General features: G+C 40.4%; 17 protein-coding genes across 38 annotated transcripts; 8 read left to right on the forward strand and 9 right to left on the reverse strand.

Annotated features, from left to right (window-relative positions):
• The first annotated feature begins 6716 nt into the window (after nt 1-6716).
• LOC309695726 (uncharacterized protein) lies at nt 6717-9870 on the forward strand. Its single transcript, XM_082516580.1, has 6 exons — nt 6717-6826; nt 6931-6978; nt 7827-8099; nt 8538-8678; nt 8790-8817; nt 8910-9870. Exons 1-6 carry the CDS (start codon nt 6781-6783, stop codon nt 9022-9024), a joined length of 651 nt encoding a protein of 216 aa, XP_082372706.1. The 5' UTR covers nt 6717-6780; the 3' UTR covers nt 9025-9870.
• On the reverse strand, nt 9261-13571 carry LOC309695724 (platelet-activating factor receptor-like). Of its 2 annotated transcripts, XM_082516578.1 has the most exons (3): nt 12978-13571; nt 12869-12890; nt 9261-11231 (listed from the first exon to the last, which is right to left on the reverse strand). In XM_082516578.1, exon 3 carries the CDS (start codon nt 11223-11225, stop codon nt 10101-10103), a length of 1125 nt encoding a protein of 374 aa, XP_082372704.1. In that variant the 5' UTR covers nt 11226-11231; nt 12869-12890; nt 12978-13571; the 3' UTR covers nt 9261-10100. The 2 variants fall into 2 exon arrangements, with proteins under 2 accessions (XP_082372704.1, XP_082372703.1); XM_082516577.1 differs by lacking the exon at nt 12869-12890 and having other exon boundaries at nt 9265-11231; nt 12978-13458.
• Nucleotides 13572-20267: 6696 nt separating this feature from the next.
• Nucleotides 20268-23693, reverse strand: LOC309695967 (platelet-activating factor receptor-like). Its single transcript, XM_082516996.1, has 2 exons — nt 23638-23693; nt 20268-22315 (listed from the first exon to the last, which is right to left on the reverse strand). The coding sequence occupies exons 1-2, from the start codon at nt 23689-23691 to the stop codon at nt 21083-21085; spliced, it is 1287 nt and encodes a 428-aa protein (XP_082373122.1). The 5' UTR covers nt 23692-23693; the 3' UTR covers nt 20268-21082.
• Nucleotides 23694-30996: 7303 nt separating this feature from the next.
• LOC309696147 (platelet-activating factor receptor-like) lies at nt 30997-32109 on the reverse strand (the record flags this gene model as incomplete). Its single annotated transcript, XM_082517277.1, has 1 exon — nt 30997-32109. The coding sequence occupies one exon, from the start codon at nt 32107-32109 to the stop codon at nt 30997-30999; it is 1113 nt and encodes a 370-aa protein (XP_082373403.1).
• An 8714-nt stretch (nt 32110-40823) lies between these two features.
• LOC309695028 (platelet-activating factor receptor-like) lies at nt 40824-46605 on the reverse strand. 2 transcript variants are annotated; one of them, XM_082515387.1, is made up of 2 exons: nt 46513-46605; nt 40824-42993 (listed from the first exon to the last, which is right to left on the reverse strand). In XM_082515387.1, exon 2 carries the CDS (start codon nt 42985-42987, stop codon nt 41773-41775), a length of 1215 nt encoding a protein of 404 aa, XP_082371513.1. In that variant the 5' UTR covers nt 42988-42993; nt 46513-46605; the 3' UTR covers nt 40824-41772. The 2 variants fall into 2 exon arrangements, with proteins under 2 accessions (XP_082371513.1, XP_082371514.1); XM_082515388.1 differs by lacking the exon at nt 46513-46605 and adding an exon at nt 43703-43910.
• Nucleotides 46606-54980: 8375 nt separating this feature from the next.
• luzp1 (leucine zipper protein 1) lies at nt 54981-111689 on the forward strand. 5 transcript variants are annotated; one of them, XM_082516387.1, is made up of 9 exons: nt 54981-55365; nt 75250-75306; nt 78791-78866; nt 95679-96031; nt 96149-98375; nt 99132-99715; nt 99800-99919; nt 105004-105273; nt 105901-111689. In XM_082516387.1, exons 4-8 carry the CDS (start codon nt 95900-95902, stop codon nt 105235-105237), a joined length of 3297 nt encoding a protein of 1098 aa, XP_082372513.1. In that variant the 5' UTR covers nt 54981-55365; nt 75250-75306; nt 78791-78866; nt 95679-95899; the 3' UTR covers nt 105238-105273; nt 105901-111689. The 5 variants fall into 5 exon arrangements, with proteins under 5 accessions (XP_082372513.1, XP_082372510.1, XP_082372511.1 ...); XM_082516384.1 differs by lacking the exon at nt 78791-78866 and having other exon boundaries at nt 54982-55365; XM_082516386.1 differs by lacking the exons at nt 54981-55365; nt 78791-78866 and adding an exon at nt 55373-55563.
• Nucleotides 111690-114645: 2956 nt separating this feature from the next.
• On the reverse strand, nt 114646-128697 carry kdm1a (lysine (K)-specific demethylase 1a). 9 transcript variants are annotated; one of them, XM_082516107.1, is made up of 22 exons: nt 128581-128697; nt 128324-128363; nt 126491-126775; nt 125995-126163; nt 125723-125856; nt 125567-125645; nt 125381-125473; nt 125155-125261; nt 124932-125013; nt 124520-124614; nt 122959-122976; nt 121965-122107; nt 121793-121883; nt 121567-121701; nt 120114-120187; nt 119080-119191; nt 118764-118896; nt 118473-118660; nt 117372-117486; nt 117067-117194; nt 116498-116644; nt 114646-116174 (listed from the first exon to the last, which is right to left on the reverse strand). In XM_082516107.1, exons 3-22 carry the CDS (start codon nt 126749-126751, stop codon nt 115974-115976), a joined length of 2505 nt encoding a protein of 834 aa, XP_082372233.1. In that variant the 5' UTR covers nt 126752-126775; nt 128324-128363; nt 128581-128697; the 3' UTR covers nt 114646-115973. The 9 variants fall into 9 exon arrangements, with proteins under 9 accessions (XP_082372233.1, XP_082372227.1, XP_082372230.1 ...); XM_082516101.1 differs by lacking the exons at nt 128324-128363; nt 128581-128697 and adding exons at nt 127345-127396; nt 128075-128204; XM_082516104.1 differs by lacking the exons at nt 128324-128363; nt 128581-128697 and adding exons at nt 127360-127396; nt 128075-128203.
• A 108-nt stretch (nt 128698-128805) lies between these two features.
• tmem30b (transmembrane protein 30B) lies at nt 128806-133201 on the forward strand. Its single transcript, XM_082516110.1, has 8 exons — nt 128806-128926; nt 129313-129511; nt 130661-130768; nt 130891-130998; nt 131157-131247; nt 131328-131465; nt 131578-131787; nt 132397-133201. Exons 2-8 carry the CDS (start codon nt 129323-129325, stop codon nt 132573-132575), a joined length of 1023 nt encoding a protein of 340 aa, XP_082372236.1. The 5' UTR covers nt 128806-128926; nt 129313-129322; the 3' UTR covers nt 132576-133201.
• A 3870-nt stretch (nt 133202-137071) lies between these two features.
• Nucleotides 137072-163388, forward strand: dync1h1 (dynein, cytoplasmic 1, heavy chain 1). The gene is made up of 78 exons (XM_082516380.1): nt 137072-137455; nt 138541-138628; nt 138730-138903; nt 139029-139284; nt 139437-139623; nt 139725-139996; nt 140121-140348; nt 140452-141105; nt 141233-141655; nt 141764-141943; nt 142084-142233; nt 142366-142512; nt 142695-142835; nt 143005-143181; nt 143348-143458; nt 143557-143676; nt 143766-144005; nt 144178-144333; nt 144493-144606; nt 144712-144822; nt 144917-145126; nt 145231-145377; nt 145511-145677; nt 145871-146044; nt 146191-146545; nt 146647-146841; nt 146941-147223; nt 147313-147413; nt 147530-147689; nt 147922-148162; nt 148242-148425; nt 148572-148784; nt 148894-149132; nt 149237-149393; nt 149502-149726; nt 149815-150045; nt 150162-150302; nt 150397-150630; nt 150774-150980; nt 151085-151206; nt 151311-151476; nt 151576-151739; nt 151851-151980; nt 152125-152258; nt 152367-152481; nt 152561-152722; nt 152880-153094; nt 153190-153394; nt 153529-153702; nt 153812-153931; nt 154055-154175; nt 154396-154591; nt 155304-155421; nt 155509-155724; nt 155834-156046; nt 156205-156332; nt 156421-156574; nt 156762-156908; nt 157032-157182; nt 157293-157546; nt 157681-157815; nt 157905-157999; nt 158094-158268; nt 158354-158429; nt 158545-158705; nt 158788-158899; nt 159008-159068; nt 159153-159276; nt 159378-159491; nt 159585-159755; nt 159905-160122; nt 160206-160309; nt 161288-161496; nt 161761-161914; nt 162006-162148; nt 162275-162443; nt 162735-162859; nt 162975-163388. Exons 1-78 carry the CDS (start codon nt 137206-137208, stop codon nt 163101-163103), a joined length of 13923 nt encoding a protein of 4640 aa, XP_082372506.1. The 5' UTR covers nt 137072-137205; the 3' UTR covers nt 163104-163388.
• A 355-nt stretch (nt 163389-163743) lies between these two features.
• On the reverse strand, nt 163744-166179 carry LOC309695659 (uncharacterized protein). Of its 3 annotated transcripts, none has more exons than XM_082516438.1 (5): nt 165903-166179; nt 165643-165698; nt 165471-165545; nt 165171-165263; nt 163744-165081 (listed from the first exon to the last, which is right to left on the reverse strand). In XM_082516438.1, the coding sequence occupies exons 1-5, from the start codon at nt 165940-165942 to the stop codon at nt 164440-164442; spliced, it is 906 nt and encodes a 301-aa protein (XP_082372564.1). In that variant the 5' UTR covers nt 165943-166179; the 3' UTR covers nt 163744-164439. The 3 variants fall into 3 exon arrangements, with proteins under 3 accessions (XP_082372564.1, XP_082372565.1, XP_082372566.1); XM_082516439.1 differs by having other exon boundaries at nt 165643-165712; XM_082516440.1 differs by lacking the exons at nt 165471-165545; nt 165643-165698.
• Nucleotides 166180-167197: 1018 nt separating this feature from the next.
• On the forward strand, nt 167198-174111 carry wdr20a (WD repeat domain 20a). 2 transcript variants are annotated; one of them, XM_082517047.1, is made up of 4 exons: nt 167198-167542; nt 169463-169645; nt 170079-171422; nt 172986-174111. In XM_082517047.1, exons 1-4 carry the CDS (start codon nt 167279-167281, stop codon nt 173037-173039), a joined length of 1845 nt encoding a protein of 614 aa, XP_082373173.1. In that variant the 5' UTR covers nt 167198-167278; the 3' UTR covers nt 173040-174111. The 2 variants fall into 2 exon arrangements, with proteins under 2 accessions (XP_082373173.1, XP_082373174.1); XM_082517048.1 differs by lacking the exon at nt 170079-171422 and having other exon boundaries at nt 167208-167542.
• Nucleotides 173782-180789, reverse strand: mok (MOK protein kinase). Of its 3 annotated transcripts, none has more exons than XM_082517050.1 (12): nt 180455-180789; nt 178661-178775; nt 178229-178318; nt 178088-178158; nt 177921-177999; nt 177788-177836; nt 177512-177690; nt 177181-177282; nt 176621-176794; nt 176313-176472; nt 176043-176240; nt 173782-175807 (listed from the first exon to the last, which is right to left on the reverse strand). In XM_082517050.1, exons 1-12 carry the CDS (start codon nt 180636-180638, stop codon nt 175730-175732), a joined length of 1479 nt encoding a protein of 492 aa, XP_082373176.1. In that variant the 5' UTR covers nt 180639-180789; the 3' UTR covers nt 173782-175729. The 3 variants fall into 3 exon arrangements, with proteins under 3 accessions (XP_082373176.1, XP_082373177.1, XP_082373178.1); XM_082517051.1 differs by lacking the exon at nt 180455-180789 and adding an exon at nt 180044-180424; XM_082517052.1 differs by lacking the exon at nt 180455-180789 and adding an exon at nt 180006-180424.
• A 40-nt stretch (nt 180790-180829) lies between these two features.
• nemf (nuclear export mediator factor) lies at nt 180830-191081 on the forward strand. Its single transcript, XM_082517046.1, has 32 exons — nt 180830-181029; nt 181141-181209; nt 182039-182141; nt 182431-182556; nt 182674-182822; nt 182941-183008; nt 183104-183193; nt 183282-183355; nt 183427-183497; nt 183591-183666; nt 183761-183901; nt 184004-184212; nt 184305-184478; nt 184557-184620; nt 185519-185607; nt 185693-185796; nt 185877-185939; nt 186053-186165; nt 187071-187128; nt 187215-187273; nt 187359-187479; nt 187562-187805; nt 187896-187938; nt 188026-188075; nt 188182-188329; nt 188509-188586; nt 188697-188909; nt 189137-189172; nt 189301-189407; nt 189484-189527; nt 189613-189692; nt 190102-191081. The coding sequence occupies exons 1-32, from the start codon at nt 180971-180973 to the stop codon at nt 190177-190179; spliced, it is 3201 nt and encodes a 1066-aa protein (XP_082373172.1). The 5' UTR covers nt 180830-180970; the 3' UTR covers nt 190180-191081.
• Nucleotides 191082-191337: 256 nt separating this feature from the next.
• Nucleotides 191338-203538, reverse strand: pole2 (polymerase (DNA directed), epsilon 2; the record flags this gene model as incomplete). The annotated part of the gene is made up of 32 exons (XM_082517389.1): nt 203404-203538; nt 202992-203092; nt 202827-202902; nt 202486-202563; nt 202240-202333; nt 202071-202145; nt 201868-201951; nt 201653-201709; nt 201519-201567; nt 201351-201423; nt 200596-200768; nt 200425-200514; nt 199045-199099; nt 198897-198956; nt 198729-198806; nt 198471-198579; nt 198118-198294; nt 197951-198018; nt 196548-196557; nt 194971-195252; nt 194797-194876; nt 194554-194671; nt 194301-194413; nt 193098-193182; nt 192824-192907; nt 192536-192616; nt 192326-192384; nt 192021-192130; nt 191859-191931; nt 191678-191765; nt 191540-191592; nt 191338-191461 (listed from the first exon to the last, which is right to left on the reverse strand). Exons 1-32 carry the CDS (start codon nt 203472-203474, stop codon nt 191338-191340), a joined length of 2928 nt encoding a protein of 975 aa, XP_082373515.1. The 5' UTR covers nt 203475-203538.
• A 917-nt stretch (nt 203539-204455) lies between these two features.
• Nucleotides 204456-212194, forward strand: LOC309696017 (kelch domain-containing protein 1). Of its 3 annotated transcripts, none has more exons than XM_082517053.1 (14): nt 204456-204576; nt 204853-205007; nt 205471-205541; nt 205779-205896; nt 206306-206418; nt 207013-207100; nt 207199-207300; nt 208933-209013; nt 209104-209162; nt 209278-209387; nt 209493-209565; nt 209667-209751; nt 211495-211547; nt 211914-212194. In XM_082517053.1, exons 2-14 carry the CDS (start codon nt 204900-204902, stop codon nt 212056-212058), a joined length of 1206 nt encoding a protein of 401 aa, XP_082373179.1. In that variant the 5' UTR covers nt 204456-204576; nt 204853-204899; the 3' UTR covers nt 212059-212194. The 3 variants fall into 3 exon arrangements, with proteins under 3 accessions (XP_082373179.1, XP_082373180.1, XP_082373181.1); XM_082517054.1 differs by having other exon boundaries at nt 207217-207300; XM_082517055.1 differs by lacking the exon at nt 211495-211547 and having other exon boundaries at nt 211914-212022.
• Nucleotides 212195-212294: 100 nt separating this feature from the next.
• Nucleotides 212295-214703, reverse strand: LOC309696019 (uncharacterized protein). Its single transcript, XM_082517058.1, has 3 exons — nt 213857-214703; nt 213637-213704; nt 212295-213270 (listed from the first exon to the last, which is right to left on the reverse strand). Exons 1-3 carry the CDS (start codon nt 214364-214366, stop codon nt 213168-213170), a joined length of 681 nt encoding a protein of 226 aa, XP_082373184.1. The 5' UTR covers nt 214367-214703; the 3' UTR covers nt 212295-213167.
• A 41650-nt stretch (nt 214704-256353) lies between these two features.
• Nucleotides 256354-258118, forward strand: LOC309696206 (uncharacterized protein; the record flags this gene model as incomplete). Its single annotated transcript, XM_082517366.1, has 2 exons — nt 256354-257157; nt 257730-258118. The coding sequence occupies 2 exons, from the start codon at nt 256354-256356 to the stop codon at nt 257805-257807; spliced, it is 882 nt and encodes a 293-aa protein (XP_082373492.1). The 3' UTR covers nt 257808-258118.
• Nucleotides 258119-269406: the final 11288 nt, after the last annotated feature.

A 269406-nucleotide genomic window follows, 5' to 3' on the forward strand; every position in this document is an offset into this window, starting at 1 on the left:
TCTTGACTTTATGGGAAAAGTAGTTCACAGACCAGTAAAACAAAATGATTTGGCGCTGTGTTATCTACATCGTTTTTGTGGGTCTGACCCTCAAATCCCTACTGAGTCATATTAATTCTGCACATAGCCATAGTCCAGATTTCCGTGAAGATTGTGGCATAGATGGATGTGTCAAAGAATATCGTGTTTACAGCTAATTTTGGTATCACATTCTTCGAACACACTCCGACCACCTTGCCAATGGACGATGCAGCGGATCGATTAGGACACAAAAATCTGTAAGGTGAGACTGACTATATACTTTAATATCTTTGAAAATAATCATATAAAATATTCATGTTAGATGTCTACTTGTTTTTACAGCTTAACAGTAGATATGTTAATGCTTATTCCTTATAATCCACAACAATGCTATCTATTTATAAAGAATATTCTGATAGTGTTTAATTTCTTCTACTAGAGAAAACATCATTTTGTATTTTTTTAAACTTTTGTTTTAAATAAACCGATTGTCATGGTCCGCAGTCTCCTTGGTTGTTTGTGTTTATTAATATTCATTGTGTCAGTTAGTTTCCTAGTTATTTGTTAATTATTTCCAGTGTTTAGGTGTTCTCTGTACCTCCCTTGTCTTCAGTGTATTGTCCCTGGTTCGATATTCGTGTTTATTCCTGTTTTACTTTGATAGTCCCTGCCCTGCATCGGTGTATTCAGTTTTGCTTCCTCCTGGTCTCTTCTCATCTGATTAGTGTCAGCTGTGTTTCGTGCCTGTCTGCCAATTCCTCGTTTCCTTTTGTGTGTGTATATTTAGTGTGGTCTTTGTCGGATCGTCTGTATTCTCTCCTGTGTTATCATCTGTGTTCCCTCCCTGATGTTTTCATGTCTTATGTTCCTTGTTCAAGGTTGTAAGGTTTTTGCAACATTTTCCATGTTTCCTGTGTTCTTTAGTTTAGCTTTCCCATTTTAGGTTTTTGAGGATTTTTCAAGGCTTTTAAACTACAGTTAAGCTGCCAAATAGCAATGAGCATTAAATGAATATCCATTTATTAAACTCAGCTTGAAAACATGCATATTTTAGAGTAAATTATAAAATGCAGTATATTTCTGACATTAAAATTTTTTAGAAATTATCAGTGTACCTTGTATTTAATTTCCTTATCCGCAACTAGTCAATTAATCAACCAATCTCAATTGCAGTTCTAGGAGGGAACCCTCATCAGCAGTGAACAGAAATCTGAGTAACATGTGGGCATACAGGACTGATTCAGTGGTGGAAAGCCAGCCAACAATGATATGATATGAGATTCCATTCCATATTACAGTTTCACACACAAAGATATGACATGTGCGGTCATGAAATATTACCTGGGTGATGTAATTGGACTACACGTGAGCTCAACATATGTTTTATAAAAGGTACACTGCTTTACATGCATGAACTGTATTTTCAGGTTATTGTTTTGGACAGTTTTGTGACAATTTTTAAAATGAAGTTGTTGTTTTCCTATAAATTCTGACAGTTGAATGCGATTTTAGCATTGCCATAGTATAGATATACTGATGCTGATCTATTATTCTGTTTGACATGGCCTAAAGTGAATGAGTTGTGCTGTTTCTGTTTTTCAAATGGGCCTGTATTTCATGTTTACCATGTGCTTTTAGTTCCTGCCTTTGTTCATATACTGCATATTGTGTCAAACTTGACAGCAATTATATTAAACTTTAGTGTCAATAAATACATTTCTTAAACTGAGCAGCTGTTTAAATGCCCTTACTCTTGAAATGAGAAAAATAATCTTATTTTTATTCTGGAAATTCAACCAAACCATTGTCATGCCTTGTAACTGGTAAATAAAGCTCAAGATGAGCTGAAATATCCTTTTAAGGAAAAGTTAGACATATTTTCCTAGAATAAGCTTTATTTTCTTGTCCAAAACTTGCTTGTTAAGAATATATTTTCTTTTTAGGCAAAAAATAAGAAAAAATGTCCATAAACAAGGTTTTTTTTACTTTCTTGAAAATCGTTTTTTGCAGTGTACCGCTGCTCCATTGAAAGTGTGCTGACATATTGCATCGGTGTGTGGTTCTCCAGCTGCACCACAGCACACAGAAAGGCACTCCAGAGGGTCATCAATATGGCCCAAAAAATCATTGGACATCCTCTTCCCTCCCTGAAGGACCTGTACAGCACTCGCTGTCTCAAGAGGGCACGCAGCATCCTACGGGACTGCACACACCCAGGACACCGGGTGTTTAAGCTGCTGCCGTCTGGCAGGAGGTTCAGGCTGCTGAGGTCCCGAACATAATAGACTCAAGGACAGCTTTTACGACAGGGCAATAGCCCTGATCAATGCAAATAGCTGATCTGACTGGCTACGTACCTGGACTTTTTTTGGGGGGGTTAACAACGGTAAAAACAGTAATAATAATAATATTTATATTTATAACAAGGTGCAATAATAATTAATGTGCAATAATAATGGCGTGCAATACAAATACACTTATTAATCTTTTTTATTACTAAGTTATTATACTGTGTTGTGTTGTTTGTGTTGCGTTGTGATGTGTCGTATCGTGTCGTGTTATGTCGCAAAATCGATCAATGTAGAGCAGTGTCACAAACCACGGAGGCCCCAGAAAAGTGCAATCAAACGTTGAGTTTATTAACAGCCCGGAGATAACATCAAGATATGCCTTCTGACCAAAATACATGTTGTGGATACTTATAAAGCAGTGGGGTACACGCCCCCCCCATGGCGTATTAAAATAGGTTCCAGGCATTAGTCACAGTTTATCGTACATCTTTACAGTTTTTACCGAATGCCTAAACACTAACTGTGAATCCTGTAGCACAATTTCCAAAACTAGTCAGACTTATAGCAAAACCACTCACTGAGTGTGCAAAACTAAAAGCACAAAAACTGCTTTGCACTCAGTTTGCAATTTTGTAACACACACTTTGCAAGACTGTAGGCACAATTCACTGCACAACACTCAATTTCCAAATTTCCAACACACTCCTAGCAAAAGTATACACATGTATGGCTATCATTAACACTAATTTGCCAACTGTCTGGCACACTTTCACATGTGAAAACTTTCTTAGATAATTAGTTCACTTTGCAATCAGCCTAAGCACTATAATACAGGTAAGCTGTGTGTGCGGAGTACAATGGTGGGAGCAGAAAGAGTGAGAAGTAGAGGAGGCCGAGGAAGAGGACGTGGAGGTGAAGAAGTAGGATGAAGAGGACGACAAGGACAAGGAGGAGCAAGAGGAAGACGAGGAGGGGGCAGAGGAAGCATGTTCACTGCAGACCACGTAACCCATATAGTCATTATGGTGATTGCAAATAATCCTATACTTGGAAATAAACACTTGTGTTTGTTTTGATGTGTTTGACTAAACACCAGTACTTGAAGTTTGGATCCCTCCATGCTTATGGATCTATGACAGAAGTATGAGCTCAAACTGACATAGCCTACCTTGTACACAGGGAAGGCAAACGCCAGATGTGTTTTGTATTCATACCATCGGTGTGCAGTTGGCGCATTGTGTGCTTAGTAGATGATGGCTTGTGTGTACTGTTTGATACGGAAACACCATTTTTACGAAGGTGTGAAGAGTTAATCTAGCTGTGTTTGCTTTTGCAAGAGAACTACAATGTTTTGATTATTGGGTGACAGGTTTTCTTATTTGTGTGAAGAGTTTTGCAAAATTAGCCAATAGTTACAAAAAATGTGCTTAAGCAATCAGAAAAAACTGTAATAGCTATAAACAGACATAGAACTTCTCTTTTCTATAACACCTTCCATACAAGGCAATAAACTTCAAGCCCTCAGGGTCTCTGAGGCTAATTATTGACTCTGATCATCTGTTACCAAGTAGAATAAAATATAGTAAGACACCAAATGAGTTAAGGCCTCAGGCCGGACACATTCCTAGATTATATGTATTATATGTACTGTAAGCATGCATTGCAGTTATCCTTCTATGTTCTAGTTTCCCTCAGCATGTATCACCTGGACAGTCACGCCAGTGAAGCTTAAGACCCTTAATGAACCGAACATCAACTCAAAATAAGCACAGATATGCAATGTGTATAAAATATTTCAAATTTTTACTTGTAATAAAAGTTAACATAATGGTAGGATCCTCAAATGGACATCTTCAATAAACAACTGTAATGCAGTATCAATACTGTGAGAAATATTATTAGATGAAATAATGCTGTAAAGAATGTTATTAATGCAATTATAATGATGCAGATTATATGGCAGTGTCACGTCTGACACTGTGGTCAGCAGCACAGGAGCACCACAGGGAACTGTGCTGTCCCCTCTTCTCTTCACCCTGTACACCTCTGACTTCTGCTACAACTCTGAATTATGCCATATTCAGAAGTTTGCAGATGACACGGCCATCATGGGGTGTATCTGGGATGATCAGGAAGAGGAGTACAGAAGTCTGGTGAGGAACTTTGTCGCATGGAGTCACTCAAACCACCTGCAACTCAACACCTCAAAGACTAAGGAACTGGTTGTGGACTTCGGGAGGTCCAGAGAAGGTCCACTGCCGGTTCAGATAGAGGGGGAGGAGGTGGTCAACAAGTACAAGTACCTCGGGCTGTGGGTGGACAATAAACTGGACTGGTCATGCAACACAGAGCACCTGTATAAAAAAGCCCAAAGCCGACTGTACTTCCTCAGGAGGCTGAGGTCTTTTAACATCTGCAGGAAGCTCCTGAGGATGTTTTACCAGTCGGTGGTTGCTGGAGTACTTTTCTATGCTGTGGTGTGCTGGGGGAGCAGCACAGCAAAGAAGGACTCATCCAGGCTGGAGAAACTGATCAGGAGGGCTAGCTCTGTGGTCGGCATGAAGCTGGACACTCTGGTGACAGTGGCAGAGAAAAGGACATTAAAGAAACTGATGGACATTATGGACAATGCTGGGCATCCTCTGCACACGGCCATAAACAATCAGAAGAGTCTGTTCAGTGACAGGTTGCTTCTCCCCAAGACAAGAACTAACAGACTTAAAAACTCCTTTGTCCCACACGCCATCAAACTGTTTAACTCCTCTCTGGAGGGGAGAGGGAGCGGAAACAGGAAACAGGAGGACAAAGGAGGGGGGAACAACTAAGCTGTAGTGCCTCTTCACCTCACTGTACAATACCTTTTGTGCAATACTTTTTGTAAATAGTCAACAGTGCAATAGACTCAATACTTGAAATGTGCAATTCACTTGTATTTTTATTTTTTATTCCTATTTATTCTATTTATCCCCTTTGTATATTTTATTTATATTTGTCTCTGTATTTATATATGTGTGTGTGTGTGTGTGTGTGTGTGTGTGTGTGTGTGTGTGTGTGTGTGTGTGTGTGTATATATATATATATATATATATATATATATATATATATACATATATATATATATATAACAATTCTGTAACTGTAACTTCGGTCGTTGCTGTGCTTTTTTTTGGAAGTCGAATTTCCCAGAGGAACCCACCCGAGGGATTAATAAAGTTCTATCTTATCTCTCTTATCTTATCTTAAAAGAATTTCTGTATCTCCACAGTTACATGTAGTGCCGACGTAGGACAGTTTTCCAATTTCATTGTACTATTGTACTATGTATGACTGCGCAATGACAATAAAGAGTTATCTTATCTTATCTTCTTTCCACCGTGTGATTTTTCTGACACACTGTCACATTGTCAGTGTGTTCGGGATCGTTTTCATGCTGAAAGTGAAGATGTTGTGAATCACGCATTTTCCAGATCTTATTGCATGCTGGTTTCAAATCTTATTTACAGATATTTTGAAAATATCGCAAACACCACTGACACGGCCTACACCGTGTTTCACAGATGGCTGTAGACATTCACTGTTCAAACTCTCTTTCCTGATCTTCTCCGACAATTCGGGCCAGAAATTAAAAATTTGGATTGATCACTCCATTAGACCTCAGACTTTTCTCACTGTTTCCCTTCCTTAAGATCCTCAGCGACCCTTCCACTGAAAACATTTCACTTTCAGTTCCTGTATCAACTCTTTGCTGGATTTTTTGTTGTTTCTTAAGAACATGACTTCTAGAAAGTGTTCATCTTCTGTAAATAGGTTTTTAGGTCTGAAACTTTTTCTTTTGTCCTCCAATATTCCAGTCTCCAGGTTGACCAAGAAGTGCAATGTCTTAAAAATCATAAGTACTCAAAAAGCTGGATTAATGTAACTTGAGTTGAGATGTAACTTCACATTCAGTCAGGAAAAGATTGATGTTGCAGTCTCGGGCAGGGGGCTGCAGCTGCTCTTTATATGGATTTAAGGCTGTTGTGAGTGAGACCTGGGATTTTTTAATCAGTGGCTGCGGCTCAGGTGGTAGAGTGGGTCATCTGGCAGTCAGAAAAGCAGTGGATCAGTCCCTGAATTCTCCAGTCCACATTTCTGATTGGAAGCTCAAGCTTCAGTCCATTTTGTTTATCACTCTTCTCATTTGTGTTTATGTATATATATTTTTTTGTTTGCTTTTTGCTCGTATTGCCAGGCAGTGGAAACACTGCACACAGTTTCCCCTGTATGGAAGATTGAAGAGTCCAATTATTATTTCTCTCTTTTTGTTGATTATTTGTATAAAGGAACTTTAAACTTCCCTTCTCTCAGTTTGCCAGTCTTTTACTTCCCCCCCACTTTCACCTATATTTTAAAGTGCCACAGTGATTCATTTTTCTACCTGTTAGCCAGAGGTAACTGCAGTATTTGCTTCTTGTTTATCTCAAACAAAATGCTGCCTGTCCTTTTTCTCCTTTTTATTTCCTTTGAGGGTACAGGTAAGCACATTTCTTCCATTTAATTTTAAAACAGAATCTAGAAAGTGGACTTCTAATGCTTTGTCATGAATAATTTTTGCCTCTTATTTTGTCTGCACTTATAGCCCAAAACCAGACTCTGAGTTCCCCGACAGCTCCAGTGACTCACAAAGGTAATACAGACTCTGAACTTTTGGAAGGATAGATCGAATCAAATGATTGAAATTAAGCTGGTGGCTCTGTGAACCTAAACATTGCTGTGTACTGCAGTATTTTGAGCTGTTCAATAACATGTTACACCCTTCTTATGATTTAACATTTGATAATTAAAACTAAACATTAAGTGGAGCAGAGGATCTGAACTATCTTTGGCATTGAAGGTAATTAAACCTGACCCAAAATATTCGACAAGACAAACATTTTATGATGACAATGGAAAGTTATTAAAGATCATCCTGTTTTAGGCATGCATATCCAAACTAAATGAGCTGCTTAACAGTTTTTCACATATTCAAATATAAACAACAAAGGGAAAACCCAGGAGGATCACCTAAGTTACTGGAATAAATCCTATGTGATCGTGTGCAGTTGACTTGCCATTCATTTTACCAGATATTACTGACATATTTTACTGAGTTTGGTCAACAGCAATGCTTTACAAATGGCACCACATTAAAAGCTAGAAGATCACTAAAGCAGTTAGGACTTCGTCTTCATCACCATGGCTTGCTTTACCTCTTATGAAGAAGAAGAGTTTTTGAATATTTCACTGGGGGGGAAAAAACTGTACAGTGGCACAAAAAGGAAAAAAAAACATTCAAGTTCAATTACTTCATTCTCTGAATGAGTAAACCGAGTGACCAACAGACCAACACTGCTATTTCTAGAACTACATCGCTTTTGTGGTCAGCAAATAGTTTATATGTACGCATTCAGCATGCAACATCTATGTCCTGCTTAAAAATCTGATTGGTTACAGCTTTACCTCAACTTCCTGTTATTTCTGCACTCTCCTTCACAGAAACATTTCCTCCTCTATGGGTGGTGGCCACGCCGGACTACCCGGTTGCAGCAGGACAAAAAGTAAGCCTGTACTGCAGCAGTTCCATAATATCAGTGACTGGGACTTGGTCATGGGTACGCCTGCGAAATCAGACCTGGGAAAAAGAGGGAAACAGTAGGGAACTGATCCTGACCAAGCCAGAGCAAAGTGGGGAGTACCGCTGCTGTTCTTCAGTTGTCAACTGCGCAAACCAAACCCACACAGTTTACATCATTTCAACACAAACCACAGGTTGGTTATGTGTTTGTTCACACCCTAAACTTACTAAAATAAGGATGATCGAATCTGCTTATTTAAAAAATAAAAAATAAATATTAGAATTGCATAAATAGGACATAAATATATATTTATGTAGATAAATAAATGAAGAAAAAATAATAATTTGAATGGTACATTTAATTAAATACTCGACAATTTATTAATGTTAATAAATTTTAGGTGTATTTACTTGTGTTTTGAGCAATTTATATTTATTCCATAAAAACCTGGAAAAAATCTTTAAGGCTTTCACTTTTAAACTGAAATAGCGAACTGTAAAATGATTATCATACAATGGATAGCAATCATGACTGACTGGATTCATTAATCTTTTATTTATGCTGTGTGCATCATCTGGCTGTGAAGTTGCAAGTCTTAATGTCTCTTTTCTCTTTCCTCAACTCCCAACAGTGGGAGAGAATTTAGGAATAACAGCCTTCGTCTTTTCTCTTCTGATCTTGATCATCATCATCGCTGCTGTTATTTTTTTCTGGCTGGGCTTCCAAAGGACCAGTGGAACAGTGACCACCTCCAGCACTCCAGCAGTTAAAGGTATCTCTGAGCTCTTCTTGTATAGAGGGCTACAAGTATGGAGGGCAATGAGTGCCTTAATCAGTATGAATTAAAATGTTTTGTGACTCTTTTTTTTCCTTTTTCTTTAAGATGTTCCTGGACCTGAAATCACACCAACGTAAGTCTTGAGAGAAGAATCATGCACACTTCAGTCATGCACTTTAACTCTTGCTACAAGCTATTCACAGATAATATTTCTGTTTACACTAGGGGAGATCTTCCACAGCCTGACACAGACGTGTACATAAACTACACTAGCCAAGGCTACGCCGATGTGGAACCCGCCAATGTGACCTGGGAGGGTGTGTACTCAAGTCTCTCGTGAAAGGAGATCGAGACATGCAGTGGAAAGTGGACTGATTAAAACAAGCCTGTTTTTTTTAACTCTATCTCTGGGTTAGTTATATGAAAATTGCCAGTGAGTTTACTTCCTGACTTATCAGATTTTATCTGTTGCGCAGAAGCTATCACACCATAAATGTGGTTAAAACCCAGAGAAGCTGAGTGCATCTACGCAGGCAATAGCGTTTGTACGTTTATATATTAACTGGAAGCTTCTTGTTTTTCTTCTCCTTTTAATCGTGACATTGCAAAACTGAAAAACATACAAAAGATTTTCAAATTTTAGGGAGTATTTTTGTTTTTGTTGTTTTCTACAATATATAATAACAAAAAGGTTCAAGTTAATAGAAAATACAAAATTTGCGACAACAAAAAGTCTCACATTAGAAACAATTCATTTCCACAGATACACATTAAATACACATACGTACGCTACTTCTGTCTGTTTCAGTGAATTATAAGATTTCAACACAAGACATAAATGAAGTGTCCCAACACTGAACACCAGAGAGGAAACGTACCCCAGGCATTACTGCTTTTGTTCCTTGGTGTCACAATACCTGATTTAACTTGCCTGATGAAAAAAAATTAAAGTTGTTCTCAGAGAGGACAGACAGTGCGATTACAACACATGTTGCTGACATAACATCAGACGTGTAGAGATAAGGTGTACCCACACATGTATGTTATTCTGTCATTTTCTCCTGCTTTTGTGTCCTAATGTTGTGTCAAACACCGCCACAGGATTTCTGTGAGAAGATGTCTTGTGTCATCATCGAGTGATGCTATTGTTCTTTAAAGATACATAAAGTTTTGGCTGCTTGCAAAACTTCTGCTTTTCGGTTTGTTCTTCACACAGGAAGTGCAGAAATTCTGGGGCAACTCAGAAGGCGACGTGTTCGAGATCACATGAAGTTAAACAGTTTATTGTCCCAGATGTGCATGCCTCAACGCCTTATTGTATGTAATCTTCGCCATCAGCATGAGAGAGTCACATGAGTTTGATAGTCAGATTTTAGACATGTATTGAACTTGTATGAATCACTCATCTCTGGTCAGCTAGTGCTCGCTTGGGAGTCTCTGACTTGGAATCCTGCTATCCATGGAAATCTGTGTGGTGGCCATTTGAGAGCATCCCTCTCCCTTTGCTAATTTTTTAATGTGGGCTGTGATGAACCTTCTAAACTTCCCTGTGGCAAAATAATAAACTACAGGATCCAAAATGCAGTTGAGGCCCATAAGAACCAGTGTGATCTGATGAGCGTCGTTCAGCAACTGACGAGTGGTCTTGCTGTACTTCACGTGGCCGAAGCCGTCTTCGATCTCCAGCACTGCCAGAGCCCAGGGGCCTTGAACTATATGGTGTGGCAGGAAACACAGGACAAACACTCCTACCACTGCCCACAACATCTGGATAGCCCTCCGTTTCACCCCTCTGGGCCTTTTTAAAGTCGAGGATGCAGTGGACTTTTTAGAAAGAGCTGCTGAGGACCGAATTTCTGATTCTGGAGGCCTTTGAGAAATTAACACTCGAGCAATAAGGATATTGCATATCACAACGAGCAAAAAGATACCAAAGAACAATCCAATTATTAAAAAATGAGTGACAGCCACTTTTTTCTTCTCATAATTAGTTTCACCCTGGTATCCCTCAAAGCAGCGAAGGATCTTCGTGTTGTTTTTAAAGTGCTCGTTGGTCCCTGGACTCACCAGATAAGGGACAGACATCGCCAGAACAAATGCCCAGATAAAAACACAGACGATGATTCCACGAATTCTGTGGTCCGAAGAGGCTGCGTCTAGAGGCCGAGTCACCGCCCAGTATCTGTTGATGCTGATGGCTGAAAGGAAGAGGATGGTGCCGTAAGTGTTGATGAAAAAGAAGGTGCCTGTCACCCGGCACATGACGTCTCCATAAACCCAGTCTCCCTCACGGATATAGTAATCAATCCAAAAGGGAAGAGCACACACAAACAGAAGATCAGCGATGGTCAAGTTGGTCATGTAGATACGGATTTCTCCCATGGCCTTGGCTTGACGAAGGCAGCGCAGGACAAACAGTACGTAGAGGTTAGAGATGAAGCCCAGGATGAAGAAGACGATGTAGAAAACCGGGATGAACACATAACGAAACTGAGAGTCCAGGAAAGTGGATTCATCGGTATTCCCTATAGTTTCATTCATCTTTGCCTGTGGGAGACAACATATATTATCATCAGTACAATGGTTTACTCGGACTTTTGATGCAGATGACAAAGGTAGGGTATATTAGAAAGTAGAATCTTTGAGAACAACTACTTTTTGTGATATTTCAATTTCAGTATAGAGAAAAAACAAAAAAAGTAAATGAGTAAGAAAGATTTAAAATAAAGAAAGAGGGCACTTTCCTTGCTGCAAGGACTAAGTTATCTATCACCTTTTATTGGCACAAATGTATTTACCAGATAAATTATTAGCCATTCCATACATTTATTGTATTAATTAATTTCTTGTTATCTGAGCACATCTTCTGAAATTGTCAGGTAATTTTAAACAGTCTGAGAAGTCTTAACATTTCTTTGTGCTATGAATCATATGTTCCAAATTGATGTAATGGCACAGAAGTATGATAAGTTTTAAACTGGAGACCATCTTGCCAGGAAACAACAGAAGCATGAAATCACTGAGTTGCTGGACCGCACCCATATTTGAACATACGCTTCATGTGAAGTTTTGTGGCTGTGTTTTGCACAGCTGTAGTTTTATCATAGTAATATAATCTGTGTCCAAACAAATACCTCAACACTCTGTATAAAAGGGCCTGTTGGGACTTTATCTGCCATAGACTTCTTATTACTCATCTAAGATCTAACTCTCAGTCAAAGTCTTTATAGGTAGAGTCATTAATCGGCATCTTGCAGTAACACTATACATCATGAAGCCTTTAAAAACTCAGTTGCAGACCACGAGGGAAAGATTGAGGTTGGATTTGTGACTGTTTTATGTTCATTTTATCTTTGGTTTTGCCACTAAGACTAAAATGGTTATAGAACTTGAAGCTGCTGATAGTGATCACTCTGGCATGACTTGAATTCATTCAAAGACAAGCATCAGAATTAAAACTGAAAGTAGTGCAAAAGGTCAAAGATTGAAAAAAGATGTGGTTCTCAGACTTTAATCTGCTGTAAAGGAGCTGACACTGATTGGAGGTGCAAACTCTAAACACCTAAAGATGTTCGAGGAGAATCTGTCACTGAACAATGGGATTTCACTCGGTGGGGCGAATGTGTGAACAACAAATTACAGACAACAAGCTTGACACCCACTTACAATAAAGAACAGTAGTCCAACAGTAAATGAGCTGTGACGCTGTTTGATAAACTGACACACCCTTGTTACTGGGAAATAACTGACACTGCTAAATACTATCAGCTTGTGAACAAGTTTAACTGAGTACCATTTTTACAGCACTTTTTTCTGAATAAGTGCCATAGGTGTTTATTTTATAACCTGTTTGGATCTGTCTTATGCAGATCTGTTCAGAGAAACCTGTTTAATGGTTTCCTCTGAACAACCAATAACCTCATAACCAGTCAAGGAGTGTGAAATACAAACATTTCCTTTTGTCAACTATTAATCATCAATTTAATATTGATTTAATTAATCACAGCATTGTAAAGACTGTGGACCCCCCCCCCCCCCCCCCCCCAAAAAAAAAAATAAATAAATAAACAAATAAATAAATAAATCCATTTATAGATTTGAGTAGAGCAGCAGTTAATTCACAAACAAATTTTTTCCAAGCAAAATAAAAACTGAACGATTTGTGAAAATAAGGATGCTTTTACCTTTGCTGTCTTCTCTTCTTGACTAAAACATATTATTAGACCGATGATTAATATCCTCACTCACTTTGTCACGTAAAACGAGAAATAACAAGGAAAACTGTACACTTACACAACTGCTTCTTCTGTTTTCAGTCTCCTGATGCGCGTAAACACTTTGAATGGATTTACAGCTTCAGTTCAGCAACAGTGCGACTTCTCTGAGAGAGAGGGGGTTTGTGCGTCTTGTGAGCGTGTGAGTGGGAGTGTTCTCTCTGGGCAGAGCGGAGGAGGTGTCGTTTCAGTCTTCTTAGGAAAGACCCGAGTTGCGCAATACAAGGAACATTAAGCTATACGATTTCACGATTCCCGTGAAAAGGAATAGGAACCCCCGCTTTAATGCAACGCTGGAGTTTTAACATTTTTTTCCATAGAAACATCACGTGTGCGATATGAGTAAAGGAATCAGGAAACTATGTCCTAGGGGCTAATTAAAATCAGCAGAGAAAGAAAAGATTTTTCTGAGTTATAGAAATGAACTGCAGAGGAATTTCGTCATGACTGCGACATGCTAATGAGACATGAAGTGATATACAGTTATTATGTTATTATAAGTCTGCGTATGAAAACTTACATTTTACTCATGTATCCGTTCAAACAATGCAACAATTCCAATTTCAAGAATCACGAACTGGGAAGTCGCGTAGGCTGATGCTGCATTCAATGGATAGTTTATCTTGTTGTGGTTTTTAAATGCTTTAAATGTGCCCCCAATCTGATGTGAACAAGTGAGCAGACAAAAGAAGTTGCCTTTTTGTGTATTTATTTAGAATATTAAAAATGCAAAGTGAACTGATAATACTAGAATCTTGTTCCACATTTTCAACACACACTAGATTCCTCCATCTACATCCATCCATTTTGTCTTGAACATTTTGTACATAGCTACTAACGTTTTTCAATTAGTTTGGGTCGCAAAATGTGGTTGAAACATTATTTATTTTGTTAAAAAGGTTTTGCATTTGCTTTCATTTATCAAAATCACTGGCATCCCCAAACGTGGACATGAGATGTCCTTCAGCAGTGTTCAGTGTGAAAACCACAGCAAGACTAGACCTGTCCAGTAGTTTTGGTGCCTAAGCATGTCCCACCAGCTAGTGTGAAACAACGAAATACTGAGTGGAAGCCTGATTTCTCCATGTTTAGTTCAGCATCACTTTACTAAGAATAGTTATTCCCCTGCAAATCCTGTGAATGTCTTTTTTTGGTGGTGTTTGAGAAATTTGCAGCCTTCTCCTCTATTTGGCATTGTTTCTTTTACGAATTTCTTTAGAAAAGAGAATCTAATAGTTCTCACATTCACAGCCACAAGCCTCACTCTGCTGTACAAGGGCAAACAATGTTATACACTGGTGATTGTGATTGTTTCGTACTCAGAGTGCTCAGAGCTGGAAATATCAAAGTTCAAATACTGTTAGTAGAATTTTAGTAGAATTTTCAGGTATCAATATTGTACTTGAGTATTTATTTTTCTGACAGTTTTTTATATTTATTCCCCACATTTTACCACAAATATCTGTATTTTCTACTCCTTACATCTTCAAAATAGGCTCATTACATAAGTTTAACACGTTTGAGGAAAGTTTTTATTTAACAGAATGATACAGACACAACAGTGCAATATAATGTGCAAAAGACTGAGTATTGTGCAAAAAGTAACTAGTTGTATGAATGTGTGTGTGTATAAGATTCTGCAGATGAGTGCTTGGTAGTGACGTGTATGAAGGTATGCGTGTGTTTTTGTCATTCCCGTCACTGAGTGTTCAGCAGTCTGACGGCCTGGGGGAAGAAGCTGTTTCACAGTCTGGCAGTGAGGGCCCGAATACTCCGGTACCTCTTGCCAGAAGCCAGCAGGGTGAAGAGTGTGTGAGAGGGGTGTGTGGGATCCTCCACAATGCTGATGGCTTTGCGGATGCAGCGAGTCTGATAGGTGTCTGTGATGGCTTCAATAATCTTCTCCGCTGATCTCACCATTTGTTGTGGGGTATTGTGGTTTGATACGCTGCAGTTACCATATCAGACAGTTATGCAGCTGCTTAGAATGCTCTCGATAGTCGCTTTGTAGAAGGGGGTGAGAATGGGTAGTGGGAGATGGGCTTTTCTCAGCTTCCGCAGGAAGTAGAGACGCTGTTGGGCCTTCATTTACCATTACCATTCTTAATTATGCAGCTGGTGCTGAGGGACCGGGAGAGGTTCTCCGCCAAGTGAACATCAAGGAATTTGGTGCTCTGTGGAAGTCGTCAAGAGCACCAAATTCCTTGATGTTCACTTGGCGGAGAACCTCTCCCGGTCCCTCAGCACCAGCTGCATAATTAAGAATGGTAATGGTAAATGAAGGCCCAACAGCGTCTCTACTTCCTGCGGAAGCTGAGAAAAGCCCATCTCCCACTACCCATTCTCACCCCCTTCTACAAAGCGACTATCGAGAGCATTCTAAGCAGCTGCATAACTGTCTGATATGGTAACTGCAGCGTATCAAACCACAATACCCCACAACAAATGGTGAGATCAGCGGAGAAGATTATTGAAGCCATCACAGACACCTATCAGACTCGCTGCATCCGCAAAGCCATCAGCATTGTGGAGGATCCCACACACCCCTCTCACACACTCTTCACCCTGCTGGCTTCTGGCAAGAGGTACCGGAGTATTCGGGCCCTCACTGCCAGACTGTGAAACAGCTTCTTCCCCCAGGCCGTCAGACTGCTGAACACTCAGTGACGGGAATGACAAAAACACACGCATACCTTCATACACGTCACTACCAAGCACTCATCTGCAGAATCTTATACACACACACATTCATACAACTAGTTACTTTTTGCACAATACTCAGTCTTTTGCACATTATATTGCACTGTTGTGTCTGTATCATTCTGTTAAATAAAAACTTTCCTCAAACGTGTTAAACTTATGTAATGAGCCTATTTTGAAGATGTAAGGAGTAGAAAATACAGATATTTGTGGTAAAATGTGGGGAATAAATATAAAAAACTGTCAGAAAAATAAATACTCAAGTACAATATTGATACCTGAAAATTCTACTAAAATTCTACTAACAGTATTTGAACTTTGATATTTCCAGCTCTGAGCACTCTGAGTACGAAACAATCACAATCACCAGTGTATAACATTGTTTGCCCTTGTACAGCAGAGTGAGGCTTGTGGCTGTGAATGTGAGAACTATTAGATTCTCTTTTCTAAAGAAATTCGTAAAAGAAACAATGCCAAATAGAGGAGAAGGCTGCAAATTTCTCAAACACCACCAAAAAAAGACATTCACAGGATTTGCAGGGGAATAACTATTCTTAGTAAAGTGATGCTGAACTAAACATGGAGAAATCAGGCTTCCACTCAGTATTTCGTTGTTTCACACTAGCTGGTGGGACATGCTTAGGCACCAAAACTACTGGACAGGTCTAGTCTTGCTGTGGTTTTCACACTGAACACTGCTGAAGGACATCTCATGTCCACGTTTGGGGATGCCAGTGATTTTGATAAATGAAAGCAAATGCAAAACCTTTTTAACAAAATAAATAATGTTTCAACCACATTTTGCGACCCAAACTAATTGAAAAACGTTAGTAGCTATGTACAAAATGTTCAAGACAAAATGGATGGATGTAGATGGAGGAATCTAGTGTGTGTTGATTGATGTTAAGTGGACAGTGATCTCTCCATTCTCTCCTGAAGCCAACAACCATCTATTTTGTTTTGTCCATGTTCAGAGACAGGTTGTTGACTCTACACAGGGGCGATCGTGGCTCAAGAGTTGGGAGTTCGCCTTGTAATCGGAAGGTTGCTGGTTCAAGCCCCAGCTTGGACAGTCTCGATCGTTGTGTCCTTGGGCAAGACACTTCACCCGTTGCCTACTGGTGGTGGTCAGAGGGCCCGGTGGCGCCAGTGTCCGGCAGCCTCGCCTCTGTCAGTGCGCCCCAGGGTGGCTACAATCTAGTTTGCCATCACCAGTGTGTGAATGTGTGTGTGGATGACTGGATATGTAAAGCGCTTTGGGGTCCTTAGGGACTAGTAAAGCGCTATATAAATACAGGCCATTTACCATTTACAGGTCCGTTAGCTGTTGCACCTCCTCTCTGTATGCTGACTCATCGTCCTTACTGATGAGACCCACCACAGTCGTGTCATCGGCGAACTTGATAATGTGGTTTTAACTGTGCATTGCTGCGCAGTCGTGAGTCAGCAGAGTGAACAGCAGTAGGCTGAGCACACAGCCCTGAGGGGCTCCAGTGCTCAGTGTGGTGGTGTTGGAGATGCTGTTACCGATCTGGGCTCTCTGAGGTTTCTCTGTCAGAAAGTCCAGGATACAGTTTCACAGGGAGGTGTTCAAGCCCAGCAAGCTCAGTTTTCCAATCAGGTGCTGAGGAATGATTGTGCTGAATGCTGAACTGAAGTCTATGAATAGCATTCGTATATATGTGTCTTTATTGTCCAGGTGGGTGACAGCAAGATGTAGGGTGGTGGCGATGGCATCATCTGTTGACTGGTTTGGGCGATATGCAAACTGCTGTGGGTCCAGCGTGGGTGGCAACCTGGTCTTAATGTGAGTCATGACGAGCCTCTCAAAGCACTACATCATGATGGGAATCAGAAAAATAAGACGGCAGTCATTGAGGCAGGACACTGGGGACTTCTTTGGCATAGGAAAGAGGGTGGTGGCCTTGAAGCAAGTTGGGACAGCAGCAGTGCTCAATGAAGCTCTCACCCAGGGATGTTATCTGGACCAGCAGCTTTCTGAGAGTTAACTCTGCAAAGAGACACAGAACCTGACACACCAACACGCCATTCTGAGTGTCAAACCGTTCATAGAAGTTGTTCAGCGCATCTGGTAGGGAGGCGTCACCCTCGTAGGCAGTTGTTGTCTTCCTGTAGTTGGTGATGGCCTTGATGCTGTGCCACATGATGGAGTTACAGTCATGTAAACAGCGCTGTAAAATGGGCCTGCCGGCGGGTCCATGGTAAATGAAGAGTTAAACGGACAATTAAAACACATTTGCATGTATATACATATTAGCCACCTAGCTTAATCGTTTCTGGCTATTAAGGACCCTGGAATGTACTTCATAAATTTATCCGTAAGTTTGATTGTGCTACTTCTATAGCTAGCTAGCTCTACAGAAGAGGAGCAGGAATAAAGGGAGTATAGCTTTTTAAGTAGGAGCCCATTTTAGATGCAATGTTTCTTGAGATTAACAAATAAGAGCAAACACACAAACTGGTTCAATGCAGTTAATCTCCTAGTTTGTCTGATAGCTAAAAGTAGAGCTGCTGTAATTCAAAGTGAGAAAAGAGTGAGCAATAACCTCACTCAGAGATGGAGAGAGATGTAAGTCAGGAGAGGAAGAAGAGAGGTTATATTTAAAAGTAAGGACTGCTCAGTAGCATTTGATAAACTGGAAATTTAAAGCTGTGTTTTGTAAAACAAACTGAGGTATGCTAAATTTGTGTTGTTCAACAGTTGCATGAAAATACAAGGCAGTGTTGTGAAGGATAAACAGGTTAGTTTGCTGTTCTGTGGTGAATATGCAATGATGCATTGTGTTTTGTGACTGTTGCACAGCCATGGTCAGAGTTGATTAACAGATATCTCCCTGTTGATGTTGTACTTGTATCATCAAAATAATGTTGCTCCAGGATCAACACTGAAACTGACCAATCAAGTTGTTGTGATGTAATAGGGGGAAAAAGGACAAAATGCTCTTGTTTCTGAAACAAATGGTAAGCATCTAAAGTGTTTTCTTTATATACTTACGCAATATAACAAACATATTGTGATTCTTTCCCCCATGCTGAGCCACTGCAACCAATCTTAGAGTTGCCAAACTTTGCGTAGATATAGATGTAACACTGTCTGTGAGGCCGGATTTAAGAAATAAGTGCTTAAAATTAACATTTTTAGAACGTGTTTAGCACCATCTTGTGCTAGTACAGAACATCACATCACCGAGTGAAGGTTGGTTGAGGTTACTGAACTTACATAAACTTTGCTAACTAGTGATAGAACCAATAACTCAGTGGAAAACAAGGGGACTAAAACGAACAAGCACTCTGTACCGGCCCTGACTCCATTAGTTTTACGTTAAGAAACTGAGGATATACTGTCTCTTACTAAGTCTCTTACTTTCTTTCAAGATAAAGCAGGTCTTTAATTTGCCCAAATTAAAACCAGAGTTGCTTTAAGTTTCTGGGATGGTTTTTTTTTTGGCTGTTTTTTTTTTAATCTTCTGCATCATACATTTCATTAATGTCTGTGATTAATTTACAAGCTGCCAGGCATCTAATTTCACACGTTTCTGTCTCATCAGTGAGTCATAATTGAAGCTATTAGTCATAATGATGACAGTTAATCAGCTAGTTTAAATAAAGATCCGATTGATGTTTTGTTTGATTTCATTAGCATATTTTCATCACTCCAAATATAACACATCAAAGATGTCCACAGGCATTTTGTGGGACAGTTTTTGTTTCTTTGCCTTCATTTAATGTTGACAAAACATAAAAATGATATAGCAACATATACAAATTCACCCTGTACCTGTACATCTTTTTTACTGAGAGAAGTTCAGGAGGCAATTTATCAGTTCACATTATTTTAGGTAACAATTTAGAGATTCAGGATGCACAACTGTGGAGCTCTCAGTGTCAGGACACAGAGAACTGGAGAACAATTCGTAATTCAAAGCACATATTAGACACATTGAAACAGAAAACATTTGTGGGGAGAGGCCCTGGTTTAGACTTAGCGCTCCCTGATTTGTTCTCCTCGTAGTCCTTCCTCATGGCAATGGTCTTTGACCTCCAGTCAGGGATCCTGTCCTGTGTGACTCCTCCCTACTCTACAGTTGTTATTGTTACTGTAGTTTCATTTCCATGCAGTTGTCAGCTTTACCAACAACTATCATCACTACTGGAACAGGATGTTATCATACACCCACACACGGCTTGTAAGCGTTTAACAGTTTCACTTTCAACACTTCACACTCCTGTGTCTTAGTCAACCCTTCACACTGTGAGGGTAATGCTTTATCCTTCTAACAAGGAGTGTTTCCACAGGTTACCACAAGCATTCAGTTCCATCAAGTAACTCTTTTACACGGGTTGGGAACTCCAGGCCTCAAGGTCCGGTGTCCTGCAGGTTTTAGATATCACCCTGGGTCAACACACCTGAATCAAATGATTAGTTCATTACCAGGCGTCTGCACAAGTTCTCCACCCCTCCTCTATTAAGTGAAGAAAAGGTTAACCCTCATTGTAGGCATTCAATCAGAATGGAAGAAATTAATAAAGGCCGAGGTCATCTGATCAAATTAGATTTCATGTTTTTATTTACAAAAACTTTCAGAGAGAACAACTTCCACAAGATGATGTGTCATAAATGACATATTTCTTGTATTTATATTAAAACCAGTTATTGGTACAGGTCCGTTAGAGGTATAGGTCAATATGTACAACACTGTGAAAAAGTCTTGAGCTACAGCTTGTTTCCTTATATTTTGAAAAAGAAGATGGACAAGGGCAGAGGTTAATTGAAGTATGTGCAAATATGCATGAAAATACAGTATAAAAGGCAAAACATGAGTGTCCATAATTCTAACAACAGCAAAAGTTAATATTTTACAATACCACAATTATTCTTTAATACACCTTAAATACTCTTTAAGTAATCTTCAGGAATAGTTTCCATGTTTCTTCAAAACTTTGGATGTTGACTCTCAGAATGATCCCACATCTTTACGGGATGTTAGTGCAGTTTGAAGATCACACTGCTTTCTTTACAGCCACTGAGATAAGTGAGCAATACTGCATTTAAACCATATGATGGAGGCAGAGACTAATAAAAGCACAGTAGGGGAGTCTTTCAAGAAGGCTCTATACAGTGGATTGTGAACTGCGTGAACCACCGCTCTGACTCACTGTAGATTTAAGCAGCACCAGCCTCCCTCTGTGGTAAATGGTTAACTCCACGTGTACAAGTACACAACACCATATATCCTCCTCTCCCTGATTCCAGAGTATAATTCCTAGAATAAGGCTAACAAGCCTCTCCAACCTTTAATGTGGACATGCTCTCCATTTCATCTCTGTCATGAAATGGAGAGAATCTTATCTGAGATGTGGTTTGGTTCAAAATCCTGGATCAGTGAGATTTTTGAAAATACTTTATAAAATAACCAATGAGTTCCTCCTACCATGTTGACTTTGGTCCTCCACCCCAGCCGTTGTGGGTTTCCTATGAGGCCTCTGATTTGCTACCAGAGTGCAAACAGGTGATGCAGGCTGGTTTAAGTGGTAGCTCCGAGTTTGGGTGAATGTGATTAATTTTGTAATGTGGGCCTTGATTTGTCCTCTAAACTTCCCTGTGGCAAAATAATAAACTACAGGATCCAAAATGCAGTTGAGGCCCATAAGAACCAGGGTGATCTGATGAGCGTCGCTCAGCAACTGACGAGTGGTCTCGCTGTACTTCACGTGGCCGAAGCCGTCTTCGATCTCCAGCACTGCCAGAGCCCAGGGGCCTTGAACTATGTGGTGTGGCAGGAAACACAGAACAAACACTCCCACCACTGCCAGCAACATCTGGAGAGCCCTCCGTTTCACCCCTGTGGGCCATTTAAATATGCATGTCACAGTGAGCTTTTTAGACTGTGTTCCTGAAGACTGACTTTCTGACTGAGGAGAATTTTTACAAACTAAAATTCGAGCAATAAGGACATTGCATATCACAATGAGTAAAAAGAAAACAAAAAACAATCCAATTATTAGAAAATGAGTGACAGCCACTTTTTTCTTCTTGTCATTAGTTCCACCCTGGTATCCCTCAAAACAGCGACGTATGTCAGTGTTGTTTTTACGGTGCACGTTGATCCCTGGACTCACCAGAAAAGGAACAGAAATCGTCAGAACAAACACCCAGATACAAATACAAACAATAATTCCACGAATTCTGCGGTTTGACGAGGCTGCGTCTAGAGGCCGAGTCACCGCCCAGCATCTGTTGATGCTGATGGCTGAAAGGAAGAGGATGGTGCCGTAGGTGTTGATGAAAAAGAAGGTGCCTGTCACCCGGCACATGACGTCTCCATAAACCCAGTCTCCCTCACGGATATAATAGTCAATCCAAAAGGGAAGAGCACACACAAACAGAAGATCAGCAATGGTCAAGTTGGTCATATAGATGTGAATTTCTCCCATGGCCTTGAATTGACGAAGGCAGCGCAGGACAAACAGCACATAGAGGTTAGAGATGAAGCCCAGGATGAAGAAGATGATGTAGAAAACCGGGATGAACACATAACGAAACTGAGAGTCCAGGAACGGACTCTCAGTGGAATTAATGGTTGTGGACTCCACACTACTCATCGTTGTCATAGTAACTGATTGAGTCATCCTTGTCTGTGGGAAACAAAATACATTACCATAAATACAGTGTCCTGTGACAGATGAGCAGAGTTTTGATGCAGATGACAAAGGTAAAGCGTACAATGGAGGGAAAAGCCTTTGAGAATAACTTATTTTTGTTGTCCTTCCATTGAAGGCAGGTATAATAAATAAAAGCAACAAATAAATAAAAACAACAGTAAATGACTACAATAGGTTTAAAATAATGAAAGTAACAAGCAACAACATTTCTCCTGCTTCAAGGACTAAGTTGTGTATCAGTATTTATTTGTAAAAATGTATTTACCAGTCAAATATTGTGTCCCTTTCATCACCTTTTTAGCCATTAAATTAATTTAAGATGTATTAATGTATACACCAATCAGGCATAACATTATGCCACCTGCCTAATGTTGTGTTCCTCCCCCTTTTGCTTCTAAAACAGCCATGAACCATCCAGGCATGGAATCCACTAGACCCCCAGAGGTGTGTATCTGGCACCAAGACAGTAACAGATCTTTGAAGTCCTGGATGAAGTCATGGATCTGACTTGTTTGTCCTGGAGAACTCACAAGATGCATGACTGGATTGAGATCTGGTTAATTTTGAAGCCAAGCCAATACTTCAAACTTGTTGTTGTGCCTCTCAAACCACTGCTGAACCATTTTTGTGTTGTGGCAGGGCGCTTTATCCTGTGTTGGGATGGAATTATTTGAAGTGCCTCAGTTCTATGCTTTATATTAACTAAAATGCCATATAACCATATAGCGTGGTATTAAGTGGACACGGCCCTGAAAATAAAGGCAATAGACTATACATCATGAAGCCTCAGTTGTAGACCATGAGGGAAAGACTGGGGTTGGATTTCTGACTTGTTTATGTTCATTTTATTGCTTACGCTAAAGTGATTACAGAACTAGAGATCTCTCTCACGTGGCCTGAATTCAGTCAAAGATAAACGTCAGAATTAAAACAGAAAGTAGTGCAAAAAGGGTCAAAGGTTGAACCAGGACGTGGTTCTCAGACTATGAACTGCTGTAAAACAGCTGACACTGAATCACAGTGCAAACTCTTACAACCTAAATACATACAAGGAGAATCTGTCACTGAACAAGCTTGAAACCCACTTACGATAAAGAACAACAGTCCAACAGTAAATAAGTAGATAATAATCTCTGTTTGTTGTTAGTTTTACTGTATTTTTTTCTGAATATGTGCCACACTGAAATTACTGTAATTGCTTTATCAATGGTTAGTTGATGTTACATGACCTGCTGTGATAATATATCCTCTGTGTCATTTTAAAAGAAAAATTACAGAAAGAACCGTACACTTACCGTCTGCTTCTTCTGTTGTTTAATGAATTTACAGCTGCAGTTCAGCAACAGCATGACTTCTCTGACAGAGAGGGAATTTATGCATCAGACTGTGTGAGTGGGAGTGTTCTCTCGGGGCAAGACGGAGGAGGTGTCGCTTCAGTCTTCTTAGGAAAGCCCCAAATGGTCCAAAATACGTAAAGTTCACCTCCACAGTTTCATACACCTGACAATAACAAGCACCAAGAAGAACAACAACAAAGAAATAATGTTACCAAGTAAAGAAATGAGCTGCTTACACAGGAAAACTGGCCCTTAAAAAGGAGAATGTCTGGCACATGCTGATACGAGACATAAAAATGTGGGGGTTATAGTTGTTAGTTTGTGTATGAAAAGTCACTGCCACTATTCACAGATCTTGGTTACATGTAATTTTCTTTAAAAAAAAAAATGCTGCAAAATGTGTTACCGATTATTTTAAATCACCCTAAAATAAAACAGGAACCAGAGTAGGAGCAGGCCCTGTGTCGCTGTGCCATCTTCTTCCATCAAATACATAAGCATAAACTTACAGAAAGAAGGAGGAATATATTATTTAGAAATAGTGTAAAAACTTTACCGTGAACAGGTGTATCTGCCAAACACTGAGCTTCTCTTGTCTATCAGGCCGTCACCTGCCGAGGGAATTCCCGCAGATCAACGTCACCGTTAATTACGTCCATCCGAAAGCAAATTCGAAGATTGCGACTGACACCCCCGTGTACTCGCTCCAATCCCTCTGTCCCGAGGCCCCTAATGTTATTCTGTTGGACTTTAATTACTGTAATTTGAAGAAAACACTGGGCACTTTCTATAAATATGTCAATTCTCCTACACGCTTCTGGATCTTTGTTATGGTTCCATTAAAGGTGCGTATACATCTGTGGCAGGCCCCGCACTCAGATCCTCTGACCAAAACACGGTGCATCTCCTGCCTGTTTATAGGACTGTGCTACGGAGAGAGAAGGCGAGGAAACACCCCACAAAAGTATGATAACGACGTCTCTTTAGACCTGCAGGGCTGCTTTGCCTGCACTGACTGGTCGGTGTTTACAGAGTCATCCGAAAACATTAATGAACTGATCAACGTTATCTGCAGCTTTTGTAGAGATATGATTATTCCTTTAAAAGTTGTGCATAGTTTTCCCAAATAACAAACCATGGTCTTCGAGGCTGATTCATGAAAGGAAGACAGCTTTTATTGAAGGGAATATCTCTAAGGTAAAAAAAAAAATTACAAAGGAGATATGAGTTTGTTTCTTGGTGTTATCAGTCGTTTTTAAATTTCAACACCTTGAAAACTAAGGACATGGTAATTGAATTCAGGAAGCCATCCCCTCATCGTGCAATGAATAAGATAAGATAAGATAAGATAAGATAACCTTTATTAGTCCCACACGTGGGAAATTTGTTTTGTCACAGCAGGAAGTGGACAGTGCAAAAGTTATGAGGCAAAAATTAGAATACAATAAGAATAAATACAGTACACAACTGTACAGAATAGAATAAAATAAAATACTATATACAGTAGAATAAAATAAAATAAATATACAATAAGATAAAAATAGAATACAAATACAAATACTATATACAACTGAGTAAAAATACAACGATGACAGAAAGGATTATTGCACTTAGTATTATTGCACATGTATGGATGTGTGTGCTTGATCAGTTAAAGTCTTTATTATGGAGTCTGACAGCAGTGGGGAGGAAAGACCTGCGAAATCTCTCCGTCCCACACCGTGGGTGCCGCAGTCTCGCACTGAAGGAGCTGCTCAGTGCTGTCACAGTCTGCTGCATGGGGTGGGAGATGTTGTCCATCAGGGATGACAGCTTAGCCGCCATTCTCCTGTCACTCACCGCCTCCACTGGGTCCAGAGGGCATCCTAGAACAGAGCTGGCCCTTCGGATCACCCTGAATGGTGCAGCCATTGAACTGGTGGATAGCTATAAGTATTTGTGGGTTATTCTTGTTATTGCTCTGTCCTTTGAGTCACATTTTGCTGCTACATTGAAAAAAAATGTCCAACAACGACTGTATTTTTTTAAGGAGATTGAGAGTTTTTAATGTTTCATCTGCAATGATGACCCTTTTTTATGAAAGTTTTATTGATTTAATATTTTGTATCATTGCTTGGTACCGATATTTGTCTTTAGACCAGACTTGGTCTGGACTCCAGAGCACTGAGATTAAGCTAACTGGTAGCAAGAGCCACCTTTCAAACTGACTCAACAGTGGACATCTAGGCATGGTGTGAGTTGTGTGCGTCGCTAAAGAACTGTAAGATTGATTCCTGCCTGGAAAGGACAGTCTTGAGCCTTTTATGTCATTTAGGAAATCTGCTTATGTAGAAGACATCTGTACTTGTGAATAAGCGAGCAGTGAAAAGAAGTTCTCCATGTGTGCGTCTTAGAATATTAAAAATGAGAAGGAATCTGATAATACTAGAATATGAATCATGTCAGCATAAAAAATGTTAAAAGTGGGAAAGCACAAAGGATACAGAACATCTTCTCATTTGTCAACACCAACCACATTCCTCCATTCATTTTATCTTTCAGAATATTACTATACTTACTCAACTGGCCCTCAGTTATCATCATGTGCTTTCACTGTAGGCATTCAATCAGAATGCAAGGATTTAATAAAGGCAGAGATCCTCTGATCAAATTTGATTTCATGTTTTTATTTACAAAAACTCATATACATTTCAGAGGGAACCCTGCAAATGTTTAAAGGTAAGAAAAAGAAGTCCTTTCTTTAAAAAAAGGTTTCACCAGTGGGTGACCATGACAATAAGATCCTCAGTGATGAGGAAATATTACAAAAAAAACAACATGTGATGCAGGTGAAAGGGAAGAAATGGCAAAGAAGAATGACAGAAAAAGCATGTGCAAATATGCGTGAAAATACATTATAAAAGGCAAAAATAGAGTGCCATAATTCTAACAGTAAAAGTTAATATTTTACAATGCCACATTTATTCTTCAATACACCTTGAATTCCAGGTTTCTTGTAGGCCATTCAAAACATATTTGGATGTTGACTCTCAGAATGATCCCACATCTTTACAGGATGTTAGTGCAGTCTGAAGATCACACTGCTTTCTTTACAGCCACTGAGATAAGTGAGCAATACTGCATTTAAACCACATGATGGAGGCAGAGACTAATAAAAAATAAAAGCACAGTGTCATTTTAAGCTTCACCAGCGTCCCTCTGTGGTAAATGTTTAATTCCATCTGCATGTACAAGCACACAACACAATGAATGCTCCTTTCGTCTCTCCCTGATTGCAAAGTATAATTCCTAGATTAAGCCTCTCCAACCTTTAATGTGGATATGAAACACTACATGTATAAAGGCAAATTTACACCATGGAGCACTACTCTAAACAACTGTCATATATTTAACTCTGTCTATGGAGCTGGATATTTCTTAAAGGTTGAAGGTTTTAAAGCATGTTTAGTGCCACCTTGTACCAGTTAAGAACATGACATCACTGGGTTGGTTGGTTGCAGATGTGAACAGTGCAGAGGACAACCTGTCTGAGTCACCAGACAGGAAAGCTGGAATCCAACACACCAGCTTTTCACCAGGCTTGGAAAAATGTACTGTCTATTTTCTCTGTCTCTTTAGCGGTAAGTTGTTCTTCATTGCTTTTGTCCAACACTGACATCAATTAATTCCCCCTATGGACATGCTGATGAATCTTAGGATTCCCGATCGTGCATCGATAAGAAACTTAGTTATGTTTGTGGAATGACACAAATATACTAACCTGTTGTGTTGTAAACTGTTTGGATGTAATTGAGAAAAAGATAATTTTATTCCATAAAATAGTGCTTATTGCATCTAGCGCACATCTGCGCTTCTATCTGATTGCACCGTTCGGTACACCCAACCCAACAAAAGAAAATCAGTGTCTGACTCTAGCTTGTCGGTTCAGTGAACCACCAGTGCACCTGACTATAACAGCCTCTCCTTCACACAGTCCTCATTTATAAAGTGGTCTACAAACTCTAGCCTAACAGCTAACAGCTAGCTACCAATGAAAACTACTGGTAAATTGACAGAGTGAAAGTAGAAAGTACTTCCTTCGTTTATTATCATCAGACTCACTGCTGCAGCCAGGGGCAGTACAAATGTGATTCCCTTAGACTGCTTTTTGATTTTAGTCTCTTTGTTTTCCTCTGAGTTTTTGGTTCTGTCACTAGTTAGCTAACATAACCTAATATAAGTCTGTTAGCGGCAACCAACCTACCTGTAAACATGCTCTACAAAATTTAACTTTAAACTATTATTTCCTAAATCCAGCTTCACAGACGTGCTACCTCATTGTTGGTTTTTTTAGAATAGGGCTCCACTGCATTACAGTTTTTCTCAATTGCTTAAACGCATTTCTTGAAACTATGCCTCGTATTCTCAAACACAGTAAACAACAAATTCCATAACATCTCACCCACTTTCCCAAACATAGTATTTTCAGGTCAAAATAAAGTTCTACTCCCAAAACCATTCACTCTTCCTGAAAAATCAAACTTTGCCCACAGACAGCACACTCAAGGCCTCAAAAATACAGACACTACAAGATAGTGTTACACATTGGTCCAATAAATTAAAAACAATATTTCCAAAACTGGCAAGTTATGTTGCTTGTGGTTCTTCCCCTCAAATACCTTTTCACATGATGAACACAAGATGCGATCAATGTACATACAGTGGCACGATTTTTATTCATGTACCATGCAGTACAACACACGCCAAAAACATTATTCCACCTCAGCATCCTGTCTTTGGTCTGGGTCAGGCCAGGAAATCTCATCCACATCAGAGGCTATATTGGCCCTAGCCAGGCAGCAGGGGGTAAAATCCTCTTGCATGCCTGATCCAACCCTGGCATGCATCTACTGATATGTCCAGGAAGGCTTCTTCAGTGGCCTGGAGGAGGTGAACACGGACATAAGGTTCCCTGTTGTACACTTTCCACCACCACGCTGAAAATAACTCCTTTATCGGGTTAAGAAAGGGAGAGTATGCAGGCAGGTTAGAAAACATTGGGTTATTGGTAAACCAGTCATGAACCAGAGCAGCGCGATGGAAGCTGATGTTGTCCCAAACAACAACATAGTGAGGCTGCTCTGGCTGTGCTGGTTCCCTGTAGTCCACCTGGAACATATGTTGTCTTACACCATCAAGAAAAGCAAGGCGAACCATACTGTTATAGGGTCCTAGAATGGCATGGCGGTGGAGTACCCTCATTGGCTGATGGCTGTGCACATAGTGACATTCCTTCCACGCTGACCAAGGACATTTACAATAGCCCAATGGCCAATTATGTTCCTCCTCCTCCTCAACCTCTTCCTTTGCATGTCTTTGGATCCATTGTTTCAAACCTGAATGAGCTGACTTTTGCCCTTTTATCTATCCATTAAAGTTTCTGATTGGTGTGTGATACATTTTGACTCCTAGTGTTTCCACTTGGTTAATTTGTAATGTTATGTTAATTAAAGTTACAGTTTTTTCTGATTTCTTAAGCACATTTTTTGTAACTATTGGCTAATTTTGCAAAACTCTTCACACAAATAAGAAAACCTGTCACCCAATAATCAAAACATTGTAGTTCTCTTGCAAAAGCAAACACAGCTAGATTAACTCTTCACACCTTCGTAAAAATGGTGTTTCCGTATCAAACAGTACACACAAGCCATCATCTACTAAGCACACAATGCGCCAACTGCACACTGATGGTATGAATACAAAACACATCTGGCTTTTGCTTTCTCTGTGCACAAGGTAGGCTATGTCAGTTTGAGCTCATACTTCTGTCATAGATCCATAAGCATAGAGGGATCCAAACTTCAAGTACTGGTGTTTATTCAAACACATCAAAACAAACACAAGTGTTTATTTCCAAGTATAGGATTATTTGCAATCGCCATAATGACTATATGGGTTACTTGGTCTGCAGTGAACATGCTTCCTCTGCCCCCAGCATCTGGTCATCTAGCAATTCTGTAAAGTAACAATTTCAGTATTTTTACATCAATGGTATTGGTGTGTTTCTCATTGGCATATGGCAGTGCTACAAATCTTGCTCCTCCTTGTCCTTGTCGTCCTCTTCATCCTACTTCTTCACCTCTACGTCCTCTTCCTCGACCTCCTCTACTTCTCACTCTTTCTGCTCCCTCCATTGTACTCCGCACACACAGCTTACCTGTATTGTAGTGCTTAGGCTGATTGCAAAGTGAACTAATTATCTAAAAAAGTTTTCACATGTGAAAGTGTGCCAGACAGTTGGCAAATTAGTGTTAATGATAGCCATACATGTGTATACTTTTGCTAGGAGTGTGTTGGAAATTTGGTAATTGAGTGTTGTGCAGTGAATTGTGCCTACAGTTTTGCAAAGTGTGTTACAAAATTGCAAACTGAGTGGAAAGCAGTTTTTGTGCTTTTAGTTTTGCAAACTCAGTGAGTGGTTTTGCTATAAGTCTGAATAGTTTTAGAGATTGTGCTACAGGAATCACAGTTAGGGTTTAAGCATTCAGAAAAAAACTGTAACATTATTGAATGCTAGTGCTTTACCACATGGAGTAAGCAGTGAAAAATGTAGGGACTTGTGTGCAGAGTTTTGCAGTAACAGTTCGCCAAATCTCACTCATGTGTTAACATAATAATGGATTGGATTTATATAGCGCTTTTCAAGGCACCCAAAGCGCTTTACAATGGCACTATTCATTCACTCACTGGTGGAGGCAAGCTACGGTTGTAGCCACAGCTGCCCTGGGGCAGACTGACAGAAGCGAGGCTGCCATATCACGCCATCGGCCCCTCTGGCCAACACCAGTAGGCAAGTAGGGTAAAGTGTCTTGCCCAAGGACACAACGACCAGGCCAGAGAGCCCGGGGATCGAACCGGCGACCTTCCGGTTACAGATGCAATTCCCAACCCCCTGAGCCACGGTTGCCCTATAGTGTTTATAGTTCAGGGAAATGGGTGTGCTTTTTGTAAAATAGTGTTATGGTTTTGAAATTTTAGTTCAAAAGATTGTTTATAATGTTTAAGCAATTGAGAAAAACTGTAATACAAACTGTGGTGTTTCATGGCCACCTTAATAATGTAACTAAGGATTCAAAATTATTCCAAGGTTAGTCACTGAGATTCATCTCAGTCATAAAATAGAGAGAATCTTATTTGAGATGGGGTTTGGTTCAAAATGCTGGATAAGTGAGATTTCTGAGAATACTTTATACAATCACCACTGAACTCCTTTCGATGTGTTGAGTTTCATCCTGCCCCCCGGGCTTTCCTATGAGGCCTCTGATTTACTCCTCGAGTTCAAACAGGTGATGCAGGCTGGTTTAAGTGGTAGCTCCGAGTTTGCGTGCATGGGATTAATTTTTTAATGTGGGCCTTGATGAGTCCTCTAAACTTCCCTGTGGCAAAATAATAAACTACAGGATCCAAAATGCAGTTGAGGCCCATAAGAACCAGGGTGATCTGATGAGCGTCGTTCAGCAACTGACGAGTGGTCTCGCTGTACTTCACGTGGCCGAAGCCGTCTTCGATCTCCAGCACTGCCAGAGCCCAGGGGCCTTGAACTATGTGGTGTGGCAGGAAACACAGAACAAACACTCCCACCACTGCCAGCAACATCTGGAGAGCCCTCCGTTTTACCCCTGTCAGCTGTTTAAATGTGGACATTACATTGGGCATTTTAGACGCTGTTTCTGAAGACTGAATTTTTGACTGAGGAGAGTTTTTATAAATTAAGATTCGAGCAATAAGGATATTGCATATCACAATGAGTGAGAAGACAACAAAAAACAATCCGATTATTAAAAAATGAGTGACAGCCAATATTTGCTTTTTCTCGTTAATTCGATTCTGGTATCCCTCAAAACAGCGTGTGAAATTTTTTGGTCCATTTTCATTTTTCTGGTGCACGTTGATCCCTTCACCCACCAAAACAGGAACAGACATCGCCAGAACAAACACCCAGTTAAAAAAACAAACAATAATTCCACGAAGTCTGCTGTCGGACGAGGCTGCGTCTAAAGGCCGAGTCACCGTCCAGCATCTGTTGATGCTGATGGCTGAAAGGAAGAGGATGGTGCCGTAGGTGTTGATGAAAAAGAAGGTGCCTGTCACCCGGCACATGACGTCTCCATAAACCCAGTCTCCCTCACGGATATAATAGTCAATCCAAAAGGGAAGAGCACACACAAACAGAAGATCAGCGATGGTCAAGTTGGTCATATAGATGTGAATTTCTCCCATGGCCTTGAATTGACGATGGCAGCGCAGGACAAACAGCACGTAGAGGTTAGAGATGAAGCCCAGGATGAAGAAGATGATGTAGAAAACCGGGATGAACACATAACGAAACTGAGAGTCCAGGAACGGACTACTACTCATTGTTGTCATAGTAACTGATTGAGTGATTTCCATTATGTTTGCCTGTGGGAGACAACATATATTATCATCAGTACAATGGTTTACTCAGACTTTTGATGCAGATGACAAAGGTAGGGTATATTAGAAAGTAGAATCTTTGAGAACAACTACTTTTTGTGATATTTCAATTTCAGTATAGAGAAAAAACAAAAAAAGTAAATGAGTAAGAAAGATTTAAAATAAAGAAAGAGGGCACTTTCCTTGCTGCAAGGACTAAGTTATCTATCACCTTTTATTGGCACAAATGTATTTACCAGATAAATTATTAGCCATTCCATACATTTATTGTATTAATTAATTTCTTGTTATCTGAGCACATCTTCTGAAATTGTCAGGTAATTCTAAACAGTCTGAGAAGTCTTAACATTTCTTTGTGCTATGAATCATATGTTCCAAATTGATGTAATGGCACAGAAGTATGATAAGTTTTAAACTGGAGACCATCTTGCCAGGAAACAACAGAAGCATGAAATCACTGAGTTGCTGGACCGCACCCATATTTGAACATACGCTTCATGTGAAGTTTTGTGGCCGTGTTTTGCACAGCTGTAGTTTTATCATAGTAATATAATCTGTGTCCAAACAAATACCTCAACACTCTGTATAAAAGGGCCTGTTGGGACTTTATCTGCCATAGACTTCTTATTACTCATCTAAGATCTAACTCTCAGTCAAAGTCTTTATAGGTAGAGTCATTAATCGGCATCTTGCAGAGTGAGTGGACAGACTGAGGTTGGATTTGTGACTGTTTTATGTTCATTTTATCTTTGGTTTTGCCACTAAGACTAAAATGGTTATAGAACTTGAAGCTACTGTTGGGATTGAATAATTTGCAGTGGCTCAATAATGCTATGCTTTTTATTAATAAGTGTTATAAAGTTATATAGTGTAGTATTAAGTGGACACAGCCCTGAAAAATAAAGGCATGAGACCATGTGTCCTTCGGGAGTAGAAAGCTGCAGACTCTCACTCATGCTTGCCTGGGGAAAATGTAGATAAGAGGGGACCATCTGTAGTGCAAAGTTACTGAGACACTGTTGTTTAGACTAGAATGAGAGACCTTCTGTAATAAAACTTTTAGGGGCACACCACCATTATGAGATCTGCGGCAACACGTCTTGCAGGACGCATCTCCCTTCTAGAAATAAACTAGCATCAGAATTAAAACAGAAAGTAGTGCAAAAAAGTCAAAGGTTTAACCAAGCTGTTGTTCTCTGACTATAAACTGCTGTAAAGGAGCTGACACTGAAACGGTGAAAACTCTAAACACCTAAAGATGTTCGAGGAGAATCTGTCAGTGAACAATGTGTCATGAACTGTGTGTGGAGCAGGCAGGATAGGACCCAAATGCAGGCTCTCGGAGGTGAATGTGTGAACAACAAATTACAGACAACAAGCTTGACACCCACTTACAATAAAGAACAGTAGTCCAACAGTAAATGAGCTGTGACGCTGTTTGATAAACTGACACACCCCTGTTACTGGGAAATAACTGACACTGCTAAATACTATCAGCTTGTGAACAAGTTTAACTGAGTACCATTTTTTCTGCCCTTTTTTCTGAATAATTGCCAAAGGTGTTTATTTTATAACCTGTTTGGATCTGTCTTATGCAGATCTGTTAAATATTGATTAAATTAATCACAGCATTGTAAAGACTGTGGACAAAAAAAAAAAATCCATTAATAGATTTGAGTAGAGCAGCAGTTAAATTACAAACAGCTGTAAGGTACTCTGTTTCAGAGATTACAATTTTTTATTTTTTTTTCAATTACTGGCATCATCAAACTGAGTTAATTGCATGTGGCTAGTCAATATTTACTGATCCAGTTAATATCGGATGATGTACTGTAATTAATAGTTAAGTTAAACATTTTGAGCAAAACACTGCCTCCTGTAAAATCTTAATTTTACACAGATATGAAGCTAAGAAATGAATAAAGGAGGCACAGCAGAAACAGAAAAATGCGATTAATTTGATTAAATAATAAACTGACAGTTTACAGCAAAATAACTGAAATATTTGTGAAAATAAGGATGCTTTTAGCTTTACTGTCTTCTCTTCTTGACTAAAACACATTATTTGACTGATGATTATTAGTGAGTGAGGATATTAAGACTGCCTGTCTTAATACGTAAACCAAGAAATAACGAGGAGAACTGTACACTTACACAACTGTTTCTGTTTTCAATCCCCTGATGCGCGTAAACACTTTGAATGGATTTGCAGCTTTGGTTCAGCAACAGCGCGACTTCTCTGAGAGAGAGGGAGTTTGTGCGTCTTGTGTCTTGCAGTTGCTTTTATCTATCTCAAAACCACTGGCTTCCCCAGAGATGGACACGAGATGTCCTTCAGCATTGTTGTGTGTGAATACCACAGCACAAACAGAACTGTCTAGTTGTTTTGATGCTAGTGAAATAATGAAATATTGAGTGGAAGAAGAAGACACAGCCTGAGTGCTCCAAATGTTTACTAATGTTTACTAACTGTAGTTATTCCACTGCAAACCCTGCGAATCTGCAGTTCTGCATGACTTTATTTGGTAGTGTTTGACAAATATGCAGCCCTCTTCTTTATTTGGCATTGTTTCTTTCATGAATTTCTTTAGAAAAGAGAATCTAATAGTTCTCACATTCACAGCATTACTTTGCTGTACAAGAGCAAAGAATGTTACACACCATTGATTCCGACTGTTTTGTAAGGTGTTTGTGTGTTGCAGGGGTCAGCAACCCTAGGCACGAAGTTAACTGATGGCACGACCATAGCTGGACTAGCCATCGGGCATACCGGGCATTTGCTCGGTGGGCCGATAATGTTCTTGTTTTTTTTGTAATGGTATAAACAACGAAAGGTGGTGGATTGGCCAGATGCTGGCTGGTGTGTAAAAATAACTCAGTTAGCTAGCATGACGGAGTTTCTATACAGCTGGGTGGGTGCTATGGTGTTACTAATAGTGAACTTTATTTTATTCATAAGGTTAGTTAGTAGCAGGGGCGATTTTAGCCCATTTAGCCCAAAGATTTCTTGCTTTTTTTGACAATATTTGCTGTTTGTGAGACACACGTCTAAAAATATAGAAAGCATGCAGTACTTGGTTGAGACGTAACATTTTGCAGATGTTTGCTGGAGCCACAGCCGTAAAAGCTGCTGGTCATTATGTCGGTTTGTTTATCTGGTGAGAGGGAAACATGAAGATGAAACCAGGAGATGTCCTTACTGAATCATCAGAGCTGAACAGGTGATGGAGAAACAGGTTTACCTTTTAGGTGACATGAATAAGTTAGAGGGAAGTTATGAACTGTCAAATAACATCAGGATCCTTTTCTATGTAGCTGACGGCTGGTAACTGTGCAGGGGTGGATCTAGCAAAGTTTTGCCAGGGGGCCAGGTGGGGCAGGGAAAGAGGGGCACAAAGAAATACTTTCTTATTCTCATTTAAAATGTCTGGCTGTTATTAAATAATTATCTGAAGCTTACAACCAAAGTTTTTATCTGACATAAAATGTATAGAAATCATACATATACCAACAACATTGTACATCACTGTCACAACAGCGTTTGTTTTCATTCAAAGGCTTTATGGCTTTAATACCTGGTGGGCCGGTCTCTAGTCAAAATGCCCGGGCTGTTTTTTTTTGTCCCAGTCCAGCCCTGTGCACGACACGCAGTGAATTAATCTGAGAAGGTGCATCAAAAAATAAATGGCCGCACCAGCGGTGCACATCTCAAATCAGCTCGCATAGACACATTAGTTGTTCCTCTTCTTAATGACGGTATCTTAGCTAACAACCCCAACTATCAGATTCAACTTGTAATTGGCTAAAAATAACTTAGCCTACTGGTGAGAGGGACGTTGTTAGCTTTCCACATTCTGACACTTCAAAAGCTTCAGGAGCTTTCCGCTCAGCATCAGCACCACGGAAATACACGGATACATCCGTAGACTCGAGACACAATGCATTTTTGGGACTTTCAGGTGTTTGGACCGATGTTTTCTTTTCTGATCAAACCAGAAATCTTTAATGAGCAGCTAGATTTGTCTCGCATTAACTGGTTGAGTTAATGCCAGTTAATGCAACATCGAAGCAGCTGGAATCCACAGCTGTGTGTGTTCATGGAGGTTGCATTTTCAACTGCTGGACATCACTACCTGACAAGTTTGACTGTCTTCAGAACATTGCAGAGGCCTTATTGGCCTTACTGTCTGAATGCTGGACACTCGGAGACCTGTGTCTGTGAGTGGGAGACCAAAGATTACATTAACATTATTGGCTTAGTTTATTTTTCTTATCATTGTTGTGAGGAGACCATAAATAGCATTTGTATTTTCTGTTGTACAGTTCATTTGCTGTTATGGAGTTCTTGTTATGAATAAAAAGTGTCTTTTTTGTTTCAAAATAGCTGATAACTATTTGCTGATAGCTGCCAACATCTGCAAACAAATATAATTCTATAAAGTGGTTCAGTATATTGTGTAACTCTTAATATAGAGCGTTATTACATTTATTGCTAATGCAATCAAATGGCACACTGACTTCTGAGGAAATTTTAAATGGCATTCGCCATCAGAAAGGTTGCCTACCCCTGGTGTATTGTGATGCACACTCAAGATGCACTGTGTACAGCTCTCCACGGACACCCTTTATTGTGCTCAGAGTTGGAAGTATCAAGGTCCAAATTGTCACGGACCCAGCTCCGGGGACTCAGGGTCCGTGGGCAGTGTGGACTACTGTTATAATTATTGCTGTGATTATGTGATGTGTGTGTTGTCTGCACTGCTGCTGTTCTTGTGATTCCCCGTCCTGGTATGTATAGGCAAGTGGGTGTCTCTGTGAGTGTGGCTGAGTACTGGGTTTCAGGTAGGCCTGGTGGGTGTGTCCTATCTAGAGGATGGCCACACCTGAAGCAGATGATGACTCACACACCTGCAGCTAATGAAGCGTTGTCGGGGAGCTTCTTAAAACGGTGGCCGAGCGCTCCTCGGCGTGGGATCGTTGCGTGAGACTCCACGTTAGTGTTATTAATACCAAGTCTAGCGAGTGCATGCCCGCGGTAGTCGAGTGTCCTGACAAGTTGCTTCTTTGTTATTTTTCTCCAGGAAGGAGCAGGGAAGACAAGAGCAGCGAGCACGGGGTGCGGGGACACACAGGAGCGGAAGAGCACGGAGCACGGACTTGTGGGTGAAGACACGACACGGAAGTCAAGGGGAGAACACGGGATTGATTCTGTGAACTATTTCCACTACTGTAAATAAACGCACTGCCTTCATCACAAAGTCCTGCATCTTGGGTCCTCATTCCCCTCATCCGCACGGTCTGCCACACAGACCGTGACACAAATACTTTGTTACAGTGTTTAAGTAGAAGTTTCAGATATCTATATTATACCTGAGTATTTATTTTTCTGACGATTTTTTATATTTACTCGTTACATTTAACCACAAATATCTGTATTTTCTACTCCTTACGTCTTCAAAATAGACTCATTACTTTAAGTTTAACACATTTAAAGGAAAGTTTTTATTTCCCAACACTGTGTTTGCGGCTAATTAAAATCAGCAGAGAAAGAAACGAATGTTATCAGTTATAGAAATGAACTGCAGAGGAATTTCGTTCAAAAAGGAGCGTGACTGCGACACGGAGATAAGACCTAAAGTGTTGTACAGTTATTATACACAGTTATTACATTTGACTTGTATATCTCTTCAAACAATGCAAAAGATTCGAGCCTAAGCTGATGCTGCACTCTATGGATAGTTTATCTAGTTGTGGTTTTTAAAATGCTTTAAATTCCGATTCACAAAGAAGCGAGATACCAGAATCGTGACAGACACAGTACATTTTGTTCCTTATTTTCAACACACACTAGATTCCTCCATCTACATCCATCCATTTTATCTTGAACATGTTAGATAAACTGAGCAAATTAACCTTTACTAAATAGCTACTACCGTTTTTCAATTAGTTTGGGTCACAAAATGTGGTTGGAACATTATTTATTTTGTTAAAAAGGTTTTGCAGTTGCTTTCATCTATCTCAAAATCACTGGCTTCCCCAGAGATGGACACGAGATGTCCTTCAGCATTGTTGTGTGTGAATACCACAGCACGACAAGAACTGTCTAGTCGTTTTGATGCTAATGAAACAATGAAATATTGAGTGGAAGAAGAAGCCACAGCCTGAGTTCTCCAAATGTTTACTAATGTTTACTAACTGTAGTTATTCCACTGCAAACCCTGCTAATCTGCAGTTCTGCGCGACTTTATTTGGTAGTGTTTGACAATTATTCAGCCCTCTTCTTTATTTGGCATTGTTTCTTTCATGAATTTCTTTAGAAAAGAGAATCTAATAGTTCTCACATTCACAGCATTACTTTGCTGTACAAGAGCAAAGAATGTTACACACTATTGATTGAGACTGTTTAGTATTGTGATGCACACTCAAGACGCACTGTGTACAGCTCTCCACGGACACCCTTTATTGTGCTCAGAGTTGGAAGTATCAAGGTCCAAATACTTTGTTACAGTGTTTAAGTAGAAGTTTCAGATATCTATATTGTACCTGAGTATTTATTTTTCTGACGATTTTTTATATATTTACTCGTTACATTTAACCACAAATATCTGTATTTTCTACTCCTTTCATCTTCAAAATAGACTCATTACTTTAAGTTTAACACATTTGAGGGAAGTTTGTATTTCCCAACACTGTGTGCCTTCAAACATCAAATCGATTTGGGCCTAAATTGAGGGAATAAGAATGCATAAATAGCAATGTTACTGATGTAGCCTCAATCACTGGGGTTTATCCAACCTAATATCATGTCAAATCGTGAAATCAAGCCAGTTCACTGTGTCTATTTCACGTTTTAGAGAGGCAAAGTTTTGATATTTTGTTTCAAGCCAACATGAAAATAATCACAGGAAAGTGTCAAGCATCATACCGCCTGAACTCATTTGGTAGTTTGGTACTCATTTTGGTAAGTGAATACCCTTGCCCTTTTTTCAGAATAACCTCAGCTTTCAATATCTGGCAATCATTTTAGATTATTATGATAAACTGGAAATTTAAAGCTTTGAAGCTGTGTTTTTCTATACTATATTTTGTATTGTGAAAGGTCCTGTAAAACAAATGGAGGTACGCTAAATTTGTGTTATTCATTGGTTGCATGAAAATACAAGGCAGTGTTGTGAAGGATAAACAGGTTAGCTTGCTGTTCTGTGTGGCCGTTACACATCCATGGTCAGAGGTGATTTATCAGATATCTCCGTGTTGATGTTTTAGTTGCATCATCAAAATACTGTTGCTCCATGATCAACACTGCAACTGACCAATCAGTTAGTTTAAATAAAGATCTGATTGATGTTTTGTTTGATTTCATTAGCATATTTTCATCACTCCTAATATAACACGTCAATGATGTCCACAGGCATTTTGTGGGACAGTTTTTGTTTCTTTTCTTTCATTTAATGTTGACAAAACATAAAAATGTAAATGGGTAAAAATTCACCCTGTACCACCATCGTTCTGTAGTCTAAGGAGCTTGGAAAGAAAAGTGTCTGGACTTCTTCAAGTTGCTTGAAGATGTTTCACCTCTCATTCGAGAAGCTTCTTCAGTTCTAGTGAGCTCAGCTCACAGCTTCAGTTCAGTAGCAGAGTGACTTCTCTGACAGAGAGGGAATTTACGTGTCTGTGTGAGTGGGAGTGTTCTCCCAGGTCTAGACGGAGGAGGTGTTGCTTCAGTTTTGTTAGGAAAGCCCCGAATGGTCCAAAATATGTAATGTTGACCTCCACGATTTCATGCACCTGATAATAACATGAAACAACAAAGAAATGATGTTACGAAGTAAAGAAAGAACTGCTTACACAGGAAAACAGTTCCTTAAAGGAGAATGACTGGGACATGCTGATATGAGACATAAAATTTGGGGGTTCATTATCCTAAAATAAAACAGGAACCAGAGTAAATGCAAGTCCTGTATCACTGTGCCATCCTCTCTGCATCATGTACATAGCACAAACCGAAAGGAGTGCAACAGTCACTTGGTTTTCTTGTTGCAGTATATAACTATCAGAAATGGTGTAAAAACTTTACCGTGAACAGGTGTGTCTGCCAAACATTGAGTTTCTCTCCGTCCAACAACATCTGTAGTTTTTCACGAGAATGAGTTTATAATGTTTCATCTGAAATGATGACCCATTTTTATAAATGTAACTGAGCACTGTCGAATAAAATGTGAAAGAAATACATTTAGAGAATCCACTTACATAGAAGTGCAATGTTTATTAATCTGTTCACTATGTGGTTGGTTCATGCTGGTAAGGCTAGCTGTTATGTTATACACTTCTGAGATATAAGCTAAAATGATTTTGGTGTCCTCTGATGTAACATTATTGGGTTAACCCTTTCATTGCTCCTAATAAAACACATCAAAGATCTACACAGGCATGTGTGGCAGAGTTGCACATCTGTAACACTCCTGCACCTGATTTTTAGAAGAGTATCTTTGTATTGCTACTGCCACCACAGTTGACATCATCATATTTAAAATTGCTATACTTACTTAACTGGCCCTCAGTTATCATCATGTGCTATCATTGTAGGCATTCAATCAGAATGCAAGGAATTAATAAAGGCAGAGATCCTCTGATCAAATTTGATTTCATGTTTTTATTTACAAAAACGCATATACATTTCAGAGGGAACCCTGCAAATGTGGAAAGGTGAGAAAAAAGATGTCCTTTCATTTAAAAAAAAAAAGGTTTGACCAGTGGGTTCCCATAACAATGAGATCCTCACAGATGAGGAAATAAGAATAAAAACATGTGAGGTAGGTGAGAGGGGAAAAATGGTAAAGAAGAATGACAGATAAAGAGTTTTCAGTACATAAAAATTGGGTTTTGCATATTGTTTAACAATTTATCTTCCATGAATCAACTTCCATTAAACAATCCATCATGTCTATGAGAATGTTCTAATAATGTCACAAGATAACAAAAACAGAGATTAACTTCCACAAGGTGATGTGTCATAAATCACAAATCTCTTGTATTTATATTAAAACCAGTTATAGGTACAGGTCAGTTAGAGGTATAGGCCAAAGGTACAACACTGTGGAAGTCTTGAGCTACCCCTCATTTCCTTATATTTTGAAGAAAAAGATGACTTACTGCTAAATTGACAGAGTGAAAGTAGACAGTACCTCCTTGTTTTATTATCATCAGACTCACTGCTGCAGCCAGGGGCAGTACAAATGTGATTCCCTTAGACTGCTTTTTAATTTTAGTCTCTTTGTTTTCCTCTGAGTTGTTGGTTCTGTCACTAGTTAACTAACATAACCTAATGTAAGTCTATCAGCAGAAACCAACCAAACCATAGACTTGCTCTAAAAACTCTAACCTAAAACAATTATTTCCTAAATCCATATTACCTCAATTACAGTTTGTTTTTTTTTTGTTTTTTTACAACAGGGCTCCACTGAGCTAATTAACCTTCAAATGTGTGGTGTTTCATGTCCTCTTTAATAATGTAATTGAGGATTCAGAATTATTCCACAGTTAGTTACTGAGATTCATCTAAGTCATATAATAGAGAGAATCTTATCTGAGATGTGGTTTGGTTCAAAATGCTGGATAAGTTCGATTTTTGAAAATACTTTATAAAATAACCACAGAGCTCCTTTCAGTGTAATAAGTTTCATCCTGCCCCCCGGGCTTTGTGGGTTTCCTATGAGGCCTCTGATTTCCTCCCAGAGTCCAAACAGGTGATGCAGGCTGGTTTAAGTGGTAGCTCCGAGTTTGCGTGCATGGGATTAATTTTTTAATGTGGGCCTTGATGAGTCCTCTAAACTTCCCTGTGGCAAAATAATAAACTACAGGATCCAAAATGCAGTTGAGGCCCATAAGAACCAGGGTGATCTGATGAGCGTCGTTCAGCAACTGACGAGTGGTCTCGCTGTACTTCACGTGGCCGAAGCCGTCTTCGATCTCCAGCACTGCCAGAGCCCAGGGGCCTTGAACTATGTGGTGTGGCAGGAAACACAGAACAAACACTCCCACCACTGCCAGCAACATCTGGAGAGCCCTCCGTTTTACCCCTGTGGGCCATTTAAATATGGATGTCACAGTGAGCTTTTTAGACTGTGTTCCTGAAGACTGACTTTCCGACTGAGGAGAATTTTTAGAAATTAAACTTTGAGCAATAAGGACATTGCATATCACAATGAGTAAAAAGACAACAAAAAACAATCCAATTATTAGAAAATGAGTGACAGCCACTTTTTTCTTCTTGTCATTAGTTCCACCCTGGTATCCCTCAAAACAGCGACGTATGTCGGTGTTGTTTTTACGGTGCACGTTGATCCCTGGACTCACCAGAAAAGGAACAGAAATCGTCAGAACAAACACCCAGATACAAATACAAACAATAATTCCACGAATTCTGCGGTTTGACGAGGCTGCGTCTAGAGGCCGAGTAACCGCCCAGTATCTGTTGATGCTGATGGCTGAAAGGAAGAGGATGGTGCCGTAGGTGTTGATGAAAAAGAAGGTGCCTGTCACCCGGCACATGATGTCTCCATAAACCCAGTCTCCCTCACGGATATAATAGTCAATCCAAAAGGGAAGAGCACACACAAACAGAAGATCAGCAATGGTCAAGTTGGTCATATAGATGTGAATTTCTCCCATGGCCTTGGCTTGATGGATGCAGCGCAGGACAAACAGCACGTAGAGGTTAGAGATGAAGCCCAGGATGAAGAAGACGATGTAGGAAACCGGGATGAGCACATAACGAAACTGAGAGTCCAGGAACGGATTAATGGTTGTGGACACCATACTACTCATTGTTGTCATAGTAACTGATTGAGTCATCTTTGTCTGTGGGAGACAAAATATATTATCATCAGTACAATGTCCTATGACAGAGTTTTACTCCGTTTTGATGCAGATGACAAAGGTAGTGTACAATGGAGGGAAAAGAAAGAAAGGGAAAGAATACATGTATGAATGACTAAATGTATATTTTTGAATGTTACTCTGACTGTATTATACAGGTCAGGGTGTTGTCAGGGTCAGGGTTCATTGATGATCCAGTCCAAAGATGGCGAGCGCTCCGTCCAGGAGTCCTTGATATGATTGTTCTGAGAAGAAAGTTAAATTCTTTGGACGAGCCTTGAACTGTTCAAATTCTACTTAAGTGGTAGAACAGAATTGCACCTCATAGCTCCTTTGCACATTCTGCAAAGAGAACCCTTATTGGACTCACACTTAAGGGTGTGGGCTGACACGAGAGAGACTGAGTCAAATTCCCACAGGGCGTGTTTTGTTTATTATTTTTCATGATTGAGCCCCATTTTTCTTTCATGTAAGTAAAAGTAAAGTTAAATTTTATTTATATAGCACATTTTAAGATGAAAATCACAAAGTGCTTCACAGAAGCTGAAACAAAGATAAAAATCAACCAAAAGCAAGTTTAAAAAGATCAGTTTTTAGCTGTTTTTTAAAAGTGACCACTGAGTCCACAGATCTCAGGCTCAAAGGGAGAGAGTTCTACAGTCTAGGGGCCACAGTTACAAAGCTCTGTCACCTTTTGTTTTCAGCCTCGTGTGTTGGACAACTAGCAAGCCCTTGATCAGATGACCTCAGGGACCTGCTGGGAATGTATGGATGTAAAAATTCACTGATATATGTTGGTGCTTGTCCTTGTAAAAACCAGTGGTATAATAGTGCTTAACATACAAAAGTGTCAGAAGTAAGTAATAGAGAAAGATGAAAGCCATGGCAAAGTACCAAACATGCTAGCAGGTTAATGGCATTAAAAACACAGAAACAAAAGAAATACATATAAAAGCATAATAGAACAATATGTGTAAAAGATAAAGGAGTCAAGAAAAATTTTAAAATAGTTAAGAATAGAACGATAATTGCAACAAGCATTAAACTAACTTAACAAACAAGCATTAACTGGTAGAAAAGGTGAGGCTAAATAAACAGGTTTTTAACTGCGATTTGAAGAATTGAATGGATCAGACTCACGGGTGCAGCCAAGGCAAACACACGGTCACCTCTAGTCTTCAGCCGGGATCTCGGTGGTACCAAAAGTGACTGGGAAGATGATCTTAGTACTCTATCAGGGGTGTATAATCTAAGTAGTTCAATGAGGTAACTTGGCTCTTAATTGTTAATAGTTCTAAAGGTGAGCAGCAGGATTTTGAATTGAATACGGTACTTAACGGGAAGCCAATGCAGGTCGGCAAGGACAGGGGTAATAGAGACACGCCGCCCGGTATCAGTAAGGAAATGAGCCGCCACATTCTGAACAATTTGCAGTCTATGGAGAAAAGTAGAGTTAAGACCAAAATAAAGGGAATTGCAGTAATCCAACCTAGATGTCATGAAGGCGTGGAGAAGCTTTTCCAGGTCCCTGTGCGGGTCATAGTGTCTGGCCTTGCAAATAAGACGCAATAGAAGCAAGATTTGACAACAGAAGACACTTGTTTGCCGAATTTAAAAGAGCTGTCCAAAAACACACCCTCAGTGCAGCAGGGCTGTGACATGGGAGTACTTGGAGGACTTGGTCAGAAGCTTTGCAGCAGCATTCTGAACAACTTGCAGATGCTCCAAAGAGGCATTATATAAACTAGTAAACAAAGAATAACAATAAACAATGAATGAAAGATGAAACAAATGCATGAATGACTATTTCTAATTCGGAGCGCGATACAGTGGGACTCAGCTTAGCAATGTTTCTCAAGTGATAAAAACAGGAGCGGACCAGATATTTAACATGACCAAAGTCAGAGCTGAGTCAAAAGTTACACCAAGGTTCCTGATAGAAGTTTTGGTAAAAGTAGCAAGTGGACCCAAGTTTTCCATAACCCAAACAAACGAGGAGTTCAGTCTTCAACTCATTTAGTAGAAGAAAGTTTAGAGCCAATCAACCTCTAACGGAGTCTATGCATCTATGCAAAATCTGTAGCTTGGAAACATCTTGAGGCTTAAAGGAGATATATCTGAATATCATCTGCATAGCAGTGATAAGAAATGCCCTTAAAAGTGCTCAATAAGTGCTGGAGAGGTAAATACAACTTCCGCTCTACAATGCTATTTTTTCATTGTATATATATGTGATTATTCATTTGTGAATACAAGTTTATCAAACCAAGTTCTCTGAGCGTTTCATTAGTCATCCACTTTGCTCTAGCAGTCGAACCTTAGCTATTGGCCCAGCACACAGGTAAACATTCAAATCTCTATTCCAAGGATTGAAAGGGGTGTTACAAAGGTCTTAGTAAAAGCAAGCAATACAATAAAGTGATTATAAATCACAATTTGCAACTGTGTTTCGCAGAACTGTAGTTCTAATGTGTTAACAGAAACTGTCTTCAAACAAACATTTCAATATTCTGTATAAAAGGCATATAAGCCTTCCTATTACCTATTCTCTAATCTAATTCTCAGAGGAAAATGCTTCTGATAAGAGGACACATGAGTCTGCATCTTACTGTAGCACTACACAACATAAGGGTATTAAAAAGAAGTCACAGTCAGTTACAGAGCAAAAGAGACTGATTGGGGTGGCCTTTGTGACTGTAAAGGTTGCCACTGAAGACAAAATGGTTACGTAAGAGACGTTATTGAAACTAAAGTTGGTTAAGTACTGATAGTGATCTTTAGCACATGACCTAAATTCATCAAAAAGATTGAACTACAAAAGTATGCAAGTGGTTTAACCAGCATGTGGTTCTTAGACTATAACCTGCTATAAACAACCTGCTACCGAATGTTGGTGCAAATTGACTTTTTTGAACGAGCAATGACCAAACAGCCTGCTGCAGTTTGCAAGAGGTTTGCAACATGTTTCCAGTTTTGAGCACGCAATGAATGGTTTTAATTAGATCAGCAGCTACACCACAAACAGTTCTAAGAAACCAAGTTAGCAATTTTACAATTTTGATTTCAACTACTGATAATATCAAATCTAATCGCTTTATTACAAGTTAGTCAAAATGTAATAATCCTGTTATGCTATAATTAATAATAATAATTTGGAGTTCAAATTCAGTTTAACATTATGAGAAAGACATTACCTTCCCCAAAATATGCATTTTATACAAATATCATACTAAGAAATTGATAAAGGAATTTTATTTGAAATAAAGGTTTTGTTGATTTTATTTATTTATTTTAAAAATATTTTTGAAGGGGGAGGGGGGAGATGTCCTCGTCTAATATCAGTCCTGACACTAAGTAATTATTCTAATTATTATTAGTGAGTGGAAGACACTGCAGCCACTACATACAGCTTCACACTTTACATTAGACTTAGTTTTATCTGCATCTCTTAATAACCTCTATTTGACATATAAAAAAACAAATGACAGAGTTACTGCTTACCCGACTGCTCCTTCTGTTGTTTAATCGTCTTCTGTATGTAATAACACTTTGAATGAATTCACAGCTTCAGTTCAGCAGCAGCACGACTTCTCTGACAGAGAGGACAGTTATGTGTTTGACTGTGTGAGTGGGAGTGCTCTCTCAGGTCTAGACGGAGGAGGTGTCGCTTCAGTCTTCATAGGAAAAACCTGAAAGGTCCAAGACACGGAAGATTCGCCTACACAATTTCATGCACCTGAGAATAACATGAAGAGAAACGTCTACTTTGCTGCAACATTTTACTAACTTTTTGGCGATTCATAGAATTGTTTTCAAAACACCACCACGAAAAATGATGTTACCAAGTAAAGAAATTAGCTGCTTACCTAGGAAAACTAGTCCTGAAAAGGAGACAGACTGGCACATGTTAATATGAGACATAAAATTGGGGAGTTATAAATGTTAGTCTGTGTATGAAAAGTCACTGCCACTATTCACAGATTTAAGTTGAATTTCATTTCCTAAAAATGCAGCAAAATGTGCTACCGATGATTTTAATCACCCTAAAATAAAACGGGAACCAGAGTAGGTGCAGGCCCTGTGTCGCTGTGCCATCCTTTCGGCATCATATGCATAAACCTACAGAAGGAGTGCAACAGTTACTTGGTTTTCACTACTCATTGTTGTCATAGTAACTGATTGTGTCATCTTTGTCTGTGGGAAACAAAATACATTACCATCAATACAGTGTCCTATGACAGATGAGCAGAGTTTTGATGCAGATGACAAAGGTAGTGTACAATGGAGGGAAAAGCCTTTGAGAATAACTTTTTGTTGTCCTTCCATTGAAGGTAGGTAAGATAAATAAAAGTAATAAATAAAACTGTCTTCTGTGAAAGGTGTACATGATCTGCAACAGGTGGTGCATGTCAAAGTAACATCCACATGGGCTCCTCAGACCAGGCCACCTTCTTCCATTGCTTTGTGGTCCAGCTCTGATGCATGAGCAATCAGCTGATACACAACAATCTGACACTTTTATGCTAGAACCAGCACTAACTTTTTTTTGGTAATTCAAACTATCATAGCTCACCACTGTTTAATTTTGTATTTTCTAATTATTTTTTATTTTTATTTCATTTTGACTTTTTGTTTTTAATTCAGTTTAGTTTCTGTTAGTATCCAGAGTGGATTTTGTTGTTTCAGTTTAGTTTTAGTTCTTAGTATGTTCAGAAAACCTTTATTTGTCACACAAAGGTTACCCTCCGGTGAAATACTGGTAGTATTATGGAAAAACACAGAAAGTACAGTACAATGGGCAAGTGGAGGAGGGAAAAAAAGAGACCTCTACTCCTGCTGGACTCTGAGGAGAGCACAGAAATTATCACATTACAACACCATGAAGCACATGACAAGCAACAGGGGTGGGTAAGGGGCGAGAAGTAGGCCTATGTAGACACAGCTATCCGCATCTGCTGCCATCGGAGGGCGCTGAGCTGGACCCGCCGTCTAAACATCGGCCTTGGAAGTTAGCAGACCAGGTGTTGGAGATGGGAGATAAACACAGTCCTGTTATCAGGGAGAGAATTTGTTGTTGTTCAGCTCCAGCCTTGCAGCTTGCGGCGATGTGGTAGCCGCATGAGATGATGGTGGTGTTTTCCTTTAGTGCGAACAACTGCGTGTCAGTTTAACAGTTGATCTAAAATGTCCGTCACTGATCTTTCGATCTCGTTGTATTTTTGTAGTATTTTTTAGTGTTTAGTGTTTTTCTGTATAAAAGGCGTACTAGGACTCTGGTGTCTGCCACAGCCTTCCTATTACCAATTTTCTAATCTAATTCTCAGAAGCAAATACAAAAAAGAAGTCACAGTCAGTTACAGACCAAGAGAGACTGACTGGGGTGGGCTTTGTGACTGTTAAGGTTCCTACTGAAGATAAAATTGTTGCGAAAGATAAGTTGAAAAGTTGAAACCAAAGTTGTGTAGGTACTGATACTGATCTTTATCACTTAACCTGAATTCATTAAAACAATTGAACTAAAAAGTATGCAAGTGGTTTAAGCGACATGCGGTTCTTAGACTATAACCTGCTTTAAACAACCTGCTACCGAATGTTGGTGCAAATATTATTGTGCCATATATTTTTCTTTCATGTCCTTCAGGGTTTGTAGAAACATGTGTCTGTCTTACACAGATCTGTTTATATATTTCAGTGCTGACCTGACTGTGACAGCTAAGACACGTTTGAACCTGTTTAATGGTCTCTTCTGAACAAGCGATGACCAAATAGCCTGCTGCAGTTTGCAAGAGGTTTGCAACATATTTGCAATCTTGAGCAGGCAATGAATGTCTTTGATTAGATCAGCAATTGTACCACAAACAGTTATAAGGAAGCAAATTTTGGTCTTAGGAAAGACCTGTATGATACGGAACATTCGCCTACACGATTTCATGCACCTGAGAATAACATGAAGAGAAACGTCTACTTCGCTGCAACATTTTACTAACTTTTTGGCGATTCATAGAATTAGCAGTAAATTGGCCTGTTGTAATAGCCTCTCGATGTCATGTAATACAAGAGGGAACTGCTTCTGTTACATCCTGTGAGGCTGTGGGAGTGTGCGGGCGTGGTGTTGTCTTCTCCCTCTCCTCCTCCTTCTTTCTTGCCCCTCCCCTTGTCTCTCTCTGCCCCTGCCTTCTCCTTTAGGACACACCTGCTGCTCATCTGCCCTCGTTACCACCAATTACCCTCAGAGGTGATAAGCTGGAGAAGAGCAGTGTGGTGGTGGTGGTGTGGGAGAGGCTGCTGCTGCTGCTGCTGCTGCTGCTGCTGCTGCTGCTGCTGCTGCTGCTGCTGCTGCTGCTGCTGCTGCTGCTGCTGCTGCTGCTGCTGCTGCTGCTGCTGCTGCTGCTGCTGCTGCGTTGTGAAGAAGGGAGGAGCCAAAGTTAGTTTTCCTTGTGTGTACTTCTTTAGAATATTCAAATTGTCATGCAAATTGATAATTGTGCTGAATCATGTCAGAATCATGTTAAAAGTTGGAAAGCACAAAAGATAAACTTCTCAATTTTCCACACCAACCTCTCCATCCATGCCTTTAATCCTTAGCTTTAGAACAACTACAAGTAATAAATGGTCAAATGATAGTCAGTTAACCTTTGCAAAATAGCTAATGTTTTTTATGATGATCAACTAAAGTGTGGTCTTCTACTTCTTCGACTTCGACTTCTTCGAAAGTTTTCAGCTAACATCTCTGTGGGAATCACCTTGTTGGTGCATATATTCAACAAAAGAAATGGTAACAATTCATGTCTTTGCGACTGGCTGCTAAAATTGTTTTTTGCTAAGTTGTCTATTATGTGTAGAAACAACACTTGTTCTTCCTTTCAGCTAGCTGCCATTTTTATCCTTGAGATATTCATAGGTCAGTGGGGCTTAATGAACAAAACATTGTATATAAGATAAGTGAGCAATGCTACATTTAAACCACACGATGGCGGTAGAGGCTAACAAAAGGACTTTCCCTCCATTTCAAACAGTGCACAGTAGGTAAGAGTTTCAAGCAGGATCTATACGGCACTCTGTGAACTGCATGAACCACAACTCTCACTCGGTGTAGTTCAAAGCAGCACCAGCCCCCCTCTGTGGTAAATGTCTAATTCCAGGTCCTATGTACAAGCACACAACACAACACGTCCTCCTTTCCCTGGTGCCACAGTATAATTCCTAGATTAAGGTTAACGAGCCTCTCCAACCTTATTGCTGTAATTATGGCTTGGCAGTGGAGCAAGACAGCAGAGCTTTTTGGTGGTTGTGCCCTTCATGACTGCCAGACATGCTGTGCCATTGCGGGGTATAAACTGTAAAAATCTTTTCACATGCAACTTGTTGCTCATGGTTTGGGTGTGGATTCAAAAAGATTCCACAGTAAGTCACTGAGATTTGTCTCGGTCATGAAACGGAGAGCAGCTTATATGAGATGTGGTTTGGTTCAAAGTGTGGATAAGTGATGTTCTTGAATATATTTTAAACAATAGCCAGTGAGGTCCTTTCAGTGTGTTGAATTTCAGCTTGTCCCCTTGCCTGTGTTGGTTTTTGCCATGAGTCCTCTGATTTCTTCCCAGAGTCCAAACACATGATGCAGGCTGGGTTAAGTGGCAGCTCTGAGTTGCATTTATGTGAATGTGATATTGAAGGCTTTGTCCTGCAGAGATCGACTCCACAGTCACAGCGCACTGGGACAATGGAGTCCAGTAAAATGCATAAAGGATGTCTCCATCATTTACAGTCCATGGCAGCGCATGGCTTGAAAACATGCTCAACAATAAGAAAATGGTGTCAGTTTGTTTTTCTTCCAGAGCTCAGTTCTCAAACTGAGTCAGATCTAAAGATTAATGGACAATGGATGGAACAGAATTCAGAGGTTTAATATCCATTTATTCTTTTAGATTCCCATCTTAAGATTTGAGAAACAAGTCGAAAAGGTGAGTAAGGTTGCAAAGGCAAACTAGATGATAATATGATTTCTCCATCCATCCATCCAATTTAGGGTTGTGGTTAAGTTGGATCCCAGCTGTTATAGGGTGAGAGGCGGAGTACACCCTGGACAGGTCGCCAGGCTTTCATAGAGCTAACACAGAGAGGCAGCCATCCACTCTAGCATTCACACCTGTTGCCAATTTAGAGCCAAATATTGCTGAAATGTGGATGTCTTTGAACTAGCCCCCAAGCTTCTTGCTGTGAGACAATGGTGCTAACTGCATTTCTTCTCAGTTATTGTTTTATTTCTTGGTCGGAAGCAGCATCTGCAAAAATCGGGCCCCTTATAAAGATGGGCAATTAGAATTATGGACAATAAGTCAGTAAGGTCACACAACGACAGCGTTTAGTTTTGGTCATTTTATTATATTCAGTAGCATAAAAGTATAATATAAATGTTTGCACAATTTGGCTCCCCGGGTGTGCAGTGAGCTTCCTCTTAAAGCTTTTTGTATAAATCTCAGTAACATGTGCAGCATCTATGGGTGCCATTGTGGAAATCGTAATTTCTGTTTGGAGCGTCGACATGTGGAATTCCTTACTTACACAAATGAACCCAGAACTCTGTTTTGGATCATTTTAAACTCAAACTGTCATGAATAATCTGCTGCCTCTTGTTTTATGGCACTTCAGTACATAGTAGTTGCACTGTTCTGTGTTGCTTTTCTTTGTTTTTACTGTATTTGGCTTTTGTGTTTCCTAATTCATGAATATACTGTACACGTTACATGTGCACACTAGCTTAGGAGGTAAATGCTGGGTGTGGCATGGTTCATGCCCATGCCCTACAAAAGTTCACAAATTATTTCACAGACTTTACACTGTCCGTTACCTGCAGGCCCTGATTCCTTTTCTCATGTAGTGTTCTCTGCACGGCCTTTAAACAGCCAGGAAAAATCAAAAAGAGTCCAACACAGATTCATGCAGGTGACCCCTGATGTTCTGCACTACTGCACAGGTCAGTCTAAGGAATCCTTCATCCCAAGATCCAGGTGTGCAAAGACAAATTTTAGGAACGCTGCCAGCTACGGCTACTTTCCACCTGTAAGATCTATGCACTCAAAAGTCGGTTTTAAATAAAGGACGGCGCAGCCTGTGTGAGGCTCCTCCTGTCCCAATTAACACCTTTTTCACAGTGGCTCCGTCACCACAGCTCGACCTTGAGGTAGTTCTCCTCTGGCAGACAAGAAAGACTTCTATTTTACACAAGATATTTTATTCCTGATGGCTCTGTGCGCTTGTCAGGAGAACAAAAGGCAAACATGAGGTTGGGTTTTGATAAATAGCCGCACGTCTTTCCTAGCAGATTGTTTTTGGCAGGCTTGAGAGAGTAGGTCTCTCTCAGGCAGATTTACTGCATGCCAGAGGCTGAGGATTGAGGAATGTCCCCCTGCAGTGAGAAAGAGAGGGCCATGGGAGGGTGAACAAGACAGACTGAGGCATCTGTACTTCCAGATGATATAAGACCTGACAGTAGGACATGACTTTTTTTAAGTATCAAAGGATTTGGAGCGCTCGCCCTCTCGCTCCTCTCCCATGAGACATTCTGAGTATTTCCAAATTAAGACTTCAAATATCAGAACTTAATAAGAGCCGTTAGATGTTAACTCTTATTGCTTTAAGTGGAAAAGACTGTTTAAGCAACTGCAAGCCACACATTATTATTATTATTATTATTATTATTATTATTATTATTATTACAATGAGGGAATGCCGTCTTGAATATGGCCCCTTCAAACACAACGGTTGCTTGATGGCAGTCGATTAGTGTTTTTCTACATGACAAGCTGCCCCACATTTTGATCCATCAGGGTTACATCTGTTTATACTGGCTATAACCCACCCTGAGAGGACAGTGAATTAAGCACATTAATCCTTATCCTCACTATAAAAAGGATATAAAGCAGGAAAGCTCCACCATAAGCCATATTTGCTTAGGCAGGAGATTCCACTTTGCTCTCATTTAATTTCTTTCATGCTTGTTTTGTAGTCAAATGCATATCATGGGTTGACTATTGGCCTAACCCTCACACTCCTTGCTACTGGTTGCTTGTAATTTTTAGTGTGCTACATGGGATTATCAGAGATTATCTGCTGTTGCAACTGCTGCAAGCTACTCTAGTTAAGATAAAATGCCTAACATGGGAATCACAAACAGCAAAACAATGCCGGCGTCTGCTTGGGAACCTTTTTCTTTTGTTTTTTGTTTTCTTTACTTGACTCAATTTCAAATTTTGCTGTTCACCCATAACTTCTTACTGGAACAAAAAAGTTTCTGGCTGTTGAAGGGTGTTTGTGTTTAGGAAGGATGTTGGCTAGAAACCTGCTCTTCCTGAATCAGCTTGTGTCTGCGTGCTAGAGTCATGCGGTGTAGGGGATTACATTCCCCTGTAACCCTGTCCTTATGCATTAGATCGCAGTCTGTGCAATGCACTCACATTTATATCACTTGATATATTAAGGCAAATTCCCAAAATGACAGAAGCTTGTCTGTGCATGAGCATGACCGATACTCGTGCTTATAAAACAAGCCGTTTTCCATTTACTTACATGTCATCTCAGTTTCTATTGCCTTGATAGATTTTTTTTAAAGATCAATGGTTATTTTAATGCGCACAGCAGAGCAGTAGCTCTTGAAAGTCAGAAATAAAACCATATCCTACAGGTTTTTATCATACTGTGTTATTTGTCTTTGAAGAAGACAAGTATATTGATATATATATATATATATGCAAACACCTATCAAGTGTATAAAAAATGCATAGGCGCTCATGTATATTCAGGTACACCTGTGTTTGGCTTCTCATGCAGTGGCATTCAGGCATGCCCAGCTATGCCTCTGGATTTCAGCATCATCTGAAAGGATTTAATTTCTCTTTGATTCCTTGGTATCTCTGGTATCTTTCCCCACCAGCCGAGAGTGAAAACATTATTTACATCTCTCTTAGCCCATTGTGTCAAGTTACACGACTAGAATGACTTCTGAGACAGAGGTATGTTAGTGGGAAACAGCACAACCAATGAAAGAAGCGTGGGTTTTGTTTTAATAGTGTTATCACGTGCTGTCAAATAAAGCTACGCTTCTTGGGAATTATGCAAAACTGTTTAAGGAACACAAAAACAATCTCCTTAATGTGAGTGAGTGTTTGTGTGGGCATGACGTCACCTAATTGGCTGGCTGCCTATCACATTTTATTCATATTTTATCATCTTGCAGCCTTCCAGTGTCATGCAACTAAAAGATAATAAACACCCAGTGGAGAATTCATGGCCGTGCTGCAGAAACAGAGCGAACAATACACCTCTGTTCCAAAACTTTCTGGGGAAAACCAGGACTAGTTTGTGTGTATTTGTCTAGACGGCTGTGACAAGTCATTACTATTGGCAAACAGTTACACATGGGGAAAAAAGAAAGCGCAACAAACAACAATGCTATAGTATTCATTCAAGTGGCACCAGCGTATTAAACAACCACATTCTGAGAGCTGAAAGAGAGGGAATAGAGAGGTGAACTCATACTAATTATTCCCGTAAGGGAAGACTGTGGTCTTGACTGGTTTTGTATAATGGTTAGTCCATACATATTTAGAGACATTTGATAGAACCCAACAAGCTTATACTGTTTGGACATTTCATCTATATTATAGCCCCAATATTTTTTGTGGTAATCAGTACTTTCTTGGGGGGATCCTAATTATATGGATATGATCTTTGAAAGTGTTGTGGGATGCTACAGGTGCTGCTGAGCCCGTGACTTTTCTGTCACTTCTATTGCAAATGGTATAAATGCCATAAAACAATAGTTCATGCAGCGTTCACAGACAACTGGTTTTTATGATACGTTTGCTCAGACACAAGCAGTAGCCTGCATCTATGCAGGATCCAGCTCGGATTCATTCCTCCTCACCGGCCTGGCTTGTGTATGTTCTGTGGGAGAGAGAGAGAGAGGCGGGACCTTGACGCCGGGAAGGGCGTTCTCTTTGCGGTCAGACCGGGCAGAGTCATCCCGAGGGGTGGGTCCTCCGGCAACAGAAAAGGAAAACCCACCTTTTTTCATTGTTAAGGACGCGGTGGAATGTGATGGTTTGATCTCAAAAGGACCAGGGAGGGGAATATCCGAGAGGAAAGGACCAGCGAAAGCGACTGAGGGAAAGGGGGAAAGGAGAAAGCGGTTCCCCCCCTATCGCCTCCAACTCTCTGGTCTTGAATGAGAATATGCGGATGAACTTGTCCCGGCCGTGTCGGCTGCAGCGAGCCCTACCGTCCGCACGAGCTCAGCCCGCGTGAAGTTGTGGATTTACCGTTGCGTTTTCCGGACCCGGCGGTGGAACTGCTGAGGTAAATTTGAGTCTTTATTCTGTGTTTGAGGAAGAAGCGGAGTGTATATTTGGGGATTCACACAGCGGCTTGTTGAGACTCGAGGAGTCCGGACTGCAGAAGTCTGAACTGCGGCAAGTTTTTCAGCCCTCCTCCTCCTCCTTCTCGTCGTCGTTCTTAAGCCAAATTGAAGCATCCAGCTCTGCAGGAAAACCTCAGGTGGTTAAAATGTTGCCGCACATAAACCGTTCATATCTTCTTTTGGTAACACTTGGCATTTTTGTTATGAGGTTGCATTTATCTGCTTCTGCACTCGATACGTTTTTTTTTTACTGCTTTACGCACATAGTAACGTCAGTCCTTTCAGACTGACTGCCCGGGCTGTAGGAACATGGAGTAGAAGTGTGGAGGCTGCTTGGACGTGTTCTTGACATTTGGTGTGTGTGTGTGTGTGTGTGTGTGTGTGTGTGTGTGTGTGTTGCATGTACTCAGACTTTTCAGAGTGTAGGGAGTAAATAATTGTGATATAAACACTGCCCCATGTTGGAGTTGTGTTGACAAGGGGATGTGATGTGGTCATTGTTTATTATCTTTGAAGCAATGCATTACACAAACTAGTTGTGAAATACATAGCCGAAAACATGTCTTAACTTTGCATGGCTGTCTGCTCAGCTGTGAGTACTCTGCGGCACAGTGCTGTGAATGTACGATGGTCTGGACTCTGCTGCCATATCGGAAGGTTTTTATACTGAACAATATGATGATATGTGATTGTTGAGTGCCATGCAAACAATATATATATTGCCTACGCTCAGTTGTAAGCTACATACTAAAAAACCACAAACTGGGCTCAAAGCCATCCTTGGGCCACATATAGACCAGCCTATGGTGCACACAGACCACCTACTGAATGAGCTTATTTTCAAGTTGGTAAGGAAAGTTTAAACTCCCTTGTTAGAATAGAGTTAATTGATCCATTTCACAGCTGTTTAAACAGTGGACAATCTAGCCTATAAGAAACATATAACCTATTTAAATTATAGACATTTTCTTGAAATTCTGGTCCAATCTGAGTGTCTTTTCTCTTTTTGTCTCAGGGAAACATAAAAATACGAATATATACATGACTGTTTTTTGGCAAAACTATCTAGTGTTACTCAAGAAGACCAATACTGACTGATAACAGTTTTTACCCAATTGTCTGGGCCTTTCTTAGACTGGAATGCAAATGCAAAATCAGGCATTTCCATCAACTAATATAACTGAAATTGCCACGTTAAAGGACAACTAAAACAACTGCAATGTCCTGCTGCCCTCGGATGTTTTGTTAAAGGTACTAACATGACAATACATCCTTATTCTGTTTGAGTATCGGCCTACACGTGTGAAAACAATGTGGTGCTGGTGGTGGTAGGGGCGTAGTCTGAACAGTGTGTGTCCTGTATTCCTTCACCAGAACGGTGACAGATGAATGTGTGCGCATGTGTAAACAGCAGAAAAGGTACTTGTGGTGGTGGAATACTAATCTGCCAGGTGGGGCTCATAAAGAGCACCGAGGGGAAGGGAGGAGATGGAGGGGACCTGCCTTGACCTGTTTGAGACATGAAGGAGACAAAAAAAAAAAATCCCTGATGAATTTCCAGTAAGGCTCGTACTCCCAGCCAGCTGTAGAACATACCAGCTGAGCTACCAGCTCGGACAGGCATTTGCAGGGAAGCTTGTCACAGTGGTAGATGCGCAAAAAGGGCTTATTTTGGTACTTCTGGGTGGGATTATTAAACCGCATGTGGAGGGAATGTTGGCAGTTTATGCTGTCAGTTTGGAAATGTTGGGGTGGAAATGTAAAGGGGAAAATCAAATGAGAGTAACAGCGAAGTGAGGAGTAAGATGTCTAAATTTCCCCTGATTAATGTCTGATCTCTGGCGCGTCCATTCCCCGGAAAATGCGCTCAAAGTTTGGTTTGGTTCGGTTCAGTTGGCTCTTGCAGGGGGGGGATATTTCACAGCAGATGCCCTCTTTGACACCACTGCTCAGCACAATGATAGTTGTTAATGTTGACACAGCAGAAGTGTCAGCACTACTAGCACCTGTTCTGCAATCTTTACAATGAATGCCAAGAAGTGAAAGTTGCACAAAGAGTTTGCAGCACTTTTTTTTTTTTTCCCTCCGGGGATTGTCGCCTGCCATTCGCAGTAATAATCATACCTCTTTCTCCTCTTTTATGACCTGAGCTATAGCACGCATGATTGGTTTTCCACTCCGCAAAGCGCTGCGACCGCCCTATGAAACTGCCTGCACTGCTTTGGGTGAAACCAAAAACTAATCATTATGGGTGTCCAATAAGGGTAATTATCAGACTAAGCACTGGACCTGTGGATTACGGAGTGGCTAAATAAATGCTCTGGGGATTAAATTAAAATATTGAGGTTTTCTGCCTGGGAAAATCAAACCACCGGGAATGTCAAACCCAAGCCTGTCGACGGTAATATTACTGCCACTCCGGACATCAGGGTTTATGCACACTCCCTCCTGTGAGTGTTGCGCGATCACACATCAGTGTGGAATTACACGACATTGGCACTGACGTCATGCGTTGCAAGTGCAAAGAAATAAGAACGCATATTGTCATTGCTGTGATTGATTGAAGGAACTACCGTACTATAGCTGTCAGTCCTTTTCCTATGATATCAAAAAATGGAGGGGACAAAAACACAAAGTAGCAAAGTTCAACAGTTTATTAAATGAACATTGTTTTCATTGGAGATCAGCTTATTATTTTTCCTGATTTCTAACATCTGGAAAATCATATATATGCACTTTATTGCGCCCCCCCCCCCCCCCCCCGCCCCCCCCAGGCTGATTATTTCAGATAATTACATTTATAGTAAATGTGAAACAGCTAAGCCTCTTGTTGTTATTCCCTGTTATGCACATAAGAAACAACTCTAAAACCTATAGAATCATGATTTCTATTCAGTAACTGCATATTATCGTAGGTTAGACCCTTCTCTGCTCTGTGGTCTCTCTCTCATCACCCAGACTCTCGCCCATCTCTGTGTGTCACAATTAGAATTATAGCAGATTATAGCACTGTATTAATTGAGTAGGTCGCTCCTCGTGTTCCTCGTGGCTTCATTCAGACACAGAGAGAGCCACAGATTACTTGCAGGTCGGACACGTGCAGCTACGTTAGTCTGACCTGGTCAGATTGCGGTCTGAAGCTTTGCAAAGTTGTGTGAACGTGATATGATCAGATTAATGGAAAGCGGTGCATTTCTAGGAGTCCTCAAAGGTATAAATGGGAGAGTCAGCACCCACACGAGCAGCATAACCTATACATCCTAATATGCTGTAATAGATAGCTCGTCTAGAATTGGGACCGGATGGTGTTGGTTATTCTTAGAGGTAGACTCTCTCTTTCACCCTCAGTAACCCTCTCACCCAGGAATAGAGCAGCGCAGGATGCAAAGTGATGTTGTTACGAACCTACCAGGGGCCTACTTGAAGTAGTGGAAATGAATCATGATCTCTGAGCGCCTTCTGTTGAAGCCCACACTCATCCTGTGAGCACATAACATTTTATGAATGTGTGTGTTTTGTGATAATGCAATAAATGACTCCGTATCCGGGACAAGGGCTGCTGCTGATAATATGCAGGCCAGCTGGAGCTGCTGTCTGTGTATAAGCAGACTTGTAGGAAGATGGCTTAGTGCCACGATGACGGCAGCGTGAGGCTTTGACTGGACATTGTACATGTCGTGTGTCTGTCTGTGTGTGTGTATGTGTTTAAAGTAGAAAGAGCTGAAAGGAGTAGTGAATCAATCAGTTAGTCATCTGAGAAGATCAACATGCAGCTAATCTGACAGTTGACGGTGTCATTTATTTTCAGTGTTGGGAAGGTTACTTTTGAGATGTATTCCATTACAGAATACAGAATACATGCCCCAAAATGTATTCTGTAACGTATTCCGTTACGTTACTCAATGACAGTAACGTATTCTGAATACTTTGGATTACTTAATATATTATCATGCTTTTTACAACAACGTGAATGTACTATTGCCATGTGATTTATTACTATTACTGAAGGTCCGCGACTCCGAACTGTAGTAAAGGGACCTCTGACTAATACGGCGGGGTCCCTGTCGGCTCGTAGCCGAAAACTAGCTTTACTTTGTTGTGTGGGTCAACTTTTCTTGCGAGAGACAGAGAGAGGCGTTGAAAGACTGCTCCAACGGAACTTATTGTTTTCGGAGGAAAACACGAACACGGTGTACAGTCGAGTCTTAATAGCTTGGCTGAAGTGGTTATTATTATATTTACATGCTTCCAGCTCCCGTTTTTCCTCGATGACAACTCCAACCTTTCCACTCCCCTTTTTCTATCTCCGTCCTCGCGCTCACAGACCCATAACGTGTATGGCAGTCCATTCTCTCTACAACACGGACTACACTGCCCATGATGCTACATTCTTTAGAGCTATGCTTGTAGCATTCTGCCTGTTAGCTTAGCACAACAACAACAACAACAACAACAACAACAACAACAACGAAAAGGCGCTCTCTCACCTAGGAAACACACAGTCGCAGAGAGAGAGAGAGAGAGAGCGTCGCCCTGTAACCATGGCAACCGTAGCGCTGCCGCCTGGAACAACAGCACGTAGCTGTCAAACAAAACCCAAACAGTCCTGGCCCGCGACAAAATGAAACAGGAAAGTACCGCAGTGTAATCCATTTATTTCAACAAAGTAACTGTATTCTGAATACCACCTTTTTAAACTGTAACGGAATACAGTTACTCATATTTTGTATTTTAAATACGTAACGGCGGTACATGTATTCCGTTACTCCCCAACACTGTTTATTTTTAAAGCATAAATGATAAAACACGCTCAGCTTCCAGGATTTCCTTTGTGGAAAACCTGCGTTGTTTATTCCCCTTTTATGATCATAAACATCAGAGTGCACATTAAGAATTCATTAACTGAAAGGTTTCAGTCTTAAATTATTATTTAATTATAAAAATAAAAAACAAGCTGCGGATACCGCAGATGTTTACACATGTTTCTGTGTGCAGTTCTGTCTTTAACTGTTTGAACAGTGAATGAATAGGGGGAAAAATGAAAACAATGAACTAAAAGCAGAAGTTATAAACAGAACATAACTTGTCTTTTTCCAGGTGCTGAATTATTTTGATCTTGGTTTGCTTTTTTTGATTTTCAGTTGATTTTGATCAGCAGTGACGGGCCTGAAACAGGGCAGAGCTCTGTGATTCCAGCTGGAGTTCAAACTTTTTGAACTCTCTGTTTATTCATGGGCTCACTTTATGTGAGCCTACGCAGGTATTTCTGCATTTGAAGGTACTTTTGCTTAGTGCTGTCATCAGATCCTAGAGGCTGAGAGTGTCAGTCACTCAGCGAGCAGTAGCCAGAGGTACATTTTAGCCCTGAGTGTTCACACAACTTGATAATAACTCATACGCTGACACACTAATACATGCTCTCACTCTGTAAGAATGTCAAGACAAGAATGGATTCTGCTGATACCCCTTCTAGTGTGTGTGTAAGTGTAAACGAATCTCCATTGTTAGTCTTTCATAGTGTGCCAAACAGCCTCGCAACTCCTCTCGAGGGCTTTTTTTATCATGTAGTTGAATGGCCACTTACGGAGGTTTCAATATTGCACTTATCTCATTTGTTTGCAGCTGTAGGTGTACGTGACTGTGGAGCATCTGCAGTACAATTTCATGCTAATGCACGATTTAAAGGTTAAAATCTTGATTGTATTTTGTCATGATTTACCGGTACATTAAAATCTCCACCAATCCTGCACGAATTTGTTTGTGGAATGTCGAAATTGGTTCGGAATTTTTTAATTTCAAAATAAAACTGCTTTACTTTTATTTTCATGCTTTGGATTTATCCATCCTTTGTCTGATCACAACTGAAATCAACAACTTTTGGCCATTTCTTTACTCATAACTCGTTTTATTTAACAGAATTATGAGTAGTAGGCCCGTACAGGTATTCAGACTCAGCACAAACATTTTTTTTATCACTGCGACCACAGTGTAGAAACGGTAGACAAAGGCTTGGATGTGAATTGGGTGTGCAGAAGCTGTATGGTCGTGCAAATGTCAAAGAAGCATGCAAGCATTTATAGATAGAAGTGATAAGCTTTGAGACATACAGTTCCAAAGAGCTGGAAAATTTGGAGCTGCTATGGGATTCCCATCCATTGTAGCAAATATCATCTAGCCCTGCCACTCATTTAACCCATTGGTCAAAGGAGCGTATCAAGTATTTAGTGACCTGTAAAAGATTGTGTTGCGTTACTGGGTGGTTATGAAAGTTTTTCCAGCAACAGGGGGTTAAGAAAGGAAAAATGTGCCAGATTGAGCAGGTTTAATGCTAAACCAGATAAAATATATGCATCAGTGAGTGCTGCCAGAGAACTGTGATTCGTCGAGTTTGAGGGGAAAAGGGGAGTTTTTCAAACATTTGCTGAACCCGAAGTCTGAGTTTGCAGGGCACGTTTCTATTTCCTTGTTTTCCACTCTTATTGGAGAGCTGCACCATAATGCTTGCCTTTTTGACCTAGTTTCTAGAGTCACCTTAGTAAAACATGCTATGCTGAGATATTAACCAACCAAAAAGGCGTGGTTGTGATCAGTATAATCTCAATAACAAATGCATTATTCTCACAGACTCAAAGACTTTTTCTTAAGAATTATCCGCAAGTTTTAAATCGCACTGCCATATTTCAGGTGTCCTAATTCATTCACGCTCATCCCCAAAACCAAGTAGCGGCCCTGATGTTGACCATGTGAGCATTCTTCACATGCAGCCACGGAAGGGAAACACAAATCCTCATCTGGTCCTCATTTAAGATTCTCAACCGTCTGCCAAATGAGAAGATGCATGTAGCATCCAGTCCATAACTGCAAACTGGAATGTAATCTATTTGTGGTTAACTTCATGCTGATTCACAAATTTTTACATTTGGCCTTTGTTCCCAGGGCCACAGTCGTTTGGTAGTCTGCAGTTTGTTTAGTCTTCAGATTTAACAGAGCCGGGTTTCTAATGCAAGCCAGCTTTTTAAAGTCTCCTATCTCGCTCCTTGTCTATCTTTTGCAAACAATACCAATAAATCTTGTTGCTGCTTATCACAGGTACACTGAAGATAAGTTGTGTCATAATGGCTATTTTTTTGACGTATTGGTGAGCACAGTTGCCTCACAGCAAGAAGATTTTGGGACCTGGCGTGTTGCTCCAGCTATGGATCGGGCATGTTTTCACTCTGTGCTGTGTCTGCACGAGTTATCTCTGCATACTCCGGCTTACTCCAGCATCCGAAGGCATCTTTAGGTAAATGGGTGTAGGTGTGTGCGAGCAAGGGTGGTTCTATATCTGCATATTAGGACTAGACTCCACCCCTGCAACCATCCAAAGGACAGAGAAAGTTTAGCAGATGCATAGATGAGGGCATTTTAGTTCATGAAGAGGAGCTGTGGCCTTTCATGTATCTTGATATCTTCCTTTTGATAAGTCCTCTAATGTTTAATCAGCCGGCTGCCCCACATGGCTTGGAGTTTGGACCACATTCACTGATAATGTGGGTCACTGTGGTGGTGGTGGTGGTGCTGCTGCTGTTTTTGCCTTTTACATGCTTTCAGGTTGACCTGACAGGGAAATGGTTTGCCTCTGGGTAATTTTTACTTTTTCCTACTGGTTCCTGCGTGGGATTACGTTCCAGTTTCAGCCTCCAACAAGCTCTTTTACAGAAAGTCCCCTGTGAGCCTGTTCTGTTCCTGCACTGTACAGGCTCCTCAAAAAAATGGCTATCCTGTCGATGCTGGAAGAAAAGAGGGAGGAAGTGCAAAGGAAACCGACTTCAAAAGCGTGTAGGAAGCACAGCAAAGCGGAGGGAGGGAGGGTGGGAGGGAGTTGGAGGAAGGGACTGAGGCGTTTTAACAGGGGAGAGCTAAAGTTAAGACATAACTAGTAAATTCCTCAGACGCACTTTTATTTTTTTTTCCAGTTGTTCTCCTCGTTAACTGGCCAATATTTTGACTTTCCTTCCGATTGTTATCTTGTCTCACTCACTCTCTCCTTCTCCTTTTCCTGAAGAGGGGAGAGAACCCCCTACTTACCTTTTTTTTTTTTTTTTTTTTTTTTTTCTCCCCTCTCACCCCCCCACCCCCACCCCACCCCTTCTTGCCCTGCCTGGTCCAGGAGTATTTTTGGAAGTTAATGAAAAGAGAAATCTGAACCGCTTACCCTTAAAAGGCATGTCTGGGTCAGCTGGGTGGAAACTTGTGTTATTAATGTCCTTAACATTTTTTATGCGAGTGGGTCATCTGTGATTATAAGAATGTGTGCGTTCGGAGCTCTGTAAAACGCAGGAATGCTGTGGGTTGGGGGCCGAGCAGGGAAGGAGGGTGGACTATGAAACAGGCTTACGTCCTCAGGAAAAGGGGGGGGGGGTGTTCAGGGGCATATTTGGCATATTTCAGGAGCCATTGCAGTCTGGATTCGAGACATGTTCTTCTTCCTAGAGCTCTGGACAGAAGAAAGGTGAACATCATGCTCTGTTTAAGTCTCGTGATGCTTCTGGTGGAAGATGGTGCGCACTGCCTTGCAATGATCAAGTTAAAGGTTAAAAGCCACCAACGCAGGTGGTAAAAAAAGATGGGCAAACACCACCTCATGCCACCTACACACCAAACACAGATGTCTAAGTAACCAGCATCGCTGTAACCTCAATCATGTCCATAAAAGGCTAAATGTTGAACCAAAGTCCTTCACCCAGCAGTATGGTTTGTATGCTTTGGGTACCATCTCTACAATTTAATAAGTGTTTATGTGCTTAAAGCTGCAATATGTCTCTTTCAACCTCTTGTCTGTGGCCTTATAGTTACAGAAATCATAATATTTTAGTCTGGTATTTGCAGTCAATGGCCGCTGACTGACGTGACGGTGGTTGGTAGGCTTTTGCTATGGCGATACCGGTCCAGTTCACGGTGAGGTCACGAGTCAAGAGTGTACAGCTTTATTCTTAACCTGCAGCTTTTATTGACTTTAATTTGCGGTTGCCAAAATGTCCACTTGGTAATACTTTTAGGTGATTAAATCTTTTTCTCAGTTCATAATAACTCCTCTTCACACAAGCTAAGGACTGTGGATTAAACTCACAAGAGAGTGAATAACTTGTAATATCCAGTAATTATTTGTCCTCATACAGGTGCCGCCACATTAGGGCGAGGCCCCGAGAGACACTAACGAATGCGTGTGCCGTCTTGTCGTTTTTCTTTGATGTGCCGGGTGTCTTTTGTTTTGATCTCAGTCGTTAAATCTGGAATTGGGAACCTCCACGGCAGAAATGTGATGAAGGAAAAACACGAATAAACGTTCAGAACAAAGTGTTCGTTTTCAGTGTGAAAAATGCAAAATTTGTTTTTTTTATTGTTAGCACACATTCGACTGGGTTCATATCTAACACAAATGTGGGGAAAATGTTCTTCAGAGGAAAGGTGTTAACATCCTTCCAGCTTTAGAGTCCCAGCAAGCTGAAGAATCTGTACCAAGGTTCATTGGTTGCTCTGCATCATAATCAGACTTCATCAGTTATGCTTTTACTTTTACTTTACTCTGGGATATTCACAGATGATTGCCTATAATACTGCACTTTGCTGCTTACGATATCCCTTTTTCTCTAATTTGGACCTAACAGTTTGAAATGGAACCACTCCCTGTGTCTCGCTCTCTACCTTTTTGTTTCACTACAGATTGAACAAACAAGATATCACTTGTTAATTAGTAATTTTGTCACATTTGGGCAGAGCCAGGTCAGCTGTTTCCTCCTGTTTCCAGCCTTTGTGCTTCCCCAGCTCTGATTGGCTAGCAGCTGTAGGCTTAAAGATACATTAGATTGGTATCGATCTACTTATTTTAGCTAAAGTGCAAAATTGCTTACTTATTAAAATGTAAAACTACTTAAATGCTTCGCAGTCTAGTTTAAAATATGTAGCTGCCTGCTTTTGCTTGCCAACTATATTTTAGTGTCAGATTCCTTACAGTCGCACATGAGATGACTGCGGTTAAAACAAATGGACTTTGGATGAGTGATAGCGGTATCAACGTCTTCAAAAGAAGAACTCCGAAATCAATTTTGGCTGAAGTGTAACCTCATATATCTTATGTGTATGTGTGTCGGGGGAGGTTGTGAAGTTTTGTTCATGTGATCATGTGTGACTTGAGCAGTGTGGATCCTCAAATGTTCTTCCTTTGCAAGCGATCTGCCCGGTGATACATGCGGTGTTTTCACTATTTAACACTTAAATCGTGACTGAGCGTGTGAGAGGAACATGTACAGTCTCGCCATCACACTCGCTTTCACACACTACTCCCTGGCCTGCTGTAGGCCTTGGATCTACGGGGCGGCTCTCAAAATAAAATTCCTCTTGCGGATTATTTTTCTTGTGATCAGAAAATATACATGTTCTCCGAGAGAGGAATGTTCAGACAGACAGGCGGGTTGTTACATACTTATCCCCTCTTCTGTGTCTCCTACCCTCTCCTATCCTTTGCTATTTTGTCTTGTTTTTAGATGTTTAGATACTTTTTTGTGCCTTTTCAGAAAGTTCTGAAATAAGTTGCTGAATGGAAAAGGTAATTAAGTTGTCACAATTTGATGTGTATGACCTTTGCTTCCCTTGCTTGGTGTCACATGACGTTCCTCCTGAGTTTGTTCTTTTGCTTTCACCCACAATATTTAAAACTGCTAATATGCGTTTCTTCCCCTCAAGGCATCCCTCCTCATATTCTTCCAGCCATCCATCTATTAACAAGTCTGCTTCTTTTTGGAGCTTTCGTCATTGTGGCATTGATGTATGCAGACTCAGACTGCTGGACTATTTTCAGCCTTTTCCCCCTCCTTTCTGCCCTTTCCCCTCTTCTTCTCTGGTTGGCTTTTACTTTTGAGGGGATCTCTACACTGCTGCCTTTTGTTAAGGGCCGCTGAGGGCCGGGTTTGCTGGTTTTCTCCTCCATGCCAACGTTGCTTTTGGAGCTCCTTCTCATGCTAGCTGCCCTGACCAGGGGAAGTGAAGCAGCACAATGCTGCTATGGTGAAGCCATAAAAATAGACTTGCTAAAGTGCAGCTTTTACTTCAAGAGCCATGAAATGCTTTTATGTCAGTTTTATGTAGTAAGTGGGAGTAGGAAAAAGAAGAATTTTGGCCAAGTAGAGCTACAACTAAAACTTATTTTGGGGTGTTTATTCCCCCAGTAGAACAGTCGATCTAGACAGGAAACAAGAGGAGTGTGTGACATGCAACCAAGTCAGGCTGGGAGACTGTTGGAAGTAATTTGGATATTTGTTTTGAAGGATGTGAACATTTCCAAGGTTAGTGCTTGCACCACTGTCACTTAAACACCAGCTTGTGTTCTGGAGTTACACCAGTAATGTATGACTGTCTCCATTTCCTTTCATGTCTGAGGGATTGTACAAAATCAAAACGGTAAGCAATATACCCTTATGGTCTCTTAACCAGAACCAGAACAGACTTTATTTGCTTGCTTTTAGCTATATCTAATTGAATTATACTTGAAAAATGATGTAAAGTGATAGCGTTTCTGCATTTGGCTCTCTATGATGTTAGTGAGAGCAGATTTGCTAACATGGTTGTCTCAGGCACACAACAGCCCCAACGACCCGCTGTTTGAATCGTATATTGGCATTGTCAGTATTGCAGACGATGGATGAAATGATGAGTTGCACCATGGCTCCAGTGTAAGATTAAGGATTTGAACTGTAAATTGTGCAGAGCTACTCTAACAAATTCATAGACTTGAAATGAAAGCATAATAGGTCCCATTTAAAGGTTATTTTACATGATTAAATGGATGATTAGTTGAAAAATGCCAACATAAAAGCCGATGATGATGCCATCAAATCAACAAACCAGTCAAAAAATTCTCTGATAATTTAATTGGGCGCCAGTCAATGACCTTCTAGCAACCACTGGTGCAAAAATGTTTATTCCCTAAGTGGTCATGAGTAGTTGGTGCAATCGATTCACACGGGCCTAGAGACCATTCACTGACTCCCTGGTAACCACCAGTGTTTCCCCTGACTTGTTTGCAAGTGATTATGGGAGTTTCCCGGCAGTTGCAAAGAAGGATGCACCAAAAACCTCCTTACCAGGTTGCCGCGGTCATAAGCAGTTTACGTCGAAGATGCTGACTTGTCTGCAGAGACTCAAAAACTACTCGCCAAGTGGCAGTGAAACTGTGAAAAGTAAAGTTGCATCAAAGTAAAAGATGTGCCTTTTCACTGTAACAAGCACATTTTAAGAGGAACAACTTTTACATTCTTCATTTACAGTCACTCTTTTTCAATTTAGCGCTCGGAGAATAAATGGCAAGTATTTGCAGACACGTTGGTGTCCTCCATGCACATTACGGATGACTGTGGGATTCTGTTAGCAATCCAAGCATTCATTGACCATTGTCACTTAGCAACAGCCAGCAACCACTTGCCAAGCATTCAGGGAATATGCGTTTTTCCCTAATGAACAGAGGTTTCCAGTGGGTCGCTGACTGGTCTGTGTGACTGAGGCCTTAATGTACAAATCACTTAAGGACTACGGCTGTGTCGAGTTCAGTGGGACATTCTCAGACCAGTTCAACATGTTTCAGATAATATGGTCATTACACACATACTCGCCCATCTGCTTAACTAAAGCAGACACGCACAGCCAGTCTGGGCATGCTCTTCTCCGGTGGTCCCTTCCTTCTAAGTCAACATTTGGATTACTATCAGAACTATCAAAAAACACAAGTAACCTGTTTGTTCTGATTTAATTTTGGTTGTTTTATTTGTCAGCATACGCTCATTGTTGCACGATACACTTTTAGACTTGAGCATGTGGCTCGTCCTTGGCTGAGGTTTTTGTGTGTGCCATGTGTGTGTGTGTACATGTGGACACATTCAGACACTGAAGCCACACAGGAATCCCATAATATCATTCCCGAGTCCCTGAGTGGATCATTTGTGCACTGTGGAACATTGTGAAATACCAGGCATAATTTATGATCCAACCTTCAGCCGGCTGCCACGCTTTCTCACAGCGTCTGGTTTATTTGCAATACTAAGCTGGTTTGGCTGTCCCCACCCCCACCCCACCTCACAGTCTCCATCACTCTGGAGCAGAATATTTAGCATTTTAAGCTAAGGAGTCAAACATACAAATTTGAGGCAATGAAATGCGATTTGGTCTCTCATCCTGGGAGATGTTTAGTTCTGTGTGGGTAGGCATCCATGTATATATGTGCGTGTTTACCCACTGTGGTGACGTGTTTTGACTGCCCAGTCAAATAAGGGCACAGCAAAGCTTGATGCCCCTGTCAAAGTGCTCACCCACTTGGCCAAACCTGTAGTCTTCACCTTGTTTTCATTCTTTAACCATAACTATACTTTTTTTTTTTTCTTCTTTTCTCTTTCCAAACCAGCTCAAATCTTTCATATCCCTACTTCTTTTAAATACTCTCTCTGTCTCTGCCTCCCCCTTTCTCCCTAGGTGTGGACTGCGCAGAAGAATGTAGTAAAATTAGTGTTTTATCTCTCCTGCCAGCCAGCTGTACTCTCAGACATGCCAAGCATTTGAGACACAATTGACCTTAAAAGGAAACAATAGCAGCCTATCAATTCTGCTCTGCCAGTCAAGCAGTGGCTCATTCGTGCAAAGGCAGAGTCCACCTCGTGTGCGCAACACAAGGAAGTGTTTGGAAACTGAACTTTGGAACTGGGAAGTAGGAGAGTCACAGTGCACTCAGCAAAGAGTTTTCCTTTTAGTTTATGAAGTGAGTGTATAAGTCTTTCTTGTTTAGCGTTGTCAGTGTGTGCTTGTTGAAAATATAACGTTTGACTAGGACTACAGAATTTGTTTACTATGACTAACTCCACCCACGTAGCTAGTAATGTTTTTGTAGCAGGCTTACCTTTGTTCACAACCTGTTATGGTGAATCCAAAATGCTTACTGATATCATGTCACAATTTTTATTTTATTTTATTTATTTTTTTTTTATTTATTTTTTTTTAGTTTGTTTGCTTTGTTGTTTGTGTTGTAATCTCTCGGGGCAGCAGTCAGTGTTTCGGGGCTTCCAGCACATATCCTGATGCAGGCTTCCTGTTCTGTTCATTGCTTACAGCCCATGAATGCAGATAAAATGTAAAGTAAAATGCAATTGAATGCTACGTCATTACCAGACAATCACATTTCAGCAAGCACATTTCTCCTTTACTCTTCATGCACACTGTTTACCTGCATACAATCAAAACCTGCTCAAAAACAACCGCTCAGCGTTACCCAGACTGCAAATGGGAAACTTCTAATACCAGGATTTTGAGGTGGTCCGAAATGAGTTTGCTATTTTAAAAAGCAAAATCTAGATTTTAAATGAAAGTGACAGTGCTTGTGTGCCTGAACAGATAATGTTTAGATAAAATTTCGGTTTGCATCTTCATATTAAAATCTGTGCTAAAAATCACCTTCACCTACCCGAGCATAGATATTTTATTTCGTTAAGAGCCTCGGTATGAGCAATCAAAGGATCCAAGCAGCTACATGGAAAATTCTTGAGACAAGTGAAAAAGAGAAAAGGTCTGATGTCCTGTTATATGATTATAAACAGTACAGTAAATGATATAAGTTCATTAAATTTGTTTTTTAATACCTATGATATAATATATTATTATATTGATGTATTTTAATATATATAAGAATGTATGTACACCTAATTATTAGTCCTTTTTTATCAGCATTACACTATATTTTCACTGCAGTTTGGGAGAAATTGTTAAGTTTAATAATTTATTTTATTATTAATATTTTGCACTGATACAAGCTATAATTTGTCATGTATTACTGAGCTGAGAATGAAAGTAACCGTAAAAACAAGGATGTCAGAGATTCCTTTGTTCCGACTAACATTTGGTAAATAAATTTTGAGGTTTAAATGGCTGTTGTTTAAAAGTGTGATGGTTTAAAGTAATTAAAAGGACGAGTACACTGAATCGGTTCATAAAATTAATTCCCTGCAGTATAATTTTTCTGATTCCTATAGCAGGAGCTTATTCTAACCAGTCAATGTGACCTTTAATGACACCCCCCCCCCCCCCCCCCCATATTTTGCCAAGTTATCATGTCAGGAAGTTCCTGTCCTCTTGAGTGGTGGCGTGAAGCCAGTAAAGTCGTTCTGTGACATTGCTAGCTGTCATATTACTGTTGTTGGATAATGATTAATGGCACAAAATAATCTGCCCTTCTAGTGAGAAGTAGCTGTGAATGCCTCAGCTGTTATTTGTGGAGCAGGGAGGGCTGCAAGGCTGTAAGTCATTAGATATTAGGGCAGGTTCTGCAGGTTCATGGCGAAGTTAAAGAGGTGGATGATTTTCCATATGACAGCTCATCAGCCTGTTAACAAAATTCTTACTCCACCTTCCTGCTCCACTGGAACGCAAATAGCAGCAGGAACGCTGTTGGCAGCAAATTGAAAAACAGCCTCTTTTTCTTCTTTTCACTGCTGTTCCCTCTTCCTTTCTCTTGCTCGCTCCTTCTGTCTGCTGCTTTGCTGTTTCCCTACCGTTCTCCATCTTTCTCCTCACTCCTGATTCTTTTTTTCTCTTTGTGTCTCTTTCTAGGCATCTTATTCACCATGTTTGATTTGGGCATTCCTTTCCCCCTTAGCAGACAAAACAACCTCGGACCTAACTGAACTGCAAGCCCCAATGTGCACACACATATACATAGACGTACACACACACACACACACACACACACACACACACACACACACACACACACACACCCTTTTTCTAATCACACACAGGAAATGGGCTCCCGTGCAAACAAGGAGCGCCTGGCCGCTGGAACCCAGGATGGCGTTTGAGGACTTGAAATGTTCTCTCGTGGAAGAAACAGAACCTGAGTTCTCTTTGTACTTCTTTGGTTCTGCCTTGTTTCATTTATTTTAATCAGTTTATCTGTGTGTTGGTCATGTCGTCCATGACGTTTACATTGGAGTGAAACAACAACAACATGTCGTAAAGTTCGGGTGTTGAAAAATAAACTCACACCTCGAACTTTGGCATACTGCATGTGAAAGTGAAAGCCGAAGTTCTGAAAAAAAATATCAAGAGATACTGCATAAATCATAAAAGGATGATAAAGGCACAGTAAATGACACATTGTGTGTTTATGAGGAATTTATTGGAGGAAAACCCCTTAACAGGGATTTCTGCCCTGTTTCACATAGTTAATGCTGTGTTAACACACTGTGCATGTAATGAAAACTAAATACATGCTTTTACTATTATAGTATGAGGGAAAATAAATAATCTTGGTCTGAAAAAGCAGATAAGGTAACATTAAAACTAATTTAATACAAATGTATCCTCACTTTCCACTTTAGTGGCGTTTCTGTGTGCTCAACATTAGTCATTTTAGAGGCTCGTGCTTACGGTGCTGCTGAATTGTGTCTTGTTTAACTGAGAGATTTTTCTAATATTTTGTCCATCCCATAAAAGCAAGTTTCCATAATGCCATAAATTTCAGTGGCTGCACGAAAGCTGAGTTTATTGCAGGGATTTTTGCAGTAGACTGCATTTACTGCATTGCAGTAGAGCTAGGTGTACTTTTTTTTTTTTTTTTTTTTTTAATACAAGTCAGACATTTATAAGACATTTTCCTGATCCATTAAAAAGTAAAAAGTCAGTTTAAACTTGTGTAAATGACACATGATGTAAGGAAGGGGGAAAACTGTATTAGGAAGCAAGTTCAGTACACAAAGAATATCTTTTCCCTATCGGGCTTTACTCCAGATACGTTGATAATCCCACTGTTTAAGATCATAACAATATATTACAGCTTAAAGAACAATATAAGAAGTTGTTTTAACATTATTTGCAGCAAACAATTCAAAAATCAAGGAGTAAAGATGCTCCTAAAAATGTGTTTCTTTTCATGCAAATTAAACTTGATTTAAGGGAAAGAAAAACAACTGAACTGGGGTTTGTATTAGGAACCAAGTTTAGTATCCCAAGGCTATCTTTTCCTTATCTGGCTTTACTTATCTGGATAACAGTTTACAGATGATAACACTATATTACTGCTTATAGAACAATATAGGCACTTGTTTTACGATTACTTGCTGCAAATGGAGGGAAGAAAAAAATCACAGAGATGGCTCCTAAAAATGTATTTCTTTATTAATGCTCCTCAGCGAAAGCCAAAAAAGACATCTAGACCCTATTACTACATGCACAGTGAGGTCCATGGGCCATCGAAGGAATGAATTCACTATTTTAGGGTGAACTGACACTAAAAACGGTGTTACCTTGCTAACCCCCTAAAACTTCTTTGTAGTAGAGCCCTCAGGTGTCTGATAGGTAAGTCACCAACACGCATTCTGAAGGAAGTTCCACCTCACACTGTTTCACTTAATTCTGCTGAGTAGAATGATGAATTCTCCACAACCTGTGTGTATAAAGGGAAGCAAGTGGGTGTGATGGATGAGCAGGAGACAGCTGTTTTTAGTTTTCCTTGGTTATGGGCCGGCTAACCATCTGAACTTCCTTCACACACACGCACACAAATACGCAACTCAACAGCACACACAAAAGCAGACAAACATGGGTTTATAATTTCTTTGGGACCATAAAAAATGTGTCAAATCTGATCAGTGAAGTCATACGTTTCAATTATAATCAATTTCATTAATCACACACTCTCGTTTTGTTATGCTCAGCAGAATTACACATTTGGTTTACGGCAGTGCTGTAATGTCATGAATCGTGAGAATGTCAGATGATTCAGCAAAACCCGTGTTATACGGCTGCTTTCCTCAGTCGAACATGACATGGCTGAGCGCAGAGCTGCTGGATTATCTCCTTCCTCCGGAGTAAAGATGTGAAAGAACAAATAGACTCATGGAAAGGGGTTGAGAGTGGCAGGATCAAGTAAAAGGCAAGTGCTCTGTGTCTGTCAGAAGGTACTTACATGATCAAACAGTATTTGAGTACATCACTTGCCACCCTTCCTTAGTTCAGCCTAGGTTAAATAAAGGGAAACTGCTTTACAGTCTCTTATATAAAGTAGTAGGAGAAGTAGTCTTTTTTTTTTTGTTTTTGTTTTTTTCCAGTGATGGCACCTGTCGCACTTTGATAGTTAAATCAAAACCGAAAACTTTTTCCTACCTTGGATAGTTTATCTTACTTTATCTTAACCAGCTGCCTTTCTGCCATGTACCTGCATCAGTAATTTCCATCCACCGTTTGCTCTTCCTGTCATACGGAGTGCTCTGAGTCACTTGTTTACATTTGGGTCGCGTGTCGGCAGCTGCTCGTATCTCCTCTTTACATACCTTCTTACCCCTGTTGCACACATTGGTGTGTTTTCCCCTTAAAGTGGTGAAACAAGTTTGTTTCCACCATTCCAGAAACATTTTTTTTTGCATATTTTGCCAACTACTCTGCTGGTTGTTGAAGTAGCTCTTTTTTAGGTGCTCATCAGCATGAGCAGAAGCTGACACGTGGCTCTCGGCCTCAGACATGCCTGGCCTTGTTGTTGTTGTTGTTGTTGTTGTACACGCTAACAAGCATAAAAGTATTGTGTCTGTATCATTGATATTGTGATGCTTTTGAAAACCTTTGTCATGTAAGGATACTGATGATATCGCAGATACACCAGTTGCTAAAATATATATATTAAAAAAAATGAACCTCGCTCAGCCATGGCCTTGAAGCTCCCACATCAGCATGTTGTAGCTCATTTTCTTTGATCCATTAGACCTAGACAGAGGGTAAACACAATAGGGTTTTTTTTTTTTTTTTTTTTTTTTTTTTTTTTTTTTTTTTGGAAGCGTGGAATCATTTTCTTGCTAGAACAGGCATCCAGGAAATGAAAAGAAATATTGAGCGGGTGTAAACTTCTTTTTGTGCTTCTGGGGTGGTTCATGCTTAACAAAGTCTGAGAACCACAGATTTTAGAGGATTTGTGTTGTTCTTTTTAATCATTCATAAAAACTAGTGTCAACTACACAAGTATTTTCCATTTCCCTTTTTGTGGGCAAAACAGTTACAAATCAGAGCTTGCTTTCTTGTTTATGAGCCTGCTCTGTCTTCATCAGGATGGCATTTGTGAATTAGATTCTCAGACTTTACATTGTTCTTCATTTTCCATGTCTCGAAACTCAAGCTTGTTATGTCGTAAATAATGTTCCCTCTCTGATGTACAGTTACAAAAGTGAGCGTCCTGCTGCTGCTTACAGTTTCCAGCAGTGTTCCCTTTCTCTTTCGGCCCAGTCCTCTACTTCATTTCTCAGCCTTTCCCTCTCATCCTTTAAATTCAGTCCAGACTCAGGTCTTAAATCTGGATTCTCTGCGCTTAACCAAACATATGGAATGCTACTGTAGTGGAATGCTTCGTGTGTGTGTGTGTGTGTGTGTGTGTACATGTTTTGAAGCAGATGAGAGCTTCTAGGATGATGATGATTATGATAATGGTGCGTGTGTGTGTGTTTACCAGTGCCTCCCCAGAGAACTGAATAGGGCCTTCTGTTGTCGTGGCCAAACATTGCTTGTCTGCTCATGCATGAGTCTATTGCAAAGCCTCAGAATGTGCCCCATATCTGAGCAGTTAGCTCATTCTTAGCCTCTTAGCTTGACTGTGAACGTTCTCCCTTACAGCGACTGCTTTGTCAGCCCGGCCGCCGGCCCCGGGCTTTGTCAAGTGCCAAAGATAACAATGGCGAAAGATTGCATGAGTGTGTGTGTTGATATAATGATGACCAGTGCTTCCATTTTTACTAACCTCACGCCCTCTCTGTGTGTTTTAACCACAGGATGGAGAGTTTGTGGAGCTTGATTTGCTTTAGAGGAAAGGATGCATCTTAAATTAAGTAAGTTGTGGGAAGTTCTTTGTGATTTTTAGGATTTCTGCCAGTGTGTAAAAGCCCTGCAGCCCAGCAGGCCTGCACTTACACTCCTGCCAATCTGAGCCGATTTTTTTTTTTTTTTTTTTAAAGACATAATCTGTAATCAGGAAGTTGTCTAATATAGCCTCTTAACCCACTGTTCTTGTTAACTATTTTACACAAATAAGCATTGAGTGACCAGGCAGATGTTATGACCCAATACAGTTTTATCTGTAAGGCTGATACGTCTCCACTTGTGTGAATAAAGTCAACTGCAATTTCGTGCTCTCCTTCTCGTCCTCTAGTTCATTCCTTTTCATGTCTAAAGTAGAAAATAAACTATTTGGTGTTTCTCTTCAGCCCTTTCCAGTTTACAGCTCATACAGCAGCACTTCTTCTTTGACACATAATTACCAACTGACATTATAGTGGATGGATAGCACCATTAGTTGAGTGCAACATTGAGTTGTGCCAAATCAACCTCTTCTGAGATTGTCAGGCTTGCTGTTTTCTCGCGTTCTCAGCAGCTCCAGGGACAGAAGTAGTGAAGTTTAGTTTATTAGTTAAGTTTGAAGTTGAGTCAAAACCTACCAGAGTATTGCAGTTGGTATTTAAATGCATTAGGTCACTAACCGTGTTAGACAGCTTCTCAGTTTCAGGCTAGTCTGGTTAAACTCTCACATCTTTCCCTTCACTTCTTCTGCTCATCCTCCAGTCTTGCCTACTTTTCTTCCCTTCCTTTCCCCCTCCTCCTTGCCTCCTCGCCTCCTCAACCCCTCCTCTACTCTTTTGTGAGTCTGTTTCCTGTTGGGCACAAATGCCGGCGCCGCATTTCCTTCCCTATAGCCTAAAGTAACACAGGAGTGGTACATACATGTACAGTTGCAAAAAAAAAATGCAATTTCCAGTAAAATACGGTTTGATATTCACTGAGGGCAGCGGAAAGGACAAATGGTGTGACTAATAACACACAAGCACATAGAGGGATCACTCAACGTAAGTGAACCTCTAAATCTTCAAAAGCTACTGTGAGTCAGGTTTGAAATTAAAAAGATCAAACACAGTGCACAATGCAATGCTCACAGGAAGCGGGACCTGTATGAGCACCAAAACATGAAGAAAAAAAGATGAAGAATGCTGAAGGGGACAACTTCAAGGCAGCAGTCCCTTTTCCTGAAGTGGTTGAGAGGTCTGTCCACGGTTTAGTTTGAAATGTACGTTTTGCAATGGCAAAATCAGATTACTGATATTAACCCAACTGAGATGTTGTGACCTCAAGGCATCCCAGAAATCCTGCTGAACTGAAACGGCCTCGTAAGGAAGGATTGTGAGGGACCAAGCAGCCAAAGCAAAGAGGACACAAGCAAAAATATCTTCAAAAAGGGTTTTCTTTATTTTAACCCTCAAAAAGTCCAAAATTAACAAAATTCAAAACCATACTTAGCAGGCCCATAAAACAGGTCAACTAAATATAACTCTACAAAAAGTAATTTCCAAAAACTTAAACAACAAAATGAGACACAACTTAACTCACAAACTGACCTAATTACAAAGACACATGAGGGTAGCTTTTATAATGATTTGGCCAAACCATTTGAACACAATAGGGGGAAAACAAAACACACACTAATATTAACTAAGCACAGAATAACCTAACTAAACCTAAAACACCCCTGCTCCTGGTAAGCCCATGGTTGGTCCTGCTGAGCAGGCATTTTGTCCCCAGAGTCCTCAGCCACGCCTTTTGCCCAGACAGGAAACAGCCACCGCCCAAACCCAGGTAACTCAAAGAAAGAGAAACATAATTAATATAACAAAACATTTTAGAAAAACCACACAATGTTACTATGTGCGCGCCTCATAATACCAGTGTTAGGTTTAACCAAATGATTAATGAAGAAAACTGCAAAGCAAAATAATAAAGTGAAAAATGGACTAATTTACCCCTGTGTGGCTGATGCCATCACACACACCCCCTCTTCAGGACTCTCGCTGGTACAGCGAGAGAGGAAGTCGGCGGTAACGTTGTTCTTCCCAGGAATGTGCTTGATGACAAACCGGAAAGGTTGCAGAGCAAGGTACCATCTTGTGATCCTTCCGTTCTTATCCTTCATCTTTTCCATCCACTGAAGTGCACTGTGATCCGTCTCCAGGGTGAATTCTCTTCCAAGAAGGTAGTACCTGAAGGAATCAAGGGCCCACTTGATTGCAAGGGCCTCCTTTTCCACTGTTGAATATCGAACCTCTCTCGGGAACAGCTTTCGGCTGATATAAGCAACAGGATGACGTTCTCCTTCCAAACCTTGAAGTAGCACTGCTCCCAGACCCCTATGAGATGCATCCGTTTGAAGGAAAAAGTGCTCATTAAAGTCTGGACTGTACAAAACTGGTTCGCTACTCAGTGATTGACTGATGTCCTTGAAAGCTGCTATAGCCTCCTCTGTCCAGTTAATCTGATTAGGACACTTGATGCCTATCAAGTCCGTTAGTAGAGCTGCCCTGGTGGAGAATCGTGGTATGAACCGACGATAAAAGCCTGCCATGCCCAAAAAGGATCTTAGTTGCTTCCTTGTCTGTGGGAGAGGACAAGACTCAATGGCTTGGATCTTACTGACCTGAGGCTTGATCACCCCATTCCCGATCACATGGCCCAGGTACGCAGTCTCAGCAGAGGCAAAAACACACTTAGAGGGGTTCACCGTCAACCCAGCAGTGCCAAGACGGTCGAAGACAGCATGCAGATGTTCCAAGTGTTCCTCCCATGTGGTGCTGTAGATGAAAATATCATCAAGATATGCAGATGCAAAATCTGAGAAACCACATAGTACTTGGTCCATTAATCTCTGAAAGGTTGCTGGAGCCCCATGCAGCCCGAATGGCATCACTGTAAATTGGAAGAGACCCCAAGGTGTTCGAAAGGCAGTCAACTTCTTTGATCGCTCCGTTAGTGGCACCTGCCAATATCCCTTGCACAGGTCAAGTGTGGTCAAGTACTTTGCCTTCCCCAGCCGTTCCAGCAAATCATCAATGCGTGGTGTGGGGTATGAATCAAACAGTGATATTGAGTTTAGGTACCTGAAGTCTATACAGAACCTCATGCTTTCATCCTTCTTTGGCACCAGGACCACTGGATTACACCACTCACTCTTTGATGGCTCAATGATCCCCAAGGACAACATGAGGTCGATTTCCTTCTTCAGGGATATTAGCAGACGTTCAGGGATCCTGTAGCTCAAACGCTTTACTGCGACGCCCTCTTTAATGACAATGTCATGCTCAACAATATCTGTTCGGCCAGGATTCACTTGAAGCACCTCAGAGTTGCATGCAGCTCTCACCTGAAGCTGTTTATCATCTGGCAGATGACTAAGGTCAAAATCTACCACATCAGCAGAAGGCAAGTATTGCTCACCAACCTCTTCTTCCTCTGGCACACCCCTTATGAGCATCACCTCTGCTGTCTTTTCAGGGTGCTGCGCCCATTCCTTCAAAAGATTTATGTGCAGAACCCTGCTGGAACGTGGCTTTCCAGGGATGAACACTTGGTAAGTAGTGGACCCCAATTTCTTCTGAACCTCAAAGGGCCCTTGCCACTTAGCCAATAGCTTGTTGTTGTCAGTGGGGAGGAGCACCAACACCTTTTGTCCAGGACTAAAAGACCTCTGACGAGCTGCTCGGTCATACCAAAACTTCTGCTTCTGCTGGATTTTGGTCATATTTGACTGAGCAAGCTCACTCATTTTCTGCAGTCGCTCCCTCATCCACTGGAGTTTTTTCTGCTGACAATGGCCTTTGATGATACATCTGGGCTGATTTGGGGCCTTCCTTTGGCATTTTATTTGCATTACAGGTCCAAGGTTGCCCTTTCCTCCTGGCAGCTACAAACACTTCTGCCAGCTCAGCTGCCTTCGCTGCAGAAGACGGATTGTGCTCTCGAATCCAAACCTTTTGGCTGAATCCATTTCCCGTACAGGTCTTTAAGTCGAGCATACAACTCCTTAGGGTTCTCATCAAGCCTGACTTCCAGTGAACGGAATCGCTGCCTGTAGGTCTCAGGGTTAACATCATATTTGGACAAAATTGCAGCTTTAACTTTGTCATAGCTGAGAGAGTCATCAATATCCATATGAACGTATGCTCCTCTTGCCTTGCCCGTTAGCAGTGGTATTAATCGAAAAACCCAGTCTGTTTTTTCCCAACGATATGCTAAGGCAATGCGTTCAAATGTAGTCAAAAAATGCTCAATATCATCACTATCAGTCAACTTTTCCAGTCTGGGTTCATGCAATGAAAACTGACCTGATAATGACTGACTGGATTCAGCTTGAGCTTGAGGAGAACTAGGAATGTGAGGTAGCTCCCTTGACTCTGGTGACTCTGTGGTAGGTAATGGTAGCTCTGGTACTGGTGATGTCCGGGACTGCACCTCTAACTGTAAAAGCTGAAACTGATGTTGCAATGCTTTGAATTTTTGTTCTTGTCGTGCAGTTACCTCTTCTTGCCTTGCTTCCCGAGCCTCCTGTTGACCCATATGAGCTTGCAATATTGACATCAGATCTGACAGAGATGGCTCCCTTTCTTCAACCTCAGTGCTCTCCACCATTTCAGAGACTCCAATTTCCTCCTCAGCATCAGCTTCCTTCTGAACAGTTACTCCTTTCTTCCTTTCCACCTTTCCTCCCCGATGCATTTTTCTTTTTTTCTGGGGGTGAAAAAGCCTCAAAGAAAAAAAAAACTGTGTCCTCAACTGGCAGATCCCACTGCTGCCACCAATTGTGAGGGACCAAGCAGCCAAAGCAAAGAGGACACAAGCAAAAATATCTTCAAAAAGGGTTTTCTTTATTTTAACCCTCAAAAAGTCCAAAATTAACAAAATTCAAAACCATACTTAGCAGGCCCATAAAACAGGTCAACTAAATATAACTCTACAAAAAGTAATTTCCAAAAACTTAAACAACAAAATGAGACACAACTTAACTCACAAACTGACCTAATTACAAAGACACATGAGGGTAGCTTTTATAATGATTTGGCCAAACCATTTGAACACAATAGGGGGAAAACAAAACACACACTAATATTAACTAAGCACAGAATAACCTAACTAAACCTAAAACACCCCTGCTCCTGGTAAGCCCATGGTTGGTCCTGCTGAGCAGGCATTTTGTCCCCAGAGTCCTCAGCCACGCCTTTTGCCCAGACAGGAAACAGCCACCGCCCAAACCCAGGTAACTCAAAGAAAGAGAAACATAATTAATATAACAAAACATTTTAGAAAAACCACACAATGTTACTATGTGCGCGCCTCATAATACCAGTGTTAGGTTTAACCAAATGATTAATGAAGAAAACTGCAAAGCAAAATAATAAAGTGAAAAATGGACTAATTTACCCCTGTGTGGCTGATGCCATCACAAGGATGTTCCAGAGTTCCTCCTCGCTGTTGTGCAATTCTCATAAGAAGCTGCAGAAAATATATAAAGGAGGCTGTGTGAGTAACTCAATCCAAGAAATGATATCTTCAATGAAGATCAGGTCACATTTTATTATGAGTCATAGCAGACAGCCAAAAGGATTCGCAAACTTTATCTTCAAACTTCATTCAGTGCTCAGTGGGTGTGTGTGGGTGTCTGCGTTCTTACGTCAGATTAGTCAGCAGACAGTGTGTATCACTGTCTTATCACATCTCCTCTGCTGTCTGCTCCCACAAGTGTATAAGGTCAATATGTGGCCAGGGCATGTTCTGTGTGTCTAAACCGAGCTGCCATTAAACATGTTTATTATTCTGAATGGAAATCCTAAAACTGACCATTAAAACCAACATTAAAACAGGAAACTCTGAAGGCACTTCCCCATCCTATTAACATCTCTCACTTACAGGAGCATGATTCTTTTAATTTATGAATGATTTATGCTTTGCACTCAGTTTAGTTTATCATTTGTTTTTGTTTTTTTCCTTGATGTACTTTTGCAATCTGCAGTCACACGCTGCTCTTAGTTAGAGCGAGACGATCTGTAAGTACCGCATCATCCCACGGGGACGCACATCTCCTCTGAAACACATCATCATTTTACCTTCTGCTACATCTCCTCTTCTCCCTCTTTCTCTCCCCTCTTCCTGCAGCCACTGCTGCATTCCTGCTGCAGTAATCCACTCTGTCATCTACCTGCTCTGCATTCTATACAGTCATTCCCCTTGTTTCTCTCCCTCTCTCTCATCTTAATCTGCTTTTTCTCTGTCGCTCTCTGTCATTGCTTCTCTTCCATTATTGCACACGTTTCACTCTGCACATTTATTTCGTCTGAGCTCCTCTGCTGTGTCTCTTCTCCCTGTGTCTTTCTTTTTCTTCTTTCTCCCCCTTCTCATCACAGAGCCACTGAGGTCTCCATTCAGCCGCAGCGGGCTTCTAATGCCAAGGCTCAGGCTGATGAAGCACTGCCAAGCTCTGCCAAGCAAACTCTGTGTGTGCGCGCCCTGTGTTAGGATGGGAAAACGGTGAATGAACAGGATGCGGAGCAGAAGGTGGAACGGCTGTATGTTAAGAGCTATTGATGTGTCTGAATGAATTGACCGTGATTGTCTATTAGCTACCGCGAGGCTTACGCTCAGAAAATTTCCAATTCATAATCGCAGGAGACTTTGAGGATCAGCTGTCATTTCCCCCTCTTGTCAGTGCAAGGGGAAGGACACAGAAGTGCAGCAGGAAAGCAGGGGTAATACAGTGAAGGTGAAGGGAAGGAAATTGAAGGAAAGCAGTGACAGAAATGGGCGACTGGGGTGGGACATTTAGAGGTCACATGAAAGCAGATGATGGTAGCAGAGACTGATGACAAAGGAGAACAATAGCTGGGGTGATGAAAGAAAATGATGTATAGTAATCAATTATTATTGATGTCCTTGGCCTTTTTGGAGAAAGGACAATTGCTGCCTCTGTAGATTAGTTCTATTCATATAATTTCTTCATTAGTTTCATTAGTAATTGTCAATCACTTTGAGATCAATTCATGATTTCTTTATTGTGTAATTCCTTTATGTGAGTGTTTACACCACAAATCTTAAATGGAAATGCATTTTTGTGGCCCTCCCTGTAACACGTGGTGCAGAGTTACACGTTGCTCAGTTTGTCTAAAGACACTTTCCTCCCAGTGACACTGCAGAGCATTAAGTGCTATGTAAATATTTAAGTGTGTGAGCAAGGGAGGGCACGAGACCAGTCTGTGCCGAAACCAGTAAGAGTTAATATGGTTGACTAATTATCTCTTGTACTTCAGCATAAACATAAATTACTGGTATTTAAAATGTTAACAATGTGTTTTGCTGATAGGACACAGACTGTGTTGAGACATCCTCAGAAATGAATTAGTAAGGTTGATTTCTGTTCATCTGGACGCAACGTTTTCAGTGGGAGAAACGTTTCATCACCATTCTGATTCCTTCAGTCACAGCAGACTTCAGGTTTCCTCAGCCTTATGAACAGTACAGCTGCATAACAATCAAAACCAGCAGCACTGCATAACACTGAGCCACGAGATCAGTTTCATAATCATTGATAAGCAAATTGTTTTGACCCTTAATCAGCGGCCATGAGTGCTGTTTTCAGAGACTTGGGGAGAGGCTGCAATCACGCGATGGTCCGATAGTGAAAAGTGTGCTGATCCTTTGTGTCCGGAGGGGCAGAACAACCAAGACATGCATCTCAGTGGCTTACCAACCCCAAGGAATGGGTCCCTTGGTACTAACAGAGCAACAGTAAATGAATTTAAGTGCCAATAGGTAGAGCTGGGCGATATGAGATTTTTTCATATCACGATATGTTTTTTTCATTTCAGTCGATAACGATATCTATCACGATATAAGCCAAATAACTATATTTGTAAGATTTAAATGTGCCGTTGCTCACAAGTAAAATGTGAAATAATCAGCAGCTTGTTTTGATTTAAATATTTATTTCTCATAATAAGTTCAACAGGGTAGATGTACTTAAGGAACATGAGACTTTTTCAGATAAATAAAGGCAAATATTGCAAACTACACAAAAGGCAGCCGCTAAAGCGTTTAAGTTTCAAAATAGAACAAACGAAACAGACTAAATTGTCAAATCCACTTAGAAACAAAATATTAATTCTAAAAATAAATCTTAGTTTGTTTTACAGAAGAACAGACAAAACTGACTAACTTTTGTCAATATCAAATAAACTGAGAACTAAAAGGAAATTCTCAATCTCTCCTTGTTGTATAGCTGAGCTTTTCAAACAGTTTTAACAGTTACTTTAGTCTGACAAAAGCCGAATGACGAATTAGTGCTTCCATTCAGAGACTGAGGCTATGTCCACACGTACACGTACACGTGTGGAAAATCTCAGTTTTTGAAAACGGAGATTTTCCGTTTTCGTTTTAAAAAATAATCCCGTCCACACATAAAGGCAGAAATGAAGGAAAACGCTGCTATGAACATGCCAAAGCAGCAGGTGGCGCTAGATTCCTAACCGTGCAGAAATGTTGGCCAATCAGAAGTCTAGAAGCCTCGGTGGGAAAAAGTAAACAAAGCTGGGGCATAGAAGCAGAACCGAGTCGTATGTGTGGAGGGACAGTAACTGTGTGTATATGTAAGCATTTAAACACTGCAGAGAGTAGAATTAACAGTAACAGTATTGTAGAAATTCATTTCACCGAAACAATAACGTGGCGCACAGTGTGACGCATGCACCAGTTTATTGTATTTCCAGACTTGTTTTCGGCACAATTTACAGTGCACGCTACTCTGTTTTTTGTCAGACTTGAAATAGCCGAAATGCCTTCACACTACGGAACTTCTATGGCTCTTCCGTTCGACAATCTCTCCGGCATTGGAACCATCATCTGTTTTCTCTTCGGTCACGCTCGGTTGATTTTTCTAGTAGGCACACTCATTTCCTCCATTACGCGCTGGCTCCATTACCCGCTGGCTGCTTCCCAAACAAACACACGTGCGGCTTGGCACTTGTGCTGTACGTAACAAGTCACGCGACGTGACGCTGCGGCTGTGATTGGTTCGGCTCTGCGCTACTTAATTTGGATTGGCTGACCTTTTTTTTTTTTTTTTTTTTTTTTTTCTTTTTTCTAAAAGAGGACAAGAGCGGCGAGGTCTATCGCGATAGCTTAATTTCTCTATCGAGTAAAAGTTATATCGCGATACATATCGTTATCGTTCTATCGCCCAGCTCTACCAATAGGATTGCAGGGAATTATACATCTGGGAAATTAAACAATCACTGGCTAAACGGATGAGCTACATTGTCAGACTGGACGCCTCAGTCTATTTACACCTACAGGCCAGTGGCCACTCTTTCAACTGATGAGGATTTGTACATGCTGGGCATGAAGGATTGCAGGTTTGCAGTTCATAGCCAATGTATGTGAGAAATGGAACGACCACTTGAACCCAGGAGCAAAGCCTAAGAGTACATCTTTACCTATTTACAATGCTGTGATTCCAGTCATTCCCCATTTTTCTGTGAAAAGTACTGATGGCCATTGGTAAATACTGATGACAATTTGCATCTCAATGATGTTGAAACTGAGCTTGTGGGTCATTGTTAGGAAATGGTGCTAGTTTCAGTCATTATGCAATTGTTCTGTTTTTAAGGTTAGGGAAACCTGTCAGCTGATACTCAAGAAGTCAGCCCAGCTGTCTCCAAACACAGTGGTAATGTGTATTTCAGAATAACACCACACAAGGATAGTATTTTAGATTTTGTAACATGTTCAGTTAAAGTTACTCAACCTTAATTCCAATCTTGATGTTGATCTTTTAAGTCATGAGTTAGTTGAGATTGTATCCTTCTTCTTCTTCTCTATGTGAAATAGAGCCTGATCGATATATATGCTCATTGCTGGTCTGCATATATAATGGATCATATATGAAGCAGACGAAAACAGAGTAATACAGAGCATACACCAAATAACACTGCTCGATTCTCCAAATGTTCAGTAAGCAGATGGATTCAGTTCTGTATCAGCAGACGAGGGAGAAAATACTTAAAACTTAAAGTCTAAATATGGAAAGAAGAAATGGTATTCATGACTCTAGCTCTCGCCTAACTTCTGCCTCCACTCATTCCTTTTCTGCATTGCTCACACTTGTTCACATAGTGTTGTCTCTTAACAAGTGTCATCATGTTGTGATGTTTTCACGTTCTCTTATCAGTGTTAAACGCTGACACAAACGCATTCCTTTAGCAGCAGTTCATCGTCACACACATCTTTGCGTATTCGCACACGCTCATTGCAGCATGAGGATTTTACCTGTGCGTGCTGAAATTGTTTGAACATCTGTTATTCTACCACAAAACTGCAGTTCAGCTCATTATAATCGAGGCTGATGCTTTAATGCTGCTATGACCTTTAGCCCCCTTGCTCTCAGGTCATGTATGCTATCAACCAACTGTGTGGATGACCCGTTGCAATTTAAATACTGAACAAACACCGAGAGAAAGTTGTGAAACTAAAGTGACTTGAGAACCGGAACTGATTTCAAAAAAGAGATTGAAAAAAGCACGAGAATAGGTTTGCCTATTAGATGTTTATTCATGCTATGCAAGCTTATTGAGAAAGCTCCTCTTTCTTTCTCTGTCTCTTTCTGTTCTCTAATCATCTAATCACAGCTTATACTAATTTCATAGTATGGTTTCACAGTGGCCAAAGTCTTCCCGTCACTTTACAAGTGGGACTTTCTAAGGTTTCATTTTCCTACGAGCGGCACACCCACACACCAATACAGACTGACCCATAAAATCTATTCCCTAATTCATTTCTGAGCATGTGGATTCCTATAATGGATTTCAGAATTAAAACATGCTGTTATTATCTTAATTAAAAGCTGTTAAATGTGTTACACAAAACTTCAGGAAAAAGTCGACAGCATGCTAACGTTTCAGACTGGTGGCCTTTGTGTGAGAGAGAATGGATATGTTGTTTTCAGTGCAGCAGTTTGGCGAGTATTTGATATTCACCATTTAAACTACATTATAGTGGTTTAATAGCACTGAATTAAATGAAAGGTGTATTATAACTGGATTTAAACACAGTTTATGACTCAGGTGTGCACAGCTCCGTTTCCATGTTTCTACGTTGTCGCTAGTTTAGTTTGGAGTCCGGCCTATATAGGATTTGTGGGACAGATATTGTCAGCAGTTGTTTTTATTATTATTATCATTATTTTGAAAACAGATTTATCGGCTGATTTGTTTCTTTAAGACACACGAGATGTAAATGCATTTCTTAAGATTTGTTATGTGTTATTTATTTACATTCTCCCCAACGCTGCTCACATCAACTAGTAGTTGTGTTTGTGGTGTTCTAGATGTTTGTGTTTCCAACAGTGACATTGTCAAATGCCCTCTGGTGGACAAACTATGTAACGTCAATGCTCATAACATGGCTGAAGGGTGTTTCTGCCATCTCTTCTTTACTTATTTTTATTTATGTCGTGTTTAATGGCTAATATCACAGACAAATCAGCAGCAGCAGAATCCACTCTCTTCATAACAATGCCTACTCCATAAAAGACACTGGATCACATAGGAGTGCTATTTGGAAGGGTTGGTGACCTCTGAACCCAAGCATGGAGGATAACATGCTAAGGGCATGATTCCTTAGAAGTAGGAAAATATTTCTCTGGAACTATGTGGCAACTCAAATTGGACATAAATTTTGACCAGAACATCAAAATGAAGGTTTTTCTAAGCTCGCCTTTGTCTGAAATACAAGTGTCCATACACACAGCTATTTACATATGTCAGTGATTTAAGGCACTTTCTAACTTTGGAAAAAATTAAGTATATGTTCTCTTCAGCTGGGTGTGTGTTTAATAGTGCTCGTGGCTATTGATCAATGGTCTTGATCAATGGTCATGACAATTTGCATATTAATGATCAAGGAACTGACCTCACAGCCCATTGTTCGTTCAGTGGGCTAGTTTCAGCTAACGTATCTCCCGCTGAAAATGCTACGTCCAGATGAACAGAATCAACTTTTTGGGATTTACTTACCTGGATGATTGAGCAAGACAAAGAAATATGTTGGGTTATACAGATGTCTATCAGAGTGTCTGAAAGTTAGTCTTTAGTATCAAAGGTCTTTCGTATCAAAGGACTTTACAAATCAAAAAGTTGGACTGGGAACAAGTATGCCACACTTTTTCTTCATAATAAGAATGTACCACGTGAGCAAAGTTTATAGAGTTGATAAGGATCTTAAGGATATTAGGCTCATTGACGAATAGGCAGGCTATGGATATGAGTTGATGCACACAAAGCAGTTAACTTTAATGCTCATTTTCTGAATGCTTTTTGTGAAGGACTAAATACTTTGAGCAATTCTTCAACATACTGAATCTGTTCTGAAGCTGAGACAGAAATGGGATCGAAACATCCTCAGTTTAGCTTTTCTGGATCATGGATCATGGATCACCCATGTGGACCTGCATGTGCCTGGCTAAAGCAGGTTAGCATGGTAAAAGCTGAAATGTTCAAAGCTATCTATCGCAGTTACCTCCTTTAGATTATAATGACAACATTCATCAGTTGGGGGTAGCGTTTTGCCAATGGGCGTTTTGAAATGTAACTTTTGATACTACTTTTTATAACTGTACCTCAATTTCCCCACCGACCTCTGCCTTTTTAGCAGGTCACCATCGAAAATAATGGCTTCTCCGGTTAAATAAAGGTTACATTGATTGTCTTGTGGCATAGTGTGGTATTGAAATGAAAGTACCACCCGGTTCAGCTTCAGTTGATATCCCTACAGCACATTACACAGTGGACATAAAGTCATACGAGTGGTTTCTTCTGCCGTTAGCTTGAGTTAAGAAGGTTACAGACTTTTTTTTTTTTTTTTTTATAAACACAATAATTTACAAAAAGTGCCTCCTGAAGATCATTCACGTAACGAGTGAACGGAAAATATATTTTTTGTTTTGATCTGATTATGATCAATTTATCAGGTCTGCGGTAAAGAGATCTTTTTTTTCCCCCCTGTTTTTATTCTTCCCCTCTAAAGAAAAACCGAGGTATGAACTGAAACCACATCCCAGAATTGAAGTATAAACTGACCAGTAGTTTTGGAGAAGCCAGTCGGCCAGTTGGCAGATGTATCATTGTGGCCTTTTTTTATTAGAAGCTGCCTGATCGGAGTAGGCCTGGTTCTTCTAATTTGTCAGCACTGACACTGATTTATAGCAAGTAAAGAGACAGCTCTGTTTTTAATATCCGTGTGCTCTTGGGGATCAAAGAATCCATGCATTTTTGAGATATTTTGTGTTTCTGTTGAACTAACTAGATTTAAGTTGCTCCAGATCTCCTTGGCTGCAGATCTGCCCGAGGACAAGTTAGCTACTGACTGGCTAGTATTTTCGGGTGCTGAGTTTTAAATAGAGCATCAAATATACTTCCCCTGCCTCTCTCCTTCTGTGTTGCAGCAACAGTGACTTGTGGATGTAATCCTGATTTCTGTTGGAAAACATGCTACAATTAACTGTTTGGCCATAAAGATTAGGAGCAGAGCCGAAAGAAAAAAGCTCTGGGAGCTTTGAGTTGAATTCAAAGGCACAGCTTCAATCAGGTCATAACCAGAGAAGCCAAAAATGTAGTACATGTTTGGAACAGCAATACTCTTCCAACGAGTCTGACAACTCCTCTTGCTTTTTTTCACTCACCCTGCCACATCTGTCTTACCCTCTCTTCCACCTCTTGTGGGCTTTCTCATCCACATCCTCCCTCTTTCCCCTCCCTCTCATCTTCTTATCATGCCCATCCTCACAAGTGTAGTGGTGGTTTAAGCCCCAGCAACAAGGCCCTTGATGTAGACAGGGGAGGGGAGGGGATAAGAGACCTAGAAATGGGTATGGGTTACTAGGCTCACAGGGAAGAGGATGGTTACTTTTCACCAAAGCTTTCAAGCTAAAACTGACGGACTGAGAAATGTGGGTCACAACCATAGACTGGTCACAAGCAGAACTTTTACTTATCTTAAGCATAACTTTTGACCACCTTTCAGCTGGACAGACCTGATACTGATACTCAGAAAAATACTCGATGCAATTTTTGATACCAAGGGGGATAAAATTAAGTAATGGGGGTTGATTAAACAAAGATTTGAACAACAATTGTCCATACAGATGTTATAGTTGCTACAGTGTTGTTTATTTTCTGGTTCTGTCTAGTTGCCAGTAAACTTTTCTCAGCTTCAATCTGGCGCTTTAACTGAAACATAACACTTTTTGCAAACAAATGATTGTGTTATTCTGTTAAAATAACAGTCTGTTGTGACTGATAGGATTTTCTGTTTAGCTTCAATATTAACATTATTGTTTTATTACTAGCCAAAGCCGCTGATGATGACCTAATAGATTTATTGTGGGTAACTGCTAATCGTTGCATGGCTAGCATTAATCTGTTTGCTGGCCACATTAACAGTTATGACAACGGTTTAATACTTCAGTCTTGTTGAAATGGGAGCTTTACTGACCTCTCGAAAGGCCTTATAAATGCCAGGGTGTGAGTCTTAAAGATGCTTCTAGTGTGATAGCATTTTTTATTATTATTAATTAGTAACAGACTATTAATTTTTCTAATTATCCTACTCTGTACACATGCAATCTATAGTACCTGCACTACTGGGGGACAAAAGTAATACCATCCCATTTTATGAATTTTGGTATCAAAAGGTAACATAAGTATCTGTTCTGGCGATATCGCTATAACCTTTTTATAGTGTGACAGATGGCAGATTATGCATTTTTAGACTTCTTCTGTCCTTTCCTTTTTTGTTGCTCTCCATCTAACTAACAAATGTTGGTTTTTCACACTATCCAAAGTCTGTGCAACTTGAAGTTGAAGTTAATTTTACATCTTAAGAAAAAATACATTTATACAGTTGCTGAGTAATTCCATCACCTACCAATCTTTGGAAGAATTAAAAAGAAAAACCTGACGTATCACCTTACCTTGTTTTAAGGGGATACAAAATCATCACTAAGATGTGTTTTAACATTGAGTGATGTTCTCCTGACATACAGACAGCATCTGCTTTGTCTTTATGGTTGTGGTTAACTGCCATGTCCCCTTACATAAACATATCTATTTTTCTACTAGAGACGACGTTCTCTTTACCCACTATTTCACCACATTTCAGTACTTATACTGTAAATTGCCATTTCACTCTGGCGCTTAAGGAAAAATCCAACTTGCTATTCCCATCCCACTTCAGCTTTTCCTATTGAACAAGCTACACCGACCTTAGCTCCTTATCCGTTTTTCTGCTGAAGAGCAACACTGCCTTTCACTTCTTTACCATTTTTCCAGAAGTGGTGCAACACTGAAAGGGTGAAAGAAATGGAGAAAAAGCAACATGACAGCACAGGAAACCAAACATTATGGGATGCCGGTTTTCTCTTTCTTGGAAAAACTGAAAAATGCAGGCCAAGCATCAGGTCTCTCCACCATCTTGTGGCTTCCACTCCTGCGCCAGCATCCTTCCACTGCAGTTGTCCTTTCACTCACTCACTGGACACACAAAATACACGATACATGTCACACATTTAAATATTCAAACTGGCAACAACCCCCCTACATGAAGATGTGGTTGAGGCATTTTGATTGGACTGGAGCCCTTCTTTAACTACCGTGTATGAGGCAGAGAAGCTTCAGGCCCATAAGTTCCAACCCAATGTCAAGTGCAACAGAGAGGTGATTTTTTTTTTTCTTTCTTTCCTTCCTTCTCTTTTTCATGGAGAGAACAGAATGTACTGAAGGCAGCAGGCAGGCAGGAAGAGAGTGGCTAAAGCCTTAATGATATGGTGTATGATTGTAACCTTGGAGTGTGTGCGTGCGTGTGTGTGTGCATGTGCGTGTGTGTGTGTGTGTGAGCACAGGCAGAGTGTGTGGACCTCCTCTACAAAGCTTTACTTCTGTATCCTTCTGCTGTTCTGTGACTCCTCAGAACAACAGTAGTCCTGGGAGGCCCCTCTGCTTTCACCTCTTCTTTTTCTCACCCTCTTCTCTCGTACGTCACTGTTCGGCCCTCCCATTGCATCTTCATTCGTCTGTTGAACTGGACTGATTCTTATTTTCTCTTCCTTGTTGCTCAGAAATTGATCATCATCAGATGCAGATGCAGCTTAGGCCTGCTGGGCTGCTGGGTTACTAATACGCTGGTGCGAACCTAGGCGAGGAAATAAATAGTTACTATAATTTTTACTATTGACAAATTTTTCCCTTTGTTCCCCTTGTGTAATATAAAAATTATGCTTTTTTTTTTTTTTTAGCTGTATTCCCTGCAGGTGGCTGAATTGTTAAGATAGAAGAAGCTGTTCAACTTCTTGCCATTTGATTGCAGAAATTGGCACATTTAATTCTGCAACTTACAGTTATGACGTTTCTTGCCCATTGAAGGCACAGGTTTAAAGCCTGTATTGGCTTTAAAAAAGAATGGTCTCTGCTACAGTTGTGCGTGCATTGTGTGTTGTTAATTCATGTGTATTGATAACAATGCCTTGACCATTTCACTTCCTGGTCAAATTCTTTGTCAGTTTACTTTGTTAAAACCTGACCAGTTTTCAGAATGGGGAAAAAAATGTCCTGTGTAGCTTCAGAGCTGTCAGAAAACATGCTGGCATTAAGAAAGGGAATTGATCAGCTTGTAGGTCTATGTTTACGGTGTTTCACTTGAATCCCATATACCCTGAGGGCTGAAGGTAACTGCCTACTTGAATTGATTGGTAATTCAGTCATGCCTTGGTATCAGTAACACTGTGACCTTGGGTTTTTACCTTCACATGTTCCTGGTTTATTATTCCTTGCTTTCCCAACAGCTATCCCCATTTCACCGGAACCACCTTCCATTCATTCTTGTCCGTTTTAACACTAACTCTCTGACTTCCCTTTATTTCTAAAGAACCTCAGTGACTTATTCAGATGGCGTTTACGGTACTCGCTGAACTCGTGTTGCAATCAACAGTTTCCGTGCCCTCATTTTTGTAACAACAGCAAAATAGAGCATGAAGGTCAAGTAGTGGACATCCTGTCCACGTTTCAGGGAAGTGGAAGAGGCCGGCATCATATAGCGACTGGTTGAGCGCTCTCCTCATATACAGTCCTATATCAGAATTGGGTCAGATAGTTGCAGGAGTTACCCAGGTTTATCATGTAGTCAGAACAATGCAACCATTGCAGAAGAAAATGAATGGGAGGAATGTGTTCAGAAACCAATGACTGAAATATCTGGTTACCAATTGTTCCGATTGACCTGATCATCTGAGCAGACGGGCTTTTAAATATACTCTCTGTGGCTGGGCCGTAATTTATAAACAGTGTTCAACTTAGGAATACACTTCTGCGAAAAGAAAGAAATGGCCAAGGACAGCTTGTCAGTGTCCCGGATAGGAGCAGACAAGGTAGCATGAGGGACTGCCAGTGCCCTGGTTAGTCCATCATTAGGAATGTGTCTACATAAAATGGGTCAGTTTCACTGCCTCAAAGCTCCTGCCCCCATCTAGGTTTTCCATAATTGTCAAACAAAGCACAGAACAGGGGAATGAAACTTGGAGCTGAGTTCAGAATACCTCAGCAGCCCCACTCCTGCCCTACTTCCTTCCCTCTTTATCCTCCCTTTAGCATGTTTTCATGTTCTTGGCTGTACAGAATATCCTACTGACTTATGAGTAGCCAGTTGTGGAAAAACAAAGGAATATAGAGACATAAATGGAGTTTTAAAAGTGCTTATCTGATCTGGATCTTGGATTGCAAAAGAAGGAATGCATGGTCTTTAACTAAATACTGCTTGGATTCTTCTTTTTCATTCATTCATACAGTAATTTCTTTAGTGCTCATTTTTGGCTTCCCCTCTCTTCCTCATCTTGTTTCTGCTCTCCGCCTTTCACCCACTAGCCTTTTCTTTCCCTCTTGTCTTGTCCTGAACATGGATAATGAGGCCCCAGGCCTGCCATAAGTGAATCATGTATGTTGATTGGTTTGGCAGAAGCAGGCCCTTGCCAGAGTCACTTTGCACGCACTGCCACCCCTTGAAAGCGTTCTGTTGGCCGTGCTGGTGTGCGTGTTAGAGAGAGATGAAGGGGAGACATGAGGGAGAGAGGGAGGTAGAGAACTGGCAACGAAATAAAGAGTGAATGAGAGGAGAGCTAGGCAGCCTGCCAAGACAGGAGTGTCTGGATCTAACAAAACACATTTATTAAGCAGGACAGGAGCTGCTTTTCGGGACCAGATTTGGACACTAAGTCAGGATTTGGGATTATGTTAAAGATAAAGTTAAAGATAAAATTATTTTTAAAAAAAAATAAATAAATGTGTTGGATTGTTGGTCATGATCATAGGATCACCAAACTGGTCATATCTACCTAGTTTTGCTGTCTAGAGCCTGAGGCGCAGAGTGTCATTTACTGGACTTCTTGTTTTTAGCTAGGTTTATCTTTCCTGCTTTGTGCTGAAGTCTACAGAGTTGTCTTGAACCTAAATATTTTTGTCAGAGTGTCTGCTCTGTTTTTAATAGATCGATGGGAATTTCTCTGTAATTTTACTCTGCTGGAAGGGGATCAGTCGGGACAGCTTTGGAATAGAGCGACTAGCTCTAGACAAGAGAGATAAATTGGTCTACAGCTCACTTAACAAGCCACAGCTGAGTAATGTCAGTGCATCAAAAGTGACTTATAGAGTAAGGTGTTTTGGCATTCAAATAGACAGCTAGGCAAGCAGTTTTCGCTCCAAATTCTTCCATTTGTCTTCCTTCATACTAAGCCCATGTTCTTTATTTCCTCAGTGTCTTACACTCCAGAGAGAAGATTACCAAACCACTAGACCTCATGAAAGTGAAAAATAATTAAAACCCTACAGCCAAAGCCTTTGAGTCCACATTGTGCTTTGTCATTAAGTAATTTTTGCTATACTGACTTTCAAAGCTTACTGCTTTAGTTTATGTTCAACAAGACATTTTATGAACTGCGGGCTGAGCGGTTTGGGTTTTTTACACCATCTGAAACTATAGAAAATATATTATTCTGTCTTGGCGCAAACCACTACGACATGTTTTACCATACTGTATACCATCCACATACGTGGTTCAAAGAGGTGAAATATGTTTGGTGAATTTACTGCACCGGTTGATGTTTTGCAGCAGTAAAAGTTATCTGCTTCAAAAGCAAACTGCAGTAGTCTTTTTATGTAGTGGTGTGTAGCTTCAGACGGGCTGCCTGAGCTGAATGTGGGGTAAGGAAGAGAGACTGCTGATTGTCAGGGGATTAATAAATGATGATGTTGTGCCCTGCCCTTAGGTCGATTTTCTTTTTTCTTTTTGCCCTGGTCAGAATCATTGGGGGGAAGGGACGTAATAGGGTCTAGAAGCACAAGCAGGAGAACTCACTGCTTGAGTCATGATTGACTTAAGTGTGTTGACAGTTAGATTAACCAAGACTCTGCCTACAGTCAGACTGTAATGTGCTAATATTCTGTGTTCTCATCGCACTGAGCCATGCTGAGCTTGCAGTTAGGACTCCCACTCTATTTTTACATCTTTGTACTAACAACAGAAAGGCAAAGTGATGTAAATATCCCTATTGGCAAGAATTACATTATTTTTTAATTGTCTAATCTGCACTTATGTTGGAGATAATCAAAACCTCCTTGTCATAGTGTTCTCTTTTTAATCGTTACTGTCTGAATGGACTATGAATGGTGTAGTGTTGAGACAGACCGGTAATGTAGTGGAGGACGCTGGTGTTATTGAGATATGCCACTGTCAGCAAAAGCAAGCAGGCAAGAATCGATATACGGTAGGATCAAGAGCAGGGACTCAGCATTGTTTGTGTGGGTGTGGGAGCATGTGGAGATGTACTAAAAACCTTGTCATCCACTCACATCCTTTAAATTATGGGCAAGATGAACTGTATGGTAGTTTAGTGGCAAAAGGGAAGGGAGGCATAGTTATGGATTATGTTTGATTATCAAAGTAAGGAAGTGTATTTTTGACACAATTTTTCAAATATGAAAAGATCAGCTGACTTTATGGTTATTCAGAAAAAAACAATTTCTCATTATGTTGCACAGTTGTTATATCGACCTGTAAGTAAGTGTGTGTGTGTGTGTGTGTGTGTGTGTGTGTGTGTGTGTGTGTGTGTGTGTGTGTAATACATGACTTGTGTGTGGCCTGTCCTTATATGGTCTCCATGTGCGTGTGGCACAGGGTTCAGTGAGCTAATTTCTATGTTCTCTGACTTACTTCCTGTACTTACTGTGTTACTTTTGAGAATACAAATGGTTGTCATTGTGAAATTAGAGATGACTAAGTGTTCTCTCTGTGCCTCCTACAGATGAGATTTGTCTGCTGAAAACCACTGAGGGAATTTTGAAGTCTTAAAGAGACGGTGGCAAAACGAATCAGAACAGCCTAACAAGAAAAAGGAGCTTTTCCTTGACAGCCTAAAGAACTTGGTAGCACAACGGCACAGATGTGGACTCCCCAAGAGATTTTCATCAGATAATCTGGACAACATAGAAACTTGGTCGATACAATAGAAAGAAATCTGGAACCATGTCAGATCATAAAGACATGACCCATCGCCACCTGAAGCACAAGCTGCAGAGTCTTGGCCGAAGACTTGATGAACTGGAAGAAGCAACAAACAAGCTACAGAAGTCTGAGGATGAGCTTCTTGACCTACAGGTAAGTTGTTGTGACAGTGTGTGGAGGGTTGTGTGTGTTTGTGCATCTCAAAAGAATGACTGAAGTGAAAAAGAAACGCAGTACATGAAAAGAACTGTTGTACTCTCTCCTCTGCAGGACAAGATTATCCAGGCAGAGGGAAGTAACTCGTCCCTGCTTGGTGATGTGGAAGCCCTGAGAAAACGTCTCTTGAAGATCCAGGGGAAAGATGAGGAGGTACGTAAAGCTGAGGATCTTTGCCGCACAGTAAGAGAGAAACTGGAAGAGGAGGAAAACCTTACGAAAGAGCTAAAGGCAGAAATAGAACGTCTTCAGCGACGGATGGCTGAACTCGAGAAACTGGAAGAAGCTTTTGGGAAAAGCAAGTCTGACTGCAGCCAGCTTTGCCTTAGCCTCAATGAGGAGAAGAACTTAACCAAGAAGCTCTCATCTGAGTTGGAGACACTAAAAGCCCGTTTGAAAGAGGTGGAGGGGTCTGAGACAAAGCTGGAGAGAACGGAGCAGGCCTTGGCTATGGAGCTTGAAAAGCTCAAGGGATTCACCCAAACCTTTGTGAATGAGCGTAAGAGGCTGCTAGAGAAACAAAGAGAGGATGAGAAGACCATTCTGAAATTGGAAGAAAAGCTGGCGCACCAGAAGAATCGCTTTGGCATGTCAACGGATTCTGGCAGAGCAGATTTCATGAGCTCAAGAATTGAAGATGAGCTAACATCCACAGCACTCTTAACAAGTAAGCTGGCTGGACAGAAGAAGAGCCATGACTACTCAAAGCTGTCTGAGAATGAGAAAAACAGCGGTCTTGAAGGCTCGCAGGAGGACAACAAAGTAAAGGAGTTGACACAGGAGGTAGAACGACTGAAGAACCGCCTTAAGCAGTTGGAGATTGTGGAAGAGGATTTGAAGAACTCTGAGTCAAAAAATGGTGAGCTTCACGAAAAGTTCCAGATAGAAAGGGACCGAGTTCGAAAGTTAAATGAGCAGGTGGAACACCTCAGGATGCAACTGTGTGGAAAAGGCGGAATCAGAGGAAATGGAATTGGTAACTTGGATAAACACGGCAATGGAAGCAGCACTGCTAAGGTAATTGAAAATGGCAAAGTTGAAAATGAAGAGACTATCCTGAAGGAAGGGTTTAGACAAGAAAAGCCTAAATATAGAAGTGCAGCAACTGTCCCAGAGCCAAGTTCCCCAAAACATAGGAACAGAGATTTATCTCCTCAGCATAAATCTTGGAACAAAGATTTCAGCAACTCTGAGAAGGGTTCTCCCAAGTCAGTGAGAAGAGCCCTGAGTCCTGCCCAAAAGAGAAGGACACCCAGAACTACAACTACCACAAATTCATCTGATAATGGAATACGAGATACAGTGCGAGGAGCTGAGGAAAAGCCAAGAGGAGCCACATACAGCTCTGTGAATACAACTTCTAGTGATACCAAGAAGGTGTCCGTCCTTAGTCGATACCCTCCAGCAGCTAATGACCAGAAGCCACTAAGGACAGCTCACAAGCATACGGATGACATCAAGAAGAGCAGAGAAAAGTTCTCAAAACTGTACGTAGGTAGTGACAGTGAATCTAACAGCTCTGATGTCGTGCCTGACAGTACCTCCAGTACCATGAACAGCATCTCTGCTCTAGAGAAGGAAACGGTGCCTGTGTCCGAGCAGGAATCAACAGACCAGATTCAGGAATCTGTATCTTCTTCTATTTCTACTATATCCAAAGCCAATGGCTCATACACAGCCTGCAAATCTCACATCAATCCCTTGCTGCCCAATGACCACGGGTCAGAGGGTCATTCTTCTGCCTCAGAAACAGAATCTACTGGATCAAGGCCATCTGAGCTGGACCCTACAGCTGAAGCAGCTGAGGCAACTAGCACAGCTGTAAGCAGTAGGACTGTAACCTCCAGGTATTCTAGATACCCTCAAGTCCAGGACTCTCATTCAGAGGGTTCCTCCTCCAGGAGCTCTTTTGATGAGGAGCTGCACAGCCGGTCACAGGGAGCTGAGGGAGGTCACCAGGGATCCATGCATACTCCAGCAGGGATTGAAATCCAACGAGTATGCAGTCCTAGAGAGGCACTGAGGTCAAGAGCTGTGATCAAGCCTGCTATTGTGGAAATTGACAGAAAGGAAGTAATGATTTCAGAACCCTTGCCTACAAATGGGAAACCCAAGATCTCGACCAAACCAATAGTGACTACTACTAATAAAATCACCAGTAGTATAACCATCTACCCAAATGATCCAAGCTCTTCCAGAACCAGCAGTCGCAGCAGCAGTGTGTCCAGTGAACCTGCACCTATTAAAGGACGCCACACATCTACCAGTAACATCGTTATAGGTACGTGTCAACAATTTAGAATGATCTAGTTAAACTTATACTGCATTTTTCAGGACAGGATCTAGATACTAATTCTAAATAGTACAGTAAAGACAACATTTTTATTTGTTGTCACGTGAAACCTTCTAATTAGTGCTCACAACTTGCAGCACTCACAAAACTGTAGCACACCTTTTGGACAGGCTGTTAGGGTAATTAAACCTGCTACAAGCCCCATTATTATATGTCCAGAAAGTGGTGCATGGTGAACACCTATCAGTCATCAGCATCTGCTTCCCCAACATTAAACCTCAGTAAAGGTTTTTTTGTAGCAGTCTGTAAATGTGCTTTTGTCTTCTATAGGATTGGGTGTTTTAATGTAATTAACCCCTAGTCATGTTGGCGGCAGAACCATCTGTCTCTCTGCAGAATGAAATTGTGTTCCCTGAGATGATCATCTTTATTCAGTTCAACTCAGAAAATCCCAACAATCCCCCCCCACCCCCTGAGCCTTGTGGCTCAGGGATAGGCAGCCACCTGCCTTGACTGGTTACAGATGAGGGGAAAGAAAAGAGAGCCTAGTGACATGGTAATATTTGCTAACAAGCATTAAACACAAACTTAAGCTGATAGGATGTTATTTGTTTTTGTCCTGAGCCAAACTGTTGGACCGAGATTAATTTTGCACCCCCCAAAAACTGATATTTTAAAGCACATGTCAACTTACTGTCAACTTGTTGCATCTGTATAAATGTATCATTTTATATATATTGCCAGGCCCAAACACTGATCATCATGGCAGTATTTCCGTCCCATATGAGATCTCCATACCCAAGAGTGAGATCACTTTGCGGCCATGCCAGGACCAGGACTGTGGGCCACACAGCCACAGTGATTCATCATCAAGGTCTAAACTCCACAACTCTTCCAGGGTGGAGACCACCACCAGCCACCTGTGCTGCCAGCGCAGCAACTTTAGCCTCCAGTCCCCGGACGTCACTTCCTCAGACTTCAACGACACAGAATCAGGATTTGAGAGCAGCAGCAGCACGACCACCGTCACCAGCTGGAGAAGCCAACGGCAAAGCCAACCGTCACACGAAGACAGTTTGCCAGATATGAAGAATGTGACCGTGAGAAGCCCCTGGAGGAACAAAAGCGCCATGTCTGTGGACGAGGGAAGTCGAGGAAGGAGTACGAGAGCAATGACAGATGGCGGGTCTGAAGATGAAACCGAAACTGCAACAACGTGGAGGGCTTACAGGGCAACCACCTTTGACACAGAGGACTCTGTAAACAGTGGAAACGGAGGCGGCGGAAATGCTGCAGCACAGAAGGGAGCCAAGCCGTCCCCTGCTGAGGTGGGGAAAGTTAATAAGTGTATATCAAAGTAATTTCACACACAAAGGAAAAAAATAATAGAGGGAATTTTCTCTTTGTCCCAGGTGTACATGCGTAAGATCTCTCAGTCTCCCCCTATGGAAACAGGAGGGTTGGGAAGGGCCATACCCCATGCACCCGTTACCTCTCAGTCCTGGAGCCGATCATATTCACAGCAGCCACCGGTAAGGAAAACTGACTTCAGGTTGTTAACACTTTCCTGTAGTAGATTCAGTTTTATAGGCTTTTGTTTTTATCAGATATGATATAAAACACGTGGCTATTGGATGCAACTTTATTTTCATTTTTGTTCTGCTTTGAAATATGCTTAATGTTCCTTGAGTCTGTTTTCTTGGTACATTTCTCAAGCATTTGTAAATTTAAAAAAATGAATTGGTGATACTCAATTAATAAAGTTGGTATTGCGCTTAGAGTATTGTTCTCTGCAAATAGTTTTAGCATGAAGATAAAGACTCCACACAAAGTGCAGCTGCAGGCCTTAGCTCCTGGTGTGTCCACTTTGCATTAGAGCTCAGCTGGTATTTTTCCCTGACGCCAGGCTCCGTGACTTCAAGCTTAGCACAGCAGTTCTGCAGGCCCCACTCCTGCTGCCCCAGTAAGCACAAAGAGAAAAGGGTGGGACAGAAAGTAGTAAGGATGGAAATGAAAAAGACCTCAACAGGGGGAAAAGTAGGTTAGAAAAACCTCAAGGAGAAGAAAATAGCTTTCTCCTATGTGAATGTTCTACCACATCAGTGAGAGACTCAGTTTGCTATTCTGGAAGACACCATGTAATAAGCAAAGGTGTCTGTTAAGGTCTGCGACTTTATTTTATGACTTTGTTTTGTACATAGTATGTTGTCACTGTTTATAAGAGCTTAATTTAAAAAATTTCAATTTAGGTGTGGCAGACTTTTCCACTGTTAGCACAATGTAATATGTGAGGCTATGTGGGCCATTGTGATTATATTGTGATATCATGTATGTGAGATCATAAAAAATGGAGTGTGAATATTTCACATGTATTTTGTATGTAGTGATGCTGCGATTTATAAATACATCGTCATGGATCGCTGTCATGCATGTTCAGTAACGTGTCAGGGGAAATCTGGGGTTTTGGGTCTTTCAGTACAGCTAACATGGCCTTGGAGCTATAATTGCCTGCAGGACTCCTCCCTAGTCATTATCATCAATGGGCTTAATGAAATCTACCCAACACTGAGCCCCAACCCCCAAATGCCCCCTTTCATCACTGATATTTAGCAGACTGGTAGAAAAAGTGTGAAGGGCCTTGCTCTTTTTCTTTATCATAAAACCCTGGCATTAACAAAATAACCTTGAGTTTTTTTGTTTTTTTTTAATGCTCCCATTATGCAGTGCCCACTCAGTGCCACTCGGCCTCGACCTTAGCTCTGCAATTTCACAACCACAACTACTTAAGATAAGCCTCCTGTCCCACATCACTGATGCTTTGTGGTCCGGGAACCCGGAACCATCGAACAAGTCCTGTCTTCGTTGTTTAAGATCGGCTGTGAACTGTTAAACCACCGTCCCCCTGTTCATTTTTTTGTCACTCGTGCACTTTTTAATTTTATTGTAGGAATTTCCCAAATCCACTGTGCGGTAGAACCTTGTTCATCATGACATTTCATGCATGAACTGGTCACTCGATTTGGATAGCAATTATGTGCAGAAATTACCCCAGTGCAATAAAAAATAAGTTTCTTCAAAAACAAAACTGGGCTTTGAAGCGTGTCTTGGAGCAAAGCCGATCATCTTTGGTTTGGATTTGTAGAATATTTCAGCGGTCTGAACTGCGTCCGTTCCCAAGAGGCTTGGATAAATACAGCTGTACTTAGGACAGTGGAAGGTTGGGATTAGTCTGTGTTTGCAGTGTCAGGGGTTGATAAAAGAGGGTTGTGTTATTACAAGGTTGCAGACGGAGCCGCTCTCAACATCATTAACTGACACCCCATCAGTTGTTATTCAGCTGGGTGGGCATCTGTGTTCCTCTTGATTCATCAAAGTTTGTTTTTGTTTGACATGTTTGCTCCTTGTAAAATTGTCTTTGAACCTTAAAATGATGAATGAAGAACATTTAAAAAAATCTAGTTTTTCTTCTAGAGATTTAAACATCAGATTGTTGTGACTATCTTTCATGCCCTGGTGATGGAAGGAGAGCAGACTGAAAATCAGCTTTCTGTGGACCAGTGAGGACATATTGGTCGATAGGCATTAAGGAGGAGAAAACACTCCCAATTCCTATAAGTACCCTCAGCACCCTGGGCAGACTGATAGCTTATTGATTAGCTTTCACTTTTGAACCTCATGTATAAATTATCTAGAGGTTATTTATAATAGAGACAGACAGACAGACATCTTTTCCTCCAGTGAAAGGTCATGGTCATATCTAGTTTATCTGAACCAACACTTTAGCAGCGTGACTAAACTATCAACTGCTTTGGCTTGTAGTGATGGCATTTATCGAGACTCATTCAATCTTTTATCCTTTTAGAGCTTCTACGATGTTCAAATTTGTGCAGTGGCATCAGTTACCCTTTGTACTACAAGTATGAGCAGATGGCTTGATGGTTAGCATTGCTGCTAACAATAAGCATGCTAGCAAGGAAAGCTGAGTCAAGTCTGTCCCGTAGTCAAGTCTGTCCCGTATTCAGTAAGTGAAAATAAAATAAACAATAAAAGGTGAATCAAATGGACCATTACGGCAAGGCTGGGATGGTCAATTTGGTAAAGTAAATCTGTTGGGCATCTTTCTTTGCCTTTAGACAACAATTCTGATGGCAAAAGAGCCAAACGGGACAGGCAAAAAAAAAAAAAAAAAGAAAAAGTTCTTTACCAATTTTAGTTAGTGCAAGAGAGTTTCCACCACTGTGCAGACTTTGACGTCGTCCATTTTGATGTGGCGAGCAATCAGCAGCCGTTGAATGGATGGAATGAAACGAGGGGTGAGGAGTCTTTTTCTGATGCTGTAATAATTTTCAGCGTAAAAGTCATCAGCCACCACTTCAAAACCTTGTACTCCCTCTTCGTCCACCCTCCGCCCGCGAACTTGTGCCGAGACTGCCGGTGCATTTTCCGCAGTCTGCGTCTCCCTCTTTGCTCATAAGAAAGAAGTTTCTATGAAGATTTAAGCTTTGTCAATTGCTAATTAGGACACAAGTTCTTGTTTTAAGTTTAGTTCGGGCATAGAGGGAACACCTTAGTTCTTAGAATTTTAGTAATTTAGTAATGATGTATGTCTTGATGTTTTTTGAAAAATAAAGTTTTGTTCATGCTTTCTCATCTATGTGGTGTTCCACATTTGACAGTCGGTCCTGCATGCTGCACAACAACATCCAATATTAAGAGAAGAAAAAAAAAAAAGCAAGGAAAGCTGTGTGTGTGCCACAGCTCCACAACACACGTTCACACATACACAGCCGCTTGCATTGCATTCCAAGCACACTTGATTTGAATTGCCTAACAGGCCGGCATTTAAATAGGGGTTGCTTGTTTTCTGTGGCAGTCACTCCACACCTTAGACTGCAAGAGCAGAATGTCTTTGTAGTACTTCCATCCCATTGTAGCAGTAGGAAACTTCAGCCTGCACTCGAATGAGCTGTGAATTTACGTTTGGCCAAGGAGCGAGGCACCAGAACATATTATACTGGCAGTAAAGTGTGGAGTCAAGAGTTGATCCACTGTTAACTGTCCTCCTGATTTTTAAAATCATTACCAGTGAGATTGTCGGAAGTTCCACCTCTTGTGAAACAAGTCATCAGCAAACAAGAAACCACAAACAGAAAAAGCTGATCTGGAAGAACTCGAATGCACTATTGTATTTATTTCACAAATCTGTTGGCCATTAGTTCATCAAAGAGCAAAATTCATCCTCAGACACACTTAGTCATATTTCAGTATTTTGGCCAAGATGCTCCTTCAGTTGGAAGCGCGGAGAGAAGCCATTCTCATGTCAGTGCCCCAGATAAAAGCTGAAGCAGGTTAAACAGCTATGCTGGCTTTGTTAAAAGGACATTCCTGGCCAGTTCTCCCTTGAAAATTTGATTAAATCTCGAGGGATTTACTGGGTGGGAAAAGGTGAAATAAATAAATAATCCTGAAAACGTAAAACTCACAAAAATACTGCAACATTTCCTGGTTTAGTCTGTACAAAAAGTGTAATTTGATGTGGACAAAGACTCCAGAAAAACCTGTTTCAACCTTCTTTTTTTTTTTTTAGTCTGGCTTCATATTTTTCATAGATATGTGAAACTTTAGACTATTTCCCAAAAGTCAAACTAATTTTCTTAATATCTTAGAGTATGTGGCTTGTTCATTTGACATATAAAAGCTGGTCAAAGAGCAGCACTTTTGTGCAATGTGTGTGTATTTGGGGGGTTTTGTTGCAGGTTTTATTTAACCAAGCATTATTTTAATTCCACTGCCATGTGTTGTACGGTACAAACCTCCCGTTGGGTGTAGGAGGAACTCTACATCCATTTCGAGGAAAGTTCGTGAAAACTCCCAGTCTTGGAGCATTAACTTACCATAGAAGGAGAATATGCCACTTGACGGTTTCCTCCCACAGTGACTGAAGCAGGAAGTGACCACACTGAGCACACCCACTTTGGCAGCCTTCACTGGTGACTGATTTCCTGTCTCCCCCAGGAGACTGTGAAAGGCAGACCAGCAGGGCTCCATTAAAGCCAATTAGCAAGAATGCTTTCTAAAACTGCACCAGAAGCCAACTCCAGCCCACCAAATGTCACTAATTATGGTGCTTTTTTAAAAACTGAAATTACAGGAGTGGGGTGCTGTTTCTGTGTGCTTTAAGAACTGCATCGTCATCCAACTCTCGCTTTCTTAGAGAAGGGTTACTGAGGTTATGAGAGAGGACGTGCCATTGTATCCACCACAAACTAGAAACTTGGGGTTTGTTTTCTAGTGAGCCCGCCAAATTATAAATCTCTCAGCTTGGGGTATGTTTGGGGTTTTTGGTTGGGGATTTTTCCCCTGGCAGAAATCCACATGGCAGACTTTACTTGTCGCACACCAGTTAACATTAACGGCATGTAGTCAATGCCCGCATAAGACAAAGGTCCGAGCAAGGCCCCACAAAATGCCCAGAGCTCCTATAGACAAACTCCAGAGTTTGGCATTAAATTTCAGCAAAGAAATCCAAATTATTCCTCTTAAACTTGGAAAAGCGCTTATTTCGGATGCCAGTTAATACAACAGCCAGTTTTTAAATGTAATTTCTTTCTTCCAGGCTTCTGATAACTTGGACCCCAGTCCAAACCCGAGTCACAGCCCAGCCTCTTGGAGACGACAGATACCCAGTAGTGATCTGGGGACCTCTTACGATCGGATAAGCAGGACACCTGGAGCCTCTAGAGGAGGGGAGCCCTGGTCCAGTCGGGGGCAAGGCTTAGGAGCCAGAGCTGAGGGGAGGAGCGGAGCAGGAGGCAGACCGTGGAGCCAGCGTCAGTCAGAGCAACATTAGACCAAGTGAGGAGCAGGATTGAAGCAAGTGGGGCAGGTAGGAGGTGGCTGGATTTTCTTTTCTTTTAACTCCTGATAGTTAATTAAAATATACAATTATTAATTACCCCTTTTGGAACAGCGTCTCATCTATAAAGGGGCTTTCTCCTTCTATTTATATATTATCGTCATAGCGACAGTGATGAAATCTTTGCACAAGGCAGTTTACAAACTGTGCTGCAGCAAAATTCTCAAGTTTAAATATGCTTTTTTTGGTGACTTCCTCTGGAAAGACCAGCATAATTAGGGATAAATTATGGAAAATGAGAGAAAAGCTCACTTTGAACCCGGATAAGCATACAGTAACTTCATTTAGGATTGGAGACCTCATTCCTCCATCATACTAATGATATTCACATTTTACATGTACAGCTGATTTGCCATAAAAGACTAAAAGACTGGAAATTAAAAATTGTGATTTAAATTGGAAGTGTACCAATGAGCTCGGTCTCAATATTTTTCCCCAATAATTGCTTGCAAATTATCTTGTTCTTTCTGGCAAACTTTCCACGAAATTACAGACCAGTCATGTTTCTAACAAAGATGAATAGTTACGATAACATTTTTTAAAAATGAAGGATTAAATGTGTCTCTTTTCTATTCATTTTTTCCCCTCCCATAACAGCACTCCATTAAGCTCTCAACTGCAAAATAAGGGCCAAGCGCTAGTTTCCCATCAAATGACGGCTACATAGATCACCACCACCTCCAGCAGACAACAGTTTTGCAGCCACACTGAACAACAAACCACCGACCTGATGATGAGTGTACGCTGAGACATGGACGCTTCTTCCTATTCAAAACTGTTCCAGAAAAAGCCGTGCATGGAAGGTCAGCGCCTGTACAGTGTTTTTGGAGGTTTCCTCACCGGCCAGTGTATTATCTTCTGCTTCTTCTGTTGGATGTATTATAGTGTAATCCTGAAACTTGACAAGGGAGAGGCTGGCACGCTGCGCAGGGCTGGAGATTTTCCTGTGCGCCAGAGTTGGAGGAAAATAGACTCAAGAGAGTTTGTTACAGTAACCTCAGAGTAGCTGGAAATGTCACTTGTGCTTCAGAACTTCAACTTTTCTTCATCACTGAAAAGACGAACCCAATCCTCAGTCAACAGCAGCGCATCTTTCTCTCTCACAGGGCTGGATTTTCCCGTAGGATTCTCTATAAAACCAAACGATCGCTACTTTAAATGTGACCAAAAACAGGAAGCGAATTCCCCTCGGTTTTGTTTCAGACTCGTTTTTCCTTCTGAAAACCTTCATCCAATCCCATCCCGTCCCCCCTTCACCAAACACAAGCCATGCAAACGTATCCACAAAACAAGAAGCAAACACATCCACATTTTTAACGTTCGGTTTAATTTCAGCCCATATCCCGACTTTCCAGCACGCGGTAACCTCAAACTGGATTTAATTTGAGGTCTTAGATGCTGAATGAAGATTTGCATGTTTCTAAGTAATAAATGAAGAACACTTGAAAGATTGTGACTCAGCATGCTTAAAGGGTTGCCGGTTGGCTGGATTTTTAGGTGCACGCACACACACACACACACAAATACAAATACAGACGTACACACAGACACATTTTTCTTTTTTCTTTTGTCTTCACAGGCCAGGACCTTGTTTATGTTTTTCTGTTATTTTGATTCTTTTGTAATTCGCTTCCTGTTCTGCATCATCCTTTCGCTTTCTTCTCAACCGTGTCATTTGAAAAAAGAAAGTGGACTGCACGCAATGAAATGGAATGCACATGCAAGAAGAAAAAATAAATAAATAAAAAACAAGAGGATGGGGGGTGGCATTGTTTATAACCTCAAACCATGACACAGTTTCCATGGTTCAGTATTTTACAGCTGTTGCAACTGTCCTCATCCATGTGTTTTGAAAGAGCCATAGCAAAAATGGAGTTTCTGTTTGAACTGAACTTTGGACTTTCGATTACCAGCAACCATGGCCTGGCAGGGTGGGACATTTTTTAGTGATGCCATAAGTAATGTGTACACACCAGTCATAGGAACGACCCAAGGGCGTTGGACTTCTAACCAGGAAGTGACAGTCCTGCTTGTACGTGACTTGGTTCGCCGTGCGAATCGTGCTAGTGTCTCTCTTTCTTATTTCTATAGAGGTGTATTATTTTGTTACGACGATAAACAACACCTGGTGGGTTGGTATGTTGGAGCAATCACTCATTGCCAGGGGCCACTACGGCGGAGACTGTGCAGTAGAATTCAATTTAGCCACCGGCCAGTAATAAAATGAGGTGTTTTTTTTTTGTTTGGTTTTTTGCTGAGGTCATCAGAAACCCTGCTGACGTATTCAAGTTTCTCCATAAAGTCTATCAACAGGCACCGGCAGGATCTTGAGACCGTTGCAGAAGATTGACTGCAGAATGACAGGCTATGTAAACTTTTAATCCTAGAACAAAATTTATGAATGTTGCTCAGGAGGAATGCAGCTGAGAATGACCAATTGCTCGATGGCTTAATGCTCCGATCCAACACGACTGCATTCTTTGTCTCTCGCATCTGTTAAACTGTAGACGAGGGGGGGGAAAGAGAGAAAAACAGAACCATAACTGTGACAACTCTGGACCAAGTTCTGGATCTGTGAAAGAACTTGGGACTTTTTAAAAGCCTGCTCTCCATCTGGCTCCTCTGCTGTTGTGGATTTTAATGCTGTGTTGTCGGACCCTGCTGGGGATGATCTGGTTCACTTATTTTTTTTGTTTGTTTTTTTTTTTTTTTTTGGTCTCCTGTATTCTACCAGCCACCATCAAGCTGTAATATTTATTAGTCTCCACATATGTGCAGGTTCTTTTATTGTGAAAAGATCTGCCTAATGGCAGGACCTCTGTCTGTTGCCACTTTGTCACTTTACAGTTTATGCAAGCAGGAGATTATATGCAATTAAACTGTCCCCCCCACCCCCACTGCAATATCTGTAACCATTTCAGCCGTCATCGTGTACAAAAAGAGGTGATGACTGTGTAAGTGAGAAGTTTGCTAGGTTAAAACTAAAAGTTTACCTTTAGGAGTGCACATTTTCACCAGTCTGTCTTTCCATTATGTTTACCTTCTTGCAGTAATATCTACAGCATGTTCGTCTGTGCCTTGAGATGCGGTATAAGAGGTAAACTGTCCCAACAAATTCAGACCATCGCACAATTTCCTTACACTTGCAGTAAACATAAATAACATGCAATACAAACATGTAAGTTTTTGATTTGTTCCGTTTGCATTTAATTGCATTTTTCTTTTATTTGAGAATAGTTTTGGTTGACATTGTAAAATTATTTTTAGGGGAAATCCTCCCTGAAACTGTTAAAGGACACAAGTCACGCCGCTGTGTGGATTTGACTGTCAGAGTCACAGGGTGCAGCTCCGCCTCTGAAAGGCTTGCTTTGTGACTAGCCGCCTCCGCCGGCTTTATGATGGCGCAAAAACGGACCAGACGCACTGTTTAGAGCTCTCAGTGCACAAGCCAAGACATGATGATCATGTAGTCCTCCTGTGCTCCCTCTGTTATTCTTCTACTTCTCATTTACCAAGAGAGAATGCCCTCTCGTCCCCAGTCTCTCATCTTTTCGGCCAATTTTAACTTTCCTTTTAGGATTTTGCTAAAAATCAAGTGTCCCTTCCTCCTCCCTCTGTTTCTCTGTATTTTCCTTAGATTCTCACTTCCTAAAAGGAAAACCTTTGCCCTAAACAGCAGTGATGTATGCTACTGGTGCAGAGGCTCGTTTTATTGAAGGCCAGAGGCCTGTCACCAGAAAATGATGGGCAGTTCCCTGAGTAGCTGAAAGGTGAAAGGTCAGGTCTGGGTCTAATCCTGTCTCTACATCTTGATTTCAGGGCTTCTAAATACAGGAGCGTCAAAAATGGCCAGCTTGGCAGTGACGTGCACATGATGATAATTAAAACATCCAGGGGGGGGTATCGAGTTTCAGTTTCTCCCACATATACACGTGCTCTTCTCTTAGTGCGTTTGTTGCTGTTGTTGATATGTCAGCGAGGGTTCTCATTTAAAGCTCAAGTGGCGTCTGCAGAGCCCTGAGTTGGCTGGAGGGCGTTTGTGGGTCAGGATGGTGATGCAAGCACCTGAGCCACAGCCCATTATCCTGCCTCATGGGCCATAAAGTTCTTGTTACTGTTTCCCTCCAATCCAACGTGATGCTCCACCACCGATCCCTAAGCAGCACCACTGTGAAGCATTTCTCCATCTGTGAGTTGTTTCTTTTGAATCTTTCTCGTCCTTTCTTTCCCTAAAGAGTGTTTGAGTTCGGGGTGGGGGTGTTCCAGCTGTCAGAAACTGTAGGTTTTACGATGCGTGGCAGGTTTCTCCTCCTCAAGGTCGGGTTCAAAGCAAGCCGGGCTGGGTAAAGGCCAAAGTTGAAACTATGCGATCCACCTTTCTTCCTTCTAAGGCCCCAATGTTCCCAAACGCTACTGCTAAACCTGATCGAACATCCACTCCATCCAGTGAGACTCAGCTGGACTGTCCCAGCATGAAGACCACCCGTGGCATCTGTGTGCGCTTATGTGATTGTGCAAAATGCAACTGCTCACAGGCGACAGGTCTTACTCAATGCTTCGGTGAAAGTTGGTGCAGTGTTAATATGGTGGAATGTACTAATTGGTTTTTGGGGGAGCTGCAGTGATAATTTCACAGGTTTTAAGGATTCCGGGGCTGTTTTCTTTTCCTGATGTCTCCTCTGATTTGTGATTGATGGTTGAATGTGGACTGAATTACAGCAATGGTGTAATAGCTGCTGTTTAAAAACAAAAAGAGGCTGCTTCTGCTTTCCTGCTAGGATACCAGCTAAAGAGTTAAGAGAAATCCTCTGAAGATGTGTTGGTATATCGATAAACATCCGTTATTTTGTTTTTCCTTTTATAAAAGTAGACTAGAATGTACTTAGTGGAGATTGGAGGAATGTTAGCAGGCCCTTGTCCTCAAATGCCTCCATTGTGAAGCCAGGGTTATGGTGTCATTGGGGTGTCACAGGCTGTAATCTGCACTTAACCAGCACTTAAACAACTAATGCCCCCTTCAAGTCCCCCATTGTTAAAACGTTTTCTCTTCTGTGCCCCCAAAATTGTCCGTAGCTGTTTGCTGAATGTACCACAGCTGGTTATGTAGGGTTTATTATCTGTTTCTTTTCAAGAATCATCTCAGCAGGTAAAGGAAATTGGCATGCACTCAGTGAAAAATCATGTTTGCGTCTCAGCCTTTTAACAATGTGCCAAAATCATTCCACAGTATTTACAGTTTACAGAGATGGTGCAAAAGTTTCCCCAGGAGGACACGGTGTCTCTTAAGGTTCTGAAATAAAGGGGAAATATAAGTGAGGTTTGTCTTTTCTCTGTCATCTCTCTTCTTATGTATTTTTTTTCTCTTTGTTAAACAAAAGATGTCTTATTTTGGAATCTATATTGGATAGATTTTATTTAAGGAAAAACTAATTTTGTAAAGTGGGCCTTATTACTGAAATATATAAAGTATTTGTCCATCTTGACTTAAAGACTTTTTTGTTTTTCGAGGTAATGTATCTCCTTTTTCTTTGTCACACTCCTGGAGAGTTCTTCTTCATGTATTTTGTGCTTGGTAGTTTTAATGCAAGACGTTTCTCACAACTTGGAGACATGATGACGCACCGTGGATGAGGAAAAAGAGAAAGAGAGAAGCCAGCGTCGAGCGATGGTCTTTGAAGAGTGAGAGTCACGTGCGTTTTATCAGAGCTGAGCAGGTCTCCGATGTTGAGCGGTTCAACACGTGTCGACCCCTTTTCTCTTTTTTGGTTTCGTGTTTTCTTTTTAAATCGGGGACCATTCACTGCTCCAGCCTCTCGCTCATAAATTCAGGGTTTGTACATCTTCTGTGCTGTATGTTTGAAAGTGCTGCCAAAGAAAGAAGGGTGCAGGTCCCCAGACATGTGTATATATTGAAAACACACAATCTTAACAGGAACAATCGGATAACAAATTAAAATAATACATTTTTGTTTAACTGGATGTTCTCTCTCTCTTAACGCTGATTCATCCACATCTAAGAATTTCTGAACTGTACAAATGAGGCGTTTATTTGTTTGTTTATTTGGGTTTTATTAATAGATGAGTGTATATAAATGTGTGTGCAGAACAAGGAGACTGACTGACAGAGGTGTCAAACACAGACGTATATGTAATTAAAATCAGATCAAAATTGTTTTATGATTGATTACTGCTTCTCTGTGTCAGCAATGCCAGGCGTACTGTGTGGGGAGGCTTTTTTTTTTTTTTTTCTTTTCAATTTAAACTTAATACATTGTGCATGTTTTAACCTTTCTGTGGCTGGCGCACTCTGCATGTAGGTCTCTTGAAGCTGTACAGCAGACCATATGTATTCCAATAAAAATAAAAACCGACCTGTTTGTAAAGCGTCTCCGTGTTGGAACCTGTGTAAAAATGCAAACGTGTATGTTAATCTCGTTTTATGTTCTTTGTCCAACAAGCTCAGCAAGTTTTGATTTCATAGCAGTACACCCATTTTGTGCGTGCGTGGTGCGCTTGTGTGTGTGTGTGTGTGTGCGTGTGCAAGAGAGAATCCTGGTTTAAACGGAGTGGAGAGAACCGCACCTGATGGTATGCAAAATGAGCAGGGAGACAAATGAGGCAAAATTGGTCAGGTACAAAGGGGAGGGAAACCGCAGGCTGCTGTGGAATGCAAAGTCAGCACACACATCTTTCTCTTAAACAGCTACGCCTTGCTTTGTGAAAGCCAGCATTTCTTTTCCTGCAGCTGTAGGTTGCTTTGAAATAGCCCCGTCTTACTCAGTAAGTCACTCTTTTTATGATGATTACCATAAAAAGACCGAGTCTCAGTTATTTTGGAAATCATGGGTAACACTGGCTGAATCCCAGAGGAGTTGTAATTCCTATTCCTTTTCCAGCTTGAGCTGCATAGTGCCAGTTTTTTGCACCTCCAGAGTACAAGCCTCAACACGTTCAGTCGAGCTGCCAGGCTTTCAGGTGCAGGACTGAACTAAAGATGTCTCATATAATGTACCATAGACCAGGGATATCAAACTCCTTTTACATCACAGGATACATACAGCCCACTTCAGATGAATGAAATTCCCATTTCTGTCAATGTAAAGAAGTGTGACTACACATTTAATCCCTGCATAAGAATATATGTTAGCAAAAGAAAAAAAAAAAGTGATTTCAACAATCATCTCAGTTTTTCTACCTGACAATGATATGCTGCTGTATTAAAGAATTAATATAATATATATATATATAATAATAATAATAATAATAATAATATAATTCAATAAAAAATACACTTTTATAGTAGATAGTGAAAACTGGAGTTTTTCTCTCTTATAATTGCTTATTTATTCATTATGCTCATTGGTGTAGTATGAATGTGTATGGGGCATCCCTTTAATCAGGAGGAAAAGCTGTGAAAGTTTATGAAAGTGCAGTTAAGTTCCAAATTTATGCCCTCCTTCACATTTTCCAAAGCCATCGAGTGTGCGGGGCCATTTCTGGCCCCCTGGCCTTATGTTTGACATCTCATAAATTTGTATAGATGGTGATTATGTAATATTGCTTTAAGGTTCAATCGTTCCATCAGCCACATCATTGGGTTTAGTTGCTTATTAATGCAAACATCAGCTGACATGGTAGCATCACATGACACAGGAGGGTTGTTAAACATCTTTGAGCTGATGGGAAAGCAACAGTAACTCTACAGACACTCGTTACAACAAGGGCATGCAGAGGACCACACTGGTTACTATTCCTGTCAGCTAACAATAAAAAACTGAGGTTACAGTTTACATGGAAGAACAGATGATAGGATCGGAATCTGCCCTACCAGCTCTGACCAGAGTCCACACATCTTCTGATGACTGCTTCCAACACGATAATGTACCATGAAGGTGTTGAGTTCACTGTACTCCGATGCACCTTTGGGATGTGGTGACTGTGCATCCAGTAAATCAAAAAGGGGGACCAGTTAAGTACTGGTGAGATGTACCTTACGTGTCCAATGAGTAGGTGTTAATTGTGAAGATATTTTAAAATGTTTGACATGTCACAGTTGAAAAAAATAGTAACAGTTGCTTATTTCCATTCAGTTTCATAGTCCTAGTGTTAAAGAGTCACTGCTATTGTCAGTCACACCTGTGGTTTTGCTTCTGCAATGTGAATAAAGAGACAAATAGTCACATCTAGCAAACCCGCAGGAATCAAACTCGTTGAAAGTCATGGGTTAACCTGCTGTTGTGGTTTTAATCTGCCCCACATTCAGATGGATGGGAGGTGGTGCCTGTTTGGACCCTGGTACTTCTGAGCCTCAGCTCTGATGGCTGACCTGAATTAGTGCTGTGAAGTCAGCCGTAGAAATGACTCAGTGGCACTCCAGGCGAGCGGAGGAGTGAAGCAGGATAGAGATCACACATTACAGCAGGTGTGAAAAGAAAACCGAGTGGGATGTTTACTGAGTGAACATGCAAAGGGTCAGAGGTCAATTGTGCAGAATTATATAAGTTTTAGAAGTGGCACTAGAGTGATTTTTATTTATTTATTTTTTGTACTTAATTTAGACAACCATGAGTGATGGGAAGATAATTCGTTGTACTGGTATTTAGTCATAAAAGTATACTAAAGGAGAGATGTGATGAACAGCACGTGGGAGGTTTTGTACCTGCATTAGCACACATTCCACCCAGCGGCTATGGAGCTGTAGTTACTTAAAGACTTTTATAATACTTTCTGCCTCTCTATAAACCAATCAGTTGATGTGGGCTACAGGCTATTATAAAAAATAACCTCACCAGTCAACAGTTACACACTGCTCTGAGTCTATGGTTTACCAGGGAGGTGAAAATATCTGAGTGCAGCAGTCCAAAACCCCAGCTCAAATTACTGTTGTTACATCAAACATCTCCTTTGGTCACGATAATAATAACCACAGCTCTGAGGAGGGGAAAAAAAGGCCCATGACGCTCAAGAGTGCATGGAAACAGAGGGGCACCGAGCCCTGAAACTTCAGAAAAAAACCTCATAGCTCAAGGCTGACCATTTTAATCTCCCCCTTCATTCATCAGATCCCCCACTATGTGGAGCTGCTGCCAGGGACCCTCATCTCTCTCTCAAAAACACAAACAGTACCACAGACCCTGGGAGGCGGCCAGACCTGCAATGAAGGAGGGTCACCGAAGGGTCAAAGCAGATGCAGCCATGTTACATGCAAATGAATGTAAAAGCGCAATCACGACACAGTTGCAGGTAGTAGAAGCTCAAGAAAAGGGGGGGATGAATCCTGAAATCTGACAATCTACACATTTAAATCTAAGATTCCCCCCCCCAAAAAAAGAGTCTTTAATATATGTCTTTTCTTCTTTTAATAAAAGAAACTGACAATACAAAAAAAGTGTTGATCACAATAAACAAAAAAGTTAATTCTTTGAATAGTTCTCTTTAACTTGTAATACAAGTCTTTTTCAATACACTTTCCAGCCTAAACAAATGAAATTTAACAGGCACACAGTTACAGTATATAGTAACATGTTAAGCTTTAAGACAACAAGACAAAAACAAAAGTCTTCTGGAGGAACAAAAGAACACATAAATAAGACATTCGGCTCTGATAGCTCCACATCGAATCACTCCAAGTACCGAAAGTAATTCCATGCCGGCAAATCTAAAACAACAACAACAAAAAAGATTTTTCCCCTCACGGTTCCCTAGCAACCCAGTCTATGTAGTAGGTCATATCCTATTCTGGTAGTAGTTTGTAGTTGTACTATCTGCATATTTTCACATTTTTCTGGAACCTCTTAAGAGCCAAACTATGTCTGAAGAAATGGTCTAAGGCAAAAGAATCTTAATTAAACGCATGTCCAGAAAACTCTAGAAGTCTCATTATTTTATTCTAATAGCAAAACTTATTGGGGGATTTAAAAAAAAAATTTCATGAGCCCCCTTTTATTTTATCCACTACTTTCTATCAATCTGACGGCATCCGCACATGTCTGGTCACTTTTCTGTGTAAAACTCTGTCATAGTCGTCTATCTCACTAGGTCTGAAAGATTATTATGATAGATCCTTACTGGGGAAGTGTCTCCTGCATCTTTGTGATTTTATCAGCTCAGTGGAGACTATCCCACAAAGAAATAGCATGTACATAATGACCCTGTACCTAACACCGTTTCTAATGCAATTGAATGAATTTCACAATTTCCAAATACAGAAGAGAAATTTCTGTCTGTGTGGACAGGCACAGACACAAATCACCATCACTCTGGTAGGTTTTGAATGAAGCTGTGAGGAACATTAAGGTTTGCGCCCTAAGTTTGAATGCCATCGTTATTTATCTATCCATGTCTAAAAGGGACTTTAGACCTTACAGAGCTTTGACCAAGAGATTTATCTAGAGTGTGAAGGGAGAATTCACAGCAGATGGGTGTCACCTGTCCTGCCTGCTGGATGCTATACCCAGACACCACCCCTCATCAAAACCAACATTTCCTGTAGTGAGAATGCATCCGTCCCTGCTGTGTGTGACTAGATGCTGTCCAGAGTTTGTGTGTAAAAAGACCAATCCAGAAATGTCACCAGTTTATGGGTTAAACCTTGTTTTGTTTTTACATTTTAATCACAAATTGTCTTAGTAGATCCAGTCCTGAGTAGGGAGGAACTCAAGAGAAGCTTTTCAAACGGTGGTGGTGGGCGGAGTTTGCTGAGGGTTGCTGGTGCCAGTGGGAGTGGCTTGTCTGGGAAGTGTGTACATGGCACCGAGGAACTGATCTGCGATGCGGCCGGCCTCTCGAAGACCACTGAGGAGTGCCCCGTGAACTGTAGCAGGATAGTTTCTGATGGTGTGCTCACCAGCGAAGAAGAGACGAGGGACAGGCTGCAAAAGAAAAAAAAAAAACGCTTTGAGATAAGCTTTAAAATGTTCCGCCGTTAGAGTTGGTTAAAAGTAGACGGGATTGGGAGGGTGGGGGTGGTAGTAAATTGTTGTGGCTCATCAGTCAACACATACATGCGACTTGTTCACATCAAATCAGCACACCAACATCAAAACAGCCCAAAAACATCTGTGCTGGGAATAAACCGCTCTGCTTTGGTTTGGTTGAATATTGTGGGCAACTTTTCCTCATTACTTTCTCGCTCTCACTCACACACACACACACACACTCCTGAATAATAAGCAGCCGTCTGCTGAGCACTTACCTGGGAGGCTCCTGGTATCGCTGGGCCAGGCGTGATGGGCTGCGCCATCAGGTCATAGTCATTGCCTGAAGAACCTGCTGCTACATATGAGTAGGATCCTCTCGCCCAGGGGTCGGCACGCCAGCGGGTGACCACAGTTTCCTTCGGCTGCCATGACAACACACAACAAAAACAGCACACGCTTTGTAAGAATTTTCCATGATGATATTAGAGGGACCTGTAAACAGCTGGATGGTGCACAGCTCCAACGCTGGCATGCATGCATGTGATTTTATCCCATTTGAAACCATAAGCAAATGATTTATAATGAAAGGTGGTTTGGATGCGACTCCCCCCCATTGCGGGCGCTTTCACATATGCTCGCTCTGTTAAGTTTTGCTGGTTATGGGGGTCAATTCAGGAATGAATTTGACATTCCACTTAAAGTATTGGAAAACTGAGAAAACCCAAATGTTTGAGCTTGAAAAAAGCCCCAACCACTACTTCACTGGAGGCTTCAAACATAATATTAAGATGTGTCTGATCAAAACTAGGGGACAGAACAAAAGACGACACACAAAAGGCTCTACCTGTGGCACAGCGCTACTTCCAAATATTCCTTTAAGGATGGCCAGGCAACGTCCGACTATAACGTCATCACTGATGTTCTCCATAATGCCAGCAGCCTCGCCAGCCATCAGAGCGAGCAGGATCGGGGCTAAAAGAAAGAGTCACAATTTGTTATTTAGACCAAAATATGGTTGGGGTTTTTTGGTTTGTTTTTAAAGAAACAAATTACTCATATGAACAGCTCTTAAGTAAACGTAAAAGCCCTTAAGAAAGTACTGAAGCAGTAATAGCATCAACGGCTAGAAATATGTGATGTGTACACCACCTTTGTAGAGGTTCCAGAAAAGGAATAGTTCGCCCCGACTTGCAGTGGTGGAGCCGACGTGACCGAACAGGTTAACGCTCGGATCCCAGAACACGCGGTCAAAACACAGCACCACCTTCAGAAACAGGGAGGGTGATAAATTAAGAACAGTCACCTAACAATCAGGCAGCTTATTTAAGACAAAACGCAATAATTTGTGAAGTACATCTAATGCTCAGCACATTGACAGCTCAGAATAGGTTGGGCCATGTGAATGGTAGAGCTCCTCCTGCTGGAGTAACTGCGCTAGTAGCAGCTCAGATTGCATAATAATGCAGTACTCTCCTCTGTGATGCAGCAGAATTAGAAAATAAAGTACTCTGCTGCGGATGATGCACGACAACAGAGGGAGTAGAGGAGCTGGTGGGGGTCAGGAGTGACGCAGAATGAGCACTCTGATCGGATTACTAACACGGGGCAAAAAGCATCTTTGGTGTGCACGCCATCCAGCTTTGTTCCACCTACACATACATGGCTCTCCTCTAGTCACCACTCATCATCTTCCAAACTAACACGAGGAATAGAACAACAATAGCATAGACATATATAGAGAAAATTGGAATCCTAGACTGATTTATGAAATTAAATAAATAAATAAATAAAAAACACAAAAGAAATCAGCTCACTACAGCAGAAGTGCAAGCTTAGCAATTTGAGCGCAGAATAACAAACCCCTCGGGACTACAATCAATAAATCCTGAATAATGATTTTGCTTTAAATGCAATATCCCTCCAGCAGCTGAAGGTCAGGTTTTCAGCATAATTATGCTGCAGCAAAAACAGAGGGTCATCTCCCTGAGAAACCAGCTCCTCAGTCCTGCTGAAAACACGCTACATGATTTAAAATAGCTTGAGCGCTGAAGCTGAACATGACAACATGTGTTAGGAGTCAAGCAAAAGTTGGGCACATCACATGTGTTACCCCACTGTGAATGAGTTTAAAATTAAAATCTTTGGACTCCAGCATAAAAATGCGACTCCGTTTTTATGAGTAGAACCTAAACAATGCAGAGTTTATCCTTTTCACTTTAACAAATGCTTATCCATATATTTAAATCCAACCTTGTTGAGGTTGCCGAAACCCATCCTCTGTATAGCTGATGTCTTCCACTCTGGCAGCGGGGGAACAAATTGGACTGCAGGGGGCTGCTGCTTCAGCACCCCGAGGGGTAGCGTGCACAGCACAGCGTCACACTTGTAGATGAATGTCTGAGTCGTGGAGCGAGTGTTCACAGCTATAACCTCACAGCCTGCAGAATCAACAAGAGTGCTCCTTAAACATTCTGCATTTATATGAACTGCAATACTGAGTTCCTTCAGTTCCACTTTTGCCAAATGACATAAGACACATACCAGATGCTGTATATCGGACCTGCCGCACCGCTGTGTTTAGTTTGATGTCCAGGCCCTCAGCCAAGGCCACAGGAACACACGAGTAACCATTTCTTACTGTTAAGTGGCTGCCAGTGAACTCAAAATCATCATCCTGTGGAAACATTAATTTAACATTTTATGTCAGCACAATAATAAACTTCCCCAAAAGTATTTCAAAGCAACAATAGCTTATTGAGCATATGAAAAAGCCAAGAACCTCGACTGTCTTCATTAAAACCAACCGCAGTCTTGCATTGCACAGTTAAGTCTTTTCAAAATGTGTTCGTGTACATACCTGATCCCAGTGTTTGAGAGAAAGGGTGGAGAGGGGTGTAGCGTTGGCAAACTCCAAGTTGGCAAAGTGCCAGTCTAGGATCTGCCGATCCCTGGATGACAGGTAAACATCACTGTGGGAAAGAAGGGGAAGGCAATGAGAAGTGAGGTACACTGACAGCTCACGCTAACTCAACTCAGGCTGCTCTTTCAAATGAAATTCTGAAAGAGTTGGGATGCTGTGTAAAATACAACTAAACACAAAAATATAACTAAAAACACAAACCCGTTATCTGATAAACTGATAACAGATAGAGCCCTTTCTACCACCGTGTCCGTTGATTTTTGGTCTTGTCTCATGCGTGCAGAGACGTTTTGGAAACTGCTGAACCTTGTGGTGCTCATTTTTACTTTTCTAACTCTGCCTCTTTAAAAAGCTCTTTTTATACCCAGGTTACTGACGCGTCGCCAGGTAACCAAATTCATTTTCTTTTTAGTAACACTTACTTTTCCCGCCTTTTGTTGCCCTTTCTCTTATAAATACTGCTTCATAAAATGCAAATCAGTGTAATCACTTTTTATTTAGGTCTTGGAAAGCGTCCCTTAATTTTTCGTGACTGGGTTTGTATTTTTAAAATATTTCTTTAAACACACAGTGTTGTTTATTTAACCAACAAATTTCACTCAATCCATATTTAGCAAATGATGCTTCAACATAATCAGTCCAGTATTTTTACTTGTGAAAGCCGCTGAAGATTTACATCAGTAATGACATCGCAGGTTAGTGTTGCAAACCCAACTGTGACTTTCATTAAAGGACCAAAAAACAATTGCTTAATAATAAATCACCACTGTAAACCTGGAAACAGGATTTACTTTGCCACTAAACACCAAAGTGGTACAAAGTACAGCCAACTCTGGGTATTTGTTCTAGCTCAGAACTCAAATGTAAAAACAACATCTCGGTGTTTAGAATCGTTTTTTTATAACCCCCCCCCCCCCCAAAAAAAATCCAAATCCTGTTGGGGTTCTTTGGGATGGAGGGTGGGGTCTTACCTGGGTGGATTTGCTTCCAGCTCTTGGAGTTTCTCTTCAAGTTTGACCTGCATCTCCACCAACTCATCATACTCCTACAAACAAACAGCACAGTCATGTAATGTAGATTTCATTCAGTGTCACAAGGGATCACAATCACAGTGTAGGAAACTTCTTATGCTTCCAGATACTGGGAATATTATCGCAAATACATGATTTTTAAAAGTGTTTTTATAGTCTGGCCTCGATCACTATCTTAATAATTTTTTACTTCAGCTTGCATTTAGTATGCACTTCAGGACCCAAAATTAGCAATACACCAGTACTTCTGTCAAACAACAGACTTTTGGAGATTGAGTTTCACATGCATGTACATGTGTGTACACGGTACACACCCTGAGGGTTTCAGGTCATGCAGAAAGGACACGCAGCTTTGACAGAAAGAGCTGACTTAACCTGTTCAGTTCACCACAAGAGAAAAAACTAGGATAGTGCAAAGTCTGGTATTACCACGTAGCAGTCGAAGCTCCAGGCAAAGCTACATTAAGTCTTAAGGATCCCTCGCCTCTAAACTAGCTGACCTGAGGAAACACAAAAAGTGGCAAGACTACCACAGAATCTCTCAACAAAAAGAATTTCACTGGCTTTAAAATCTTGTTCTACAGTGCAGTCATAAAAGAATATAATGTGCATAAACACACACACACTCTCTTAAAAGCCAAGTCTGTCTTGCTAAAAGTGTATGTATACACATGTGCAGACAGAAAGACTGTAAGACAGTGATTCAAACCCTTGAAGTGGTCTCTCAGAGAGCGGATGGGTCGCAGACAAATCCAGTTCAGATACCAGCTGTGTTTAAACTAAATCTTCCCCTTTAAATACACACACAGCAGTAGTGGAGGTGATTTATCCTCACCAAAAATAAAACAGCGGCACTCACTCTAATATTACGTCCAACTGAGGCATTAAACCACTTAAACACAGCCTGTCTGGTTTACTTAGACAGCACAGCATTAAAATTCTGCGAGGCATCCACCCTGAACTAGTGGTCCATAAAATATCCCCTTCAGATGATAGTACTTCTTTAGCACTATAATACTCTTAAAATCACTTGTTAAATATTGAAAGTTCTTTCCTACACACTGTGGTGGGTCAACTTCCCGACCAATGAATGAACCTTATAATAAACCTAGAATGTCTAATACTGCCTCATAGTAGCTCAACCTACAGAAAATAAAAACAAAACACAGACACTATGTGACACTAACAAAAGTGTAGGATAGTGTAAGGAGTTGTAGCTATAATGCTCTTCTATGACACGGATTAGTGATTTTTGGATCATATCCAACCATCCATCCTCTTCCCCTTATCCCATGTGAAATACATTTGCTTTTGATCTGAAATAGTGTTAGACTGGCGATCTGTCCAGTGTCTATTTTCCATTTCTCAAAAAACAAACAAACATCGAACTTACTTTGCAGAGTGCGGTGAGGTCTCTGTGCTTGCTCTTCACCAGGAATTCAGCTGTGATATCTCTGGGGGGTTTTACTTCACTTGCTTCTTTATACTGCTGATGGAGCTCCTTAACACGTTCCTTAGTGGATACCATCTGAAAGGTGGAGAAAAGAGTTGAGGTAGGTAAGCAGAGCGAGGGGAAGAAAGTGGCAGCTAAGGAAATTGATAAAGTAATTTATGCTCACCTTATTAAGAAGATCCCTGAGCTCTTCCTGAGTCTTCACAATCTTCTTCCAGTGTTCTATCTGCTCATCTTTTACATGCTTCTCCTGCAGCCTACACACATACAGACACATTAGAGGTGTATTCAAGTACCTATAAGCATCTTTGATACTGATACCAGATTCTGTTACTCACTGTATGACCACCTCCAAAGCCTGACCCAGAGACACTGGTTTGTTATTGAGGAAGTTAAAGTCCAGCTGGTGGCTGAGGTAAGAGGTGGCCTCCAGCAGTCGGTTGAACTCTTGCTCCACCATCTCATCTTTTTCTTTTGGTACCTGGACACCCAAGCAATCGCATGAGGAGAATTTCTCATTGGTGGCATTTAAAAGACAGCATAATAAAAGTACAGGCACACGAGACATGGCACTAGTCAAATAAACAAAACTACACTTAACTCTTTTGATGTTTAGGAATAATGGAATCAATACTGACAAAAAAACTTTGATTCACTAATAAAAGTTATTCATGTCTCCTTAAAAAATACTTAGAAATATTACAGTATTTGATGCCTTGATAAACATGCAGAAAGAGATTTATGACATGTTTCAAAATCACAGAACACAGACAATGCAAGAAAAGAGTTCGATCTATGGCTAAGCATTAGTAGAACACATTACACATTATGATTGGGGTGAAACACATGAGGATGCTGTACATTTATCAAAGAATGGAGCTTTCTTTATTTGATTTGATTAATGCATTGAATATTTTTCACAGCCAGCCTCGTCTACTGCAATTTAGTAGAAATATAGCCAATGATATAACTAGATTTTCTGCATAGCATTGTTATTAAAATGAGCTAAAATATCGTGTTTGTAATGCGTTTTTTGCTAACCAAAGTTACTTTTTCACAAATTGAAACCAGAAACATTTAAACTGATTTCTTATCAACTCACTACTTTAAAAAAATAAAGGCTAAAAATGTTAAATATAGTGTTTTGTCATTTTTTATCCAAACACAAAAGTTAATGACACTTTGCTTATTTGCTGTTCTCTTTAACTACTACAGGGATTTAAAAAAAAAGTTACATGATGTGAAGCTCAAATGGATGAGCAGCAATATTTAGTTCTAAAATTGGTTAAAAAGGAAGTAAGAGAAATAGTATGCAAATAAACAGATACATACACTTGTGCACCGTTCACCCTTTAGTAGTTCACCAAAAAGATGAACATGGCAGGAGAGAGGGGAAGAGAGAGACAACATATTAAGTAAACATTTTCAAAGTCAAACGGTTTTGCACAAAAGTAAATCATGTACACTTAATTTGCCTTTTCCTGCAGGGGGGGAATTAGTTACATGTGATGTGACTGCTTCAAAAGATTTCAAAATAGAGCCTTGAAAAGGATCCTAAACATCCTACTAATGTTGCTGCAGTTTAATGGGCAGAACACAAACTAAAGGGGGAAAAAACAATTTAATGACATTAGGCTAGATCCGTTTCTAGGCTGTTCAGTTCCTAGAGGAACTAGAGCTGTTGTTGATCAGACGCAACAGTATGTAGTTAAAAACTCTACCACCATGTTTCGGTGAATCTTTGAAAGCCATAAAAGGGACAAGTACCAGCTAGGAATGCAAACACAGCACTTTAATGCCAAGAGTTCACCTTTTCTGCAAGCATCAAAAGAAAGAAAAGAAAAGAAAATCCTAACAGAATGTTCTGGTTTACACATCTGTACATGTTAAAAGCAGACTCTGTGGCGCTTCCGACATTTATGCATGAATGTGTCTAAAAGCATGGCCATACCCTCGTTTAAGTTACAAGTGCAAACACACAATCAATTTCAACAAACTCAGAAACCACTGACTTGTTGTTGGACATAATAAAAAGACTCATTCAAACATTCAGAGTGAACCACCAGACCCACAATCAGGAACAGAAATCAAATAAATAAACCAGCATGGAGGTGGGTTTTGAGCAGTGGTTATCAAACTGTGGGGGATGATGGGGAACAGCCAGGTGAGAAAAAAAACATAATAAATTGACCCTGTGATGCACGGTGAAGCTACTTTGTGATTTGAACCCTTTTGTTAGTAACTGATAAAAAATTATGGCTTCCCACGTGTTTGTTTTCACGAGACATTTGCCAACTTTAACCACATTTCCACATCAATTACTAAATGATTAAAGCTGCAAACGATTACAAAATCATCTCCTAGAGTTAGGTAACCCAACAGAAATCATGTGAAATGACCCCAAGAAAGGCATTCATTGAAAACATCTTCACATGACCACTGAGCTGAAACAGAAAACACAGACTTTAACATGTCTACTGAACATTGTGTGGGTCTGGTCTGGAGCTATGGCAAACATAAGTTGTACATGGAGGTTATCTGTGTTATTAAATCAAATGGTTCACATAGTTCTGTTACCATCACTGGGAATGTTTAATGGGTGTGTCAGTATGAACAGCAGCATGGTTGAAGCAAGCAGACATATTTCACACATCAGCATGCATGCCTCTATTGCTGTTAGCCTATTGCTACATCGTGGTTTTGTAACAAAATTTGGATTTTTACAAAAAAAAAACAAAAAAAACAAAACAAACAAACACACACAAAAAGTTTGTTATTAAAATTAAATCAAATATATATTTACAAATATCTTAGGAGCCCCACTGAGTTTTGCTGCAACAGGATAATAGACAAGAGGCACCTCAGTATTATTAAGATCATTCATTGTACTTACAGCCTGTCCATTGGCTTCATATAGTGGACACTTCTGTTTGATCTTGGCTAGCTCCATGTTAACCTGCTTACTGACAACTGCCATAGGATTTCCTCCTGAACAAGTGCACACACAGACCCAAAATACAATGACATTACACAGGCTGTTATCACCCTCTACAGGTTAATCAAAGTAAAACTAAACCAATATAAAAAAACTATAATTAAAAAATAGCTCTCTTAACACTGTGATCTCAGATCATGTGACACTAAAAATTATTTGCATCTTGAACACATGAACGCTTCTGAGTTTTGGAGTATTAGGAATTGTATACTAAAATATATACACCTCTACAGCACACAGATGCTAAACACTTACTAAATGCAAAAAATGATTAACTTCAGCATCTCAACAAAAAGAATCTGATTCTTACCCAGCCCTGTCACTACCATGGCTCCAAGATCTGCAACATAGTTGCCCTTCCTGAATGTGGCCACTCTGCCTCCAACACGGTCCTGCATGAAAAGATTAACATTTCAAAAAGAAATTTAAAAGTATACATGAATAGAATTTAGAGGCTTGTTATAGTGAGCATTTTAAAATCTCAAATGACTTATACCAACATCTGATTAACAGAAATACTGTTAGTAATGTACCCTGGCTTCCAGCACAGTAACATCCATCCCAAAGCTCTGCAGCTGCCGGGCTGCGGCCAGGCCAGACACACCTCCACCAATGACTATAACCTTCCCAGTCTTCTTTGCTGCAGGACAAGGCAGTATTTTATTTTTCAACTCAAAGTCATGTAGAAAACATAAAATGTACCAAAATTAGGTTAATTGCTAGTGCTATTTCAGCAGTAGAATAACTGGATGAACTTACTGGGTAAAGGCTTGACCCTCTTGTAAATACCAAAGTTAATGAGACCATGCCTTTCCAAGTAACTGTGTATCCTGTGGACCAACACAGCATCACCTACAAAGAGAACAAATGGACATCAAATTTCTCTTTCTGTATGAGGACAAAAATAAAAATAATGGGGAAAAAGTGTTTTATTTAATTCCTCACTGTTATATGGAGCTTCAAGCTGCTGCGCTGTGGCCTCAAAGGTCAGCTGTATTTTAGGGTTGTCTAGCCACAGTTGGAGCTGGATGAGAATAACATGAATTACAGTACTGCCCTTTATCTAGAAACTCAAATTAATCCATTTATATGAATACATACCGTGCGGTTGCGAATGTACAGAAAGACCTTCTGAGTCTGTTGGGGACCACTGATGATGTCAGGGAAGCAGGCTGCTTCCTGGGATGTCATACGGTCATGAGGAAGACGGCTCTGGAAAGCAGCACCTTCCAAACCTAAAAATAAACACGCATATTTCTTTTCTGTTGAAATGAAGTCTAAGATCAGTTTAACACGCCACTCAGTTAAGAATTGCAACCAATTAGCAGAACATGTCTTCTTTTACTGCTCTAACATGCAAGTGTTTCACACACCAGACGGTTCATCTGGTTCACTGTCATTCTCTTCCTCCACAGGTGGGGGTGGAGGAGGGATGACCTGCTTCCTTTCTTTCTCTGCTTTGGCATTCCTCTCCTCCTCTGAGTAGTATTCATCCTCCGAAAGATTAGCCAGGCTTTCGTCCATCTCGCGGTACTCCACCTGCAACAGTAGGCACAATAAAAGCATCATTAAAACCGGCGTTTGTGTAAATCGTTCATTTACTCCCACTTCTCTTAGAAGTGCTGAAACATTTCTCAGGCATAACCAACAACTGCCAGAAATATCACACTGTAAACACTGGGAAACAACTGCCACTTCTAACTTTTCACGGAGGTGCAGACGCAGAAAAATACCTGTGTCTTGGGATAATGAACACTCCTCGGATAATGAACGCTCCTGAAGCACAGAATATAATCAATTCTCATGATGCCACAATAAACTTATTTCCTTTCCTTCCCTCGTGAGCATCTATAAACCTAAAATATTTACTTTTGCTCGCTTGCGTCGACTCGTCCTACGGACTTCAGCAGAGTCCTGATCTGCCCCTCCGGGGCCTGACTGGTGTGACAAAGAGGCTCCTCCATGTTCCCCACTAGGGGAAGACCTGTCCTTTTTCTTTGAATCCATAGCTCCAGCCACTGAGGCTGCAGATCCCGTCTGGATGTCAGAACCCGGGACCCTATCACCTCCCGCTGCAGAAGACGAAGAAGAGGAGGAGGAACCCGCATCTGATTTCTTGCTAGACAGCATTATGGAGGATGTTGGAGGCCTCTCCTAAACAAAAAAGGGAACAGGAATGAGATGTACTCCTTAATGATGATGCTTACAACAACAAAAAGTGAAATGGTTGAAATTTAGATGTTAGCAACAGTGTAACCAATAATAATAATAAAAGAAAATATTGGATGAACATGATGATGTGGTTTTGAGCACTGGGTAAATAACTGTGTGCACACATTACTGCACTTATACTACTGCAAAATATATGAAAATTAAAGATTTACTTTAAAGCAACATATAAAAAGTACAAAATCCATAGGGATAAGAAACAATGCACAAGGGCCTGCAAGTCTTTGCACCGTCAGTCCAAATGCCCTTGTAAGTGTAATTCTCAGTAATTGAAGGTTTGGTTAACAATTATTTTTCATCATAAACATTTGAACATCCTCCTGCCATTTGAAGCAAGAACTGCAAAATACTGCCTGGTGTTTGAAAATACATCATCCCAAAATAAAGACATTAATTCGTTTTTTTTTTTATTTCTATAACTGGATGATTTAAACAATGTTGCGTGTGCATGGATGTCATGACTTTATGAAATGAGGGCACCAAGGTACAGTAACCTTGTCTTGTTTTACCCATTTCTCCGTGCACCTGGTAATATCCATTCAAACACTAAGAAATAAAGACAGAACCAGAAATATGGTTACGAACAGGACTGTTTGATATCGGCCTTTTGTGTAATTTTAAATTGATTTTAACTTAGCTAAATTACTTCGTAAAATACTGAGACCCTGCGTGGGACGAAGGTCTTTCACAATGTCTGTCGATCAAGTCGAGATATCTCCTGAAGAAAACAGGAAATGGCTTGCCGTTTGCCCGTCTGTATCCTACTTTCTGATTAAATATGCCCAATCCCGTTAGTCAGGAACCGTCTTTCTCTGACTTGTTTCAGCTAGCAAGCTAACGACAAAACTAGCTTAGCAATCATTTGCCAACAGCAGGTTTTCTTCTGTTCAAAGCCTTAAATGCACCATATGAATTTCATATCGTAACCATTTAACGCTACTGCTAAACACGCAATGTACTGCAGCCATATAGATTTAACTGAATTTAATATATTCCTTTCTAATTTCTCATTGGCGACCATGCTAGGTTAGCCAATGCTAACAATAAGCTCCGGCTAGCACCAATGGTAGCATAAGAGCACGTACGCCGGTTTGTTTGGAAATTAATGCGTATTGATACACTGTTCGCGAAATCGTTTGCAAACGTTCTCACACTACTCTGCACTACACTGCTACTGTTTTAAGGCAACCGGAAATTATAAAATACTGAAAATATTAATAATACCTCTCAATCCCCCAGAAGATGTCAACACAAAGACTCCACACTATTAGACCTTGCACAACGAACTTCTCTGTGATTGGTGAATGGAAAACGTTACGCAATTGCCGCCCTGTGTAGTTAATGGTTGAGATAACTGCCAATCTAAAACAATGCCGAGCCTTTGAATAGCTCCTACTGTTACTGCCATTACTCGAGGGCGCTTTTCGTGGTTAAATGGATCATAACTACTGCAATGGATGAAATATTGTTTACCTTTAGATATGAACACTATGTTGGTGCTCTGGAACAGCTTCTGAATCCAGCACGGAAAGAGCGTTTTAAAGAAAAAAAAATCATTTATTACTAAATTACAGCATATGTTATACTGAGTCAAAATTACAAGTCAGTTTATCATTTTTTTTAATTAAGTCAGCCTTGTAAAGCCTGATTCAAAAAATATTTGTTGAATAAAAGTAAATCATATCAGTTTGCCCATTTCGGTTTTAATTTGCATAATTTTTGCTACTTACGGCATTTTTTGTGGAGTTTATTCACACAAATCTCAAATATGATACCCTCGGAGTTTCAAATTTGCATAGGCCTAGTTGACATAGTTCAACCCAGTATCACGGCTTTTTATTTATTTTTTAGTGGCCAAAACAAGCCTGCAAGTTCCGCGTTTCCGTCCTACTTTCTGTCCGCAAAACCCCGACCCTGCAAACAACTGACGTCATCCCTAGAAAAGAAAAGAGCAGTGGCAGAGTAGGCGGGGTAAGCAGGTAAAGGTGTTCCGCTCCGTCGGGCTCACGACTCAGGGAAGCATATCGATGTTCTGCTTTTGAGGCTTTTGTGTCTTCGTTTTAGAGCTGATTGCACGTAAGTGGCTAAACATATAAACCCAAGTGTTAGGCGTGAATATAATGATAAAGCATTTTGTTTGGGGTAAACTATGTATCTGAACAAACCCATTTAAAAGTGAGCGAAAACTCAGTGGTGTACTTTTAACAATCTGTATACCGTTGGGGTCGGGGTTTTAGATTTCGTGTGTACAGTATTACAAAGGTTTTCGCTGTGTTTTATGTCGAGCTGTGCTACAGTGTTTTGTGACGTCAGTTGTCAACACACCGTATAAATCTTTGGTGAACAAATGAGCTAGTATACTTTTAGTAGGGGGTTCATACATTGCCGTGGATGTGATAGACACATTTGCAATGCTATAAACTGGATCATACTTGTAAACCTATAATGATTCAATCCAACAGAAGCGAGAAAATGGTGAAACAAGAGTCAGAGTCAGCCAACCGGCCAGACAACACCGCCTTCACCCAGCAAAGGCTTCCGGCATGGCAGCCTATACTTTCTGCTGGAATTGTAATCCCAGGATTTGTCCTCATTGGGCTGGCCTTCATCGGCATTGGAGTCGCTCTCCTTGTCACTTCCAGGAGCATCCAGGTGTTAGAGGTATGACCTCCACACTGAAAGCATATGCCTAGGATGAACAATCAAATGACAACTTTTTAAAATAATTATAATTATTAAACAGGGGCGGATCTAGAATGGTGGCATGTGCCACCCTAAAATGATCTCTTGCCACCCCAAGTGTCACCCTAGTTTTGCACATGACAGTGTTGTTTATTAAAATAAGATACCATTAACTTTGAATTTATTGAATAGTGTTAGCCCCCTACACCAGCGGTCCCCAACCTTTTTTGCGCCACGGACCGGTTTATGCCCGACAATATTTTCACGGACCGGCCTTTAAGGTGTCACGGAAAAATACAACAAAATAAAACTAGTACCGGTACCGAAAAAAAGAAGATTTATTCATAACACACGTGAAAAGACCCAGGAAAACCGAGTTAACGATAAAAACGATAACAAAATAACGCTGAAAACCGATTAAAAACCCTGAAAACCATACATTTCACACCCGAGCCTCAACTCTCGCGGCCCGGTACCGAACGACTCACGGACCGGTACCGGTCCGAGGCCCGGGGGTTGGGGACCGCTGCCCTACACCATTAACAAATGGTTCAGCTCATAGCAGGACCGGCTTTTTTCTTGTTTTCAGCAGAAAGCCATGCCTATGATTGTGCCAGAGCACATTTTGAACAACACCGCTCCATGTTGTGTAGCTTTCTGAATTTTATACATATTGTGCTATATATTTATTTATTAAACTGGCTATAGAGTACATAGAATCAAAATTCACGTGTTTTATGTGGATTCTATGTGAAACTAACATGTTTAATTATGTGGGCTACAGAAAATAATTAAGTTATAGACAATATTTATATGAAAAGCATGTATATTTACTGCATTTGAATCATTTTAACCATATGTCATCACCTGCATATGTGTTTGAAAAAAAAAAAAGGCTTTGATTTTGCAACCCCATTTGATTTCTCTGCCACCCTCATGCCACCCTAAGAAAATTTCTTTAGATCCGCCCCTGTTATTAAACAGTCTTTAAACATTAAAATTGATATATGGGATCATTCTTATAAACAGTTACTGACCATGCTGTCTGCTTACAGACTTGATTACAAGAATAAAAATAGGTGTTTTTGAGAAGTAAGAATTCATACTTTGATGTTCTTTCCCACACAGTTGGACTACACTGGGGATAGCAACGGATCACCATGTTCTAGCTGCTCCCAGTCAGTTATAGCAAACTGCAAGTGCTCACTGAACTTCACCCTCACTACTCTGTTTCAGGTTGGGATGGATCCTTATTTTATATAATTTATGCCAGCATAACTGTACTCCTGCCTCTCAATTCAGTGGGGTTTTTTGGTTATTGCTTTTTTTTTATGTGGGTTTTGTTTTCCTTAATCCAGGGCCCTGTGTTCTTTTATTACGGATTGTCAAACTACTTCCAAAACTACAGAAGATATGGGGCATCCAAAGACGATAATCAGCTATATGGAGACCTGAGTTACTTTACAGTGAGTTAAGAACACACAGTATTTCACAGACATGCACAGACTTGGATGTGTAAAAACATGCAGTTTCTAAAGCTGTGCTGAATTTACTTTTACAGTTCTGTAATTCATGTAAATCTTACAGACCATGAATTTAAAAAAAATGTCTGTATCTCTTGAAGAGCCCCAGTCGTTCCTGTTCCCCCTATGACTACGACAGCAGCAAAAAACCAATTGTGCCATGTGGATCAATAGCAAACAGCATGTTCAATGGTTTGTATGGGATCTCTAGTAATTGTGGAGATTAAAGTATCTTCTATAAAAGGAAGTGTTAATTTTTTTTTCTTTTAAAGACACTTTCACGCTGACTCGGACCGTCAATGGGACAACAAATAACGTGACCTTGGATGGAAAAGGAATAGCGTGGTGGACAGACTACAACATCAAATACAGAAATCCAAGCGTTACACCTCTGAAGAATGCCTTCAATGGTAGTACCTTTAGTTTAATTTTATCTTAAGTTGTGTTTAATAGAGGGTAATAAAGTGCACATTCCAGGAACTTAACATACTTTGGTAAATGTTGGCCTACTTTGACTTGCAGGTACTGTGAAACCCATAAATTGGGCCAAGCCTGCTTATGAGTTGGACGCATCAGACCCTAGTAACAACGGGTTTGTGAATCAAGATTTCCTGGTGTGGATGAGGAGGGCAGCACTGCCAAATTTCAGAAAGCTGTATCGACGAATCGATGCAAGCGGGGATTATCAAAAGGGTCTCCCAGCTGGAAACTACACGATTGACATCACCTACAGTATCCTTGTACTCATTACAGAATATACGATGATTTAAAGGATGATGCATATTTATAATATATGTATTTATACACATGTATAAATGATGATATGAAACCAATGATATTTAACACTTACAAAATAGCCTGCTGTTTAAAAAATAAAAAATTCCACGATTTAAAGATTTACGAGGCTCCAGTGTCGTGTTACAGCCACAGCAGTGTATTCGTAACCTGTTCAACGGGTTGGGTGTGTCTCTGTTCACCAGAGCACTGGCTTGAGCACAATGACTCAGGAGTTCTTTAAGGTGACCAAAAAAACAGGCAAATCTTCTGACATAGGTAAACAAGCTAGGCAAATAGCTTTTGATTGTCCTGTGCCAAGGCAGGACTTATGTAAAGTTCTCCATATCGCCCACTTTAGAAAACAGGGCTGTAAGTTTGAATACTTTCAATACAACATTTAAATATATTTGTTTGTTTGCAATACAAGCAAGACAGATTTTTATGGAATGAAAAATGTACTTTTTGATATAACTTATGTCTTTTCTGCTTTAGTGTTATTGTTTTCCACAACTGGTATCCATTTGTATCTATTCTCAGTGTATATCCTTAACACTTGTGCCCCAGACTATCCTGTTCGGGCTTTTAATGGGGCGAAGAAGATTGTGTTCAGCAATGTGTCCTGGATGGGTGGAAGCAATGAATTCCTCGGCATTGCCTACCTCGTGATTGGTTCCCTGTGTGTCGTGATGTCCGTAGTTATGCTCATCGTCTATGCTAAATTCAAGTTCCCCGATGAGGAATGAGCATCTTGTCATGGACTTCAGCGGATGTATCGACTCGATCAACGTTTTCAATTATCCTTTCCGTCTTTTTGGCCTTCATTCGATGAGGTGATCAAGGTGCGGTTTAGTCCTCATGTGAAATGCTCAAATTACGTATTTTATCCTGGGTATGAAGATTTATCTCCGGAGGTGCAGACAAAGTCTGTTTTTAACTTTCAAAGGACTTGATGCTGATGTTACTGTATTGATTCCATGCAACTAGTGAGCTAGCATAATTTATTTTATTTTTTTTAAATGTTGGTATATATAGTTGTCCACCGGCACATCTGTAAACTAATCCTTTACTTGTCTAGCCAACAAATAGTCATTGCCAGCAGACCTCTTAAAAACATGCTTTTGTCATCAAAAACTGAGCTGCATTCTCACTTTAACTCAGTAACAATATTAAAGCCATAAATCATTGAAAAGCTATTTAATCTGTGGGGTGTGTAATAGAAGTTGCAAATGTTGCTGTTACTCAGGGATGCGGTGTATAGGCTAAGCCCCTAATTATATTTTCTCTTAACTTGTTCCAGTTTGAACTGTTTACTCTTTGAAACTCATGCTTTACTTTATGTTGGTATTTATTTAAATAAACATGACCAGAACGATTGTGTCCTACTTCTTATTCTGCATATATAATCATACTCAAAAAGCTCAATTTGGTACATGACATTTTATTTTATTATCAAATGTGTAATATCATGTGCTGGTGGGTCTGCCTTCTTGATGAAAAGGCAAAGGGAGATTGAGATGTGATCTTTTTTTTTTTTTTTTTGTCCTGTGGGTTTGTGGGTGGGGTCTCTGTAGAAGGGACTTGTTCCGGCTCTTTGTCCTGTTCTTCCAGCAGTTTCTGAAAACTCTTTGGGGCGATACTTCTCACATTGTCCTGCCGGGGTGGGGCCCACTCATGACACTTGATTTAAATGTGATCCCATGGAGTGCCGATAGAGCACATGTCCAGAGGCCCCATTCCCACCATGCCACTATTACTGTCTAACAATGGGATGGAAAGAGTACTTTACTCAAACACACTTTTCATATAGTTAAAAATATGCTAGGCTACTTTCTTTTTCTGCTCCATTTTGAATGCACATGCTGTACCTTGTACTCCATAACATTTATTTTAAAGCTTTAGTTATTATTTTACAGAACTTTAGATACAAATCTACACACAAAAGGAAAGAAAGTTTAGCTAACTTGTATCTGCAGTTAAAGTATATAAGTTAAAATCTATCAACACACACATACACACACACACACACACACACACACACACACACACAATTTTAATCACATATATACAGAATTACATAAAAAATTAAGCAGTCATAATGAAATGAATGCTCACAAGACGAAGTCCTCAAAATCATTTTTTTAATATATATCATGACTAAAGATAGAAATCTATACAAGTTTTCAAATTTTGGGGAAATATATTCCAGTCATTAATTGCTTATTAGGAGAGAGCTGACTGCGCAAAAAATGATGCATTACTTAGGCACACCTACATGGCGGACCTTGTTGCTATACTCATTTGCCCAGAACAGGCTGGATAAATCTCATATTGTATTCAGATGTACTAAATGCATATCTGAATTCAATAGTAGAATGTGTTTATAAAGTGATCTGATGAACTTTAAGTCAGTCTTATTCACCTGTGAGCAGCATGACATGCAGAAATGAGAAAGAAAGAAAGATTCATTGCATTCAGATTTCCTGTCTGTCACCTTATTTATGGAATTACCACAACTTTTCTCGCTTTTGAGTTTGATAGTGTTGAGAGAATCTGATTCATTTTCACATCATCTGTGTGGTTAAAAGTCAAAATATTTGTGCTAGTTAAAACCAATCTGGGACTGCATTTCTGGAGGACTAGCACTAAGCTCTAAAAACAAATTAATATGAGGTTATATATACTTTTTTACATTTATAACATTTTGTATTGTCCCATTTATGGGTACACTTTTGAGTTCTCTTTTCCTAAGAGTTAATCAGTCCTTTTATAGATCTGTTTAATATTTTCTTTCGTCTGTGTTATGATCTCAAGGAACAAATTTTCTTTGGCCTTCCCGTGTTGTCCTATGACTTTATTTTGAAAACCTTCAATTAATTCAGTCAATTGTATATTTTAGATATTGGGCAAAGAATGTTAAACATGGAGCTGCCGTGCAGGCGGAAAAGAGGAAGACCACATTGACAAATCATGGATGTAGTGAAGGACAACATGCAGATAGTTGGTGTAACAAAGGAGGATATTAGGGATAGGGTGAGAGGGAGAATAGGATGACCAGTTGTGGCGACCCCTAGCGACAATAACCTGAAAAGAAGAAGGGAGTATTCACTTTTTATATAGGTGTAATATAGATTATTAAATATAAGCAACCAATTTTTTTTAAAGTATTACCTAACAAGGATTATAACTTTTTCTTGAGTAAAGACTTTAACACAAGTAATTCAACACAAAACAATTCTCCACGTTTCACGTACTGATAATAAATATGTAGTAGGTCACAGGGTTGCACATTATGGAGGGCCCAGAGTGCCAAAGGGAATTAAATAAATGCATAATTAGTATGTGAGAATGCTGTTTGTAGATTACAGCTCAGCATTCAATACCATCGTTCCCTCGAAGCTGGACAGGAAACTGCAGGATCTAGGACTGAGCAGCTCCCTCTGCAGCTGGATCCTTAGCTTCCTGTCTGACAGACGCCAAGTGGTCAGACTGGGCAGCATCACCTCATCCCCCATCACACTGAACACTGGTGCTCCACAGGGGTGTGTACTGAGCCCTCTCCTGTACTCACTCTACACCTACGACTGCACGGCCACTAACAACTCCAACATCATTGTGAAGTTTGCGGACGACACTACAGTGGTGGGTCTTATCACCAACAGTGATGAGACAGCTTACAGGGAGGAGGTCAGCGCCCTGACCCACTGGTGTCAAGACAACCATCTCACCCTCAACGTCGCAAAGACAAAGGAGTTGATAGTGGACTTCCGGAGGTGCAGAGAAGTACACACCCCCATCACCATCAACGGCGCTGCTGTGGAGAGAGTGAGCAGCTTCCGGTTCCTTGGTGTACATCTGGCTGAGGATCTTACGTGGTCAGTACACACAAACAAAACAGTGAAGAAGGCGCAGCAGGGCCTCTTCTTTCTCAGGAGACTGAAAAGATTCGGCATGAGCCCCCGCATCCTCAGGACCTTCTATCACTGTGCCATTGAGAGCATCCTCACTGGATGCATCACCACCTGGTATGGCAACAGCACCGCCTACAACTGCAAAGCTCTCCAGCGAGTAGTGCGGTGCTCTGAACGGATAATTGGAGGTGAGCTTCCCTCCCTCCAAGACATCTACAGGAAGCGCTGCCTGAGGAAAGCGGGGAGGATCATCAAGGACTCCAGTCACCCCAGCCATAAACTGTTCAGACTACTTCCATCAGGAAGGAGGTTCTGCAGCATCCGGTCCCGTACCAGCAGACTGAGAGACAGCTTTTTCCATCAGGCCATCAGACTGCTGAACACGTCATAGACACCTCAGCTTCACTACTGGAACTTTAACATTATGCACTCCATACTGTACAGTAACGCCACTGTTTTGCACATGTCTCACTCTGTATATTTTATTTTATATATTTTATTTATTGTTTACTCTATTTAATTTGTAAAATATGTGTACACACACACACACACACACACACACACACACACACACACACACACACACACACACACACGTAGAAAGATATTTAGTATACACATCCAGAAATGCATATACTATTATATATTGTACATATATTTATTAGTTTCAGATGTAGCCATTCTTGTATTTTGCTTGTTTACATTATTGTATTTTGCACAACTCTGTTGCTTGTGAAGCTCGCACACAAGAATTTCACTCACATGTGCTGTACCAATGTACCTGCACATGTGATGTGACAATAAAAGTGATTTGATTTGATTTGAATTAAATGAATATTAAAGTGTGTCATTTAATAATTAAAATAGGAAATAGTTAATCAACTAAATGAGTAAATAATGAATTAATGTCAATTAATTTCTTTAAAACATTCCATAAATTCATTTATTCATTTTTTTCAATTATAATTTATTAATGGTACATTTAATTCATTAATTATCTATTTATCAAATTTATTTTGGTACTCGTAGTCCCCAATAGAACATGGGCCTCAACATGCCTTTGATTTTTTAAAATTACATTATTATTGAATTAACAATAGCACAAATCAAAGTTTGTATTTTAAAAGCTATTTCAGCTGCATCATTCGAGACAACTCCCTTTCTCCCCCTATTTGTCGCACATGGTACTAACAAAAGGACAGAAAAAAAAACTGATTAATTCAACTGCATTATGGGTATTGTAGTCTTTGACGACCACAGCTCGGTGAACTCCCCATTTAAGGAACGACAAATACCATAATCCTTTGCGCATATAAAACAGATTGCGTCAGTTGCGACGTTTTGACAGCGGCAGTCAGTCAACCTATGACCCGCTGGTAGAAGCTGCAGTCAGCTTGTTACCGTCATCCTTTTTTCTTTGTTCACTTTCACACAACACCTAGTCGTCGTTGACGCTCTTAGAAGGATGTCCGACGGCGGGGGGACGGAGGAAAACTCCGGCACTATGGAGGTGTCGGCCGTTCAGACGGTGGCTGATACCTCGGTGCTGCAGAAGCACATTCGGAAGCTGGTACCGCTGCTTTTGGAAGATGGCGGAGAGGCCCCGGCCTCGCTGGAAACCGCCCTAGAAGAGAAAAGCTCCGTGGAGCAGATGAGAAAATTCCTGGCCGATCCCCAGATTCACACCATCCTGGTCGAGAGAAGCGCTCTGAAAGGTACGTCAGAGAACTCGACTAGCTCACAAATATGATTTTAATAGCAACACTGTTTGTTCACCCAGTTACTTTAGAATAAAGTCGGCGTCTTTGCAAATTAGCTTTTCTTGTTAACCACCTGCCAAATAGTTTGGAAACTCATCGTTAACTGCTGCTTTTACAACGATATTAACAGATGTCGCTAAAGCTGTCCATCTACTTACTAAGATAACTGCGCCGCACTGGGTGGGGACGATAAAACAATCAATCACAACAATAAAAAAATGGAGCTGTATGTTGACGTAACTCCGTTATTTTTGTGTTCCTTCTGCATTTATATAAAGCTATTATATATGCATATCACGTTGAGGCCTGGTGCACAAATAACGAGACAGATACACAGTCATAATAAAAACATGAAGCATAATTATAGGAATTCAAAGAGAATGGCTCCTTTGTCATAGCTGTAAGTCATTTTATCATGTGAACCAGCTTGTGTCAATAAACACATTATCTTCAGTTTCCCCAGGCAAATTAATCCTCAGCTTCTGAGCTGCTTTCCTACTATATCTGTGCTGAATCTTGATCCTTTGATACCACACATGACCAGTCTTAGCCTGGAGGTTTTGGATTCCTAGCCCAAAGAGTCACTTCCCCGGCCTATCCGCGGTTTTGCATTAATAATACTGATACTGCAATGCAGCCCACTCATCACTTGTAAGGGAGGGTGTGGACATGAATAGCTGCACCATCATCTGCTGCAGCATTTCTCATTGTGCACATCTATCTAGAGTCCAAATAGTTTAATTCTTTTTTAGCTGCATTGCAACTTCACTGGCCTTAAGGAGTCAATCATGCATGTCTTTAAATAGTTTGAAATAATTTAAAAATAAAAGCAGTCACATGCCCTACCTTATTGTACATGAGGCAAATGGAAATGTAATAAAGCAAGACTATTTGCACTTTGGTGTCCTCATATTGACATAGACAAGGTATTAATGTGCTACTTTGACCTTGTTTTACACCTAGTATGAAGAACCTGATGCACACATTCAATGATGGGTCATCTGTTTAGTTAATTAATATATGTATTTGTTTCCTCACAGAGGAGGTCGGAGATGAAAGTGAGGAGGAGAAAGAGTGCATCACTTATAATGTTAACATTGACATCCACTATGGGATCAAGTCCAACAGGTAAATAATGCACTGGAAAAAGTAATACTGCATATGATCCTTCAGTTATTTAAATTCTGGCTATTCTGGATGAATACATTCACCTTTTCTTTACTCTGTAGCTTGGCTTTGATCAAGAGGACAGGCGTCATTGATGCAGACAAACCGATATCAACCCAGGTGCGAGTGCTGACTTTGAGCGAGGATTCTCCCTACGAGACGCTTCACTCTTTCATCAGCAATGCTGTCGCACCTTTCTTCAAGTCCTACATTCGTGAGTCTGGGAAAGCCGACAGGTAATGTTACTTTGCAAAGCCTTCCTTAAATAAACTAAATCCTGAACTTGCATTGAATTGTAATGGATGGAAATGTAATGGAAGGAAAAAACATTGTAACATTGTTATCTGTTACAACTTTCTAGAGATGGGGATAAAATGGCCCCCTCTGTCGAGAAGAAGATTGCTGAGCTGGAGATGGGCCTTCTCCACCTGCAGCAAAATATTGAGATTCCTGAAATCAGCCTGCTCATCCACCCCATCATCACAAATATCGCCAAGCAGTGCTATGAGCGTGGGGAGAAGCCCAAAGTCACTGACTTTGGCGACAAGGTGGAAGATCCTACTTTCCTGAACCAGCTGCAATCTGGAGTTAACCGCTGGATCAGGGAGATCCAAAAGGTAAGAGGAATTTCTCTATATTTGTCCCAATTTAAAAGTCCATGATGGAAGTATATAACAAAGCAAAACCAGTCTTTGGAAAAAAAAAAAAACCTCTCTAATAAAAAACCCTTGATTTATGGTTGCTATCATCATTGCTCGCGCCCTTCTAGGTGACTAAGCTCGATCGTGACCCGGCCTCGGGCACAGCCTTGCAGGAAATTAGTTTCTGGCTGAATCTGGAGAGAGCCCTTAACAGGATCCAAGAGAAGAGAGAGAGCCCAGAGGTTCTTCTCACTCTGGACATCCTGAAACACGGGAAACGTTTCCATGCTACTGTCAGTTTTGATACAGACACTGGTAAGTTATAACTTTGCTGTTTTTACTTGGCTGGTTCAACACATGTTTGCATTTAGAAAAGCGCGAGTAAATGTTCACTTCTCCTCTACTTCTTCCTGCAGGTTTGAAACAGGCAGTGGAAACCGTCAATGACTACAATCCTCTGATGAAAGACTTCCCTCTTAATGACCTGCTTTCTGCCTCAGAGCTTGATAAGATCCGCCAGGCTCTAATGGCCATATTTACTCACCTGAAAAAGATCAGGAACACAAAGTATCCCATCCAGAGAGCACTACGCCTAGTAGAGGCCATCTCCAGGGACCTGAGCTCCCAGCTGCTCAAGGTGTTGGGTACCAGGAAGCTCATGCATGTAGCCTATGAGGAATTTGAAAAGGTTGGTGTGGTTTTTTTTTTGTCTCCAGCATAAAATAACACCCACAATTACACACAAACACACACACCTTGGCCACTCACAGTATTATACATTTTCCTGAATGCCCTTACGCTTCTCTGTGCAGGTGATGGTGGCTTGCTTCGAGGTGTTCCAGACTTGGGAGGATGAGTATGAGAAACTGCAGGTGCTTCTTAGGGACATCGTGAAGAGGAAGAGAGAGGAGAACCTGAAGATGGTGTGGCGTTTGAGCCCTGCTCATAGGAAACTTCAGTCCCGACTGGACCACATGAGGCGTTTCAGAAGGCAGCATGAGCAGCTGAGGGCTGTCATCGTCCGTGTGCTGAGGCCTCAGGTAAACCTTTAAATAGTGTTTTTTTTTTTTTTTTTAAATCACATCTTGACTAAGAGATTTAATGTTATTCTTCTGTTGTTGTTGTTTTTTTGTTTTTTTTAAGGTATCTGCAGTGCCTCAGCATGCCCCTGGAGAGACAGTTGAACCTCAAGATATGAAGGTGGCTGGAGTTCTCTTTGATGCTGCTGATGCCAATGCTATTGAGGAGGTCAACCTGGCATATGAGAATGTGAAAGAGGTTGATGGCCTGGATGTGTCCAAGGAGGGCACGGAGGCCTGGGAAGCCGCCATGAAACGTTATGATGAGCGCATTGACCGCGTGGAGACCCGTATCACGGCCCGCCTGCGTGATCAGCTGGGTACTGCCAAGAATGCCAATGAGATGTTCCGCATCTTCTCCCGCTTCAATGCTCTCTTCGTGCGCCCCCACATCCGTGGTGCCATCCGGGAGTATCAGACACAGCTCATCCAGCGTGTGAAAGATGACATCGAATCGCTGCACGACAAGTTCAAAGTGCAGTATCCTCAGAGCCAGGCCTGTAAGATGAGTCATGTCCGGGACCTGCCTCCGGTGTCTGGCTCCATCATCTGGGCCAAGCAGATAGACCGTCAGCTGACTGCGTACATGAAGAGGGTTGAAGATGTTCTGGGAAAAGGCTGGGAGAACCATGTGGAAGGGCTGAAGCTGAAGCAGGATGGAGATAGTTTCCGGGCTAAACTCAACACTCAAGAGATATTTGATGACTGGGCCCGGAAGGTATTTTATTCAACACCGATTCAGACATTTGGAAGAATATTAGATTGTAATTCTTACATATTGCTTCCTTTGTTTTGGGCTAATTGCAAATTCAAAATATTTGTTATCCCTTTCTTTTCTAAATCAGGTTCAGCAGCGTAACCTTGGTGTGTCTGGTCGGATCTTCACCATTGAAAGTACCCGGGCCCGTGGAAGGGGAGGAAACATGCTTAAGCTTAAAGTCAACTTTCTTCCTGAGATCATCACCCTCTCCAAAGAGGTCCGCAACCTCAAGTGGCTGAGTTTCCGTGTTCCTTTGGCCATTGTCAACAAGGCCCACCAAGCTAATCAGCTGTACCCATTTGCCATCTCATTGATCGAGAGCGTTCGCACCTACGAGCGTACTTGTGAGAAAGTAGAGGAGCGGTCCTCCATCTCCCTGCTGGTTGCTGGACTTAAGAAAGAGGTTCAGGTTCTCATAACTGAGGGCATTACTCTCGTCTGGGAGTCTTACAAGCTGGATCCCTATGTTCAGAGACTAGCTGAGACGGTCTTCAACTTCCAGGAGAAGGTCTGTGTGAAATAGATGTTACAGATATGCACGAACACAGACTCCAAACTGTCATTTAACTTTTAAATGACAAGTTGTATCAAACAATTTTGTCTTATTGTTTTTCAGGTGGACGACCTCTTACTGATTGAAGAGAAGATTGACTTGGAGGTTCGTTCTCTGGAGACCTGCATGTTTGACCACAAGACCTTCTCCGACATCCTGAACCGTGTGCAGAAAGCTGTGGATGACCTTAACCTCCATTCTTATTCCAATTTGCCCATCTGGGTCAACAAGCTTGACATTGAGGTCTGTACTGAAAGTTACATATTGTTCTGTAACGAATATAAAGTAATAGAAATACTTGGAATGTTTTGGTGTATAGTTGAACCTTTGTTTTGTTTTATAGGGTGCTTGTTGCTATGTTATTAAAATGGATGTTCTTTTAGATTGAGCGTATCCTGGGAGTGCGTCTTCAGGCTGGTCTTAAGGCTTGGACTCAGGTCCTCCGTGGCCAGGTAGAAGACAAAGCTGATGTGGACATGGACACAGAGGCTCCACAAGTCAGCCACAAACCAGGAGGGGAGCCCAAAATCAAGGTGAGAGTTGTGAAGTGGTACTGTGTTGCTTTGTCACGCTTTTCAAATGTTGATACACTTCTTTTAACATCTTGGAAAACCATGAACATCTAAGCACAGCTTGCTGTTTTATTATTATTTCTTTATTCTTAGAATGTGGTCCATGAGCTGAGGATCACTAACCAGGTGATCTACTTGAACCCACCAATTGAAGACTGTCGCTACAAGCTCTACCAGGAGATGTTTGCTTGGAAGATGGTTATACTTTCTCTGCCCAGGATCCAGAGTCAGAGATACCAGGTAGCCATCTTAAAACAGTTGTTGTTTGCACTGGTGAATATCTGGTGTAGGTAATCATGTAGTGTAAAACCACTTTTTAGACAAAATGTCTTTATTTTACTCAGGCAGGAATGATATTTGATGGTTTGGCCTATTGTACTTTGTACTGTTTTTATTTAAGCCACTCTGTCCCTCCTTGTTAGGTGGGTGTTCACTACGAGCTTTCAGAGGAGGAAAAGTTCTACCGTAATGCCCTCACAAGGATGCCTGATGGACCTGCGGCCTTAGAGGAGGCCTACAATGCTGTGGAAGACATCGTCAATGAGGTGGAGCAGTATGTTAAGGTAAGGGGCACCTATTTTAAAATAAAACATTACCTTACAAATTGATAGCTATTGATTATTTATTTTTTTTATTGTTTGTCTTTAGCTTTTATGACTCTTCGGACATACAGGATATACATTTGTGGTTATTTCACTGTTTATATGCTTTATTTTTGTTACTGCTGTTCAGGTTTGGCTGCAGTACCAGTGCTTGTGGGACATGCAAGCTGAAAACATTTACAACCGTCTTGGTGAAGACCTCACAAAGTGGCAAGCCCTGCTGGTCCAGATCCGCAAAGCTAGGGGAACCTTTGACAATGCTGAGACTCGAAAAGAGTTTGGACCAGTGGTCATCGACTATGGCAAGGTAGTAATGACTGATGGTTCGCAGTGTTGTGTTTAAGTAGGAGGAGGAGAAATACATTTCCACATTAAAATTTCCCTTATTTGTTTCGTGCAGTTGTATTTTTGACAATCCAGAACCCCCATGTGTTGGCTATACATTAAATTTTCATATTTCTATCTGATAACAGGTCCAGTCTAAGGTGAACTTGAAGTATGACTCCTGGCACAAGGAGGTTCTCAGCAAGTTTGGTCAGATGCTGGGACAGAACATGCAGGACTTCCACGCTCAGATCTCCAAGGTAACGTATGGTTTTACCAACATAGTTGGATGGATCACTTTCACACAGGGTAATAGTTATTCAGGACAGATGACTCATGCTTTGCTGTTCCTCATCAGTCCCGTCAAGATCTCGAACAACATTCTGTGGACACGGCTAGTACTTCAGATGCTGTCAACTTCATAACATATGTCCAGACTCTGAAGCGAAAGATCAAACAGTTTGAGAAAAATGTGGATGTAAGTACTCCAAACTATGTTTTTTGTTTTTAAAATCGGTTAAATTAAAATCATTTTCTAATCACAATCTCCCTCCTTTTTACCCGTAGTTATTCCGTAACGGACAGCGTTTGCTGGAGAAGCAGAGATTTCAGTTCCCTCCTTCTTGGCTCTACATTGACAACATTGAAGGCGAATGGGGTGCGTTCAGTGACATAATGAAGCGCAAGGACACCGCTATCCAGCAGCAGGTGGCCAACCTGCAGATGAAGATTGTCCAAGAGGACAAAGCTGTGGAAAACCGCACCACTGACTTGCTTAATGACTGGGAGAAGACCAAACCAGTTGCTGTAAGAAATATTTATCTTAATAAATTTAGTTTTCTATTTATAGCACATTTAATGCTAGATGTAGTTAATATTTTTAGATGCATAACTTCATGATGCCTTAGTTATAAAGAAATGGCAGATAAATTTGACTTACATTTTTTTTTTTTTTTAAATGTCTGATCTGTTCCCTTAGGGTAACCTGCGTCCTGAAGAGGCCCTTCAGTCTCTGACCATCTATGAAGGCAACTTTGGTCGTCTGAAGGTTGAAAGGGAGAAGTGTGCCCGTGCCAAAGAGGCCCTGGAGCTTACTGATACTGGTCTGCTCAGTGGCAGTGAGGAGAGAGTGCAGGTAATGCCAGCGCACATTTACATAAATGGTTAAATTACAAAATGATAAATGTAAAATTCATTCATTATGTTTTCTGGCTGCATTTCATTATCCATAAACTAAAAATTAAACCATTAACTGAACATTTTGAACCATTTCTGTCTTTGTGGTGACCTGTAGGTGGCGCTGGAGGAGCTGCATGACCTGAAAGAGGTGTGGTCTGAACTGTCGAAGATCTGGGAGCAGATTGACCAAATGAAAGAGCAGCCATGGGTTTCTGTACAACCACGCAAGGTACCAAAAGCAGAGCAAACATTTAGATTAAATCCCTGTGCCGTTCTGTATGATCCTTAAATTCTTCACAGAATATAACATTAGTTGATTTATTTGTACATGTAGCTCCGTCAGAGTCTTGATGCACTTCTGAACCAGCTGAAGAACTTCCAAGCAAGGCTGAGGCAGTATGCTTCATACGAGTACGTACAGAGGATGCTTAAAGGTTACTTGAAGGTCAGTAAACTAGTTTCACTCAAACTAATCAAAAGTTCTAACTTACACGACAAATTTACATTTTACATTTCCTGTGGTTTCCTTTTCACTCCAGGTCAACATGTTGGTGATTGAGCTTAAATCAGAGGCTCTGAAGGACCGCCACTGGAAGCAGCTGATGAAGCGCTTGCATGTGAACTGGGTCCCGTCAGAGCTGACTCTTGGACAGATTTGGGATGTGGATTTGCAGAAGAATGAGATGGTGGTGAAGGATGTTCTTCTGGTAGCCCAGGGAGAAATGGCTTTGGAGGAGTTCCTGAAACAGGTAAAGAAGATTTGCAAGAGATGGGCAGTTATAGCCTACATCATTAGAAATAGCTCTGTGGTTTGTTATGCTATAATTGTACTTATGCTTCTTTTGGTTTTCAGATCCGTGAAGTGTGGAACTCCTACGAGCTCGACCTGGTGAACTACCAGAACAAGTGCCGTCTGATTAGAGGTTGGGATGACCTCTTCAACAAGGTCAAAGAACATATCAACAGTGTGTCCGCCATGAAGTTGTCTCCTTACTACAAGGTAAACAGAACTATACGTTTAGTTTATTAAGGTGGCAGTTGAGCTTTTTTTTTTTTTTTTTTTTTTCCTTTATATTTCAGCCAGTCAGGATGGCATACATCAGTACGGTGTTTTTCTTTCCGTTTTCTCCCAGGTGTTTGAAGAAGATGCCCTGAGCTGGGAAGACAAGCTGAATCGAATCATGGCTCTGTTTGATGTCTGGATTGATGTGCAGCGTCGCTGGGTCTATCTGGAAGGTATCTTTACAGGCAGTGCTGACATCAAACATCTTCTGCCTGTAGAAACTCAGAGATTCCAGAGGTAAGTCTTTCTAAATGCTGCCAAATCGTGTCAGCATTTTAAAAATATTAAAAAAATATAAGTAAAAAAAATATAAGTAAACTTTAAGAATCATAACCTGATTTATTTGGCGCACTCATGTTTAGTCCCCATTTCCTTCCATAAAAATATTTTCTACTAACTTCTTGTGTAATCTGTCTCTGTCTTTTTCCAGTATCAGCACTGAGTTCTTGGCACTGATGAAGAAGGTGACAAAGTCTCCTCTGGTGATGGATGTCCTGAACATACAGGGAGTGCAGAGGTCCCTGGAGCGACTGGCTGATCTTCTTGGAAAAATCCAGAAAGCCCTTGGCGAATACCTGGAGAGAGAAAGATCCTCATTCCCCAGGTATGAAGGGCATACTAAAGCTGAGCAAACAGAAGGAGGAATGTGTAACATGTCTTCAAATGTATTTTAAAAGTGAAAGAGTGTATCGGATATTTTGAATGCATTTATTAATACAATGATTTGATCAATTACTTTCTTGTTGGCAGGTTCTACTTTGTGGGAGACGAGGACCTGCTTGAGATAATTGGCAACAGCAAGAACGTGGCCAAACTCCAGAAGCACTTCAAAAAGATGTTTGCTGGTGTCTCCAGCATCCTCCTCAATGAGGACAACACTGAGGTGCTGGGAATCTCATCACGTGAGGGTGAAGAGATTATCTACAAGACACCAGTCTCCATCACAGAGCACCCGAAGATAAATGAGTGGCTGACACTGGTGGAGAAGGAGATGAGGGTGACCTTGGCCAAACTGCTGGCAGAGTCTGTCACAGAGGTCACTACTTTTAACAAGGGCACAGCCATTGACCTGAGCCAATACATCAACTGGATTGATCGCTACCAGGTTGGGATTTAAATAATTAATTCCATACTGTTTTAATTTCGATACACTCTTGAAATCTGGAACTGTGTTAATGTCGCCTTATCTTTATTCTCGTTTCACAGGCCCAGCTGGTGGTCCTGTCCGCCCAGATTGCCTGGTCTGAGAACATCGAGTCTGCCTTGACCACCATCTCTGGTGGTGGGGACATGACGCCACTGCAGGGAGTTCTGTCGAATGTGGAAGCCACACTCAACGTGTTGGCTGACACTGTGCTGATGGAGCAGCCTCCAATCCGCAGGAGGAAACTGGAGCACCTGGTGAGTTTGGACTTTTTTTTTTTTTTTTTTTTTTGATATTTGTGAAAAATTGTTGTTGGATAAAAATTGTCTAAAATCCATTTCGCTCTCCATTCTTAGATCACAGAGCTGGTGCACCAGCGTGATGTAACCAGGACTCTGATCAAGAACAAGATCGACAACCCCAAGTCCTTTGAGTGGCTCAGCCAGATGCGCTTCTACTTTGATCCCAAGCAGACAGATGTCCTGCAGCAGCTGTCCATTCAGATGGCTAATGCCAAGTTCAACTATGGCTTTGAGTACCTGGGTGTCCAGGACAAGCTTGTTCAGACCCCACTGACTGACCGTTGCTATCTCACCATGACCCAGGCCCTGGAGGCTCGCCTTGGTGGATCTCCATTTGGTATGGAACTACTATTTAACTTTTTGTTTTACAACATGGCAAAGAGGGAAACAACCCCCCAACCTTGACTGAATTTGTCCTTTATCTAGGTCCTGCTGGCACTGGGAAGACTGAATCAGTGAAAGCCCTCGGTCACCAGCTTGGACGCTTTGTCCTGGTCTTCAACTGTGATGAGACTTTTGACTTCCAGGTAAATTTATCATTTTAGCAATTTTATAACAGGACACCAGCATACCATCAGAGATTAAACACTGTGCTCTGTTATTGCTTATTAATTCAGTGACCATTTTTCGGTTTCTCCTTCAGGCAATGGGCCGTATCTTCGTGGGTCTGTGCCAGGTAGGAGCCTGGGGCTGCTTCGATGAGTTCAACCGTCTGGAAGAGAGAATGCTGTCGGCCGTCTCCCAGCAGGTCCAGTACATCCAGGTCGCCTTGAGGGAGCACAGCAACCCCAACAGAGACAGAAGTATGCATAGTATTTGTGAAAGATGGCTGTCCTTTTAATGAGAAATATCCAGACTTAGACATTTGTGAGAATAAAACGCAGCAAAGCAAATATTCTTCAACACTTCATGCTGCTGAGGAAAAATATCACCAGAATATGCCACTATATTCATCACCAGTGATTAGGTTTTTCCAGGGGAGTGTATTATAAGTAAGTCTTTTTTCCTTCTTTTTCCTTTTGGTCACTTTCCTAGGCGTACCTGTCACTACAGAGCTCCTGAACAAGCAGGTCAAGGTGAGCCCAGACATGGCCATCTTCATCACCATGAACCCTGGCTATGCTGGCCGTTCCAACCTGCCTGACAATCTGAAGAAGCTCTTCCGTAGCTTGGCCATGACCAAGCCTGACCGCCAGCTCATTGCACAGGTCATGCTCTACTCTCAAGGTTTCCGAACAGCTGAGACCCTTGCCAAAAAGATTGTGCCCTTCTTCAAGTATGTATTGTTTTAGTTAGTAACTTTGACAGGACTTTAAGTCAGAGGTATGACAACTTAATCTTTTGCTTCTTTAAAGACTGTGCGACGAGCAGCTCTCCTCCCAGAGCCATTACGACTTCGGTCTCCGAGCACTCAAGAGCGTGCTGATCAGTGCTGGCAATGTCAAGCGTGAGCGAATCCAGAAAATCAAGAGAGAGAAGCTTGAGCGTGGAGAGGATGTTGATGAGAATGAGATTGCAGAGAACCTTCCAGAACAGGAGGTATGTAAAGTAGACTCTTGGACATGGAGGTCATGTTTATTCAGGGCAGAGTTTTTGCAAGTATAACAAACTTATTTTAGAAAATGAGTTGTTTTATTCAGTCTGTCTGTCATTTTTTTTTTTTTTTTTTTTTTTTTTTGTTTTAGATCCTGATCCAGAGTGTGTGTGAGACCATGGTTCCCAAGCTGGTGGCAGAAGACATCCCTCTGCTGTTCAGCCTGCTGTCGGACGTCTTCCCTGGAGTTCAGTACCATAGGGGAGAGATGACTGCTCTGAGGGAGGAGCTGAAGAAGGTCTGCGGAGAGATGTACCTCACTTATGGAGATGGGGACGATGTAGGCAGCATGTGGGTAGAGAAGGTATGAAGCTGAGTGGAACTGATATACTTTAGTTCAATGGGCTTTAAACATTTTCCTGTTATAAGATTCATATATACTGACATTTAACTTGTCGTTCAACCTTTTCCAGGTGCTCCAGCTGTACCAGATCACACAGATCAACCACGGTTTGATGATGGTGGGACCTTCAGGAAGTGGGAAGACCATGGCATGGAGGGTGCTGCTCAAGGCCCTGGAAAGGTTGGAGGGTGTGGAGGGCGTGGCCCACATTATCGATCCCAAGGCCATCAGCAAAGACCACCTGTACGGAACCCTGGACCCCAACACTCGTGAATGGACTGATGGCTTGTTCACACACATCCTCAGGAAGTGAGTTCTGTAATAATTGAGTAATTACACATCTTCCAAGCTAGTCTAATTGTTGTAATTAATTTCTTTTTAATCTTTAAATGAACGATTTCTTTCAATTTCAGGATCATTGACAATGTCCGAGGTGAACTACAGAAGCGTCAGTGGATCATCTTTGATGGCGACGTTGACCCAGAGTGGGTTGAAAATCTGAACTCTGTTCTGGATGACAACAAGCTGCTCACCCTGCCCAATGGAGAACGTCTCAGCTTGCCACCAAATGTAAGAGCATGGCAGTTTATACACAAATTTATTTTTCTCTTTTCTTAATGAAGTCTGTCCTGGAGACTTCATTAAGTATTCAACCCAAATTATTCTTTTTCTGTCCAGGTGCGTGTGATGTTTGAAGTGCAGGATCTGAAGTATGCCACCCTAGCCACTGTGTCCCGGTGTGGTATGGTCTGGTTCAGTGAGGATGTTCTCAGCACTGACATGATCTTCAACAACTTCCTGGCTCGCATTCGCAGCATCCCATTGGACGAGGGAGAGGATGAAGCTCAGCGGAAGAGGAAAGGCACAGAGGATGAGGACGAGGCTGCGTCACCAATGCTGCAGGTAAATCTAGAGAAGAACACATGCTGTATTTAAAAACAAACAAATAAAAAACACACTAATGCTGTCCCCACTTTCTGCTTTAAACTAGATCCAGCGAGATGCTGCATCGGTCCTTCAGCCGTACTTTACCTCCACCGGCCTCGTGATCAAGGCCTTGGAGCATGCCTCGAAGATGGAACACATCATGGATTTCACCCGCATGCGATGTTTGGGCTCATTGTTCTCAATGTTGCACCAGGCCTGCCGTAATGTGGCTCTGTACAACAACAACCACCCCGACTTCCCCATGCCCATTGATCAGCTGGAGAAGTACATGCAGGTAATGTTCTCCTTTTTCTTGCTCTGTAATGAAAGAAGTATAAATGCTGAGGTGTTGCATCAACATGATTACTGTGCTTTCCTAAAACTAATTGTTTTCATGGAATTTCTTTGCAGAGGTATTTGATCTACGCTGTGCTCTGGTCCTTCTCTGGTGATGGAAGGTTGAAGATGAGGGCAGAGCTTGGGGAGTATATCCGTCGCATCACCACTGTGCCACTTCCCACTGCACCCAATGTTCCCATCATTGATTATGAGGTACATCCTTTCTTTGTCAAAGAGTTGCTGCTGCTATTAATTCCCTATATCCACTTTTTTAGAGATTAATTATTATGTTTTTATTTGTGTTTAGGTGTGCATCTCAGGGGAGTGGCAATCCTGGCAGGGCAAAGTGCCCCAGATTGAAGTGGAAACCCACAAGGTGGCATCCCCAGATGTTGTTGTTCCTACCCTGGACACTGTTCGCCATGAAGCTTTGCTTTACACATGGCTGGCCGAGCACAAACCACTGGTGCTGTGTGGACCACCTGGCTCTGGAAAGACCATGACCCTGTTCAGTGCCCTCAGGGCTTTGCCTGATATGGAGGTACTGGGCTATGAAATCATTTTCACGTTAATTGCCTGATCTTTGAAATATTCACAATCAGTTCTAATCAGATATTGGCATTATTGTTGTAACTAAGCTGTTCCCATCTAATAGCTAAAATGTCTACTGCTGCTTTCTACCAGGTTGTTGGTTTGAACTTCTCCAGTGCCACCACACCAGAACTGCTGCTGAAGACGTTTGACCACTACTGCGAGTACCGGCGGACTCCAAATGGTGTGGTCCTCGCCCCTGTCCAGCTGGGGAAGTGGCTGGTGTTGTTCTGCGACGAGATCAATCTGCCAGACATGGACAAGTACGGCACACAGAGAGTTATCTCTTTCATCAGACAGGTATGACAAAATGATTCTGTGTTAAGCCCTTTGTACTTTTAAGTATGTCTAAGCACTTCATTTAAGTCATTGCTGCATCAAATTGGGATCCTATGTCTGTGCAGATGGTGGAACACGGAGGCTTCTACCGCACCTCAGACCAGACTTGGGTCAAACTGGAGAGGATTCAATTTGTTGGAGCCTGTAATCCTCCCACTGACCCTGGCAGAAAGCCTCTCACACACAGGTACAGCTCTCAGACTGAACATCTGATTAGAACTGTAGTATAATTAATGTTTAATGCAAAAGGCAGGCTCTAACAGTGGTCATATTACCACATAATCTTTCTAGGTTCCTGCGTCACGTCCCTGTGGTGTATGTGGACTATCCAGGCCCAGCCTCCCTTACCCAGATTTATGGAACCTTTAACCGTGCCATGCTGCGCCTTATCCCCTCTCTGCGAACCTACGCTGAACCTCTTACAGCCGCTATGGTTGAGTTCTACACCATGTCTCAGGTAAAGATGATTACATTTCTCTTAATATGCATGTTTTATTGGAGACTTTTTTTTCCATATAAATAAAAATATTGAATATTATTCTTTTTTCCACTTCAGGAGCGCTTCACCCAGGACACACAACCCCACTACATCTACTCTCCCAGAGAGATGACCCGCTGGGTGAGGGGTATCTTCGAGGCCCTGCGGCCACTTGAGACTCTTCCTGTAGAAGGGCTCATCCGCATCTGGGCCCACGAAGCCCTTCGTCTCTTCCAGGATAGGTGGGTGCTCACTGATGTGAGGCTAGTTGTGCTTGCTCTGCATCAGCTATAAAGTGTAACATTTTTGATAGTAACGTTTAAAATGTGATCATATCTGATTGTGTCATTCAGGCTTGTAGGTGATGAAGAGAGAAGGTGGACAGATGAAAACATTGACACGGTCGCTCTCAAACACTTCCCCAACATTGATAAGGAGAAGGCTCTCAACAGGCCTATCCTCTACAGTAACTGGCTCTCCAAGGTACATATGTGGCCATATGTACTCAAATATGATGGCCAAACTCTGATCCTGCTGCTGTTAAGTTACTAAAGAGTTGTAAGAATTGACTTCATCATTAATGGCTCTAGTAAGAATTTTACTGAGTTTGTGTTTTTGTGTATGTAGGATTACATCCCAGTGGAACAGGAGGAACTGAGAGACTACGTGAAGGCCCGTCTGAAGGTCTTCTATGAGGAGGAGCTGGATGTTCCTCTGGTGCTCTTTAATGAGGTTCTGGACCACGTCCTCAGAATTGACCGGTGAGTAAAGGCTTCTGAGCGTTGTCATCTCAGTGTTACTTTAATTATAAATGACAAAAATAAATATTAATTTTGGATTACATTTTTAAAATCTTTATCCTTTGTTAGAATCTTCCGTCAGCCTCAGGGACATCTACTGTTAATTGGTGTGAGTGGAGCAGGAAAGACCACGCTGTCCCGCTTTGTAGCCTGGATGAACGGATTGAGCGTCTACCAGATTAAGGTAGATACAAGTGATTTGTAGTCATAGAACATTTCCCTGCCTTTTGCATGGATTGTTGAGCGTGTTTTTGTGTTTTCAGGTACACAGGAAATACACTGGGGAGGACTTTGATGAAGACCTGCGTACTGTGCTGCGTCGCTCAGGTTGTAAGAATGAGAAGATCGCCTTCATCATGGATGAGTCCAATGTGCTGGATTCTGGTTTCCTTGAGAGAATGAACACACTTCTGGCCAATGGAGAGGTAACTTACAGCTAGTTTCTTATTTGTGGTGCTTTATTCATTTGAGTGTAAAGACAACACCGCCCCTAGTTTTCTGAGGTTAATGTATGTCCATTGTTTTCTGGCTTTTATTGTGTTAATGTTACCCTTCTTTTTTTTCTTCTTTTTTTTTTAATAGGTTCCTGGGCTGTTTGAGGGAGATGAGTATGCCACCTTGATGACTCAGTGTAAGGAAGGAGCCCAGAAAGAGGGTCTGATGCTTGACACACATGAGGAGCTGTACAAGTGGTTCACCAGCCAGGTTATCAGAAACCTTCACGTGGTTTTCACCATGAACCCCTCATCAGAGGGCCTGAAGGACAGAGCTGCCACATCTCCTGCCCTGTTCAACAGGTACAGACACTTAGAGTGGATGATTGTAATAAATGTGAGGAAAAAGAAAACTGCACTGAGTTTCCGTGTTTACTGAAAACATTCCTCTGCGTCAGGTGTGTGTTGAACTGGTTTGGAGACTGGTCCACAGAGGCCCTATATCAGGTGGGTAAGGAGTTCACCAGCAAGATGGATCTGGAGAAGCCCAACTACAAAGTGCCAGACTACATGCCCATCGTCTACGACAAACTGCCCCAGCCACCATCTCACCGAGAAGCTATCGTCAATGGCTGTGTGTTTGTACATCAGACACTTCATCAGGTAGAGCTGTTTCCAGCAAATGAGCTACTTTATTGTTATTTCAACAGCAGTTGCAAATTTGCAAACGTTCTTGGATACAAATGATTGTAAAATTTACTGAGACGTACATAAATAATACTTTTAACTTCTTTCAGGCAAACAACCGTCTGGCCAAGCGTGGCGGTCACACAATGGCCATTACTCCTCGTCACTACCTTGACTTCATCAATCAGTATGCCAACCTGTTCAATGAGAAACGCAGCGAGTTGGAGGAGCAGCAGATGCACCTCAACGTTGGTCTCCGCAAGATCAAGGAGACTGTGGATCAGGTGAAGTAGCCTTTTCGTTTCATGAAATCTTAAAAAGCCATCAGATTAGTTTCTCTAATGAAAATTTTGTCAGCTTGTTAGAAGTGCTTGTGTTTGTCTCCTTTCACAGGTGGAGGAACTTCGTCGTGACCTGAGAATTAAGAGCCAGGAGTTGGAGGCAAAGAATGCTGCTGCCAATGACAAGCTGAAGAAGATGGTGAAAGACCAGCAGGAGGCCGAGAAGAAAAAGGTAGGAAGGCTGAACTTTGAAATGACTAGTTTTTAAAGACTTTAGACATTGTTGCTTAGGCCTGCAATTACGTGTTTAAGTGTTTAAGATTTTAATTTATTTACTCTGTCATTGTGATTCAAGGTGATGAGCCAGGAGATTCAGGAAGCTGTGTACAAGCAGCAGGAGGTGATTAAGGACAAACAGCTGAGCGTCAAACAGGATTTGGACCAAGTGGAGCCAGCTGTTATTGAGGCTCAGAATGGTACAGTGATTCTTGTTCATTTATTCATCAGTGTCTTTAAAAAAAAAATTAATTTAAGATTATTCTTTCAGTCATTTGATGTCATAAAACCAGCAAAACCAGTACAACAGCACTTGAATTGTTATGTAGACTTTGTTAACATCTTCTGCTTACATCCTCCCATCATCATGCCCCCTTCCCTCATCATAAAACCTCATCCTTGCTCACCTGATGTTGATAGCTGTTAAGTCCATTAAGAAGCAGCACCTGGTGGAGGTGCGTTCCATGGCCAATCCACCCGCAGCGGTGAAGCTTGCTCTGGAGTCTATTTGTTTGCTCCTGGGAGAGAGCACAACGGACTGGAAGCAGATCCGTTCCATCATCATGAGGGAGAACTTCATCCCCACCATTGTTAACTTCTCTGCTGAAGAGATCAGGTGACATGAGAGAATCTTTGTTTATAATTGTTTACTAAAAATTTCCCCTTCTGTCTCCCTCTCTCCCCCTCCTTCATGTTTTTCTGTCTTTGCCCCCCTGAACCTCTTTCCAAATTCTTCCCCCCCCCCAAACACTACTATTTGTATCTTGCAAACACATTCCTCCTTTCACTTAACTAGCCGTGAGTTCTATTAAGCGGCAGCACCTAGTAGAAGTACGGGCTATGACCAACCCCCCAGCTGCAGTCAAACTGGCCCTGGAGTCTATCTGCCTTATGCTGGGCGAGGAGACAAATGACTGGAAAAAAATCAGACAAGTTATTATCAGGGATAATTTCATCAGCAGCATAGTCAACTTTTCCTCTGAGGAAATGAGGTATATGTGTCAGTGTGTTTTGTTTTTGTTTTCTAATGGAAGCACAAATGCCATTTAATCAGTACAAGTGGCACCTGTGATTAGCAATCAGTGTTAATCTACTGGAACAAAGTGTAATCGGCTGGTTTTAAATCTAAGAATAAGCTGATGGTAAAAACTACTGTGCTTGTGATTTCTTTCAGCCAGAAATTGGTAGAAATTGTTCCCATCCCCACCTCCAAACCCAATTCAAAATAATCCTCCACACTGTTCCACAAGTTTGATTTTCTCAATGATTATTGACTGCACAGAGTGCTGCTGTATTGTAACTCCTTGGACTATTTCAACTATTTCCAGCGACTCCATCCGTGAGAAGATGAAGAAGAACTATCTCTCCAACCCAAGCTACAACTATGACCAAGTGAATAGGGCATCATTGGCCTGTGGACCCATGGTGAAATGGGCGATTGCTCAGGTAGAGAAGCCTGAACAATATGAAAATAAGGACTATAACTGGGTAATGAGGGTTTTCGTCTAATGTACACTTCTACCACTCCTCTAGCTTAATTATGCTGACATGCTGAAGCGAGTGGAGCCTCTGCGTAATGAGCTGCAGAAGCTTGAGGATGATGCCACGGACAATAAGACGAAGGCAGAAGAGGTGGAGCAGATGATCAGAGACTTGGAGGCCAGCATTGCTCGGTACAAGGAGGAATACGCTGTCCTTATCTCTGAGGCCCAGGCCATCAAGGCTGATCTGGCAGCAGTCGAGGCAAAGGTAATTGTCCATAAAACATGCCTGGTTCTGTTCAGATCATCTGTTCAGGACTAAACAGAAGTTTCTTGGAGGAAAAAAAAATCTCATTTCTTATGTTCTTTACTCCCAGGTGAACCGCAGCACAGCCCTGCTGAAGAGTCTGTCAGCAGAGAGAGACCGCTGGGAGAAGACCAGTGAGACGTTCAAGAACCAGATGTCCACCATCGCAGGAGACTGTCTGCTTTCTGCAGCATTCATCTCGTATGCCGGCTACTTTGAACAACAGATGAGGCAGAACCTGTTCACTACATGGTCTCATCACCTGCAGCAGGCCAACATTCAGGTATTTCCTACTCCAGTCCACATGTCCAGTCATTTTTGATCAACACGTCTCCAAATGTCAGCCTCATTGTGATTACTAATATAAACCATAGTCACCAGCAAGAGTGCTGTCAATAGATCAAATTTCAAGGTGCTCACTGACTTGATTTTCTCCTGCAGTTCCGCACAGATATTGCTAGAACTGAGTACCTGTCCAATGCAGATGAGAGGCTCCGCTGGCAAGCAAACTCTCTCCCAGCTGATGACCTCTGTACTGAAAATGCCATCATGCTCAAACGGTTCAACAGGTCCGCAAACCTCACCTATCTCCTTTAGGCTGTGTGTTCAGTTGAACTTACTTCTAAACATCTTTGATCTTTCTTTATCTCTTATTAGGTACCCACTAATAATCGATCCATCAGGCCAAGCCACAGAGTTCATCATGAATGAGTACAAAGACCGCAAGATCACAAGAACCAGCTTCCTGGATGATGCCTTTAGGAAGAACTTGGAGAGTGCTCTGCGTTTTGGAAACCCACTGCTGGTTCAGGTAAGAGCTACCTTCTCCAACTGCCAGTGTTTTCCTTGTGTGCTTGCTGCTTGATAATTTTCTTAAAGCTGCCATAATCAAAGGACTAGTTTGTTTAGAGTTTTTGGGGGGGGGGGTAATAAAAAACAACTTGGAAAATAGATTTTAATCTCAAGGGAGATTAAATTTGAAATATTTATTTCCAAAGGACGTAGAAAGCTACGACCCCATCCTAAACCCAGTGCTGAACAGAGAGGTCCGCAGGACTGGAGGGCGTGTTCTCATCACCCTTGGAGACCAGGACATTGATCTGTCACCTTCGTTTGTCATCTTCCTCTCTACCCGAGACCCAACGGTAAGGGCACTGTTTATTGTATCAGTATTGATCAACTAACATTGTTATTTGCTTTGTTTAAAAAGTACAAAACAGTTATACAAAAGTGTTTATCTGCATTGTTATGGTCTCTTGTGTCTGCAGGTTGAGTTCCCACCAGACTTGTGCTCTCGTGTTACCTTTGTCAACTTCACTGTGACACGCAGCAGCCTTCAGAGCCAGTGTCTCAACGAGGTCCTAAAGGCTGAGAGACCTGACGTGGATGAGAAACGCTCAGACCTCCTTAAACTGCAGGGTGAGACAGAAACATTGAGATTCTGTGATAAAATGATAAGACACAGGTGGTGGGAAAAGAGATTGGTGAAATTTTAATGATTCAACTCTTATATTATGACTGTCTTTCAGGCGAGTTCCAGCTGCGTCTTCGTCAGCTGGAGAAATCTCTGCTGCAGGCCCTCAATGAGGTTAAGGGTCGCATCCTTGATGATGACACCATCATCACCACACTGGAGAATCTGAAGAAGGAGGCAGCTGAGGTGACTAGGAAGGTGGAGGAGACTGATATCATCATGGCTGAGGTGGAGGCCGTGTCACAGCAGTACCTGTCTCTGTCCTCTGCCTGCAGCAGCATCTACTTTACTATGGAGGCTCTGAACCAGGTCTGGGCACATCTCATTTGCTCTTTAAACTAGTACTGTTGGTAGTATTGTCTTCTTTTCTCAAAATTGCTGTAACATCAATGCACACAGAGATAGGAACTCAGAAATAAACTGAGCAAATGTTCTCCCTTCAGATGCACTTCCTCTACCAGTACTCTCTTCACTTCTTCTTGGACACGTATCACACAGTGCTGTATGAGAACGCCAACCTCAAGAACATTAGTGATCATTCACAGAGGCTTGCTGTCATCACCAAGGATCTTTTCCAGGTTTATAACATAACTCCTATGAATAAGGGTTGTTTTGGGGGGGTGAATGTAACAGTCATGAGCTTTATATGTGATTTGTGTGGCATTAGGTGGCGTTCAACAGGGTTGCCAGAGGTATGCTGCACCAGGACCACATTACATTTGCCATGCTGCTGGCTAAGATCAGCATAAAGGGCATGACCAGGTAAGAGAACACCTGAGTTACACTAATGGAGCACAAGCAGTCATGGCATACTGCATGAAGCACCGTTACTTATTTATTTTCTCCTTTTTTCCAGTGAGCTGCCATATGATCCAGAGTTCCAGCACTTCTTACGTGGTAAGGAGATCGTACTGACAGGCACACCACTTCCCAAGGTGAAAGGTCTGACCGCTGAGCAGAGTGAGGCCATGGTTCGACTCAGCCGCCTGCCAGCTTTCAAAGACTTGGTTGAAAAAGTCGAGGCTGACGAGGTGAGTAATGGTAGGCCGATGGGTAGTTTGTAGTTTGACTCTTAGAAACTCTATTAGTAATCATTTGTTTTGCTTGTTACTTCAGCAATTCTTCATGTGGATTGAGAGCAACACTCCAGAGCTGGCTGTTCCATACCTGTGGTCAGAGGAGAAGCAGTCCAGTGAGTATATACATTGTGTACAAACATTAAGGCCAAGCAAAAAACAAAACAAACACACTACAGTGTATATATTTGTATAAATTATATCTGCCTGAACTGTCCATTATATGTTCAGCTACCATTGGCCAAGCTCTGCACCAGCTCCTGCTGATTCAGGCCTTCCGTCCCGACCGTCTCCTGGCCATGTCACACATTTTTGTATCAAAGGTGCTGGGAGACACATTCATGAGCATCATTGAGCAGCCTCTTGATCTAGCTAATATCATCGACAGTGAGGTAATGATCACTTATTTATTTCAGATCAATGACCTTCCCATTGTCACTCTTGCTGATAATTCTTATTTTTTCGTGTCTGTAGGTGAAGCCCAGCACTCCAGTGCTGATGTGTTCTGTGCCAGGTTATGATGCCAGTGGGCTTGTCAGAGATCTGGCTGCTGAGCAGAACAAACAAATCACCTCAATTTCTATCGGTAAGAAGGAAATAAATGTAACTTTTGGTTTACCAGTAATGTAGATCAAGTGCTTAATGAGAAATTTTGAGGATATTGTAAATAACTGCTTACTGATGTTTTCCACAGGTTCTGCTGAAGGTTTCAATAAGGCTGACAGAGACATCAATACTGCTGTCAAGTCTGGCAGGTGACTAATGTGGTTTCTTTGTGTTTGTGAGACTGTACAGTTTGTGTTCTTGTACTGATATCCTGACTGTTCCTTGTCCTGCAGGTGGGTGATGCTGGAGAACGTCCATCTGGCCCCTGGGTGGCTGATGCAGCTGGAGAAAAAACTTCACTCTATGCAGCCTCATGCCAGCTTCAGGCTGTTCCTCACAATGGAGATCAACCCCAAGGTATATCACATCATTCATTAGATTTGTCATTTAGACTTGGATTAATTCATTGTCAGTTTTCACTACTTCCTGTTTTTCATGCCGCTGTGTTTTACCACCAGGTGCCAGTGAATCTGCTTCGTGCTGGCCGTATCTTTGTGTTTGAGCCTCCTCCCGGCGTCAAGGCTAACATGCTGAGAACTTTCAGCAGCATCCCAGTGGCTCGCATGTGCAAGGTAACATAATGGACACACACAAATGTGAAGAATAAACGATCAGTGCTGTCCAAACATTCTCCATGTAAATCATGTTGTCCCATATCCACGCAGGCCCCCAACGAACGTGCGCGTCTCTACTTCCTGCTTGCTTGGTTCCATGCGGTCATCCAGGAGCGCCTGCGTTACGCACCACTGGGCTGGTCCAAGAAATACGAGTTTGGAGAGTCTGACCTCCGTTCTGCTTGTGACACGGTTGACACCTGGCTGGATGACACTGCTAAGGTTGGAGAATTAACACTTTAAATGTTTTCTAGTTTTTGTATGACTAATCCTTTCCTCCTTGTAGCTGTTGCCTAAATCTATTAGATAATGGTCAGTTTTAAATAATATGACCTTGCTCCACTCCAATCGTTACACTCATGCACACACAGGGTCGTCAGAACATCGCTCCAGACAAGATCCCCTGGGCAGCTCTGAAAACCTTGATGGCCCAGTCAATCTATGGAGGTCGGATCGACAACGAGTTTGACCAGCGGCTGCTCAACACCTTCCTGGACCGCATCTTCACCAAGGGAAGCTTTGACAGCGAGTTCAAACTGGCTCTCAAAGTTGACGGACACAAGGACATCAAGATGCCTGATGGCATTCGGTCAGTATCTGATAAGCTTTAGCTTTTGTTGTTCTCTGATAAACATTCTCTGTTAAGCGTCTGATCATTTTGATTTGTTACAGACGTGAGGAGTTCATGCACTGGGTGGAGATGCTTCCTGACACTCAGACGCCATCTTGGCTCGGATTACCGAGCAATGCAGAGAAGGTCCTGCTTACCACTCAGGGTATGCTGCTGTTGCTGTTACTGAACGACAGCTTGTTTTTCATCTGTGTTCCATTTATACTTAACAAGTTGAGATTGAATATTCTCACTGGGTAGCTCATTAACCAACTCTCTCTCTATTCTAGTGTCATAACTCGTACTTTGGCAGGCTGTCGCCGTGCAGTGAGAGGTCGAAATCTTAGATTTAGTTGTTTTTTGCGTCTACTTTGGACAGAACACTGTGCCGGGTGTCAAAAAACATGTTAAGAACATTCCTTTTCCTCATCTCTCATCCTTCCATCAGTTCTCTTCCCTCTTTACCAGTTAGTTTTCAGAAGCAACCTTCTGTAGCATAGCTATAATGTGCAGCGTAGCTGTAGTCATAGCCATTTTACTTTAAAGGTTTTCTTCCCAAAGGATGGGTGTGGGTCTCCTCACCCTTCAGCAGCTGTATTTCACAGCCATCATGTTGCTTTGCTTAGATGTTATCTTGTCCCACCTGCAGATTAGGACTTCAAACATCCTACCATGCCTGCTTCCCATCCTTTCACTCCCCCTCTCTGACCTCAACAGTCATGGCTGCCAAAGCATCCATCCCTTGAGCACATGGTCCAGTCTCCCCTTCCTTCATCCCCACTCCACCACAAACTTTCTCCCTTAAAACCCGCCCCTTTTATTATTTATTTATTTTTTTGGGGTTGTGCTGATTTCTTTTACAGATCCAGTAATTCAGAAATGTGGATCGTTATCCACTTGGCAATTTCGTTTAAGGTTACATGTGTTGGAATTATTGCCTGAAGCCTTGTGTATTTTGTCTGACCCAGTGTAGTCCTATTTTTATTTTTTTTATTTTTGATAAAACAAACCCTTTAACCCATCCTTGAGGTAAGGTGTTTGTTTCTTTTCTGTGATTAATTTCTTCTTCCCTTCCTACATCCCACCATGGCCTTGTCTTCCACCTCCCTCCTTGCCCAATCACTCCCTCTGCCGGGCTGCGCAGGCACTGACATGATGGGTAAGATGCTGAAAATGCAGATGTTGGAGGATGAGGATGACCTTGCCTACGAGACTGAGAAGAAGGAGCGCACTTCATCCACATCTGACACCCAGCCAGCCTGGATGAGGACCCTCCACACCACCGCCTGCAACTGGCTGCAGCTCATGCCGCAAACGGTTAATCCTCTCAAACGCACAGTGGAGAACATCAAGGTAATGACAGAGAATAGAGGGCTGGCAAGCAGGCTTGTGCTGACAATATCCTTCTTTCATTTATAACCAAGGAATTGTTTCACCGTCGGGTGATTTTCAATCTTTGTGCCTGAAATGTGAGGTAATCGGGTATAACGGACTTTAAAAAGTTTGATTTTCAGTAAATGAACAATTTTTCTTTTTCAGTTTCACCAAAGCACATCTGTCTGGCTTCTAATTTATGGTTTTGTTTTGGTATTAATATTATCTTTGTCCAAATACCAGGACCCCCTGTTCAGGTTCTTTGAGCGTGAAGTGAAAATGGGAGGTAAGATGCTTCAGGAGGTCCGTCAGGATCTGTCCGACGTGGTACAAGTGTGCGAGGGCAAGAAGAAGCAGACCAACTACCTGCGAACACTCATCAGTGACCTTGTCAAAGGTTCTTCACTCAGACTATTTGATGTACTTTAATGAATTTGTTTATTTGTTTGAATACTTTATATACCTGTGGTATACACCTGTCTGTTCAGGAATCCTCCCTCGCAGCTGGTGTCGGTACACAGTCCCCGTCTCCATGACTGTAATCCAGTGGGTGTCAGACTTCAGTGAACGTATCAAACAGCTGCAGCAGATCTCCCAGGCAGCTGCCAGCGGGGGTGCAAAGGAACTGAAGGTACTGTTTGTGCACACATTCAAACAAGCTTTGGTTCTTAAATAGTTTGGTTAAAAATGAAAACAAAATGTGTTTTCATTTTCTTTTTATTTCTACTCCCTTGTCTCTTCCTCTCATCATTTCCAGAACATCCATGTGTGCTTGGGCAGCCTGTTTGTGCCAGAGGCTTACATTACCGCCACCCGCCAGTATGTGGCACAGGCAAACAGCTGGTCCCTAGAAGAGCTGTGTCTCGAGGTTAACGTCACCACTGCTCAGGGCGCCTCACTGGATGCCTGCAGCTTCGGCATCAAAGGTTAGACTTAACACATATCATCTGATCTAGTTGGCGGCAAAAGCACTGCACAAATCAGATAACAATGCGGCCTTTAGACTGAACAGACAGCGTTGTAATTAAATCATATCCATATGAATTTAACATGTTTTTTTTGTTTGTTTGTTTGTTTAATCTGGACTGAAATCTAACCTAAAAAGGTGTTCGCAGGACTCTAAAACATGCTACTAACTGTATTTGTGGTCTAATGTAGTGAGTTGTTAAGACATGAATTTCTTTTTCTCATTCCAATCTTGCTTGCTGCACCCTCAGGTCTGAAGCTTCAGGGAGCTACTTGTGCCAACAACAAGCTGTCTCTGTCCACCTCCATCTCCACTGAGCTGCCTCTCACTCAGCTCCGCTGGATCAAGCAGAGTAATGCTGAGAAGAGACACATGGTAACCCCCCCCCCAAAAAAAAAAACCCCAGCCCCATTGGGATCTAAAAAGCTAGATTTTGAAATATAGCTATGGAGTTGTCCTTCTCACCTTTTGTGTTTTCCTTTCGCTGCAGGTTACTCTACCCGTGTACCTGAACTTCACCCGGTCTGACCTAATCTTCACCGTCGACTTCGACATCGCCACCAAGGAAGATCCTCACAGCTTCTACGAGCGTGGAGTTGCCATCCTGTGCACAGAGTAATTGAAACGAGACGTTTCCTCACTTTAAGTCTTGATTATAATCAAACCACATTTAATCACTTACATTCATTACCCCATAATAGTAGTTGTAGTAGAGATGTTTGTGGAACTGCAGTGAACATGTAACAGTTCTTAGTGTTTAGAAAGTGTTTTGGAAGGTTGAGACGTTGTCTGATGGTTAATGAAAAGAAAATGAAATTTGGAAAGGAAAGTTGGAAAAAAGATGTTTTAATGGAAGAACCAGCACGTTGTTGTATTTAGATGGAATAAAGCTCATTGGAATGAACTGCTTGGTCTTTGTGTTTTAATTAATGTCGTGCATGGTTGTTGCTATGGAGCTCTTTTCTTCTTAGGAGCCTGTTCAGACTGGGAAGTATTCTAAAGGAAATGTTTAAGTGAATCACACACACATGCCAAAGGAAACATCAGTGACATAATGTTCTTTCTTGTGAAGCTGCTATGGATTGTCCCAAATGCAATATCAGCATTGTAACTTTAGACAGTTTTTTCCTGAATGATTTTTTTTTTTTCCAAATTATATAAAGACATCTGGACTGAACATGAGACAAAAGCAAAGTTCAGCAAGAAATCTCAAATGTAAACTTGTTTTTTGCCCTCTGTCACAGTCCTCCTTTTAGTTACTTTTTTTTAATGAAATGTAATGAAACCTTCACTGAGCTGCCAGGCACAACTATATAATTATCCATTACTGCCACCTGCTGGTTGGAGGGGTAAGTATATTACCAAAGTTTCATGACAATATGCATAAAATATCTGTTACAGCAATAACTGTTTGGCAAAACCATTTTTATACACTCACTCTCTTTTAGAGGGTCAAAAGTAGAAGACAATAGACTGACAAGGCCAGGTGAGCCTAGTTTCCCTGTTACTCAAACCTAAGGAGTCAAATCAACATAACCATCTGGTTAAAAGGAAGGAATGCACAGACCAGCACAACACCAAAAGGCCATGTTTTGCTAAAACCCTTTAAGTAAAGCTAAAGGTTTGCACTTAAAATCACATATTAACTGTTTGAGGTAACATTACATTGTTCAAATGCTTACTGACCTAACTGCAGACACTCATTGAACCTCCATGAACCACTGGAGACTTAAATATTTTACTTTATTCATTCATTTGGATTTAAGCAGCTCATTTGAACAAAAATTAGGTTTTGATGAGTCACCTGTGACTAAATTTTAAGCAAGTGATAACCAAATGCCACCTTAACGATCAGGAGGTGCTCAAAGTTAACTATTCATGAATAAACAGAGTGCAATTCCAAATAACTATTTACAGTATTTCAGTCCACCTTAAATCTCAACTGTTAAAGAACTCTAACATGGTTCAGATGCAGAATTGTTTCCTTCTTGTTCATCGTCCATGTTGAAGACACACTGCTTCTTCCTGTGTCCCAACTCAATCATGTCTGTTCCAGGGAGACTCAGCTTTCTCTTGTACAGAGATCCAAGGTTACACAAGCAGGGAGATCTCTCAGAGAAGCAACCCAGCATGTGAGATGAACTCCCCTCCACTGAGCTTTGAGGTTTAGGTGGGTGAAGTGTGGAGGATCTTGTAATACGCAAGCCTGAATCATCAAGCTGCAATTCCATATCAGAGATTTGTCTGTGTGTTACTGAATCAGTTACCCTTTCTTCTGGAAGATTTTTACAAGCATCCCTGTCACTGTTAGAGGGAAGAGTGTCCAGTTCGCAGACCAACCGGTCAGAGTCACTTCCACATTTCATCTGGACATCCAGAAGATTCGGCTGTTCTCTCAGACAGTCTCTCTTGTCATTTTTTGTCCCTTCTCTGAGGGCAACAGAAGCAGAGTGATTACAGATACATCGCCTGCTTCGGCCCGAGAGTTGACATCCTCCTTTTCCACCACCTTTTGCCTGCTGCCTCGATTGCCTGCTGGAGACATTGACATTTGACTCGTCAGAATCCTCAGAGCTCCCATCGTACGGGTCCAAATCCTACAATCATAACAAGCGCACACATTTTAATTCATGATCAGCAATGTGCATTTTCAACACAAATGGATGAATGAGAGGAGAGTGCATACCAAAGAATAACAGCCATGCCTTTCTGCAGGCTTAAGCGTTAATGGCAACGCCCTCCTTGAGGCACCACTCTCTGGTGCACTGCTCACACATCCCTAAACACAACCACCAGAGGTTCAACATCAATAAGTTGGCAGTTATTTTTACAAAGATCGGTGCATGTCTGGCTTTATATGTTAAATGATCACTAAAACTGTTTTTCCCCTACTATTTGAAAAATGCTTAAACTATACTATATACTTCCAAATTTGCTTATTATGTCAGTGTGCATGTATTGCCCAATTGATGAATTCAAGCAGTACCATGGTACTGGTGTCGGACCATCTTGGACTGATTTCAGAGTCAGAATCTGTGCTGGACTCCATGTTGCACATCTCCTAACAAAAAACAAAGGTCATACTAGTCCAACAGTATGCAAGTGGTCTAAGAAGAATGCAGAGCACCTGCAGATGGGCATTGGGTAAGTATTCTTACCATGTAATTTAAAGTAAGCTGGTCCATACTGCTGGGTGCTTGTCTATCAGTGCTGTCTGAATGTAGAAAACTATATGTAGGTTACATTGCAATAATGATTAAATCAAAAGACAGCCAATAACATATACAGGTGATTTATTTATTTTATTTATTTGGAAAAGATTGTGCACATGTTACGTTGACACCACAAATGAAAATGAATTAACTAGGAAAATACCACGTCTAAGGAGAAAAAACAATTAAATAGTAATCACTGATACCTGGAAGTGGACGTTGTGTTCTTCTTCTTCTGTGTGCCATGACATTTGGCGCGTGAAACAAATTTTCTTTGGAAATAACGCAAATAAGTCGAGATAAGATGGTCAGGAATGCTGGCAGCTTAATTAAAGAGCAGGTGCCTTGAATAAGAAACAGCCAAGTGTGGCCACAGTCAGGTGAGCAGTCTACACAACTGCACTGTCACAAGTTTTAAACACCACAGACTTGGCTAATTTCAAGATTGTGACAAAATAATACGTCCGGTTGTTGCTTTTTCAAAATAAAACGTGTACCGGTCCTGCGTTTTTTTAAGTTTTAAAGCTTATTCTAACTAAAATGTAAACATATATTTTTTTTGTATGAAATATATATTGTAAACTGTACTTTAAGAAAACAAAAACAGCAACTTGATCATAAGCTTAAACGTGTGGTTGATCGAGTAGTAACTTACTATATATTTATATATAAACAGTGCAAATATCTAAAACTTGTATTTTTTTATTTTTCAAAATGTATTTTTTTATTTTTTTTTAATACAATCAAGCCTAGTTTATGGGAGCTTGTTTCCGTCTCTGAAAAAAACTAAAAACAACAAAAATAACATAAATAACATAAATAAACCTCCTTCCATCAGGAAGGAGGTTCTGCAGCATCCGGTCCCGTACCAGCAGACTGAGAGACAGCTTTTTCCATCAGGCCATCAGACTGCTGAACACGTCATAGACACCTCACCTTAACTACTGGAACTTCAACATTATGTATTGCTGTACAGTAATGCCACTGTTTTGAACATGTCTCAACTCTGTATATTTTTATATATTTATTTATTGTTTACTCTATTTAATTTGTAAAATATGTGTACACACACACACACACGTAGAAAAATATTTAGTATACACATCCAGAAATGCATATACTATTATATATTGTACATATATTTATTAGTTTCAGATGTAGCCATTCTTGTATTTTGCTTGTTTACATTATTGTATTTTGCACAACTCTGTTGCTTGTGAAGCTCGCACACAAGAATTTCACTCACATGTACTGTACCAATGTACCTGCACATGTGATATGACAATAAAAGTGATTTGATTTGATTTTGATTTGATAAATAAACTTATTCCTGAGTATTTGAAATTTCGAGATATGTAAATGTTCACTCACGGGCGAAAATTAAAATCAAAATTAAAATCTGTGGCTGAATCAAACTTCTGTGTTAAGTTGATAATGCAAGGTCTTAGATAAAGCTGTCACAACTTGTTGAAACCAGTCGCATCCCTTCCACCAGTTCCACCGTGAGCCGTTGGGGGGAACGGGAGAGTCGGAACGGCCGCTCACATCCGTGCGTAAGATCCGGCCTGGGGGAAAGGGATGAATGTTAATTTCAAAGATGGCGGCGGAGGGAGGAGGGAAGGAGATGAACGAAATTAAAACTCAGTTCACCACTCGGGAAGGCGTCTACAAACTTCTCACTCACTCCGAATACAGCCGTCCTAATAGGGTGCCTTTCAATTCACAAGGCTCCAACCCCGTCAAGGTCTCTTTCGTGAACGTCAACGACCAGTCAGGCAACGGCGACAGGATCTGTTTCAATGTGGGCCGTGAGCTCTACTTCTACATCTACAAAGGCGTTAGAAAGGTAGCATGCTAATGTGGCTTATGCCTGAGGAAATTCGCTATGCTGCAAGTTAAAATGCCACAGTGCTGTGTGAGGTGTTGCAGGAGTTTAGGCGTGTCAAGTCACTCTGACAGGTGCTTGACTTTGAAATTAGCTGGCAGCTAGCTACTTAGCTCAAAGCTAGCCTATTAGTTAGCTAGCCAGCGTAACTGGCTAACGTTAGCAAGCCAGTAGCTACCCCGAGGCCAGGGGCTAAAACTCCCGTCTCCTATCCGTCACTCTCTTTACACTTGATGGCGGGTTTTTGTAGTTTTGCAAATATCATGTTGGTGAAGTTGACCTACTGTAACGGTTCAAGTTGACAGAGCTTAAATGGTGTTTATAACGGGCTTGGTTTGTAATAAAACTGTCCGTGTCAGCATTGACAGATTTACGTTGCCACCCTTGACACCTGTAGAAGACCTTTTGACTGACAGATATCGACAATCACGGTGATGCGGATTCATGTGGCTAACTGCTGCCGTAATGGCACTCTGATTTTGGCTTAAGAATTCTTCTTGAGAGGCTGAGCTAATCAAACTGAGCTGATTTGGTATATTTTTGGTATTTAATAACAATCAATGGGCACATAGTGTTATTGTGATCTGCTACCCCATAGTTGAGCATAATGTGGAAATCACATAGCAATTAATATGAATACAGGTCTTCGCTGTCATTGAGTATCAAAATTAACTGTCCACGTTACTGTTGATAAAAAATATGTTGTCGCACCTTAATGTGGTTATTAACGGATACCTGATTTGACATCACAGATTGAATGAGCTCTTTGTTCAATTGAACCTGCGTATAAAAGCATTTTCCATATTTACACACAAACATGTCATGTGTAGCCATTTTTTTTTCAGAGGGAAATAGTTGTATCCTGGTTGAAGGTCTGCCATATATTTGAGCTGTTTGAAGCAATTGGGAAAAGGAAAAAACTCGTGTGACCTCAGGGTTTTTAATATGTGCAAGTTAACATAGTTAGAAAATGTTAAATGCCAGGTTACTACACAGTTGGCAATTACTTCAAGTCATATATTTTGGAAGGCTTGGTAAGTAAGAAATGTATTCTGATATATTGTAGCAGACATACTTTTTGAAAACAAAAAACACAAACTAGAAATGTACAGTAGCTAGAGTTGTACAGTAGCCATCACTGTTGGCACATACTGGTTTTTGGAAAACATCTGCATGTCAGCCCTCAAGCCAATGTGTAATACAGCAGGTATGTTTAGTTGTATTGTAACATGATGAAGTTTTCTTTCAGCCTTTGTTTCTGCCATTGTGAGGCAGAAGTCTTGTGATTTTGTACTTTTTAGTGGACTCTTGATCAAGACCTCCATTGACACGTTTGCTCTTTGAGGCAAGACAAAAACAGTCGCATGTCATGGAAATGGAGGAACCCCTGAGTCATCACCTTACCCTGAAAAGAATTTTCCGTTCTACCAGTTGTTCAAACTGTTAATCATTAACAAATTTAACTGTTGTGTTATATTAACTGTCTGCAATGTATTTACTGCAGCTTCTTTACAGTAGTATAATACTGTTTCCTTAAAATGGCTAAAACAACTGCTTTTTGATCAGTTTCTCTATAGAGAAAAGGCATGCCCTTGCTCTTCATGCTCTTCTGTGTGTTTTTCAATGTTTAGTATTTTGCTTCCAGGCACTTGTCTTATACGCGGTTCAAGATGCTTGATTTAAAACGCACTGCCTCAGTCTTAAAGGTTTGATAGTTTGATATAAAACACGGCACTCTCAGCTGCTATGGTTTATTACTGGTAGTGTGACTAAGTATAGACTTTGCCATGCAGTAGAGTAGTTGGGCATTTTAGATATTTGAAGGTTGCTGCAATCTGTATGCATTCATTCCCCCCTTGCAATCTCGGTCTCTGTTTTCAGGCCGCTGACTTGAGCAAGCCCATAGACAAGCGCATTTACAAGGGAACGCAGCCCACGTGTCATGACTTCAACCACCTCACAGCTACAGCAGAGAGCGTGTCCTTGCTGGTGGGTTTCTCAGCAGGACAGGTACAGCTCATTGACCCTATCAAGAAGGAGACAAGCAAGCTCTTCAATGAGGAGGTAAGTCTAAAGGACACAGGTTGGAATAACATCTATGTACTATTTTTGTAGTACTGTTTAAGGTTGCACCTTACCGTCACCGTACATATTTTTTTTTAGGAACCAGGAAGTGACAATATGGTGCTTGCATGTCATCCAATCCCACAGAATTGATTATCTTCTACTCCACAATTAATTTACAACTGATAAGATTTTTTGTGTGATTAATGCATTGATATTCTTATGTATTTAATGCATCTTAATGAAAAAAAAAGTCAAGTAAAAATTACTAATAACATTACCAAATGGCCCAAAGCTTGTTGTATTAAAAACTTAAAGCTTGTTGAGCATACCAACGTCAATTTTACTGTATTAAAATTATTATTTTTTGTCTTCCCCTTCTCTTCTGCTCTCTCCTGCCTCTCAAACCTCAACCTATTTTTTCTCCTGACAGAGATTAATAGACAAGTCCAGAGTAACATGTGTGAAATGGGTGCCAGGCTCAGAGAGTCTGTTTCTAGTGTCTCATGCCAGTGGGAATATGTACCTGTACAATGTGGAGCATACCTGCGGCACCACAGCGCCACACTACCAGCTACTCAAACAGGGAGAGAATTACTCTGTGCACACTTGCAAGAGTAAATCCACGAGGAACCCTCTCCTTAAATGGACTGTAGGAGAGGGAGCTCTGAATGAGTTTGCCTTCTCTCCAGATGGGAAGTTCCTCGCCTGTGTAAGCCAAGACGGCTTCCTACGGGTGTTCAACTTTGATGCTGTTGAGCTTCACGGCACCATGAAGAGCTATTTTGGTGGTTTGTTGTGCGTGTGCTGGAGCCCTGATGGAAAATATATAGTTGCGGGTGGAGAGGACGATCTAGTGACTGTGTGGTCGTTCTTGGACTGCAGGGTCATTGCTCGAGGTCACGGCCACAAGTCGTGGGTGAGTGTGGTGGCTTTTGACCATTACACCACAAGTGTGGAGGAGAGCGACCCGATGGAGTTCAGTGGCAGCGATGAGGACTTCCAGGATCAGATGATCCACTTTGGACGAGACCGGGCCAACAGTACACAGTCTCGACTTTCTAAGCGTAACTCCACAGACAGCCGGCCTGTTAGTGTTACATACCGGTTTGGCTCAGTGGGGCAGGACACTCAGCTGTGCCTATGGGACCTCACTGAGGACATCCTTTTCCCGCATCTTCCCCTCTCACGGACACGGACACATACTAATGTGATGAATGCTACCAGCCCTCCTGCAGGTGCTACAATAATCACTAACACCTCTAGTAACACTACTAATGGAAACAACAGTGGTGCCAATACTCCTGGCATTAACTCCATCGCTACTACTTTACCACGTTCCAACAGCCTTCCCCATTCTGCTGGCACCACAACAACGACGGCAAACAATACCAACAAAGCCAGCAGTGGCGGTGGAATCAGTAGTGGTATTATGGACAGCGCCATCGCTACAGGTGTGAGTAAGTTTGCTACACTGTCACTCCATGATCGGAAGGAGCGCCACCACGAGAAGGACCACAAACGCAACCACAGCATGGGTCACATCAGCAGCAAGAGTAGCGACAAGCTCAACCTGCTGACAAAAACCAAAACAGACCCTGCCAAGACTCTGGGCACTCTGCTGTGCCCGCGCATGGAGGACGTGCCCCTCCTCGAGCCCCTCATCTGTAAAAAAATAGCACACGAGAGACTGACTGTACTCATATTTTTAGAGGACTGTTTAGTGACTGCTTGTCAGGAGGGATTTATTTGCACATGGGCGAGGCCAGGCAAAGTGGTAAGTTCTTTTTAATGTAGGAAATGGGAGGAAATTTGAAATGATGGCGCTTATGAGTCGATAAAGCAGTTAAGAAACTAAACTTATTTTGAACGCATACGTTAAACTGTGGATATTTGGAATACGATTTATAGCTTTTATAGTCAAATTGCCACTGAAGTAATAAACATAAGTTATAAGACTTGGTTTAATGTACACCTGCTTTCCAATGCCCAAGTTTCAGTGGGAGAAAAAAAACATCCTATGCTATGACAATACAGTTTGTGGTTATATAATAAGATAGAATTTTCTGTGGACCTGTCAGGTGAAGGAAGACATAAGATGTATTCATTGGTTCGCCATAATGATCTCGCAATGCATAGCCAACAAGTCATTTGCATATGTGGTCACATTCAGAGGGTTATGGTTGGGTTCTTGTCATCAGATGCATTTCCCGTTCAGCAAGATGGTCAAATTTCATCAAGCTCAGACACTCTCAAATCTCGTGCACACTTGTTTTTGCTTTTTTCGTTTTTATCTCTTAGAGTTTTTATTTCCCATTAGCAAAGCAATGATCAAATCATGCAGGTGATATAAGCAGCTTCTCCGTTATTGCTAGTGCTGTCTGTTGATTTCTACAGTTAAAATGACTTGCCATTAGTGACACTTACTTTGTTAATTCTGTAAAGGCTCCATTTAAGCTGTCTCTTGGTTAATGTGCTTTCTTCAGTCCACTGACTTTTTTGTGATGAAGACATTATCACTCTGCAACCACTATTTATGTTGATTTTTGTTGCCCAGAAGACAATTATCTATCAAATTAACATTTTGAGCAAGTGAATTTTGTGGTGTCGGTATGTTTGAGCTGTGATATCAGTTATCAACATTAGATCTTATTTTCAGGTTTGAGATGCAGGTTGTGAACAGGTTGGCTTAATCATTGTTAGTCTTCATTAAAGCTGCGACCAGTTTAGGCCAGCTGATCGGAGACCTAAACTGAAACTGTTTGGATTTGATAAACTGCTATTGAATCCCAACCCTGCTCATATTTCACCCTTTATGCTAATAGCTCTGTATTTGCCCAGGCTCTCTGCACTTCCCCACACGCTTACAGCAAAATATGTTTGTGCACACTTGCATATCCAGAATTGCACATATAGTCTGGAATATGCAGCATAACTAAAAGTCTACTTTGTATTGAAAAGACATATGGTTAAAAAATGCTTTAATGCTGAGGCTGTGGAAAAGTTATTTTTTTAATACAAAACCCACGGCTACAGAGAAGTGTGCTGTGTTAAGGATCCAGGTGCATTGTAATAAAATGTCAAATGTTCATAAAGGTCCCATCAGGAGGGTCATAAGGCTAGTTATAAAGTGAAGTGCCTTTATCGCGGATGTTATTACACCAAGCATTTATTTAAACCGCTGTGCACAGGCTCTTCATTTCTTGCATCGGTTGGAATATGGAAAGATGGGACGCATTTTCTAATGAGCTGTTTGTTGTTTGATTTTTTTTTTTTTTCCTTTCTTTGCTTCAGTATGTGGACTTTCCCAATGCAAATCTCCTTGTTTTCCTTTTTTCAGGGTTTATTGTCATCCCAAAACCAAGCCAGCTCTCCCAGTGGAACAGTAGTATAGCCACAATATTTCTGCTGCTAAAGAACCCTGCAACCCAGAGTCTGATGCTGCTCTTCACCCTGCAAGCATTGCAAGTTTTCCTTTTCTTTTCTACCCCTCCCTCTCCCAGTTTTGTTAATGGCTTTTCTGTTGTTTTTTGTTTTATCACTCACTCGACCTAGAGAAGGAATGGAACAGGAAAAGGTGTGGTGCAATTGTGGACTATTGTGCTTTTGTTCTCGAGTTTTAATACATTTTAGAATTCTTTTTTTAAATCTTTTTTTTGTTTGTTTGTGCGTGTGTGTTTGCGTGCGTGTGCGCGCGTGTCAAATCTCATTAGGCTTTTCTGGAATTAATGCTTGGCTTTGTTAGATGCAAACCAGACAACTGTGGCTTGAGACTAAAGGGATAGTTCATTTAATTTTCATAATCATCTTTTTTATTTTAATGTTGTCATTTAACCCAACTCAGGGTTACTGACTAAAATATGAACTTTAGAAGAACTATCCTTTTATGACCAAGTGCGTAAGCATCTGAAATTTTTGCATCCATCCACATTCACCCACCACTTCTCTTTTCTTGAATAGAATCTCCCCGTTGATGACTTTGCACTGATTTTTGTTAGCTACTTTGTCGTTTTTTTGTTTTATAACTTCTCTAATGAAACAAAAAAAAAGAGTTGAGGATTGCCTGGTTCCACTTGGCTTTACCATCCTCAGTCTTGAATTCTGAATCTATATAGCTGGATGCTGCAATCATAGTCTTTTTAAAGAAGAAAAAAAAAAGGTTTGCACTTAAATTAGTTTATAGAAGAATATGGCTTTACATTTTTTGGGTGTGCTCAGAACTCACAGATGGCTAACAGTAGGTCAAGAAAATGATAAAAAAAATACAATTAAAACCTTTATCTATTGAGCATTTATTTTAATATTATTTCAGATTTAAATCTGCTCTGTATCATAATGTGTATATTGTAATTAATTGATTTGATGGGGGCCTAAGCAAACTACCATTACTCCAGTGGAAGTTTTGTCATTGATAGTTATATTTCTAAAGTATACATATTAATAATATTAAAATAATCTTGAATACACTGTTTGCCGTTTTCATTCATTCCTGCACTCACGCCTAATTCATTTGGTATAACAAAAAGCTGTAATGTGTGTTGTGTGGAATTTCCAGTGGAAGTCTGGCAGATACTTGAATCTTAATGCTGCTCAACTTCAGAACTGCTGTTTTTAATTTATTTTATTATTTTTCTCCAGATTGAAATTTTAACTAATGAAAGACGAAAAACAGACAAACACAACAAAGGAGGAGGCTTTTCCATTTGACAGTTATGCATTTTTAATGCACTGATAATAATGCCATAAGTGACCCCTGCATTAGATGGAAAGCTGATGGAGCTTAAATTACCCACTTTCTCATCAGTTTATTCTGTCAGCACGTCAGGAGTTTGTCGATAATATGCGAGCTTTGAGCAGTGGTTAATACAACATTATACAAATGGTGCTTGATGAGTTTTTCTTTTTACTCCAGTAATGTTTCACAATGATGTGCAGACTGAGTCACAGTCTGATTTAAAGAGCTCACAGCTCTGAGAGAAATGAAAAGCAACAGTCCCTCGAGCGAAGGGGTATGGAGGTACTGGCCAAGCTACATTTTTGCATCCAACAAACATTCAAATATCCTTTTTAAACCTAATCTGCAGTCAGTTTTTAAGCATAACTGTGCAAAATCTGTTTCCAACCACAACACTGATGCTGAGGACTGTTTTAAGTTCTTGTTCTTGACATTTGTACAGGAAGACTGGGCTTTTTAAAAAATTGTTTATTTCAAGGACTTCCATCACATCTCTAGAAATAAAAAAAAAAAAAAAATTAACACCACCTCTGAATGTTTTCACATTTATTACTTTTTACAACTTTGAATCCCAGCAGATTAATCAAAGCTACTGTGTGGAATGTGAAGATTTCCAGGTAAGGTAGTGCACTCTCCAACTGGACCTCTCCTATCTTACTGGGGGGGAATTCCCTGATCTCAGGTTTTCCTCAAAAATATTTATGTCAGCTTCTGGAAAAATATGAGTCAACAAAGTTAGTGGAGATTTGTTTGAAATGTCCCTTTGTCTTTAAAAAAAAAAAAAACCCAGCTGTTGAAACTTCCAGAGTATTACAGTGAAGTCAAACTATAATTATATAGAGGCAGTCTCAGTCTCATTCAAGTAACGTTTTAAACTTCTAAAAGTGGTTTTTGTAAAAATAGCTGGGAGGTCAGAGCAGGGTAGCAAATTGAAGACATCTGTGTGCACTTTTCTTTTTTGGGGGGGGGATGTTAAAATTGGCTTAATCATTTGATTCAAAGTTGTACAATAATAAAGCTCAAGCCCAAGTGGCTGCTTTTTGCAGGTGTCGTATTGCTTTACAAGAAGTTCCCACTGTACAGTGTGTTCAATTTTTAAGAGTAAAACTAAACCTCCATGCTCTTAATCCGCGGCATTAAAGAATATGCCGTTTATGAATTTCAGTTGTCAGTTTGCAGTTGAGATAACAGGTTTTATGGTCTTCTGTGACTCGCGTCTCAAGCACAGTTGTGATGTTTTACAGACGTGTCTTCTCAAGTTATCCATTTCAGTACAGGTCTAGCCAGTAGCTTTATTTTTTCTTTCTTTTTTTTTTCTTCTTAATGTAATACTTCCTCTTTTTTGGCTCTCAGCAGCCTCCATGTTTTCTATCCAGAGGTGGCATATAGTAGGTCTTGAAAGCTGCATGGTGTGAGTCATCCCGGGGCTGTGAAGAGAGTAGATGCAGCCAAATGAAAGGCCATATCAAAAAGCATCATCAGGGCACTTGGTTAGTGGTATTAATTTGATTCTTCACATTTTTTTCTAGTGACCATTAATATGCCTTTTGTTTTTTTATTTTACTGCATTTGTGTAATGCTCTTGGTAGATGTTATTCCCAGAAGGTATAATGAAGAATTCAAAAATGTGAAAATCCTGGTGTCTGTCATACTGGTGTTTACCTTGGCCAACTGTGACTGGCACTTTTTGGATGTGATAGTTGGCAGTGTGCCTCTGTGAGTGACTGTAAATGCAGGCATAGTGGAGACTGGGAAGGAGATCTGCGGTCCCGGTACAACCACGTTGAGCTTGGGCAGCTCTGCTGGATAATGAGGGATGTTCCGTCGGATGAGGGTGTCTGCTACATGCTTCATGTTGTGCTGGAAATAGAGAAAGTATCAGATGTAATTTGGTGGATTTTATTGGAGCCAACTTTTAGAGCTTTAGCTTACACTCATTAAAGGTGTTTGTCTTGTGTGTCTCCCTCTCAGTTGTTTCCCAACTCGAGCTGGTCGACAGATATGGTCAACTGAGTTTTGTGTCACACAACTTCCGATTACATCCATAGTCCCAGAAACTCTGTGAAGACTCTCGGCCTTCTTATCTGCCATCCTAGGAGAAGAAACACAAGAGCATATTTATTTAAAACCCTTAAGCAATACACTCAAACTGTGACTTTGACACTAAGGAAGGCTATAATTTAACTTCTGGAAAATATTAGTTATCAGTTAAGATACATAAATACAATTAAGCACTTCACCTTATTTCCCTAAAGTATGTGTGCCTTAGGGCTGTTTCAGCAGCGATTCGTTCATCGGGGTCATAGGCAAGCATTTGATAGAGGAGAGACAGAGCTGGAGCTGGGCATCTGGGGACTAACCATGAGATGCCAGTGCCTTTTTTTGGAGGGAAGTTGAAATGCATCGCTCTAGACCTGCACAGACATTACAACACCGGGACAAGCATAGCTGAGCACATTAAACTTCTGTACTGATTAGCTGATTTTTTTGTGTAATAACCTTAGCATATTTAATGAAGCCATGCAGAATTTTGTGATAATTGGAGTGGGTATAAATTTGTGTGTGTAATTTGGATGAAGTTTGTAACAGAGTTTAAATGTATTTTCAGCCCTAGCTCCCACCCTAGTGTACTTGGAGTACTTCATTACATTTCTTAAAGTTGTAAAAAAAATAAGCTGAATCTAAAATATTTATACAGTTCAAGCATTAATGGAAGGACCTGTATTCACAATTTATTTGTGCCGCTTTCGGTCACATGTAATTACCATAATGAACTGTAATAAACATAATGACCACCTACTGCTTGAACTTTTGGAGCAGACTTTGATCTGGTGTTCCCAAAATATCATGAATCTTGGCAATCTGGTCCAACTCGTTGGTTCCAGGGAAGAGAGGATTCAAGCTGAAACACACAGGTATTATTGACACAGCAAAGCCATTCACACAGGTTTCATTTCACATTTGTTTATGCTGGGGGTGGGAAGACAGGAGGTCGAATTACACAGAAAGCTGAGAATGCAAAGAAGGGCAAAGGCAATGCTCTTGTACAAGGAATGAAGTTTAATTGAAATGCAATGTCCTCTAGCCAAACTTCAAGTATTACAGGTGAAATTCTGTGCTGCACAGGATACCTCATGATTTCAAAGAAGACACAACCGGCGCTCCAAATGTCCATCTTGAGGCTGTAATACCCGTCAGTGAGCAGGCACTCTGGGGCTCTGTACCAGCGTGTGGAGATGTACTCTGTGTGCGGGGGCTTTGAGTACACGCTCCGACACGAGCCAAAATCGCCAAGCTTCAAAATGTTTTGCTGCAAGTTGCACAAATATATGTTAAAAATGACACTGAAAATAAAAGTGCAACTATTACATTCTTGTAAGTCTGATTACTGCAATGATGCATCTCACCTTTATAAGAATGTTTTCTGGTTTTACATCTCTGTGAAAGATCCCACAGCTATAAAAGAGAACACAGCCTCAGGATACCCAAATAATGCCTTTATTTAATCATTTCATGTGAACTTGAGTGTTTCCTTTTTACCTGTGCATGTGTTCAAGCGACTTGCAGAGCTGGTACATGTAGTGCTTTACTGTATGTTCGGGCAGAGGTGTTTTTCTTCCTGCAAGGAATAAAAACTGTTTTGATCCTTAAACAGCTACAAAGTGAGCCTAAAAGTTAAAGTGACTCCCTGCCAGATTTAAACTTACCTTGTATATACTCATAGATATTCATTTCCATCAGCTCACAAATCAAAGATACCCTTCCAGTTTCCTTGTCACTGAAACATTTTGTTAAATTAACATGACGTACCATATCATACATTTAACTACGTGACAGGCAACACTTACAAAATCAGTTCATGTAGCTGGACAATATTTGCATGAGGGCTCAGTCTCTTCATTGCCTGGACTTCCCGCAGATTGTTGGCCTGCTCAAGACTTAACAACAGAGTAAACCATTAGCACATTTAATATGACAGAGGATGTACTTTTTTTTTCTTTTCTTTTTTTTTTTTAGCTTTTATTGCGATAATACAGGAACTCTGGGAGGGAGTGCAGAGGAAGACACTCAGTAAATGGCCTTGGGGCGATACCCCTACATATATGGGTTGCTTTCTTAATTCAGTGAGCTACACCAGGCTTACCAGATTTAATGACCGTAATTGGTGCATTATTGTGAACAGAATACTCAACTGCTGACTTATGTATCAATTGCCCTTACAAAGCAGAGTATGGGGGAACTGCACATTACTAACTGACAGCTAGTTCCAGAGTACATACCTGTTTATTGTCTGCTTCATGGCTTTACATGCATAAAACTTCCCATCTTTTAAGCTCTGAGTTTTCAGGACCTCTGAAAATGTGCCTTCCCCAATTTTCTTGATTATTTTGTAGCCTGCAACAATTCATAAAAAAGACATATAAAAGGTTTTCAAAAAACAAGAATACATTATTTCTCATATTAATATTATGAATAATTTAAATTGTGTGTGTAATTGCACAGGAAAAAAACAAGTCTGCCTAATCTAGAGGGGAATCCTGTGCTCCACAGACAGTAAAAACTAGAACACGCCCCATTGGACAATAAAGCCCATGATAATTTTGGTGGGAGACAAGGAGCTGTCATTCTCTAATTTATAGCCCTCAACATCCAATTGAAGACATTTTGTCTTAAAACTGTGAGAAAACAATGAAGACTATTAATTTATCAAACATGTAAGTTGGTATAAAATCTTTCTTTTTCATACATCCAACAGTCAAAAACCCAAAGATAGTCAGTGTGTTATGAATGCAGAGGTCAACCTATTACCCATATAGAAACTAGGGTCTTTCAGAATTTGTTACTTACAAATGTAGCTTTAATTTTAATGATTTTAACTAACTGGTAATAACTATTTTACTCCTTCTATCACTTCTCTCCACCCTGCCTGAACTCTCTTGGTCACCTCTTGGTCACTGCTCCTTGCTTTGGACGCTTGATCCCAACTCATCTACCTTCACTACCTCTACTCCTTGCATCCTCATCTTTTGTACCAACTCATTTTGTATAACAAAAGCTGTAACGTCTGTAGTATGGAAATGTCAAAAGTGGAAGTCTCGCCTTTTGTATCTGTCTTTTTCTAATTCACACACATAATAAATACACGAAAGAACCCACAAGAGCAAAATCACTTCGTGTCGTCTATAAAGGAGATTTACTTTTGTGTGACTGCAGCTTTGACAATCTGTATAGCTAAATTCAAACCAGATAACATCATTTTTTAATGCTCTTTCTTGCTAAGAAAGCTGATTTTTAATGTCTTAACTATCCAAAATTAATAAGAAAAGTATTTTTTAATATATAGGCTGTCTATTTTTATTTTTTTATTTTAATTACTGACTACTGTTTATAGTCTCTCTCTCTGTCTCGCTGCATGTCTGGCAATAGAAATGGCAAATACGGGCGGGCGTGTAGGTCAACTCTAACGTTACCAATTATCGGTATAATGCTGATTTAATGTATGGGGAAAAACATATAACTAACAATAACATTTATTTAGTCAGTTACAGTTAAAACAGCTCATAGTTAGCAAATACATAAAAGACATTTGTAAAGAAACGTAATCGATGTGTAACCCAGACAGACCTGTCATCACTCCGCTCAGCTCCTAACTAGTTACTTACGATGCATTCCTTTGAGTTTTAGACACCACTTATGCGTCGACTATCCACAACATGCATATGTGGATGCTTCATTTCGCTCATAAGTTTAAAAAAAAAAAATATATATATATATATTTTTTTTAGCGTACTGTTGCGTCAAAAGGACATTGAAGTCGCATTGAGGGTGCTAGCCTAGCGCCGTTAGCGTGAATCCTGTTAGCTGACCGTCGCCCTGGTAACGGAGCACGCCTTCGCCCTCCACTTTGACCTGAAGGAGGAAACTGGAAACTCTAGCTGCTTCCCTCACATCAGTCCGAACATGGTTTGAATTAAAAGAAACAACAAAATATGGCCTGTCACGTATGAAAAGTGCCACTCGAGCTGAATTATTCGCAGCAGGCCCAGATATATAGCTGCAAATCGATTTCTTACCTTTTTTCAAGAGATGAATGGCAGCTGCTAGTTCGGATGCTTTTTCGTTAAGATGCGGGTTGTTATTCTGCATGTCCGCAATATTCCCCCTCTTAATCCAGTCGGTGTTAGGTGGTGATTTGTACTCATTTCGAAAGCTTGCCCTGTTTTTTACGTCAATGAGCCAGTTTGAGTAGTGCATCATTGTTGCACATTTATTGGTAAAATCTAGACCATTAGCTTAAAAGCATACAGAAACAAGTCCCGTTGGAGCAAAGCAGCCGCTTCACCTACATTCATATAACAAGAATAACGTTACCAGATAAGAGTCCTATTCACTCACGACCACTGTGCGCAAAAGGCGTGGACCTGATCATTTTTGTGCCTTACCAGTTTCCGTAAAACTGCCATATGTGCGCATGTTCAGGAATTACTTGCATGTTTTCTTTGCCGATTTTGCTGTAGAAATGTGAATATTTTCCCTATCACTTTGAACAGTTCTTTTTTGTTGTTGCTGTACCCTGAATTAAAATCACGATGAAAACACGATTTACTACTGTGGATATCAGGGCCGTTATTGCCGAGATCAATGCCAAGTAGGTGCTTGTTGTTAAGCTAAGCTAAAATTAACTCTCGTCTGACTGGCTGTCCACTGCATATTCACACACTTTTAGTTATTCATGAAGTTTTACCTCTTTCTTCCGCAGCTACATTGGCATGAGAGTCTATAATGTGTATGACATCGACAACAAGACGTATCTCATCCGTTTGCAAAAGTAAGAAAACTGTCCTCTGAAAGTTTTTCTCTTTTATAATGAATAAAGCTAGTAAATACAACAGAAACATCACAAAACTAGCTATGCAGCAGAATGACATTGTTAGGTTTTGCATTTCATTTATGCTAATGACAATTGATGCATTCATACACAAGTTGCCACATTTCAGTGAATGCATCGTCTTCGGAAATATGTTTCAAGTGTGTCCCAGTCAGTTGCTGTTCATCTGCTGTAGATAGTTTTTTTTAGACTTGTCAATTCTTCTTTTGTTCTTTTGACTAATAGTTCCTTAGTAACCACCTTGTTAGTGGAAAAACACAATTTTATGCCCGTCAAACTGTGATGTCTGTATTTTGCATAGCTTCAGCTACAGAAATGGGGACAGATGTGTGCTTTTGTGGCAGGTTGCTAGTAACAGAGTTAAAAATAGAATTTAAAATTGATTTTAGACACATCACTCATTTATCCTTTGAGTTATGTGTTGGCCTGTTAGATCAGTGTCAAGTGCCTAAAAAAACAACAACAAAAACCAACATTCTTGTGAAAATGGTCAGGTACAAGGACTGAACTGAAAATAAATAACAAGGCAACCAGTCTCCAAGGGAAACTTTGAAAGAGCCTTAGGTCAGTCAGTAAAGTCTGATATACTTGGAAAAGTATATAGAAATTAGGGACGGCGCAATACATTTGCACACTTATGATATTTTCCTTCCTACCAGAGCAGGAAATGGAAGTACTCAAGTAAAGTACTTTAAAATTAAACAGTAAATTTACTGAATTGTTTCCAGCACTTTGAATCAGTGAGAATAATAGAGTGTTGCATCGGCAGGCCTGACAGCAAAGCTGTTCTCCTGATCGAGTCTGGGACTCGTATTCATTCCACAGACTTTGAATGGCCCAAGAACATGATGCCTTCAGGATTTGCGATGAAAGTAAGACTATTTAAAAAACATAAAATAATATAATTGTGTTGATATTTTAGGATATTTATTGTGATGTAATGAGTTTATTGTCCCTTTGGCTTCACTGTGGATAAATAATTTAATTAGTATCCTTACTTGCACAAATTCAGTGACTGTATTGATTTGCCTGTCCCTAATAGATGGATCTGTACAGTAAATGTCATGTGGTTGTTGTGATTTATTTATATACTACATTTGTGTTTGTTTGTTTTTGGATCACTTGTTGTGATGAAACTGATGTTAAAGAGGTTTTTTTCAGTGTCGAAAACACCTGAAGACACGCCGACTGACTCAGATTAAGCAGCTTGGGATTGACCGGATTGTCGACATCCAGTTTGGCTCAGATGAAGCTGCCTACCACTTGATTATCGAACTATATGACAGGGTCAGAAAACATTTCAGATGCTTTTTACATTTCATGTTCATATTCAAAACCTGTTACTTACGTGCAACCGCATATCTGTTTATGCCTATTTGTCGGGGTGTTCATCTCCATTTTCAGGGTAACATCATCCTTGCAGATCATGAGTACACCATCCTGAATCTGCTGCGGTTTCGGACAGCAGAGGCAGAAGACGTTAAGATTGCTGTGAGAGAGCGCTACCCTGTGGAAAGCGCCAGACCCCCCGAACCTCTCATCAGTTTGGAGCGGCAAGGACCTCTTTACTAGTTTCTGGATAAACTGAACATGGTTCAAAATTTAGTTAAAAAAAACAAAACAAAACTCAGAACCTTATATCAGTGATTTATTGTTGTTTTTTTTATTTAGGCTGACTGAAATCCTTAGCAAAGCACCAAATGGGGAGCAAGTGAAAAGGGTCCTGAATCCTCACCTTCGTAAGTATCCAGGCAAAAGATACACAAGTTTAATCTTTTGTTTCAACATGTAGAAAGACTATGAATCTTTTTTTCCTTTCCTAACGCATCCACAGCATACGGAGCCACTCTGATAGAGCACAGTTTGATAGAAGCAGGACTGTCGGGCTCTATCAAAATTGACAGTCAAGTTGATTCTGCCCAAGGTATAGTAGGGCAGTTAGACTATTTTATTTCTCTTATATTTTTCTATAAATCTCCAACTAAATTTGGTCTCCCTGCTTTTTTCTTCAGTTGCTCCTAAAATCCTGGAGGCTCTGCAGATTGCAGAAACTTACATGGAAAAAACTGAGAACTTCAGTGGCAAAGTAAGCAGTTTTTAGATTAAGATTCTGTAGTTGTCTGATTGAATTCACTAACTCTTCTTTATTATAACAAGGGTTACATCATTCAAAAGACTGAGAAGAAACCAAGTTTAACTCCTGGCAAACCCAGTGAAGAGCTTCTCACGTATGACTCTGCTTTTACATCAAGGTGTACCTTTTTTCATCTGGTTGTGAAGTAAAGGATTGTTTAGCTCATGTGTATGATGTCTACTTGCAGATACGATGAATTCCATCCATTCCTTTTTGCCCAGCATGCAAAAAGCCCCTATTTGGAGTTTGATACCTTTGACAAGGTACATGTTAGCGCAGCTACATACCTGGGGGATCATAATTAAGTTATTTTTTCAAGAAAAATAAAGCCTAATCCACCACAATAATCTGACACAGGTGGTAGATGAGTTTTTTTCCAAGATGGAGAGTCAAAAAATTGACTTGAAGGCCTTGCAGCAGGAGAAACAGGCTCTGAAAAAGCTGGAAAATGTTAAGAAGGACCATGAGCAGAGGTTGGAGGCCCTGCACCAAGCACAGGTTAGCAGCAAAGGCTTTACATAATAATTCTTGCTTGTACGCACAAGGAGATGTTGAGGACATCAGCTGATCGTGACTGAAATCTCGTTCTGTGTGCTGCAGGAGGTGGACAGAATAAAGGGTGAACTAGTGGAGATGAACCTGCCTGTGGTGGAGAGGGCGCTGCAGGTGGTGCGCAGCGCACTGGCCAATCAGGTGGACTGGACTGAGATCGGTGTTCTTGTGAAAGAAGCACAAGCTGCTGGAGACCCCGTGGCCTGTGCCATCAAAGAGCTCAAGCTGCAGACCAACCACATCACCATGCTTTTAAAGTGAGATCACCCCAAAAAGCAATGAACTTAAATGTTGTAATTTTTATGTGAAGTCAGATTGATATACGCGTGTTGTGTTGTGTCACATCCAGGAATCCATATATTTCTGAGGAGGATCAGGAAGAGGAAGAAAAGAAAGAAATTGTGGAAACGAAAGGGAAGAAAAACAAAAATAAAGACAAAGGACAGAACAAGAAGCTGCAGAGGAACAAACCCATGTTGGTGGATGTGGATCTTGGGCTGTCTGCTTATGCCAATGCCAAAAAGTAGGTTGATGTGTGATGTGCACACAATAATGCATTCTGTGGGGAAAGTTGATAGACTTTATTATTGTGTTTTTTTAGGTACTACGACTCCAAACGCAGCGCTGAAAAAAAGGAACAGAAAACCATTGAAGCAGCAGATAAAGTAAGAAAACTGTCTTTTCATTTTTCCATATGCCATGATGTGACTGTACGATCAGCAGGAAGCAAGATCCAGATCTGTTCTTCTAAGGAACGTTGTTTTCTTATGCATTAAAAAACTCTCCTGTGGAACAAACTCCCAGTTTTTTTATGCGGGGGAGCCAAGACACTTTCTCTATTTTTAAGATTAGACTTAAAACGTTCCTGTTTTAGTAAAGCTTATAGTTAGGGCTGGATCAGGTTACCCTGAACCATCAACTAAGCTTTGTCCACACTGGAAGCGACCACTGACTGTACAAAGCGCATGATACCACTGGTGATGGGAGGTAGGTGTGAGATACATTTTTATCTCTTCTGAGACGGGGCGACTGAAGCGACCACCACTAAATAAAATGCTACCATTGCCTGGCATATGACCTGGAACTAATTGCAGTGGAGAAATGAATGTACTCAAGCCGACTAGCCGTCACCTTCAGCTCTTCTTCACTCATCTCTTTTTGCTTCCCACGTGTTTGTACACCACTGCTGTATTTAATCATAAGTTATCACTAAACTCTGGGGCTCTCTCTCACAGTTTCTCTCTTGTCCTTTTTCTGTTTGCTCTTTTTATTTTCCCCCCATACCCCCAACCAGTCACGGCAGATGGCTGCTCTTCCCTGTACCTTGTTATGTTGGCGGTTTCTTCCTGTTAAAAGGGAGTTTTTCCTTCCCACTGTGAACAGTGCTTGCTCACAAGGGGTCAACTGATTGTATGAGTTTCTTTCTACTACTGCCAGGTCTTCACGCTACAATAAAATGCCTTGAGGCTACATCTGTTGTGAAATAACAGAATAACATACTTTATACTCTTATACTTAAATTTAGATTTTACTGATAATTTTTCTAACTTAATGTCACTAAAGGCCATGAAATCAGCTGAGAAAAAAACACAGCAGACCCTGAAAGAAGTCCAGACAGTGACCACCATTCAGAAGGCCAGGAAAGTCTACTGGTAAGACATGGATGTGTATGTGTGGGAACTTTATAATGTGCTTGATCTGTTGAGTCTGCTTTAACTGTCTGTTCCCGTTTGGCAGGTTTGAAAAGTTCTTGTGGTTCATCAGCTCCGAGAACTATCTCGTCATCGCAGGAAGGGACCAGCAGCAGAACGAGATGATCGTTAAACGGTACCTCCGGGCTGGTAAGGAAGCTTCTACACACTTCTCTTGGAAAATAAATACCGTCAAAATCTGGTTTATCACTTGTTCTATACTTTCTCAGGTGACATCTATGTTCATGCTGACCTCCATGGAGCAACTAGTTGTGTCATCAAAAACCCCTCAGGTAAACTTAAAATGCAGCTTTCAATGCATTTCCCCCCACTAAACTAGTTTAGGTTTCTCTGAGTTAAACTAGTTTCTCCTTACACCCTCCACTTGCTCATCGTCTTGCTCCAGGGAATCCCATCCCTCCCCGTACTCTGACAGAAGCTGGCACCATGGCTGTGTGCTACAGTGCTGCTTGGGATGCCAAGATTGTCACCAGTGCTTGGTGGGTTCATCATCATCAGGTGAGTCTAGAAAACTCTTCATGTTTTTTATGTATGTATCATCATTGAGGAGAGTGATACGATTCATCCCAATGAATCATGACGTTATCATTTTGGAATATACAGGCGCTATCAGAGAAGGAAAAACTTGGTGATTCAGTGCATTTAGATAGTCAGCTGGCCTCATTGGTGAATCTAGACCTGACCAACTGAAACAGCCTCAGATCATAACATTTTCCCACAAGCTTCTGTGGTAGGCACTGGGCACGATGAGTGGATCACCTCATCCGCCTTGCTTCTTACCTCGACGCACCCATCACTTCAGGACAGGTCTTATCAGACCACATGACCTTTTCCTCATTGCTCCAGAGTCCAATCTTTATGTTCCCTAGCACTCTGAAGACTCCTTTCCCTATTAGCCACACTGATAAGTGGTTTTCCTACTTTAATTCTTTAGTCTCCAGTTGTCTTTGCATTGTCCGCATGGAAATGTTCTTACTTTCACTATTAATCAAAGCTGTGAGCTCTTCTGATTTGATATGCGATCACTGATTACAATCCCTCTTCCTAAGAGATGGTTAACCACTAATCTCTCCAGGTTATTGTAGTTTCTGTAGTTTCCTTACTTGTTTCCTTTGCTTGAAGCAGGCCAATAATTACGTCTTTTGATATATTTTGATATGACTTTGGACATGGCTGTTTAAGAAATGAGAAGCTACTCACAGATATGTTAGTTTTAAAGCAGCCATCCTGTTAGCAGTCAAAGACTGCAGTAATTAAATCAGGGATACACTCACAAAATTGCTCCATACTAAAGTCTAAACACTCTCTGGGACCTTTGAACTTACAGGCATGTGGTGTTTTTTATAGTATAATTGTTTATTAATAAATTGATAAGTGGTATTATGTGTTTTGTTCTCCCCCAGGTGTCTAAAACCGCTCCCACTGGCGAGTACTTGACAACTGGAAGCTTCATGATCAGAGGTATCAAAGAGCAGAATTCGAATGCACGAAAGACCGACTACAAAGAGATACGATGGGACTCATTTTTGTAATTTTTTTTCCCTTAGGAAAGAAAAATTTTCTGCCACCTTCTTACTTAATTATGGGCTTTGGGTTCCTCTTCAAGGTGAGTACCATCACTAGCTGTGAGTGTATTTTCAAGCCTTTATCATTTTTAAAGAATTCGCTAATGTTTCTTCTGCTTTTTACAGGTGGATGATCAGAGTGTGTTTCGGCACCAAGGGGAGAGGAAGGTGAGAACCGTAGAGGAAGACATGGAGGAGGCCACATCCAGAACTGCCGAGCTATTAGATGAGGGAGAGGAGCTCATAGGTAGGAAGAAGCCATCAATGATGTAATTTCTGTCTATATCTATCTATATGCATTTGTTGAGCCATTACTGCTGCCTTTCTAGGGGATGACAGCAGTAATGAAGATCAGGGTGAAGAAAGAGCAGACGATGGAGAGACCAAGGAGGTGGAGGTGAAAAAGGAGGATGACACAGAGGAGGAGGATGATGGCGCGAGTGGAGAAGTAGACTCTGCAGCAGATACAGGAGCGAAGGTGTCAGAGCGGAGTGACAGTGGTATGGAAGAAGAGAGTGAAGAATTCAGCTTTCCAGATACGACCATCACCCTCTCTCATTTACAACCCAGCAGGTAGTACCACTAACCAAGCAAAAGAAAAGCCAAACAGATGTATATTTGCAGAATTAAAAGTACTTTAATAACATTTCTCCTTATTTCTAGGAGCTCCCAGAATTCCGGCTTCAAAAAAGAAACAACTGCTCAGGCAAATATTACCATCTTTGGACATTTAAGTTTTTTCCATCTCATTTAAAGTACAATAAATAGCAATTTTTTATTCATTGACTTTCAGGATGACGTAGATTCACAGGGGAAAAAACACATGACTGCCAAGCAGAGAAGGTGAGCGTATAACCCAAATGAAAATCCTGTTTTATATTACAAGCGGATGATGACAGCATGAGCAGAGAAAGATGACCGGTTGCTGTGTTTTTGCCTCCTCCCTTAGAGAAGAGAAGAAGAAGAAGCAGCAGCAGAAACAGGAGGGCTGTGAGACTGAGGAGAAGCCTGACAAGTCATCCGGTGGACCGGTGGGGGATCAGGGGTCCAAAAGTGGCAGTGGACCCTCTCAGCAGCCGTTAAAGAGAGGTCAAAAGGTGAGACGGACGGATGAAGTTGGCATTTTTTTGTGCTGTGCAAGCATCAGAGGTCTTAAAACCTTTTAGTATTTTTTTTTAATTGAGAGCTGAAGTTTTACTAAATGAGAAGATTATAAGATTACATTTAGTTTAAAAAATGGGCTAAAGGTACCAGCCACACTCTTCTGTCATTACAGAATAAACTGAAGAAGATCAAAGAAAAGTATAAAGATCAGGATGAAGAGGACAGAGAGCTGATGATGCAGCTGCTTGGGGTGAGAATGAATAGAAAAACCCTTACATGCAGCTGGCACTAGTACTTGCAGCGCACGTGGTTCTCGATGGTGTCGCAGTAAATAACATTTCAGCTGCTTTGCTTCCTTAGTCAGCTGGTTCCACGAAGGAGGAGAAAGATAAAGGGAAGAAAGGAAAGAAAGGGAAGGGGAAAGAGGAGCCCGTCAGGAAACCGGCCGCTCAAAAACATCAGAAAGCTCGTAATGTGGAGACTGCTGGGAAGAAAGCAGAGCAGGGTGCAGGGGAGGAGGAGGAGAAGAGGCAGCCCGGAGAGGAGGGAGGTGCTGCAGAACAGGAGGATAAGGTAATGAAAGGATTCAGTATGTGTATGTATAATAATGTTTACAAAGTTATCTGCATAAAAAAATAATCAAAGTCTGCCTCCTTAGAAGAAACATATAAAGAAATTAAGAGTAGCTCAAGACTTTTACACAATACTGTATTTAGAACAAACCTATCTTTGGCTGTTTGGTGACTCATGGCCACAGACCGGTACCTGGAAAGGTTCAACAAAGCTTTCTTCTCTTTCAGGAAGATGAGGTGGACCAGGACAATCCTGGAGCAGAGGTAAGTTTGCAGTATAAATATTTAAATATGGATTATTAATCCTAAAAAAGAAATCTGTATGCCCTTTAAAAATACTACTAAAAAGAATAGCTTGATTTTAAAGGATTTCTTTTTGTCTGTTACTTTAGGAAGCAGAGAATCTGCTCACCTCTCTAACAGGCCAGCCGCATCCGGAGGATGTGATGCTGTTTGCAGTGCCAGTCTGCGCTCCGTACACTGCTCTTTCCAACTACAAGTGAGTGGTATCAGCTTTTCCTTGTATTAGTCAAATTGAAGAGACCAAAGCCTAACTGCTTGCTTGTCTTCTGCAGACACAAAGTGAAACTGACACCAGGTTCTCAGAAAAAAGGCAAAGGTAATTCGGAAAGCTTTTGACTGACATTACTGTAAAGATAGTTTCTTTCAAGCTGATGGTAAATTCTTGTTCGTGCTCCTACCAGCTGCACGCACTGCAGTGTTCAGCTTCATGAAAGCCAAAGAGGTGTCACCAAGAGAAAAAGACCTGTTCCGCAGCGTCAAGGTACAAAAAACCTTCTTGCCTTTAAAGAGTGCTTTCTGTTAATTTGTGTTGCTAAATTTACATAGTTAGTATCCATTAGAAAATAACTACAATCCAGTCATTTATCAAGGAATGCTACACAAAATAAGAAGCATTTTAATAAAGTCGCCTCACTTGTAGCCATTTCATGAGATTAAAATGAATGAACTTCAGCACAGTCATCTCACCTGTTGCTGAATCTTTATTGGATTACGTTTAGGGTCAAACAGATGTTTCAGGGGTTTTTTTTAACTTCACATTTTCCACCCAACAAACTGTAAAAATAGAATAATCTTATCGAAAACTGTTTGAAACTGTTACGGCATGGAAGCACAGTTTTCCCTTGTGTTACAATTCAAACTGTCCCTTTTCTCACGACGCTCTGCCGCAGGATTCTGACCTATCCAGAAACATGCCAGGAAAAGTCAAGGTGTCTGCTCCAAACCTGCTGGCTGCCAAGAAAAAATGAAGGATAGAAGACACGAGCCGGAGAGACTTTTGAAATTTACAGCATTTCTTCAGCACGGAACTGCACCTCAGTCCGGTTCACTGAGACTCTGCCGACTTCACCTATATTTCAGACATGGGTGGTTATTTTCTCAGAATTCTTGAGATTGTATTTGGTGAACCACAACATGTAACAAAGCTGAATATGTCATGTGTTTATTTTCTGAGTACAAATTATGCATTGCAGTAATAATATGCCTTTTTAATCCCACACTTAAAAACAAACAAACAAACTAAATCAATCAAGGGAATTTTGTGCAAACCAGGCAATTCCAAACAAAGCCGCAGCCCCAATAAACTTGCAGTGAGTTATTGATTAAATTAAGTTCGTATGCTACAGTAGCCACTTTCAACAATTTATTTTCTCCAATTTCAGGCTTTAAAAACCTCTTTGAACGTACAGAATCTCTCACACTCACACTCTCTCTCACACACACACACACACACACACATACATAAATAATCATATATACACATAAAAACTTAAAGTTAGCATTTCTGTGCCTTAAAGTAGATAGTCATGTGTAGCATCAAGCACGAGTTTTAGGTCTGTGAGAACTTCGGAAAATCATTCAACATCAATAAACACTGTATTCAAGATATTCTCAAAAATTATAGTAATAATTACAGCAAACTTATTTTTAATTTGTTGTTTGATACAGAATCACTGTCTTAATGAATTTAAGTTTTGTTTTTAGTTCACGTTTGTCGTCATAAGACTCATCTAATCTGGACAGAAAACGACGCCATCATTTAAGCTTTTCATCACTACTGTCGAAACGACTCATCAAAATTAAGATGGGCAAAGAATGTTTAGAGAGAAAAAAAAAAGCTAATCCCAAATGTAGTGAGAGGTTTCTCCTCTGTGCTATCGCATCACCACCACCACTCAACAATGATGGTTGTCCCGGCAACATCTATAAAGGTGATTAACAGTTTTGAGGATGGCCTGTGAACCATCATGCGTCAGGCGGGACCCATTTCTAACAAATCCGAAGCCGTTCAGCATTCCTTGGAGAGGTTTTTATGTATGAAAGTATCCACTGACATGAAAAGGACTACCTGCTTTCAGAAAGCATGTATCCCTTCCACGCATACATATTGTCCTCTAATTGTCCTCTTAAGAGCCCAGTGTGTTGACACGTGCCATTCTCTGTTTGAGGCTGTGCAGGAGGTGTTTAGGCAAACAGTCCCAGTAGCTAGACAAACGCTCCCTGTGCTGAAGGATGGTCTCCATGCAGAACCTGGAAATTGGAGAGTTAGATGAACACGACGTGATGGCAAAATAAATTGAAATGGATTTCAAATCTGTATGCACTCACCGAACTAATGATTTGGGCTGAACATTGAAAACCAGCAGGTCATTGCTGTGTGCCTGTGAAGTGGAGGAAAAAATCTAATTCACCAAGTGAAAATTTGCATTAACTGCAGGTTAAATTGAGATCTGATGACCATCTTACAGCTCTGTGCTGCGACAGCAGGTTGTTGGCACACCCTCCGAACGCAAACACTTCGCCATCTGGACCAGCGCACGCTGTGTGCCACAGCCTAAAAATCACAAAGTCAAACATTGTCCACATTTTAGCTCAGGAAAAACTGCCAGCGCACTGCCAGCTGTTCACAGTAACGTGAGATGGTCACCTGGGGCTCTCTGTGTGACTGTGTTTGAAAGGCTTCCATTCATTTTTGCTCACACTGTACAGCCAAGCATCACCTAAAAGACAGAAAAATAATCTCTTTGAGATCAGGTATTATTTTAGGACCTCTGATTATTTGCTCCTTGAGGTCGAGTGTCTGACTCACTCAACGTCTCCCTGTCTGTGGTGAAACCTCCAAATAGCAAGATGTGGTCTGGTGACACAGGAGTGAAGGAGTGCCAGGAACGGCCCACTGGACCCTGCTGGGGAACGCTCCTAGAACAAGGCAGAGTGGGTCACAGGGGAATAATCGGATCAGATAGTCTTGCAATTAGAAACGTGATATAAAAAAAAAAAGAAAAAAAGATTCAATTCAAAACCTTTGCTATGATCCGTATAATATGTATAATCTGATTAATAAAAACCTTTATAGTGTGGATTACATACCACAGCACATTAAGAAGCACTTACATTTCATGCCACTCCCACGTGTCCAGGTCAAGATAGTACAGGTCATTTAATCTGTAGTTCTGTGAACAAAACAAAAGTACATTTGTTTATTTTGAAAACATCTTCATCTTTAAATGAGTGCACACACTTATGCACATAATTTAGGAGTGGAAAAAAAAAAGAAGAAAAGTGATGCTTTGATTTGAAATTTCACGTTTTGCCCATGCTTACCTTGTATCGGCCACCAAACACATAGCCTCTGTTGCCAACTGTTGCGCAGGCATGAGCTGCTCTGGGTGAAGGGGTGTCCCCCTGCATCAGGCCAAACCAAGACAAATTGAAAATACTGTTTAAAGATCACTAAGATCTCTCTTTTTTTTTTTTTAAATTAGAAGAAAAAGGGAGAGGCTGTTTGATTACAGAGGATGTTTCCAAGTTTTACTGCAGGGCAATGTGACACACGCATTTGTGTGTATGCATAAAATCGAATGTGCTGAAGTTGTAAGGAAGTGTTTTTACCGTGGTAATTGGCTGACTCCACGTTGACGTCTCCAGATCCAGGATATGGATGTGGTTGTTCCAGCCTCGCCCAGGGCTGTCCCACTGTAGCGGTGAAAACAAAGAGGACAAGGCAGAGGGATACATTTAGATATTAAGCCATAATTATTCAAGAAGCTCCAGCTATCAAAAGTACATTTAATTAGCAAAAACAGCATCTAATGGATTTCAAAACAATTTTATAATAGTTTTGTTTAAATGCATCATTTGTCATAAGATTTTTGTTTTTACAGACCACAAGAGAAGAGGATTCATCATATTCAAAAGTCCCTCGATGAGCACCCTGTGCAGCGTAGCCATAGCCCCCAAAGTAGATAATTCTGCAATCATTCAGACAAATTACTTACATATTTAAAATCTTACAGAAATGATCTCTCTTATGCATTTCTCATTGTGTTGTGATCAGAAATGACCACAGATTTATCATGAGCATGAACTCTGGACTTTTAATGATTTCTTTGGACTGTTTTTCCAGCGTGGAAGGATTGTACATGTGTCTTTAATGACTTAAAAAACAAACAAATCTCTAATCCACACAGTGTCAAAAGCATACATACAAGCTCAAACATATATATAAACTCACTTAAATCTTTTAATAAGTGGCTCTGAAGGCAAAGGCCTCATTAGTGATCGTGATTGACTACAACGGGTAGTTTCTATGTGCAGCATTGAAAAGGATTTTCCTGACAGCAGTCATTGGATTGACCAATACTCAGAACAATGTGAAACTTCAAGAAGATATAAGAAGGAAAATTTTAGATTCACACACATTCAGATGTGTCACCACTTTGTCCAGTGTCTAGAGGAAGAACCAAACTGTCACCTTCAGATAAGAGGAAATTGGTTAGGATGTTTACGAACAACCCAGGAACCACCAAGGCTCAAGCCTGCCATGAACTGGAAACTGCTGGAGTGCTAGTGTCACCAACCACAATGAAGCAAGTATTGATGACTAGAAACAGCATCTAGTCAAAGGAGAGTTTATCAAATTTTAAGTGGGGGTGTATGTATGTATTCGACCCTGTTTGGATTAGAGGAAATCCAAAATAAATTCAAACTTGTGCACTCAGTCATTAATGATGTCTGCCGTACAATCATTCCATCCTGGAAAAAGAAATCATTAAAAGCCAAAAATTACCACAACATTCATTTCTACAATTAGAGTATGTAAACTATACAGTAATAAAACTTCTAAAACAACGACCATCATTGTGTCAAAATTAATGCCATTTTACTTTCAAGTAAACTCAAGATCAATCTGTTGTTTTTACTCTTTTTATAGGAAAAAAAACCATTTCACAGTTAATCTAAAAACATGTTTGTCAAAAGAAATGAAGGATTGGTGAAACTGAGCCTTATTTTCTCAAGCACAATGAGTAACTACATTAAAAAAAACCCTCCAAAACAAACATACAAACAAAAACCCTTATCCTGTTACCGGTTTTTCTGAACCCAGCAGCCCAGCTTGTCCTTGGATGATGGCGGAAGTCCTTTAAGATCCCTCATTTCCTCCCACACAAGGCTGGGAGTTCTCAAGGGCAAGCGGTAAATCTATACGAGCAAAGACGTTTTGTAAAGACTGTCCGCTCGCACAGCTGGCTGATATGTTTTTAAGGTAATGTGATGCAAGCACCTATTTAAAAACACCAGAAGCAGATAGGAAATTTAGTCTAACCCTAGTCACACCCTACCTTGTTTGTGTTTCCCCGGGCGTGATGCCCCCCGAAAAGGTAGAGAACTCCATCAACACACACCCCACAGCTGCCTGACATCGATGTGTGGAGGCTACCTCCAGCTATATGCTTTGTCCTGTAAATAGAAAAAAATAAATATATATATATATATATATATATATATATATATATGTTTATATTCATTTTTGTACACAATTACAAAGTAGAGGTATGATTGGCTTGCAAGCCAGATGCCCTCACCAGACTCCTGACTCCATGTTGTAGGTCCAGATCTCGTTTCTCGGCAGATACAAGTCGAAGAATCCATGGTTTTCAGCATTCTTGTTCAGGAGGATGAACACAGTGAAATTTAGACAATTATGGAGACGGCAGAAAGATACAGAAACATAATGGCAATGCAGTTTAGGAGCATACCTTGTATCCACCCCACACATACATGATGTTTCTGTCAACCACTGCTATATGACCACTGCGCTCAGCTGGGGCGTCCTGCTCAACTGCTTCAGCGTCTAATAACTGCTCATCGTCCACTTCCTCATCTTCCTCGTCCTCATCCATATCTTCATGTAATATCCAACCAACTAATCTGTTATCTTCATCTCTATCCGAGTCGTTGTCATCCTCTCCGTTGGGCAGATCTCCCCTGTCTTCTTCCATCTCTGCCCTTCCCTCTGCCATGCCAGCCTCTTTTGTTTCCTATCAAAGCAAGACGTAAGGTACTGAGAAATCGACTAGGTTATTGCCAATAGGATTATTCTATTAACGCATTAATCCCGGGCCAAAAATAATCTTTAAAACAAGCAAAAACAAACAATCAAGGAAATGACCCACATTTAAAACAGTGGAGGTGAGCAAAATTAGCCATAAAAATAGAACATGCTCTCTCTGTGTCAAGTAGAGATTTGCTTGTTTCTAGGTCAAAGTCACATCATCATTTACCATGGCAGCGGATTGTATCATGTTAGCAAGTAGCACGACAAATGCTGACCTACTTTTCTACCTTAACTATTTAGGCTACTAGCCCAACGCTGGCATTTAAGCATACCTCTAATATTACATGGAAGACTTACAGTGAATAACAGCTTAACAAAATGCTGTTAATTCATATATTTGTCTAAAATTCTCTTCATTGCTTTGCTGTAATTCGTGCTAGCAAGCACCAAACAGTTATTTCCCTCTGCAGAAGAAAAACACACCGAAAACTGTGCGCTAAATATCGCTCAGATATATCTACCTCGTTTGTCTAAACTAACCAGAATTCAAATATCCTACACAAAATCTAGCCAGTCCTGTCATCGCTTTACCTTATCAGATACTAGGGTTCCTTGCAAATTTCAGGAGCAATGCGCCATTTATGTAAGGTCATCACAATCTTCTGGGGGGCACGACCGGAAATGACAGACTTTTTAAATCCACCATCTTTATAAGGTCGGAATTAACGGGCTAGGCCGTCCTGCGTTGTATAAAGGTTTTATTATTTATATTATTATTGTTATAATTACTACTACTACTACAAAGTCACTACTGCTACAGGACAACTCTCATATAAGAAACAGGTACACACAATTAGGTCAAAATCAAATGGAGACGTTTTTCTTTTCAAAATAAAAGTCTCCACATTTAATTGTTTTCATTAATAGTAGGGTGGAAAAGTACCCCCAAAATTTAAGACTCCCAAACGCAGAACAAAGCGCAACAACGCTTTTCGTTTCGTTAAAGTTTCATATGAAATGGATGTTATATAAAGATAAAATTATAAAAATAAATAAATAAATTGCCAAGCTGAATGGGAGAGGCTACAGCAGAACTCAAAGCTCTGACTGTGCTGAATCCAACAGCATATATGCCTGTATCAGGGACAGGATGCATCTATCACAAGAGCCACTCTTTGGTATTTACCTTGCACATTAATTGAGTAAAATTGGTTGCACATATAAAAATGTGTCGGTCCTTTTGAAACAATTTTAGAAAAACATATTTCACAAAGCTACGATATAGTGACTATAGAGGGTAAAACAGATAGGAGTTGATAATGTTATTAACTTAATGCTACTGACTACTAAGGATGGTTCAAGTTGCAATTCAATGCATAGACACTAGGGCTGCCACGATTTGTCGACTAGTCACGATTACGTCGACTATCAAAATCGTCGACGACTGATTTAATAGTCGACGTGTCGTTTGAAGCTTTGTAAGATCGCAAAAGACGCAGGAATAATAGCAGGATTTAAGAGTGTAATAACGGACTGAAACAGAAGATGGCAGCACAGCATGTACAAGGATGCCAGCTGCCGTTAAACCCCGAAGAAGAAGAAGAAGCAGCTGTGTCCCAGAATTCATAGCGCGGCCCAGCTTAGTTTCCAACAATGGCGGTAGCTAGTTAGTTTTAATATTACTCTTATTATTCTTTCTGGGTCACAAAATAAACGTTTAACATATTTTCAGGCGAGAATGTAGCTGTGTAAACCTCAAATATCGGCTCAGTTTATCAGGACACCACATATTTTCAAAAGCGCTCCGACGTTTTCGGAGACGTCTGTTACCCACTAGCTCGATAGCTAGCCGGGGGCTAGGTCACTAGCGCCGTGAGAACACCGGACTCCCGGCAAATTGTTTTCAAACCCACCACCGTCTTTCGCGACTCAGGTTAAATATATATGAGTCACTTAGATAAATTAAAAATGTTGTTGTTTGGCTTTTTTTTTTTTGTATTTTATTTGTTCCTGAGTAAATCGGTTTGGCTGAGATTAAAGTTATAGTTTTTACACAGCTGAATAAACGTCAAGCAGACAGCTGATTATCAGAAGTGTGAGATGCTGGAGAATATACTCCGGTGTCCTGTTATATTTTAGATAGCAAGGAGTTTATTAAACTTTACCGAAACAATCTGCAAATTTCATTAAAATTGAATAAACTATCATCTTGTCTTTATTTTTAGTTAGCACCTTAAAAGCTTAAAGCTGTAAGCTAATGATAGTTATATAAGAGCAGATGCTGCTGGTGCAATAAGCTGTAGTTTTACGTCCAGTGGATGATGATCTGATTAGTCGACTAATCGCATAAATAATCGGTGACTAGTCGACTATCAAAATAATCGCCCTAATAGACACAAAAAGGTCAGAAAGTTCAGTACAAAGCATAAAAACTTTATTATTCCTCATAGAACAAAGACTCAAAGACCATAAAATTATTTGATTACCAGTCAATTTTCAACATCTAATATCATACAAAAGTAATGTACAGTCAAATTGCAAATCCGGGATTTTCTTCACAGCCCTTGAAGTTTGCTGTGAAGAAGAAATAAGAAAACTGTTTAGTTTGAGCACAATCACCATTAAAACCACCATTGTCACTGTTAAATACACCAAAAACAAAGAGAGAGGAAAAACCCCACCTGTCCTCAACTGTCCTGTTGGATGGATAGTACACCTTGAAACTGAATCCACTTTTTGGGAAGGAACCCTGACAAAGTAAACAGGTTAAAAAAAGATATTGCTTACTTATATTAGAAGAAAGCATCCTCTACGATTTTCTGACAAAGAATCTGTCATTCATTCATACCGGGTTGACACAGAGGCAGTCTGTGTTAGTGATGCTGAAGGGGTCGTATTTGTCTGCGAAGACGATGACGTCAGGTACCGGGTAGACTCGTAGGGAAAAGTCATAGGCCCAGAATACAGGACTGACATACAGAGGCAGTGGAGTCAAGTGACCCTGGGATAGGATTGTCCTAACAAACTGAGAAGAGAAAGAAAAAGAAAAATACTACTATCACTACTAAAAGCTACTTTTTGCTTTAAAAATATTAGCAAAAAATGATTAACAAAGGCTTATAAACCTCTGACAACATGATAAATGCTGAAGTGATGATTCTTCCTGTATGAACAGGTTTGTTAAGAAAAGTTGAAACTCACATGGTTTGGAATGTCAAGATTGTTATTGGGCAATCGGACACAATTCCTACACATCTTGTTGACCAGGTCCTCTCTGATAATGATAATCTCCTGGCTGCAGTACTGAATCCTGTCAGAGAAATATGCATCATTACATTATGTGTCTGCATGGTTTTAACTAAAACTATTCAAAATCATATCTAAAACCTGTACTCCAAGCTTAATTAAACACACTAGCAGATACTTGTGCATCAAATAAGAGCCACATGTTTGTTTCACCTGCATGGATTAGTTGTGAACACAGAAAATGGCACTCTCTGTCTGAACTCCTCTGTGATGTGGTCTGCCAGGGGAGGTCTGAAACATAGTTTACCCACATTTGTTCAAACCACTCGAATCAAAATCTCACAGAATAAAGTTGAAATCTAAGCGTCTATTAAGGTTTACCGTGGCAGGATGGTGCCTGGACCAGGGTCTTCAGGACCGGGAACAAACACAAAGCGACTACTGCGGGTTTAAGATGAACACACTGAAACATGAGTAAGTAGAAAACAAAACAATAGCAGAACAGAGTGAAAAATCTATTAGAGCTTACCTGCTATGAATGCTGGGGTATGAGCATATAGCATCAGCAAGGGCTTTCAGTGACTCTAAAAAACAATAAACAAAATTAATAATAATAAAAAAAATGAGTAAAACCTCTGAAAACCTTTGTCTTTGTCCCTTTATTAAATTGTTCAGATGTTCTACAGATTTTAGCATTGACCGATTATATATGTATAGCTATTCAAAATATCCATCTAATCAGCCAATCACATGGTAGCAACTGAATGCGTTTATGCATGTGGAAGCATTTAAGACTTAAACCATACAACAGAATAGGGAAGAAAGGTGATTTAAGCAGATGTGATTGTTGGTGCCAAAAAAGCTGGTCAGAAACTGCTGATCCACTGGGATTTTCCCACACAACCAACTCTGGACAAAACTGGCTTGTTTCCTGATGGGCAGTCAACAGTAACTCAAATAACCACTTGTTACAACCCTGTATCCTTAAGAGCATCTCTGAATGCACTACATGTCAAACCTTAAAGCAGACGGGCTACAGCAGCAGAAGATCTCTCTGATTGCTACTCCTGTCACCTAAAAACTGAACTGAGGCTACAATGGATTAAAATTGTATAACAGAAGATTTGAAAAATGTTGCCTGGTCTGTCGAGTCTCGATTTCTGCTGTGGCATCAACTTTAAATGCCACAGCCTACCTGAATATCATGCTGATCATGTCCACAGGGTATCCATATTCTGATGACTGCTTCCAACAAGATATGACTATGAAAGTGAGTTTACTGTACTCACATGACCTCCACAGTCACCAGGCCTCAATTCAATAGAGCACCTTTGGGATGTGGTTGAATGGGAGATGTCCAGCCAACAAATCTACAGCAAGTGTGTGATATTATCATGTCAATATGGACCAGAATCTCTGAGGAGTGTTTCCAGCAGCTTGTTATTCTTCTTATCGTTTTAAACAAATAACACTGGCTTGTGGCTCTTTATTCACTCTCTGTTTCCTATAACAGTTAATGACTTGCACAGCAGCCATATTTGCTCCATAAATAACGTGCACTGAAGTATGAGATGGTCAGAGTATGCAGTATGTCAGGGGCACTAATGTTTTCATTCCACGGAGGAATTTTTTGAGGACACACACCAGGATTCAGACACCAAAATAATAGCGGACAGCAGAGGACACGTCGTTTCACAGCTGTCTTGTTTAAATAAACATTCCTGGAATTGTCACAGGACATACGTGACAGGAAATCGCTGTGCTTACGTTCAGCGTGAGCTCCATATCACGGCCAGTCAATTGATCCATACAGTGTTTACACAAAAAACTATGTCAATAAAATTTTAGAGCATCTGTCAAAACTCACAAGCAGAGATTTCAAGATGTTCAGTGTGTTATGAGACTTTACCTTTGAGTGATTTGAGCTGTGTCTTCCCATACGGGGCAGAAGAGAAGTTTCCACAGAAAATGAAGCAGGTGGGGGGCATGGCAGCATATCCTGCAATTTAGAAATGACATCAAAAATGTTACTGGTGTCACGCAAAAGTGTACTGTTGACTTGTAAAGTTCACTATCAGACCTGAGAACATGATGTTGAGCTTTTCCATCACTTCCTCACTGTCCAGCCAGACATCGGAGACGATAACAAACATGGCGTCTTCATTCTCCTCTTCCAGCTGCTTCAACTTTGTGGACGTTTTCACTGAAGTGGCAGATGGACCTCCAAAAAAGTTAATGTTTCCGTAGTATGCTCTGGAAATAATATAACAATTACACCAAGGAATCAGAATCATTTTCTGGGGACCTCATATAATAGAGCCGTAGTTATCAAGGAATTCAAGTAAAACATGAAATAATACTGTGGACCCAAGCAGGACAGCCCAAATCCACAATTGCTCATCGTGTTCTCATAAGATGCTGTTTCTTAACAATCCCCTGATGGTAACTGAATTAAAATTATACACTTTAAAAGTTTCCTAAAAAAACATTTTTAAGTCCTGCATTCTGACTACAATAAGGCTGGGGAACTAAGCCCTCCTGTAACATACTGTGACTGTATTCAGTCTTTATAGTCTGCTGTTGAGAAGTGTGATCTTGGCATGTCTGTGTAGCTTATAATGACGATGATCTCCAACTTAAAGAGTATTTGCCTTCATATTAATTCAGTGGCATTTTCACAAATTAACAAGGAAGACAAGTTAAACTGACTTCACTTCACTGGAAGCTCCTTAACTTTTAGTCTGAACATGATCTCACACACACAGAAACTCATACTTTATACTAGAATGTAATGTCAAAATGTATATTTTGTAGTACAACTACTCTTCCTCTGACCTTGTGGCTGATGAAGGCTCTGTTGGTGGGAACCCGAAACCATTGACGTGGAACACAGAGTCCTCGTACCAACCTAGAAAACAAACCGTGAGTTGCAAATTCACAAATAGGCTTGGATGTGTGTATAAAATCCACATTTTGCCATTTTTACTAGAATAATTATCTTACCTTCTGCCAGTACAAAGCAGGATTCTGTGTAGAGGCCATTATGAAACTGGTGAGAGTGGAGCTAAGGAATTTATCTTTTATATTCCATGTGATTTTGCATAATATGAAGGACTTTTATTAACATCAAAGGATATTGCTTTGGACAAGTCCAGCTGTATTGTTCCACTTGGGTCCTCCAGGTAAAATTTACCCTGAAAAGAATGGTTTTCAAATGTTAAATGAACCAGATTAAACAACAACAACAACAACAAAATCCTCAAACTGAACATAAAGTCACAATTTTCATCGCATTCAGTGAAATGGAAAACAAAACAAAACATAATCTCTTATATTTATCTGGATCACTAACCTCTTTCAGTTGTGTGATCATACCAAGTACAATCACCTCTCCCAGTTTAGCTGTGCTACCAAGCAATGCTTCAACCGTCTTCAGCTAGGAAACACAAATAATGCTAAAAATGGTTAGTTAAATTTGTTTTGTTTTTTTAAATAGCTGACATGAGGTAATACACGTTTAACACAGTGTCCATTACAGTAGCTTAGATGTGATACCTGAAATTTGTTTTGACCCTCTTCAACAGCAGCTCCTATCGCTGGCGGGGTGAAGAGTTCATGGCGATGTGTTCGCTGCAGAAATGAATACGACATGCACACTATACATATTAAAAATGGCAGCAAAGACAGCAGGTCAGCCTGGAATCATGAGACAGATTTTACTGACTTGCTGAAGGATTGTATAGCGCTCCCTGAAGAGTTCAGCTTTTTCTCTGGCCAGGCCACACAGACTGGGGGCTGGATGACTGGTCATACTGATGCTGGATGGAAGTCAAAAGTCAAAATAAAAGCTTTACAATCTTTGCCAGACACACTGCGGTCTGCAAAACGGCAGAAACATTTATATTTAAACAATAATTTACATTAACTTTAAAACAAAAGAGAAAAAAAAAACCAAAGTTGTTTTACTCACGGTACAAATTTCTTCCTCTCCACACTGTAAATGTATCTGGGCACATCAAAGGCTCCAATTATGTTGAAAACATTATCTCTGGAAGGGACGACTCATATAAGTAAACAAGTTAATCCCAACCTTACTCTACAAAGAACCTGCAACTGAATGATTTCTGTCCCAGCATTTAGTTTTTACCGGCATTCATTATATTAAAATGCTTTATGATCAATTAATTAAGCATACTGTGTCAGCTTCTACATGAGTAATAAGTCCAGTGAATATTTCATTTCAGTCGATGTACAAAGGACACCCCGAGTCCTTCCAAAAATATTAGAACAATGCTATTTTTTTAAACTTACATTGTTTCGTCACAAGTTTGAGTGCAATCCTGCACGGCACTTTCCACCACGGACATCTCGATCATGCTGGAGGACACTGCGCGAAAAATCAGTACAGTCACAGTCTGAAAAAACTCACATGGGAGCACAAACATAGGAGCACACAACAAGCTGTACTGCACTCACATGGCTGTTTTTCCACTGCATCCAAGACCCTTTCAATAATATCATCAAGTTCAGAATGACTGACGGACTCCAGCACCTCTACAAGGTACCTGCTGGCCTCACTGGAGCGCAGAACAAGAAGAAGCCAATCAACAAATAAATAAACAAAGATAACAACTACATGACTAAACACGGTCCAACTACATCGAATTATATGTGCACATCCAATAAAAATGAAGTCTAACAAAAGTGTAAAAAGCTTTCTTTGTTCGTTTTTAAAAACATTTTTTCTGTATTTAATAAGGCAAAATACAGAAGGCTTGCACAGCGAGCTGCCTGTTCGTAACTTCAAGATGAAACAAAAGACGTCGTTGTGTTTTCGAAAGTTTTCAAAGCAGAAAAAAAACATTTTTATCTACACAAGAATACATACGGGCGCAGTATAAGTCCTCTCATCTTGAAGCCAGAAGACACTTTCGTCTTTATTCTGCGTGCAACATCCATGATTATTTCTGCTCCGACTCAAGCTTTGGCGCTAAATGTCAACTTCCGCAAACTTCCGCAAGTGTCGTCACTTCCGTCTTAGGGGCCGCCTCTATTTTATTAAAAAAAGCGAACTTGAAAACAAATCTGCCGAATCATTTTCACAAAATTATGTTTTTTTTTTACTGTGAGTTTCTCTTTTAAGTCTATTCTAATTTCCATTATTGTGTTTTTTAATACAGGCTAAAGATGCATAAAACATCACCTAGCTTTTTAAGGATAAATTATTTATGAATAACAAAAATAATAGCAATAATAACAGAAGTTATCAAAACGAAGCGCAAAAGGTGTTACATTGTTTATATTGTATATTTCTTAGCATGTTAATAGTGATTTGACAAAACAGAATACAATTACTCTATCACGTGTCACCTTATATTTTACTGCCATTTATAGACTGTGATAATTATATAAAACATAGTAGTTTCATTATTTGTCAGTAAGCTACCATAGTGAACCATACGTTAGTAATTGTTTATTGCCACAAATTAACTGTATCGATGACACAAACAATTCTGCTCCAAAACTGTAGATTTGTCTCATGGTATTTTTTGATTTCGAAATTGATTTTGGAAAATATTTGTTTGTTTGGCCTTAATTCAAGTTTATAAAAAAAATCCTTTTGAATATATTACTGACTATATAGTGTAATTAGTCATAAGTACTGGTTATTAGTGCTTATGAATGGATGGACAGAGAAACTGTCCATGTTGTACAAGCTGAACAACTGTGCCTTTCTGGGTCTTCTTTTGAAACAAACAAAACCAAAACAAAAATCTATACAAAAATAAATAAATAAATAACAAGACAAAATGCTGTCCAAGAGTAAAATTCTTGGCTTAATATCTCGAAATTTTGACTCAATAACTTCAAAATTCCGAGTTATTGTGAGATAAAAAAAAAAAACAAATAGAAATTTTATGCTGGAAGAGGTTCACCGGAAGTAGTATTTTATTTTGTAGCTGTGTTTACAGTATTTGGCACCGAGGCTTTCTTGTCCAAAATATGTAGGTTTAAAAACATGAAGAAATAATATCCGACAGCTAACAGCGCGTTGCGTCCCGTGAGTATGCACTAAGTATGGTTATTTAAACGTTAGTTTTTCAGTGTTTTTGTACTGTGGTTATGTATTAACCTGTTCCGAGCTTTTGTCGGTTGAATTAGTAGACTACCATTTTTTTCTTTTCGCATACCCAAATAATATTTAGCATAAACCGAAGACAGTAGGATGGTTCGAGTTTCTACTCACAGTTAGCTGTTGCCTTTGTTCTCGTAAATACATATAGTTGAGCATAGGTGAGACATTTAGACATTTTTTCCTTTTTTGTGTGATTTTTAGGTTCAAGTGCATGCCTTCACGTCTCTGTGTGTAAATAGCAGTCAGTTATGGATTCCGCCTTTGAGAGGCACTGCTCGGAGCTGGTCGCCCGGGAACGAAGCGGACATACTGCTGTGTTGCATGACAATCTCCTGTATGTATGGGGAGGCTATATGGTGAGAAAACACTGAAACATAAAAGACACAAATGACAAGGAAGAGAAGGGAAATTTCTCCAGTACTGTATTAAACATGTGATATTTAAATGGTGGCATTAACTGTATATGCCAATTTATACCTAGTAAAATTAAAAATAAAAATACATTCATAAATAAATGAGGACTGCTGTGCATTATTATATGTAACAGCTTCTTGCTTTTTTTTTTTTGCTTTCATTTCCCAAACCACATGACCTAACTCCACCGCCTGCACCTGTATTATAATGCTTCTTATATGTTAATAAGTCAGTAGTGATTAAACATCTGTTAATATAAAATATTTTTTTTAGTTTAATTTTAATTTTGTTTTTCATTTCTGACTCAAACACCTGACACTTCTCTGGAGACAGATGAAAATATAAAAATGAAATGAGACGTTATGCTAAAGTGCTTAATTTATTTAATTATTTTGTTCTTTCCAGTCTGTTGCTGAGGAAGAAGTTTTCTTACCTAATGATGAAATCTGGGTGTATGAACTAGACGCAGGTATTTGGTAAGAAGACTGAAAAAATTCCTGCTTGCTTCTGTTTGCAAAACAAAAAATACCAATGCCTGTTAAGCCCTGACTTTCACTCTGTTTTTCAACTCGTGGAAATTGTGTTGGAGTCATATGACATTTCAGCTATGTTTGAACTTACAAGCACTCTCCTGGGGCTGTTTGACTTCTGAGTTGTGAGTGAATATAAGCAGTTTTTCTGCATTTTTCTTTTCTTTTTCCATTTTTCTGAAGGAAGGTGTGTCACATGGATGGGGACGTCCCTCCCCCCATGTCTGGGACCTGCAGCTGCTACATGAATGGACACATGTACATATTTGGAGGTTGTGATGACAATGGACAGACCAATCAGGTTTGACTAATATCTGAGGAAGTGACTGTTAATGACACGTGTTTTTTTTGTAAACATAGTTATGTTTACATTGTGTGAATGCTTAAGGTTTAGCAAGCACTCCCGATGCTTTCTTTCCTTATGTAAAATTTGCAGAGATAGTGTTTTAAAAATAATGTACATTTTATGTTTTTTGTGTCCATGATCAGTAGCTGGAAGTATTGATCATTTAAAGATTACTCTGTAGTGCCTCTAGTGGTCAAAAACTCCACATAAACCTTATAATGTTGTGCGAAACAGAAGTATCTATGGGCATGAACTTAAGGTGGAAAGACCGGAAAGACGCTGAAAGAAAATGTTAAATGTTGATAAATAAATGCAGCAAAGAGATAAAGGAATGAAGATTTGATCAGTGTTTCTCATCCTACAGATGTACGGCGTCAACCTGGAAGATGGGAAATATACATGGAAGAGGATAATGCATGAGTTTGGCTCAGCCCCCTCTCCCCGAGACAAATTGTCCTGCTGGGTTTACAATGGACGGTGAGCACAGTGAAATTTTAATCAAGTTTAATTTTCAGCATTTTGTTACCACATAAATCACTACAGGAAATCAGTAGTTGTGAACTAAAATCTATTTTTAAGATTACTTGTCAAAAACTGGTACTAAAGAAATTTTGAGGATTAGATACTGAATTTTCCCCGCATGACGCTGGTTTGGAAAAGTGAAAGAAAATGGACAGATAAATAGATAAATTAGGTTTCCGTGTCTTTTTCATTTTTTAAATTGAATGCTGGGTGTTTGATCTTACTTTGATACATGAAGTGAAGAGGCTATCCATGTGTCTTTGTTTCCTGCACCAATTTCCGAGCAGATTTGGATGTCCACACAATCAACATTTTTTGTTAACAAGTTAATCTTGTAATCTTGGTTTTACTGTTTTTGGATTTGACGTTAAATCCAGGTTTTGTCAGGCTTTCAACATCTTTTTAGCATTCTTTATCTTAAAGTCATCATCCGAACAAAAACACAACCTGTGTTGAGTTTTGAAAACTATTCAGCGTTACGTCTGTTCTTGATTGGATGTATAATTTTATGTTAATTGGAAATTATTTTTTTGTGTGATATTTTTCCAGGCTCGCCTACTTTGGTGGTTATGGTCACAAACTACTGAGTGATCTCGACCGGAGGAGTGGAAGCTTTATTGTGGATGAAACTTCATGGGTAGGTTTTTTGTTACTCACTACAAGTCTGTTAGCTGTCTCTGTGAGATTTTTTTGAAGGTTTTTGTTAGAAAAGTTAGCTTCTTTACACCTGCTTAGCTCTTTTGTTATTGCCAGGTGGGAGATGTCTTTTGGGGATGGAACAATGAAGTTCACATATTTGACCCCATGCAGTCCAGCTGGAGTGAACCGCGGACCCACGTGAGTCAGTTTGAGATTAATTCATGCTGGTATTGACTGAAGTCAGGAATTTCATGTGTGGGATTTTTCCCCTGATGCTATAAAACTTTAATTAGTAACTTCACAAGTGGAAATATAAATAAAAGATAATTATTAAGACCTAAGGCTAGGCATGTTTGACTGTTGCTCTCAAAATGTTCCAAAATTGAGCACATGCAATCTTTATACAACACTTTGATGAGACAGTGTATAAGAAATGTGGAACATCTTTGACTGCAGCTCCTGCAGGGCATGCTTACACAGCTGAACAGAAACAGCTGATGCAATATTTCATCATCACCTATGCGTGTTGTTCTTATCCAGTGCAATCTGTAAGAAATGCTACCATGTACAGTGTGAAAAAGGGTTTGCCCTTTTGCTGGTTTTTTTGCATATTTGATTTACTTTCATATTACATGATCGTCATTACAGATCATCAAACAAATTGGAATTTCAGACAAAGATAACCAATGTAAACGCAAACGGCAGTTTTTAAATTATGATTTCATTTATTAAGGGAAAAAGGCTATCCAAACCTACCTGAAAAACAGAATTTTCCCCTTTTTAAAAAGGAGTTAACTGTGATAAACCGCAATCTGAGTTCAATTTCACTATCAAACCCCAAGACCTTTAGACCTGTTGGCTCAAGAAATCACTGAAATATAGTCTGTCTAACAAAGTGAAGTTGGCTAAAAGATCTCAAAAAGCTACAGAAACAACTGAAAAGTCAAATTATTGACATATGTCAGTCTAGAAAGGGTTGAAAAGCCATTTATAAGGCTTTGGGAATCCAGTGACCCACGATGAGAGCCATTATACACAAACGGAGAAAACTTGGAACAGTGGTGAACCTTCCCAGAAGTGGACAGCTGACCAAAGTTACTCTAGGAGCTCATTGATGACTCATCCAGGAGGTTAGAACAGAAGTCACAAAAACATCTAGAGATCTAGAGAGAGAGGCCAGCCTCACTAGCCTCAGTTAGGAGTTCATGATTCAACAATAAGAAAGAAACTGGGCAAAAACAGCATTCATGGGAGACCTCCAAGGAGAAACTTGATGAGCTCAAAGATGTTTGGTAAAATATTCTGTGAGACAAAAGTTTAACTTTTTGGAAGGTTTGAATTCCTTTACATCTGGCATAAAACTAACACAGCATTTCAATACAGAACAGTCAAAAATGGTGGTGGTAGTGTGATGGTCTGGGGACTGGGATGACTTACCGAAATTAATGGAGAGCAGATTGAGTAGAAAATGTCAGATCATCAGTTTTGTGCACCAAAGCTCAAGCATACTTGGGTTATGCAGCAGGGACAATGATCACATTAGAAAGTCTATCACTGAATGGCTAAAAAATAAGTAAATGAAACAAAATCAGGTAGTACATTTCTGTGTTCATAATGTTATCTATTTTGAAAACACCATTGGTTGAAATGCTCTTAGACACTCAATGTTGTACAGAAAAGGTAACTTTGACTTTCAGAAAGTCTGGAGAACTCATCAAGAACTTTAAAAACAATTCCAATAACATCTGGGTCCCTGGAAGCAAAAAAATAAAGAAATGTTGGAGTAGCCTGAGACTTTTGCACAGTACTATACACTGTTTTTGCTTGCAGGGCCGAGCTCCTGCTCCAAGGGCAGCCCATGGCAGTGCTGCGCTCGGTTACAGAGGATACATTTGTGGAGGTAGAGTTATGGTAAGAGTCCCAGTTGGTTTTCGATGTAGTGTTTATGGATGCATGTTGTGTTGATCAGAGAAAGTTACTTGTGCTGTTTTTTAAATGCAGGAAACCAGGACAAATGACATCCATTGCTTAAACCTTGAATCATGGACATGGTCAGAAATGTATGTAGCCATGTGTCATTGCTATACTGTACCTTGTCATGTGGTGTATGCAGAACCTGAGCTCACAGTGAGTTTTTAAGTTAACTGTGTGTATCATGCCAAATCGGTTTTCCAGAATCCCGTTGTCCCCAACTCCGGTGGGGAGATCATGGCACACACTCACAGCAGTATCAGACAACACCTTGTTCCTGTTTGGAGGTCTGAGTGTTGACTGCAAACCAATGAGTAAGAAAATGCATCCTCTTATTCAAGTTTATTTCCTTTGCTGCTTTGGTCCTTTTATGTCCTCTAGTTGTTTTCTTCTTAGTAAAACAAACCTTGCTCGATTAGGTGATGGGTGGTTGCTTGATGTCGAAACAAAGAAGTGGAAAGAGTTAGAGCATCCCTTTAAGAATAAGCCAAGGTAACAACTTATGAATGTAATATTTATTACTCTGAACAAACGTTATAAAGCGTTGCTGTAAACTGTGATCAGATTTTAAGTGGTACCTTCTCCTGTTTAAGGTTGTGGCACACAGCTAATCCAGGCAAAGATGCTGATGTGATTGTGTTTGGTGGAAGTTGTGACTACATCTTGCTTGTTGACACTGTAAGTATCAGAGGGAGACGCATGTAGAAGCTAAAAACAAAGGTGAAGTTAGTTTAATTTTCCACGTCTTTGGAAATCATGACACAGGTGCAACATGAAAACTATGTTTTTGTTTACATGTATGTTATGTAAAATTTAAACAGGGTTTACTCTATACTGCAGGGGCTTGTACTTCGAAGCAAGTTCAACGTGCACAGTTATCATTTGCTTATCTGGCTTCACTTCCACTGACACAAACAAAGGTGGTAATTAACTAAGTCAACCCAGCGCTTCCAAGCTATGACATGAAAGACAACAATCGTAGACATGGACAAGTCTGCTGGTAGCACAGTGGCATATTTCAGAAAGAAAGGGCAAACTTTTTCTTCATATTAGGAAAATATGAAAAATCTGAACATATAATATCGGCTAAAGGTGACACAAATGCAGCCGAAGCAGCACTGTGTAAGTGGGTTTGAATGGCTGCAGCCAATGCAAATTAGAGCTTGTTTTTGACGATCTATGTTTTTTATTAATGCTTATAACAAAAAAACATAGACTTTAAACAGTCTTTTTAAACTATAGATCTGCCTTTACATGGGCTCTTCCAGGAATGGTGACACTGTTTTCCAGAGAATTGATTTGTGATCAGGTGGTATTTTTGTACTGTTTATCTCTTAACTGAAACATAACCTGCAGAGCAGGTCAGAGTGCTATATGAGGTAGCAAGTTCAACACAGCTATATCAGAGGTTAGTTAGTTTGTCTGCAGATCAAAGTGAAGCAGGTTTTATTGATTGAATAAGTGTTCCTGGTTATAAAAAGCCTGAACAGTTTCTGCTCTGTGTTCTAGTAGCTGCAATTCCAGATGTGTAAACGAGTGTTAGCAACTGATTAAAATCGAGTATAAAATATTTGTAAAATTTCAGAATCACCAGAATTTACATTTCATTTAATGCTTTATTACTTTGAGGCTCCTGTATTTTAATTCATTATTATCAGGTTGCCCCAAAAGCTCCCTGAAAAGCCAATTGATCCAAAGTGGTGCAGAGAGTGTACTGACAGGGACTTGAAAGAGAGACCATATTTCTCCCTTATGAGCTGCCCTATATTGGCTCCCTTCTAAATTTCCCCTCTCCCTCTTCTGGTCATGGTGGAAGGGTCACCCCTCCCTACGCCTGGTTTCTGTCTGAGATTTCTTCTTCTTAAAAGGGAATTTTTCTTTCCGACTGTCGCCACATACTTGCTCATAGAGTGTTGTGGGATTGTTTCTAGTACACTAAGTACTTTATATAAATAAAACTGAAGCAAACTGAATTAATAGAATAGGGAAAAAATTGGAACTTTATGATGATTTCAAACCGAACATGTTCCTGTCTGGGTGTTTTCAACATAGATTACTAAAAAAGTCAGCCCATTTCGAGACTTCGCAAATTAACCCATTAATCCTGATTTGTAGTACTCCCCTTAGGTCTGAAGTACAAGTTACCGTGGCAGTGTACCCTCACATGAAGTGAACTGCCTTTCTAACACTGAAAACTCAGCGTTAACCATGAAGTTAACTAAGCCCTTAATCTTGCTTTGTAAGGCATCAGGTCTCTTTCTCTCTACAGAGCAGTCTACACCTGACAATGAGGCATTAAAAAACCTACGGAGAATGTTTGCTAAAGGAACTGATCTAATGAACATAGTTTTGTGAATAAATGAAGACTACAAATATGTCTATGGATGTGAACCTATGTAAACCTTGTGCATTTCTTTTCAGGGTCACTGCAATGATGCACTTGTTTTTCAGACGCAACCATATCCCCTGTTTAGGTAAAAAAACTTTCTGTGATACCTTTACCAGCAAGATGTCAAAAAACTAAGGCAAGAAAAGTAAAAGCGAGATCCCTTGTACGACACAGAGCATTGCAGCACTTATTAAGTCCGATGCAAAATGAATAGGATGTAAAGTGGGATGGAGGCGGAGTTTTCACAGGCGCCATCAGCCTTGCCTGACCTACCGTGATTCTCACTTTATTGCTACAAACAAGTCTGTCCTGCAGCAGCTCTGTTAGAGACAAGTAAAATATCTGCTGTCCTAAGTATCTGCTGCTTTGTAGGGCACGTTACTTTAAATATGCATTCGTCTCCCAAAATAGAAATGAGAATTGACAGGCTTTTTTTTCCTCCTCCTGACAGGATTTGTGAGGATTACATTGCAAAGAATGTGAGAAACAACGAGGTGCTCCGAAATCAACTTCCTCTCCTGCCTCGCAAGCTACTGAAGCTCTTACAGAGAAGGATCTCTTTCTACAGGCCTTCGAAAAAGCAAATGACTAGCTAAAAAGACCTTGAATGCCATGCTGTTTAAAGTGCTATATTTCTCCTTTATTGTTTTACAAATTAATATTTTATTTTGTACAGTCTGCCTACAGTCCCTGCGATGACTGCGCTGAATAAATGACAGATTGACACTTTGATTTGCCTGATGCAGATTATTACAATACGCAGATAACTCAGTCAGCAGAACAGAGCAGCTACAGACACGTTTTCTCCCAGAGTAGTCACATGACCAACAACTCGACATTTTCTGCTTTTTTATTTCAAACACACACAAATTTTTTTTAACTCTGCTTCCAAATTTTCATATTGGAAATTTCCTCTAAAAAGTTTGATAAAATTTCACGTTTGTATTCATGCACACAACTTCTGCATTCTGCCACTAAGTGGCAGCAGGCTTTTATTTTGAAGTGTTTCAATGGCTGAATTGTGTCAGCAGAAACAGACTTTGCCCAACTAAAAGTCTCTCTGTAGCCACATTCTCGCAGGGTGGAGAAAGTGCAGGAGCTGCGGTCAGGAAGGAAATGTTAGGTAAACATTCTCTGCTCATACCTTGGCAGGGTTTGCTACATGAGAAACTAAAGCCCTGAACACTTTATGCTCACACAAAACCGCTGGTGGAAACAAGTCCATCTTTACTGCTAAAAGATCACAAGCATGTACCTCTCCTGCTGACATTTACAGAACTGGCAGAAAGGGTCTGTGTTGTCTCATTAAACAGACATGTTAAACCATGTTAGTAATAGGTAGCAAATGAGTGCTCAGTAGGAGTCGAGCTGGACAGTAACACCCTACCTGCTTCAGAAACCCAACCCTTGTGAGTGTGAGGAGAACTTCCTGGCACATATTCAAGCTGGTGTTTTAACTCTGCAATTACTGCTGCATCTTGTTAAATAAGACTTGGCTAAATGCACAGACTGGGAGTGATGCTGTTTTAAGTTCAACACAGACTGTGTTCATTATTTTTTTCCTGGCAACCCTGCATAAATATAGATTGTGCAGCCTTTCCAGCAAGCAGGAAATTTGTCAGAATAAACCCTGGTTCCCTTTCTTTGAATACAAACGGTTTCCTGTCATGAGAGCTTGCTAAAAGAGCTTTCTTAGCTCGGAGGGTCAACTAAACTCTCTTTCAATGGTATCCATCAGCTCCTCTTCTGATCCATCGTACAGGATGACTGGCGTGGTGAGAGAAGAGCCATGGCAGCTATCAAACGTCCTGGGAAATGTAGAGACCCACATCAGGAAGGTGAAGATTACAAACAGAAAATGTGACACATATTTAAACAGTTTAACCCAACGCTCAGAGTGTAGAGGCCCAAACAAAACAAAACTAACAAAACAAAAATGGCGCTGTGAGAAAGTTGGAATAAAGTTGGAAATATGAATGTTTTTCTTTTTGGCATTCTTCAACAATAGACACTTGTCTGTTTCTCCCCTGCTTGCAAACATCTGGCGTATCTGATACGCTCTGAGAATAATGGATTTGGTATTTCGATTCCTTTAAGGTGAATTTGATCTGGCTCTGCGCATTTTTCCTCCACTGAGGTCAGGAATGAATAATTTATTTAAGTTGCCTACTTACGGTTGTTGTTCTGATGTGGGGACGTCTTCCGACAAAGCCTCTGTTGTCAAACAGCCCTGTGAGGAGGACTGACATAAAGCAGAGAGGGAAGGATGGATATTATGTGTTTCATTCAATAATAACTCGCGGTTATTGTTACTTTAAAAGCATACTTTTGTTCTCATAAACTGGATTACAATCTGGCAAAAGTACTTAAAAGTAGAAATTTAAAAGTCCTTACATTGTGCTCGGTGGTACACCCAGATGTGTGCTTTTTAACGTGTGCGAAGGCAGAGTTGCCCTTCTTGTTTACATCTCTTGACACACTGTGTGCGACACGTGGCTCTTGGTCTCTTCCTGACGCTCGGAGCCTCGGAGCAGAGCTGAAGTCGTCTTCAGCGTCCTCCTGGCTGAAATGACACAGTCCGTATGTTTTGGATCTGATGAACGTCTTCTTCGGAGGGGTCTTCTTTACCGAAGCGCTCTCTCTTTCTGTGTAATCTGCCATAACTGTGTCCAGTTCTCCATCAATATCCTCCTCATTCCCAGAAAAGTCCGAATCCTGTCCTTCGCTGTGGCAGTCAGGTTGCGCGCGGTTACGCACATTGCGCAAAACTGAGTGAATTTTAAGAGGCTTGAACAGACGGCTGTCCTTTTGAGGTGAAGCGACATCGGTCCCCGTTTTGGTCACGTTTACCTCGCTGACACAAGCAGGTGCGACTCTTTTTCCTCGGCTTGTACCCGAGCCCATGTCCGTGTGTCTGGGCTGCTAGTGTAGTCTCATTTCCAAATTGCTCCTGAGGCACGGCAAGCGCTTTTGCAGTTGAATATTAACCAACAAAAGCGTGGTCCTTGGCAGTGGTTAAGGTCAGTCTTCAATTAGTTTTACGATAGGAAGGCAGTTCTTTGGCAAAAAACGAAGCTTTTCTTTAAAATGTTTCTACAGACAGGTTGTTAAAATAAACGGCAGTAAACTTTCGAGTAACTCCAAATCAAGATGAGAAACTGTGTATCCCTTACATAACCAAGTTTGGCTCAGGACCCCAGGGAGAAAACTCCGCCTTCTTATAGGGGGAAACACACATCCTCCATTGTGTCTACTGCTAAAAAAAATAACATCTGCCTGTGTATTCTCATGGATTTAAGCAACCAATCCCCAAAAAAGGGAAATATACGTAAATATTCACGTGTTCCCTTTAATGATAGGGAGTCATTTTGAAAGGCTAACAGGAAGAATTAGTCCAATTTGTCTGTATCAGAAACATGACCAGCCTATTTCCCTTCTTCACCTAATAGATTTTATTGGGGCCAACAGTGAGTGAATTCCTGTCACCCTGATGCAGGAGCCCCCCTCCTCCAGTGAATGATTAAGATTAAAGTGCTGGACCATGAGAGAGGGCATTCCTTTCCAACAGCTCAGGCTTCCCAGAGATTCCTCAATAAGCTTTTGTTTGGTCCACTTGCGCATACAAAAGACATGACAGGAGCACCTCAGTGCCAAAGCTGTCCAACAAAAACCCAGAGTGCACCAAAGCAAAGAAAAAAAACTTGTTTGCCATCTTTCATTAAATGCCTCATTTTCTCTCTCTCTTTTCTTACTTGTGTATGTGTGTGTGCACATGCAAGTGTGTGCCAGACAGCTGTGCAACCTGTTCTCTCTGGAGGCTGACCAAGTCAAAGACACCTGTCGTTTAGGAAATTGGCAATGTGAGAGTAGAAAAAAAGCAAGTCGGCCTGCAGGTCTCAAATGTCTCATTGAGGAAATTCCTGTCTTGGTCACTGATTATTAGAGAACACACGCAGCATGTCGGCAAATCTTACTTAACCTGCAAACTTTTAAAAGTAAAATGATACTGAAATATAAAAATAGCTCTTCTTCCATACACTCTCAGCTGCAGTTAGCTACATCTCATCATGACAGAAGAGCCTGTGTGGCATCCTGATCACATTTACAGTAGTATGAAAACCTCCTACTACTGACTCTCTCCATTTCAGTGATGCTGTCCAAAGATTGGATAATCTCAGAGATTGCCTTTTAGGGGAAAAAAATGGAGATTCAGAGCTAAGCTGGAAAACTGAGACATCTTCCCGATTGTGCAATAAATTGCATGTATACTGCAGATGTTGCCTCTCTCTCCCAAATGTAAATTAAATCTCCTTAAATGAAAATAAGTCTTGTTTTTCGACAGTAGTCAAACATAAAACTTAAACAACAAGCTTACTTTCCAGCCCTGCTTCTCGAGCAGTCTCGTTTATGTTATTTTCAACCTCTACTTCTGTTAACTCTCCGCCTGCACTGCACTCTGGTGTATCATTAAAGAGATCGGGCCGCCACATCTGGAGAAAAATTCAACAGCTTCCAGACGAGGGGGAGGATCTGCCACAAAATAGAAGCCACGGCCCAGCTCGCTACATAACTGTGGTTTTTCTTACTTCTTCCAGATTCAAGAATATTTCTCCAGTATGGATGAAGTTTAAAAGACTGGGAAAAGCATTTATGAAACGCTGACCTTGGATTTAGTTTAGCTTTGTACATCATATCCTATGCAAACTCTGAATCAGCAGACATGTGAGTTGTTTTTGCAGTGCTGTGGAAACAAACGTCCTTTGTTCCCTCCCAACAACAGAACATCATATGTGAAAAATGTTAATTATTATGACTCAGCTGCTCCATTTGGAGGACAACAAATAAAAGCATTGTTGTTGTGTTTGAGTAAAAAAGGAAACAAACTGCCATATGTTTGTAAAAAAACAACAACCCCAAAACCAAATCTCTGGAGAGTATTTAACAAGCCAGCTGCCCGCTGATAGGCATTCCAGTAAAACTGCCTGGACCTCTTTCCTCAGTAGACAAGCATTAATAGGACAGGGTCAACAGGATCTACACACCACAACATTGTAAAGCAATTTATTCCTTCTTATTTTTTCATAGCCTAAATGATGTCTTAATGGGGACCACATTGAATCAGACCCTTTTCTTTAATAGAAAAAAATATGATTATATAAATATTTCCCTACAGCCTCACAAAAGACCACACCCGTCTTTGGCAAGACCACGTCATATAAATTGATTCATCATCACGATATAAAAAAAAAAAAAATCCTTTTTTTTATATAACTTCAGATTTTGCCTCACAATAATCAGATCCAGACTTCCTTCAGTGACAGAAAAATCCACATGTGTATATGGGATCTTATGCCAACATTTCCAACATAAGCAAAATACTGAGGCACTGTTATGCTTTTACTGTTTTAGAAGTAAATTTAATAGGTTTAAAGTATAGCCTAAACAAGTGAACCAAACGCACTTCTTAGTTGGATGCCTAGGACTTGGTTAAGGGGCTAGAAAATATATCACACTGCTGAATGTTCTCACAAAGATAGACAAGAAAATGTGTGTGTGTGTGTGTGGTGAGCAGGTCTTACTCATGTTGTGGGGACCTCATTTTGTTTACATTGTTACATTCTGGGCACATGGCTTCCTTTCATGAACATAAACAAGTCGCTATAACATAAATCCTTAAATTTAAAGGTGACGGCATGCCTTAAGGTTAAGGTTAGGGATGTAGTAGTTCCCTAGATTAGAGTAAGTCTGCAGGAAATGAATCCAAAGCCATATAATGCCTCTGAAGTCATGGATAGATTACAGATTTTCTACAGGGAAAGGAAGCCAAATTGGTTCACAGTCAGATAAAAGGGCTGTTCAGGGTCACATACTGTAGACGTAATCAGCTGAGCAGATGAGCGGAGCTGAGACAGAGGGATATTGTAACTTTCACAGGGTGACATAAGGTTGTCAGGGCAACAGTCAGTGCAACCAAGAGGAGTTGAAGTGCAGTAAAAGAACAAGGAGCGTCTGTATTTATCTTTGAGCTCTTAATCTGCTACATTACCAAGCATAAATTAAAGCGTTTGCTTTTGTGATAGCGGTAAAAGTACGTCACAGAGATGAAGCGGCGACAAGCCTGCAAACCTTTAAAGTTAACGAATTCTCCTTAACATAAGAGTCTGACAGGTCGCTGTAAGGGAGGACTGCCTGCTGATATCTAGAAGTGGTGAAACTGTAACCAGCAGATGGAGCTAGTATTCAACAAAAGCAAATTAGGGTGTCTTCCATGCCGATCCATGCACAGGACAAGTTGTTACTCTTCATGAGCTAAATGCATTTTTTATTTTTAAAAAGAACAAAAAGAAAAGCTTAGAGCTCCTTCTATGGGATTTCACAAAATTATACCTTTAGTAATAGTATAGTTATTTAAGAAAAACAATGCATTTCACACTATTTTAAACAAAAAAGCAAAATTTTACCACTGAAATACTGAAGCAGACACAAGGAAATAGACAAAAAAGAAAGGAAAGGACAAAAAAAGAACTCTATAGTTTAAAGTGAAAGTATGTGAGTGTAACAGTGACACAAGTAACCTGTCAGATTATTATAAATACCAAACTATTGGTCATATGAGAGCAAATAACAGCAAAAACCATGACTTTAATAAATATGAAAAAGTATATAAGTTGCATAAATGCTACTTCATGTTAAAAGCAAAGCATGTTGGCACTTTATACAGCCACGTGTTTTACATGTGGACGTGAAATCAGCTTTGGAGATCCTCTCACTTCCCCACTATTAACTGTTATAACAGTGTCCTGGAAGGTCTTCTCAGGCAAGCCAGTGGTCACTGCTGCAGTGACCCATTTTTCTGTCAAAAGGCCATGTAATCAACAGAAAACAATTACTGCCTCTCTTTCAGGCGCTCGGAGCGCTCAATACTAGCATCTGCTCACTTCCTAATTACCTGCTCGGTAAGAAGCTTCATTTGGAGAGAAACACACGGCAATCAATCCCTGCATTAAACTTGGTTTGTTTGTCAGCATCCTGAAGTGTCACGCTGAAACCTCTGTTCATTTCAGTTTTGTTTGATTAACTTCTGCTTGACCTACATTCTGTTTATTGGATCTTGTATTTATTGCTGTTAATTCCCTTTTAAATGTGCCTCTTGTTCATGTTTATATTACAGTTCCCTCCTTTTACTCACTCTTTTGCTCCCAGGCTAGTGCTAACCTTTTCCCCCTAGAGCATGGGTTTTAAAAGTGTATCCTTTGTTTAGTGCTTTTTTCCCTCTGTCTTTTCCAAATTTCTACATTCTACAAAAGATTGCCTATTTTGTGGAAAGAATGTGTCACCCTAAACACCCACTCTTGTTTTTAATGGTCCCATTGCATGTCTTTGTGCATTTGAAAGTATGCTGAAAACAGTCTTCTTCTTCGTTTCCACTGTTCCTTTTAGGACTCCCCACAGTGGGTCGTCTGCCTTCATCTTACCCTATCGTACTTTTCTGTCACACCAACCCTCTACATGTCCTCCTTCACTACATCCATGAGCATTCTCTGTGTCAACTTCCTTTGTATCCACTATTTATTCATCTCAGCCAGACTTCACTCTGATGTACTCGTTTCTAATCTTGTCCATTCTGGTCACTCCCAGTGAAGATCTTAGCATCTTCAACTCGACCTCCTGTCGTTTTGTTAGTGACACCATCTCCAAAGAATACATCATAGCATCAGCATCTTATAAATCTTCCCTTTCACTCTTGCTACTATCCTTCTGTCACAAATCACCCCTGACACTTGTCTCCACCTGCTCTACTTTGCCTCTCTTTTCCTCACCTCTCTTGTGCACTGACTGTTGCTTTATATGGTTGATCCCAGGTATTTAAACTCATCTAACTTCACTACATCTACTCCTTGCAGCTCCACTGTTACACCTTTCTTTCTATTATTCACACATGTATTCTGTCTTGCTCCTACTGACTTTCATTCTTCTTCTCTCCAGAGCATGCCTCCACCTCTCCAGGTTCTCTTCCACCTGCTCATTACTCTCACTACAGATTCGCAATTTCATCTGCGTGGAAATTTCCATGGAAATTCATCCCTGAGCTCAGAGATGATCCCTAATGTAACCGTATGCCCACCTTGAGCCTATCTGTAACTCATACCACACACCTCACCACTGCCTCACTGTTCTAGCATGCTGTAAACAGTCAAGGGTAAAAATCAAGGCCATAATGGTGGGAATTAGGAGGTAAATTCTTTAAAAAAATCTTTGCAATCTTTTATGGACTGCTAATAACTTAACTGCAGACATCTTTCGTGGAAAGACTACAGCATCCATCCTCTTCCACTTATCCAAGGTCATGTTGCAGTGACAGCAAACTAATCAAGATATTCCAGACAAATTTCTCGTCAGCTAGACTTTCCACTTCCTGCTGGGTGAGGTGTTCCCAGACCAGGCCGGATAAGAAATATAATCTCTCCAGTGGGTTTTGGATATATCCTGGGGCTTCTTCCCAGCTGGGCATAAAGACTACAGTGATTTACCTGTAGTCCAGGACGTACCTGGATTTTTGAACACGCATCAAGACATTTTAGTGATATGCTATGCTAACATGCTAAGCTATGAATGATAAAAATGGTATAAACCAACTAACATTCTCACACATTCATAACTTGCTGAAGAGCAGTTTGGAGCAATTTGAGGTATGCATGTGTATGAGCAGATGGGGAACCGAACCACTGAGCCACACCCACCCCTACTAATCGGAAAGTCAGAGGTTTGATCCCGAGCTGCTCCAGTCTGCATGCTGAAGTATCCTTGGACACCTAAAGTTGCCCCTGATGCATTCATTAGGGCAAAAGTGTTAGAATGTTAGCTAAAAGCACTCCAACTGGAATGCTCCAGTTGAGAGAAAAGCACAGGTACACAAGTGTCAGTCCATTTACCTTTTCTTGCTATGATTCTATTTCATACAGAGTTATGTGTGGCGTTTTGTTGCACAGATCGGGTACTTGGTCCTGAGCAAAGTCATGGGCATGTTTTATACTGTCTTGTAATCTTAATGTAATATTTATACATGTAATTATAAATGCTGAAGTTATTATTTATAGGTTGACAAAATCAAATCAGCCTTTGGTTACTCCAAATGTGTTACTACACATTTCTCCACATAGCTGTGGAGAAATAAAGTCTTGAAGGTCCTTGATCATGTAGACTTTTATTCAAGTTTTATTTTCCCAAATAGTTCTATTCATTGAACTGGTACTTAATTCATCCAGTTTTCAGTGAACTGCAGATAACAGTGGAATAATGACAGATTCTTAAACATTTCAGTTTTGCTTCATATTCATCAGCATTTGCCTGCTTCATCAATGCTTTAAATAATTCTTTAAATGGTAAATGTAACTACCTTTTCAATACAGAAAGAGCCTCTATTGCTGTGATACTGAACAGGACCCTGAAACGTTTCTGTCAGTGATTTCCTGCCTTTTCTCTTTTACTCTCTGACAAAACAACAGAGAGAATATGAAAGTTGATCTGATTCCATCCCCAGGTATTTCACTTCCAAGAACTTTTTGAAGGTACAGAAAAAGTACAGAATGCCCAGTAGAGGAAGCAACACCAATTTGATGCTGTCCATGGTCCTGAAAGTACCCTTTAATTGATAAAACCCAGACAGCTACGTATGTCACATCTTTCATGCCTTAGGAAAAGCCCACAGGCCTTCTTCACAGACCTTCCTGGATCCCTAAATCCTTTAAAATGTATGTGCATTGTATATTTGACAGATCGTCTTGCCTTTTGAAAGTTTTTATGAAGCAAACTCTTGGTTTTTAACTGATCTGGCATAAAAAAAAAACATTCACAGGTGGCTGAACACTAAAGTAACATCCGTGTTGGGCTTTGCTGCAGAGTTGCCAGACAACATAGTATGTGGTGGGTTGCTGAAAGATCGCTTTTAGCACTGCAGTGTGGACGCAGTACACAAACACACAGCTCAGTGTTTACTGTGCATGTGAAGGCTTGTACCTGTCCTCAAACAAACCTGCCAGATATAGAAAAATATAGTGTGGTTTTGGGGAAAAAAAAGTGTCACGCATGTGCAACCGCCTCTCCCTGTCCATGTTACATAATAGGACTGTTGATGGCTGGCATCATTATCGGCCCTGTCTATGCCAGTCTAAAAATATGGTTCAGGGTTCCAACAGTATGTGGCATTTATGTAAGTGAAGAGAACAGGAGAAGGGTTTGGATCACAAGCCGTTTCTGTGACAGTCCAGAGCCGATGTGACAGAGAGGACGAGCGAGGAGAAAAGATTCAGACTTGAGTATAAAGGGAGCGGGAGGTAGCGTGTGGGAGTGTGTTGAGCAGAGAGCCACAGAGAGAGTAGCGGTGGGGGTGTGGAGGCGGCGGAGGTAACTCAGCTCCATTATCATGCACACTTCAGATATCCCTGCAAGGGCCACCTGCAAAGAAACTTTCACCCATCTGCAGCGAATTTCTTCAAACTGTGATTCATCTATTACAACACTACGCTGCATAAACAGCCTTGTGCTGTTTAATTTTATAGTCCTTAAAGGTATTATTCCAATAAAGCGTATTAAAAACTAATACTACTCTCACAGATATTGAGAGAGGAATTCAATTAAATTTGAACATCTAAGAAAAGTTTCACAAATTAAAGGAAGAAGAAAATGAAAAATTACAATCTTTGCTTTTAAAGCCCCCAAAAAGCATTTTTCTCATTCAGCTTCTTTTTCTCTTAGTTTCATCTACGTCTACAACTAATGAAGAAGTCCCCCCCCCCCTTGATTAAACAAGTAAAGCATTTTTTATTATGCCTAAACCTTGTGAAACTTCCTCCACCTGTCAGAGTTTAGCATCAGCTGAACCATGGTCCTGCAGCTGTGTTGTGTGCCTAGGACACTTCAGGGATTAATCACATCTGAACAAAGCAATCCAGACAGTTACTGAATTATCAGCTAGTAATACTGACATTGAACTTTCCAAAACACAAACTGGATGGTGAATTGTGTATGTGTATTGCCATTTCAACCTTTCTCAAAGTACAAAAAACACAGGTGCAGAGATGTAAGATACAGGTTAAAGGTTATGTTTGTTGGATAAACACTACAGGAAAGTAGCAGCCTAACAGTACTTGCAAAGCCAAAGAGCACAGTTTTTACCTACTCCATTATTTTGTTGTATCCCAGATTACACCCATCTCCAACAAGGGATAACCTCTATATTTCTGATTTGTTCACAATATCACAAATATTAGGTGTTAACATGACAAACTTCATTCTTATGAACATGTTTGAATTGGGGAGGATTTTACGCCATATGCTCTTACTAATGCAACCCTCCCTATTTATCCAGGGTTCGGCTTCGTCACTGGGAGTAAACTGTCCCCCCGCCTCCTGTAGCTGCGTTTATTAGAGGGTTTGTGTGACAAAGGAGTATGCTAGGGATAAGGTGAGATGGAGGCAGATGATCTGCTGTAGCAATCCACAAAGGAAGCAGCGGAAAAAGAAGAAGGAGGAGGAGAAGAAGAAAGGTAAACTTGGCAAATCTGATCTGTGATTCAAGCTAAAACCTCATCATTTTACCTTATGGTCATTTCTCTGCAAAGAAAGTAAAAGAGAAAGTAATTTCTCTGCATTGTTTTCTGACATCATCACACATACAGTAAATCGTCACCATCAGGTAGCAGCGTGCAGATATGTCGAGGTAATTCCTTGTTTATCAGAGTGACAGTCTTCTCTGCTCCCTCAGCTGTGTTGTGCTTACAGATCAGACTCCTTGAAGGGAATCTACTTAAGATTAGAGCAGCATTGTTGGCTGAAAGTTTCCCTTAATTAGCATGCAGTTAAAGTCAGTGATAAGACCTTACTGTCACTGCAGCATCCCTAAGCCCTGAAGATGTTTTCCCTACAGTTAGTGTTTTGTGAAGATAATAGGGATGATTTACCTCCTGACTGACTCCCTGATTGGCTCATTCTGCAAAAAATACTTGACAATTCACACACAGTTACGCATATTATCAGCTTTTTATTTGAATCTTGGTATTTGCAGTCCTTTGGAGGGCAGCAGCGCAGGAAGTTATCATAGACTGTCTTGCACGTGTTGCAATACCACATTTTAACATACAGAAATCTGCAAAATGCTACTCAAGGAAATATTATCTGCAAACCCGAATCGTTAAAATACAAAAAAACACCCCAAACAAACAAACAAACAAAAAAACCCAACAACGACTTATCACAGCTGAAAATACAGAAGAAAAGCCTGGACTGTCTTGTCTTGGTCTCGATGACATCTCTTCCATGGCCTGATGTAGTGATGCCACACTGAACATTGAGCCCTATCGGCTGTAGCACGCCACTGAGGTGGAAGGGCGCACGCTCTGTGTAGAATAGAGTTACCCATTCTTGACAAATTACACCTGGTAAGCAAGTCTGAAACACGTTACCTCAGTGTTTGTAAGATTTATGAGCACGTCTGCATCCACATCTAATTCACTTGGATCTGGCAGACACGGCAGAAAGTCAGCAATGAAGAAAAAAAAAGGAGATTTCCTCAACAGTTTTTTGTGAAGACGTGTGCACTTCCCCCATCATTCAAAAGAGGTTGTAAAAGTTAACAACCTCTGCATATAATAGGAGTGCAGTAAACATACTCTGACATATGGCAGGTTATGCTGATCAAAGCCTTACGCTGGGGTGTAGACGAGGAGGACATTTAAGCTTTTTTTTGTTTGCCCTTTGCTCGTTTAAAAATTAGGAGGAAGGATTTAATACCACTCTAATCAGGCTGTAACATACAGATCTAAGTATTGTCTTTATTTTGCTCACTTTGAGCATTTGCACGCACATTTTTTTGATTTGAAAACACAAGTGAAGCTAACTGACTGCACACAGGGTGCAATGCATTGTCCATATGAAGCGATTCACTTCTCCGGCTGCACAGAGCCCATATACTGCTGTTGTTCTGCTCGTGTTATCAGAGCTCAGTGGACTTGGCTGAATTATTCAACGCTCCCAGCAGCATCTCTCTCGCTCGCGCTCTCTCTCTGCACCGACCTAGTTTACATCAGGAGTTTACACACTGGGCAGGGGGCTGAACACTTGCAGCTCTGTAGTCTGGACTATAAGGAAGAAACTCCTGCATTCACCGCTCTCTTCTGACAGCCTTTTTTTCAGCTAGAATGTAGAATTCAATTTTATTGAACGTGTCATATCCGTGGAACACTGAAGATTCCTAAACGTATCCATCATAGTTGATATAACAATAGCGCTCATGGTGACAAAAGGCAAATAGGTTGCAGGACTTAACTTTGAGCTCCATCCAGAGGCACAGTGTTGGTTCAACCACCTGCCAGGCTGACAGAGGATAAATGTTACGCCTGTTAAACAGACCACCAACATCCCAAAAGCTCTGCTCAGTGACAAGTCTGATGGTGCTTACAGCTCTGCTTTGACCTGCCAAGACTGTTGAGCCCAAATGAGCTTAAAACGCAGCGTGAAACACAGGCTGTCGACGCTCGTCTGCGAGCGGGAGGCTGCTCTCCGCGAGCTCTGGATTCATGAGTGTTTGAGAAGTGACAGTGCAGATCTGTCACGTAAAAAGTCATATTTTGGAAGTTGTCAGAACCGCACATGTAAATTTAACCTTCTCACATCCCTCTGAGTACTGACAGAGTGCCGTTTGGAAAAACGATGTTGACTTTAGCCGTGTTTTCTTTTTTGCCCCTAACTAAACTGCGGGCAGGACCGCAGATGCCAACCACTGGAAAAAAAAAAGAGTTAATGAAATTTTCCCTAGAGAGAGAGAGCGAGAGAGAGACATGAGAATCCAACAGAGTAAAATTGAATTGGGCAGCTCTGAGTTCAGGGAAGCCAAGGTTAAGGAAATGCAACAAAGTAGTGTAGTGTTTTCATAGAAAATCAATACTGTGCTTCTCATTATTGTCCTCATACTGCTGTGTACAAGGCGAGTCAGATTCACTGAAGGAAAAAGCTCAAACCCAGTGCAGCCAGGTTGTACCAGAGCACCTGGCAGCCACTTCAGGCCAGGAAAGGGAAAAAAAAGGTCTGTTGTTACAAAAACAGCAGTTGGGGACATCATTTATATTTTCTCCATTTAATGCGCTCCTTTAACTTCAGACTTTCCACAAACTATGTTTAGTTTTTGGAGACATTTGGAAACGTCATTACTCTCACATCCCATATTTCATGGCACGGCTCACACTTTCTTTTAACCTCTGGCTGACCTCCCGTTACCTTCAGCTCTCACAGTGTGACACGGATATCACGCTTCAGGTTAATATTCAAATCACATCTTGAATGTGGTGAAGCGGTCTATCCTGCCAAGTGTCTGCTAATCTATTCTGGGCAAAAATGAAGTCTTTTCCACTATTTGCCAAAACACACACACACACACACACACACACACACACACACACACACACACACACACACACACACACACACACAAATAACAATAACTACATAAAAACACACAAATGTTATTATGTAAGTATATAGATATTATAGATTATACACTATTCAACAACATATTATTGTTGTTGTTATTACTAATAATATCATTAATAATAATACCACCACCACAGCTACTATTACTACTTCTTAATAATCAGAAGAACATAAAATAAAATAAATAAATGAAGATAAATGACAATATTATTGAAAATAAAAATAGAAATAATGATAAAAGGGATAGCAGGAAGCTGGGAAAACTATGACCTTGGACTGTGGGGATGGCACAGTGTGATCCTCATCAGGGTTACCGTTTCATAGCGTTTATATGAAAGGTAATTTTCAAAGATAAGGGATGTTCACCAAGTAAAGTTTTATAAATGTAAATTTAAATCATACACATAGTGTCCTGATTTATTTTAGAGATTTTAATTTAGATATTATATCTACATAATGTTGCTGAATTATGCTTTTGTAAAATGCCTTCTTAGAACCAAACTGAAGGATATTAATTTTGTGTTAGTCAAAGGTTTTATGAAAATGAGCTCGGCAGCTTGTACAGTTTGGTGAAGGCTTAACTGGTTAGTTTCCCGTATTGTGATTACGTTTCCTGTACTGCACAGGCTTTTGGACAGGATGTGGTATTCACAGTCAGTATTAGGTTACATCAAAGGTACCAGACAACCAAATGTTAAGATGATGGTGTTGATTAGATTCACATAACCAAATGTTACCTTTTATACCAGCTTTATAAAGCAGGGCTTCATGAGCTTTCTGACTTTTGGGGTTTTTCCCTGAGAGGTCAAACCTACTGCAACTTAAGAAATATTAAAACGCTGCTAAAGCACACAAACACAACAGAAGTTCAATAAAACAGAATGGAAAAAAAAACTAAACTAAAAACAAACAAAAACACAACAATTCACAAAACAGAAGTGTTTTTGGTGACACAATATTGTGATGGAACAACTGCAGAAGTGACAGGTTAACAGTAACAAGCTAACATTAATGATCTGATTGAAACACACAGTTCCTGCATCTTTTTCGCCCTCACAACACCGATGAATCATCGGCTTCTTTTAAGAGTGTCCCAGCCCCAAAAATAATTTTGTTTTTTTTCTACTTTGAAGCATTTTTGATTCATTGGTGTTTTCTTAAGTTGCAGTGTGTTTGACCTCTCAGGGCTAACCTAGCTTTAAGTAGGAGGTGTCAGAAAAGTTATCACAAGGATAATCGACTAGCAAACCCAGTTTTTGATGTCACCTCTTGCTGTGAAGCAGAATTCACCAAGCATTAGTGTTACGGCCCAATGGCCACCAGGAATATGGACTCAAATGCAGACAGCACACGGAAGCATGGGGAATGGGTGAAAGCAACACTTTATTTACAATTAGTGAACGAGCAATAGTGTAACTTAAACTACACAAAGGAGTCTTAAACATGAGCGCTGATGGCCTAAACTAACTGAGGTTAGCAGACAATCTGGCGAAGAATGATTGTGAGCGCTGGTCTTAAAAGCCGGCAGCCAAATTACTTCCAGGTGCAGCCTGTCAGTGATGATGCGTGACTCCGCCCAGAGGAGGAAATCACTGGCACTGTGGAAAAAGCCAACACTCACCGGGACCATGACAGTTAGATTGTTCACCCACTAAAAGGGAACATGAGTGACCTGGGTTTAGACAGTCCTGAGGCCCATTAGTTTTACTCTAGTGATGTATGTTTATTTATATAAGACCAACAGGACTCAACCCAACAAAACCATTAAAGTATATGTAGACAAAATTTATAATGTAAGTGCACAAAAGCAACTAGTAGGGCTGCTCAATTAATCGAATTTTAATCACGATTACGATCTGGGCTTTCAACGATCATTAAAAATGACTGAGCCGATTATTAGCCCCTCCCTCATTTATCCGCGACACCTTAAAGGCCGGTCCGTGAAAATATTGTCGGGCATAAACCGGTCCGTGGCGCAAAAAAGGTTGGAGACCGCTGATTAAGAGGACCCGAGGGAAGCTCGGAAAGCTAAGCAGAAGTTATTTGGAGAGTGACTGCCATTGGTTGAAAAGAGTTAAAAAAAAAAAAAAAAAACTTCAGTGGTGTTGCACACTATTTTATATTATTTTTTAAAAGTCATTGTTAACCCTTTAAAGCCGGTCAGAGCAGCACGCTCCGTTTTGCGTAACTATTTTTAAATCCCTGTAGAACCTGAACCGTGTAAGCTAGCGCAATAATTTGTTTTGCATATGAAACCGGAGGAGTTGTACTTACATCTTATGCCATCAGCTTGTCCTCGGTCACGGTTTCGTTCCACATATAGCTTTGCAAAAATTGCATAAAAAGCGCTTGCAGGAACAAAAACATAATATTCCAGAAACACGCTTTGCCGTTCCTATCAGCTGTTCCTAACACTTCCCACAGTGAAATGATGCACCTGCTGTTTTCTTTGCAAATTTGCATCATAGGATTGTTTTTTGTTTTTCCTGCAGTATATAAAAATTGCTGTATCTCCAAAATAAAACTATGAAGACACTCAAAATAAATTTCCTGTGGTGGGAAACTATTTTTTGCAACTTTATTGTATTTAAAGTTTTGAGGGATAAACCTCTTAAATTTCTCCAAGTAGAAATATATGTATACAAAAAAAAAGCAATTTTCAATTTTTTTTGTAGTTTATTGCACTTTTTTGCAATTTATGTAATTACTATGGACTTAATGCATACATATTATTAAAATATGGGCTATAACAGTTGTATTGATGTATAGCAACTTGAAATGCTCCCACAAATGGCACTACAGCATGTAAAAAAAATAATATAAGCTCTGGTGGACTTGGTTCTATAGTAGGTCTTAAAGGGTTAAATAAATATCGTCAAATAATCGTGATCTCAATTTCAGTGAAAATAATCGTGATTATCATTTTTGCCATAATCGAGCAGCCCTAGCAACTAGCATGTTTTGCTAATGCCATTCACATGTATTGTTATTCTGCAATTGCCAATGCAGGTTGACGGCATAATGAGCAACACCTCTGCTGCTAATAAACACAGCTGAAGGTCAAACTACCCCTTGTGCTCACGTCTCAAAACAAAGGACGACATGTTACCTCTTTAAGTGCAACCAACAATATGTCACACTAAATTAAATTTCCGATCCACGAAGGCCGGAGCTGCTGCTTGAGCCCCCTCAGACACTGACCCTCTTTGCCGGTCAGTGCAGCCAGCTCGGGGAATGAAGTGAACGAGCCCCAGCCGCAAAAGGCCAGCCCTGCTTAGCTCTGATCTGTGCTGCCAGAGCTCACATCAAAAGGTGTTATTACCATATAAATGAGATAAGGTCTGTGGTAATTGCTGTCTGAAATTAAAGCGAAATGACCGGCTGTGGAGACAGTTTGTCTGCATGGGAGGAAATCGTGATGCTTTACAGTAAAGTGACTCCTAGATTAACGCTCTTTTTTCTGCAGCTATTTGTTGAAACATGTAGAAATCTACTGTACTACGTGAAGCATCTTGTTAGAATATTTACATAAATATGTTTCTATTCTAAAATATTAACCATTAAATGACAACATTAACGCTGGTAAACTGTCAATCCCACTGAAAGACCAGTCACATTCAACTTAGTCCCCATATTAGCAGTCAGTAAATTAGAGCTTTTTTTAAGTGCTAAGTGCTTGATAAGTAATTACATCTCCTCTGAGGTGTGTGTCATTCACTGATTTGTTGTGTCAGAGTATGTTATGGTGCTTTGGTGCTGAGAGAGGGGCATTGGCATTTATTGGTTGATGGAATAGCCCACCTGGGATAAAAGCAGCCATGACATTTCAGCAGTGGAGCAGGGCAATTACCCCGGGTGTCAGCAGCAATAGAGCAAGCAACAGCCTTCTGTTGTAGTTCAGCTCATCTAGTCTTTGATTTGTACATAGATTTCTCTTGTTGGACATAAAAGAAAATCATTTTTTGTTGTATTTTTAGGCTAAAAAAATGAACAATTTAGCTGTATCTACTGCTTTTTCAGCATCATACCAAAAAAATATACATTTCTTATTTTTTTGAATATGTACTTTGCTAGCATGTGCAAAAAGGGGCTAGCTGTTTGCACAAATTTCTATTCTTCATGGGAAAAAAACAAACAAAACAAAAAACTCCAACATTAAACATAATTAAAATAAATAAACGTATAAGAAAACACAACATTAATATGTAAAAAAAAATTACAAAAAGTTTAAATAATTTAGTTTTTCATGGTTTTATGTTTGCCCTTCTCAGACGTGAGAAGGGTTTTTTATTCCAGCTAAAAAAATAGACTCACTGTAGAATAACCTTACTTAACCCTGACTTAAGGCTATGCCTCCGGAGGAGTGAATACATTTAAAAACATTAGGAGCCCAGGCAATTCAGGCATTTGACTATCTCTTGATAAGAAGCAAGCTGTGAACTATTGATCATATAAACTTTAGTTCCATATAAGGTCAAAAACAATTTCCCAGGACAAGTTACGGGATGTTTAACACTTTAATTGAACCGTATCTTTAATTTTTAAAATCTAAATCTTAAAATCTTTCACTTTTTGCAGTGTTTTCTACCTGTGATACAGATTAGACGTTACATTGTAGCCTTGCAAGGCCTAAGATCTAAATGAATAACCCTGGCTTTTTTGGCGACCTTTCACTGCCATGAAGCCAGGAATAAATACTTCCACTAATCATGGCCCCATGTTTCAATTACCTCCACATCATAACGCTGCGCTCCTCTTCCCAGAATTCTGAAGGTCATGGCAGCTTTTTACTACCACATGCTGTCTAGGACTTTTTGTGCTTGACCTTTCACTGTCTGTCACTTTGCAGGATAACACCAATCACTCCGATTGCATGTAAGGTTACAAAATGAAACCTTAGCTATATTTTGCATGGTATCCATGGTGTAGTGGTTTACATATTTACATCACAAATAAAGGTTCCCTGGTTTGGTCTCGGGAGGAGACACCAAACCTCTTTGAGGTTGCATCAGGAAGGGGATCCTGTGTAAAAAAAACATGCAAAGCTATCAGCTGTGGTGACCCCTTGTAAATAAAGGAGCTGCAAAAAGTAGCTTCTTTATGTTAGCCACACAGTTCACCTTCAGTGTTGAGTCTATCATTGACAGACTGAAAGAAAGACAAGTTAGCATGTTTTTTTAAAAAAAGCAGGAAAGAAAGAAGGCAAGAGACTGATTGTGCCTGTGATGAGCTTTACTTGACTGATTCGCTCCTGACAGGATCTACTCATTAGTCTTTTACATCTTGCCTGCGGTTATCATTACTAAGAAAATCGTAAGACTGTCTTCCCTTATTTTGACAGAGACACTTACTTTCATCTTCACTACAAGAGGAGAAGGAGACTTGTTGTTTACCAGCATCCCACCCACCTCTGAATTTCTGCTGTGTTTAGCAAGTCCTCCACTGAGAGACGTCTGGACTGACAAGCACCTCCTCTCTACTTTTGTTTTTGGAAAATGGGAGCTACAGCTTTATGCCCTGATTGCACCAAAAAGTCATGCATTTGAACGTGTGTGGATAAAATCAACGTTGGCATTAAAGCATTTTTTTTTAAATTAAATAAGCTGACATTAAGGTCATGATTCTATGATGTAAAGATGTAATCTTTTCATTTTACTCATGGCAAAAAACACTCACAAGCCAGGTTTAGTTTACCTCTCCTGCTAAATCCCTAAACTACGCAGTGGGATGCTGTTCAAGACAAATAACATCAATGAAGGCAAAATAAAATAAAATTTGATAATATGATTATTTTTCCAAGCGCTTAAAAGTACAATTTCACACTTATCTAAAGTATTGCGTTATCGGTCCTTCTAATGAGCTACACCGGCTAACCCAAAGAAATGTGCAGCTAGCTAGCTAACATTAAACTTCAGTTGAAGGGGATGCCATTAATGTTTACATCCTGTGGCAGTGTAACAAGTTCTCATCACAGTTAGACGCAGGTTTCCTTCTGCAGTTGGCAGATGTCGTTTGGGAGAAATATAACCCCTAAATGAAACTCACAACAAAGTTTGTGAATTCTTTTCTTTGAGTAACTGGGTCATTATTTCTGGAGAGAGTGATTGCTGCTAAGCTTTTAAAATGTTTTTCTTTTTTTTTTGTTTTCGGTGCTTGGAGCACCACAAGTCCATTTAGTTCCATTAAATTCAAGAGGGAGGCCGACATTTCTACAGCCAATATCTCAAAAAACTGGGAAACTCACAACAAAACCATATAGGTGCATAAATAGCAGAAGGAGTCAGAGAAAAATACAGTACTGTGCCAAAGTCTTAAAACCACCCCCCATTTCTTTTCCAGTACACCAAAAAAAAAAGGGAAATAGGTGCGATGACTTGTTGAAACATGTGCGAACATACATGGAAATCTGGTAAAATAAGGCAAAAACAGAATTTGTAGACTTCTTGAAAGTCTTATGATCACTTTTTTCTTCAACATAGCCTGAGCCCCCTTTTTAGTTTTCTCGTAGTTCTTTAAACAATCTTCAGGAATAGTTCTTCAGGCTTCTTGAAGGACATTAAAACCTTTTCTTTAGATCTTGGCTGCCATTTGTTTCATATTCTGTCAAGATGGTCTCACTGTGCTTTAATAATATTGAGGTCCAGGCTTTGGGGGGCCAATTCATGACTGCGTCTTCCACTGTGTGTTTTTCTATCCAGATATGTGTTATGCAGTGCTGTGTAACAGGCAGGTTGCGGACACAAATGCAGAACCCAGGACTGTGAAGCAGAATAGAGCAAATCCCTCCCCCCTGAAGCCCCCCCCACCCCTCACTAGTAGAGAACACCTGTCGTGACAATAAACAGGGTGATGCAGAGAGTGAATACTCTCTTAATAAAGAGAGGATGGAAACAGGCGGGATCACAGCTGATAATAATCAAGGCAGACAAGACAAAGGAAGCAAAATTAAATATGGCGCACACAGGACAAAGATTAAGAAAATAAAACAGGAAGTTACTAAACACAGACTTGTAGACAGACGAGATGCACAGAAGACAAAACACAGAGTTGGTGCTAGACCACCCATGGGAACATAAACAATAACAATAAACTGATCTGCAAGGCCAGTAACATTGTAGATCCATCCATCCATCCATCCATCCATCCACCCACCCACCCACCCACCCATCCATCCATCCATCCATCCATCCATCCATCCATCCATCCATCCATCCATCCATCCATCTCCTTCCAGTTGTCTATTTCAGAGGTGCCTGAAGATATAATTTGAAGTTGGTCCTTTGCTAAGTTGTCTCTTATGTGTAGACACAACACTGGTTCATCTATTTTTATAATTTAATAATGTATAGCTCAGTGTTAAGTAACTTTGAAGCAAACAAAAAAACAAAACAAAAAAAACAAGCAAACTAACAAAATACAAACCTCTGAAAATGGTCAGAGAAAATGGTAAGTGAAAAGGCAGAATAAAGCAAGACTTTGAAAGACCTGAAGAACTATTGCTAAAGACAACTCTAAAGAACAAAGTCAGGAAGGAAAATGTAAAGAAACAAGGGGTAGCTCAAGACTTAGACAGTACTGTATGCAGATGTAATTTGGGGGCAAACTGTCCCCTAAAAAAACAGAACAAAACATGACTTAAGGGAAGTAATCATCACTGTAAACAGCTTCAAAGAGCAGATCCCATATGATTCATTCATTCACTGGAATTCATTCACAAATTCTGAGCACAGTCACTATAGTGTTTGTACATTCGGCATGTCAGGACTGCTGATCATTCACGGCGCACTCTGAGCATTATGAATATTCAGAGCAGTAGCAAAATGTCACCGAGCTACCCCATAACAATAATGGAGCTTGAAGTCTGCAGACAAGTGGGCATGAACTGAGGCGAGTTAATGAATGTAGCTGCCTCTACTTGATTACCTCGGATGACAAATGTTTTGAAAGACAACCGCTCTCTCTGGCCTCAGTCCACATAACACAATTTCTTTTTATTTTTTGTGACAATGCTGAATTCAACCAGAGGCAACACGAAGCAGGAAGGTTATTGTTTCACTTGTATAGTGTTTATCAGTCCAAAAATAATGATAGATTCCTACAAATGGACTTTCCTTTTGTTCACTTTGCAAAGTACCAATGATGCATTAATTTAAACAAAAACAGACGCACGATCAAAAGACAAGAATGGAAGTGTCCGTATAATACATAAAGCAAAATGAGGTAGAGGTACAGGCAGTATAATTCGATAAATGTCCAGCTCAAGCTGAAGTCGAGATATGTGGGCCAAAAACCACCTAATAAAAAAACTGTTCCTTGCTAATGCTAGCCTGTGTGACAGAAAATACTAAATGATGTCATTTGAAGGTCTGGCTTGCTTCAGGAATACGGTCCACTGGCTGAGTTTATTGTAAATATAATTTATACCTGACACTTTCTCGCGGTTCTGTCACAGGGAATCTCGAAGCTGGAGCATTACCGGGAGCTGGCGTCAGCCTAATTACTGGGAATAGTGCCTGTCAGGAATTTAGGGCAGGACCTGCAGTATGGAGCAAAGATTAACATAAAGAACGGCGAGAGAGATTTAATAGGATTCTCAGCTTTTTAAAATGACAGTTTATACAAGAAAATGCAGATGTAACATATTTATTCTGACAACAAATCAGCTCTATTTTATAGGCGACTGTAAAGCCTAAGACATGCTAATTCACTCTGATGTATATACACAGTCTCAAAGACTAACACGCACAAACACCATTTACATGCGACCAAATTTGCATATAGACAGACACACATTTCCCTGTGTCTTCTGCTTCATGCACAACCACAGAAAATGCGCGGGCTATTAGCCGTCACAGTGATCCAGCAATCATTTTAAAAGGGTTAACAGTGCTTTATATAATGGTTGATACCTACTTTGGGAAAGCAACTCTTTATGTAACTAATTAGCATATTTGGCTCTACTGTGATTGCATGCTGTGGCAAACTCAGATCCAGCTGAGGTCCTTCATGTGTCCACATCGAAGACCAGATGAGATCCACAGCGATTCTATGCTTTCTGCTCAGCTCAGCTGATCCAGGTCATCTGGACCTTTTACCGGATGGCCGAGGGCCAAGAAACAGAGAAAAAAAAAAACTAACTCAAACAGACCCACTATTTGTAATTTGAAAGTGAAACAGCTGTCGACCTTGCCAGATGTACTTCTCGAATGAGACGCTGTTTTAAAAGTCTGTCTTCAATTGACGTTTCATTGATAAATATGGTATATTTGGGGGTTATTTACAGGTTGAGTTAGCCAAGGTTTGCTGTTGGAGTTGGAGAACAAAATTAAATATTAAACCACCGCAGCATGCTGCAGGGCAAAACTCAGTTCATGCAGTAACAAAAAGCCTTTTTACGTACCCTCATCTTTCAGCCTCATTTTTTTCTGTTATTACTATTAGTTTTTGATTAAACTCATCAAGACAAAGGCGGACACTGAAGTCTGTCAGTCGTCCTTCACGTTTGCAACAATGAAGTGTCAGAGCAACTGAATACATTTAATCAAGTGCTACTTTGAGGTAAAAGTGCTTAATTATTTGGACATTCTTACTTACTTTACACTTTATTCAGCTTTATTTCCAGAAGACAACTATTGTAACTCTTAATCTACAACGACATAGACAATGACAGGGGGCACTTTAAAAAACTACTTCATGTGTTGTTTGATGAAAACTATACTAGTAATGGAAAGAAAAAAATAAATAAATAATGCTTATTAATGTTTACTAATTGTTTAATAAGTGACTGGTATACATCTATGGACCCTATGTGGAAACCTATAAAACGATAATAAATAAGTATATTCCATTTAAAATAGCAAAAACTACAGAATAGTACCAAAGCTGTTTAGCACAATTTTTCGTCTGAATGAAAAAGTGTGTTTTTTAAACCAGAAAGCGGGAAAAGAGGGTAAAAAAATGTCTAAAACTGGGGGAAAACAATTTGGGTAAATTTAACTGAATGACTAGGAAGGTTAAAAAATAAGGAAGAACAAGAAGAGGAAGCTACTTGTAATAATAGCTTTATTGTTCATCAAACAGATTAATGAAAAAAACCAGATTAATATTGAAAGTTTGATTTTCAGCAACTTATAGCTCAGTATGCTTGTAACGTTCCTCCAGTCTTTATTCCTTCAACATGGATGACAAGTACAAGAGGCAGTGAATGCAGGACAGAACGGAGGCGAATACACTCAATTAAACCTCAGAAAAATATTATGAACTTGAAATTAAAGTATAAATAGCTACAGGGGGTGCGGCAAAATAAATTCCTTCCGGGATATAAAATAGAACGTTTGCTGTTGTGCTGTGCATCAACCGTTCTGGATACCAATGAAAATAGATTTCTACATCAAAGAGGATTTTACATTGCACCTAAATGGATTCCCCTGCAGGGACAAGCAAGAGATGCTAAATTGCACTTTCCTTATTTCTAGTGTAGCATTAATTAGACATAGTGAATAATGAGCTGAATATATAAAATATTTCCTTGGTGCCATTGTGATACTGACCAAAGGAAAAAAAAAAGTAGAGTGTCGTGAGGAAGCCAGCAAAAAAAGTTGAAGGCTTTAAACCCAGCATTTGGTCTAAATTATGGGCTTTTGCCTGCTCCTGCGTCTGCCTATAACATGTCTCAATAAAGCCCGCTTTGCTCTTTGACTAGGGATGCCATCTGCCACTGTGCATAAATAAAATCAAAGAAGCTGTCCACCGTGATCTGCATTGGATTTAATGTCGTTTCAGTAATAGTAGAAAAAGACGCATAAACATATGAACATGATGCAAGACAAAATGTCTAAAAATACAACTTTAGTCATGCACTGATTTTTAATTAAATCTTTAGTTCCAGCACATTAGGCCTCACTGAAATACCTCACTGTTCGATGGATACAAATTTAAACCGACATTTACTGTAACCAGAGGATAAAAGTTATCATTTACTGGGAATATAGGAGGTGAAATCTCTCATAAATGATTGCAATTAAGTAAGTCACACCCTTTTATAACAAAAACACGTGTTCTAACATAGTCAGTATAATATACAGAATAAAATACTCCATGCAGTATTATAATAATATTGGGAAGATGATGCAATAATGGAGATAAAATGCATATTAAATACGATCAGTTTGAGAGAGTTATTATTCCACAATGTAATGTTTAGTAGAAGTTGAAGTGTTTCATTAATATTCAGTTTGACAATAAGTAATCATAACTATGTGATGATTTTGTATTTGTATTTAACCTTATGTTATGAAAAACTACTAGTTCATACTACATGCAATTAATGGATTTACCAGGGAACTACTGCATGTCTCTTTCCATCATTTGGTGGAAAGTTTGCATCATTTAGAGAAATATCTCTTTTTTATGTTGGCTTATAAGATAAAACCTTATATTTATCATTCCACAAAAGCAACGGTGCTATTATTTGGTTGTAGCCTAAAGAGTTATAGCTTTGCCCTATGAGATCCTTGAAGCCCTCTTAACTAAATGTGTTTGTATTTTTTATGTTTCAGTGCCAACCCCTATTAGTATCATGTCACTAAGTGCCCTTGACTCCAGTCAAACAGTGCCGCGCCTGTCGGCGATGTCTGGGTTGTATTTACAGTCTCCCTCCCTAAAATGCAGCTTTGTACAGTACTGAAAAGATCAAATAAAAAACTAATTTGACAGATGTTTAGTTATTCATCTGAGGTCAGCTAAAGAAGATTGCGAGTCCCTTGCTTATCTGCAAAACAACTCCTTATAATATTACTGAAGAATATATACTTACTGAGGAGACTATGGTAGAATATTCAACAGAATGTGAACTGAAATAGTCTGCATGGTTACATTAATGGTACAATGTCATATGCAGTGTAATACCCAGTGCTGTATTACAGTAATATTGGCAAGAGAGTGTGTAAAATATAGTTCCTATGTCTTTCTGTGATGACGGCTCTATTTTACACACATGACTACTTATAATTCTTTATAATGTCACATTAGCTGCTCTGTGAAAGTGGTGTGTGGGTGGGTAAATCACACAGGCATTATATTGTATGAGCAAGTTCATTAAACTATTAAACACTACTTTCATGTCATTAAACTCGAGAGTGAAAAGTACTCTTCAAATATATTTCACAGCGGTGGGGAGGTCTGTTTTTTTTCCCCTCCCAAGTGTTTATCAGTAATTTTATGCATTACGTGATCGCCTGTGCATGTTTCTGCTCCGCTATTATGCTGTAGTTATATTGCTAAAGGCCAGAGGAATTATAGTACTTACATTTTATTAAAAACTACAGCACAGAGTGTGGCCCCCCCACACTCCCTAGCAGATCGTTACATGGAGAAACCTTTGGAATACAAGCGCGCTGATCCACACAGGTATGCACACGGGTGTTCACTGCTCGTAGACCCAAATTACACCTTTCTTGGCTGCTACTTCGAAGCACATCTGTCCTGCGTGCTGCACAACAACATTGAATATTTAGTATTTACTGCTGTTTACACTTAGCTAGATTAATGCGATGGTGTTGTGTTTAGTATGTTGCTTTGTTTTTGTTTTTTTTGTCTTTTTTTTGCTTGTTTTCTATTCTTCTCTCAACAGGTGATCCAGGAGATTTTTATTTTTTTTTCTCCCCCCCTTTCTCACTGTCCCTCTCCCCTTCTGTTTTTCCTTTCCTTCCTCTTTCTTTCTCCCTTTCCTATCTCTCACTCATGTCTGTCCCGTCGGTAACATCTGAAAATAAAATATAATAAATAATAAAAACAAAGATCGACCAAATGGACCAATACGGCAATGCCACGATGATCCATTTGGCAAAGTAAATCCATTGGGCATCCTTGTTGGTCTTCAGACAACAATTCTGATGGCTAAAGAACCAAATGGGACAGGCGAAAAAAAAAAAAAAAAAAAAAAAGAACTACAGCACATGTGAAGCTGAGGTGAGATCACTAGTTTAAATATGAAACCAGCTTTTTCAATCATGATGCTGTTGGACAGTTATTGTGAAAAAAAAAAGGCTACAATAAGGTCTTAGAAGAATTTATAGTTGTGCTTTGAATTCTGGTGCAGCAATGGGTGTTGCTCTATCAGCCGATTTGTGGCACAGGTGAAGTTTGAGCAGGTTTATTCTTCAGGCAAGAAGAGGTTCATCATTCACCATTGTCTCTTCAAACTTGGAGGACCCTCTATTAGGGGCGTTTCTATGATTTCTTGAGTGGGGTGGCAGAGGGGGGACAAACGGTGTTTGTGCTGGGGGGTGGGGTCATTAATTTAACAGTATATAATTGTAACAAACACTGAAGTCTGTGCTCTTCACTTGATGTTGTTCTCTGTTTTAATGTATAGATTTTGAAATCCAGTTACTTTGATTTTTGAAACCATGAGCTTTACATAAAAACAGACAAATTTAACCTAATAACAGTTAGGAGGCTATAAATCAAAAATGAAGCAAGCCCATCACATACAGCAAAGGTACAGCCACAAGTTTTAAAATCAGTATTAGGTCACATGGAAGCCATTGTGAGTGTGAAAGTAGTTTTATGCATATTACTTTGCAACAAGGAAAAAATGTGATTTCACATCTTTAGAACTTTATTAACTAACTTTGTATGCCAAAAAGAAACATGCGATCTGCAGTTGAGTTGTGACTCTGCTGTTTGAAAAAGGGACACGTTTTGAAATATACAGATAACAGTGTCACACTTGCATTATCAGTGGGGGTGCACCCCATGCCGCCCTTCTAGACTCATCCTTGCCGTCTATCTGTGAGAGTTTTATTCATCTTAAAACTGATACATTTCTGGCTACAGCTTCACCCCTGGAGTTCAGGAGAGCACTCAAAACCTTCAAGTATTTCTTACTCATATGTTTTAAGTAATTTGGGGTTTGTCTTGGAGTTGTTCTTCAGTGTGGAAAAGTTAGTGAGACCTGGAGCTGAGGCTGACAGAGTTGAAGATGTTTAGGTTCTCATTGGAAGTGACCAAGATGGATGAAATCGAAAATAGGAAAATGAGTACATAAGAGAGACAGTCCAGGTTGAGGCAATTGGAGACAGACTGGCAAGGCTGAGATGGACATATGCAGAAGAGGGATAGTTATGGAAGAGGATTAACCCACAAAAAAATAAATAAAAATGGGGATGCCTTTTTTTTTTCAGAATTCTGTGATTAAAGTCAGATTCCTTAGAAAAAAAGTCACAATTCTGACTTTAATCTCAGAATTCTGAGAAAAAGTCAGAATTCCCCATCTCTGTTTTACTTGCATGTACCAGTTCTCTCCAGTATGGTGATGTTTAGCATTTTTGCAATGCAAAGGGATGTGGTGATTATGGTTGCTTTAGAGGCAGTGCTTGTAAAAAACATCTTTGTGGAGTTTGGGACTCAGTGTTGCTAACAATGTAAACTGGAGTATGCCAGCGTGCAATTTTGCACACACTTGTCAGTTTAGACATGTCGTCATTAATGGATTTGATGGTGTTAAGTTGTCTAGTAGACATCTAATCCTGTGAAGGGTCTTAATAAGGGCTCCTGGCTTTCCCGTGTGATTTTCCCAAGAAAAAAAAGCCTGGGATGTTACTAAGCTTAAACAAATTTGGGTCTCTAGTCAGCTCTTGGAACATAGGCAGGCAGTTACTGTCACTGAAGACATGTTCAATGACCATGTTCTTCTCGTGTACTCCTCACTTGGAGTAGTGCAATAATTTCCTAAAGCAAAATTCAAAGGATCAGTATTCCTCTGTGACAGACCCACTGCCTACTTGACTCCATGATACATCCACTGGTGATGCCTATGTCAGCTGTGATCTGTATCTGGGGGCAGAGCCTGAACTAATAGCCAGTGGTGCATCGCCTGGCATGCCGCTGAAGTTTACTTAGGATGTCCTGCAGGGTTAGTCATTAGTGCAAGCATATTATGCAGACAGAGTTTTTCTCTTCTCCTAATTGAGGTCACTTCTGTTGGCTGAATCTTCTTGCTAAAGGTAGACATGGAAGCATTATACAGAACATACCTAAAGTATTCCCATATTTGGATGGGTCTGGAGGACACTTATGTAGTAAGGGTGTTCTGGCTTATTGCATTCTGAGAAGTGATTTGTGTCAAATTCAGCAGTCTGTTAGCTTACTGTGAGCTTGATAATTAGTATCCTGGAGCTCCTTTTAACAATTAGTTAATGCTAGTGCTAGTGGTTGAATCCAGAGTGTTTCCGGTGACCACAGCGAAAGCTCCACCAGCAGTTTCCCAGTCATCTTAATTCTCCCAAAGCCAAAATCATCCCAACATTTTGACCAGGTGTTGATCACCACTTAACTTTGGTCTTGTGATTGTGCTCCACTTCTGTAGAGGAAGTCAGAATTTCATGAGGACCGATTAAGACATTCAGTCCTGTTGATGAGTAGAGCTGGAGAGGCAACATGCTGTCAGTTCCTGGATTGTGGCAAGGCAGCACACTGTTGGCTATGGATTGCCCAGCTTGAGGCGGGCTGTGGGTACCTAGGGAGTTGCAATGACCTATTCCATAAGGAGCCACAGGCATCTAGCTCTGCACCAATTGAGCTGCAGTAGACTGCTGTGTTATGTTGATGCTACAGAGGCCTCTCTGGTGATGTAGACATAAAGGACACATATATAAAGGACAGACTGATAATTGTGCGGCCTAAACCTAAAATGGTGTGATAAGAAGATAGAAACCAAGACACCTAGTTCTAGTAACCTTGCACGAGTTGCCAGGTTATTGCTTTTTGCAGCACTCTAAAAACCTTTCCTAAGGGTGAGTATAATAGTGATACTAGTGCTTTTTGGTCCAAACACACTATCACCCATAACCCATGGTAGGCAACCTTATAGCTACTGATCCTCTGGGAAAGGGGAAATTATATTATCATGTGGGCAAGAAGGTTTTATTATATTATATTATTTAACCTCTAAAATAGCTGAAAACAAAAAAGGAGTGGCAGTGACAGTAAACTGCTCTACAACCTGATTAATTGCAGAAAAATATTTGAATGAAAAAAACCTTTTCTGTATAATTAAAAAAGAGAAAGCGTCAATAACTTCACGTTGTGTCCTGGCTTTAATTCTTTGTCTCCACCTTAAGCTCTGCTTTGAGCTAGGCAAAACAGGTGAGAAGTGCTGTGGCATCCAAACAGAGAAAACCTTGCTTGTTGGACCCAGAAAGACGTCCTGTACTTGGGTCAGCAATCCTTCTACCCCCTAAAAAGTGCAGCCAGAGTCTCTTTAGAAAGATTAATGACCATTGATCCCCGGCACAAGCCACCAGGGCAGCAGACTACTGTTTTCCTCTAGTCCCCACGAGCAGTAAAATCCTCATTACACACGTTCTGAGTCTTTAGGTTACCCCTCTGCCCAGCCTGAACCAAGCCCAAGGACAGCCGCTGATGTTTGCTTTGTTTAGATTTGTCCGGTGAAGTGTGTTAATGTAACTGATGTTTGCATGCTCAGCAGTGTACTTTATTACAAATTCCTCAAAGTCTGAATTTTAAAAAAATGTTGCAAACATTTTCTTTTAAGTAAACAACGTGATAAAGCAAGATGAGAAGGACCTGAAGCCGATGACCAGCGTGAAACTGAGAAAACTGCACAGTCTGAACTAAATTACTTAAAGAGATGTGCTAAAAAAACACAAAGCCGAAAACAAAACCCCTGGAGACCACACTATACCGCAGGCCCGCTCATTTGCTGATGAAACAGGAAGCATGTATAATCCTATAGTTTGGAGAACTCGCAGTCCATATTTCCTTCTTTGAGCATCACCTTCGCTATCAGATGAACATTTCAAAAGCACAAGAGGCAGGAGGTCACCACCAATATAGAAATGAGACAGCAAATTATCATTCGGCAGGAATATTGCTCCTGTAAATCAGCTCCAGCGCTCTTCTAATCTGTGAATATCCGTCTGACTTCTGCCTCACACGCTATCTTTGATGTTGGTAGAAGGTTTGAAGCGAGAATGATTAAAATATAACAGCAACTGTCTCCAGTATGCCGTTTATGTCTTCTTAAAAATCACTTGTCAACAACCTAATTTTCTTTGGAAACCGATATCTGACTGACAAACAGCTTAACATGTGTTGATAGTGACTGATCAGTTGTATACCTGAAAAACACGATACTGAAGACTTTTCATTTTGTTTATGGTTTGATGCCAATCTCAGTTTTGATGACGCTGAGCAGGGATGCTGTGAAAATTGAGTGAAAACTGTTAGTGTCTTTGAAGTCTTTTGCACTGTATCTAATTGCAATGTCACGCTCCACCTCTTCCATGTCAGAAATGAACAAGTCAGAAATAGATGGGTGCTGTCTGTAACAGTTAAAGGGCCTAATGGGCAAATCCTCCATCAGATATTTATTGAAATGACCTGTTTTAGTTGGTAATTTGCCATTTAGCTGATTAGATAGTTTCTATCTTTTGTTTCAGACTTCTGATGTCTTTCAACTGACTGTTGTACATTTTTAAGGGAACGCATTCAACCTCTGCATAATGAAAGAACACTGAAACAACAAAAACAAAACATCAAACTAATTTAAGTTTTAAAGTCCACGATGATAGCTGGGCAGCTTTCAAACTAGTGGAGACTTCTTCAAAGATAAATGATGTGTAAACCATTCAAATCGTGCTACAGTTTACTTTGACCATTATGTCACAGTAACTGGTACCAGATACTTTTTTAGTACCTGGTCAGCCAGGGTTCGAAATGATCAGAACAGGTACTAAAATATGACGTCATGAGACTGCATGCCACCTATTGGCTGGTCAGTCTCGATGAGTTGTGAGAGTGTCTCATTCACGAAAATCAAAACCGCCCTTTTTGAAACCCGGCAATGAGGGAAATGGCTACAAAAAATGACGATGCGGTTCCTGAGTCTGACAAAAAGCCACAGACCAAGCAGCAGGTATATTTGTGCCTCCACATCCACCTGTGTTGCTATGACAACAACCACGCACATTAGGAGGTACTAAATTGTAATGGAAAACCAGTCGATCCGAGTCGAGTCGTGGCGAGTCGAACCGAGGAGGTAATAATGGAAAAGAGGTTTATGAGTCACTACAAGTCATCACGGTCGATCCTCACCCAACAAAACATGAATTTTTCATGTTGAAAAACTGAGACTGACTGTAGAAATTGCATCTCTTTCCCTCACATTAACACTTTTAAGAGATTAAATGTGTAGTTAAGCTTATTTACACTGACATAAAGGGGAGTTTGACTGGTCTAGTCCACTTAAGATCAAAGTAGTCTACAATGTACAATGAGTTTGACATCTCTGGTTTATGTGCTTGAGTCATAGGTGCATCATAAATAAGTAAATAAATAAATACTTGTTTGTTAAACCTTGAAAACCCCCAAACACAACATGTTTATCCATCTTGATCCCTTCTGTTTTGAGTTACTGCTGTGGTGCATCCATTTATAAGTAAACAGATGCATCCCGAGTAAACATACAGCACTGACGTTGCTGAATGAACTGCGTTGTTCTCGGTCTATCCAGATGAGTTGATGCTACTCAAAAATTGACCTACAATGCTGACATCAGTGATCTGGAAGTGGTAATGGTGTGTGGCTAAATTTCCCATAAAATCAGCATGAGGAAACACGCTGTCACAGCAGCCCGATCATTAGCACACCAAACAAGGAAATGCTCTGATGGACACTAATCATTCAAGATCAGATGCATTTCAATTAACCAAAAGCATCTGCTCCCACATTCACTCTGGTGCTTTGCCATATGTTTCGCAACCTCAGTGTAGCACTCACGAGAGATGGATATACCACCATTTGTTGCCAAAAGAGGAAACTAAGAAAACAAGATCAAAATCAATAAATTCTGACAATGATGCTTCTCACAGGCTCAAGCATATGCGCCCTGCCATTTAAGGATTCTTGAAAGTGACTTTGAAAACTGTAACCCTAACAAGTAATTAGTCTAACAACGCATCTCCAGCTTTTTTTTTTAACATATGGTAAACCATGAATTAATGCTTGTGTCTGCTCAGTCATAGAAATACTCGTTTTCAACACCACTAGAGATCTTCTTCACCATATAGATACTTGTTGTGATGGAGGCTCATCATTTGAGCTTCAACACATGATATCTTTCATATGATGGCAAAAGGAAATCTGAGTCTTTCATTTAAATAATTGCTTTTGTTCCTCTTTTTGTCCCAAGTTAATTAGCAAACATTTGAGCTCAGAGACAAAAAAAATAAAAAAATCTGCTCTTATTAAGTGGGATAAACAGAGGCTGTCAGCACATCTTTACAAGTCTTACGTGTAATAAGTAGCTCTGTAACACAAAATAAGCTTGGCTGCTTGTAGCTGCTGAAGCTCGGCGAAGGTTTTCATCCATAGCTGAACAATTTTCTGCTCCTCTGGGATCCTTTGCATCAATTCAATTTATTTCAGTAAATGGACCAATTCATCAGGGAAATTCGGTATGCCATTTGTGGTTTTCATCAAGCGATACCTTCCTTTGCTTTTTTTCCACTAGGAAAAATATGGATTAAAGACTTATGCAGACATCTCAAACATACAGTATGTTTGCATGAGATGGTATTGTGTTCTTACAGCCTAGAGAAACCAAAGAGCTCAGTGTTTGTGGGCATTAAAATAACAAGTACAATCAGATGTTTACTGCTCTTGCTGTGAGCTAATAGTTGCATGACAAATTAATTTGAATTGGTTGATACCGGCTCAGATAATAATGGTTGGTACTTTGTACCCTTCCAAATGTCCGTGTGTGATACGCTGCTCCCTGCTGGCCCACACTGACAAGCTCGTGTCATCCCTGTGACATTTCCAGAGCCTTCACATTTCATCAGGACAGTAATTAATCACTGCTGAAACAATGTGGTGGCCTGGAACACCGGGGTTGCCACATCGCTGAGGAGGAGAGCGAGTGCTGCCAGGGGCCTCGTTGGCACATGCCAAAGCGTTGCCATGGTGAAACCTTTGCAGCATGGAGGACCATCATCCACATGAGCTGGCATCCAACATCTGCTGGCATCTCAGGGACTTAAACGTAAAAGGCAGGAGTCAGATTTTGCAAGTGTACGATACAAAATGACCATATTTAGTTGACAGTTTTCCAAATAAAGCAATATTATATTATTATATTAAGCGTGAACCACTCCCGGAGACCTTGAATTGGATAAGTGAGAAAAAATGGATAACTATTTTCACCTTTATTAGATAACAAGAGACTAGACCAAGTGATACAAGAAAGTAGGGAGAGAGAGAGGAGGAAGACATACAGCACTCAGATCAAAATCAAACCTTTGCATTCAGCCTTGTGGCATATAGTAGTTTGCATCCATTTATTCTACTTAAAGAATAATTTCAAGATAGTTTAAAGTATCTCCTGTGTCCTACAATTCTCCCTCTGTATCACTCTGGCAGCATACGACCAATAATTATATACTGAGATGTAAGGAATCTGTTTTTGTTTTTTTTTTAATCTAGGAAAGGGAAAATTTTTAAGTAAAAGTACAAAAGTTTGTAGCAGTTAGAAGTAAATCTAAACATTTTACACTCCTTTTAAATTAATTAATTAAAGACCTAGAGAACTTCAGATCTGCATTTAAATACATCTTACTTGAGTAAATGTACTTGTTACCTCTGGTGTCTTGTCAGGGCAGTAAAACATAGTGTACAAAAGATGAGGCATGATAAGGAAACACAGCCTCCAGGCAGAAGTAAAAGCTGAAAGAGAGCCAGATGTGCCCCAGACTTTCACAGTGTATTAGGTGTAGGAGTACAAATAACCTACTTCAGGTCTGTCAGCTGTGCACACATTTTCTGAAATGCCACTTTGAATAAATCAGATCCATAATAGCGACTTATTTCTGAGGAATATCCTTATTTCATGACACTCACTATACCGTTATGTATGGAGCGAGCACATTCTTCTGCTTTCTATTAAATTCAGCAATATTTGGCGGTTATTTTGGCTTTTGCTTTTTGCCAAAGTTCATATCTATCACCGGCTTATCACCTTGTCATCGTGACCTTTTCACGTGTTGTTCTTTGTGTGTGCTTGTGTGTGTGCGCGCTCTTTATCAGGCAACATTAGTGCCATATCTTGCTTGCTTTTAATGTTAATTGGCAGTGATCTGTAGAAAATGGCTTCAATCCAGGACAAAACAGCATCAGATGACATTGCATTACAGGAGGATTGTTGCCACAATATAACCGTTGCAAAATAAAGCAAGGATGCGGCTGCGAGATGAATACTTACTCCCACTTTGCGGTGTTCATACAGCATGCAGAATGAAAATCATAACTCCCCAAGTCAACCAAACAGGTGAGGTCAGATTATTATCAAAGCTGCTGAACCAGAAAGTTGATACAGTGCGCTGTATGTGCTCAGGGGGGAAGACACTGACAGTTCAAGGCCTTTGAGTCTGCAAGAAAACAGGGAGCTTGGTAGAAATGCATCTGCAAGCACTAGAATTATTAACATTTAGGTATGCTTACAAGACAGTATAAAATCGAAGTAAGCAAAAAAGAAGGGAAAAGGGCTGAAGCAGTGCTGTGTAGATGGACACTCGCATCCACACTTTTATTCACTCATTTACAATTCATGTCAAGTCACTACCGCCTACCCCCACCCTGCTGCTTGACCCCCTCCATCTTTTTGAGAGAGAGAGAGTCAAAAGAAAAAAAAAGAGGACACAAAAGCCTTTGGGTCAATGCAGATCTTCTATTTGACCTTCACATAAAAGTCATCATCAAGCAGGCTGTTTTTGACTGATTTTTGACACCATTTAAGAACCCATTCTGACGTCATGTCAACAGATGCTGTTCTATTCATCACGGTTCGCTTAAGGCACAGCAACATGGCTCAAAAGAGTGGACCAATAATTATGGCCACAGTTTGGCTTCGACCTAAACACATTTCCTGCTGTTTAGATCAGAAAATGATTTCATGACGTTTTGGCAGTTTTGATGTCACTGACAAAAACAGTCTTGTCTCTGCGTTTGATATCGTTAGATTGAAAATATTTGCTCTAAAGGTCAAGGTTAACCTCCTAGGACCTGGCTTCCACATATCTGGACATCACATTTTGGGATGTCTAGACCAAAATACAAAAATTTGCTCTATAAGGGTCTGATTTCCACTTACGAGGACATTATAGTGCCTCTGTTCTATTGAAATTTAAAGCAAATATCCTCATATGTGGATCGCATTTCTCTCAGAAACAACAAACAAAGTTAAAAAAAAATCTGGTAATTCTATGTTTTTACATTAATCAGGTCCCAAACAGCCCAAATAGCAAAGAGAAATTAAAAATGCATGCCATGGAAGAGTTCGGGTCTAAGGAGGTTAAAGTGAGGGTTTCCAGAAAAGCTGTAATTTCCATCAGAAACACTTCCAAAAGAATTCTGGTTGCAAATGCTTTGCTCTTTGAAGTTACTCACAGAAAACAAAGAGAGTCCGTAAGCTTAAAAAACAACCAGTACATCTTAATCTAATTGCCGCTCCAAAAATATAGTACACAAGGTGGAAGATGTTGAACAGAGAGATGTGGTAGTAAATAGTGTTGGCATGAACATATTAGTGAGAAGTGTCAGGCCATGCTGTACACAGCGTGAACATGATTGGATGCGACTAGTCAGCTGATTGCCGTACAGCTGCTGTCTGAGCCAATGATGGTGAAGGGTGAAACAGCCGATGTCAGTGTACTAATACAAGCAGAGCTGTTCTGCGCTTGAACTGCTTCAGCTTCTAGTATCTATTTGACATAAAAAAGCACAATGGATGACAGATGCTCACTATTGTCAGTGATTAAAAATATAACAGCAGTTTTGGTGTCACTAATTAACTCCATATTACTTGACTCATGCTTCTACTATTTAGTATGCATAAGAAATCCAAGTGAGCTTGAAGTTCAGACCTGAGAATAAAGATTTTAGACAGTTTTTAATTGTTTGTAATAGATTTTTATCTGGTAATCAGCCAAAGTATTGTAAAAGCACATCTACTCTGTAGTAATAAGAAATTTATTTCTTTTAAAGGTTTTATGGCCCTTTGTGTGTGAAGTTATTCTGAGTGATCTTCCTCTTATTTGGTTATTTCCTGTTTTATTTTGGTAATTTGTGTCTAGTGTTTGGTATTTAGTTTACGTCTCAGTGTCTGGCTTTTGCTGTGATTAGTTATAGCTGTGTTCCTCTCCTGTTTCCTCTTCCCTGGTTACGTTTATCGTCACTGTTTTCTCTTGCCTTTTGTTAAGTTGGCCCACTAGCTCTGGTTTTCCTTGTGGTTTTCCCTGAACCTAACCCTTTTTCTGGACTGCCTTTTAGGAGCTCTTTTCATGGAATAAATTCTGGATTTTGCATTCACCCTTCGTCTACTGCGTCCTCAATCTTTCACCACACCTCGCACAGATCAATCTGACAAAAGGCCCTTTTGTTCCCATAATTTTCTAGTTTCTTACTTTTGTCTTTCTCTTGTTGTTTCCAAGCATTTGACTGCTTGATGTGACATGTGCGGGATCCACTCTAAGTGTACTCACACCAAGTGGTCCGTACTGTGCTTGAGTAAGTCCACTTTGTTTAACTAATCACCAGTTACTATTTATGTGTCTGGTAGAGGGAGAACTTGGACTTGAACTTGTTAATAGAACTTGGACACTTCCTCATCAACAGTTGACTACAAAATAGCTGTCTTGAGTGATAAATCCATTAAGTAGGTGACAGGATATTTCACCATTTACTAAAATTGTCCTAACTAAGCCAGAACAGTTGAGCTGCTGAGACAAACTGAAGCTTACTTGGGTGAGTGTAACTGTGCTATGACTACATCCTTACTCTGCCAGATTGTCTTTGCTGACTGAATGAAATGCTCAGACATTCCTCATGTTAAATTCCCTTGTACCTGACACTTGTAACATCAAGTAAAGACTGCCTGTTTGAACTTGTACCCGAGAGGTGCGCTGCTAAGCAAGATTAATGGGTCATTGAGGAATGTTAAGCCTAAATCCAAGCTATCAGTACATTGTGGCAGTTGTTAGTCAGCTAATGAAATGTGTGTTCACTTTAATTTTTGCTGGTGCAACTAATAAGTGAAGATGAATGAACCAAGTTGTCTGACCTTTTCTGTCTTTCCCAGTGTTCTTGGGGGAAACTGCGAACAGGAGGGCAGGCAGGTGAGATGTCCAAGCTTTTGCTATTTTCAGAGTGCTGCGGAGAGGCATTGAGCGGAAGGGGGGAGCAGGTGAGTGTTCAGCAGTAGTGTAATGGTGGAGTAGACCAGTGTCAGTGAAAAAAACAGAAAAGCAACAGGTGAGTTTGACCGCTGGTCCAAAACAGAGGTAACATCATGTGGCAGCAGATGATCTGGTGGAGAGAGGAAGTCTGAGCAGGTCTTACATGCAGGTCTGCTGATTACTGCTGATGGCGAGAGGAAGTAGAAGCAGGAAGCAGACCTGGAGGACATGGTTATACAAGCTGAAGTGGACCATGACCCGTTGACTCTTTTGATTTCATTCAGGCAACCTTATTTGGAAGAATTTCTTGAAAGTGACTTTAAGGGAATGACTCCAGAAGATAACCAAGCTTTTTGATCCGCTGCTATCGTGGGGCCTGGGTCCTCTCTTGATTGGCTAGGCAAAAGTTTAAGTTTGCTTCCTCTTGATATAGTGGACATTTCTTATTGGCGTTATTTCACTTTTCAAGCTTCCTGTAGTTGGTGGATTGGCAGCTTTAGTACTGATTTAGTCAGACAGTCTATCCCTTGAACCCTTCAAGGCAGTCTACTGACTTGATAGATGAGAAATGAAGAAGCCAATCAATAGAGATCACAGCTTTAATGAAGAGTGATTTTAATTGGCTGACTGTTATTGACATGTGCTTCCCTTAGCTCCTTGGACTTACAGCCACACAAGTGCCTGTGCTGCGACTCCTGCAGATGAAGATTTGCTGATACTCGGCTCTTAGGTGAATGAAATGATGGCTAATGAGGGGTGACAATAGCAAATCAGATAAACGTTTATTGGGGACATTTTCAAAGCCCAAGCCTGCCAACGGTATGTCTATTTTCAGGGGCTGTTAAGAGATTGATAAACACACTAGAGATGACAAAGTGTCACAAAATTTGTTCCCCATAGTTTTAGACGCATCCACGGTCTGGCTCTTAAAAAATATTTGCAATCAATAAGAGCTGCAACCAAAGAAATATGTTTCTGCTAAAACTAAAGGTGATATGAATCAGTGCAGGGGCAGAAAGCATTTACAGTTCTACTGAGACTAGAAAGAAGCATCTTGGGTTTTAAACCAATTAGTCGAAATGACAGTTGCAACATTAGCTCTAATAGACATCCATTTGAGCTTTTATCTATAAACACAAGGATAATTGGCCTCATATTATGCCTTTTTCCTGCTAATATATTCAGCCGACTGACATTTGTCACTTTGACTATTTCTCTGATCTCTCTACAAAAGAAATTAACAGGAGTGGGTGTGAGATTTTCTCTTCTTCTGAAATCTTCAGGAAAATATGCAAATGCTGCAGATAATTATGAAATAAGATCTGGAAAATCACTTCAACTTTTGAGACACGCACAGTCAGCAGCAAGGGAATGCCGGTAAGATTAACATGGAAGACCCCTCTTCTTATTACATTAGGGGTGCCTGAACAGGCTGTTTTAATAATGCATACTCACTCATGCATATTCTCAGCGCTCTGTCAAGTACAGTGGAATTAAACAAGTTTATCATCTAAAAAATGACACGCTCCACATCAGCCTTTTTCACTGAGCAGACCGCGAAAGTCGATGTAGCCTGTATGAAGATATTCAAATATGACTGTTATCGGGAGTCACTAAAAATTTGTAATTTTCTGCTAGGATCAGTATGTTCAGCTTAACAGCACAAGAATGGTTTTGATACTGAGGGAGAAACTGAAAAACTGCATTTCAGAGTTTGAAGGGAATAAACTGGTGCTCCAACTGAACCACTGTTAACAGCATATATATATAATATATCAATGCATTGATCCTTTTTATGCTTAAACAGCTTAGGAGTCGACTGGAGTTTGTCTGTCTCACATGGAAGAGGCAGACACACTCTGGAGTGGTCACCAGCCCATCGTAGGGGCCTCATGTGTACATATAATATTTACATAATTTGATAAAATAATTGTTAAATACATTTGCAATATCCAAAATACTTTATAGTTTGCTGGAACAAGCATGACTTATTTTCAAGATTTACGGTGCAAGGTGGGCTGTGTACCTATGTGTTCATCTTTGTCTCAAGTTTCATTCCTCCATCTTTGCTGTCAGAGTAGGATCAGAGTAGGATAATGACAATAGATTATTTTTGTTTTTAAGTATTTTGTCTTTTCAGATTTTTAATATGAAAGAAACTGAATAAACATTCAGTTGAAATTCATACATGTTGATTTTCTGAACATGTTAAAATGAAGCCTGTTTTAGGAACAAGGTTCTTTCAGAAACACTGCTGACAGTAGCTCATTTAAAATAAGAGTGGGACAAAGTCCTATTAAGGCAGAATTTTATATCTCTTCAATATATTATACACACCAGTACCAAATACAGATTTTTCTGTTTAAATTTTACTCAGTAGAGTTACTTTGTCATGGCGATACTTACCAAATGAACATGGGAAAGTAAACCTGCAAAGAAAGAATAAGTGTGGATACTACAGTAGAAAAAAAGCACTAGTAAGAATATCTTACTCCATGATCCCAAATCCTAGTTTTGATTATGAATGGGAAGGGGGAGGTCTTTATCAAAAAGAAAACCTTTAAAACGTATGAAAATCCAATTAAAATGTAAAAATCAATACACTCCTTCATATATTTTTTAAAGCCTTTCAGCGGACCAGATTGGAGTCTTTGTTGGGCTGATTCTGGCCCCCAGGCTTTATGTTTGACATCTCCCTTCAACATAAAACTTGATAATAGTACTGTAACTTACTGGATACTGACCTTGCATACAGCAAGTATGTAGTACTGACTAAAAACTCTGAAGGTTCAAAGATGTTTTTTCTCTTGTGTGTGTGAAAAAAATTGAGGGTGAGCGAGCGGAAGACTTATCTTGAGGCTGGATCAGTACTATTGCTAAACCTCCTAAATCACCCGCAGTTAGGGGAGCAAAAGAGAACAGATTGATGCAGGGCTGCGATTTTCTTATTTCATTTTTAATACCTCTATCGGATCCATGCAGGATTTTGTTGCTGTAATCCCTTGGCTAGATATCCCTGTGTTCAATATGTTAATATCTCCCACCAAATGCATGATTCGTCAGACAGACTTGGCAGATGGGCTTGTAACCATTTCAGAAAAAGACAGATGTATCAACAGGTCTTTTCGAAATCTCTGTGTGCTTTTCAACAGTCTAATCATCACCCGTACAACAATAAATGCATGCATTAGCGTGTCGAAATAGGGCACAGGGTGCATTGTTAGCAGGACCAGAGAGTTACCCCAGAAGATTTTTCCAGGCTTCTGAAACAGGGTGCACAGCAGAAAATGAACATCACATTGTCACTACTCAGAAGACCAAACATAAAAGAGGCTTTTGTATTTCTGAATTGCCAGAATCATTTCTCAACACATTATTTTTTTCCAGTGAGATAATGATCTATTTCTCAGTTCCACAGTGTCCTACTTAGCCTAGTTATCTAAGTTGGGGAGAAAAAATAATCACTTGATGTGGAGGATGCTTCTTAGCCATGCTAATGCCTCTCTGTCCTTGATTGTTATCCTTATTATTTAATGGCTTAAGGCCAGTTTTCTTAAAGAAGATGATTTTTATTGCATTTCTATATGTGAGACTTTAAATGGGGGGTTTGTTGAGTAAAACGCGCCCTGATGCTGGTGAAAAATCCACCCGAGTATCAAACTCATGTTTGGCAAACATTGATTTCAAAGAGAAACAAAGACTCTTCTCTACATTCTCATTCAGGCCTCAGCATTTCAATATTGAATAACCCGTGAGCTATTATGATGCTTTGCAATGAAACACATGATTTATTACTGCACCTTCTGTTGTACCATCAGAGCCCCACAAGACACGAGAGCTGTTAGAGAAACTCTTCTCAGCAAAGTAAAGCCAGTAAGGAGGCTGCTTTTGTCTAGTTTTTCTTCTATTAATCAGCTGCCTCAAAGTTATTAGGCTGATTAATTTACAGGCTATTTTCTACCAGCAGCTGGTGGTATTATGACATTTTAGCAATTTGATACTCATTGATTGAGTCGTTTGTGCTCATAAGATTCATAGGACGTTTATGCGCACCGTCTACATCAGTTTGGAATATGACAGCAGATATGCGCAATATTTCACACATGCGTAAATGCTGGAAGAACTTCTCACAAAGCCAGATGTTGCTTACCGTATCTGTTAAAGTCGTAATGTAGCGCGTGCCCGCTGGCAAACAAAGATGGCCGCCATAACTAACTTTGAAAATTGACAACAATATTCAACGAGCTTAACATCAAAGCTGAGTGCCTCGTGTCCTTTTATCCCAAGACTCATGCTGATTGATAAGGAGGTTTTGTTTGTGGTGGAGGAGTACAGACGTTATAGTTTTGGCTTAGACTGAAAGGACTATCTTTATACATGCACCTATAAAGGGAAATACATTTTAATGCAGAAGGCTTCGGTGTCTCAGGATGTGCTACCATGTGCACTCTTCTTTTTCATGTTCTGAGAATAAAGTGAAAGCATCGAGTGTTGCAGTCTGATGATGAGCAGCTCTCGAAAAACAGACTTTCATGTGCACAGGCTCACAGGTTTTTGATGTACGTCTGGGTTTAGGCTCTGAGGATATTAGGCTAGCCTTTAGAGAAAGGCTGATAAGGTCAGACAGAGACGAAAACAAAGGTTTGTGATTGTTTGTTATCGAGAGAGATGCACGTGTTTATCTGTGCTTTATACACTCTAAAAAGTAATTAATGGGATCTTTAGTCATTACTTACATATATATGTTGTTGTGAAATGAAAAATCAAGTTCATAAATACTGTTAGACTTCCTAATTAAAATTTTTATTTTATTGAGTTCGGGTGACACATAAATTATGCCTCTTTACTCAATATATAATCGTGATTTGTCTGAATTTAAAATCTTCTTTTAATCAAAAAACAACATAATTTTAAGTTCTGTCGATGTAAAATACAACTTGATGACGTGTAAACAGCTCACAGTTCCCTTCTTCTACACAAGCGGACATATTCAACAGCACGTGTTCAAGGTTTATCAAGAGCTGTGTTCGTCGCGAACGGTGAGTAATTTTATGCGAAATTACACATATCTGCAGTCGCTCTGGATTTTGTTAGTTTACTTTAAAACAACGACGTAACATACATAACATACATCTTAGCTTGCCCCCGCGTTTGTGTGTTTTAATATACACACAGCAGCTAATTCCGCGATAGCATAAATTGTTGGGCTCTTTTTGGAAAATTTAACACTGACGTTACTCTAATGCAGACCACTGTAATTGTCTTATAATTTTTAAAAGATAGCGGACGTTGTTAGCCCCGGCGCAAACTTCTATGCTAACGTAGCTAGCCAAGCTAAGTTGTGTTCACTGTGATTTTATTTTTGAAATGTGAAATTTATTTTTTGAAGGGAAGCATTTTATGTTAGTAATTGTTAAGAAACGCTTCTAAATTTTCGTAACGTTACGGGGTGAAGTTCAACCCCATTGGCTTCTGCGCAGGAAGTGCCGTCGCTATTAGTCCGGTGTGTCTGTTGACCGCTAAGAGCGGTTCTTCACCGGCTGCTCGGCCTATTTTCACAGGTAAAAGACCAGACTTAAGTGCACTGTGCCGCATATGGTAGGCTAGTTAGCTGTCCCTAATTTTTGGGTACTTTCCGTGTTTTGTAGAGACGTAGAGGCGACGTGCATTGGCACTGGCTGTAACATTGATATGCCTCAATAAAGGTTGAAAGTAAGAAAAAAATCAATAGCGGGCCGCCATCTTGGTTGGGTCCCCATTCGCCACCAGTGCATTTTTTCTACTGAGGAATGTATTCACCCATGGTAAATAAGGAAAATGTTTAAATATTTTTCCAAACAGATAAGGCAAGAAAGGTCAATAATCCCACATATGGTTTCAGTAGTATGCCAGTTTTTGCAACACTAGGGTGCACAAAAATGACCATAGCTGCTGACTCAGCATTGATTCCAATTTGGTTTTGGAGAATGAAATGAAAACAGATCAAGTGGGATTATTGACATTGTAGCTTGTGTATAAAAAAGTTTGGGGTTTTTTTTCGTATTTACTGTCAGAAATGATTCTGTCCTGTCATGCCACACCTTATGTTTGCTTTTGTTGATAAAAAAAAAAAATATATATATATATATATATATATATATATAGCTCCTTACCATGCATGGAGGGTTTCACCCCAAGTCCAGCACCCTGAGGCTGTACGCTAAGCGGAAGGAAGGGGGCCGGGGACTGGTGAGTGTCAGCACCACAGTCCAGGATGAGACAACGAACATCCAAGAATACATTGGGAAGATGGCCCCAACTGACCGAGTGCTCAGTGAATACCTCAGGCAGCAGAAACCCAAGAAAGAGGAGGGAGACGAGGAACCAGCATGGAAGGACAGGCCCCTGCACGGTATGTACCACCGGCAGATAGAGGAGGTGGCTGATATCCAGAAATCCTACCAGTGGCTGGACAAAGCTGGACTGAAAGACAGCACAGAGGCACTAATCATGGCAGCACAAGAACAAGCTCTGAGCACAAGATCCATAGAGGCTGGGGTCTATCACACCAGGCAAGACCCCAGGTGCAGGCTGTGTAAAGATGCCCCAGAGACAATCCAGCACATAACAGCAGGGTGCAAGATGCTAGCAGGCAAGGCATACATGGAACGCCATAACCAAGTGTACAGGAACATCTGTGCCGAGTATAACCTGGAAGTCCCGAGGTCAAAATGGGAGATGCCCCCAAGGGTGGTGGAGAATGACCGAGCTAAGATCCTGTGGGACTTCCAGATACAGACGGACAAAATGGTGGTGGCGAACCAACCGGACATAGTGGTGGTAGACAAACAGAAGAAGACGGCCGTAGTGATCGATGTAGCGGTTCCGAATGACAGCAATATCAGGAAGAAGGAACACGAGAAGCTGGAGAAATACCAAGGGCTCAGAGAAGAGCTCGAGAGGATGTGGAGGGTGAAGGTAACGGTGGTCCCCGTGGTAATCGGAGCACTAGGTGCGGTGACTCCCAAGCTAGGCGAGTGGCTCCAGCAGATCCCGGGAACAACATCGGAGATCTCTGTCCAGAAGAGCGCAGTCCTGGGAACAGCTAAGATACTGCGCAGGACCCTCAAGCTCCCAGGCCTCTGGTAGAGGACCCGAGCTTGAAGGATAAACCGCCCGCAGGGGCGTGCTGGGTGTTAAGTTTATATATATATATATATATATATATATTATTTTTTTTTTTTTTTTTTTTTTTTTTTTTGAGTTAACACATTCCTCAGAAATACATGCACTGGGGGCGAGTGGAGACCCCTCCAAGATCGCGGTCGTTGGGGATACACGCTCCAACAGACTGGCCCAGTCCATGTCACCTCTATGTATATTTGATCTATGGAAAGCCACGTTAGGCCTTCCAGCACCCAGTGTATTCAGGTCTATGTAGTTTTGAATGTTTGGTTCTAGCTCACACAGCTTTGACAGGTGAAACTTATTCACTGTATTGAAGACTCACAGGTGAAGTTGAAAATACCATCTTTTGTATTTTTGTGCAGGCACAACTTTCTGGTGTTATACACTGTCCTGGCGTTGCAGATCTAGGGGTTCCAGTTAAGACGTGGTCAGCCTTCTAAAGAAAGTGGGAATCTCACCAAAATATTCAGTTACTTTGCTGTGTTTCTTGCCAGGACAAAGGCTCAAACCATCATCTTCTCCTGGTATCGAATACCAAGGGACCTTCTGAAGTAAGCTTTAACAAGTAAGCTTGAATTGAGTAATTCAGAATCATGAAGTATGGATTGGCCTTGCAAAATCTGTAAATTTGCAACCTCCACTAAGGAAGAGCTGATGAAACATTATAGGTTACGCCATATCCCCAGTGTACAGCCTCTGCCATGTCCTTACCTAGATTGTTTTTGTTCATTTAAGTCATGGGGTAGCCTAAAATCACACATATCAAGGAAACACTCAACTCACTCAACAATGAGAACCTCTGAAATACTCAGTTTCTGTTGTCAGTTCTGTAATGTGGGCACATTTTCCACTGAAAAAGAGTATTTTGAACACCTTCTATTTTTTTCTATCAATCAGGACAACACAGTTGAAAAGCGCAGAGAAATTGCTGTTCGCTGCCTCATAGTCTATCTTGGAGAGAAGGAGGAGGATCTTTTCAAACAATACAGCGCAAGTACTTGAGTTGGTTTTTAATTTTTTGTTTAGTTTTGAATGCATGTCTCTGTTGGGTCTTTGTGTTTTGTTCAATGGATTTTCTGTTCAGGGTTGAGTATTTAAGTCATTCAGTGCCATAGACGTCTTTAGACGTCAAAATGAATCCGAACACTCTACTGAGAACGAGTATTGTGGCGCGATTTTTGATCCAGCTCGTTATTTCGAGCTTGAGGTGTCTGCAGCCTGACGTCATGGTTTTTCTAGCGATTCCAGTGAACATGAACCGGATTTATCTGACCAGTATCTCCTGTTAGAAACTTCTGAAGGCAGCAGGGACCAGAATAATGAACGATTTGCTGCATAAGACGCACAGAAATTGTTGATAGACGAACCGATGGCCGGGTGGGGGGTGAACAGACTAAGTCGCGCACTCACTTGTGCACATGCGGGAGTAACACACACACACAGACTCTCTGAATCATAAATCAGTCGCTTTTTTCTTATAAATTTTCCAAATGTTGAAATTGTCTATAAACAACTATTTTTATACAAAAAATAATCTGCCAAAAGTACATTTTTACAGGTGATTTTTTTACTTCATAGTAGTAAAACATAGTTGAGATGTTGCATGAATCATTGAAACACGAAATATTTACATCAAAGTCACTGATCTGCTAGAAAAACCTATTTACACAAAGCGCTTTTGATCCAGAAACAGGTGTTTTGTCATGAAAGTTTCTCTTTTCTACTGCAGATTTCTAAATAACAGAGGTAGAAACATTTTTTTTTGCTGCTGAAAGAAGAGAGACTCATTTTTGTCATGGTGGTTTCAGAATTCACATAGTCATAGAACAAAATATTCTGTGAGCCTTCAAAATCAGTGAAAAAGCTAAATATCTCTGGCACTGAGGGGAGTATGAAATCTGAGAGTGGCTGGCACTGAATGAGTTAAGGGACATTCCAACCCTAAGTGAAGATATGTCTATTGCCATGTATAAGTGAGAAAAAAGCATTTCAGAATTACAATCCGAAGATGTTTATTGCCATTGTCATTGAACATAATTTGCTGAATAGAAACCTGTTTCCGTGATAAGGTGCAACATAAACACACAGGATAAAAAATTTTGTAGCCAGCGCAGTCATTTTCCTGATCTGGCAGCAGCTTTAGCAGAGCATAAACAATGGAAGTGAATGGCAGGTACTAGCATTTTGTGTGCAAAAGTGATTAAAATCACTCAATAATGATACCAAGTATTCCTGGGGAGCTCAACAATCATGCTGACTGCAAATGAAAAGTATGAATTGACATAAAGGATTTTCAGGAGCCGATTTAGACTTGGGACTACATTACGACAAAGCACTGCTGTAAGCCTCCACATGGTTATAACACAGCAGTTGAAGCCACTGCCGACCAGTGTCTATAAACCAACATGCTATTTGTGCAATATTTCTTCAACAAATCAAAGACCCATCCATTGTTACTGCAGCTTACCATGCTTGTATAGTAGTGGCTGTGTGTGTTTGTTTATGGAAGCTGGAGGCTTTTCCAACTGTTGCGTTATATCCATGCACCATGCAGTGGATGTTTACAGCGGTGTTTGTTGTAACTGCAATGTAGTCTCAAGTCTAAATCAGCTTCTGCAAATCTTCCGTGTTACTTTTGCACTTTTCATTTGCCGTGAACATGATTACTGAGCTCCCAAGAAATATTTGTTTTCATTACTGTTTTCATTTTTGTTAGTCATTTTAATCACTTTTGCACACAACATGCTAGCACCTGCTATTCACTTCCATTGTTTGTGCTCTGCTAAAGCAAATGGATTGCTTCCGGATCAGGAGAATTAGTGTGCTGTTTACAAAAGGCTTGTTTCTCACTTTCTAACTGTGGCAATATGGCAATAGATAAAATTTCACTTAGAAGTGGAATAACCCTTAAAAATGATTTATTAGATTTTCTTTTCAAAGTGGAAAAACAAAACTGTGAAAAACAAGACATTTTTTATTTTAAACGTTGGATTATGGTTTAATTTAGCTTTTAAAAATTACAGAATGACAAAGTAAAATCACTGAAAAACACAAAAGACAACCTGTTTTAGCTTATTTTCCTACCTGTAGTAGTTCATTCCCTTATGCACGTCATCCTGAAGTGCTTGAGCTATGTATTTTATACATCCTAACATTTAATTTCTCCTACAAGGATGAGGAGGAGCTCAATGCAGACCTTGCAATGCAAATCATGAAGATTGCTATCATTGGTGATGGGCCTCCAACCATCATCGTTGAGGGATCCAAGATCCTGGAGAGGATTGATGTTGCCAGATCCTGTGCTTTGATGATGGGAGTAATCTACGCTCTGAACCTTACCTATCCCAAGCAGCTGAAATTTACCTTTGAGGTATTTCAAAAGCTATGCCTTGAGCTTGATGGACAAAAAGCCAGCTCTAAAGTAATGAATCTTAAGTTTGGTATTTTCTAGAGCAGACTTGATAGACCATTCGTGAGTGAGTTTCACAAAAACCTTATTGCTGCATTTCTGGCACTACTTCATTGTGTTTTACTAAATTTTAAAGCGCTGTTCTTAAGTCTTCTGAGTTAATGGTTTGCTGTGTCTTAAATGCTGTTATTTGCACATTTTTAAGGAATGCGTTTAATTTCTCCCATGACCTGTGTTCTGAGGGTATTGGTGTGTTTTAAAGTTTGTGTAATGCCCTCTTTAGCTGGCCTTAATCTTGAGGGTGAAAAGTCAAATATCGAAGAGAATCAAGAATACTTTGTAAGAGTGCTGACAAAGTTGAATGAAAGAAGCTTTGCTCATTTTATGTTTAAATTAGTGCATTTAATGTATAGCAGCCTGTCATCTATTGTTTTGATTCACTGTCACATGTTAAAGTAAAAAAAAGAGGATTCAAGTAGTAGGTTTTATTACAATTTTAATACACAGTTCCTTAAGTTTCAGCGGGCAATTTGTGTTCTAGGAAACTGAAGCCCACAAATCTTGCACTTCGCACGCACGTTAAAGAATTGTGATGTTTGTTATTGTAATTAAATGGGTCTAACTCATTTGAATACATCTGTCTGAATTTCTATTCTTTCTGAGCACCAGGTACGAGTCCCTTAGCTGATGTCCAGGTATTTGGCATCACATCTGCCGCATTCAAACAAATACACACAACATCCATTTCTTTTTTCTGAAGGTCATGACACAAGCGCACACACAGCCCATGTTAAGGCTGACGTTCGTTTGGGGAAAAAAGTGATCGACAAGTTTCTAAGGTCTTAGAACCTTGACTTCTTTGTGGGCAGGCACCACCATGCATGAGCCTGCCTACGCGGTAGTCATGGTTATAAGACACAGCCAAATGATCAAGGTTGTATTTTGGAGCGAATTAGCCTGCTGGGAAACAGGTAAATGGCCTTATAGAATCTCCTGTGGGACCAAAAAATTACTACACTGTAACCAAAATATCATATTTGACCAACATAAATACTATTTATGCCGACAGTTAAGTTCATTTTAATTATAAATGTGTTTTATTTTGATCAAAAAGTTACTTCACCATACATAAATATAATCTTGGATCAACTTAAATTCCTGTGTATTTGTTGACAATTATTAAGTTCATGTTACTCAGAATGTGGTTTTTTTTGTGGCCAAAAAGTAACTTCACTATACATAAAATTCACGTTGGATCAACTTAAATTTTTGTGTTCTAGTCGAAAATTATTAAGTTAATTTTACTTAAGAATGTTTTTAATTGTGGCCAAAAAAGCTACTTCACCATACTCAAAAATATTGCTTTGAATTAATGTTATTCTGCCAGAAGTTGGCTTAACTCAAAAATTCTAGTGGAAAACGTTAACATGTTTTTTTTATTTGAACCAATGTTTTACTTATTAGAGTGTAGATGGGATTGCTTTTAAGGGGTGTAGCCATGTACAGGTTTTTAAGGTGTTTACGGTAAAGGTGTTATGCCACTCTCTATGTCTAAGCATCAGGTTGTTGTGTTTTGGGTGTTGTGACTTTTAAAAGTAACTTGGAGCATGGTAAGACTACTAAAAACAGACTTTCATGTGCACAGGCTCACAGGTTTTTGATGTACGTCTGGGTTTAGGCTCTGAGGTCTACTACTTCTTGCTCATGTGTTAGCAAGTTGATGTTGGTAGCTCATGGATTTCCCTTGTAGAATCACCTTTAGGCTAACTTAAATATAGCTGTTGCAATTTAGCAGCTGTAGCATCACTTTCATTATCACTCTATTTCATCACCAGCATTGTGGAGCTATGCTTGGTTTGCAGGCTCTTCTTTAAATTTGCAGTAGAGCTCTTCACAGCTGATGCACTTACAACCAGACCTTTATCTGGATTTCACTTTGATATTGTTTTTGTCCTTTTCACCCTCAAATTCAAACACGAACGCTTCCAAGCCACTGAGGCTGTCCTCGGCTGTCTCACTACCTGAGCAGATGTTCACTGCCTTGCAACAGACTGTCGACCTGTTCAGGGTGTCCCCCACATTTCAGCCTGTGACAGCTGGGAAATGTTTCAGCCCAACCCTGACCCTTAACTGAATAAGCAGAAGAAAATGGATGGATTGGTGTTCATTGATACTAACATGCAGCTACTTGGGAGAAAAATACACCAGTGTGTTTGGGGAAGTTTAAAAAATATATTTCATGGGAACAAAAATCTGATAGATGTTTACCTGTAACAGATTGTTTTTTTTAAAAGGTAAATAAAAATATGGATGACTTCAACAGGTAAATATGTTACATTTATTGTACAAAATTACAACTTAAAATGACAAAAAACCCAACTTTGTATCATGCTACACTATTATGCAAATGTCTTGAGTTACCCCTCATTTTTTAATATTTTGCTAACAAAACTGAAACATGTGCAAACATATGCGAAAATACAGTCAGTATACAGAAAACAGAGCCCGGTTCTAATGTGTTTTAAAGTCAGCAATTCTTGTGATCAATTCCATTCTTCCTGTATGTTCTTTGGCAATCTTTCTTCTCGTTTCTTCAGGAATAGTTCGCCAGGCTTCTTGAAAAACATTCAAAGCTGTTCTTTGGTTGGTAGTTGTTTTTTTTCTGTTCTCTGTCTGATCCCACACTGCTTCAGTAATGTTGTAGTCCGGACTATGGGGAGGCCAATCCATGTCTGATAGTATTCCACTTTTTCTTTTTTTTTTTTTTGCATTTGAGGACTGTTTAGGATCACTGTCATGCTGAAAGAGGAAGCTGTTGCATTCATAGGTCCTGTGTCAGGCTAAATTTCTTCTTATGTTATTTATATTAAAATATTGCACATCATGCCAAGACATGCCATGTTTTCAGCTACTAACTTTGGGGAAAATACCATTGTGATACAAAAAATACTAAACTGTGTTTCTGTTGGCATGTTTATATGGCCACTGGTAACAAAGTGTCTAAAGATACAATTTAAAATTGACTTTTTGCTAAGCTGTCAAAAACTTTGAACAACCTTTACAAAGCCTGGAGAACTTAAAAAAATTATAAGAAAAGTCTGGCTCTGGACTGCATATATAAATATATATGCCATCCCGTTATATACTTAGTGAGGAAAATATGAATTGCATCAGGTCATTATTGCTGATTGAAATAGCTGACAAGCCAGTTTAGCATCTGGTATCAAATCAGTATTTCCTGTAGTTTTAACTGTGCAAAAAAAATTGTGCTTTGAACAGTTTGTTTTTTCCCACGTCGCTTCTGACAGGACTTCTGTCATAACAACAAAAAAATGAATGTGTACATTGATGGAATAAATAATTAAGTCTGTGGTACTGTTCCAGGTAAACCATTATTTTTTATTCATATTGAAATGTTGTACTCCTAATTGTAACATTTGCACCACATCCATCATTTTAAATGGGATACATAATTTTTTCATTCAAAGCCATATGTGGAGGATAAAATCTTGACCTAGGGGCCAAATCAGACTTCCAATGAATATATAGGATCTTATTTAATTATGAAGCTGCACAATGAAATAATTGAATGAAAATGCCAATGAGAAGTAAGCAAGCTTTGAACAATCAAGCTTAAAAGCATTACTACTAGTAGCGATTTGGCTTTTTTTTCTGTAGGTCAAGCATTTTCCATTTTTTTATTCTATCAGACGTTTTGAGCACCCGGGCAGGAGAAAACACATCACAAAACTTTTGAAATTAATCTTTAATGGCTTTTCTTGTCATTTTGCATTCTTTAGGCTACACACAGCATCAATTTGAGGTTACTGCAGGGTTCAACAGGAATGCTTTTACATTGTCTGGCCTCTGCTTGCGACCCATCCATCTTTCTCAGAGAATGAGGGAATAAAACATGATTCAAAGTTTGAATTTTTATGTCACTTGTTCTGGCATCTGTATGACCAACACGCAAAGGACTGGGATAATAGGCTCTCTGACTAGAGGACACCCATATGCTATGTCATGTTCTCTTCTAATTAGGATTAATCGCTGCCGTGATATTGCCTTACTCTGTTCTTTAAACATGCGGTCCTACGTTCGCACTTAAATTTCAGAATTTTCTCTTTACTGTGCAAGAAAGACAAAAGAAAGAGTGGAGACTGAAGAGCAGGGAAGATATCTAGACATCCTTCTTTTAGGCCCAGCCAACATTTTGTGGTTTTTCAAACCTGCTAGTGTTTGATGTCTCTTCAAGGATTTCTGACACCAATAGAAAAGGTTTACTGAACTAAATTTATTTCTACATTTCTTCTGAAATCTGAAGCTTTTGGACTTTGATATGGACTGATATGTGGCGTGTTCAGTGTTTGTAGAAACCTTTGTTCATACAGCAACTTTCTGGCTCCTCAATAATTAATGAGATGGCAGCACTGAGCTGCATTCACTGAAGGACAAATTGGAAGGTACAGGTTGAACAAGTGAATACAAACAGAGAAAAACAGAAGCGGTGAAGAAAAAAAACTAAAGGCTTTAATTGCTGATTACTTCTCCATTAATCTCGATTGTGAGGACCCTCAGATTCCATTAGCTTTAACCTTGAATCTAAAACAAAACACTAAGAACATTAAGCTCGTGTGGGTGAGATATGTTCTCACAACAATTTGCAACAAGGTCTTTGTGTCCTTAGGTCTGCCTCATGCAATTGAAGCTGGAGTATTTTACTGCATGATATTAATAAAAGTGAACTCTCAAGGCTTTGTGTGTTTGAAGACTGAAGCCAGTGTCATTTCTTTCTGTGTGAAAGTGAAACCTTTACTTAAATAGCTGAATATGCCTTAATTAACATTGGGGGCACTTGAACGTACACTTTAAAACTGCATTTTAGGTCGTTTTATTTAGTCATCCAAAAAACATTTGGCAACATTATGTGTATTAATTGTGTTTCAATTCACCTAATGAGTTTAATCAGTGTGCATCCGTGTGAGTCTCGGCTGAACCCTGGGAAAAGATCTCTTTAGCAGTTAAATGCCCTACTCTGTTCACAAACCTCTGGCTTATTTTGTGCATATACTGTATACACTTCATTAGCTTCACCTTGCTAGTACCTGGTTGAACCTGCCGGTGTCCCTGCAGGTTTTAGATGTGTCCTCGAACCAACACAGCTGATGGCTATATTAGCTCCTCAACATGTCCTGAAGTTCTCCAGAGGCCTGGTAACGAACTAATTGTGTGATTCAGGTGTGTTGACCCAAGGTGAGATCTGAAACCTGCAGGGACACCGGCCCTCGTGGACTGAGATTGCCCACCCCTGTACTGGATCATGGAGGCTTTCCCCATCTTTTCTGTTGTTATAGCAGTTGCTGCAGATTTGTCAGTTGCACATGATGTAAATCGAATGCTCCACCACATCCTAAAAGTGCTCTACTGGACTGAGATCTGGTGACTGTGAAGGCCACTTGAGTACAATGACATCAATGTCATCTTCAAAAAACCAAACCAGAAGATTGATAACCTACAGTCATAGGTATGGACATGGTGAGCAGCAATACTCAGGTACGCTGTGACCATCCTCAGGGGTCCAAAGTAAGCCACGAAAATATCCCTTGCACTGTAAGACCACCAGCAGCCTGAACCATACAAGGCGGGATGTCTTTCATGCCATTTACCCTAAAATATGACCCTAACATCTAAATGTCACAACAGAAATGGAGGCTCATCAGAACAATGTTTTTTTCCCCAATGTTCCAATCTCTCTTCTCCAATTTTGTTGAATGAACATATGAATTGTAGGAATCGCACCTTTTTGCGTTGTATCCCTACTGCATCAAGGTGTGACATGTTCTTTTTCTGCATAATTTGGTTCTGTTGAGTAGTTATTTGTGTGACAGTTACCTTCGATTCAGTGCAAAGCAGTCTGCCACTCTCCTCTGACCTCTGGCATCAATGAAGCACCCAGAGAGCTGCCACTCACTGGATATTTTCTCTTTTTTGTAAAACCTAGAGATCGTTACGTGCCAGTCCACCTGGCATCAAGAACAGTGCCACATTCAAAGTCACTTAAATCTCCTTTCTTCTCCATTCTGATGCTCAGTTTGAACTTCAGGAGGTCGTCTTGAAGGCTAAATGCTTCCATGTGACTGGCTGATCAGATATTTGCATTAACAAGCATTTGAACCTGTGTACCTAATGAAGTGTCATTGGTTTAATAGACTTTATATTGTTGAAACAAAGCCAAGTTGAAAGCAGCAAGTGTGTGACGCTCATAGCTTCAAATCATTGTAGAATTGAGGTGGATATGAACACTAATAATTATTCAGTCCATCGCTAACACAAAGTTATTCGTACCGCAGCTTAAACAATGGGACATTGAGCTGACTGGAGGATTAAACACTGTCAGTTCACTCTGTGGACGGTGTAAAGAGTGAAGACACACACTGCTTAATAACAGTTTAGATGAGTACAACTGCCTGAGGCTGTGCACAGTCTGATGTTTGCTTGTTTGAATGGAAATTGATGTGAGACCAGAGATGATCATCATGCAGTGGGATTCAAACAGATGACAAAAACAAATTCGATGGGCCCTGATTAATTGTTATAAATACCCACGCAGGCAACGACAGTCTAAGTTAGTTAATCTTGAAGCACGGAGGGACAGAGAGTCGGCAGTAAAATTATGCACACCGGTGGTTTCACTTTGGAGGGAATGTTTTCTTTACATTTCCATTTTTATTGCTGTCCATTCTGGGTCATTTCATGTGCAAAGCAACATCAAGCCTAAACTAATTTCTTGGCTGTTTCACATTCGAAACATTTCCATTAGCAGCCAAACTCATCCACGTAATGAAATATTGTACAAATAAAAATCTATTTCCCAAGTATTTTATTTAATTTCCTCTTCTGAATTTCCTGCAATGTTGCTGAAATATAAACCGTTCACTACACTCCAAGTCGTTCAAGATATTTTTGTTAATTTCTCAAATTGTTTCTTTTTTTTTTTTTTTTTTTTAAATGACATCAGAAACAGCAGTATGCGACTCTCAAATTGTTTCTACCTCTAAGAATTAGGGGAATGGAAAATGCTGAAAGAAACATCTAAAACATCTTCACTCTCCACAGTAATAAAAACAAAAGCAGGATGGGATCCCAAAAGTCATTACGAAACTTATTAAGATGCAACATTTATTCTGTCCTCTTTACTTGCAAGATATATCACTTGCAGAAAGCCAAAGGCCGAAATGTAAATTGATGAGTAACTATAAATATTCAAGTAGTAAAACCGCCTATTTCTTTAAATTAGCAATGGGCGGCATGTCCTTGGTGAGTCACTTACTCTAAAAGGCATAGGGATAAGTCTTTTTACTCTCAGTTCAAATGCTGAAAGACTGTGTCCTTCCCTCTGGCCGAGGTGAAGTGAGAAAATGGGTACAGAGGGAGAGGAAGGGATGGGACGGATCACTCAGGGAAGGTCCGTCATCCTGGTGTCAGATTCCACATTAAATGTCCCGGAGGTTATTCACGTTTGATCAGTGTATCCATTATGCGCTCCTGTCGCCGGCGCTGTGTCACGGATGTCCGAAGGCAGTATAAGTTGTGGATTTTCAGGATGAGGAAATACACACACACACACACACACACACACACACACACACACACACACACGAGCACAAGCAGATATATGTTTTTACTACGTGCATAAAAATGCATGTGAACAAATCATTGTCTAACACACATATACACACCCTCAAGTGATAGCCGTTAAACCTGAACCTACATATTCTCTGTGTTTTCATAATTTTTAAATGTGTTAACTCACAATACAACTGACCTGTTCAGAGTGCTGGTGCTGAGAAATATGTAGAGCCAGATTGCATAAACATTTAGAGAGAATAGCTTATTAGCATGCTCTGCAAGGAGCCTCAGTTGTATATCACAACACTGTCTCAGTGAAGACTGCAGAACTGCAAGAACTGAACCTGAATTTAATGTTAAAATTGACTTTAAGACTTATTACATAAGACTTTTCTACAGAGTCGTTTCAACTCCAACAGAAGGACAGCTGCCATCGTCCTGACTCTCCATACCCACAAAGGACAGTGCTAATATGGTTCAACTGACAGACTGTATATAAAAGATGGGCATAGCTATTTCATCTAAAAGCTAAAAACAATTCACAAGTTCCTTTTCTCTCTTAATGGCCTCTTAATTGCTCTGGCTGCAAACATAAGTAAAAAAAAAAAAGAAGCAGGATAGGATTTAGGGAATGGCAACCCTTCATTCTGAGCTTCCCTCATTCATCAATCACAAGGCAGTAAAACTCTCAAATAAAAAATAAATAAATAAATAAGACTTTAAGCTTCTTATATACAGCCTTTTGGTTCACTACTGTTAACAATTACCATGAAAAACTTCCACTTTCCCAAGATTTACACTTACTGATGAAAACAATCTACAGTAAAAACCTGGTTAAATGCAGGCTTTAAATACATACATATGCCTGGCATTAAAAGTAGCACACCTCTCCTTTTTCACACGCTTAGACTCTTGCATGAATAGCTACATTATTCAATCAGACACCAACTCTCTCGCTCCCCTGTCCAACTTTGACAGGAGCTTGTGTTTTGCATACACAC

Source organism: Aulonocara stuartgranti, assembly GCF_965226115.1.
Source record: "Aulonocara stuartgranti genome assembly, chromosome: 19".
Taxonomy (NCBI): domain Eukaryota; kingdom Metazoa; phylum Chordata; class Actinopteri; order Cichliformes; family Cichlidae; genus Aulonocara; species Aulonocara stuartgranti.

Coding starts and splice junctions, on each gene's coding strand:
- LOC309695726 (XM_082516580.1), top strand. CDS start 6,781: ATGCTGCCTGTCCTTTTTCTCCTTTTTATTTCCTTTGAGGGTACAG. Junction 6,979..7,826: donor AGCTCCAGTGACTCACAAAG/GTAATACAGACT, acceptor TCTCCTTCACAG/AAACATTTCCTCCTCTATGG. Junction 8,679..8,789: donor CAGCACTCCAGCAGTTAAAG/GTATCTCTGAGC, acceptor TTTTTCTTTAAG/ATGTTCCTGGACCTGAAATC.
- LOC309695724 (XM_082516578.1), bottom strand. CDS start 11,225: ATGAATGAAACTATAGGGAATACCGATGAATCCACTTTCCTGGACTCT.
- LOC309695967 (XM_082516996.1), bottom strand. CDS start 23,691: ATGCTGTTGCTGAACTGCAGCTGTAAATTCATTAAACAACAGAAGAAG. Junction 22,316..23,637: donor AACAACAGAAGAAGCAGACG/GTAAGTGTACGG, acceptor TGTTTCCCACAG/ACAAGGATGACTCAATCAGT.
- LOC309695028 (XM_082515387.1), bottom strand. CDS start 42,987: ATGACTCAATCAGTTACTATGACAACAATGAGTAGTATGGTGTCCACA.
- luzp1 (XM_082516387.1), top strand. CDS start 95,900: ATGTCAGATCATAAAGACATGACCCATCGCCACCTGAAGCACAAGCTG. Junction 96,032..96,148: donor ATGAGCTTCTTGACCTACAG/GTAAGTTGTTGT, acceptor TCTCCTCTGCAG/GACAAGATTATCCAGGCAGA. Junction 99,716..99,799: donor CCAAGCCGTCCCCTGCTGAG/GTGGGGAAAGTT, acceptor TCTTTGTCCCAG/GTGTACATGCGTAAGATCTC.
- kdm1a (XM_082516101.1), bottom strand. CDS start 127,389: ATGGATATTACCAGGTGCACGGAGAAATGGGTAAAACAAGACAAG. Junction 121,884..121,964: donor GCTTTGGAGGTGGTCATACA/GTGAGTAACAGA, acceptor GTATGTGTGTAG/GCTGCAGGAGAAGCATGTAA. Junction 116,175..116,497: donor CGATACCAGGAGCCTCCCAG/GTAAGTGCTCAG, acceptor TTTCTTTTGCAG/CCTGTCCCTCGTCTCTTCTT.
- tmem30b (XM_082516110.1), top strand. CDS start 129,323: ATGGTGAAACAAGAGTCAGAGTCAGCCAACCGGCCAGACAACACCGCC. Junction 130,769..130,890: donor CCCTCACTACTCTGTTTCAG/GTTGGGATGGAT, acceptor TCCTTAATCCAG/GGCCCTGTGTTCTTTTATTA. Junction 130,999..131,156: donor GAGACCTGAGTTACTTTACA/GTGAGTTAAGAA, acceptor TATCTCTTGAAG/AGCCCCAGTCGTTCCTGTTC.
- dync1h1 (XM_082516380.1), top strand. CDS start 137,206: ATGTCCGACGGCGGGGGGACGGAGGAAAACTCCGGCACTATGGAGGTG. Junction 143,459..143,556: donor TCCACGCTCAGATCTCCAAG/GTAACGTATGGT, acceptor GTTCCTCATCAG/TCCCGTCAAGATCTCGAACA. Junction 147,414..147,529: donor ATGAGACTTTTGACTTCCAG/GTAAATTTATCA, acceptor TTTCTCCTTCAG/GCAATGGGCCGTATCTTCGT.
- LOC309695659 (XM_082516438.1), bottom strand. CDS start 165,942: ATGGCACACAGAAGAAGAAGAACACAACGTCCACTTCCAG. Junction 165,699..165,902: donor AACACAACGTCCACTTCCAG/GTATCAGTGATT, acceptor TTCTACATTCAG/ACAGCACTGATAGACAAGCA. Junction 165,082..165,170: donor GGCATGGCTGTTATTCTTTG/GTATGCACTCTC, acceptor TTATGATTGTAG/GATTTGGACCCGTACGATGG.
- wdr20a (XM_082517047.1), top strand. CDS start 167,279: ATGTTAATTTCAAAGATGGCGGCGGAGGGAGGAGGGAAGGAGATGAAC. Junction 167,543..169,462: donor TCTACAAAGGCGTTAGAAAG/GTAGCATGCTAA, acceptor CTCTGTTTTCAG/GCCGCTGACTTGAGCAAGCC. Junction 169,646..170,078: donor GCAAGCTCTTCAATGAGGAG/GTAAGTCTAAAG, acceptor TTCTCCTGACAG/AGATTAATAGACAAGTCCAG.
- mok (XM_082517050.1), bottom strand. CDS start 180,638: ATGATGCACTACTCAAACTGGCTCATTGACGTAAAAAACAGGGCAAGC. Junction 178,000..178,087: donor TATCTATGAGTATATACAAG/GTAAGTTTAAAT, acceptor TATTCCTTGCAG/GAAGAAAAACACCTCTGCCC. Junction 176,795..177,180: donor CTGCTCCAAAAGTTCAAGCA/GTAGGTGGTCAT, acceptor ATGTCTGTGCAG/GTCTAGAGCGATGCATTTCA.
- nemf (XM_082517046.1), top strand. CDS start 180,971: ATGAAAACACGATTTACTACTGTGGATATCAGGGCCGTTATTGCCGAG. Junction 184,621..185,518: donor CCATTGAAGCAGCAGATAAA/GTAAGAAAACTG, acceptor ATGTCACTAAAG/GCCATGAAATCAGCTGAGAA. Junction 187,480..187,561: donor TGAGGGAGAGGAGCTCATAG/GTAGGAAGAAGC, acceptor CTGCCTTTCTAG/GGGATGACAGCAGTAATGAA.
- LOC309696017 (XM_082517053.1), top strand. CDS start 204,900: ATGGATTCCGCCTTTGAGAGGCACTGCTCGGAGCTGGTCGCCCGGGAA. Junction 205,008..205,470: donor ATGTATGGGGAGGCTATATG/GTGAGAAAACAC, acceptor TGTTCTTTCCAG/TCTGTTGCTGAGGAAGAAGT. Junction 209,163..209,277: donor TCATGGACATGGTCAGAAAT/GTATGTAGCCAT, acceptor TCGGTTTTCCAG/AATCCCGTTGTCCCCAACTC.
- LOC309696019 (XM_082517058.1), bottom strand. CDS start 214,366: ATGGGCTCGGGTACAAGCCGAGGAAAAAGAGTCGCACCTGCTTGTGTC. Junction 213,705..213,856: donor GGTGTACCACCGAGCACAAT/GTAAGGACTTTT, acceptor GCTTTATGTCAG/TCCTCCTCACAGGGCTGTTT. Junction 213,271..213,636: donor CCCACATCAGAACAACAACC/GTAAGTAGGCAA, acceptor TACATTTCCCAG/GACGTTTGATAGCTGCCATG.